The sequence below is a fragment of the Podarcis vaucheri genome, assembly GCF_965113315.1.
Source record: "Podarcis vaucheri genome assembly, chromosome: 4".
Classification (NCBI taxonomy): domain Eukaryota; kingdom Metazoa; phylum Chordata; class Lepidosauria; order Squamata; family Lacertidae; genus Podarcis; species Podarcis vaucheri.
This window is the reverse complement of record NC_138762.1, coordinates 25,524,372-25,736,202: the sequence shown is the minus strand read 5'-3', so window position 1 is coordinate 25,736,202 and position 211,831 is coordinate 25,524,372. Positions and strand designations below refer to the sequence as shown.

Sequence of the window (211,831 nt, the reverse complement as noted above, 5' to 3'; positions counted from 1 at the left end):
TATGAATCTGACTGACACAGTTTAATACATCTAGAGTAAACTAGAGAATTGAGCACGGGGAAGTTAACTTTGAACTCATCATGGGAGTCAATAGAAGTGTTAGCATATTTATAGCCAAAAGAACCAAACAGGAATTCTAATTTGTTCTTTCATCTGATTCTTGAAGAGTTTTTTGTACATAAAACAAATATATTCAAAGTGTGGATTGATATTTAATGGTCTCAACTTACAACAGAGCTAAAAATCTGAAAACAGTTCTAATCTAAGTTCATAAGTTTTAAAGGCATACCTCCTAGCAAAATGTATTATCACAAATTATTGTTGAAATGAAATATAGGGGTGGGGGGTGGGGCGGTAAGTGAGTTTACATTTCAGTGAAAAAGAATTCTAAATTCTAATAGCAGTTCTGTCCTCCATGACCTTTAGCGAAGTGAAAGTTATTCTTCCCGTATTCACAAATACTGGGTATAATGCTTGTCAAGCAATTAAACAATTGTATATTATTGTGAAGTGCTTAGAATCTAGCTCCATATGCTGACTATAACATCTACTATTTGACAGTTAATTGACTACAATGTAAACTAAAAGAAAGCCCTGTCATCACAAAAACATACAAACAAAGCAATGTTTCACACTAATAGTCCACATTTGTATAATAATTCTAAAATTGGGTGTAGTAGGTATGGTAGGTTTTTCCAGTCTTTCAGTAGGGCAGAATCAAGGATGATATTTAATTTGGGAATAGGTTGGGTTATGTGAACTACTTCTATGCCAGAAATTGGTTATGTGTGCAAAAGCGCCTCACAGGCAAACAAAAACCATCTGAAATCATTGGTAACTCAGAGAAACTTTCTTTTCCTGACTGAGCTGACTGGAAGGGTATGCTTTTTGTTGAGTTGGCCAGCTGATGTTTTTGGAGTCATCTCTGTAACTTGAGATTCTTCACTACTTTGAGAAGTCCTCTAAGTAGAACATCTTCTTTTTGGACTTCAATGCTATGCAAAATTTGGCAAATATGCAAAATCTTTTTTTTTTCATGACGCAGAACACAATTTAATGCCATAATGCTAAAGGTCCTGTAAGATGTAGGTCATGAAGGTTGCAATCCTACACACCCTAGGAGCGAGCTCCATTGAATTCAATGGGACTTATTTCTGAGTAGATATGTGGAGTGTTGCGCTGTAAATTTTGTACATTTAAACATAATTCACCATAAGACTGAAGTAGAACATGAAACCTTTTCAGTTCCCAGCCTGGTCTCAATTAAACAAAAAATAGAATGACAGTGCTGAAATTGCATAAGAGTTCTTGAATCCCACTGCATATCAGAGTAAATGGAATATCCCATGATAAAGAGGAAGCTGACATTAAAAAGCCATAGGTTATAGTCACCTAAGAAGCCAGAATACAGGTGGCAAAGGGTTCCTTATGAAACTTTATTTTTTGTGGTGTTCATATTCTTGCTTTTTCCACCACAATCTCCCTTTGCTCTGAATTCTGAAATACTGTTTTCCAATTGTATCTACTCAAGATAAGTTTATAGTAGCACATTTTCAACCCAGTTTGGGAGTTATTCAGCTTTCTACCTCTGTGTGCCACCAAAATCTGAGTAGAATATGGGCCATTTGCTCTTGGTATTGCAGTGAAATGAGCATTCAGTATTGGGAAGAGGCAACCAGGGTGCAATTTACATTGCAAAATCACGATTGCCTTCCCAACACCTCAGATGCTGTTTTGTTTTCTCGTCTCTTACGACGCCAATTTTAGGAGCTGGAAAAACATGTTAATCTTGGGCAACTAACAGTTTGTCTTCAAATTATTGAGGCTTGCTGTTGACTGAGTAATGCTAGCCTGTTTCAGAAATAATTGTTTCTTTTCACAGATGAGCATCATCAACTTGGAAACCCTTAAATTTACCCACACTGCCCTTTCTCCTGCTCACACTCTATTTTTCAGCTTCATGCTATGATTGTATATCTCATTAATGAAGAACTATTGCTGTAGGATTTTTACCAACCTGCCTTGTTCAGCAAATGAATTCTCTCTAGAACAGCATTTGAGTGGAAGGGAAAGGAGAAACGTTCTTTTAATCCTGGCTGGATACTGAAACATCAGACCTTTCATTTAATTGACAGTGGGTTATGTTTTTTTTTAAGAAAAACACCCATAAATGTAGCACCACAATCTTGGTGCTTCAATGTGCATCGTTCAGTACAGTCTTTGGGTTTGGTATTCTTTGCTGGGTGACTAGTAAAATGTTTTATTGCAGAAGTCTTGGAAGTATAGATTGCAACTTTTTCTTTATTACACCTAATAATGCTTGCTTCTACATGAATGTTTGACTATCTGAGCTTCTGTCTTCAACTCTAAAAATCATTGTATTGCCTTTTACCAAAAAGTGGGATTATATAACAGGCTTACGTTTCTTCTATCTGTTCTGAAGCAGGAGGCGGTTGCTGCAAGCAAGACTACAGTACAAATAGTTTTGTCTGGTTTATTCTTTCGGTAAACTTAGTAAGTCAATGTCAACACTGCAAAATAGCTGGGGCGGGGGAACCAATATCCAATGTTTGTCACACCTGCTCTTAACTTTTGTGTCTATGGTTCATTTTTCTTGATCTGCTCCATCGCTTTTAAAACAGCATTTTGCTACTTTTGAACTATTGCTGTATTTACCAGAGAATCTTAGGAAGATCTCTTCTCACCAGATCAACCGCGGTGAATGCTTATACGTACTCTTCTACCACCCTAATGAAAGACTGTTCTGCTGAAGTTCTCTCGGACTGCCTTCAGGCTTTTATGCACTTTTGTGACTTTACGGCCGTTGAAATGAATTGTCTTGCAAATATTTTGATAAATGCATATGTATTAAAAACAAACAAAACCAAATTGCCTCAGGAAAGCAAGTTACAATAGGTACCTGTCTCTTATTTTAACTGAAATATATATATATATATATATATATATATATATATATATATATATATATATATCTGGTTTTGGTGTCTTCGGGTGTCTTCCCGTGTAAGAGTCGGGGTGTCTGGGCGACGTTTCGACGAGGTCTCACTCGTCATCTTCAGGCTGGTGCTTTCGGCTTCTTGGCTGGTTTCTTTCGGCTTCAGGCTGGTGCTTTCGGCTTCTCTGTTCCAGTAACAAGAAGCCGAAAGCACCAGCCTGAAGATGACGAGTGAGACCTCGTCGAAACGTCGCCCAGACACCCCGACTCTTACACGGGAAGACACCCGAAGACACCAAAACCTGCATTCCTGTACCCGTGAAAATCTACGAAAGCATATATATATCTCCATCTACAGTCTTTAAAATAGGCGCATCATGTTTAGAGACGAGAACTGTAACTTGGGGAAAAAACCATCAACACTGATTATTAGTTTAACCTGGTAAAGCAAAACCTTGTTCACATTTAAACATTCCCGTCCCCCCGTAATGTTGATTTCTATATTTGGTTCCTTTCATACTTTTAGAACAGAGCATAAGAATGAGGAATGAACAAACCACACTGTAGGTGTGTATAGGTTATCCATTTCCCTTGGGAAAATCTGTCACTGTACATACTGGTTTGCTATTGAATTCATTTTTGTTCTACTTTTAATTATACTGGTTTTGCTAAAATACATCTTTTTTTTCTTCCTGCTTTTTCTGGTAGCAGCCTGACTGCTGCAAAGGTATGGGAAGGGAAGGTGTTCTGCCAGCTTTACAGATATGTCAGAGTGGTATTTGTCATAGTGGAAGTGGGGTTAATTTAGTGGAAGACAAGCCGCTTGAACTTTTCTTGGAACAGTTATAATGTTCAATATATGGGAATGTTTTTATTGCCTAGTATTTCATATTCAGCAGTCTCTTTAGCCAATCCCAGACACTAGTTTTCTCAGGGAACTCTGCTGCTCATATGGATGACCAGTGCATTCAACAAGCTAGGTGCTTACAGACCAGAAAGCTGTAAAAATTGGCATGAGAGAGCAGCAGCTGTTCAAATCTAGTGAAGTTATCTCCCAAACCCTGGATTTTAAATGCTGCTTCAACAAATAAATACTCTTTAATTTCTGGATTAGGTGGTATTGTTGCTGGAGAAATGCCTGAAATTATTCATTGGTTACCCACCCACCCACTTTGAAATGTATGGTCTTATATTGATTACCTATTAGAATAGCTATTGAGGCAAAGCCACATTTGCTCTGGGGTGGAGAATTATGCTGATGCTGTTGGATCCTAAATTGAGTGCCCTTGTAATAATAAGGATGGACATGGGTACTGTAGACTAGAGAGAAGTTGCATAGAATTAAAACCTACTCATCAGCAGAATGTACTGTAGTTGAGTATAGATTCATAGAACTGTAGAGTTGAAGGGACCTTGAGGGTCATTCATTCCAGCCTCCTGCCATGCAGGAATCTCAACTAGCTCATACTTGACAGAAGGCCTTCCAACCTCTGCTTTAAAAACTGCCAAGGAAGGCGAGTCCACAACCTCCCAAGGGAGTCTGTTCTATTGTTGAACAGCTCATACTGTCAGAAAGTTCTTCCTGATGTTACGTTGGAATCTCTTTTCTTATAACTTGAAACCATCGGTCTGCGTCCTAGCTTCTAGAGCAGGAGAAAACCCTGCATATATGCTCCACCCTGCATATGATAGCCCTTGAGATATTTGAAGATGACTATAATATCTCCTCAGTCTCCTCTTTACCAGGCTAAACATACCCAATTCTATCAACTGTTCCTCATAAGGCTTGGTTTCCAGACCCTCGATGATTGATGGTTGCCCTCCTCTGCACACATTCCAGCTTGCCAAAAGCCTTACTGAAATCAAGATACACTATTTCCACAACATTCCCTTGATCCACCAAGCTTGTAACTATCAAAAAAAGAAAGAAAGAAACGAGATTTGTCTGTTATGACTTGTTTATTGAGAAACTCCTGTTGGGTCTTTGTAATCACAGCATCCTTTTCTAAGTGCTCATAGGCAGATTGATGTCAAGCTGGTGGTCTTTCCCTCCCTTTTTGAAGATTAAGACAACATTTGCATGTCTCCAATCTGTAGGGACCTCACCTATTCTTCAAGAATTCTCAAAAATTATAGACAGAGATTGAGATTACATCCACAAGATCCTTTAGTATTCTCAGATGCTGCTCATCAGGCCCTGAATATTTAAATTCATTTAAAGTAGCTAGGGGTTCCCTTACTGCCTTTTCCCCCTATATTGGGCTGCAGCTCCCTCCCTGTATTGTTTATTCTGTTATCACTAGGTTGGACACTGCTTTCCTTTGGAGTGAAGACAAAGTAGGCTTTGAGCAGTTCATTAATTCTAATTTATTGCAGTGGTGTACTTTGGAGCAGATATTTAAATATTAGTATTTCCTTGTCTCTTGCTCATTGTGTAAGTTTTTGTTGCCACACTCTTGCGGTTTGAAAATGTGAGGGGCATGTTTGGTGTAGAAGTAGTTACTAAAATTTCTATGCAGTCTCTAGACCAAACAAAAATTGTACTTCATCAAAGTATCACCTGAGGAGTTAGGGTTGGGCTGAAATATTGGCTTGAACACAGGCTGGAATCTGAACAAGATAGAGCCATTGGACTTATGTATCTCCTTTGCTCATAGCAAAGCAGACTAAGAGGATTTGTAATACAGCCAGCCGGTTTGCTGTTTGTAGGTGGAGTGGAGGCTCCTGTACAGTGTGACCAGCTTGCTTTAAAATTCTGGGACTCAAAAGTAAAACTTGAAAACATGTTCATGCATATTATATATGCAATGCGTCATCTATTCGGCATTTTTGTATGATGTTTTCACCCACGTTTGTGGATGTATTCCAGTCTTGGCCCCAAATACAGTGGGTAAGCTATAGCAGCCGCTGGTGGAATGAAAAAGAAAAATAATCCGGAGAGGGTACAGAAAGGGAATGGTGCATTTGGGACGGAGGTGAACTTTGTTCCACAGGTTAGATTTCTGAAAGAGGAATAAGAGTGTGTTTCATAGTAACAAACTCGCCCCTAGACATAATTTCTCTGATGCATGTCCTGTTGATTTTGATTAACTTTCAAGGAAGGGGCTCTCTTCCTCCAGAGAAGCTTGCTTAGGATTGCATCCATGATCATGATGATGTGCCTTGTTTAGGTGCTATACAAAGACATAAACACACATGATCAGATCGGTTGCTCTTCCCATTTGTTCTACTAGTAGACAAGGGGGATGCAATTCATAGAGTCTGTCTCTTTGCAAGGAAGAGAGCCCCTCTCCATATTCCTGGTCATAACAGTACCAAGATGGAAAAAGCCATGTATTAACACACCTGAGTGATGTCCAGCTTTCAACAGCCATATGCTCTTCACCACAACAAACTAGTTCCAATTAGCATTAGAAGAAGAAAAAGGGCCATGGCAGCGGGAACAGTAGGAGAACAGCTCTCACCCAAACCAAATAAACATACTACTACAATCAGGATTACTGTGTCCCACCTTCCACCCTGCAGTGAGAAAGAAAGGGAGACACAGGGAAGATTCTTTCAATCTCCTGACTTAAATAAGAACCAATATTTGATTTTTCTGCAGAAAGAATCCTAAGATGGGATATTCAACAGCTCTCCCCATATGGGTCAGGAACTTGCCTGAGCAACCATCTATAGTCAGATGTAAGGTAAACAGCATTTCCATGCACTCTGGCTTCTGTCACAGTGCTCTTGCACCAGAAGTGGTTTAGTCATACTGGATGCATGACTCTGGAAAGCTGTCTGGGGACAAATGCTGGCTCCCTTGGTCTGAAAGCGAGATGAGTGCTGCACTCCATAGTCGCCTTTGGCTGGACTTAACTGTCCAGGGGTCCTCCCCTACACTGAGACTTTCTTCTGGAGCATCCTCCTGCTGAACAAAGCTTTGACCAAGGAAAATGTATCTGATCCATAGTACCTGATAAAGGAAGAAACTGAGGACCAGGTGGCTATTCTACAGATATCAGCCAGGAGCTTTAATACTGGGTGCAGCCAAGGTAGCAGCACGCCTGGTGGAGTGAGCAATAATGCCCCCAGACACAGCAATAGCAAACACCTCATAGCATTGCAATGCAGTGCATGCTTTGATCCAGCATGCCAAAGTTGCTGTCAGTACTACCGTTGAGGTGAAAGGAGGCACAAGATAAAACATTACAGTGGTACCTAGGGTTACAGATGCTACAGGTTACAGACTCCGCTAACCCAGAAATAGTACCTTGGGTTAAGAACTTTGCTTCAGGATGAGAACAGAAATCGCGCAGCAGCGGTGCGGCGGCAGCAGGAGGCCCCATTAGCTAAAGTGGTGCTTCAGGTTAAGAACAGCTTCAGGTTAAGAACGGACCTCCAGAACGAATTAAGTTCTTAACCCGAGGTAAGATTTTGATGGCCCATTGGAAATCTAGTTTAATTCTTGTTCCATGGGAGCTGTCAGAAAACAACAAAATGATGGCCATATGACCTCTTGAGCCCTGTGCAACATGGAGTTGATATTAGTGGGAGGAATTGTTATGGCAAAGGAGGTAATGTTTCTAGATAGAGTACCTTGCATGACACTGCCCTAGAACAGTTAGCCACGGAATCAACCAGAGGGGCAGCAGCCCTCGATTTAATATTACAGTGGTGCCTCGCAAGACGAAATTAATTCGTTCCACAAGTCTCTTCGTCTTGCGAGTTTTTCATCTTTCGATGCACGGTTTCCCATAGGAATGCATTGAAAATCAATTAATGCGTTCCTAGGGAAACCGCCTTCAGACCAGGTCCGGGGACAGTCTGTCCCCGGACCTCTTCTGAAGGCTGGGGGGGGGGGGACAAGGGCTTTTCTTCCCACCCCCAGCATTTTAAAAAACCCCGGGACAGCGGAGGACTTCTCCGCTGTCCGGGGCGATTTAAAAGCCCCTGGGAAGGCAGGCAGGGGGGACAAAGACTTTTGCCCCCCACCAGCCTTCAGAAGAGGTCCTGGACCTCTTCTGAAGGCGGGCGGGGGCGAAAGTCTTTGCTCCCCCCCGCCTGCCTTCAAAAGCCCTCCGGGACAGGCAGGCAGGGGGGAGCAAAGACTTTCGCCCCCCCCCGCCTGCCTTCAGAAGGTGTTCCCTCCCCACCGCCCGGCTTCGGAGGAGGTCCGAGGACAGTGGGGAAGACGCACTGCACTTCCCCGCTGTCCCTGAGATTTCCCTATGGGCTGTCGTCTTGCGAAGCAAGCCCATAGGGAAATTCGTCTTGCGAAGCGCCTCCAAAACGGAAAACCCTTTCGTCTAGCGGGTTTTCCGTCTTGCGAGGCGTTCGTCTTGCGAGGTACCACTGTAAGTGGTGCCCAGGACTTGGGGCAGTATGGGAGTGTTGTCGAACCAGGCAATAGCCGTGACCATCAGGCTAACCAGTTTTATATATCCAGTCAGTGGCGTAGCGTGGGTTGTCAGCACCCGGGGCAAGGCAAGTAATTTGCGCCCCCTAACCCACGGATTTGCGCCCCCTAACCCGTGGATTTGCGCCCCCTAACCCTAACCCCCAGATATTGCGCCCGGTGCCTCCGGCCCTCCCTGCACCCCCCACGCTACGCCACTGTATCCAGTAACCATTTGGAACAGCACTACTTAACAGTAACTGATTTGTTACACCAATGTACAAACTGGAGAGAGAAAAAGCTTGCTCAGAACGAAGACTCAATTCCTAAACTTGGGAGCAAGCCCCATTCAGCTCAATGGGTCTTACTTCCCGGGAGACTGCAATCCTAAATAAATCTGGTAGTCCGAGTGACTGAAACCCCCTCGGGTCTTTTGCAATGGCAGGGTCACGTAGCTGAACTTAATTGTAATACAGAACTAATGAATGTTGTTCTCTCCAATAGCATTTTTTAAAACCCTTCCCTTCGTTTCCCATTTCTCTCCCCTTCTGTTTATTCCCTTCAAATAGCTCCCCCCCCCTTTTATTTAAACGCCTCTCTCCCCTCTTTATTTTAATTCTCATGCTTCCAAGTCGGTTTTCCTTACTTGGTTTATAGGTAAGCTTTGCATGTTTATTAACTGGCCCGTCCCACCCACCCACACTCCGTTAATATAAAATTAAATAATAAAGATGAGGTGTGTCATAAACGCAGGTGGCAAGATTAAAGAAAACAGTAAAATAAATCAGGCTCGCTCTGAGGGACAAACAGGGCGAGCAAAGGAGCCGCTTTCCCTCCGCTAGAGGGCGCCAGAGAGAAGCTTCCCGGCTGCTCGCGAGGGGAGGCGGGCGGAGCCTGGCGAAGGGAGGCCGCGGGCGGAGAGGCCGCCGCGCTGCGGTGAGTGGCGGGGAAGGGGAAATGGCTGCCGGCGCAGGAGGGAAGGAGCGGAGGCCCGGAAGAGATGGGGAGGCCCGGCAGCTCTCAGTGTTGTGCCTATGGGGGGAATAGGTTGGACGAAGAGGACGTGCCATGGGACGGGGCGGGTGGGGAGAGAAGGTTTGCATTGGGCAGGGCTCGCAGCATCATGGAGAAGGTTAGCGACAGGGGCAAAAGTGGCGTGTGAGGCAGCATGTTCCCGCAAATAGCGCTCTGGGTTTATTTATTGTGTGTTTTTTTCCTTGTGAAGGTCAGGTGTGTCTGCGTGTGTTTGCAGAGTCCCTCCACGCCGCAGTTCCCAACGCACTTCCTTAAAAAACTTTTTTTTTTTGGGCAGTCAGTGTGGCAAACTTGTTCTATTTAGCATCGCCTTCCAGGGATGCATGCATAGCAGTTTGGGGCGCTCTCGAAGTCGCTAGCCCAGATTCCCCCCTTTTCTTTTTCTTTTTGAAAGGACAGGAAGAGGGAGCATATAAAAGGTTGCACAAGTGGGTGGTATTGAGAAGAGACAGCGAGCCCAAATTGCTTCAGGAAGTGTAAAACTCTCCCTGGTCCCTTGGCTGGACCCGAAGTTCCCTGCTGAGTTTGCAGCTGAGCAGAAGTCAAGGAAGGTCTTGGTATGCTTTACTTCACTCCAGCACCTGCAAATATGAATTGGGCGAATAGGGTCTTAAGTGTGGTGGCTTCCTTGAACTAATCGGGTTGGGGATGGAGAACCTGTGGCAATCTCAGCACAGTCCATAGTCTGGGATGGTAGGAGTTGTAATCCAATAACGTCTGGCAGGACACAGGCTCCTCATCTCTGCTTAGATAAAAATCAAAACCAATAGTACAATGTAGGTCAAGCAGCAAAGTGACTTCCGACGCATTGTGAGCTTTATGACGGAGTGGGGCTTGAGTCTGACTATTTCCAAACCTCACCCCACACGCCAACCGCTATACAAAGTTATATAAAGAAATTGTGTCCCGATCAGTTATATGTTTCTGATATAAATTGGTCACGTAAAGCCCCAGAGTGGTGGTGAACTAGGCAATAATTTTTTAAGAAGCATTTCTGTAATGCACTAGAGAGATGTTTTTAACATCTATATAGAGCCGCTGGGAGAGATCATTGGGGGGTTTGGGCTAGGTGTTTATCAGTATATGGATGATATCCAGCTCTGCCTCTCTTTTATATCGGAACCAGTAAAGGCAGTGAATGACCTGTGTGAGTGTCTGGAGGCAGTTGGAAGATGGATGGGGGCTAACAAAATTGAGGTTGAATCCTAACAAGACAGAAATACTGTTTTGGGGGGACAGGGGGCGGGCAGGTGTGGGGGACTCCCTAGTCCTGACTGGGGTAAGTGTGCGCCTGAAGGACCAGGTGCGCAGCCTGGGAGTCATTTTGGACTCACAGCTGTCCATGGAGGTGCAGGTCAATTCTGTGTCCAGGGCAGCTGTCTACCAGCTCCATCTGGTATGCAGGCTGAGACCCTACCTGCCTGCGGACTGTCTTGCCAGAGTGGTACATGCTCTAGTCATCTCCTACTTGGACTACTGCAATGCACTCTACATGGGGCTACATTTGAAGGTGACATGGAAACGACAATTAATCCAGAATGCAGCAGCTATACTGGTGACTGGGAGCGGCCACTGAGACCATATAATACCGGTCCTGAAATACCTACATTGGCTCCCAGTATGTTTCCAAGCACAATTCAGAGTGTTGGTGCTGACCTTTAAAGCCCTAAACAGCCTTGGCCCAGTATACCTGAAGGAGCGTCTCCACCCCCATGGTTCAGCCCAGACACTGAGGTCCAGCTCCAAGGGCCTTCTGGCAGTTCCCTCACTGCGAGAAGTGAGGTTACAGGGAACCAGGCAGAGGGCCTTCTTGGTAGTGGCGCCTGCCCTGTGGAACACCCTCCCATCAGATGTCAAGGAAATAAACAACTGTCAGACTTTTAGAAGATATCTGAAGGTAGCCCTGTATTGGGAAAAAATTAATGTCTTAAGTTTTACAAATTTTTTTATATGTACTGTAAGCTGCCCAGAGTGGCTGGGGAAACCCAGCCAAATGGGTGGGGTATAAAGTTACTATTACTATTACTACTGCTACTACTACTACTACTACTAAATTGCTTTAGGCATACATTTGTCAAATATGACCTTAATCCATACAAGACTTTTCATTATGAACCATGTTTAACATACCGTAAATATACACAGCTGGAAGTTTGTAGACATGAAAACATGTTTCTTTTGAAGTTGACAGCTGTGCTGATATTGGCTCAGAAGAGAATAATAAAATATACAGTTTAAACATCATAATTTTGCTTGACACCTTAAAAGTGAAACTAAAGAGCGTTTCTAGTTCTCTTGCTCCCCACCAATTAAAATGTAACTTCAACATGAAAATAACATAGGAAGGGAATTAATCTGGAATAATATCAGCTGCAAACACCCACAGTATTTGAGAACTCCTTTCCTATAAGGATTCCTAGAGATGCTCTCCGTGGTGTATGGGCAGTCAAAATGTATGAAATTTAAAATATTTCTGAAATATTGCCAATTTTTGTTGTTGCCAGAAATGAGAAAACACTCTCATCTCTGCCTCTTATGGCAAAGAGATATAATTTTACAGCTAGTCCTTGTATCTTTTGAAGATTTTTGTTAATTAACAAAAGGGTTGTTTTATTTTGCTTTGCTTTGCGTCTAGAAAATGAGTGACAGTGACGATGATGTCCCTCAGCTTTCATCTGAAGCCTTATCTGCTCTGCAAGAGTTCTATATTGAGCAACAGCAGAGAGAAGACGTTAAGGCAACAGAAAGATTTGATAACAATTCTCTTGGCTCAATAGAAGAGAACTGGGTAAGCAGGTGCATTTTGACTAAAATACAGTTTGTGGTAGCACTTCTATAGAATGGCACAGGATCACAGATATGCAGGACAAAATAATGAGAAGAGAGGCACCCAACAAGACTGTCAATAGTTGGAATGCTAAATGACATCGAGATCCACCATTATTGTTACAGCTCAGGTGAAATTTTTTACTTGGTTTTGGCTTTAAAGTCAGCTTGCTGTATTGAGAAACAGTTCAGAGAATGTAAACTCTGGGCAAGCAAATTGTCTATAGTGGTGTGTGTTCCTCTGTTTGTTAGACATTGACCGCATTAGTATAATTGCACTATTTCCACTCATTAGCTTGCTTCTCATGGGAAACTTGCAGTTTGGGAAAGTGGAAGAGAGATTATCTTTTCCTTCAGTGAAAAATTAAGCGGAACCGAAGATCCAATTTAATACTAAGAAACAAAGTTATCATTGGCTCAGTTTTTTCTACCTAACCTGTACTTTCCAGTTTTTCTCATGACAAAGAAATGGGTATGAACTGGATATTTGGAAAATATTACTTGTATTCTTGATCCCAGTTTGGGACACGAAACTCTCATCATATGTCTTCCAAGCATCAAGCATGTGGTCCTCCCCCACCCTGCGTGTTTCCCATTCCAGTTTCCTTGCCCACTTCTCTTGGCAGCTAGTTCCTGGTGTGTCTCATAAGCTTGGGCCGCAAACATGTACATATTTTAAATACTGTAACAAATTATGAATTGTTAACATGAATGTGATTCAGGAGTGTATGTCCACTGTCTTCACCCAGCAGCCAGTCCTCAACCCCTGTTGTTGCTGCTGATGCTTCTCTGGCTCCCTCCCCACACTCAGCATTGTCTACTCAGTCCATTGTATCTTATCATCTTGATCCTTCCACAGTCTGACCTTTCAGTTCTCTACCATGATCATTGACATGTTGTGTCTCCCTTTTTCTTCTGCGTGCCCTTTTTACTTCGGGGACAATGAAATGGAAAGAGAGAAGGACACAACTATTGGATATCTGTAGGGGAGGCCGTATACAACCCTGAGCCCCATTTTGCTTAGTCAGATGTCTGTGTTTTCCCCCTCATTCTGTTGACATTTATTGTATAAGAAAAGTGTATTACTGATATTTGTGCTTTATTACCCCCAGCAATTGAGCCAGTTTTGGTATGATGCTGAAACTGCGCTCCATTTAGCTAACGAGGCTGCAAGAGCAGTTGGAAGCGGTGGCAGGTGAGTTCTATAAATCTAGCAACGTGTTTTTGTCTTTTTGAAAATATTGTAATACTGTTTTCTGGGTTTTTTTGTAGTATGTTAACGTGTCAACCTTTCTGTAGTACATCACTGTGATACAGCTTTGATAGTGAGACAACTTTGATCATTAAAGCACAAGACTGTGAAATGTTGTTTATGATTTTTACATAGCATATAACATGCAAAGCTTCCCTTATCACCTACCTGTGACGAAGCAACCAACATTTCCGTTTTACAGATGAATTGAGACTGAGACTTGAGGCCATCTATTAATTTGTGCATGGATTTCAAGCCTCACTTCTGAGGTCCAAGGGAACTTTGCAGAATGATGCTAAGAACTCCTGTCCATCTCTAAGACCTTTTTTATATTTATTGTGAATTTGAGTAAGATGGCATTCCAGAACTGTTTGGAGGACCAATGTTTTCTGGTTCCTGTGACATGCCATAGTCCTAATTGTGCACATTACCTCTGTATGATCAACTGTTTTTGCAGTACAGAAGCTCAGCCCTTGGCTCCTGCATGTGGTGGGGACTGCATTTCTTGGGGCATGAAAACTGTAATGGTTGAATATACACAATGCAGTCAGTAGAGATATCGTTGGAAATGTGTGGATAATAAAAATGCATTGTTTAACCTTGTCATACCTGCAGATAGTTGTGGGAATTCTCCTTTCTTAATAAGGAAGATACAGTCCACTTGGTGTGTGAGGGTTTTGTTTGCAGTTGCTTGTGAAGTTTCTTAAATTCAGTGATTCTAAGTTAGCATTTCCACACAAAAAAAGAAATCCTTCTTTTTCAGGTAATTGCTATGCCAATTCGAAGTTCAAGTTGCCACGCACACTGTTTAGCACAAGTTCTGGGTTAAATATCTGAACCTTTTTCTTTATTTCTTTATCTTTTCAGAATAGCATGTGTTAGTGCACCCAGTGTTTATCAAAAATTGAAAGAACAGGACAACAAAGATTTTTCAACATGTTTATTGGAATATGACCAAAGATTTTCTGTGTATGGAGCTGAATATGTTTTCTATGATTACAACAATCCCTTGAACCTTCCGGCCAACCTCACAGCACACAGTTTTGACATTGTCGTAGCAGATCCACCCTACCTGTCTGAAGAGTGTCTCAGAAAAACTGCAGAAACCATAAAATACTTGACTAAAGGAAAGGTTCTGCTTTGTACAGGTATAAGCATTGCAACATCTAACATCTTATTATCTATAATTATAGTGTCTGCATTCATTTAAAAGGATAATGCTCACGACTTTGTACAGCATCTTGATTTGGGAAACAGTCAGCTCTCACAGAAAGCTGTTGTAAGGGGATATAGGATAGTGGGGGGAAACAGGAGTAGTTAAAAAAGATAATTTAAATATGCCATTGCTTTGCTATGATAGCAAACTGAAATCTCAATGTTGAGTCTGGACATTGGCTGCTCGGGGCAACCAGAGAGAAAGTCTATTTGCCTTCATGCCCTGCTTCTGAGAAGTCTGAGGTTGGCAACTGTTTGAAATGGGATAGGCCAACAAGAAAGTTCTTACTCGTTTTGTTCCATTAAGACATGATCTTTTGTTCATTTTCTGCTGCAGGTGCTGTTATGGAGGAATATGCTGCTAAGTATCTTGGTGTGAAGATGAGCAAGTTTATTCCAAAACATACTCGAAACCTAGCCAATGAATTTAGATGTTACGTGAACTTTGATTCTGGACTAGATTCTGTTTCTTGACACTGCTCATAAAGAAATAACCAAATATTTCAGTCTGGGGCTTTTTCCCTTCTCTGGAGGTGTGAACATTTGTAATTTGTTTTTAACATTCAGCAATATTTGTGCTAATAGGAGGGAAGAGGTGATGAGAGGCGAGGGTTGAGCAAGCAGACATGGAACAGGTGCAATAACATTGGATAACCTTTCTCCCACCAAAACACTTCTTATACTCTGCCAACCCAAATGACAGGTCTTGCTCTCTTTCCTATTGCTCTTTATAATTCTGTGGGCAACTGAAGCTGAGAACAAGTGATGTAACTAAGTTCCTCTTCATGAACTGAACTCCAGCACTGGTAACAAGCTCCATATTTTTCATTATGAATTGCCACCTTGTGTATTTGATTTGTGATAAATTATTGCCCTCTTAGAGAGGAAGGGAAAACGTTTATTAAAATGTTGCACAGAAATGGAAGACTCTAGTATTCTAAAATGCTATGTCAGAAGTTTTTTTTTAAAGGGGCATTTTATGTTATTAGGCTGCCATATTATCTTTCCAGGTGTATTATGAACCTGACTTTATCACATGGTTGAGTTGCAAAATACTTATTTCCCAATTCGGAAGAGTGTGACCCTCATCAAACACTCAAAGTGTATCTCATAGCATTTTCGCATACGAAACCTGAACTAATTTCATTTTTCTCTGAATAAGCCATTAAGCACTTTTGCAGCATAACATCCATTGATCCAAAGAGGCAATTTCTGACCTTTATCAAACTGAAGTTGTATGCACAGTACTGAATTCATTTTCTTACGCTTGTGTGCCATAAAATGTCCTTAGATTCTCTTGTATGATGTATTATGGTACAGGGACTTGCCAACCTTTCAAACTGCCTAAATCCTGTTCTGCTTTGGAGATGGGGAATGGCTAGGTTTTTATTCTGCCCCAGCCATTGGCTGAGCTGCAGTCATTGTACAAAACCCTAACTGTTAAAGAGTATTGGTTTGATTTTATGGATAATGAGACCTCCCTGTACTGAAGATACGATGAAGGGGAAGTTGTGGTGCTCCTTCCTCTCTAGTCCAGCAAATGATTAGCACAATTACTGGGAGGAAAGCTGCAACCATTCATTTTAGTTACACCCTGCTCAGGATACTCCCGTATTTTTCCGTGTATAGCATGCCCCGGTGTATAAGACGACCCCTTTTTTGGGGGGACTCCAAATTAAGGAAAAGGGGGGAATTGGCAGCAGGCCTGGCCGCAGCCACCAATCACCTGCCAAATCACCGCTGACAATCTCCTGCTCACAGATGCCACCAATCACCCGTCCCCCCTCTGCACTATCCGTTTATAGGATGACCCCCAATTTTTAACTTTTTTAATAATAAAAAACATCATCTTATATGTGGAAAAATATGGTACTTACTTCCCTTTTAAGTCAGTCTTCCCATTTTTACAATTCTCCCATTTCTCCAGTTTGCTTTGAAGAGCTTGCTGACATCCATGTCAAGTGTGATGTTAACATTTCCCATGGGGTTTCCAGCTTTCCATGCACTGGTGTTTACACACCTGCTCCTTCTTTCCCCCTTACATTTTGGGCAGAGGAAAGCTTCCCATAGACATCCGCTTGGCCACAGTGGGAACAGTCTGCCTGGACTAGATGGCCCATTGACCTGATCCAGCACGGCCTCTTTTATGTTCTTATGAAGTTGAGTGCCCTGGCATCTTCATACAGCCCTGCATTTCAGCAGTTCCCACGACCATAGCCCCTCTCACTTGCCCAGCATCCCTGCAGGCTGCATTCTACAGGTGACAGCCACCTGTGCTTTAACTTATCCACCAAAGGTTTTACATTTTTGTTTGAATATGAACTAAATTCTGAAATAAGAGCAAAAGAGAACATTGGATACATATGCCTTGGCACAAAATCTTCAATAGTTCAAGTCTGGTTTGTATTCATTATCTCAGAACTCCAGACTAAGCCTGTATATTGCCTGTACTTTGAAATCTTGCCCTTACTTAAGCCGCCAAGTACTCTGCTCTTTGATTGGAACAGTTTCCTCTACAATAATAGTTGCATTCCCCACGCAAATTCTTATTCCTTCCCATTATGAATAATCGCCTCCAACCAAAATGTGCAGAGGTCATTAACTAGTTTGCCAATGTGGAAAAGATTCCCCGGGGGCATTTGAAAGCCACAACTTTAGCGTTAGACACTTGCAGATACACATAATTCACCCAGTTTAGCATATGAACTGTGGTCAAATGGGTGCATTAAAATTAGCTGTTCTCTGATAGTGCATGCCAGTGAGTTGCATAGTATAGCAGTCACAGGTGCCTCAACAGTTTGATGCTGGAAATTATGGTGGGATGCTGCTGGTTGTATTGTAAAATACAAGGCAGATGCAAGGAAAATCCTCTGTCTCGGTTGATTTCGATACTAAAGTGAATGACTACCACAATTTGCACCTCTGAATTTCCAATAAAAGTTGCAGGGAAGGGCTCCTGCCATAAAAGTTATATCAACTTATGTATAGCTGCCAGTGTTTCCTTTGAATTGTGCTCACAAATTATGTCTGGACTGCATTCAACAAGCATTTCTTTCCTTTTAAATCTGCCTTCCTTCCCCCACCACCCCAGTATAGAATGCAGAGATTCTGTTAGGGGTCCATGGACTCAGGGCTGTGAAGTAATCTCAAAGGAATGCTTGGTTGGAAGAGACACAGCATAGTGCAGTGTAGCGCAGCGATGGAGAGAGAAATTAAATTAATCACTGGGAAGTTTTCTAGAAGAAGGACATGTTATGGATGCAAAGGTTAGCCAGGCTCCATTAGGCATATTTCAGAAGTTTCTACCTGGATTTTGGGAAATCTGAATTAGTTGATCTCTTGTTTCCAATTGGATTAGAAATTCACAGTTCTGTATTTGAGTTATTTTCTTCTTTTTCATTTTTATGGAGGAACATAGGAAGCTACCTTATAGCAGATAAGTTTTTGCTCAGCGCTGCCTGTTCTGATTAGCAGTGGCTTTTCAGGGTGTCTGTCATTCCTCCCCACGTGTTGATAAAACAGTGGGGGGGGGGGAGGAAACAAACTTGATCAAGATTGCACTGCAATCCCTTTTCTACCATCTTACCAGTGTGTTCGTTAACATGTGTGTGGTAATACTGTAAAAATGCAATATGTGATTCTATACAATTGTGTGATGATTCTTTTTGGGAGGTATTTACCAGCGTGTCAAAACAAGTGTGCACATTAGTAAAACCGTCTAAAAATAGGTTCACATTGTTATGGATCTTCCTGCACTGTTTTATCAGTACAAAGGGTGTGTGGGTGTGGTTGGAAGGTGGTTTGTTTGGTTGTTGCTGTTGTTTTGCTTTTGTTGTTTTTAAGGGATGGCATCCAATTTCGTTGCACTTGTGCAATGTTGCACTAGTGTAATGACAATAAAGAATCTATCTATCTATCTATCTATCTATCTATCTATCTATCTATCTATTAAGAAAGCAGTGGGGAGGGAGATGCCTCAGCTTTCAGCTCATTTGCAAACTGTACATGTTGTAATTTCAGAAACTTAGAAATGAGAGCTAGATGGTGAAAAAAACCAGTTGTAATTTTTTAAAAAATAAAAATAGTTAAACTAGAGATCAGGAGTTAAACTCTGGGCAGAGCACACCAGGGGAAATAACAGAATGGAATAAATCCTCTCATCCCCAGAGTCCATTATGAAAAAGAAAGGATTTTGGCAGATACGCCTTTTCATGCAGAGATGGGCCTCTGGGTTGGAAGGAATCGTGGAAGTCAACTTGTCTAACACTCTGCTCAATGCAGGATCTACATTGCAAGGTGTGACTACAAAATCCCTGACATTCATTCAGCCTCTGCTTAAATATCTCCAATGAGGAAAAGAGAGCTCAATACCTCCTGAGGCAGGCAGTTCTGCTGTTGAGTGGCTTGTACTCTTAGGAAGTTTCTCGTAAGGTTTAGCCAAAATTGGCTTTCCCACCATTTCCACCTATTTGTTCTAGATTTACCCTCGGGAGCAACAGAACACAAAATTCTTCCATTTGCTACATGAAAGCACTTCAGATATTTGAAGACGGCTGGAATGCCTATCCTTAATCTTTTCCAGGCTAGATGTACCCAGGTATTCTTTAATTGTTCCGTATAGGATTTGGTTTACAGATTCTTCCTCCTAGTCACCCTTCTCAGGTCATCATACTAGTTGCTATTCTCAGTTTGTGTCTTCCTTAAATTGAGGGGAAATCTTCATCCCAAAAAATTGCCACCCCTTCTACATAACTACTGAAGGTCCAATGGTGTCATTCTGGTCACCCTAAACAAAGGCCAAATGGCAAGTGCTGTGTCATGTGCAATTTGGAGATAGATTAGCAACCATCTACCCGATAGCTAGAAAGATACATGGAAAGCAACGCGGGTGGCGCTGTGGGTTAAACCACAGAGCCTAGGACTTGCTGATCAGAAGGTTGATGGTTCGAATCCCCACGATTCCCTTCTGGCAGGAAGGTAAACAGCATTTTCGTGTGCTGCTCTGGTTCGCCAGAAGCGGCTTAGTCATGACCCGGAAGCTGTACGCCGGCTCCCTCGGCCAATAAAGCGAGATGAGTGCCGCAACCCCAGAGTTTTCCGCGACTGGACCTAATGTTCAGGGGTCCCTTTACCTTTATAATTTGGTAACCTATTGATGTTTGCTAACATTGCGCATTAGAAAACCATGGCTCACTCTCACCAAGTGGAATGGGTGACTTGGGAAATAGCCACAGAATATCCATAAAGGATGGTGCTTTCAGTGTAGGAAGTTACGGAGAAAGGAGTTATAGACAGAATTAACCCTGTAAATTGAGCCAACAGCTTTGTCTATCATTGGGAGTTTAAAGAGGCAGCTGCCTCCAGCTTACAGAGTTTTCTGAACCTTTGCTGTTTAGAGCTCTTGGCTCATACATTCATTTAATTTGGCAGATGCTTTCCTCTCTCACCGATGGAAGCCAAGGCACATTCCCGCCGCCCCTTGGCCAAGCAGTTTGGTTTCATTTATCTGATCTCTCATCATCCTTGTTATTCCCAAAGGCTCCTGCAGCCTGAAAAATCTAAAACTGATAACTGGCTTGTAAGCTGAAATCTAAGAACATCTTAAAAAGGCAACTGGCATGTTTCCACACTTTTGAAAGGGGTCATAAACCAGACTGCTTTTCAAGCCGAGACTTCTCTTTCCATGATGTTATGTGAGCGAGAGTATATTGTATAGGGTTGGTGTGCATTTGCGGCATATACAATACTGCCCTGGTCAACATCTGAGCTGTAAACTGGAAAAACACCAGTACTTAACTCCTCGTTAACGCCAGCAGTAAAGTTCTTCTCTTCTCTACATTTCACACCTGCCCCTTGAGTAAACTATTTGTGGACTGATACTCCTTTGCACTGTGAGGATGCGACCTTTTCAGCGAGTCTGCTGACGCTGCTTTTGAAATGATATTTTGTGAAAGGTTTTCTTCCTTTGAACACAGAAGTAACAATTAAAGCCGAAACAAAAATAATCAGGAGTCCAGGACCTTGCACTGTTAGAATCCTAACATCAGAATCCCAACATCAGGGTCATATCTTAAAGACACAGCTCTTTCAGCGACCTTTACATTAAGGATTTAAAAGATGCGACAAAAGGGAGTCCCCTATCATTTGATGTTCGGAGCAGATAAAAAATGAGCTGCTTGCACTACCTTTAAGGTTCAGTGTGACATAACAGACCCCAGGGCATATGTGAGTCTCAGAAGGGGGTCAGTGATGATGACACATAATGGCTCTGTTTCAGAGCAAAGCCAACATTTGTGGACCTCTGCCTTTATCTATAGCAGCTATTAGGTGGTACAAGCCTCATATTTCCTGGACCACTACTGTATCCCCAGAACTACTTTCCAGGCGTGATTTCTTAATTTGTGCAACTCATTCCCATTATGATTCTTCAAATCTCATCATGGCTCTGTGTCACTGGACTGTGTCCCACCACAGCTCCAGCTTTTGTCTTCGCAACGTTTGTAATGATATTTTCAAAGCACGCTGCTTCTATGGGTGGGCCCTATATATGCACAAGCACCACCTGGCCTCTCAAAAACAAGGGCCTCGCAGCCGGGTACATTATCTGACTGCACTGAAGGGGACTGTATTTGAGCTGGCACAAACGTCCTGTGCATATGGACTGTTCTCCAATGGCTCATTATGGATGCAGGCTGCAGCCCACATCATCATGCAGGTGTGTGTGTGTGTGTGTGTTTATGAATGCACTCTAGAACTCCCAGAACCAGGGAATGGCGAAGCTAAAAGGACATGCAAAGCAACCTTTGCCATCAGGTTTCTTCTGGGACCTTCATTCTGATGGTGGCTTGCTGTTACGATTCAACGAGCAACTTTACCCCTTGCTTGTCTATGCTGGAATTTACAGCATCTACTTCTTTTTCATGTACCTGTGGTACACAGGTGCAGCCCACTGGGATAGTGACATAATCCTCTGTGTAGACATAGCGTCCTCCGGTGCACGTCGTGGTTCGGCGCAAGATGACTGCTGGCATTAGCACCGGGACACTCCGGAAGTGGAAGTTCTCCTCCCCGTAAACACCAGTCAGGCAGCCCTTGCATAGGCAATAGGCTTCGGGGATGTACTTTGGATACCTTGCCGGGTCATAGGAGATTCTGTGCCAAAGGAAAAGAAAAGGGACTCAGTTCGTGCGTCCTATACCGTCTCCCAACTCCTTGTTTTATCCCAGCTGGAAAAGATTACGGCAAAATGTTGACAGTTGCTTTGCACTGCATTAAATAATGTTTTCGTTATTATGCCAAGGAGAGGGGAGGAGGGGAACAGCTGCAGCTCTTAAACCCGGCCTGCTTATTTGAAAACTTGGAGAGAGAAACCCTTTGGACAGCTCCCTAAACGGATCAGCATCTGAAACAAAGGCATGCTCAATTTCCTTGTTCATGCAATGGTAAGGTGGATTCATTCGGCTCAACTCTCTCATAGCCGATGCACATCAATAGTTTGCCCGTATTCCTTCCGGGGATTCTTAGCTGTAGAGGGTATGTCGTCTCTGTTCTCCCATACATCCTTAGAACTAATGCAGTGCCTTTGTTGTGGACAGAGTTGGACCCCTTTTTTCTGGCCCTGCTCCTGCTCGTTTTTAACAGCAGGCCCAAAATTCTTCCCTTATCACTCTTTGCCAAAATAAGAAGCAGCTTGGGGAGGTGGTGCTCCAACAAAACAGTCCTGCCAACACAATGAGTATTAGATGTGCAATGTTTTAGCTGTGAGCCCCTAACCTCTGCACCCTTTGTGTGCCCCCCTAAAACTCTTCCAGGGTTCCCCCCCCAAAAAAAAACCCCCTCTGGAGCAGATTTACACAGGGAGCACATGGCAGGAGCGGAGGAGAGGGGAGAAGTGTCATGTAACAGCCAAAACTCCTGGATCTCCCTTCCTTGACTTAGTAGGACCCAGTTACACTTTTGAAGGACTCACAGAGCTGCAATGAATGTGTAGTTCTGGCTTTCGTCATAATAGGGGATATTTGTCTACTCACAGGCAGGCGATAAGTACCTATTTGTAAAAGCAAGGAAGGCAAAAGCACGTTTAAATAAGAGGTGGGGGAAATCGGATAACCTTTCCTTTTCAGAAGCTGTTGCTGCTTGGAAGCTCACTAACAAATGCGGAATGGAAGAAATTAGGCATAATTCAAAGCCATGCTTGGGGACATGTTTGGCACAGAGCTCCAGCATCACATAGATGGATGCTCTGGAAAGAGGAAGAACATGACCTCTGGCTTCAAATGGAACACAAAACTAGATCCAAGTTTCTGCAACTCATGTCCATATGTGAAGCAGAAGCGATTTTTCCTGAGAAAGCTCACTTTTTGCACAACCAAGCTTCATTGCCTTGGTGCAGAAATGCCCCCTTTTAAAAAGAAAGGCTTTGGTGCCTTGAGCTATCTGTTCACGTAGGGAATCCCTGCCTGTCTACAATAATACATGTGATACAAGTATAGTTATATTTACCGTATATAGCATTCTAGGAAATCGTAAGCCCCGAGAAAGAGGCTCACATGCTAACACACCAATAAGGAAAAAAGAAAAAAGGTGAAGCAGGGTTTTCTCGTCCAGTTTTTTCTTCTGGTAAATGCCATGGTGCCTAAAGACTGCCTGACAGTCAGTAAATCAACTGGTGCAGCTTTTTACACACAAATGGCTACATGCAAAAAAAACCCATGAAGGATAAACAGGGTCTTCACGGTATGACTGTGCTTTATTGTAAAACAGGCTTTCCCATTTGTGACACGGTGACTTTCATTTAAAGAATGAATAGAAAAAGATTGAGGTGTTTTTTTTTAATGAGTGGGAACCCTCCCCCCCCACTCAAAACCCTATTAGTGCTTCAAACTCCACGTACCAGACTTACTTAAACACATCCACCCCATATAAATATGACCAAATTAGCCTGCTATAGGAGAATGGTCAAAACAAATTTATTGCACGATGCTCACTATTTACCATGGTTTACATTTTCTAAAATATTCTTAAGCTGTGCAAACTAGCACTTTGGGAAGGCCAAGTCACTCACTGACCCATTCTTATCCAACTCTGACGCTGATCTAACCAGAACATATATTTGTGCACCTGGAATTTGTATTTGGAGTGCCTGAATGTACAAAAAAAGTCTAAAGAAATGACTACCTTTTAGATTTTTGAAATGCATGTACAAATCGGTTAAAGGCAAACAGGACTGAGTCCCAAGAGCTTATCCAATTGCATTTGCTATTGCTGTTAACAAAATTATATTTGCTTCAAACCTTAAATGTTTTGTTGCTCAGTGTCAGGAGTGAATTAATAGTGATTCAATATGACTGTAGTCTGCCTAAGCTTCCTACAAGTTGGACTCTGTTCAGGATGTCTGGAATTAGTCATTAAAAATACAGAAGAAGAACGTGAAAGCAGTAGTGCCAGTTTGGGCCCTATAGAATGGAGGCTGCAAAAATAAGTGTTACCAAGAGTCAGGGAGTTTAACGTTGCAAAATACTTGTGTGCCTCCCTTGAGAGACACTCAAGAAAAATATATGTCTTAAGCTCGGTCTCCTAAATCCTTTAACACTTCTAAAACTCTTTGAGTGGCAACTGAAGCCTATTTGGAATTAGGTCTTTGAAATGTATATAGGACTAGCAGGCTTACAGTGAGACACACCATTGGCCTATTTAACTTGGTGGCTGCAGCTTTCCAGGGTTTCAGACAAGGGACATTCCCAGCTATGCCTTCTACATGCAAAACATGAGCACTACTACTAAGATATGGCCTTTCTGCTTAAAGTTTAATTGATTTGGGATAAAGAAGATCTTTTCCTGCAGATTAGAATCCTGATAATTATGTTTTCTTTTGTACTTTGCTGACTTACTCAAGCCATTCAGACTAGTTTAAGTAGACTGTTTCCTTACACGCAGGCACCTCTAACATATTGTCCATTTTCTGTAGTCAAAATCCAATGAAATAAAGAAAAGGAAAAAAGAAGGCAGTGGCTACAGTCTTAAGCATGCTTGCCAGACGCATCTTCCACTGGAGCTATTGGTACATTCTGCTGAACAGCAAGGTTTAGGCTCAACATATTAAGTTAGATCCCTGAGTGCGTTTTAAAGAGCCCAAATGCTGTTGCCCATCCAATTTGAGAGGTGGAATTTTCAGCACAGAGCATGAGAGTTACAATGGCAGTGCCATTTTTTACATGCAATTTGTTCCAATGTATACCTACAGGTCTTTCCAAATGCTTCCACATCTCTGCATTGCTCCATATGATCGTTTCTGCAAGCGAATGGCACTAAGTGACCTGGTTCGTCTACAGTACACTGGAGAACTTCTACTTGTGTTGTGTTAGCTTTCCCCTTGCAAGGGCGCAATTTCAACTGAACAAGCCCTTAGGTGTGTTCTTTGGTGAAACACTTTTGTGGTACTCTGCACCTGTGTGGTGGCTCTGCATCTTCTAAGCATGCTGATGCTGAACTGATGCCAAATCAACCTGCTGACGTAGTCCTAAGGACTATGAGCTGAGATGAATTGAATTGAATTACACATATGGAAAGGCAGCGCATGCCACTACAGCAGGGTTGAGAAAAGGTCTGCTTTGGCCTGCCAGACCATTTCATCCAAGTCAAGCCCACAAGTCATAGACCCAGCGTCAGATATGGGACCTGGCGCAGCCGATAGTGGTGCGCAGGCACTGCTGAACAGACGACTGGCATTGCCTGCAAAGTCCTGTGCTAAAAAGGGCCACCTGATGACACTGTGATGTTAGGTCAGGGGTCTGCAACCTTTAAGACAAAAAGAGCCACTTGGACCCGTTTCCAAAGAAGAAAAAACTGGGAGCCGCAAAACTCGTCATTATAAAAATAACTTTTTTGTCACTTTTTATTATTTGTTTGACCCCTCAGAATTACTCCTCCTCATAGAAATAAACGTTAAATTAACAAGTTACCTTTGTGTGTGTGTGTGTGTTCTTCACTCCCCTTTCAATGCAGTGACCAGCGTACATGCCCCTTACAATGTAGCGGGCGGGCGGGAAGGTGACGTCGGGACTAACGCACGCACCACCCCCATGCGACGTCACAACCAGTACAGCGGCCGCCACAGTGGGGAGTGTCAGGGTGCACAATGCACCTCCTCCCCTCGCTAGTATCCGCCCTGGAGCCGCGGCAAAGGTGTAAAATAGCCACATGCGGCTCCGGAGCCGCAGGTTGCAGACCCCTGTGTTAGGTGATTGACAGATTAGTAGCCCCACCCATCTGTTGGCTTGCATGAGTAGGTGGAAGAATGATCTGGCCCTCTTTTGTGAAATAACCCAGTTGCCTGAGCTAGGAATGCAGCCACACGGACCGGAAGGAGCAGTGATAAATGGCAGCGTATCAAACTGGGGTTAGGTGTCCAGGGAAGAGCTGCAGGAAAAGACTTTAGGCCTGGATTTATTTACCATCACCATCATTAATAATAATCTGGACTCTAAACTGGTCAGGCCAATGACATCTGGAGATGACATCACAAGGGGGAGCTGGTGAACAAGTCAGCGAGGAGATGAAAAGTAATCAGGAGGGGCCCATGCGGAAGGGAAACAAAGGCAGGCGAATTCGAGAGCGGGACATCTCAGCATCTGTGCAACTGGGTGGGGGAGAGAGCATGTGCAGGGGAGCACAGCACAGCTCTCTCAAGGACCGACAAGATCAGTACAAATTTTTCAGGGGGTACTCAAGTGTATGCACTATCGGCACTTCTTTTTTTTAGTTGTTGAAAAGTGCAGCACTTACTGTAACAACTTTATGGTGAGTACCAGCACCTGTTTTCTAGGGGGGAAACCACTGGACAGAATAATAATAATAATAATAATAATAATAATAATAATAATAATTTATTATTTATACCCCGCCCATCTGGCTGGGTTTCCCCAGCCACTCTGGGTGGCTTCCAACAAAATACTAAAATACAATAACCTATTAAACATTAAAAGCTTCCCTAAACAGGGCTGCCTTTAGATGTCTTCTAAAAGTTTGTTAGTTATTTTTCTCTTTGACATCTGGTGCGAGGGCGTTCCACAGGACGGGTGCCACTACCAAGAAGGCCCTCTGCCTAGTTCCCTGCAACTTGGCTTCTTGCAGTGAGGGAACCGCCAGAAGGCCCTCGGCGATGGACCTCAGTGTCCGGGCAGAACGATGGAGGTGGAGACGCTCCTTCAGGTATACTGGGCCGAGGCTGTTTAGGCATTTGAACTGGCCTCTCAGGTTCCAACTAGTTTATGGGAGGCATTACCCATGAAATAAAACGTAAATACTTTTGAACTCGCCTCTCTGGTACTTGGGTACTTGCATCTACTTAGCCAGAGAAAAAGAAGAGCCACTAAACAGAAACCAGGGACAAAACAGCTTAATCCTATTTCTGGTTTTGTTGACTGCCCCGATTAATCAGAACTGGAGGCTGAAAGCTGTTGCTTAGACTAGGCATAGTTGGGACCAGGACTGTGGACTCGACTTTTGCTTTCTAATAGAGCCCTGTAAATTCAGGAACACAACACAACTGAACATGCACTCAGTATCAGAGCTGAGCTCACAGTACTTTTGCACAAAAATCAACTCTTTGTCTTCTTCCAAGCTTTCTTCACTTAAGCAGCCTGATATTTGGGGGGTGAGGGTGGGGTGAGAAAGCTTTTCCCTTCCTGCTATTGTTACACAATCGGAAAAATAGAAACCCTTGTAGATCTAGTGCAAATCCCCCAGCTGATCTACCAGTGGATCCTTCCAGAGTTATTTCCTGCCCAAGACCTATATATTGTAGGTCAACCTTATGAGACCTTCAGTGTTAATAGTATATTCACATTTTTAAACTACTCAGGCAAAATGTAAGTGCTATTTTTGATATTTCAGTACAGGATATACAGAGCTTCTGTTTAGAGCGCTGGCATTCAGTTTGTATTCTTTGTAAACATTGTTTCTAAATACATAAAGTTAGTTTTAAAATACCATATTGAGAAAACAGCTGTTTTTAAAGCTAAACCAGGCAGAAGACAAACCACATAAGCCAATGTTTATTAGCGGCCATTAAAAATACAATATTTGCGTTTCCCACAAAGGTACGTAACCAAATGCAAATGTTATTTATTCAGAGTATTATAATAATAACAACACACGTTTTTAAAATTAGAAACTGCCCCACTTTGGATGCATTTGCTTTGAATTCTGTTCTTCCTGTTGTGACACCTGTATGCACATTTAAAATAGCAGCTTCCCAGATGCTGCGGTTGAGCTAAAAATGTGACAGCCTAATTACTAGAGATCAGAACAAGACACCCAGACCCTGTTCTGCTCACCTGTCCTGCTGCTATTAAGTTGGGGGGGGGGGAGTGAATCAGCTGCAAGCACAGCTCTCACAGCTCTGCCCTGATTTTTAAAAGTGCAGCATTAAGCAAGGTCTGTCTCATGACTAATTCTAAGAGACCAGAAGAGAGATGAAGAAACGGCCTCAATAGGTTGGTCCTATTCGACACAGGTCACATGTGTGGCGTCTCCCAAATGTTATAGGGACTATGACCTCCATTACCCCTAACCATTGGCCATGCTGGCTGGGGCTGATGGGAACTGAAGTTCAGCGACACATAGCCACAGCGCCATAGGTGGAGAGATAAGACAATCACACAACCCTACTTCACATTTTAAGCTAGGGAGCGGCAGATGAATTGCATTCACATTACCTGTAGGACCAAGGAGAGACGCTGTTGAGGTTGATAGGGAGCCGGTATACCTTGTCCGCAGCTGATCTGCCCCCTGCTGGACAACTGGTATTGTGATCTTTTTCCAGAGGCTCCAGCTGCAAGGTGTGATGGAAAGCGCTGAGCATCCCTGCTGTGAGTCGCCCGTACAGCTGCTCCAGAAGCTCTTCAGGCCGGTCAGCGCAGGTTCGAGCACGCAGTGGGCGCTTGCTTACCTTGAAAGTCTCTAATCCAGGGTAAGGGAGTCCACACAAGAGAAGGCAGGCAAGCACCCATACCTATAATGCACAGGAAATGAAAACATATAAAGGATGCTTTTCTAGGTGTTTGCTTCCCCGACACTTCCACATCTGAAGGAGGATAACAGGTACACCAGTTTTAGTTCGCAAGAGAGATTTGCAATGGAATCCTACACATCTATTCAAAAGTAAGCCCTATCAAGTTAAATTGGACATAATCCAAGAATAGGCATAGCCAGGATTTAAGTTAGGGAGGAAGGACCCCCACCTGCCATCATCCTCTGTCTGGCTCTGTCTAGCAGATTTGGAATGAAATGTCTCAACAACTGTTGTTTTAAATTGCTTTATTTTGACCCCAAGTGCTCAGAAAAATCTGTCAAAATCTTTCTACAATTTCTACTTATTTAAGTATTTTTATTTATTTACTTGACCCCCCCCCTCAAGCAGGTACACATATAAAGATTAACTTTAACGAGCTAGCCTATCATTGGTAAATCACTGGTAAATCACTTTTGATAGGAACTTAGATCTGTGCATATAAACTCATCAAACAGATAAGTCAGCATCCAGAATTCAGTTTTGAGATTGATGATACCCATCCTTCAAACAGGTGGTGAGAGGAAAGCGCAGGGGGGCATGGATCCCTAGATGCACAGTCTCAGGGTGATCAATGTGGGGTTTAGAACTTCTGAGCAAATAGGATCTAATCCAGCAAAAGGATTTAATCTTTGGTAGGTTCTCGAGTAAAACTGTTTATTTCACATTAGGAATCCTTTTCCCAAGCAAGAAAGACATCATTCTGTCAGCTAAGTAGGTGCCATTGGCAGAGGATGCCCAAGTATAGAAATCCACGGCGCCCCAGTAAACCTGCACAATATCACACCTCGCCCCGCTCTCCTAATCCTTGCGTCTGTTAAATAATTACAGGTCGGGAGCCTCACTCCTCGCAGTTGCAACGCTTGGTCATAGAACTTCGAGAGCTGGAAAGGATCCCACAAGGGCCATCTAGCCCAGCCCCACCTCCTTGCAATCCAGGTTGTTACAGCGCCAGCCCAACAGCGTCCTCAGCTCTGGTTTGCGGGGCGGCAGGGCGAACGATTCTCCCGCTGCGCAACCGCGCTTCCCAGCCGCGCTCCCTTTCGCGAGCATCTCAGCTGGCAAGAGGTAATTCTCTGCCCAGGTCACGCTTCCCATTCGGACCGAATTTAAAAGCTGCTTCGAATTTATTATTTATTATTATTATTATTATTATTATTATTATTATTATTATTATTATTATTATTATTATTATTATTATTATTTCTTCTCCCTGTCCCGGGGAATCCTCAACCCAGTGACGCCCACCGGCTCTGAGGAAAAGCACCCCGCGCGCCCCTTGGGAAGAGCTCCGCGCCTCAGCGCGCGCCTTTCAACCAAATCCGCGCCAAGCCTTCCAGCCCCGCCGGCAGGAGCAGCTTGCAGCAGCCGCCGCCGCCGCCTTAGCAAAGGAATTGGAGCGACAGCAAGCAGGCGGGAAGTTTGCGCCGAGGTTCCGCGGCGTCGCGCGCGTCTCCCCGCTCCCTGCGCACTCCTTACCTTGGCCGTCTGCATGGTGGGGACGCGCGCGCGCTCCGGGACCCGGAGCCCGGCCGGGCGCGCGAGGAGCCTCTGGGAAGCGTCGGCGCGTGAAGCGCTTGCTGATGGCCGTGGCTCTCGCGGTTGGGGGGGGGGGAGCGGGCGGCGAGAGGAAAAGTTGGAAGAGTGCCCCGCTTCGCACTGCGTCGCCCCGGCCTGCCGGTGCCAAAATCATTTTCAGCCGCAGCCGAGGGGGGCTGCTTCGCGAAGGTTGTGGTTTTTTTTCCTTCGCTGGGGTGTGACTTGAGCTAGCGGGAGGCAGGGGGAGGTTCTCCTGGCCGGCGAAGAGTTTTGCCGCGCTTGCTGAGGAGGAGGAAAGCAGGGGCAACCAGGCGCGCGCAGCAGGCCCCCTCGGGGTCCGCTCACCTGGACCACAGGCCGAACAATCCTGCAAAGGTCAATGATCTAACCTCCCCACTGTAGCTCTTCTTTGATCCCCCTCAACAAGGCACTTGCAAATCAGCTGTCGCGCGAAACCATTCTATGTCACAATCAGCAGAGAATGCAAGGGGGAAATCGTAAGATGCAGCACGCTGTGCAAAATGAATGTCAACCCCACGATTCCCAAGCAAGGGATCCTCGTAGGCTTTCATGGCATTGTTGTTGTTGTTGTTTAGTCATGTCAGACTCTTCGTGACCCAATGGACCAGAGCATGCCAGGCACTCCTGTCTTCCACTGCCTCCCACAGTTTGGTCAAACTCATGCTGGGAGCTTCGAGAACACTGTCCAACCATCTCGTCCTCTGTCGTCCCCTTCTCCTTGTGCCCAGTGGTGTAGCGTGGGTTGTCAGCACCCGGGGCAAGGCAAGTAATTTGCGCCCCCTAACCCGTGGATTTGCGCCCCCTAACCCTAACCCCAGATGTTGCGCCCGGTGCGGCCGGCCCCCCCTGCACCCCCCACGCTACGCCACTGCTTGTGCCCTCCATCTTTCCCAACATCAGGGTCTTTTCCAGGGAGTCTTCTCTTCTCATGCCATGGCCAAAGCATTGGAGCCTCAGCTTCACGATCTGTCCTTCCAGTGAGCACTCAGGGCTGATTTCCTTAAGAATGGAGAGGTTTGACCTTCTTTCAGTCCATGGGACTCTCAAGAGTCTCCTCCAGCACCAGAATTCAAAAGCATCAATTCTTCGGCCACCAGCCTTCTTTATGGTCCAGCTCTCACTGCCATACATCACTACTGGGAAAACCATAGCTTTAACTATATGAACCTTTGTCGGCAAGGTGATGTCTCTGCTTTTTAAGATGCTGTCTAGGTTTGTCATTGCTTTTCTCCCAAGAAGCAGGTGTCTTTTAATTTCGTGACTACTGTCACCATTTGCAGTGATCATGGAGCCCAAGAAAGTAAAATCTCTCACTGCCTCCATTTCTTCCCCTTCTATTTGCCAGGAGGTGATGGACCCAGTGGCCATGATCTTCGTTTTTTTGATGTTGAGCTTCAGACCATATTTTGCGCTTTCCTCTTTCACCCTCATTAAAAGGTTCTTTAATTCCTCCTCACTTTCTGGCATCAATAAAGTGTATGCCTTCTCAAAGCCTCCATCGAAACACAGGCTACTAACATCTTTTTCTGTGGACGTTTCACAAAAAGTAAGGTCCTGAATGTGAATTCTAGGTGTTTTGATTCTGCTAGATCCAGTTTGTTAGAGCCATCTGTTTTAATTTTACAAAATTCCACTGATTACTTACTGTTGAGCCTAAGCAACACTTGAATTATGAGGGTGTCAGGGCATAATGAAACCCACTCCAACACCTCCCAATTTTAGCCAAATTGCAGGCCTGATGAAAATGGGGCCCAGATGTGTCTTCCCTCCTGTAATTCAAATATTATGTATGGGCAGAGCCCTACAAATATCCTCGAGATTCATGCCAAAGATGATCTCTCGAGATGCATCAATAAGCCTTTCTTACTAGAGCATGATTGCAATAACTTCTCAGAATTGAACACAAAGCTGATTTCTACCAAGTTGGTCTATCTTGTCTGGTAATGTCAATTATATTAAGGCATGGTCTTTCAAGATCTCAGGAGGTACCTGGCATTTTGAACTAGAGCCCTTGAAACATGAATATTCTATCATTTAACTATTGTTCTTCTGATTCACTTAATTAAGAGAAATAAAGCCAGTTTTGATAAATAAGCATTAGTAAGCATTCCACCTTTCTGTGGAAGCATTCCGCAGGCCAGAATGAGAAGGCGATTGGGCCGCATCCGGCCCCCGGGCCTTAGGTTGCCTACCCCCGAGTTAGATGCCTCTATTTTATATGCAAATTTCCGGTAGTGGCACCCTCCATATAGAACATGCCAAGGAGATAAAGAGCTATACAACTTTTAGAAGACATCTGAAGGCAGCCCTGTTTTGGGAAGTTTTTAATGTTTGATTATGTTTTTATATATGCTGTAAGCCGCCCAGAGTGGCTGGGGAAACCCAGCCAGATGGGCGGGGTATAAATAATAAAATCATTTTCAAAATGACAACAGTGCTGTCATTGAAAAAAACACATAGAGAGACTGTGTTTATGTTACCTATTATTAGATTTATTTACCTTAACTTCCCGGGATAGGTTACAACTATAAGTGTTGCTTTGGGGTGTGCTTCATTCCCTGTGTACAAAATATAATAACTTCCGTTTCAGTGTATCTGAAGAAGTGTGCATGCACACGAAAGCTCATACCTAGAACTAACTCAGTTGGTCTTTAAGGTGCTACTGGAAGAATTTTTTTATACAAAATATAATTAATTTATGAATTGAGTGAGATAGACAGTTTGGAGAACAGCAGTTTAATTTATCCTAATTTTGCTCCTTTCTTGTTCAAAACAATATATGTGAGTTATCCCTCGGAAAAAAACCCTCAGATTATTTAAACAAAAGCATTTGGGGGATTTCCACTATAGTGTATCTTTCTAACTTTCTGCCTTTTACAAATAAATATGACAGAAATGCAGAAAGGAAAACAAGGGGCCTCTGCAAGCTGAAAGGGTTTTTGTTAGCTTACAGGAGAAGCAAATGCATAATTTATGATTCCCCTGAGATTTCTTGAGCTGGATCTGACTCTAGCACATTTTTCTGCTATGGCTAAAGGACTGCTCTACTATGCACAGGAAAAAATGTGTAGGAGTTTTTACATCATGGTATGTCAAAAGTCATGATTCAGTTAACTGGAAAAAAGCAAAGAGCTGAAACACTACCTTTGGAGTCAGTAACAACATGCTTTTCAAAACTATTCTTATGGAAATTTGTGCAATAATAATTACTTCAATTTCTTTAATTCCCATTATCTCAGTGCTGGTGAGTGGCATAACAACCTTATTACTGGGGACCTGCAGTATTCTGTAGTACTCTCACAGGTATGGAGAGAACTATGAAACAAAGACTACTTGATGGATTTGGAAAAGGATATGGAAAATTCAGTCCAGCAACTATCAGGTGAAGCCCGCTAGGTCTAAGGGAAATATTTGGTTGTAGCTAGTATGGCACAAATAAATTCACCCAATAACACAGATAAGAACTTACTGTGTGTTAGGATTCACCAATCAACCGACCCATCAAATACTGTCAAATAAAGTATTGTTAGGGGAACAAAAATGTTACGTATAAAAGCTGTCTCAAAAACAAATGAGATAGCTGTTATTGTGAAATGATTGTGTTTTGAAAAATGGACTGAATTGCTTATGATGTTTCCCCCCACCCTTTCTCCTAATGAAGTAAAAGTAGTAGACATTGCCCCCCCCTCCATTTTACCTTTCCAATAAACCTGTGAGGTACTTTGGCTGAGAGTCTTTGACAGGCCCAGCATTGCCTAGCTAGTTTCAGAGCCGAGTAAGGATTTGAACCTTGGAATATTCGATAATACTGGACTTTAGTCAATTGACTAATGTCCCAACAGCAGGTGATGCCAGCATGGAAACATCTGGCACATTCATTTTCCTTCTGTTTCAAGAACTGATTGGAATTGCAACAGAGAATTCCACTCTAAGATCCTAATACACTGTGCCATGAAATCCAGACATGAACAATGCAATTAAGTACTTTTAAGGTAAATTGGATCTTCGGAGGCGATGATAAATCGTTGAAAACTTCTCACAATGAAGTGGAAGAGGAGAAGTCAACACGCTGCCCTCCAGAAGTTACTGGACTACGACCTCCGCCATCACTGACAGTCGGCCATGTTGACCGAGGCTGATGGGAGTTGTAGTCCAACACTTTCTGGAGGGCACCACGTTGTCTACCCTTGTAGTGGAACCTCAGAGCTGCAAGCCTGGCAAGTGGTGGCACCTTCCATCGCACAGACAACAGTGGAAATTAACTTGGTTTCCTGCAGTCACTACAAAATTCCCCTACGCAAGGACGATATTAAAGGCAAAAAGTTTTCCTTCAAAATAAAAATGACTTGGGTGTATACAATTGCACATCATGTAGACAAAGTGGATAAAATTTTTGCTCCCTCTCTATAATACTAGAGCCCGGGCTAGCCAATAAAGCTGAGTGTGTTGGATACTTTAGAGCAGATAAAGAAAGTACTTCTTCACAGAGCGTATAGTTAAACTATGGAATTTGCTCCCATAAAATGCACCATCAAATTAGGGGTTTAGGAGATTTCATGTGGATACTAGTTAGATCAGGGGTCAGCAACCTTCTTCAGCCGTGGGCCGGTCTGCTGTCCCTTAGAACATGTGGTGGGCCGGACTATTTTTTTTTGGGGGGGGGAATGAAAGAATTCCTATGCCCCACAAATAACCCAAAGATGCATTTTAAATAAAAGGACACATTCTACTCATGTAAAAACACACTGATTCCTGGACCATCCGCAGGTCGAAATGAGAAGGCGATTGGGCCGCATCTGGCCCCCGGGCCTTAGGTTGCCTACCCCTGAGTTAGATGCCTCTATTTTCAGGGTCATAGAGAGCATGCTGGGGAACAGGAGTAGGAGAAGATTACTACATTCAGGCCTTGCATGTAGGCTTCCCAAAGGGAGCTGGCTGGCTTGCCTAGATAGTCCTTTGTTCTAATCTAGAAGCGTCCTTCTGTTCTTATTTCCATAATGCTCACTATATGTTGCCCTGCCAGATCTTTACCTAATCTTCCCAAATACTCAGGAAAGACTACCTCCCTCATGGGATAATCTGCATGAGTAACAAAGGAACATTCAGATCGTGCTCTATAAAAACAGTTTACTCAAAATTCACAGTTCATATATACATTGCTTAAATAAACATAAGAACTTCACAACCTTATCAAAACCTGTAAGAAACATTTCTCTTTTTTTTCCTTTCAAAGCTTTTAAGGTTACTATACTGGGCTACAGGTTATTCTGGAAGCAAATCATCTCCCAGTTCTTCATCAGCAAATTCATCTTCATCTATTTTTTTCCTCAGTGCAGTTTTTGGTCTCTCAGCCTGTGGTCCAAGTGGGTCAATATAGGAAGCATCTAAATTTAAAAAAGAAGTAGAAACACATTTTTTACAAAGAAAAGCAACACAGTCTCTAACTTTTAATAATTGCATGAGAAAAAGGGTGCCTTCTGACAGTCAGTATTTTGTTTCAAAGGAAGCTATTAGAAACATCAGTTACCTATTTCTTTATTACCACTGCTTTCATAGGGCTCATATGTTCCTGGCAAAGCTTTCAGTTTAGCACTCAGACGCTCCCCTTTATGCGTGATGCTACCAGGATCTGACAGAAGGGAGAGAATATTAGACAAAATATTACACCATAAAGGCACATATGAGAGACCAAAGATTATGTGTTTCTGTTTGATATAAAACAAAATAAAAACAGTATTTAAAGCATTCCACATATGGTTCAGATGTAACAATCTTGGGCTGCTAAATCAGTTTCCGATTTATTGGTTTAATCCTTGCTTACGATATGAAAACAAGCAAATACCAATTCTTAAGTGTGAACTCAGAAATCCTTACAACCACCACTGTGAGTAGGTCTCGGTACTGATCACATCTTGAGTTGGACCACAGTTTTCCTGACTCAGTACCAGTACACTGGCTCTATCTTAACAAATTAAAGTACATCAGGATTCTTAGTAGTGTTATTCAGGTATCACCTCCTTTCACATGTTCTACCCCATTCCCTGCAATTCTCCAATGCTCCTTTGATCCACATCTCCCTCTCCACAGAGAGAATGCAGACAGCAGGACTAATAAATGGAATCACATTTTCTTTGCTTTCAGAAACCTTAAATATGGCAGCATATGAGCAGCACTTACCACCACTACCGCTGCCTTCTCTGCGTGCCCGGGCACTGCCATCTCTGCCAGACTTGACACGCTAGGGAGGAGAGGAAGAAAGAGACAGAAGTGCTCTTTAATATTATCACCAATCATTTCTGTTACTTTTAACATACAAGGTATACCTCACACTTCTGCTGGATAGCGAGGCCATTTGGTGAGCATCATGACTGAGTGGGGATTTGTTGCAGGTTCAACACACTATATTTGTGTCTAAAAATGTAGTAGAAACACTGACAACTGGGGAACACTGGCCTTTGAACGCTCCAATTGGAGAACAGCCTTTATCAAAGGTGTCATGGGCTTTGAAGACACTCAAACTCAGGACAAAAGGGAGAAACATACTAAGAGGAAGGCACGTTTGGCAAATCCACACTGCGATCAACTCCCGCCTGGAAACCAATGTCCCCACTGTGGAAGGACGTGTGGATCCAGAATTGGCTTCCACAGTCACTTACAGACTCACTGTTCAAACCATGTTTATGGAAGACAATCTTACTTGGCTACAAGTGATCACCGAAGTAGATTCGTGTGTAACGCTAATGCCAGTTTTTACTCTGTGTACTGGAACGAATTCTAAACTTCTCAGACCATCTTGGACCAAGACAGCTAAATATGCAAATAAACAAACCAAACACTCAGTCAACTGTACTTCCCTGGCTTCCTACTCAGGGTCTGATGGGTTCCACATGCTGGAAAGCTTTCCAGTCCAACACTCTGGTGAAATGAATGAGAATCATACAAGAGCACCATCATCGTCTTGCGGTATCCCCATTATTTCTGTGAAGCAAGTGAAAAAGAACTTCCCAGTGGAAAGCTTACCCTAAAGCTGAAACCCTAAGCATATCTCAAGAAGGGCTACTGTGCTCATTTGGCCTGCAAGGCTATTCCATCCCAAGGTGGCATTGGGGAGGGCCACAGCTCAGTGGTAGGGCATCTTCTTTACATGCAGAAGGTTCCAAGTCCCCAACATCTCTGGGTAGGACTGGGAGAGACTCCTGCCTGAAACCCTTGAGTGTCACTTGTTACGATATTGAAGCAATGCAGCCGCGAGCTGCTGGTAGCTTGAAAACAAAACATAATGGGAATATTGGGACTGTTCCGTGGGAAACAGAGGGACAGTCAATTCACAGTGCAGAGGGCACCGGAATTAGCTCAGAGTGTAATATGAGCTGAACAGGAAGTGTTTGATCTCTCTCGACTGCTGGAGTATGAAGAGAGCAGTCATGTTATCTGTAACACTGCAAAGACAGAAATAAAGGCATGTAAATACGTTTCTGTCTATCTCTTTCCCCTGCCCGGGGGGGGGGGCAGGAAAGAGGGGGGGTGTTCTTCTCACGCTGAGAAGGATCGCCTATTGCGACCCCTGCCTGGATCTTGCCGGGAAAGCAGACAGGGAGGTCAACAGGAGACCAAGCCGGGTGCCTGGGAGAGTTGCCAGTTTCTCCTGATAAAGGCTTGATTTCCGACATCACTGCCAGTCAGTGTAGACAATACTGAGCTGGATGGTCTGACTCAGTATTAGGCAGCTTCCTATATTCAAATTAATGTTGTCTCTTTGTCATCCATCTTTTGTCTCCTTGTGCCTCCGTCACTAGATTTCTCCATTCTTGACTGCTGTATATTTAATGACTGGCAGCTATTAGATTTCTGCTTACAGTGGTACCTTGGGTTAAGTACTTAATTCGTTCCGGAGGTCCATTTTTAACCTGAAACTGTTCTTAACCTGAAGCACCACTTTATCTAATGGGGCCTCCCACTGATGCCGCACAATTTCTGTTCTCATCCTGAAGCAAAGTTCTTAACCCGAGGTAATATTTCTGGGTTAGCAGAGTCTGTAACCTGAAGCGTATGTAAACCTGAAGCGTATGTAACCCGAGGTACCACTGTACCTATTACTTGTTTATGTCACTTATATCAAACCCCACCTCATAAATTATGTTTCAAGGATGGCTGCCAGAGTAGTAAGAAATAATAAAATCTTTTTTTAAAAAAGAAAAGAATAAAGCATGAAAATTAAGATGACAAACTAAAACAGCATCGGTGAGATTGTTGGAATGGTTCAGGGGGAAATGAAGCAAGCATTGACCTCAGGCAAGGCAAGCATATCCTGGACAAGGGCCACTTTGACAGGACTGAGGGCCACTTGGGCAGGCAGGTAGGGCAGCCCACCTGTGGAGGACGTGACTTCATATGGTCATTGAAAGTTCAAAATGGGACTGCAAAGGAACAATCAGAAGTGTACTTAAGAGTGTGCTCCAATTACATCAGTAATTACTTGAACTTTTCCATGCCTGATGTCCTCTACAGCAGTGTTTCCCAACCTTTCCCCAACCATGTCCCTCTGCCAACCTCGTTTCCTTCCTGTGCCCCCCCCTTGGACGTAGCCTGGGTGGCAGCTGCCCCCCAAATAAGTAAAAACCAACACAAATCTGAGGTTCTAACAAAAGTCCTGGCTACGCCTATGCCTCCCCCCATCCTACCAGTAGAAAGATAGCTATTTAAATGTTCTGTTTGCAAATAGAACATGTTCTATATATAATTTTTATAATTTATACAAAATACAATTACATAAAATGATAGGACCATAATGAAATATTGTTGAAGGAGAAAAGCAGAATCATAGAAGCTGGAAGAGACCCCAAGGGTCCCAAGGGCAATGTAGGAAACTCAGCTAAATTATCAATGACAGAGTTGATGTTTCAGGTCCTAACACTCTACTATTTATGCAGGATCTATTTACTGAACACAGTCATCACTGAACACAGCAGCCACCAAGTGATGAACATACATATGTGAATCAACTTTATTCCTAAGCAAATCCAAGAAATCAGTAAGATTGCACTTCTAGTTGCCAAGTACATTTACTTCTAGATATAATAAAAACTGCAGTGAAATGGACTTGGCATGTTGTCACTGAATGGCATAATTAAAACACGGTGTTAAAAGTTGCACGTAATAAAAATTTTGAACCTAACAATGCTTGCATAGACTTGGAAGGTTCAGCAAAGGGATTTCAATAAAATCTATGCTATTTTAGATCAGGTTCATATAAAACAGATGATGAAAAATGCCTTATATTACAGTTGGAAGGTTCAGCTGAAAAAATAGTGAAGATATTCTTCAACAGCACTTCAAGAAAACGTCTGCATATTAAAATCTTGTAAATCCAAAATTATTTTATTATTGCAAACTTGTAGGGAACACGTTAAAAAAAAATGCCACCCTCCAGGTTTTATGTTTCTAATATACTTGGCACTGAATTTAAAAACATTAATTTATTTGTTGGAAAGTGTAAATTCTAAAATGAAAACCGTTAAATATTTATTGGGAAAGTGCACTTTCTTGGAATGAGGAAGGTGGTAAGATTTTTTCCAGCTGCATAAATTTTATAATTGCTAATTTTGCTCAAGAAGCACTTTTGAATGTCACGACTGAATGGGATTTTAATTATAAATCCCACTTTTCACAATATGGATTTTGTCAATTGTGCAAAAATCAACATTTGAATTTGCAATCAACAGGTGCACATGGATCCAAGGTTAACCTTTAATTACTAGCTTGAAAAACAAATCTCACGCCAGCGCCAGTGCATATTTTGCAAACCTCTTTTTTTTTAAAAAAAGATGTGTGGGTATGCATTCATCTAAAATCACAGAATATGTGGTGTTTAAAATGCTGTTCCTCAGCAACTTCTTGTAAAGAAACTGCTAGGTCAGCTTGATGTAGGAAGCATAAAAACAGGCAGGAAAATTTTCTTTGGCTGTAAGGTCTCTTAGGTCATGAACTTGTAGACAGATGGAAATACCTTTGACTAAATACATGAACAAGTCTACAAAATTTGTGCAGGTGCACAGACTATTAAGTTAATGTTTTCAACTGAAACTATCATACTAGAGCAACAGTTCTGAATGTATGATCCACGCTATCGTAGAATGGCATTAGCAGTATTCAAGAGATGTAATAGAAGCTCTTCCTTAATCCTTCCAAGTACTGTAGTTGCTAGGTACTGAGCAGCAGGGCAGTGTGAGGTACTGCCAGAAGACTGCAGCCAAAGCCTACACCTAGTGAGTGAGATCCTTTGGTTGTTTATCAATAACCTGTGTGTGGCTTATTATTTTCAGGGCTCCACCTCCCTCCCCTTTAACAAGTAGCACTTAAGACTGAAAATACAGATACAGAACAAAACGTGAAATCTGCAGAAACACAACAGCTTGTAAAATAAAACACACAGAAAAAAAATAGCTACAAGATATTCTGGAAGGCCTAGGCAAATAAAAAGGAAAGGCATCAAACTTTTTGTCAGGTGAGGTACTCTGGGGAGGGCATTCCATTATGAAAACCTGCAGCGATGCATTTTCCCTGAAGATTTATCAGCCACTCAGAAAAAACAAAACAAACAAACAAAAAGTCAGTTTAACTTGTTTTGCATGTGAATTGATCTGAGTTTCCAATGGTTGAGAGACAGGGACTGGCCCAAGTGAGTTTAATGACAAGTGGGGATTTGAACCCTGGTTTCCCAAGTCCTGGTCTGACACTCTAACCACTGCACCACCCTGGCTCTCACATTAAGTATTGCCATTTCTGGCACACTGTATATTGGCTGGTCCTTTTTGTATGCAACTGTTATGGGAGTGGACAATGGGTTACTTATGACAGATGCAGATCAGTTTGCGTCACAGCATAGATGCTGGTGGGCTTATTTTTAATTCCAAAGTACCGTATGTTTCTACTGAGCAAAGATAGATCACTGATCACAGCCTCAGGTAGTCCAGCAAGCTCAGTAAGATGTAGACAATAACTCTGTTCTAAATATTATATTAAGAATTGTCTTTGAAGTGAAATTTTGGTTTGACAGTCCTAGACAGACTAATTGCAATCACAAATCTCTAAAAGTTGGTATTTTACCACCCGCTTCTTACTTTCCATTGAGGACAGAAAACAGCTGCTTGTTCAGAAGCATAAAAAGTAGCTTTAGAAAGCAAGACACCAAGATTTCTGCAGGTCTTGTGAGCAACATTTGCAATAAAGGAAGAATCAGCCGCACCTCTGCTCCTTATACACATTGCAATTTAAGAGCACTTTCTTTACAAATCTTTGAGAAACAGTGAAATTTAGTTGGTTTAACTGACCCAACATACCTGTTCCCTGATTTCTTTCAGTTTTTCCACTCTCTTAAGCTTTGTTGCATACTCTTGGATTTCTTTCAAGCCCATGTCTGTACAGAGTCGGACCAAAAAGCGTAAACCTAGTGGTATAAAAGTCATACCATTAGTTGCCATTATTGGACTTAAAAGCAGCTGAAAAAATAAGCAGAGCACACAGCCTAGCAACAATAACCGCAATCCAACTGCAATTAAGCCCAGTGATTTCAATGGATTAAGTAGTTTTACTGTGTTGAATTGTGACCACTGTATTTATTGAGTGGCAATATGATTTAGCCAACATGACAGCAGTGTAGTAAAAAGGAGCTATTTTTCTGCTCCAGTGTCTAGTAATGAAGCTGTGAAATAAAATACATTTAAATAAAAGCAAGCTGGGATTTTGTAAAAATACTTTCCTATATGCAGAATGGTAATACGATAATAAGTTACAGGCTCATAGTTAGATATGGAGGTGGGCAGAAGCCCACGGTGGCAGTTGTAACCCAAAGAAAACAACAAGACAGTCTAATATGTTGAAAAGTAATTTATTAGATCAGTTTTTTAAAAAATTAATGGGCTAACCCTGTTGGTTTGTGGTAGCAAAAGCGACAACAAGCCTTGTGACATCTTAGAATTGAACTTATTTATTCTAGCATAAGCTTTTGTGGCCAGAGTCCATTTCATCAGATGCATGAAAAAGCTGCACAGAATTTTCCAGTGCATTTGAACTCACTGATTAGATGAGTTGATGGGAAGACTGGAGCAAGCAATGGCTAGAATGCTACCTACAATGCTGAACACTGAGGAAGGAGAATTGAATATATCCAAGGGAGCCAGTGCTCTTTGTATGCAGAATGCAGAACATCTTTAATGAGCATACCGAAAGTTAGTTGTTCATAAATTGAATTTACTTAATGTTCATACATGTCAGGAATATCAGCACCTGTTGATCTGCCCAAGCCATTTGTTGAAGTCCCATGTGCCACCTGCACTACGCCAATGCATGCAATGCACTACAGAGAAGCCCTATATCCAATGATTTTTATGCAAATAGGACTTCCAGATTTCAACATGAGAGATCCAGAAAAGATCCTTTCTCCACATCTTTCCTATTTACTCCAAAGCAGGAAATTCTCAGATGGAGAGGCTCCCTCTGTTTGAAGATCCCTGGGAAGCCTGTTCGTGCAAGAGCTATGCGCAAACTACAGAGCCATATGAGGGCATGGCTGGTGGCTGTAGGTTTATTTTGAGAAGCAACATAAATGGCATTGACCTGCCACAAATGGATCATGATTAGGGCAAGTATTGATACTTTACACATGGGTAGCCAACGTGGTGCCCTCCAGTTGTTGTATGTAGACAAAGACTGCATACACATCATGCGTTTCAAACATATCCCTCCCCCCATCCAAAGATTCCTGGGCACTGTAGTTTGTTAAGGTTGCTGGGAATTGCAGCTATATTAGGAGTAAACTACCATTCCCAAGATCCTTCTTTTGGGGAGGGGGGCAGTGCTTTAAATGTATGCTGTGTACACAGTCTTCAGCTCCCTAGTCAGTAGGTCAGGGATGACGGGAGTTGAAATCCACAGCATCTGGAGGCCATGCTATTGGCTCCCCTTGCATTAAGACTATCCAATATAAAAAGTGTGCTTAGGATAAAAGGTGCATCATATCAAACCACTTACATTCCGCATTTTCAGGAAACTTTCTGTGAATCGCCTTGTAGGTATCAAGAGCTTTTTGGTAGTTACCTGTTAGTGATATAAAACACACAGAGACACTACCATGAGACAGGGCCAAAACTAGGTTTTCTGTCACCCAGGTCAAAGACATTTTGTAGTCATTTTAGGTTCTGTGTAAGGTGAAGAAATGCTTTTTGCAAGTCTAAAGTAGAAAGTGCCCTTCCATTACATTCCTAATGCAGCTGGGCTGACCAGAGCTTGCCAGGGAACTGCCTCTGGCAGGAAAAATGCTCACACAGCCCTTACTTTCCTGTGTGTAGATCATGTATAGTCTGTAAAATGACTCAGCCTTAGCTATTTAAACACATTTAAAGTTCTGAAGGGATCATAGAATCGTACAGCTGGAAGGGACCCTAAGGATCATCTAGTCCAACCGATTCTCTTCCTCAGATTCCTGCCCCACCCTCCATCCCTCCGAAATTTATTTCTCACGCAGTAGCAAACCCACGGGTGATCCTATCTTCTTCATTGGGGAGAGCCACGCAGCTTCTCCAGATTTTCCAGCTCTCCTTCTCCCTGCATCACATTGTAAATAAGCCTTCTTCAGCTTCATGGGGGAAGGGGAAGGACGGAGCTTGTGGCTGCTGTTCACTTTTTCATCTTTCTCTCCGTCTGAAGCCCAGACATGCTAGGAGGTTGGGAGCCTCAATGGCGTCCCTCTGGAGGCTTCACCCGGGGCAGAAACCCTGGCCAGACCCCCAGCTACACCTCTGCATGAGAAACAGAGGTTCTCCAGCGTCCCTTAGCTTGGGCAAGGGGTGGATCGGCTTGCAGGGCTGAGGAAGAGAGAGTCTAATTCTTTCCCATCACAGTGTTCCCCCAACTTAAAAAAAGCAGATTTAGGGGAGCACAACCAGTTTGCCCACGCTGGGCTCTGAGCCAAGAGGGCTCTGCAGGGGTGCCACAACATTGACGAACAATGGAAGATGAGAGATGGGGATTTTGGCACTGCTAAAATTTTAAAGGCCAAAGTCTGTCACTGCTTAAAACTGTCTGATCTGCCAAAGCTGTTATTAGCTGCAGAACGGGAAAATGTGGGTACCCGTCTTCCTCATGCTCTGCAGTTTAGAGTAGCTCTGGAAGGACAATTTATTTCAGGAAATGGTATGGGGAGGAAAGGGTTAAACACCACAGCATTGCAACTTTAATCCATATCCTACCCCTATCATGGCTGATTTTAACTTAAGAAAAAAATATGCCAAGAGATCAAAGATTTCCTACATCTCAACTGCATTTTGGTCATTTCAAAATTCAAATGCAAATGATAGTCAAACATATCATTTTTATTGTTACCCATTTGTAAAAAAAAATAATACAAGAATGCTGGTCCCTCCCCATTACAGGGTTAGTATTATTCAGGCAACAGGGTCCCTGACAGTAGCACAGCTATTGAGGAAAGACCGAACCCACGGTCCTGAAAAACATGTGGAAAATGAGATCACAGGTTGTATACAACCAATCCGTCCCATTAGCACAAGGACTTGCAGCTGTGCAACAGGACATCCTCTCCCGCTTCCTCTTCCTGTTTGCGCCCCCTATCTGCTCTGGAAGGTTGTAGAGCCCCCTCACAAAAATGTATTGGCGCTGCACGGGGAGAGGAAATCCCATTGCACAGGCTGAAGTCCTTGTGTGAACGGGTCAACTTTGCTGAATACAACCCCTGACGTTTAATAATCTACTTTACAAATAGTCCAAACATTATAGCACACTCTAAGCATTCAAATGCAAAATAAAAACACGTAATGAAACCAGTTGGGACGCGGGTGGCGCTGCGGGCTAAAGCCTCAGCGCCTAGGGCTTGCCGATCGAAAGGTCGGCGGTTCGAATCCCCGCGGCGGGGTGTGCTCCCGCTGCTCGGTCCCAGCGCCTGCCCACCTAGCAGTTCGAAAGCACCCCCGGGTGCAAGTAGATAAATAGGTACCGCTTACCAGCGGGAAGGTAAACGGCGTTCCGTGTGCGGCTCTGGCTCGCCAGAGCAGCTTTGTCACGCTGGCCACGTGACCCGGAAGTGTCTGCGGACAGCGCTGGCCCCCGGCCAATAGATGTGAGATGGGCACACAAACCCCAGAGTCTGTCAAGACTGGCCCGTTCGGGCAGGGGTACCTTTACCTTTACCTTTAATGAAACCAGTTAGATGTTAAGGCTGAAATCGTATACATATTTATCAGGGAGCAAGTCCCACTGAACTTATCTCTGAGTAAATGTGTGTAAGATCAGGATGAAAAAAGACCCTCCCGATTGCCTGCAATGGTTAAGCACTGTGAGACAGTGAGATATGATTATCAAAGTCAACATGAGATACGAAAGGAGACTTACCACTTCTTCTGAAGCAGCTTGCAACCATCAATTGCCACTTCACCTGAGTTGGTCTGCAGGTAAATATGCCAAAGTGTTACTCATAAAATGTTTCAATGTTTTTAAGGTATAATTATTTTTCTACATGGGGTTTTTTTGGTACTGTTTTGCTATTTAGTTTGCTGCCTTGAGCTCCCTTGGGAAGAGTGGCAAGATATTAATTAAATAAATGCATCTTTGCTCTAAACCTCAAGGGTATAAAGGAAATTCTTCACCAAGTGAATTTTACCCAAATGAATCCTTGCTTGGATTCTAGCATGAGGGTGAAATATGGTATTCATTGGGATTAAGTTACCGTGCCAGTTTTTAAACTGGCAAGGACGTTGTTGAAGATTGTCCAGTATGCTTAGTAGATGGAGCCCAACATTTTTCCTTTTTACTTATAACGTCCAGCCAACATTAAGCACACTGAAGTTCCAACTATTTCAGCTGGTGAGAATTAAACGCATTTACGGGAATTTTAAAAAATAAAATAAGGAGGCTGCTGCAGGATAAGTTAGAACGTTGATCAATGTTGCTCAATATTGGTTTATGTATGAGCTGCAGCAAATCCCAGGCCCAATAGCTTTTTTATACCTAGTATATTGTCCTCACTAAACATTTCTTGATTTAAAATTATCAAAGCAATTAATTAGTCTTTGGGAGGGTGGGTGTGAGAGATGCTGGGGAGGAGACACAATGGTTGAAGCATCTCTGTAGCTCTCTGCGATTCCTGTTGCTGTTCTTATGTGGCTTGCAGCAAACACTGGAAATAAATCAAAATTTTCTCATATAGCAAACATCTTTGGGTAGGCTAGGATTGTTAAAGGATGTTGCCTCCTGTTTCTTATGAATGCAGTCCTAGGAAAACACTCATCCAGATTAATCAAACCTTCTAATCACATGAAGACCACCTAAGTAGATGCATTTGCTCAGTGCTGCGTTTCTGCTTAAGCTGAATTCCTTCCTTTAAAACTCCAAACAAATTACTCCATAATTTACATGTAGCATAATACATAAATATATATCAATGTGCTTCCCCTGTGTCCAATATAAGTGTACTGCAGAAAGTCCCCTTACAAATGATACTGGTCTAAACACTCAACGACAACAAAAATAACAACATCATGAATGGTTGCTTACTGAATAAGTGCTGCTCTTTCAAAGTAGTGAATGGCTTTTTCACAAAATTGTGTGTCAATGTAATAGGCTCCAAGCCATTCAATGACCTCAATGTTTGAAGGGAAATACCGATAGGACTGACAAAATAAAGAAGGTGGAAGAAATACAACATTAGTGATAAACAACGTATTTATTCTGCTTTTGGAATATCTTACTCATTTATGTGTTTAATCCTCCAGATGCTGAAAACATGTAATTTATGAATGAGAGCAGTGTGCTAATACACTAACTAATCCCTAAAGAAAATGTGGCAGGTTTTGTAAATAGCAAAAAGACATTTTAGAAAACTTTGCTGAGGTAAGTTTCTGCATGTCCTATTTTCAAACATTTTTATTTTGTGAAACTAAAGATACACTCCACAAAGTACCTTCATTTCCTTATATATATATTTTCATTTACATTACAATTTTGAAAAAAAATCTGTATTCAGGATAGGTTTCCTACCAATCTGTTGGAGGAGTGTATTTTATATTTTGAAAGGTAAAATTGGCAATTGAAAAATATTTTTAGTTGTCTTGACTTATAAAACAACAACAATAAGCTACATCTACAGTGCAATCCTATGCACTTCCACATGGTAAAAACATCCCAGTATGCTCTATGGAGTTACTCCCCTAGTGTGTTTAGGACTGCTGCCCTAAAAGCTAAAATATCAGATCAAATCCGTTCTTGTTATGAATTATTATTATTTTAAAAAAATACAGAATGTGCTGCTCCCTGTGCAAGCAAAAAACAAGCAAGCAAAAAACAACAACGCAGCTATAGGCCGCTGCCAGGAGCAAGAACAGAATGAGAATGGTGATTCAAAGGGACACTGTGTGGTTAAAAGAAAGAAGGAAGTTTTTAGGGAAATATGGAAGTTTTATTTGATGATGCAGTAGGAAAGTTTTAGTTGATGCTGCAACTAAAAGCAAGGAATGAAAAAGAGAGCCATTATATGAATATTGCAGCTCATAGGAAACTATATCTAATTCTCTTTCATTCATATATATGTATCTCATATACGTATCCAAAAAAATACAGTCAAACCTTGGTTCTTCAACAGCTCATTTCGGCTCCCAGACGCCAAAAACCTGGAAGTAAATGTTCCAGTTTTTTGGAACCTGAACGTCCAACGCAGCTTCCGCTTGAGTGCAAGAAGCTCTTGCAACCAATCGGAAGCCGCACCTCGGTTGTTAAACGTTTCGGAAGTCAAACAGTCTTCCGGAACGAATTACATTCGACAACCGAGGTTTGAGTGTATTGTGAAAACAGAAAGATACTTCTCCTCCTGAATTACATCCCCGACAAAATTCTCTGATTTTCCCATACCACTGAAACCCCCTGTACCCCACCCTACACATTTACAGAGGGGACTGTAGCATGTCGGGAGAGAGAAGTTGTAAGAGCTCTGCTATTTATTGTTCTCTGACTCCAACCCAGAGGCAATGGGTTGGATTAGTCGTATTGGGACCTATGCCGTATGTATACTTGAATGTGACCATCAAACTAGGTTCAACACTTACATAGCTACTAAAGGTAAAGGTAAAGGTACCCCTGCCCGAACGGGCCAGTCTTGACAGACTGTGGGGTTTGTGCGCCCATCTCACATTTATTGGCCGGGGGCCAGCGCTGTCCGGGGACACTTCCGGGTCACGTGGCCAGCGTGACATCGCTGCTCTGGCGAGCCAGAGCCGCACACGGAACGCCGTTTACCTTCCCGCTGGTAAGCGGTACCTATTTATCTACTTGCACCCGGGGGTGCTTTCGAACTGCTAGGTGGGCAGGCGCTGGGACCGAACAGCGGGAGCGCACCCCGCCGCGGGGATTCGAACCGCCGACCTTTCGATCGGCAAGCCCTAGGCGTTGAGGCTTTAGCCCACAGCGCCACCCTACTACTTTATATAAAAATGTCTACTATATACAGCTTCCTTTTCAAAGCATCAGCTTAAGCTAGCATGCGTTCCTTTGCATTGTATGCCTATTGTAGAAGGTAAAAGCACATACCTCGTAGTAATATTGAAAAGCCTGAGACTTATCTCCTTCACTGTCATAGAGTTCTCCAAGCTTTGCTAATGCATGTGAGTCCGTTGGAACAACACTGATGAGTTGCATAAGCCACTCAATGGCCTGATTAGGATCCTCCATTAATTCATATCTGAAGTACCACCAGTTAAGGAACTTCTCACTGTGAGTCTGACGCATGGGAATTTAACTGAAATCCCCACATAATCATACACTTTACTATTATTTATTTATTAATTCTGTATCCTGCCCTTCCTTCAAAAATATCTTTATTACATTATAAAGACACACAGAGGATTTAGTGTTTCATATGCTTGATTCTATAATTGTTGAAAAGATACATGCTTGCTATTTGGAAGAGAACCTGGGCACTGTTTCGAAGGATAGCGTGAAGCTTCAGAAAAGAATCCAATGACTCATCTAACCTGTTCAGCTTTTTATACGTTAAACCTAAAAACAAAGGTCATCTAAATGGGAAGATTCAAATCTCATTGACTGATAAGATGAAGAAGCAGAAATTTAAGAACATGTTTATTATGGAAAATGAAATAAGGGAGCAATCCTATGTACAAGAAGCTGGCGTTAGTTAAACAACAATACATAAACATTAAAAAAGAAGGCGGACTTCTGGTGTCCCCTCACCCCAATTAAAAGCACAACAATATGTCAGTGTTGAAAGAGATAAGAAAACTTGCTCAAACAGAAACTCTGTCTCAGCATCAGTGTGGACAGCAGATTCAAAAGAGAGACAATTACAATTATATCACACTCTACTATTTCGTTAATTAATACAGCTTTAATCAGAAGGATATAATAAAGCTCAAAAGTTGTCTCTCAATCCCTTCTAAAAAGGATACATATAATAACCAGAATGTCAAGCACAAAATTTATCATAAAGTATATTAGACTTACCAATGTTATAAAGCGCTTCAGTGCACGAAGAATCATTTCTTAGAGATTCCTTATAGAACTCTGCTGCCTTCTCATAGTCTCCATTTGCAAAGATCGTATTTCCTTTATTTGTGAGAGCAGATGGGTTGTATCTATCAGAATTTACTGCTAAATCTGCATAGTGGCTTGCCTGTGTAAATTCATTTTCCTGAATTAAACACAATACAAATTAAGCAGTTGCCATTTTGCATCCTCAATACTTTGCTGGCACAAGCAGTACATTAATCAAATTAGAGATGGGAGAGATTCTGTTTCTGAAATTTCATTAAAAATGTATCATTCCATTCCATTTCATATTAAACCTGTAAAACAAGCTTAACATCAGCTTTCCAAATATCCTTCTATCCTATAGCAAATTTGGGGAAAGGGACTTTAGTAGTTTTTCTCTTCCTTTATGTCTCAAGGCTCTTGATGTCAATAACCAAATCTAGGAAGTCCAGACAAAGAGCTATTGTTCAGGGTATATGCTCCAATCCAGCATCCATGACTCCATGGGCAATGTCCTAAACTACACAAGCCACCTAAGATGTGACGTGTTATCTGCATTATCATTTCTTAGGGTGGGTTGTGGGAAGTGGAGGAGCTAGGGGCTTTGGTACCCGGAGCGGGGGGGCGTGGCATGTCGCCCGTGCGCGAGTGTCACAATGGGGGCAGCAGTCGCCCGCGAGAGAGCATCCCAATGGCGGCGCCCGCAGTGATGTCACCCCCCTCAGGGATGGAACCCGGGGTGAACCACCCCCTGCCCTCTTCCTATACCACTGGATGTGAGAGAGGGGAAAAGCAGGCACTGGCTCGTGTCTTCCCTTGTCCTCTACTGCTCTTATCATACACAATTAGTCTGATGAGTTTCAACAATGCACTGATCACATCTTAGGCAGGCAGGCAATATTAAAGTAATATTCTCTGCCTTTTCCATTTTAAATCTACTTCTGGCATCTGAAGAGGTCTGTCATGTCATGACAACTGCCATAACACCACAGTGCACTTTAAAGATCACAATGAACTCATTATTCTTTTTTGTTTTTACAGAGAGGTCTATGGCACTGCGACTGGTTTGTCATGGACATTTGTGGGCTGCATTAAGTGAAATCAAGATTCTACTGAAGTTCTTGATGAGTTTTTATTCAGTTAATGCAGACTGAGCTTCTCAAAATGTGCAGTGTTGGTATTAGAATAATATATCCAAGTGTTAGACCATTAAGGGTTGTATCCAGTGAATGTATTCCATCAACACAAGGGCTTCTACCTTCACAATGGAACTTCCTTCCTCTCCTCTCTTGCAGTAAATCTGTTCTGGGGTTTTCCCCAAATTTCCAGAGCAGAAGGGGTTTTTTTGAGTGAGGGAATGGAGAAAAGAAAGTCCCATAATAAACAATTAAAATGAAGCTGAGTTGGCAGTTTTAATATTCTAATTCAAATAAATGTGTTCAACAATTATCTTTGAAACTACTACTAATTGAATTTAAGACAAAATATATTAAATCCAAAGGGGCCACATGCTCTCAGTCTTGGATTAAGTAAATTAACTGAAATACACCCACCACACATTCACTCACCAAGAAATAAAGAAACGAAAGGTTCGTTGCAGCTGCACTTTTAACTCTGCTATCCTTTTTTTCAAACATCTTTAAAGTCTCCACAGCCTAGAAGCAAGTAATAATAAAGTGACTCACGTTGTTAAACCATTCAAACAAACTGGGGTTGATGCACTTTTTCTGTAGTGAGAAGCAATGCAAAATAAACACTTGGGCTAGGATATAGTGTCTATCTATCAGTGTAACATAATAAAGCATGATAGTATGTGTCATGTTTAAGATCACAGAATAAAATACATTTGATAGCATTCAGAAACTCATTAATACTCAAGATGCACCAATAAAATCAAAAGCGACTTTCCCTCAAGTAAATGCATTTAGAGGCCTATATACTACATTCAAGCCTTCTTCCCTGAAGTTCAGTGGGAGAAGGAGAAAGGAATAGATTTCTGAGTAAACTTGCATAACTATGCACTGGAAATTTTACGTCCCAGAATGATCTGAGGAAAGCCATGTAAGTTCAGCAGCTATAAAACAGATGTACAGTATGTCTCAAGATAAGGAGCACTGATATCTTTAACAATGAATAGCTTTAGGCATTATTGTATTTTTATTTTATGTTGTTTTAACCAAATGAAATCAAATCTTTATTATTATGGTCAATGACCAGTCTTAAGAAACCAGGATAAGTACATTTTTATTCTGGATTCATACGGTATTTTTCCATCCTGAATTATATTTTTAATAAATAAATTTGTAGACATCACTGAATCATTAATTTAAAACAAATTAATTTGTTGTATGCATTTCGTATTACAAATGCAAGGTTGTTGAAGGGGTTTGTTTTCAAAATAATTACTGGATTTTGATGACGCCAGCTCATGGCTGCATTTTTGGCACCCTGATCCTAAGTAGGGGAATTTGTGGGCAGCAGCAACAGAGAATGTCACTACAGTGTGGATGTAACTAGGGATGTCAGAGAATTCTGATGGAAATGGGAGTGAAAATTGTTGATGTTTGCTTATTCATGTCTGAAAAAGAAATCAATCCTGCATATATGATCAGTATTTGCTACTGTTGTTTTTTGTCCGCAAATAATATGTAATTGATCACTTATTTTCCAATTGCATTGTGCTTCCTTTGTGCTGAAATGAATAGCATGGAATAACATAATGATTAGGTAACTAATTATGTAAAATTCTGCCACAGCAGACAGACATATAATGCTGTTCTTGCAGGTGCTTAATTTTGCTAAATTTAACAAGAACCGAGAGCTGTGCATACCAGCTTTGCAGTGCTTTAGAGAACATCTCTACTTAAAAAAAACAACAACACAAAAACAAGAAGCCCAACAATAACACTTTTCCTTCCTCCTCAGCAAAGTTTCTTCTACTTTCTACTATGTGGAGAAAGAATATAGTACTATTGGATTTGGATTTACACCAGGTAAAAGTATTCTTAACAAAGTGTTTTGTTTTTAAACATTTAGAAATTAAATTATGTTGGTGCATGGAGCAGGAATTAAAATAAATGCAATTCATTGCTTTTTAAAAGAAGGTTCCAAAATTTCCTGAAAAAATGTGGATCATAATCATATCAGCCGCCACCGCACTTTTGCTTTGGAAAGTTATACTTCTTTCAGTTTCAGTTTGTCTCATTTTTTTCCTACAATATAAAAATACTTGTTACAATTCACCAGGCTCCATTTTCTCCTACACAGAAGTTTATGGAGCACAGAAATTCAGTTACTTACTATAAAGTGAATGTACCTTAAAGCAGCAAGCCAAGAATTTAAGTATATTTTAGGTTTACAGTTTCCAGCACAAAGTGCATTACTGTCTTAATTTATGAGGTGCAAAAGAGGGCATATGCAAAACACATGGGGCTAGCTCAAGTTTATTGCTCCCCAGCAAACCACTTAGGAAGTCCATACTTCTACTATAGCAGAACATTTTTCTCATTACAATGAATTATCTAAAGAAACCATTAATTTCAGAGGTGCGGGGGAAAAGCATTTCAGATGTGCATGACTTATGCTTAGGTTTTATGGAAGCTCTCAACCATGGGTTCTTGTTTATCGCTATGAATATCTGGCTATAATCCTAAACACACCTATCCAAATCAATTCTGTTATAGTCACAAGATTTGTGTCCAAATAATGGGAATAAGGACTTGAGTATAAAACCGTTGTTAAAAATTTTTAGGTAATCATAACAAGTCAGTATAGTAAGTACAGTATAGTGCAAGAGTTAGCATACTAAGTAAAGTCCAATCATCAGTAAGTCACTCTCTCTATCTAAATTTCTCAATAAGATGCAAGAACATGGGAAACTGAGCAAACAGCAATATACTGAGACAGACCATTGGGTCCATTTAGCTCAGTATTATTTACCCAAGTCAGCAACAGCTCTCCAGGGGTTGAGACAGAGACTTTACCCAGTCCTACCTGGAAATGCCAGTGATTTCAACCTGCTCCACCACTTAGCTACAACCTTCCCTTCTAAATAACAGATTATCCAGCAAAGTAAATGCTGCCTGCTAGAAATACTATCCATTTATTATATTTTATTTCAAACTGGTTGATACCAGGGCTTACCCCAGATCAGTAATCATCATTATCCTTCCATTGCCCTCATCTGGACGTAATTCTAAGCTAGAGTGTAGCACTAACCCACTATTATGTCGGAATACAGCCAGTAATGTCATGAAAGTATTTTCCTACAGATATTCCTGATTTATAGGAAAAACTGTGTTTACACATAGCAAAATAAAAAATGTGTTATAATTTGCTGTACTTGTCATTTTTCTATACAGAGGTGTTAAAATTATTAGTAAGTATTGTGTTAAACAACCCTGAAGCCAAGTGGAGGTTGCTTTTTCTTCTACATGTTCCCTCACTTTTACTGACAATAATTAAACAGCCATGTCAGAAATAATTTGAAAGGCAACCCTGGGCCGTGAAGCCAAAAGCCATCAAAGGACAGTTTTTGCATGGTTTCTTCACCTCTGATGCTCAAGTGGCTTTCTGAAAACCTCCTCGAAGATATAATTTCTTTCAAGATAAGAAAATGGGAAAACATCAATAATGAGCAAATGCACTACAGCGTGAGTTGTAGAAGATACACACCTAGATTGCTACCAATAAAGCAACAGAACTAAAACAATGCAGCTACAGTAAAACTATGGCAGTGCATATGGAACCTTGCCTAACCAAAGACCTGAATGTAATAAGAATTAATAGCAGAAGGAGGATGCGTACAGAGTCTGCAGCAGAAGCACGCTCACAGTGCTTTGTTTTAGATTTATGTTTCGGAAGTGCAGCACAGCCTTTCTCACAGATGGAGCCCAGAGGAAACCACTTCTGTGTGTGTACAGCGCAAGATGGCCGTGCAGAGTGCTGATTGGTTGGAAGCCAGTGACATCAGTAGTCCACCTTCCTTCCCCTCCCTGAAGCAGTTTTTCAAATTTAAAAACAGATTCAGCTCTTTCTAGTGGTATGGCTATGGCTGTACATTTAATTACTATAAAGTAAATAAATAATAAATGTATATGCAACTTTTTTTTAAAAAAAAAATTGAACTATTTTAAAGGACATTTGCCAGAATCTATACTTTCATCATGAGTTGCCATACGTCCAGATTTTCTCGGACATTTAACCACTTTCCATCCAAACGCTGTTTCCAACGGCCGAATCCCGGCTATGTCCTGGAAATTCTGGATGTATGGCAACCCTAATAAACATGACTGCTGAATCAACATTCACTTCCCTGGACAGTTAATGCCAGATTTAGGTGGGGAAAGCTGGGCTTGAGCTGCAGGAGAAGAGAATGCAAGGGACAATTCATCTTTACCCAGTCATTAAGTGCTGCCGATTATTTGAAAGACTGACAAACTACACTAAACCTACGCAAATTTCATCTAGTAATAGGTATTGGTATAGTACCTACCTCTTCATACTTACAGTACCAAACAACATGGGAGAGATAGTACAAAAGAAGGAAAGGAATAATTAAAAGGAAAGGAAAAGTAACATTTTGATAAACATAGAGATAAACTGAGCTGAACACCAATAAATTAAATGTATGAGTGGAAGAGAAACATTTAGGACAGACACATTACACAAACCAATCCTATCAAGATTTGGCACTTTGGTCAAAGAACCAGTCAAATATAGCCAGTTGATTTGCCCACTATCTCATTGTCAACCACAGTATTCCTATAATATCAGTGTGTAGATGGCACACTTTTTATTTCATTATGGTATCACTTGTTAACAAGGGCAAGAGTGAGTGCAGCTTGCCCTGGACCTTGCAGTAGTTAAGAGGCAAGCTTAGGAGCACAGCAAAAATTTTCCCACTGGCTACCTGGAATAACAGAACCTTCTGACAGTAAGAGATGTTTGACCATGGAACAGACTCCCATGAGAGGTGGTGGATTCTTCTTCCTTGGAGGTTTTTAAGCAGAGGTTGGATGGCCATCTACCATGTGAAAACAAGTAGTGATTGGTGGCAAAATGCCACTGCTTAGATAGAACACAGATTGTCAAGGTGGCTGGGGTAGTCAGACATTTTCAGCCTAATCTGCATTACAGGGTGGTTGTAAGGATAAAATGAGGGGGAAGCTATGTGCACCATCATACCTGATTAAAGTCCTTTTGCCTCAAATATGTAATTGCTTTATTGATTTCCAGGTCATTAGCTAACTCCACATACTGAGAAGCTTTTACCATTTCTACACACCTGGAGAAGAATAAGAAAACACAGAGAAATTATTGGATGCAGTGAGCCTCTCTAAGTCAAGAAAGCAACTGTACAGATTTTGCCAAGCATCAGTTACAGGTAAATCCAATATATTGGTTTTAGGATCCAAACAAACTACGTGCTTGTTTACAGTTGCAAACAGGCAACAGGGGCTTATTATACACTTGGTGGTCTATTAACAGGCAAATGCACTGAGTCTATCTTGGCAAGTGAAAAATTCCACAGGCCTGATTTATAGCGGCCCTGTATGATGGCTCAGTATTATTACTATTGCAATACTACTATACTTCAGACTGAGACTGAGAAATAGCTGCTTGCCAAAGACCAATGAGGACGTTTATGGCTGTGGTGTGGTGTGATTTGAACCAGGGATTTCCTAGCTCACAGGTCTCATTCTGAGCTACTACTGTACCTATAGTACCCCTTCTCAGACTAGGATTTGCACTCTGGAGGTCTGACAGGCAAGTATACTATGAATGAACTGTGACTTGTTTCATTGTAACCCTAGAGAGAAAATAATGTAGTTGCTGAATTAAGAGCTTAACATGAAAACCTTTAGGAATTGCTACATTTTAAAATGATTAACTGTAATACAATTAAACAATGAACAGGGTGGTGATACAATGATTACTGCAATTGACACAAGATAATATCACAAAAGCAACTATCTGTAAACAAACAATAAACACCCATATAATTGGCAAAAGTAGTTTCAATAGCAATACACAGTAACAATAGCAAACACAGTAAACAAAGAGTTCACTTGTAATACAACATATTACAAGTAAACTCTTTATTTACTGCATTTGCTGTTTAAGAAAAAACTGATTTGGGAAATAAAATACTTTTGCCTTTTTATGGAAATTTATTGTTTGTTTACAGATGAAATGTAATACTTGGTGAAATGTAATACAAGCAGGAAATGGTATTTGGGCCAAACCACTACAGGCTGTAGTTGGTGAACCACTGACTTATATGTGAGTTTTCTGAGATAAGTGATCTGAGAAAGCCAACTCAGCTGAAAAAAATGCCACTTACCAATCATAGCCTACAGCAAATGATGTTTCAATCGCTGGAGCAATTAGTTTAGCAGCCGTCATGATATACTTTTCTGCTGTAGCTTTCCTTTAAAGCACAAGAAATTATTTCAGGGGGGGAAACCCGAAATAAATATCACAAACATATAGAAGCAGAACACAACACCAAGAGTCTTGCGGCACCTTAAAAACTAATGGATATATTATGGCATAAGCTTTTGTGAACTATATATAGCACTTCATCAGATGAATTAACAGTAGTAGTGTCTACATCCTATATAGTAATAGTGAACTCATTCTTAGAGTCTGGATCCTTATGTAGCCAAAGGAGTACCATCCACACACAAGAGAGACTTGGGGGAAACCCTATGTTTGCAGAAGTGTAAAAAATAGAGATAGAAAAGCAAAGCTAAACAAAAAGCTCAAATAGGACTGAACTTGAAGTTACATAGAAAAACAGGGATGGCAAAGAAAAGAAAGGTGGGAGTTCAATATTTGCTTAATCAGTAATCTAGACCAGACCTCTGTTCAGCTGTTCCACACATTCATAGAACACACTATGATGGTGCAACTTTGAAAGGATTTCAGACTTTACCTTTCACGCTCCATTTGCCGCAAGCTGTCATTTTTAATAGCTTCAATCAGTAGGTTTGTATGTGGATCATCCTAAATAAGGCAAATAAATGTCTACATCAACAGCAGATGAGGATGTATACAAACCCACATACACATATTAGAACAGACTGTAAACATGTCATATTTTCTATCAGAAAAATAATTACTTCCCCCCCCAAAGGGGACAACAAGAGGAAAGAGTTGTTGCTTGCATGCCATGCTTATGGTTTTCTCAGTGGCATCTGGCTGGTCACTGTTGGTAACAGAATGCCGAAAGAACTACAATAGACTGCATTGCAACTATGCAAAAGTTGGAGTTTCTAAACACGTTATCCCTTCCACAGACAAGCAAGAGGCATCATCACAGTTCAGAACTGCAATCCATTCACCCAAAAACATTCAAACAAGGGCAGTGAGGGTTGTGGCCTGGGGAGGGGAAATTCCCAAAGGGAAGAGATGTGCCCCCCTCCTCCAGCTCAAGGGCCTCCACCCCTGCCCTAGACCAACAACCCTAAGCTAAGCAACTCAACCGCCCCTCAGCATGGCACATGTGGGATTTGAACCAACACTACCACTGGAATATACCAACAAAGAACCCCTGTAATCAACATCTCAAGCTTATTTGCTCTATGAATTGGAGATATAACTTTGCTCCTACTTACTCCTTGTGAAATGTATTTGTCATCATCATCAATTCCCAGTGGTACCACAATTAATTTCTGGAAAGCCTTTTTCATTTGTTCTCTGTCTCCAGTAGCAAAATAGCAAAGGATCAAGTTGAAGCCTGCTTTTAGGTTTGGTGATGTGCTCATAATGTGCTCAAATGAGCTAATGGCATCTGTATATTGGCCAGTTTTAATAAATGCGACTCCAATGTTCTGCATTATTTTAATCCTAAATAAGTAAATAATCATTAGAACCTTATCGTACAAGAGATTTAAAAATACTACTAGTAGTTCGGCTTACACTTCAGTTCAAATGCAACGGATGCAATTTAAACAATGTAATCAATATTATAAACAATAAAACAGCAACCAGTCAAGGGCCAAACTAGGCCAAAAACAGCCACGTGTCAGCCCCATTTAACCATAAATAGGGGTGTAGGGTAGGGAGATGGTGATTATAATGACAATGATTTATATTAAAAGGGGCAGACTGTGAGTGGAAATGAAACCTTCCCCACTTTCCCTCCCTTGAGGAACTTTTATTTCTCAGCCTGGCTCACTGCTAGCAGAGTGGAAGAAAAATGCCCAGAGTAATGGAACACAGGGAAGTAAGGTGGAGATGCAACAGGAATGCAACCTGGCTCTCATCCATGTGCACATGTTGATGTTAATGCTATTTATTTATTTTATTTGTGTAATAGGTAAAGGGACCCCTGACCATTAGGTCCAGTTGTGGCCGACTCTGGGGTTGCGGCGCTCATCTAGCTTTATTGGCCGAGGGAGCCGGTGTACAGCCTCTGGGTCATGTGGCCAGCATGACTAAGCCGCTTCTGGCGAACCAGAGCAGCGCACGGAAACGCTGTTTACCTTCCCACCGGAGCGGTACCTACTTGCGCTTTGACGTGCTTTTGAACTGCTAGGTTGGCAATAAATACTAAATTTGTATACTGTTAATGTTAGACACGCCTCCTCTCAACTTCATACATGAACAGGGCAGATAGGTGAATGCAAAAGCATCACTGCCTCCACCATGTAAACTTTGGTCCCAAGATAAAACAAAGACAGAAGTTAAATCAATTGAAAACCCGTCTACATAGAAACGTCTGAACTAGCCTCCAAAAAATAGCAAGAAACCAAGCCTGGTGGACCTCCTTTTAGGCAATATTTGTTTTTATAACTTATTATAAAGTTTTTTTCTAACTGTTTTTATCACATTATTATAAGCAAATAATGTCAAAGTTATTCTCGTTGGAACTCACCTCATTTCTTTATGGACACTTGCAATCTGATCCAGAGCCATTCGGTAAAATTTGATAGCTTTTGAATAGTTTCTCTGCTTCAAATAAATATTTGCCATGTTCACCTTCAGCATGCCTATTAAACAATACACAGAATGAGACACAGATGTATCCCATGACTCGCACAGGATTTTACTCGGGTTACATGCAGAAAATCTATACCTTGGATACAGATGAATCTGCAGCCTTTAAATTACTGGGCAAGGATGAGCAATCTGCTGGCGAAATGATTACGTGATTGCTTGAAATGGGAAACTACTATTGGTGGCAACAAGCAAAGGCATAAAAAAGCCTGGTTCATTTTCTGCCAGGTCAAGGAGTGTAGTAGCAGGCCTTAGGATAGCATAAACTCTCCTGTTGCCCATTCTACTTGAGTAAAAAGCAACTTCTTGCCCAGCACAAAACTAGCTTGAATCTACTCTCTTAACCTGGCTTCTACCAAGGGAAAGTGGGGAGCAGTGGCAGTGCAGAGGGGAGCATGCAGGCTGGAGTAGGTTTGGACTTGTTCCCAGTACCTTTTTCTGCATGCTTTAACCTAGTAGGAAAATCTGAATTGACTCCAAAAGTGCATTTGTGTTTGGAATAAACGTGACTTTGAAAAGGGGGGAGGTTGTGAATTTATCAATTTATTTTCGCAGGAAACAAGCTATAGCAGCATAAAGTCATCTTAGCTGAAAGCAACCAGTATTTGACATCTGTACAGTATTTGTAAGTTTACAAATATATATGACTTCAGATTTCAAACTAATCACAATAAGACAATCAGAATTCAGAGTTGGATCAGGAGATGCTGCCGATTCTCACTTCTCACTCGTTTGACTGCAAATTAAAGACAATGACCAAGAATCCCCATCTCCTAGGATGTACCCAATAACTGATTTGAATGTTTGGGTTTTGTGGATGTAACCTACCTCCATTGACAAACATCTTGTTTTTCACTATGACCTGATAGGTATTTAATGCTTCTGCATACATTTCATTAGCAGAGTACTGGCTGGCCAAATTAAAGAGAACCTGAAAGAAAATAAGTGAGAACATTTATATCCTATGATAAAAACAACCAATTTTGAATTTCATAATCACAAAAGATGCATCAGTCAGCACAGCAGCAAGAGAGTAGTTGCCCCCTGGAGGAGCCAGAAGCAGCAGCAGCATAATGGAACGACAACACCAGCAACTGGCTTCACTATGGAGAAGACACTATTTCAGGGATGTATTGTCTCCCTTCCTTCACTAAATCCCCCTAGATCCCAGGTGGCTGGATTAACGTCGTAGAGGCAGGACAATGTATAGTTCTAATTTTAGGCATTTACAAAATTCATCCGAGTGTCAGCATTCACATGTGAATTTCACCATTCTTCACGTTTTAGACATGCACTCTATTTGATAAACTGGAATACTGTTCTTCTTGTATATATTCCCCCCCCCCCCCGAACTGTCATTACCTTCCTCAAGTCCTTGAGAAAGGGTAGGACAGAATCTGATCTGCTAAATAGACAAGTACTTACAGTGTAAGTAAGATCTAAGTTGATGTTGGCAGGAGACATAGTTTGTTCACGTTGTCTTACTAAAGCTCTTTCCTTTCTTCCAGCATCTTTCGCCTTTTCAAGAGCCTTAATTAAAGAAACAAATCACATTTCAGTAGCACCTTCTGCCCTTCTTTAGAAAATACTGTATGAAACAATTTATTTTCACTTATACAAACACATTTTTATAGCATAAAGGCGATAAGCGGAAGAACAGTAAAAGAACAAGAAACAGCATATTCACATAGAAAGAATGATCAAATTGGAGATATAGTAGAAATTGCAGCTCTCATTGTACTTTCTGGCTAAATTCAATAGTGTTTCTTTAGGGACAAGTACACACACACCAGGGAGCTAGTAAACAATCTACATCTGTCTCTATATAGTTTAACACCACTAAATAGCCAGGAGAGTTTCCATGGCCTGGGTTCTAAGAAGTGCATTTTGAGAACATTTCTTCCAGGAGGAAATGTACTGTGTCTGAAATAGACAGGCCAGTGGCCAGTGATGAAGTGCTAGTCAATTTAAGTGTTTCATGTACAATCCATCACATATAAACATACTTGCAAGATGGCTCTGCACAAGTGCACCACCACTGTGTTACCTCTAACAAATGAATGGGCCGATTTGTGTGGCAAATGACTTCCAATGTTATGGGATATTCACGGAATGCTTCTTTGTGGCAGCCATCTCATATGCTTCAGCTATCAGTATGCCAACTAAGCTGAAAGCAGCAACTCAAATGAAAGGCTATGACTTACCAACTTTAAGTCTCCACAACTGTGAGCAATGCAGCTTTCTTCAACTAACTCGTTCACTTTTTTTTCCAACTGCTTAATCTTTCCCTCCGGACTAAAGTTAGGGAACACAATGGAATCAAATTATCATGAAGATCCACAAACACCATGACAAAAATTAAACACCATTGGTAATGTGTGCTTTAAAAAAAACCCCCAACAACTGACTAAGCTGGTGATGGGAGTCTTCTCTGGTGGTACATTTACAGAATACCCTCTTCAAATGTGGGAGTTTGCCTGCTACCATCAAGGGGTTGGATTCAAATGTGTTTTGCATGAGCAGAAAGGCACTTCCACCCATGAAATGTGCCCCTCCTCTAATTCCAGTGATTCTTCCTTCACACTGCAGTACCCTACTCTCCATCCCAAGCCACTCTGGAGGGTCCCCCATCCTCAAAAGCATATTTCAGTGAGAACACCCTGTTGCATGAGCAGAAATCAGCTTGCACTTCCCTGGTTCCAACCCACAGACTGGGGGATGGGGGAGGGAATCACCTGGCACCTGAAAGATTTCTGGAATTGGAATAATTGTTTTATTCTCATATCTGTTCTGACTTGTATTTTAATCTTCCAACTTTTGATGATGCAATTTCTTTTTTAAGTTGCTATTATTATTGCAATTGCATGCATCAATTTATTGTAGTTTTTTATAATCTTATAAGCCTCAGGTATACACAAATAAATAAGATATAAAGACTGATGTGATCCTTAGCGGTGAGCTTTTCCAGTTGCTTCAAACAGCTTTATTCCTTACATGAAAAAAGATTTTTTACTTTTACCATGTCACTCTGATTTTTTATCCAAACAGAACCCTTGAGGATAATCATTCAGTTCCCTTCTACAATTAGCTTGGTGCTTAGCCTTTTAACTAAGCCTTGGCCAACAGACTACTTTGCATCTGTTTGCCATGGGAAATATTTTATTAACGTTGATTTACATCCTTATTTTTGTACTGCAGTCATTGTTTAATTCTGCATCATCAGCCTCACAAGGAACATTGCAATGGAACGCAATCAAAATTTAATAAATATTGATGATGCTAAATCACAACACATTTGATCGTTAAAAGGCATGCCTTACTTGGTGGTCTAGGAAGAAGAAATTAAAAGAAGCTGCTGAAGCCCTGTTATTTTTGGCTGCTTTAAGATTCTGCTGTTATTGTGCACAGCTGGCCAACCTCGTTCTGATTTATGTCTGCAGATCCACCAACATGTAAATAATATATTTTTGAATTCATTCACGCTAGTAGATATATAGCTAAAGGCAGCTCTGTTGTTAACTTATTAGCTTATATATTTAAAAATCAAAACGTGATAGCAAAGCACTTTCCCACAGAAATCAAGCTAAACTTTGTACAACTGACCATATAATGAGAAAACCCCGGACCACTGCTACATTATCAAAGCCATAGTGTAGCAACCTAAGAAAAATAAAGGCACAGCAAAAAGCCTCTTCTAATCAAATTATTTTCTTTCTCTTCAGAATCCAGATGCACAAATGGTGGAATCTTAATGAAAAATTACTGAACAACAACAACAAAACAGATCTGAAGCATTTAACTGCAAAAGTCAAACACTGTCCACATACCTATCTTCATTCTTTGTTTCTAGGGGAGGAGCTGGTCCCCTTGCTTGACCAAGAGGATCAAATACAGAACCTGCAGATTAGTAAACAGTGGGAACTGTAAGAAAGTGCCTTCCCAAGGCTTTTAAAAAACCTATTATTGCCAAGGATTCTTCTAAAACTGTACCTCTGGAAACTGCTTTGGTGTAACCTGCTGCCTGAACTGCTGTCATCGGTCGAGCAACACCATCCTTTAAAAACAAAAGCTTATTTGTATGGATAACTGAGGAAGCAGGACTTTAGAAATTATATCACTCTGAATTATATGACCTTTTAGGTACTTTATAATGAATACACTAGTTGAACTCCTGTCAAGACTGCAATACTCTACAACAGAGATGGAGAATGGCATCTGGCCAGGACTACATCCAAGAATTATTATTTATTGTTATTATTCATTAATTTTATATACAACCCTTCATTAAAAGATCTCACAGCAGTTCGCAGAATAAACAAATTGGCCCACCCTTCACAGGCCATTTTGACAAATGGGCAGAGCCACTCACCCACCAAGCACCTGATGGCATCAGGCAATTCAAACTTGAAGTCATAGAGCAGGAAGATACCCTTTCTTTGATAGAAAAAGGCAGCAGCAGAGGCTTATCTCAGAATTTAGTATTGTAGCGCCACCATGCTAAGATCACAGATGATAAATGCTTCTTGTTCTGTTATATTACTCTGCTGCTGCTCTACACGCTTACTTTGGAGCAAACCCCACTGACCCCAGTGAGCCTTAGTTCTCGGTAACCGTACTTTACTAAAATGCATCAGTCTTAGAGGTATTCAGAATAATCTTACACTATTCTCTTTAAACAATCTAATTTTACCATTTCTAAAATACTGGTCATGTTTAGACATAGCAAAAGGCTGCACAATATATGTTGAAGTTTCCCCCCACCCCTGTAGAACAAATGGGGGAAAGGAGACAATGGTTTTACTAATGGATTGCTCCTATTAGATGATATGTCACATTGTCTCAGGATGCTGGTAAATTATTATTGGTAGCCCTCCTTCAGGAGCTTCCAATGTAAGAAAGACTAACAAAGGTACAATACCAAAGGCTGAGAAATGGTGGACATTGTATTCTTCCCTGGTACTCTAAGGAGCTGTGGTTGACGAAGCAGGCTATATGAAGACTGGATTGCAAGTGATGCAAATCTTGCTCTGAAGCCAACTGAACACACACTATGGCACATAATCATGCCTACAACATGGGTGAAGGCAGCAAAGAAGTCATTCTTCACTGCATCTATTGCATCCTTGAGGAGTCAGCTGGCAGGGGTGTTGCATGAGGACCAGAGACTCATTACCCCAGATTCAAGGGACAGACTCCTGGAGTACATGTAACTAGCTGTAAGAGCTTTGCAAGACACTTTGAGGGCAAAGTCATCTGATTTCAAAATGACTTAGATGCTACCAAACCAAATCCAGTTGAAGTCTCCAATGCTACATCTGGCCCACTGTTACGGGATCATTTCCAGTTGATGCAGCCTGATGATGCTGACAGGATAGTCGCAGAGATGCAACTGATCACATGCCCTCTGGACCCCTGCTTTTACTGGCTGATTAATCACTTGGATTAATCTAAGTCATGATAGCACAGCTTCTGCATTTGACTGTATTACAAGATAAGAAGCACATTTAGGACTTGATGCCAGAGAGGTGCTTTCATCAAATGTTGCAGAGTACAGAACATCTTCAGGAATTTGACCAAGATTACCCCTCCTGCAACCTGGTGGCAACACAACACAACCTGAAACTTTTCTAGCTTTTTACCTACTACAGATTCCTCCATTTTCTGCAGCATGTGAAAGAAACTGGTTTATGTTTGGAAATACACCAAATCAAGCAATAAACTGATATGTGAAAAGGTGTAAGCTTGTTTTAATCTAGACACACCTTCAGCTTTTAGAAGCCCATGATAAATACAAGGACAAATATGAAGAAACAAACCGATAATGATAGCTTAGAAAAAGAGACAGATTAAATTTAATGTTGTGCTCATTGAGTTTTGTTCTCCCTCCCCTCTTTTTCTCAGCTCTTTTTCTGTCTGCTTGAAGTTCAACTCTTCACCATAATGACCTGTCTCTTGACTTGCTTTATACATTACACTGATGCTTGTCTATAAACTAGAAATAATTGTAGCAATATTACCTGTACAGCTGCTGTCATTGGTCTGCCCATTGATGAAGATAGTGTTGTCTTTGACTAGCACAATGTAAGAAAATATTTAAAGTCAATAATCACTGCATGCTCTGCTTCTAAGGGAAGAAAAGGACTGGATCTCAGAGGACACTGTTCTAATACTGTAAAGGGAACACTGCTCTATTATTACAGAATTTACAGAACTAAGGATGGGAACTCTCACTGCAGATACCAGATTTCTAAAACTGCAGCAGAGAAAGATACAACTCCAATTGTCTTCTCCACCCTGCACAAGCAACACTAGCTTCACACTGATGTTCTCTGAAGTGGGAAAGTAATCTCATTCAAAGAATGGCAGGTGAAACAAACCATGAAAAAGACAAATGCCAACAAGTACCAGGACCAATTCCTGGGTTTGTACTATGTGACCTGAAGACCACCCTGAGATTCTTCAGCTACAGAACTTCACTTGTCACTGTCTGGCATCAATCCCTGTTACATCTCTGCATGATGTGAGACCCATCGGTATGCAACCGTATAGGCTTATTGGAATCAGAAATTAAACAGCAATGTGTATTGGTTCATTGGAGAAAGTGCTGAGCCAAAGAAAGAAAAGCTGAGTAAATTTCAGTACAAAATAAAAACTTACCCCATATCCAGTAGCTAAGGGTCGTGAACCTGATGTACCTGGAACTTTGGCTGTAAGCTTATTAGAAAAGATTAAAGGTTAAGCAAGAATGATGTATTCATTCAAATAAAGTAGCATATTAAAAATATAATTACTACAGAAAATTACAGTAAAGCTATATACCAATTTCTAAAAATGTTTTTTCCCTTTATTCGTGAGAAAATACAAAATTGTTTTAATGTCATTATGTTGTGTTTTTGGAGCAACCTCTTGACAAGAGACTAAAAAGTCGTGACTCTCTCTCAGAATTCAGACAAGACTGTCTCCTACTGTCCAAAAACAGGGGCATTCATAACATATCAGATCTATTGAAGCAACAGACCAACCTACTGTATTACTAAATGGTTGATCAGAAAGTCAACACTGATAGAAAATCATCTGTTCCTCAGCAAGAAAGTATGTGCCTTGTGGGTATGAGGCCACAGATATGGCCCCCAGAATCTTTCTTTAAGGAATCTCATGTAGCTAGTCTCAGAAAAAACCCCTCTGCTCTGGACTTTGAAGAGCTGGGTTTGAGAAGTACTGCTAGTCAGTATGAACAGTGCTTGACTAGAATGATGAAACATACATAGATGAATACTTAAGTGGTAACTTATGCGCAGTTATCAAGGAAAACTTTCATTGCCCTTTTGCACATTTCTCTTCAATTCCAATAACTTGCTAATTACTGCATATGTTCAGTGCTTGATCATAATATGCTGTCCTTACTGCATCTCGGGAATCTTAGCATAATTTTCTGAGCAAAACATTCCAAGGGGCACAACTGAGAGTCACATATTTGGAGTCTGATTACAGAAGAAAACTACTTGCGAAGTCCCAAGGGCACAAATGTAAGAAAAGTGCAAACTGCACAATGAAAGGTACAGGATAATAGTTGAGGAAAGTTATGGCACTACACATGCTACTTCTGCTGGGCATGAAAATAGCAAAGGCTGCTGCTATCTTAAGCATACTCAGCAGAAAGAAAGCCTTGATGAACTTAGTGGGACTAATAAGCATATAGGCTGAACTTGTTACAGCAGAAATGCAGCTTCTGGAAGCGCTCACACATGCTTACTTTGATATATTTTAATTCTTAATATTTACTTACAGGAGGTCTTCTACCATGACTAGTTTTCACAGCTTGTTGAAAAGCTGGATCATTCTCTAAATCCTAAAACAACATAAAAACAGATAAACATTGGAATAATTAACTTCGCAATTCATTTTGTTTGCTGGTGTAGTTAGATAATACAGACATGCATTTCATTTGATTTTCACTAACTTGTTCTTATAGGGTGATAGAGAATGAAACCACTTAAATTGATGGACTTAAGTTACAGCAGGTTGACTTCGAGTGTGGCTTACATTGGATATCACCCATGGCCTTTGCTACATTTGTATGCAGACTCAGAGTAGTACATTATTTCACTAGCTCAAGCTTTTTAATATCAATTATGCTGATCCAAACTGTTCTGCACATTTCATTTCCACTTCTATGCAAAGTAGCAGGCGGTCATGGAAACAGAGAATGTGCTTCCTTATCACACCAAAACTGTAAAATATCCAAATATAAACTTGGTATCACCATATTTTTACCTCTGTATCAAAGGTAGGATTATAGTCATTGTAACCAGAATAAATATCATCTTCATCTGCTTCGGTTGCCAGGTGGACATTTTTCATCATTTTAACCTATAAAACATTGACTACGTTAAAATATTTACCTTTATCTTCAGCGTTCAGTAAGCATTCAGTTAGTCCAGTTACATAAATTGTTACAACATATAAATTATGCATTAAACTAGATTACTTTTGCGGTATCTTCCAATTATGAGTGTCTGCTCAAGTCTTATTGCGTTCATTGGTTGTTACAAATATGTGTGCAACTTAAGTCTTTTTCTTCTGGGATCAGTTTATGCTCACTGAATATTTTATGGATAAATTATTTAACAGCCCAACAAAGTATAGTCTTTGTGTTTGTGGATCAGGCCAGATCAAAAACATTGTGTGCTATATCCTATGTTGTCCTTTATGCAATCTACCTATGGAAAGGTCCCTCTATTCATTTCAAAATTTACTAAGAAGCTTTTCAAAATTAGATGACTGCTGTGCTGGCCAATGTAAACAAGCTGGTTACCTAAAGTAGCTTTATAGGTGCTAGCTGTGAGGAAGTTACATTTTTATTATAGGACCCACAACAGTGACAACTGCCAGGGAGATTGTTAAATAAAATGATTTTGAAAACTTTATAACATTAAGTTTTGATAACCTGCAGTCCTAAAAGTTGGTACATTTTTAACTTGCTCTTGGAATGCCTTGATTTTTTTGTGGTTCACAATGTAATGACCATCAGTTGCAAGCAATAAAACCAGACTGATAAGGATCAAGTATATACTTCTAATGGAATAAATCAGGTAAGTTATAATCATGGGCATAGCCAAGGGGGGGGGGGCGAAGGGCAGCTGCCCCCCCCTGAAATCCATAAAAATCAATACAAATCTGAGATTATGCCCCCAACAAAAGCCTGCCACCCCTAACAAAAATCCTGTGTACTATGCCCACGGTTATAATTCCTAACAGCGTTTGAACAGATAGTAATCGCTCAGCTCCATCGGCACACACTTTTGTGTAACAGTTAACTTGCATCACCGATGCTCTTGCACCAGCAAAATCAGTTTCTTACTGATATTTGTATTTGCATTACAAATCATAACAAGAAAAAACCCAATACAAACCATCACAGCAAAAAAAACCAAAGTGTTTTTTAAAGAAAAACGTATTAAAATGTAATGCTTACCTCAATGGACGTTAAACTTCTGGAATCGGGAGCTGCGATGAGCTACTCCAGTTGTGTCGGTTTTCCTATATAGTAAAAGCAAACACCAAGAACGAGAGTTACACTGCTGAAAGTATTTTTCAAAACAGTAAAATAATTACAGAATAATAAAATTTTTAAAAACCTGTAAACGTAATAAGATTGACAACCAATATTCAGGAAATTTGTCAGACGCCCAGCAAGTCCGCGCTGCCTTCCCTCCCTCTACTCGGGCGACCGACGCAGCCCCGGGTCGTTGTCAACGTTAGGGCCTATATCTCTCCCTCGCAAGCCCACAATGCACCCCTTCAGGTTGCTTAGCGACGAGAACGCTCTGCTCGGAAAGAATTAGAGCATGCGCAATAGCACAAGGTGAAGCTACTGCATCCTTAGCGCGCCCACAGTTTTGGTCACGTCCTACTTCCTAGCGCGAGCATAAGGACGGGGTTTGGATCATAATGCGAAGGGAGCACTACAGGGAAATAAAAGGGAAAGCAGAAAAACAGTGCAATTTGTTGTATAAAAGGGGAACAATTTAAGGGCATAAATAGGATGAGTTTAAGCTATGTAAGATTTCACAGTCATATGCAATTATCCTGATTAGAATCCTTTTTCTTATTATTTAAATAAGGATCAGGCTATGCTCCTCGTCAGTTAGAAACTTCTAACATTTTCCCGCTGTTCCAGTTTGTAAGGTTGCCCTAAAGTGGTTTAAACAATGGGAACATGTGGCTTGATGGCACAATATTTTGTTGGAACTTTCATCTCTTTATTAGTATGCACACTTCCTGTTCTGGATGGATTGGTGCAGTTCCACTTTGATATTTAGGTTGTGTTTAATGACAAGAAACAATTTGTAGCAGGTTTGGTTAATTTGGAAACCCGGGTAAAACAACAGTGATTGATGTGGGAGTTAAAAGAACAGGAAGGAGTAATGAAGGAATCACAAATCCATGTTAACTGATTTAAGTAGTTTCTAGTAATTTTATTTTCTACTCTGTCTCAGACCCCACACTTTGTTAGCTAAGCTGACAAGCTGCCTGATATCCAAAGATTTGTGCTGTGCATATTATGCACAAAGCCCAGTGCCTATTTTCAGAAAATTGGAGACTTGATCCTACTGCTGCTGCAGTGCATATAACAATTTTGTAAATACATGTCATTGTGCATGCATGACAGCTACCTCAAAAGTACCTCAGATTGTAAAGTGAATGTGGCTTACATTTTCAAATTAGACGGAAGCTGGTTTTAAGGGGGAAAATACATTAAACAGCAGTCTTTCCCAATAAAACTACATTGTAGATATGCATTGTGGTTAACTTCATGTATACTGTACACAGCTTCAGACACCACCAGTGGGAGTGTACCAGAGTAAACAGTAATGTGCATGTCGCTTTATTTTATGGGGCCAGCTTCTGTTGGTGCAGGAACATAGAAGCTTGTTAGTTATACATAATTCTACTTGAGTAACTGAAAAGCTTCTATATGTCTACATATAGGAAATGTCCCCCAAAAACCTTTACTTTTTTCCTTTCTAACACTAATTGGAAGGAGGCAGATCCAGAGCAATGAATCACACAGAGATGCAAGAGGTAGTCTTATCTGTGATAGAGTAGGTAATCTTTTTGCATCTCTGCATAGAGAACGACTGAGTGCTATAATCATACCAGCCTGACATAGATGGCAGAATTGCCTACCCTCAACAGTGACCAGAAGGAAATAAAGTTAGAGTGAATCACTTTTGCAGGGATGTTGTAGACATCCTCCTTTGTGGTGGGGTACTTCTGGGCTCACACAAGCCTTTAATTAATACAATGCGTTTCTCATGGCCCACTAATAGATCTCATGTGGAACAGTTTGGGGATTACTGGTGTAGGATAATAGTACATGTTAAACAGAAAAGGACATGACAGAGCAAGGAAATATTTTCACAGCATTTAACAGAACTGCTTATATAGACTAGGAAATACACACACACACACACACACACACACACTATATATATGATAATAATATTCTATAGACTAGGAAAGTAAAAGTAAAAGTGGGTTTATGTTTTTCTTTTAATTTATACCAAGCCCTTCAAAAAGTACTTGGGCCAATTTACAGTACAGTGGTACCTTGGGTTAAGAACTTCTGGAGTTCCCTTCTTAACCTGAAACTGTTCTTAACCTGAGGTACCACTTTAGCTAATGGGGCCTCCCACTGCTGCCGTGCCGCCAGAGCACGATTTCTGTTCTCATCCTGAAGCAAAGTTCTTAACCCGAGGTAATATTTCTGGGTTAGCAGAGTCTGCAACCTGAAGCATCTGTAACCCGAGGTACCACTGTAACTAATTAAATACAAAAGTACCCCAAAATGTGCAATACAATTTTTTAAATGGCCTTCTAAGCCCTATGAATTTTTCCAAATTATGTGGACAATGGGGAAATGAAATGGAAAGGAACACCGCTTCCATTTCATAGTATATGGCAAAAGTCCATAGAAGCCCTGTTGACAGGTGCCTATCTCTGGTCTCTCAGAGTAAATATTGACTATTTAGTAGCATATCACTTTCTCCTTCCTCTGTCTCAGCAGAGGAATTAGGGGATTTGTTTGTGTATCCTCTTTCCCTGAGTAATCAGTGGAATTAAAGTTTTTCTGCAACCTTAGGCATGTCTACTCAAAGTCCCATTGAATTAAATGGATCTTACTCTCAAGAAAAACGTGTATGGACCGCAGCCAAAATATTGGAATTGTGACCAATATGACTTTCCCCTTGGCAGCACACCTTGGCTTCCACCACCTGAGGTGACATCTGCCTCAGTTTGCCTTATAATAATAATAATAATTTATTATTTATACCCCACCCATCCGGCCGGCTTTCCCTTGAATTTGTCGAATCCTCTTTTAAAGCCTTTCAACTTGGTGGCCATCACTGCCTCCTGGGGAGAGAGAAAAGGTGGTGGTGGTGAGTTCTCTCCCCCCCCCAAGCTTTCAAATACCGCAGCCAAGGAGGTCACCACCCCACATCCCTTGGGATGGAGTCCCTGCAAAGTGGCTCTTCTGAACCCCTGCTGTGCAATCCTTCCCAAAGAGAAAGAGGTGAGTAAAGTAGCACCGCAGCAGTCACGAAATTAAGAGATGCCTGCTTCTTGGGAGAAGAGCAATGACAAACCTAGACAGCATCTTAAAAAGCAGAGACATCACCTTGCCAACAAAGGTCCGTATAGTTAAAGCTATGGTTTTCCCAGTAGTGATGTATGGAAGTGAGAGCTGGACCATAAAGAAGGCTGATCGCCGAAGAATTGATGCTTTTGAATTATGGTGCTGGAGGAGACTCTTGAGAGTCCCATGGACTGCAAGAAGATCAAACCGATCCATTCTGAAGGAAATCAGCCCTGAGTGCTCACTGGAAGGACAGATCCTGAAGCTGAGGCTCCAATACTTTGGCCACCTCATGAGAAGAGAAGACTCCCTGGAAAAGACCCTGATGTTGGGAAAGATGGAGGGCACATGGAGAAGGGGACGAAAGAGGACGAGATGGTTGGATAGTGTTCTCGAAGCTAGCAGCATGAGTTTGACCAAGCTGCGGGAGGCAGTGGAAGACAGGAGTGCCTGGCATGCTCTGGTCCATGAGGTCACGAAGAGTCAGACATGACTAAACGACTAAACAACAACAAAGCAGCACCTCCTGCTGCCTTTTCTGGCTTGCGCATGCGCTCTCTCTTTGTGGGACCCTCACAGGGCCCGATCCTCCGAGCCGCGCAGCACTCCCCCAGAAAGACGCGGAAGAGGAAGCCATATATATATATCTGGATGCATAGCCATAAGGGGAAAGCAAAGTCGCTGTGGAATCTCTCTCTGCCCGCCGACTTCCTTCCACAACGAAGAAGGAAGAAGCAAATGAACCCCCTTCCTCGCCCCCCCTCCGCTGCAGAGCCCCACGCGCCCACCCGCCTCTCTTTTCCCCTGACCCGGGTAACCCTCATCTGGAGACGTTCCCTCTAGCCGCCGCTTGGGGCACCCGGGGAGCCAATAGGAAGTGTTCTTATCTGGGAGCCAATGGTAGTGGCCGTGACATCCCTTGGAATTGGGGGGTGGCGGGGTGGGGAGGAAGCGCCGCCTTGAAAAGGGATCCGCTGCCCCACGTTTCCCCCCCAGTGGCTTTCCCCGGGTTCTCCTCCTCCTGCTGTGTGAGTGCTGCAACCTGAACTTGGCACGATGGATCCCGTGCAAGAGGGACGTGTTGTGATTGTTGGCAGGTAAATCCCTTGACGAGGGGCTCTCCTGTTGGCAAGGAGAGAGGAGGGAGAAGGGTGTTTAAGTCCGGGAAAGGGGATCCTGTGCCCCCCCTTCCCCCCAGGAAAGCGCGAAGGACGTGGAACCTGCCTTTTAGGCGTGGGATCTTCAAAGCCACCAAACCACAACTTACACTGGCATTTGCTGTTGCTGCAGCAAGGTGTTAAAAAAGACAAAACAAATGAGTAACTTTCCTGCGTGTGAATAGAACACTTATCTAAGCCATTTAATCTGTTTGCGTTTAGTCTGTACAGATTACCTTGAAACACATGGAGAGCTAAAGGACATTCTAGGTGAATAGCAGCACGGGAAAAAGTCCATTGCCAACATGGAAATTCAAAGTGTGGTGTGTTTTGGAAAGCTTTTATAAACAGCAATATGTAGATTTTTGCCAAGATAATTTTATAGTGTAGTAACTTGATTGAAATCTGGATAGCCTTCAGGTTGTATGTGTTGTTCTTTTTTTCCTCCCTCTAAATTAACTGCATCTAATTAAAGTAACAGGAAATTTGTACCTAAAATTAGTGCTACTGTGTGTGCTTGCTTATAATTAAGAAAAAAAGAGCCCTGCTGGATCAAATGGAAGGCCAGCATTCTGTTCACTTCGTGGCTGATCAAATGTCTATTGGAAGCTCACAAATGGCTTTAAAATATATATGCCTCTGTTTTCCCCGTTTGATAAGGCCTAAAACTCTGGCTTGCTTATTTTTATAATTGAATGTTTTCGCCCCAACCTTAACTCTTCAAACGCAGTCTTGCTGCCTGACCGCAGAACATAAGAGGTGTGAATTGTGTTTGGAGCATGTGCCTTTTACGTTGTCGCATGCTGTTAGACTAAGGCAGCAGCTAGGGGTTGCACTCAGTTATGCATCGGTCACCAGTGGTATGTAGAGGGTAAGGTCAAACTTTGCCCAATGGCAGCACCAACTGGGAAACTGCTTAAATGTCGGAAATTGGAACACTTCAGCTAGCACAGAACAAAGGTCAACCAGCAATTCTTTCTGTGCTAGAGGTTTGTTGGTAGTCTGTTGAGGCTACTGCACTGTGGACTATGAATTGCTGTCAGATATGTGATTAGGAGACTCTCTTGTAAACTAAGTGAATGAAAGTACTGGTACATGTTTGTTCTGAATATTGAGTGTATGTCTGAATAAAACTGTGAAGTAGATGACCTCTGTAACCTTTATGTAGAATTGCACCAGTATTGTTCCTGTATCCTGTTAACTGATTAAGAGAACCAGTGATAAACAAATCATGTTTATTGCCAATATTTAACACGACTATTAACTGTATGAAAACAAAGTACCATTGAAATCAGTAAAACTACAAGGAAAGTGTGTGGTCATCAATGCCTTTATATGTGGAAAGCTTTAATTTCCTATGGCGAATATGGCAAAAAGTGTATTGTATATACATTTGCTATTATAAGGAAAATACTGACAATAAACTGATCAGAGGTTCAAGTAAGCCTTTTCTGAAGTCTAAAAGCATTTTATGGAAATACTAATACATTGAATTATAAGACATATTCAAGTAGAGATGACACCGTAGCAGTTATTTGCCCAAACTCCACCTGTATGGGTTATGTTTGCTCTGTAAATTCTATTTCAGTTATTCTAATCTAAAGCATCTTGTCTTCCTAGTTTAGTATACAGTATTGTAGTGTAGATAGCTTACTCAGCCACATTTGCAATATACTTCCACATTTACTTGCAGATGTTGAGATCTGACTTGACCATGCCTCATTGTCCCCAGTTATAAAAAGAGATAAATACTTCCTTATTTTGCTTAGTTATTGGGCAATTCAGTTCCATTCACAATGATATCAGTGCCCAAGACATTTTATTGTCTGAAGTGGAGCATGTGCTTAATTTCTAGTGAAAATGTATGGCAATTAATAGTGCAATCCTATGCATGCCAATTCAGATTAAGTCCTACTGAAGTCAATGGGACTTTACTGTGGGCATAATCCAGGCCAATTTAAGCACATTTAGCTTGCAATTCTATACATGCTTACCTAGGAGGATAATACGTATTATGCAAGGATTATATATCTTTCTTATATAAAGCACATGTTATTTTCATGGCAAGAGCTGATGGATGGTATAGAAATTTAATTTTAAAAAAGAACTTGCAAAAATCATTTTTAAAAGACAGGCTGCTTTATTTACAGCATTCTCTAAATAAGAAACACTTAATTATATATGATAAGACTTCTCAAAGATTTTTCCACTATCACCTAAGAATAATAAAAACATGTTAATTAAGAGAGTGTTTTGCATCTCATGACACATTCTTGCATTTAAAATCAATAGAGGTGTTTGCACAGACTGCCTGGCTGCAGAATAGAATAATATTGTCGGAATATTCTGTTCTGATGTCTGCTCTTCAGTGACTTTGATATGACCTGACTATAGCTACAACCTTTAATAACTTGTGACTTCATGTGGCCTTATCTTGCCTCTTTGAGAGTTTCCCCACTGCACTTGGAAACCCAGCCAGATGGGCAGGGTATAAATAATAAAATATTATTCTTATTCTTATAGCTGTGTATTGACAACTCCATTTGGTTGATCTAACTGAGGAATACATGACTGCCACACTCTCTCTCAATACAGTGGTACCTCGGGATGCGAACGGGATCCGTTCTGGAGCCCCGTTCGCATCCCGAACAGAACGCAGGACGGGACGGTGCGTCTGCGGGTCGTGTTTCACTGCTACCACGCATCTGCGTGACATCATTTTGAGCGCATGCGTGAGCGGCGAAACCCGGAAGTAATGTGCTCCGTTACTTCCAGGTTGCCGCGGAGCGCAACTCGAACGCGCTCAACCCAAAGCGCATTCAACTTGAGGTATTACTGTACATTGTGGAATCAACATATATCCTAAGTCCCCTGAATCTGTTTATTGCCACAGAGAAATTGTTAGTGCGAGTTAATATAACAGTGTTGTTGTCATGGATGGATGAGATTTAGATTGCCTTTGGTAATCTTTCCTCCACCCCCCAAATGCAGAGGTGAAGGACCTATTGGGATGGTCTGCTGTCGGACTTGTTGAATTTGAGAGTTCTGAGACCTGCGGTGAGCAATTTGCAAGGCACTTTGAGCACAAGGTCACTTACATTTTGATCCAAACTAGATGTCAGTGTTGATAAAGTTCTAGAGGAGGTTTCTAGAGCATTGGCCAGTCAAAGTGTATGGAATCATGTTCTGTTGTTGTGGTTTGATGATGTGGACAGGACAACTGAAGGGACCTCGCCTACAACATGTACTCTCAGTTTAGATTATTCCTTCAACTACAGCAATACAGAGACATGGAAAAGAATTTAGGAGTAGTCTCGTATTTTTAAACATGGATTTTACTGGATCTTTACATGGAAGAAATAACAAAACAATAAATAAGAGCACATGAGTAGGGAGGTGATCAATGCCTTTTTATGAGAGGGAGTGGTCCTTGCCTGTTTGAAGGAGGCAGTGGTAAAACCACTCCTTAAGAAACCTTCCCTGAATTCGGAAAACCTAACTAACTACCAGCCAGTTGCTAATCTCCCTTTCCTGAGCAAGACCAGATCCCAGCGCTTTTGGAAGAAACTGATTTTCTGGATCCATTTCAGTTGGGGTTTTGGTTCAGAAACTGCTTTGGTCACCCTGTATGATGACCTCCGTTGAGAGAGAGACAAGGCAAACATGTCCCTGTTAATTCTTCCTCAACCTCTCAGTGGCTTTAGATGCCTTCCGGAGTGATTGTCTGAACTAGGGATGAGTGGCACCGCTTTGCGGTGGTTCCAGTCCTACTTGGATGGTTGTTCCTAGAGGGTGTTGTTTGGGGAATGCTTTTCAGCCCTGTGGAACCTTCAGTGTGGGGTTCTGCAGGGCTCAATCCTATTCCCCACGTTGTTTAACATCTACATGAAACTGCTGGGTGGGGTTATCTGGAGGTTTGGAGTACGTTGTCAGCAGTATGCTGATGACACTCAGTTCTCTTTCTCCTTTACATCTGCAGGTGAGGCAGTGGAAGTGCTGGACCATTGTCTTGCTTCGGTAATGGACTGGATGAGAGCCAAAAACTGAAACTCAATCCAAATAAGACTGAGACACTGTTAGTGAGTGGTTCCCTAGGCCAGATGGGTGGGAGATTGCCTGCTCTTGATGGAGTTACACTTCCTCTGAAGGAACAGGTTTGTAGCTTAGGGGTACTCCTGGATCCTTTGCTGTCGCTCGAGGCTAAGGTGGCCTCTGTGGCCCGGAGTGCCTTCCATCAGCTTTGGCTGGTGGCCCAGCTACGCCCCTATCTGGACAGGGATAGCCTAACTACTGTTGTCTGTTCTCTGGTAATCTCAAGGTTCAGAAACTTCAGCTAGTGCAGAATTCAGCGGCCAGGTTGCTCACTGGAGCAAGACAGTTTAAGCATATTACACCAATCCTGGTCAGACTGCATTGGCTACCAGTTAGTTTCTGGGCCCAATTCAAAGTGCTGGTTTTGATCTATAAAGCCTTAAACGGCACAGGACTGCAATACCTCAAGGACTGCCTCTTTCTATATGAACCTACCTGGACCCTGAGGTCATCTTCTGAGGCCCTTCTTTGTGCGCCTCCTCCTTGAGAGGTCCAGAGGGTGGCAGCATGAGACCGGGCCTTCTCTGTAGTGGCTCCCTGTCTGTGGAATGCTCTCCCCAGGGAAGTTCGCCTGGTGCCTTCATCATGTACCTTTAGGCTCCAGGCAAAAACGTTCTTTTCTAAACAGTACTTTGGTTGATTTGATTGGCATCCTATGCCCTTTTAAAATGTGTGGTATGTTTTTTTTTGGGGGGTATTGGGTTGTTGTTTTTATTTTGATTCTATATTTTGTGGTTTTATATTTTGATTTTGTTCTGTGAACCGCCCTGAGACCTGACCTCCAGGTATAGGTTGGTATATATAAATTCAATTAATAATAATAAGTAATACAAGTATATTATCTGCAAATGAAAAGGGTGATTAAAAAATTAAGAGAAATTGACTACATATACATAATTGAGCAAATGAATTAATGAATAGGGCTAGGGAGTGCCTTCCATATTAATATTTTATTGTAGGACCAGAAAATTTGCATCTAGATATCCAAATTAGATCCCAATATTTAGCAAGAATTATGCCCGTTGGCAGGCAGATACTAAACAGGACTGTTTGTCGGCACTGTGCAATTTAGCTGATCTTTGAAATGAGTATTATCATTACTAAGCAGTATCTAAGATAGAATTGCATAGAGTATCATTTTCTGTAAAAAGAAAGAAAGAAAGGATTGACTAAATATACAATACGTTAAAAAAAAAAAGAATTGCCAAGTGGGGCTGAACCCTGGTGTTAGAGCACATGCATAATCTCCCAGATTAGTCTCAAATTTTTCAGGTAACAGGACAGGGAAGAATCCTGACAGCCAAGGGAGCCATGATCAGAGTATATAATAGTGGGCAAGATGAATAGCCTAACTTGGGGTAAGGCAACTTCATATAACTATATATGTTCACCTGAATGTTTCTGCATTCCATATGTACTTAGAGGGATGCTCTGTGTGCAGAATTTTAGGTCTGTAGCATGCAGAATAACCTACAGAATAGTGAAACATGATTATTTTAAATCCAAGTCCATTTTGTTCAACATTCGCTCTATGCTTAATAAACTTAGATGTTCCAAAACTAGGGTGTGAGCCAATTTGCTTTGTAATATGCTGCTTGGTCTGTTGCGTCCTTCATTGCCCTTTCAAAACATACCTTAAACCCAATAATAAATGCTGGAAATGTAAAGAAATGGAAGGTACATTCTTTCACCTTTGGTGGACGTGCCCAAGGATTAAGGCTTTCTGGGAAATGATATATAATGAATTGAAAAAGGTATTTAAATATACCTTCTTGAAGAAACCAGAGGCCTTTCTTCTGGGCATTGTCAGCCAATTGGTGCCAAAGAAGGACAGAACTCTCTGTATGTACGCCACAACAGCAGCAAGAATACTTACTGCAAAGTATTGGAAGACACAAGAGCTACCCACTTTGGAAGAATGGCAGATGAAGGTGATGGACTATATGGAATTGGCAGAAATGACTGGCAGAATCCGAGACCAGGGAGAAGAATCAGTGGAAGAAGACTGGAAGAAATTTAAAGACTATCTACAGAAATATTGTAAAATTAATGAATGATAGAATGATGTTGGATAGCAACTAAGGGGTTTCCAGCTGTAATGATTCAAGAGAATATGAAAAAAGGGTTATAAATGGGTTAAAATCTAATGGTAAGGATTTGCTGAACCAATAAATTGAAGTGGAATACAAAAAAGGGAGGTATGAGGAGGTCCGGGAAATAAGCTAAAAGAAAATAAGTAAAAGAAAAAATGTATGTTTTTAACTGTTTTTATTTTGTATTTTTCTTTTTCATTTTTATTGTTATATTTCAAAAAAATTTAATAAATATTTTATAAAAAAACACACAAAACATACCTTAAACCTCTGTTGCTGAATCCGTGGGTTGGTTAACTATATCCACATCCAGGTTGCTGCCTTCAACAGGTGCTGAAACAGGAAAACCTTGTTTTGCTTCTGTGTTGTGACAGGAATAGGTCTGTGAGGTGGTTGAGCGTAAGAGGCAGGGCCTTTTTTGTGGTGGCTCCACCACACCTTTGGAGTCCTTTCCCAGAAATGCTGCAATGGCAGCTACACCTCAGACTTTTCAGAAGACCTTAAAAACTCAATTGTTTCAGTTGGCCTTCTCCTGAATAATTTATGTCCTGCTTACCGGAAAGAGACTGGAATATCGTTATGTTACTAGAATTCCAAACTCTCTTTGTGGAATTTCTGTGGAATAGATCAATAATAATTATTGATTTTTAGTAAAAAGCATTTTTATATACTTGTAGTTTTTATTGCTGTAAGCTGCTTTGGGCAGGCTTTGCCTGGAAAAGTGGCATGTAAGTATTTTAAAATAAATAACAATAAAAGATTTGTGCTAACCGTTTTCTCTTTTCTTCTTAGTGGACTCATTGGATGTAGCTGGGCCATGTTATTTGCTTCTGGTGGATTTCAAGTAAAGCTTTATGATATTGTACAAGAACAGGTAACAAAAGCCCTGGAAAAAATTGGGTAAGTCATTTGAGTTCCTTTAGCACAGATTAGTCAGGATTATAATTGTTTGAATACTGTGGTTAGCTTTTAGTTCTAAACAAGGGACCAATGGGATTTCAGGATGCATTCAGATTATCTGTTCAAGGTAGTGCTCAAATTATGGGATAAAAGGTAGTAGATCTTCAGTGAGACCCACAAGCCCCACTACCTGATCAATTGTCCAATGTGTCCTCTATTGCCTTCTAAAAGCAATAGCAGGCAGACAGACACACACAGAAGCATAAATTCTTTTACTGTCACACAACAGGCAGAGGCTTATCTCTGATTTTAGCACATAGAATGGAGATAGGATGCCCCTTATCTCTGATCGTAGTGCTTAGAGAGTCTGACATCTCCATCTGGCTGGTCCCCCCAGGTATACAGAAGAGCTTATTTATTGCATTTGTATCCCACCATTTTCTCCAAGGAGTACATGATGCACCCCTCTCCTCAGGCAATCCTTACACAACGGTTAAGAGGTTGGGACTAGCCCAAGGTCACCTAGTAGGCCTGGGCAATATATCCATATATCACCCAGGACTGGTATTAGGGGCAGACAGTGATGACGGCTTCACTCAGCGGCATATTGCTGGTGAAACCGCTACCTCCTGAGTCCCACTGCTACCAGCGTGCTGAGGGAAAAACAATCTGCATCCGGACTCTGGCGGCAGAGGGACTCGGGAGGGGTGGCAGTTTCACCAGTGATATACCGCTGAGGGAAACCGCCATCACGGTCTGCCCTCATACCACTGAAGGGAGAAACAGTCAGCATTGCTGAGGCACAATACGGCTTGCTCCTCCCTCTGCTTCAACAAGCCCCATGTCCCTCCGGCTTGTGCATACTGGAGGGATATGGGGCTTGTTCAGCTGGGGGGAGGGCGGCGAGAAGACTCAAAGAAGCCCTCCCGCCCCCCAGCTAAGCCTCGCCAGTCCCCCTTGCCTGTTTCAAGGCAGCAGTGGAAGCTGCCTCAGCTGCCTCCACCTTTCAGCAGCTTGCTTGGCTTGTCACATACCTTCACCTTTCAGATGCTCCATGTGTTTGTTATTTTTTTCGTGTTATACAAATACAGTATCAGTAACACTTTAAAAAGCTTGTTTAAGATGCCCAGTCCCTTCCAATACTAGTAAGTGGAGACTTAAGTTTCCAGAATGCTTATTGAGAGTTAGGAGTTTCCGTATTCAAATCACTCAATCGGGAGTTGCGTAGGTGTCTTTAGATAAGATACTGTTCTCTTGGCGTCAGCCCCACCCCTTGTAATATGGGATGGTGGCAATAGTGACCTATTTACAATGCTGTTGTAAGAATTATTGAGATAATGCACGTGAAGCACTTTGGACACTTCAGCTGTGCTAAATTGTAAGAATTGAGTTGGTGCTGGCTTAAATTCCCATGTCCAACTTCCTGAGAACTTGCATGATGTACCACTGAAATGTCACAGAGAAGTTATGTTTCTAACATTGCCCCATCTTATATCCATGTCGTTGCAAACTTCAGATGATGATCACAAAAGTTACCCATACAGACCAGAGTTTTCTTTGTTGAGGGTAGAAATGTGATATTCTTTGCACTACCAAAATGGCATTGCCTAGGTAACAGCAGAATGAACAAGCAAACAAAACACTTGGGGAGAGAGGGTTCAGCAAAGCAGTTTCATGTTTCTGAGTGTTTGGTGGTAAGGGATACTTAAAAGTGTGAAGAGGAATGCATTTTTTTGTTTCTCCTTCAGAATTGATTTGACTGGACTAAGGGCTAAGCAAAGCCCCTTATCAGATTAGTGTTTCACTCCCAATTCCTTTGTTAAGTTGTTTCCCTGATTTCTCTGTCTGTAATATGAGGAAGCATCTAATTACCTATGGGTGATGGGACTGCTATTGTACAATATGAAAACATTACTGCTCTAACAATAATCAACATAAGGCTTTGCCAGAAACATGGACTTGTGAGAAGGAGCGCCAGGTTGTTTTCAAGGTTTTGTTTCAAGGTTTTGTTTTGTTTCAAGGTTTCCCTCACATCCGGTATTTATTTATTGCGTACGACCCGCTTTTAAGTTGTGACCACTCTGCACATAACTTTAAACACCTCCTGGTGGATGAGAGCATTGCAGGTCCCACTTGCAATATACTCTGCATGAGAATGGTGGAGACACGAGCAGGTTGAGGAAACTGGCAGATTGATGACTGGGTAATCTGTATGTTAATATTGTCTGGGACATCACATTATGCTGTGCCTCCATTGAATAAGAGTCTGCCTATTCCTGTATAATCTTTGTTCAGTCATCAACAGACATGCAAAAGGTTTTCATGTGCTGGAGAGGCTGGAAAAGTTCACATGTTTTGTGGTACGGTGCTATATAAATATTTCTATGAATACATGAGTAAGATATAAAAAGGGCAACCAAAACGATCAAGGGGATGGAGCAATGGGGAAAGGTTGCGGCATTTGGGGATTTGTAGTTTAGTGAAAAGGGACGCGGGTGGCGCTGTGGGTTAAACCACAGAGCCTAGGACTTGCTGATCAGAAGGTCGGTGGTTCGAATCCCCGCAACGGAGTGAGCTCCTGTTGTTCAGTCCCACCTCCTGCCAACCTATCAGTTTGAAAGCACGTTAAAGTGCAAGTAGATAAATAGGTACCGCCCCAGCGGGAAGGTAAACGGCGTTTCCATGCGCTGCTCTGGTTCACCAGAAGCGGCTTAGTCATGCTGGCCACATGACCCGGAAGCTGTACGCCAGCTCCCTCGGCCAATAAAGCAAGATGAGCACCGCAACCCCAGAGTCAGCCACGACTGGACCTAATGGTCAGGGGTACCTTTACCTTAGTTTAGTGAAAATGCGAGTAAAGGCAACATGATAGAATTATACATGGCACATAGAAAGTGGATAGAGAGAAGTTTCTTCTCTCATAATGGTAGAACTCATGGACATCAGTGATGGCTGCCCGGAAGCAGTGGTGACCTGCAACTTGGATAGCTTTAAAAGAGGCTTAGACAAATTAATGGAGGCAAAGGCTATCATAGTCTGAGGAACTAGGCTTCTGAATACCTGCTGCTGGAAACTGCAGGAGGGGAGAGTGTACTTGGGTCCTGCCTGTGGGTTTCTCATAAGCTCTGGTTGTGAAAACGATGCTGGACTAGATGGGCAATTGGCCTGATTCTGATCTGCTACAAGGAAAAGTTCAAGGTCTTGGTACTAACATATAAGACCCTATGCAGCTCAGGACCAGGTTACTTGAGAGACCACCCTATCCCTTGTATGCCCAGGAGGTCGCTCCTTCTGCAAATTCCAAAGATATCAGAAGTCAGCATCACAGTAACTTGGAGCAGAACTTTCAGTATGTCTGTCCCTTTTCTTTGGAATAGCATTTTGGGATATAACAAGAGTCCACCATTTGCACTTTCCGGGAACAAATGAAGACATTTTTGTTCTGACATGCTTTCCCAGCTGGATTTCTGCCAAGGGTGTCTGTATTGTATTGCTTTTGCCTTTCTGGTTTTTTTAAAAAGAAAGTATTTGCTATTTTGTGCTGTGTTTAGCCATTTTTAGCTATTTTTATAGCACACCACCTTGAGATGTTGGCATGGGAGGCAATTAATAAATGAATAACAATGTTTGCATTGTGCTCTGAAGCATGAATCTAGAGAATGCCATAAAAAGGTAAAGGACCGCTGACAGTTAAATCCAGTCGCAGATGACTCTGGGGTTGCAGCACTCATCTTGCTTTACAAGCCGAGGGAGCTGGTGTTTGTCCACAGACAGTTTTTCCGGGCCAGGTGGCCAGCATGACTAAGCTGCTTCTGGCGCAATGGAACATCAAAACCAGAGCAGCACACGGAAATGTTGTTTAACTTCCCACCGGAGTGGTACCTATTTATCTACTTGCACTTTTTGGCGTGCTTTCAAACTGCTAGGTTGGCAGGAGCTGGGACTGAGCAACGGGAGCTCACCCCGTCGCGGGGATTCGAACTTCCGACCTGATCGGCAAGCCCAAAGAGGCTCAGTGGTTTAGACCACAGCGCCACCGGCGTCCTTGAGAGTGCCATACACTGCACCATATTTCATGAGGGTTCCTTTTAATAAGTGTGCATGGAAAAAGTTAAGAGTGCAGTAGGGGAAAACAGATTGCCGGAATCTTTCTTGTGGTATATTTTTATTAGTACGTGTGATAAATAAAACTCATAATTCTTCTGCTGGTCTTCTGTTTTCAAACAGCAAAGAATTGAAAGAACTAGGAAAGACAGGAATGCTGAAAGGTACTCTGACAGCTGACAAGCAGCTGTCTCTCATTAGCGGCTGCACAGATTTAAAAGTGGCAGTAGAGGGTGCCATATACCTTCAGGTGAGTACAGTACATGCTTGTTTGCTTGAAATGGCCAAAGGGAGGAAATTTTGTGGGGAATTCACTGGCTTCCTTATGCTCTAATCATTTGTTCATTCACCAGCTTTATCTTGTAGTTGGATGAAACTAAAAGCACCGGCCTCTAAATACAGTCTTGACTATGCAGCAGCTGGTCATTACCATTCCAGCAAAATTTTTATATCTAATAGAGCTTAATTGACCAAAAATTGTAAGTGGTATTCCTACCTCTTTTCATTGGCAGTTTGTGGGCCAAGTAAATGTTAAGTTTAAATCTGGTTTAAATCAGCCAAACTTAATGTGTAAAGTTTTCAGAAGTCTAGTTAAAGGAGGTACTTTTGTATAGAATCCTTTGTGGTTAGGTTGTGCATAAAGAATATACCAGATTTTAATAAATAGGTGATCTAGCTAAGTGCAGAAATGGAAATTCTGTTGCTTCAGTCAATTCAATTCTACTCTATTGCTTCATTTTACTGGAGTAAAGGTAAAGGTAAAGGTACCCCTGCCCGAACGGGCCAGTCTTGACAGACTGTGGGGTTTGTGCGCCCATCTCACATTTATTGGCCGGGGGCCAGCGCTGTCCGGGGACACTTCCGGGTCACGTGGCCAGCGTGACATCGCTGCTCTGGCGAGCCAGAGCCGCACACGGAACGCCGTTTACCTTCCCGCTGGTAAGCGGTACCTATTTATCTACTTGCACCCGGGGGTGCTTTCGAACTGCTAGGTGGGCAGGCGCTGGGACCGAACAGCGGGAGCGCACCCCGCCGCGGGGATTCGAACTGCCGACCTTTCGATCGGCAAGCCCTAGGCGTTGAGGCTTTAGCCCACAGCGCCACCCGCGTTTACTGGAGTACCCCCAGATAAATAAACTTAAAAGTGAAAGTAGTGAAAAGGGTCTTAGCATACATTTTGCTACTCTAGTTGTACACGTATTTCTTAGGGGTTGTTTGTACATATCCTGATCTCGATTGATGCCCTGCACTGGCAACTTGCGGGAGGAGGGGCATACTCTCAAAGGCAGAACTATGCAGTTAAGGTTCCATGTAGTTTTGTGATGTAATACTATAAATAGACAGAATTGCAATACGGGTAGATCTCATCTTAGACTGATTTTACAAATGTGACCACAGAAAATAAAATGGGCGAGAGAACAGGAAACACCTCCCACCCCAGAAGAGATCTCACAGGAACCCACATGCAACCTTCCCAGAGCCTGGAAAGCAAGCGGGGCAGGGGGGGGGGCTTAAAAAGCTCTTTTCACAGTGGGAAAACACAGTGTGGAAAGAGCTTTTAAGCCCCCCCCCCTTACTTTTCAGGTTTCTGAGACGATCTCATCACAACTTTGCAGAGCCTTCCAAAGGCCTTGCATGACCTGCTCAGTAAGCAAGCTTGAGTGGCTTAAAAAGCTTGCCATCTTGGGGGAGGGGGCCAGGCCCGCTCAGCACTGGCCTCAGAGAGATAGGAATGGATGTGCAGGACTGTTTGGGGTGGGGGGTTGGCTTTGCATAATTTTGCTTATACAATCCCCCACTTAAGACAACTTCTACCTGTATATTCCCGCTTCTTCTTCCAGAAGAGGGAGCTGGTGCACTGAAGCTACTGCTAAAGCAAGCATATGATGACTTAAACGTATCTGACCCTAACCCCTGACCAGCTTTCCAATGAGCTATGTATCTCACAAGCTTTGTGTGTGGCCAGTGGATTCAGAACTTTGACTAAGCTTTCTGTTCCTCCATTTACATTCTGTTGCCATCCTACAGTGGCCAGACTAGTACCGTGTCAAGAGAGGCTGTGAAATACCAAACGTAGATGACTGCCTTGTACTCACTCAGACCATTAGTCTGCACAGTTCAGCAGTGGTTGTCCAAGGTTTCAGACGCAACATTCACAGCTCTGCCTAGAGATGCTCAGGGTTGACCCTGGAAACACACACACACACACACACACACACACACACACTTCATTTAATACATATGTTAAGGAAGATATAAGTTGATCACTTATCTGGAGCCCACCCTATCCCATTCTTCCTACTGCTTGGCTGATCTCAACTAAAGCATCCATGACAAAAAAAGCCATCCGACCTCTGCTTAAAAATATCCAATGAACGAGAGTCCACCACCTTCCAAGAAAGTCCATTCCACTATCGAACAGCTCTCACTGTCAGAAAGGTCTTCCTGATGTTTAGTCGGAATTTCATGTCTTGTAACTTTAATTCATTGGTTCATGTCCTGTCCTTCGGAGCAGGAGAAAACAAGCTTGCTCCATCCTCCATATGACAGCCTTTTCGATATTTGAAGATGGGTATCATACCCCCTCTCAGTCTTCTCTTTAGCAAGCTAGGCATACCCAACTCTCTCAACCGTTCCAAACCCTTGATCATCCGGGTCGCCCTCCTCTACACATGTTACAGCTTGTCAATATCCTTCTTAAACTGTGTTGCCCAGAACTGGACACAGTATTCCTGGTGTGGTCTGACCAAGATGGAATAGAGTGGGACCATTACTTCCATTGATCGGAACACTATACTTCAGTTGATGCAGCCTAGAATAGCATTAGCTTTTTTGGTGCTGCCTGTTGAGTCGTCCTAAGCTTGTGGTCTACTAAGACCCCTGGATCCCTGCTCTTTAGATGATAATGTATATTATCTTGATCTCATAAAAAATGAGGGTCCCTGCTGAGTTTGTGGACCCTCCTGCTCATTTTTTCTGAATGAAGGCCTTTGACGTCTGCTCCAATTTCCTGTCCTGGTGGCTCCAGAAGCAGTGGTTCTCAACCTGTGGGTTCCCAGATGTTGTTGGACTACAACTCACATCATTCCTAGCCAGCATGACCAGTGGTCAGGGATGATGGGAGTTGTAGTCCAACAACATCTGGGGACCCACAGGTTGAGAACCACTGCTCCAGAGGTTACTTCTGCTGTGGATGTGCTACCCTAGCCCTATCTGTGATCCTGTTTGTAATATCCTTGGTTGTGAGTAAAATAAGATGCAATCATATATACGGTAATTTCACTGCATTCCTTGGAACTCCTGTCATGAACAATGTCCTTAAGAGTAGAAATTCTTTTTTAAGAGAATGTTAAGAGAATGTTAATGCATAAAACTTCCTAAACTACATTAAACAGATAAAATCTAGCGAGTTCTTTTTTGTTCTCCTTTGTTTCTTATTTAAAACTTTCTCTTCACTAGATACAGCGGGTAAATTTACTTCATAGCCATAAAACATTAGTTGTCTAGCATAATGCAAATACTCTTCATGTTACTTGATTTAGGTACAGTTCTTCCATCCCTGATTTTCAATTCACTTGGCCTATTGTCACTTATTAACTAAGCAAAATTATTGGGAAAAGTGTAATCATGGTCTTAAATGTTTCCCACAGAAATCAGCGGGGCTTTAAACTAAAGTTGCTTCCAGGGACCTTTGCTATTTTAGGGTGGGATTCAATCACATACCAGCAAATCCAGGTTACACAATGATAGTTGACTGGAATGTCTTATGCTGCAGACCAGGTTCTCTGAAGGATTGGACTTTTTGTGCCAAAGTTGGACAATTCAGTGGGAAGTGCAGGATAATACTCACTTTGACATAATGTCGTTTAGCCTTCCAGCAATCAGATTGGAGTCAGTGCTCAAAACAAGTTCCCTGGAAGTGCCCTCATTCTCTTTTTAAAGACCATTGGTCTCGGTTGTTAAAGAATGGGCTACTTGATGTCATAATTCTGTTAACTTTATACAATGGTCATAACAATGTTGCCTTGGGGAAATGAGAAATGGGATATTCTTCTTGAGAGCCATCTTTGCAAAAACCTATAAATACCCTCTTCAAATATCATTGGCTTCTATCCCATAAGTCCTACAATCGAACAGGAGAAGAGCACATAGGTGTAATATTTGGTTATCTAAAGCCTCTCAATTTTACAAAGTGATATGAATGTCCACTCACTCACTCTCATTCCTCCAATGTGAGGTTGTGATTCTCGAAAGTCCTATTCTGTATTTTTGTTGTATTTTTGGACTTTGTCTTTTGTTAGAAGATAATTCACCACAATTAGTAAAGGCTCCGAGTTATTCAGTAAGTAAAGTATAGCTACATAGTTACTGGAGTGAATATTATCTGTATTCATGGTTGACTTTATTAACACCAATAGAAATCTGATACAAATCAGGCAACGGGAGTATATAGCCTCAATCAGGCATGACCAATCTCATTATTGTAAGAAATGTTGTTACACATAAAATTTGAAACTTTTTCAAGGGTTTTGTGGTTAATATGGATCAAATGTGGAAGTAAATCTGCGTAACTCGGTTGTATCCCATGCGACAAAGCTTGGCTACAGCCTGCAGTTAGGCTGGAATCTGAACGACATGCCAAGTCACGACTTAGTTCAGCAGAGTGGTGAAGGAGCAAAGAACCGTGACCTCTCTTGGAAGTGGCATGATCACATGTTTGTCCCAAGCCATGTTCAGTCCAGGCCAGTTAAAGTAGTAGCAGGCCTGGGTGAGGAAGAATATCTTGCCACCCTCTCCATAAGACACTTTTGATATATTATAAGGAGGGGCTCTCTTTCTTTCCTCCCCCTGCTTTTAATAATCTGGGCAGCCCAAATGAAGTGTTAGTAGTGCAAGAAGGGAGTGAACATTTCCCCTCTACTTCCTTCAAAATCCTTCATCCAATTATTCAAGGCAGCAGTTGAATTAACATGATATTCTTGTAAAGAAGCTGGTAAAATGCGGTCTTGACTATGCTACCACTCAGTGGATTTGTAACTGGCTGACTGACCGAACCCAAAGGGTGCTCATCAATGGTTCCTCTTCATCATGGAGAAGAGTGACTAGTGGGGTGCCACAGGGTTCTGTCTTGGGCCCGGTCTTATTCAACATCTTTATCAACGACTTGGATGATGGACTCAAGGGCATCCTGATCAAATTTGCAGATGACACCAAACTGGGAGGGGTGGCTAACACCCCAGAGGACAGGATCACACTTCAAAACGACCTTGACAGATTAGAGAACTGGGCAAAAACAAACAAGATGAATTTTAACAGGGAGAAATGTAAAGTATTGCACTTGGGCAAAAAAAATGAGAGGCACAAATACAAGATGGGTGACACCTGGCTTGAGAGCAGTACATGTGAAAAGGATCTAGGAGTCTTGGTTGACCACAAACTTGACATGAGCCAACAGTGTGATGCGGCAGCTAAAAAGGCCAATGCAATTCTGGGCTGCATCAATAGGAGTATAGCATCTAGATCAAGGGAAGTAATAGTGCCACTGTATTCTGCTCTGGTCAGACCACACCTGGAGTACTGTGTCCAGTTCTGGGCACCACAATTCAAGAAGGACACTGACAAACTGGAACGTGTCCAGAGGAGGGCAACCAAAATGGTCAAAGGCCTGGAAACAATGCCTTATGAGGAACGGCTAAGGGAGCTGGGCATGTTTAGCCTGGAGAAGAGGAGGTTAAGGGGTGATATGATAGCCATGTTCAAATATATAAAAGGATGTCACATAGAGGAGGGAGAAAGGTTGTTTTCTGCTGCTCCAGAGAAGCGGACACCGAGCAATGGATCCAAACTACAAGAAAGAAGATTCCACCTAAACAATAGGAAGAACTTCCTGACAGTAAGAGCTGTTCGACAGTGGAATTTGCTGCCAAGGAGTGTGGTGGAGTCTCCTACTTTGGAGGTCTTTAAGCAGAGGCTTGACAACCATATGTCAGGAGTGCTCTGATGGTGTTTCCTGCTTGGCAGGGGGTTGGACTCGATGGCCCTTGTGGTCTCTTCCAACTCTATGATTCTATGATTCTATGATTCTAATTGTGGTTCTTGTTTCTCGTCTGTCCTGTTCACACTGATAGGGGCATGGTATACACACTGTCTTAACTTACAATTGCAAGTGTTCCCATGGGATGAGGTGGGCTTTTTCAGTCATAAGGCCACCTTCTCATGTGAGAATGAGAATATATGATATGTTATCTTTCCATCCAGGAAAGCTGATATTATTTTAGTTCATGGACACATTCCAACCATGCAAAATACACAGAGAGTGTGGAGTAGGGCTGGGGAGGGAAATAACCCAGGGAGAGTCCCAAGGGCCAGGTAGGAAGGCCTGTAGGGCCAAATTCAGACCCTGCACCTCACCCCTACTCTAGGGCCTTCGCTTGTTACTTCTCGTAAGATGAATTGTTTGAAGGAGAACTCCTGCACTTCATGTTCTCCTTAATACCAGTTAAATCAGAGAATTAGTACATCTGCTGTACTTGCCAGCACTTGCCTGCCGTACTGCAGAAATGGTGCGCACTCTGATGCTGAGCAAACTGAAATTCACTTATGCAAGCTTTGTTTCGTCATTTCTTAACCAACAGTTAGTCCCTCCAGGCAGCTCCAATTCTTTTCCCTTTCATATTTGCACTGTGAAGAACACTCTTTCAGCGGGGATTTGGAAGGAATATTTGCTTTTGACTTTCAGGCATCTCTTGAAGACACTTTTTAGGCCGGCAGGCCTATGCAGCTGTTTAAAACGTTTTGATTAAACATTCAGTTTAATGATTTTTTTTTTACTTTTAAAATTGTTTTTTATGTTGTACAGGCTGCCCTGATATCTTACGAGATGGCAATATGAAAATACTTCATAAATAAATAAGCTTCAGGGGTTCTAAAGAACCCTTATGCAATCCATCTGCTATCTGCTCTGAGTGCAACTACCTACTTCTAACATTTTCCTTATATTACTTTTCATTGCTGCTCATGTAAAATTATGTGCAGTACAAACAAAAATTCCCCAAAATGGATCTGAGTACAGGTCAGCACTTGCCTGCTATGCCAAAGATATAATCGTCATTCGCTATGCGAGTGTGGTATGTTTCTGAATGACATTTTTACAAACAAAATACCTACCGTAGCATAACACACAAATCTTGATGTTGGGATGTAAAGAAGTTCAGTGTCAACATAACAAATAGATGTCCTGTTGGCTGCAGGCATTCCCACTTAATTCTTACTGCTTGCTAGCCCCATCTGCATGATACTCTCAGCACCCTTAACAAAGTAGACTTCCCAGGATTCTTTTGGGAGAAGCCATAACTGTTTAAAGTGATATGATACCTGCTTTTACATGTATAGTGCAGATGGTGTGTAATTCATTGCAAATTGGGTCTTTGAAGTACCAAAAGGTGGCTCTGTAATTGGGGGCAGAACTTTCTGAAAATCCAGGGCATGACTTCAACTTAAGAGTCTCAATATTACAAACATAGGCTTTGCAGTATTAGATATTTCTAGCCTTTACCCTCCTGGGGCTGAACATTCAGTGAGGGGGAATGCCTCTTACTGTGAATGGATGTTGGGATTGTAGAAGCTGGCCACATTTGCAAGTCTGACTGTCTTGAGAATGGGGCCAATTCACACCATAAAGGTAAAGGGACCCCTGACCATTAGGTCCAGTCTCATGACTCTGGGGTTGTGTTGCTCATCTCGCTTTATTGGCCGAGGGAGCCGGCGTACAGCTTCCGGGTCATGTGGCCAGCATGACTAAGCCTCTTCTGGTGAACCAGAACAGCGCACGGAAACACCGTTTACCTTCCCACTAGAGTGGTACCTGTTTATCAACTTGCACTTTGATGTGCTTTCAAACTGCTAGAGAGCCAGTGTGGTGTAGTGGTTAAGAGCGGTAGTCACGTAATCTGGGAAACCGGGTTCGTGTCTCCGCTCCTCCACATGCAGCTGCTGGGTGACCTTGGGCCAGTCACACTTCTGTGAAGTCTCTCAGCCCCACTCACCTCACAGAGTGTTTGTTGTGGGGGAGGAAGGGAAAGGAGAATGTTAGCCGCTTTGAGACTCCTTAAAGGGAGTGAAAGGCGGGATATCAAATCCAAACTCTTCTTCTTCTTCTTCTTCTTAGGTGGGCAGGAGCTGGGACCGAGCAACGGGAGCTCACCCCGTCGCGGGGATTCAAACCGCCAACCTTCTGATTGGCAAGCCCTAGGCTCTGTGGTTTAACCCACAGTGCCACCCGCATCCCTAATTCACACCATAGACATACCTTATACAGTGTCCTAGCTGGGGGGGGTAGTTGTGTTTTTTGCCTCCAGAGGGATGCCATTGAGGCTCCCAGCCCCCCCCCTCTGTGTATGTTTATGTGTACACAAATGCACATGGGGGTGTCAAATTGGATCTTTGACAGAGGTTAAATAAAGTTTGGTTTCACCTTTATATAAATGTGAGTAGCCACCTCTGCTTTTGAACTGGTGAGTTCCTTCTCCTGGATCTCAGACTTTTCTCCCTTTTAAGAAGACACTTTAAATAAATAAGTAAAAAGATTCAGCTCATGTGTAGTGAGTACCTCAAAATTACATATTGTAAAATTGCTCCATTTAGGTACAGTACAAAACATACTTGAGGACTGGAACAAGTTGACTTTTTCTTGGTGTTGGGCACATAATATCAGAGTAATTCACAACAGTTCAAGTGTTCATTGAGTTAACTGGGAACTCTCGCATGATGCTTTTCTGGTACTTTCAGGGACAGTGTGTGCCTATGGCTTTTAACCATAATTGTCTGCATTTACATTGCAAACCTGGGGCATGCATTTTTAAAAAACACCTAAGGGGGAAGTCTCAACAGTGAATTGTTGTTAAAGCCAACAATTTGGCATGTCCTAATCGGGCTTTGACAAGGGTCAATTAAGTTGAAATTCAGGTTACTGCAATAGCCTTTTTTCAAGTGTTAAAGTTTTCAACTAAGGCTCTACTGTTTTGGTGCATCTGAGCTGCGTGATCCTCAGCAAAACAGAAATGGGCACAGGAATATACAATGTCCTTTTAAAAGTCACTCAGGTGGACTTGTACTGAGGTGAGCTGGCTTTTCAGTACTAGGCCTATCCATTTCATGTTTGATCTCTTTCTCAGGGTGAACTGAATAGTTTGAGAAGCTCTGTAGTTGGTCGCAAGTGATGAAGCCCTGGATTAATAGCTGGTTTAGAGCTAAATTTTCCTTCTATTCTTCAGGGAGTCAGTCTCCCTAGCTAAGAAAACAAATCCATGCTTGACAAGGACAGAAACTTTTATTGCACCAGTCCAACAAATTGAATACAATTGTGCCACTATCAAAGAAGCCCTCAGCAAATGGTCTATTCAGAAGCCTTGCATAATCATTGTAGGTTTGAGTTTCCAAGAGTGTTGAGCTTCACCTCTGTGACTATCATCTGATCTGAAAGAAAGCTTTGGGTTTCAGGTGGAGAATCTCACAATAAAACTATTCACTGCTGCTCTTTTATTAGTTTGAACAAGTATCTACAGAGTTCTAGCCTTGTGACTTTGCTAAAGGAAAATATTTAAAGGTAACCCACCTTGCAGACTGAACCGATCCAGGAATTACGAGCAAAGCCTTGTTTTGCACCAATAAAGGGATGCATTATAGTTGGTTCTGATGTTCGAAAATGGCCCTGTTCTATCACTCAGAACAGCAGCGGTTGTTGACTTTAAAAGGTCAGTAAAATTCCATCCTCTGCAAGCTTCTTCCCCAAGCCCCAAAATCTGGAGCATATAACATCTGCCACAAGCACAGTGATTTCTCAGTTAACTGGTATACTTTATAAAATTGGCATTGTAAAATTTTGAGGTATTCTTGGCCTCATGGGAAATGTGTTTTACTCCAGACAGAAGTTTGCACATCGTTTTTTACATTATGTAATCAGGAACACTGAACAAGATAAAATAAAATGTTACAAATTATAAGAGATAAGCTTTTCACAAATAAGTTGAAAATAGTTAATCTCGAAAAATGCTTTATAAATGTATTAAATAAATATTCCATCATCATTGGGGCATTTAAATGCACAGGCATGGGTATTATTTTCAACCTAGATAGTACTTGCATGAGATGGAAAACCTGTTTTGATGATAGGCAAGTTATCAAAGACTTGTTTTTACAAAGCTAATAAAAGGATACCACTTTGTAAAAAAATATTGTGATTTTACTAGCTCTTGTATCTGGTGCAATCACTTTTCCTTAAGCACAGCATCTGGAAATGTTGATCCTAAAGATCCATAAAGTGTTAGCTTGACAGTGGAAAAAGTTGTAAGTTGTTTCGATTTATAAAGCAGTAAGCAGATGTTTGGCACTTTTCAAAACAACTTCTTAATTTATTTCTAAAGAATTTGTGAAATGAATGTAATAGGTGTTTTTATTAAGCGATTTCAACATTTTTTTGTGTTCTAGGAGTGTACGCCTGAGAATCTAGAACTGAAAAAGAAGATTTTTGGCCAGTTAGACCTTATTGTCAGTAATGATGTAATACTAGGCAGCTCAACCTCTTGTCTTCTGCCTTCAAAGTTGTTCACCGGGCTAAAGCACGTTAAGCAGTGTATAGTGGCACATCCTGTAAGTACACCAAGATACTTCAGTAATTTATTGTGTTGAAGCCTAAATTTGTGGTGTTCGGCTTGTATGTCGTAAGTACAGTTCTTACTCATTTATATGCAAGTTTTTCAAAGGGATGCCACTTTGATATGTTGCATTAAATCTATGATGGCACAGTTTTGCAAGCTACCCTGGGAAGAGTGCTATAAATGCAGTAATCAGTAGAGCTGGGCAATACCTGGTTTTCAACATCATGATATATCACCAGGTAAACATGGTGATATACCAGTATATCACAATTAACATTTACATTAGAAAAGCCAGTCTGGATCAGAACAAAGTCCTATCTAACTCAGCATTATGCTGCTTGAAGTGGCCAGGTAGATGCCAGAAGGAAACCCACAAGCCAGGTAGATGCCAGAGGGAAACCCACAAGCATGACAAGAGCTCAGTGGTCCTCATCTGCTTGTGATGGCCATCAGCTGCTTCTAGTATTGTAATACAGCCATCAGAAGCTTTGAGAACATAAGAAGAGCCTTCTGGATCATCTAGTCCAGTGTCCAGTAATGTATGGTCTAGTTGAGATTCCTGCAACACAGGACTAGGTGATCTTTGGTGTCCCTTCCTTGATTCAACCAGATGTCTGTGGGAAACCCACGAGCAGCACCAGAGCACAAGAGCACTCTCCTCCCTCTTCTGTGGTTTCCAGCAACTGATATTCAGAAGCATCGCTGCCTCTGGTCATGGAGGCAGATCATATTCTTCATGGGAAGGGTTGGCTTAGTGGCAGAGCAATCTGCTTTACATCCAGAAGCTCCCAGGTTCACTCAGTGCCTTCCCAAGTTTTAAAAGACCTTGGTTTGTTTTTGTCAGGGTCCGTTGTCAAGACATGAACCCAAACTGGGCTTGGCAAAGACAGGAAACAACTTGGTCTTCCCTCTGTGAATTCAACACTCAGATCCTACATTTCCCTGAAACTTGTGGCACAAACTTTTTAGTTCCCATGTCCCACTTTAAGTTGGACCATAACCAACCTAGGCATGTGCAACTGAACCAACCACATCCTGCTCTCCTGTTAAACCCTTCCCTCTCACCCTCAACTATTTTGCATGTGTTAAATTTTAGGTTGTAAGCTTGTCAGGGAAGGTGCCTATCCCCTTGTACTCTGTCAAGTGCCATCCACACTGATGATGTGTTACAGGTGACGCCCCACATACGCAAGGATTATGTTCCAGGCCCCCGCACAAATAAGCGAAATCACGTTAAAGTGGGGAGCATCCTCTAAACACCCTTTAAACTGCCCCTCTGCCGCTCTCTCATCAATCCATACCCAAAAAATACCGTATCCAAAAATATCCACAACTAGAATTGAAGCTCTGGGGCTGTCAGGAGACTGGTGCGTGTGCAGGAAAGTGGCTGTTGCGCTACCCCGCACATCAGCTGCTAGGCGGGGAGGCTAAGCAGCATAAACAAAGCTCCACTGCACCTCCAGTCTCTTCAGGGCTTCCTCCGCCCTTACTGGTGCCTTGGGCTCTGGGAAGGGTCTCCCTTGCAAGCCACAAGGACTCTCCAGCTCTCCCTCGCCATTTCCAGGTTTGAATTGAATGATTTAATTATTTTCCAGTGCCATGCAAATACGTGTCTGTCCGTGAGTAGAATGCTGGGTGGGTGTGCCCATTTTATCATCTAATACAGGGGTCAGCAACCTAAGGCCCATGGGCCAGAAACAGCCCACGGAGGTTGTTTGAGTGGCCCACGAGCCGCCCCCGAACTGAGCCACTGGTGCAGTGTGGCGTGGGGACGTGCTTCCATGGTGCCGGAAATCCTGTCTGCGCAGGGAGAGGGATCTCCGTGGAACCGATCTAGCCCAGACAAGATAAACCTTGCTGACCCCTGATCTAATACTACTATCGGAGGGCTTGCCTAATGTCAATACTGGTTTTCATAGAATTGGAAGGGAACCTCAAGGGTTATCTTGTCCACCCCCTGAAATGCAAGGATCACAAATTATGTTAACTGACCGTAATGGTATGTTCATAAATATGTTCCTTTTCTTTCTAAATATGTTTTGTGTAAAGGTAAACCCACCATATTATGTTCCTCTGGTTGAATTGGTTCCCCACCCAGAAACTGAACCTTCTACAGTCGAGAAAACCTATGCTCTGATGAAGAAGATTGGGCAATCTCCGGTTCGGTTGACAAAAGAGATAGATGGTTTTGCTCTGAACCGACTCCAGTATGCAATCATTAGTGAAGCATGGAGACTTGTTGGTGTATGTATGATTTTTATTCTTTAACTGACTTGAATGTGCTTCCAGTAGACTGCATTGTACTACTTAGTCTGGAGATCAGTCTTGTTGAGCTCAGTGGAGCTTACTTTTGATAAATAGGATCAGAAACTTATTATTTTAAATTATTTAATATTCCAAAATATTTTAATTATTTTCTTAACAACCCCTGTGCAATAACATTAACTGATAATTAGTCAATGCTAAAAAAAAAAAGAGACGCAAGCTAAGTTGCACAGTAATATGATGAACACTCCAAAACAATGCCATTTTCATTCAAGCCCAGAAGAACAAGGTGAAAAGGTCAGCGAGAGAAATATTGATTTTCATGTTGTTTCCCTTCGTTTCCTGTTGCATTCAGAAGGCTCTGGGTATACTTTATAACATTTGTGCTCAGTGAAACAACTATGAAAGTAATCCTTTAAGCAGCAGTAAGCTCAGCTTTCAAGAATCACATCTCTCAACTTTTGATAATCATTTGATACAAGGGAATAAAAGACAAATTTCTCCTGCTGCTGCTTTTTTGGAGTGTAGTTCATTATGGCTTGTAGTGACATTGCTTGTAGCATTTCCCACAGTTACATATTCTCTGATACTCGTTATGACCTCCTTGCGCAAAAAGGCAATTTCTCAGTCTCCTCTCTTTGTCTTGAGTTTCAATGGTGAAGGCCATTATTGTTTTTCCGTTGTGTGTAACTGTAAACAATGTGTGATTGCAAGGAAGCATTGTTATACATGGTTGCCTGTATCTTTCTCTTGATATCATAGATCAGGTGTAGCCCTGACTATGGTGTTGGACTCCAACTCTTATCGTCGCCAGTGGTCAGGGAAGATGGGAGTTGGAGGAGCCCAACAATATATAGACAGCCAAAAGTTACCCACCCCACCCTCATTCTTATATGCGAGTTGCTTCACATGGAGTCTTGGGGTTAAACTGCATATGATATGTGTTTTCAATCAGTGATGTGAGTTGGAAAAGTTTCTTGCGCTTTATTTTTCTGCAGGAATTTTTCCATTTCATAAGTTCATTAGTAACAATGTGTGGATGCCAACTTGTTGGCATCTGCCTGTCTCAAGGGACAATGGAGTGTGCCTCTGGGAATGAAATCAAACTGCTGCATTTGCAGCACTGAAGTGACCTCCCCAGGGCGCAAGGGTATGGAAGTCCTGGACAGCACCAGAAGACAAGACTCCCACCCCCAGCCTCACTGTTGTGGTCCAAAGGAAAGCAGAGCAATACATTTGGCACCAGCTTGGCTGCAGGAGTTGCCAGAAGGAGGCGTACAAGGCACCATCCAACCATCTTAGGGGCTCCACTCCAAATTTGTGTAGGGTTTACTCCTTAACCTTTTCTTCTCCTGAAGATGCCCCCCAGGATTTTTCCTCGGAGTTTACTCCTGAAGCCTTTCTCGTGGATGAGTATAGCCACAAGGCAACAGAGGTGTAGGGTCAGAGTTTTCCTTCTCCTAGATGGGCAACCTTCCCAGGTTGATGAGCCCTTTCTGCCCCTCACTTCCAGAAACTGCCTTCTTCACTGTTGGACCCACTAATGGTCTCACCCGCTTATTCTGCCGGAACCTGTCCTAATAACTTTGCTAACATTTTAGATGGCTTGTTACCAAATTCAAAATGTTTTTGTCTAAGAAACATTAAAGATCTCCCCCACTTCTGAATTTGCATTTATTCAAGCTGTTGTCTTGTACTCTTCAATTGTTCACCTCCTTGCACACTTCTGTTTCGTTTGTGAAGTTATTGTTAAGTGCTAATCTTAGTTTTTAGTTGAGCTTCTTGTGGAATATTCATTTTCTTTATTTCTGACACCTTTTAAAAATACAATTATACTTCTTATATATGCCTTACCTGCATCTCATATAGTAGGCTAAGAGACATCTGGTTCCTTTGAGAAATAAAGTTTAACTCTTTACTAATACTATTTACCAACTCAGGATTGTTAAAATGCATCCAATCTCCGTTGCCTAAACATTATTTCATTCCCACTTAAAATAATATGAATACAACACGCTGACAGCATAATCCATTCATGGAGTTTTACCATATTAGTTCTGGGAAAGGAAACCAAAGAAGCCCATAAAGCAATTGCTTTTACAGGTTCATCTTCTGTTTGAGTTTTTAAACTCATTTTGAAAACAGATTGTGCTATAGGGTGGGAGATGCTCTCGACACTTCAAAGAAAAATCAAGCCAAGTCTGCTTCTGCTGTAATGTGGGGCGTGCAACTAGTCACCACAGCATGACCTGTGACCCCAGTGATCTTGCAGGGGAGGAGATCCATAACTCCCACCTGCCACATTGCAGCAGCAATGGCGAAAGGAGAAGCAGAAGTTGCTCATGGTGCTTTTGTAATGTGTGGAACTGAGTAGCTTATTTTTCTTCCTTTATTTTGTTGCCCCCAGAGAGACCTTTGGAAGACACCATTAGGACAGCAGCTGCTTTTTTCACTGCTGCTTACCCGGCTTAAAAGTGAGCAGGATTGCTTCCTAAGGGAATTAGTCAAAGGATTTGTAATTGTATGTTGTAAGACTGTAAAGAACTCCTAAAAGCACAAAGAACAACGGGTAGTCTTTAAAAGACACTATTTTGGCAGCAGGGACAAAATTATTTGTGTGTCAATTGAACATCTGATCTGACTTACTAAGGGAATGTGAAATTTGAACTTGTTGATGGCCTTCTAGCTATAGACATGCCAGCTATTTACAGATTTCTAAGCACTTTTTAAATAAAGGCCTTATTCTGTTGCGGGGGGAGACATTTTGAAGGATAATAATACTGTACAGCAAAATTTAATATCTTGACATCATGTTTTGTCATTATTTATTTTACTTTACCCAGAAATAAAGGAGTGACTTGTACATACTTTGTGGATTCCCTAGGTACACAGAAGTACACAAGTATGTTAATTTGAAAAACAACATCCAGACAAGAGCTTACAAAAATATTATGGCATCTGAACCGTGGGTGTGGGTGGGTGTTAGGGATGGAGGAGTAGAGTCTAAAGAAACATTAAGTCAAGTGTGGGTCTATCAGTTGAATCTATAGTTGAGACATCCAGTGTTTTTGTGTGTCAGTCAAAGGAGAAAATAAAAGGAAATGGAGGACAGAGAAAGAAATTAAATTGGCCTGCTCAAGTCCCTGATAACTTATATAGTAAGTATCCCGGAGAAGGGAAATAGATTTTGTGCTGTAGAGTTCCTGATATCTGCAAGCTACAAAGAAACTGAGAAAATTGCCAGTGAATGGAATTCACCAAACTCCTGTTAAGGACTTCTTTCAACACTGCTTTTGGTTTTTAAGATGCATTTTAATGGAATGATCTGGAGAGTATATATGTATGGCGGTATGTCAGATTGGCCACTGGCATCGTTTTTTCTGGATGGTATTTCTGCAGGGACCTATATTGCTGTGTATTTTATATAACTTCTAGACAAATGTCTACCATAGCTCTTTCTTCAGAATCGCAGAATGGCTCCAAACAGCACAATTCACTGAACGTGCAATTACGTGCCAGTTCAACTGGTGATGCAGGATTGTGGTTTCTGCTATGAGTGTTACAGGTCTGCATTACCAACTAGACAGGGACAGGGCTGTGTATCTGTAGCGCTCTGGAAATGAGGTCTGCCTTTCTGTAATTTTCTTACTTAGGCTACAGAAACTGTTCAGTATGCCACGATGGAATGTGACTTTCTTAGCTAAGAATATGTATTCTAATCTAAGCTTTATTTTAAAAATGGGAGAAACCCCAGCTTTGTAAATATGTTAGGGATAGCCTTATAGAACTTTTCAGTAACCTGTGGAACAGCCAAGAGGATGCACTTGTCCTAACCTGTTTTTAGGGTGTGCTGCTATTTCTTGGAAATGTACCCTGTAGATGTAACTGAGCTTTGAACAGCACTTTGTGACGGATGCCACATAGGAGATTTGGGAGTTTCCTGAAAGCGTTGGCATGTTGAAGCCATGCAAATTGCCTACATGATGCAAGCAGCTTCTCATAGCAGTTGTGTGGCACCTGCATTGTCTGTATTCAGTCATCTTGTTCCAACCATGAAGACGCACACCATTTTAAAATACACTTTTAAAGCAAAAGCAAAAGTTGCACTGTAGGTGGAAACCATAATTGTTCATAAGAAGTGAAAGTGGGATAAGAATGCTTAACATTTCTTCTGAAATTCTGCTCTCTTCTTCTCATAATCTCTGCCCTGCCCCACCCTGCAGGATTGCACTAATGTGCCTTGCATAAACTGGAAAGTCATTACTTATATACAATGTACAGAGCAGCTTCAAAATGGTTTATGCTGCTAAGTCTTTTGAAAAGAATTGTTCTTTTTGGTTGTAGCTGCCAGCATCAAATTTAAATGCTCATTTATTCTAAAAAGTCAAATATTATAATAATCAAAAGTATACAGTTTGATATCCAAAGCTGTTCACTCTGGTCTCTTCCCCCTCTCTGCTGTCTATGTCATCGTCATCATCACCATCAAATATTTGTACCCTGCCCAACTAACTGGTTTGCCTCAGCCATCTGGGTAACTTCCAACATATATAAAAACATAATAAACATTTTAAAAACTTCCTGCCTTTCCTCTTTCCCCCCCAGATCTCAGTTGATAAGTTAACTACCCTAGTTTCTTCTTGCCCCTCCATATGTCCCCTGTGATCCCATCCTCACTTGCTTCCTTGTGGGATCTCTCCTGTTGTTATCCTTCCCCTCTTCCACATAATCAGACCCTCTCTCCCGCTTCTTCAAACATGCCAATATCCCACTGTTCTAAAAATAAATAAATAGAAGATAAGTGAATGTATTTTTTAAATCATCTCCAGCTTTTCCTCATTTCCCCTCTCTGTGTTGGTACATGCTAACCCCAAGTTTCCTCATTAAATCCCATGGCTTTTGGTACCACCTTTGCGCAGATGATAGCCAGCTCTATCTCTCCCTCTCACTCTAATCTCCTGCTGCTTTTCTCATATATTTCTGTGCAGATGCTTTGTTACCATGTCAATCTTAAATTAAACTGTTTACTGTATCTAAGCCTGAACTTCTTCCATCCCAAGCCTTCCTCTCTCTGTGTACACTTTGCTTATCCTTTTATAGTGTTAACATTAAGCCTGTTGAACAGGCATATAGCCGTGATTTCATTTTTTACTCATTTCCTTTGTTCCCCATGTTCAGCCCATGCCCAAGTCATGTTGCTTCACAACATTGTAAAAATATGGCTCTTCCTTTTCATCCCCTTAGCAAAAAACTGCTCCATGGCCTGGTTATCTCTCACCTAAACTACAGGAGTTTTGCCCTGTGGCTTTCCATTGTCTCACCTTGGTCTCTGGTACTCTTCCGCCCAAATCATCAAACTTTCTCATTAGACTGATCATGAGTTAAGGTAAAGGTAAAGGACCCCTGACAGTTAAGTCCAGTCGCGAACGACTCTGGGGTTGCAGTGCTCATCTCGCTTTACTGGCCAAGGGAGCCAACATTTGTCTGCAGACAGTTTTTCTGGGTCATGTGGTGAAACCAGAGCAGCGCACAGAAATGCCATTTACCTTCCCGCCGGACCAGTACCTATTTATCTACTTGCACTTTGACATGCTTTTGAACTGCTAGGTTAGCAGGAGCTGGGACCGAGCAACGGGAGCTCACCCTGTCACGGGAATTCGAACCGCCGACCTTCCGGTCAGCAAGCACTAAGCTCAGTGGTTTAGACCACAGCACCACCCACGTCCCGATCATGAGTTGCCTACCCTTAAATCCAAACACTGACTTCCTCGCTATTCCTTGTCATTACTTTCAAAGCCTTCCATGACCTTGTTCTTCTATCCCAATACATGATCTTTACTTCTCCAGCTCAGCCCACCACTATCCAAGATTCTCTTGCTTCTTCCAAAGACTCTTTGCTCTCTACCAAATATACTTGGATTTACATCTCAGAAAACCTGTGTGATGCTTCCGTTATTAGTTTTTAGATGTTTTAATTGTTGGCTAGGGCTGATAAAGTTGTACTGGAGGGCCAGTGCTTCCACACTACTGCCGTAAAAGAGACAAAGCACACTGATACTATATTATAAATAATAATACAGTAATAATATTATTATTATAGGAAGGTAATTCTGTAGCTAAATGTAGAGAATATAGTATGTGATGTAATACATGTATATAATATATATGGTTCATTTAAGAATAGTAACAGATTTGTTTACTTTAAAAAAAAACTTCTGTTTTCAATATATTCTCCATCCCTGGGATTAGAGATTAAGCAAAGAAGTAGAATTTGTGAAGTTCTTCAACATTCATAATGTTCTCGCCATGCAGGATGGAGTAATATCTTCTGATGATCTGGACCTTGTAATGTCTGATGGCTTGGGAATGCGGTACGCTTTTATTGGACCCCTGGAAACCATGCATCTGAATGCAGAAGGTATGTCATTTGTTCCACTAAGATTTAAACATGGGAGTTTCCAAGGCACATGTTTCATGATATGTTGTGAATATCGGTTTAACTGGTCAGATCTAAGACCTAAATCCTGTTCTTCTTTACACCGTAATCTTCAGTATCAGGATGTTCCAAGCCATTTGTAAAAGCTGTTCCAAACATCACCATGATGAATGATAAGAATTGGCAACATGAGGTACTTCATTAAAGAGTAGCATCGGGTTTAGATAAAGGATTACTGCTTTGGCATGTAGCTTTATCCCCAATTCAGGCCTGGTAAAAATGGTTTTTTACATGCAGCTTGTGGGTGACTAGTGTTCCAATTCAGAGTGTCATCACATAGAAGCACCCTAATACTAGGTCTACACAATATATAATCCACCAAAACAATAATAAACTTCCAGTTCTGTATTGTGACGTGCAAGGAGCTCTACTCGGATGCGCGCACATACACACACACACACACACACTTTTGCATTTCTAGGTAGAAAACAAAAACAAAGTTAATTCAGCCTGTGGTGAGCTGTGTCTGGTCTGGTCTGATCTATCAAAAATTGTGCCAGACTGTTCTAGTCCATTTGGTACATTTCATGTGCTAAACATCTCCAGCTGCAGATCCAGGAACAAAAAGACAAGAGTTACTTCACTGGCTTGACTGAGAAAAGAAAATAATACCAGTCCCTTAGACCTGTGAAAGCTTGCTGGGTCCAACTTATTCTCAACCTTTGGGGATACTACACAAATGGAACTTTTTGGGTTGTTCCATTTGTTCTGGAAGGGAGAACCTGATACATTTTTGAAGGGTCCGAATTTAAAAAACAACAACCCATAAACCTATAGGCTATCCAATGGACTTCACTATTTAGGAAATGAATGCCTTTAGCTGCTCCTCCCAAGGATGTTGCTTATGGCTGCTGTCCTGTCTGCACTACTGGGGCTTGCTTCTGAGTAGGGTTGTAAGAGTCTTTGCTCTGCAATGACAATCCTTCATAGATGGGAAGGGAACTGACTGTAGGGCACTGTGCCAGTAGCCTTGTGATTAGAGAACAAGTGCCAACAGCAAGTCAGTGAGAACACAGAGAGAGGGAGAAACATGAGAACTGAATGCTGACAGACAGAAAGGAAGCCCTTAACATTTTTTAACAAGAGAAGTACTATAAGGATATCTAATTGACTTAATATGATAATGGTGAATGCTGATTTTGGGTCCAGTGAGTTCTTATACCAGAGCTGGGCATTTTAAAATTTTGGCAAAGCAGCACTTAAAAAGAGAAAGAAACGCTATCAGATCCTTTTAGTGAAAAAACCTGCCAGCAATACAGTGCTTCTAGAGACATTTTCTCATTTACCTATCACTGTATTATCTTAACACAAAGTACCTCCTGTGTGGGTGCCTAATCTTTTGAGGTTCCACATTATGTGGTAACATTATACGCTTGTTTTCAAGCTTTCTGAATTACTTTAAGCTTATTAAAAAAAATCACCTGCAAAACAAGGAGGGGAAACTGTATTGGATACTATGCTTCAGGCAGCTCCCCCATCATAATCTCTGTATATTTCTGTAGTATTCATGACAGCAGGATTACTTCATAGCTAACACTTCCAAGTTTGAATCACTCAAGAGATGGAGTAAATATCAATGGGTGATATCCATTAATATGATCAGAGCAGATCAATTGGTTTCAGTGGATCTATGTGAAGTAACAACCACCAGCTACTTCAGACATCTTGTAAATATTTTCTTTTTGTCTACATGGTTTGTACTTCTCAAGTTTGAAATTCTTCTCAGGTCTGAAATTCTGTTGGTTTTATGGTTCTTTGTATATGTAGAATTCTCTGTTTAGGAAAGACCAACAAGAGATCTCCAATTGTATTTCAGGAATGCTGAACTATTGTGACAGATACCGTGAAGGTATGATACGTGTCTTGAAAACCTTTGGGCCAATACCGGATTTTGCAGGGAAAACAGAACAGAAAATCAATCAGGTACATGGGCAAATTGGAGTAACATGACATCCATCAAACTTACAGCCTGCATTTAATATCTTAGTTGTTTTTACGAAACAGCTCTTACCCATTTTTGGTACAGTTTACACATCAGTTGGCTTTTGTTTGGAAGTTTAATGAACAATTAATTCCGACACTGTATAAATTAATAGATGTTGAGATCAGCAGAGTCAACCTGGGCCCAGTTTGCATGAACTGCAGGCATATGACTCAGTGAGCAATTGCTCATGGCCTGCTACCACTTTGGGTGGCACTTCTGCAGTGTAGCATACAGAATGAATTGCGCATGCACACCACCTTTACCTGTTGTACGCCCTACATCATTACATTAACCACATGCAAAATAAGAAGGCAATATGGCTGTCACCAAAGGCAATGACAGTTTGATCTAAAAAAGGGGGTGGAGGAACCACTATACATACCCAAACGACCTAACACTGTATTTTTGTCAGAGGTAAGTTGAAATGCTCACTTTGGAATATTTGGGTGTCATTATCTGGAGCACTCTTACACATTGGGCAAAAATGCTTTCATGATACAAAGCTGAACCTCTTCTTGCTAGTCATTTCATTCTTTCCACTCTAGGATGATTTAACATTCTCCATTCAGTTCCTTTAATGTATAATCTTCCCAGAACAGCCTGTCTCATTCTTATCTTACTGGCACCAGTGTCTCTCTTAACTTTCAAGGCCCATTCTTGTCTTTATGCCTCACAAAGGCAGAGGCTTAAGTATTTCACCTTACGTAAATTACCTCTCTAAGGATACACTCAAAATGACATCTAAACAGACAAATTGCTTTACAATGTCTATGAGGAGACAAAAAGGAGGTCAAATGCCCAGCATGTACTTACGCCTAAAGGGCCAAGGACCAGGAATCTTCTATGTTGCTTAAAAACGCAGTGGCATGACAAATTGTAAACAGATAAGGATATTGGCAGGATTATTGTAATAATCTGTAGTTTCATAAGAGTATACAATTAAAGCAGATTAGTAAAAGAATAAGTTAAGTTAAAACATGCAGGAAATGATAAAAATAAATTTAAGGAACCGCAGAAAGAGGAGGAAGGAAGTCAAGTTTTGAAATGTTTAAATGACTGCAAAACTATTGAAATGTATATAACTGAAAAATAATAAATAAAAAATTAAAATAAAAAAAACGCAATGGCATTGTTCAGGACCAGATGAGAATAAACAGGATAAACCATGGTTGCATCCCACTTTGATTACACTGTCTGATGTTTATTTTAAAAAAACAACACTTTAAAATTAGTCTACACATTATGATTCCTGTACAAACTTCTTTCTCTAGGACTAAGGTTAACATGATATCTCCAAAACTGTAGCCCTAACTAGATGGATGGGAGATACCTGGATTTACCATTTGTTGTGCTATATACTGGTTGAATGGAAAGGACCTTTGCTTCCACAACAAATTGAAATTGCTTTGCACTTCTTTTAGGTAGAAGGACACAATGCAAGATTTTGTTACAGGTCCTACTTGTACAGCGGATGCTCGGGTTGCGAACGTGATCCGTGCGGGAGGCATGTCTGCAACCCGCAGCGTTCACAACCTGCAGTGCTGCGTCTGCACATGTGCGGGTCACGATTCAGCGCTTCTGCGCATGCATGATTTAGCGCTTCTGCACATGTGCCGAAACCTGGAAGTAACCCGTTCCGGTACTTCTGGGTTTGGCGTAGTGCACAACCTGAAAACGCGCAATCTGAAGTGTCTGTAACCCGAGGTATGACTGTAGTTCTCCTATTTGTGACTTGTATTTTTTTTAACCTTTTCTTACCAGGCAATGTGTGAAAAGACCCCAGCTGACCCTGAACACCTAAATGCCAGAAGACACTGGCGAGATGAATGTCTTGCACGCCTGGCTAAACTGAAAAAGGAAATTAAATCTGACGATATGCATAATCTTTAAACCAAAGGGGCAGTCATCATTGGATTGGTATTTGAATGGGCACATGCATCTCTTCCACAAGCAGATGTTTAGACTCAGTTGCAAATGCCAGAGTTGGTCAATCCACATAACTGTAGTCAAGTTAATTAAGGCTGGAATTTTTTTTATCTAAAGCTACAATCTTAAACCCTTGGGGCAGATGCATGGATTTCAGTGGGACTGCATATTTGATTGTAAATTGCACCTTCAATGCAAGACTTTCTTCATTTTAAGTAACATCCTGTATTACAGAAATTACTAATTATTATGTAATTTTAGTAATTTTACTCTGGGATGGCTTCTTATCAGCACTCCCTTAAATATTAATAGTACAGAACACTGGTGTTATTCATTTTAAATGATGCTTGTTGTAATCATACTTTGTGGTTAATTTAGCCCAAGATGTGTTTGAGCTTGCATTTTGGGGAATATAAGATTAAGCTGGGACAAAAATAATGACTGGTTGTTCTTTGGGCTGCATTCTGCTCCGTGGAGTACTAGGCATCACACCCCGATTTATGACCATTTGAGATTATAAGCAAATTCATTTGGAGACAAGACTGTTTCATTAATGTTAAAGAGCCTTTAACATTATGAACTTTGCATCATAGACTTTGGTATGGTGTCTATGATGGCAATAAATCTACACAGGAACATATAATATTGACTGGAAGATGTTGTCGTTTTTAACCTGGTTCTGTTGACTGTTCTTCCAATTGCAACGTGACTTTAGGGATTAAAAAAGCTTTTCCTAAAATCAAGTAAACAAATGCAGTTTACAATGCCATAGGTTATGTTACTTGTTCCAGATGTGTTGTCTGAAGCCTTGAGTACTAAATTCAGGACCCATATGATGTTGACAGCTTGGTAGCTAAACAGTTTTCTCAACAGGGTTCTATACAGCTCATTGATAAGAGAAGCTCATTCAAAAATAACCCTTTGGTCTGCTGTGTTGACTATCTTACCTGAATCAGTTCCTTCTGTTTAGCTCAGTTCTCTACAGTGATTCCAGTTTCAAATACCATTGCAGACACATTTCTTGTACTAGTCTGTGTAGAAGCTATGCAACTATGTGTTGCTTGTTGAACCAATCAAGAAAGCTTTGTCATATCAAATTAGATCATTGGTCCATCTAGTATTGTCTACACTGAGTGGCACTGGCTTTCTAGGAATTCAAACAGGAGTTTTGTCTACCTGGAGATGCCAAGGGTTGGATCTGGAGTCATTTGGTTGCAAAGCATGTCTCTCCACTATGAAGGCGGAACCAACCAATGCCTCAGATTACTGTACCATATTCAATATACAAAAATATATATGAGAAAAGCATTTTTAAAATCAGTTTTCCCTTTTTTTAGTCTTATGAAGTAGAAGAATTCTTATTAGCAACAATTTATATCAGATTTAAAATATTTCTGTAGATAAACTGATGACCTTGTTTTCATCATTGCTAACCAACTAACTGCCTTTTTGTGAGACTGAAAGCCTTAGGCCATGAGACAAATATCAATATCTTATATACCACACGGAATGAACCAGTAACCTTGGCAGATGCCTTCACAGGTGGGGAGTGTAGTTGATACCTCATAGGGTCCTCCTGTAGCATAACTTATACACAACATGGGGCAAACTGCTCAGTTTTCCTCCATGTCTTAACTAGGGCTGGGTGATATATCAGTATATCATCCAAAGCCAGTTTGAAGTCCATACTGTGGTACCTTGGGTTAAGTACTTAATTTGTTCTGGGGGTCCATTCTTAACCTGAAACTGTTCGTAATCTGAAGCACCACTTTAGCTGGGCCTCCTGCTGCTGCTGCGCCGCCGGAGCACGATTTCTGTTCTCATCCTGAAGCAAAGTTCTTAACCCAAGGTACTGTTTCTGGGTTAGCGGAGTCTGTAACCTGAAGCATATGCAACCTGAAGCGTATGTAACCTGAGGTACCACTGTATTGTGATACTGGCTTTATAATTTTTGACCGAGCAATATATAGTGAATCATGATATGTGTGCGCATGCACACACATACTGTGCAAAAATAACGGTGCAGGAAAAACCGTGAAGCCAACAAATACCTCTGCATAGCTCCATCATTTCAGACATTGTGATATATCAATACATCATAATGTTTAGCTGGTGATATATTACAGTGTTGAAAATCAGATATCGCCTAGCCCTAGTCTTAATGTGAAGTTTTAAGAGGATTATAGATACAGAAGAAACTTCAGCAGGGGAGACTCTGCTCAGAGGAGTTCCTTGTCCTCCGTTTGGATGGCAGGTGCTGGGCACAGGGTTTTGCCAGCTGGATTTCCCTCCTTTGGGAGCCTACCCTAGCTTCTTCTAGACTGTAGACCTGTAAAGACCATCTTGTTTAGTTGAGTTTCAGCTTGGATTAATTATCACAGCCCTGTATAATTGTTTTATTTTTGGTTACTGGTGATGTTGCTTTTGTGCTGCCATTTTATGATGATGACTTTTCAATTGTCTGTTAATGACTGCATGGTGTTCAGGGCTATTTTGTTGATGGGGATGAGCTATACTGACTGATTGGTTCTATTATGCTAATAGCTACATGATGTTCAAAACCTCATTAGCAAATTTAAAAGAAAGAGAACTTCTTTTCTTTATTTAAACCACATCATGGTGGAATTATAATACAACTTCTAAATAATTGCTATAACATTAATTTCATTTTATTAAATATGAGTGTGGCTTTTTAAAAGTCATTTTGTTCTAACTTGCTTCTGTTCTGAAATATTGTAGCTCTCTTAACACTGGTAAATATCTTCACTTTGCTTGTCAATAAACATATGTAATGAAATCTCTGTTATGTTTGTGGGCTGTTTTTATGCCAGTATTAAATTTGAGCTTGAGATAAGCTAGGGTAGATTCGGATAATGCATCATCCCACTGTGAAGTTTACTTTTGAAGTTACCACATGCTGTTATCTGTACAGGTCTGAACAGGGATTCATTGAATGATAGTTACTGATGCCAATGTAGCTAGCTTGGATGGGAAAGTTTTTGCAGCTAGTGGTAAATGTATTTCAGTCTATAACACTGTGGAACCTTACAGAGAATTCAATTGTTTATGTACTTCATCTTGTGCTTATCATAAAAAGGCAAAAGTGACTGTCTAATTCCTACACCACAACAGCACACTATAGTTTTTATGCAGTATGAGAATCTTGTGGTTAATATTCATTTTAATTTTGTGCAAATAATTCTGAAATTATGATGATGATGATGATGATGATTTATACCCCGCCCATTTCCCCAGCTGCTCTGGGCGGCTTCCAACAAAATATTAAAAATACAATAAAGCATCAAACATTAAAAACTTCCCTAAACAGGGCTGCCTTCAGGTGCTTCCTCAGTGTTATATAATTACTCATCTCCTTGACCTCTGATGGGAGAGCGTTCCACAGGGCAGGCGTCACTACTGAGAAGGCCCTCTGCCTGGTTCCCTGTAACCTCACTTTTCACAGTAAGGGAAACGCCAGAAGGCCCTTGGAGCTGGACCTCAGTGTCTGGGTTGAACGATGGGGGTGGAGACACACCTTCAGGTATACTGGGCCAAGGCCATTTAGAATTTTAAAGGTCAGCACCAACACTTTGAATTGTGTTTGTAAATGTACTGGGAGCCAATGTAGATCTTTCAAAACCGGTGTTATGTGGTCTCGGCGACCGCATTCTGGATTAGTTGTAGTTTCCGGGTCACTTTCAAAGGTAGCCCCACGTAGAGTGCTTGAGAAAAAGTGGTATGCAAGAATGGACAATTTGTTTTAACCAGTAAATGAATTATTATTTACATATTTAAATTTATATTCTACCTGTCCCTAAGATTAAGCTTGGACAAGATTCTCTTTAACTCAGTGGTAGAACCCCTATGTTAAGAAGTTACCATAATTATAAATCGTAGAAGTTAAATGGTGGTTGCCAGGGCCATTAAAAGTAAGTTCATGGCTCTCCTGGAATTCTGATGAATATTTTAATTTTAGCCGTAGTGGCTTTGATTTATGCTGCTAAAAATTGCTAATCTCAGGAGTAAATGTATATTCATTGAGATTGCTGAGAATGTAGCCGCAGTCTTCTGCTAATGTGGCAGACCCACTTAAAAGTGTTCTGCTAAATCATGTTGCAAATTACCATGAGTGGAACTAAATCGTATCAGAGGAGGAGTAAAGCAGTTGAAGAGCAATTCAGTTATTATTTGGACATTAATTACACGAAGCATCCCTATAAGTAGGTGAATGTTAGTGCTTTGTATTGGAGCTAGGCAGATTAGCTGAAAACCTGTTATATGACATCCAGCAAAGGAGCCTGGCTTCTGGTGGGCTTTCATGTAATCCCTTGTGGGTGCAGCATCTGATAGTGGGTGATAAGTGCTGCATTCATAGGTGATTTCCATAACTGCTTCATCCTCCCCTCATTAAGCAGAGTCCTGGGAGGAGAAGCCTGGTTTACTGCTGCACCATCTCTTTGAGAAGACCGTGAAGTTGTGCCTTGAGACCTCCTCGCTGGGGCTGAGGTGCATGAGAAAATATCATCTATGAGGTAGGACTGCTGTGAAGATGAATCGGTATATATAGCTTTTCTTCAAGGGAGACTTCTAAACCTTTATACTATTGATTTAGATTTGTAGCGTTGGAATGAACCACAAGGGTCTTAAATTGCTGAGTCGAACTGGGCTGATGTGCTTCATGCAAGAGAGCCAATTTTTAAAGTCATAATGTGGAATGTGATGCATGGTATAAGGAAGCCACAACAAATGTTTCACTTTTGAAACCTAGCAGTATCCATATGGATTTCTATGTATGTGAAGAATTTACATATTTAGTCCCACAGGATTTTGGTTTGAACCTCACAATGTTTCCAGCTGAAGTTCTTGACGGTACATCTGTTGAGGCACTGGGGTTGAGAAAATCTGCTATGGAACCATCACTGGTGATGTGTTTTGACTACACCAGTTCTACTAGTCCAAGTAGCTTGCAGGCGCACGCTGACTTTCATCAGGGATTTGTATTTACGATGTAATTGTAAATGAATGAGGTTTATATAAGCAGTCATCTAAGACTACAGCAACACATACTATCCTGGTTGTCATAATTCATTATTTTCTATGTATCTGAAATGAAAGGGTATATAATTATAATCTCCTTTGATAATTAAGGTTTTTTGCATCACAAATTTGCCACACATTCCAGAGGGATAGCCTTGTTAATATCCTTGCATAAAGAAACCACCACCACCACCACAGCTTTGGGACAGCTTAAAGACAAGTTTGCAAAGAGATTTTCTTGAAAGAATATATTTTTCAAGTGACTTTAGTAATTGTTTAAAAAGCCTAGGGTATTCTACGAGCTGTTCTTGAAACTTTATCAATAACTATTTAATAATGCTTTTGTATATAAACTGCTTTATATATTACTTTACCAATTTCATAATATGTTGCCAATTTATTTCATTTTCAAAGTTGCTACATCACCTTTCGCTGACTGATTTCAAAGTGGTTTACAACCACACAACTCGAACACAGCAACAATAATTTTAAATCATGAGAACTGATTGCAAGAAAATGACAAACTAGCACGAACACAACATAATTAACAACAGAAGGCCCAATGTAACAAAACAGTCTTGGTCTGCTCACGGAATGCCACAATGGCAAGTGCGAATATTTGGATGTAAAATAACTTGATTCAGTCTAGATGGGAGCAGGAGTGGGGAGTGCCGGAACCTGGTCAGTATCTCCAAAGCAGGCTTACTGGCTGCTATTGAATGTGGTGATAAACTTTATTGTTCCAGGAATGAGGCTAGATGAGCCTTGGGCTCATGTGATTTCACTCCCTTCTGCTCCTCTAGTGTGGCTGTGCAGAAATTGGAAGTTTTTCTTTCCATTTTGATTAACCACAGTTTAGGGCTACATATGAACGCTGAACTGTTTAATCCTAACTATGGTTAATTGAAACAAGCAACTCTATAAACCAAGGTTCGAGGTTACCTTGTTTCAGTAAACCATAGATGGTTTGAGTTTGGGCAAATAGACAAACTATTTGCTCCCTGATGCCCTTTGGATATAGCATCTTGTCTTATGAATATTGCCAACAATGGTTAAGTGGACTGCTTTGACAATTTGACAATGCAGGGATGTGCAACCTGCATGTAGGGATTTATTTGTTAGTTGTCTTCTCTAAAGGTGCTAGGTGTTTTTATAGCTAAAGGTGCTAGGTGTTTTTATAGCTAGGTTTTTAATCCTTGGTTCTTTAATAATTTGTTAAGTATTTTTAAAGGATACTATTATTTTATGCATATTATCTATTTACCTGTATGACTTGTGCAAAAGGTGGTACTGCATATAAATTATCTAAATAAATGACTTTCGCCAGGGAAAGTCATTTGTTTTCAAACTTTCCCATTGAAATCAGTAGGACTGTGGCCAACAGTGCAATCCTAATCATGTCTACTCAGCATTTTCCCATGTAAATGCAAATGTTTCACATTGATTTCAGTGAAACCCAAGTTCAAATAACATGGTATGGATCTAACCCAGTGGTTCTACCTTATCATACCCTCACCAGTTAATGATGTACAGATTTTAGAGGCCTGACTTCTGCTTCTAAATAAATTGGCCTATTGTTCAGAGAGGCTGATATTCTACAAAACGATGCACCTTTGCACATATTACACCAGCTAGTGTTTTTTTCCCCCTTTACAATTCCCATGTATGGGTTTTCAAACATATGGAACTGTGGAAAAGTACCATTATGCAACTATACACTCTGGAAAAGATTCAGGTATAATGCTTGGAATGCAGTTCATGGGACTGTGTCAACACAATTGTATAATTAGTTAAACTACCACCACAGTCTTTTTCCTTTGGATTTTTTCCTTTTAAAATGATAATGGATATGCCTAGCTTTTCCACTTATCCCTAATACAAAATTTAAAATAATATATCCATCAAAGAAATCCCAAAATATCAATCAGCCTAAATGCAAGAAAAACAATGAAGCACCTTAAAGGCTAACAATGGTTTTAATAATAGAGTCTGCTTAATCAAATGCATGAAGTCTATAATAGTGGAATGGAGAGGTCAAAGAGTAGAGAAAGGCAAAAAGAACAGGCAGTGATAATTACGGTACATAATTACATAGCAGCAAAATGTCTAGACTTCCTAAGGCAGTGTTGGTGATAACCAGGAGTGGCTGTTGAGATCGGTGCTGCTGTGGAGCTGCACTTCTGACAGTGCTGTCACTGCCACTCACCTGGATATGAAAGGGGCGCAGGTGGCGCTGTGGTCTAAACCACTGAGCCTCTTGGGTTTGCTGATCGGAAGGTTTGTGGTTCGAATCCCCACGACGGTGTGAGCTCCTGTTGCTCTGTCCTAGTTGCTGCCAACCTAGCAGTTTCAAAAGCATGCCATCTACAAAAGTAGATAAATAGGTACCGCTGTGGCAGTAAGGTACACAGCGTTTCGGTGCACTCTGGTTTCCGTCACAGTATTCCGTTGCGCCAGAAGCGGTTTAGTCATGCTGGCTACATGGCCCGGAAAGCTGTCTGTGAACAAACGCTGGCTCCCTTGGCCTGAAAGCGAGATGAGTGCCACAACCCCATAGTCACCTTTGACTGGACTTAACCATCCAGGGGTCCTTTACCTTCTACCTTTTTACTCACCTGGATGGTGCAGAGATTAGGTAGGGTAGCAGCAGTTGGCTCAACTTTTGCACCCACGGAGCCCTGCCCTTGCCAACACCCAGCCGCATTTCCGCATCACCCAGGTAAGCAGCAGCAATGCCATTGTCAGAATGGCAGCCAAGAGACACCCACTCCACTATGCCAGCCATGCCTCATAGTAGACAAATATCCTGGTATTGGTACATGGGATTAGAAATCTGTAATCCCTCCCCACCCCGTGATAAACAGGGCTTCTCTGGTCTCTCAGGAAGACAGAAGAGGAAGTGAAGCCTGCTCCTGAACAAAGATTCCTCTGTAGTAATTCAGTGGTTGCACACTGGAGTCTCTCTTGGAAATTCCTTTGACAGTTATATCCCTGCATGTTGACATGTTCTCATAATGGTTTCTGGCTACTGCTGTTTCTGGTGTCAAGATTTGTAGCCATTTGTTCTTCTGTGTAGAGAGGCATCTCTAGTAGATGATATCAAATATCATATTGGAATGAGCAGGTGAATAAGCCATGATGCCAGGCACAATATCATTAGGTCCTGTAACAGTATTGCTTGAGTAGGTATTTGGATATGTTGCAGGGTTTGGTCCCTGTGCAGGTTTCTTTGGTTTCACTATAGTTACTGATGAGTATAATTTTTAGGTTGGTGGGCTACCTACTCTCCTACTAGCTTGTTGTCAAGAAAGGTGAATAATAATCTGGAAGCAGCAGCTGTAGAAAAGGCGGTAATAAAACCAAGAGTTTAGTCCTCTACCTGTCTAGTCAGATGTTAAGTCCCAATGAGTTCAGTAGGTCTTACTCCTGTGTCAGTGTATGATTGCAACCCGGGACTTTTTTGTGTCTCTCAAATCTTGCTCAGCATGCCCTCTTTGTAAGGACCAAGTTACAAGACTAGTTTCTAAGGAAGTTCAGTGGGGTGAACGAGGGCACACTGGGGTTGCAATGCTGCCTCTTTTGAGGATAGGCAGAGAGAGGTATATACATTCCTCCAAATGACAGCCACCCAGTATGCTGAGCCAGCAACATGAAACACGGAGAACAGATAGTGGACTCAGCTATACAGCTGCAAATAAAATGTTTTAAATATGTTGTAAATTGCAATATACAAGTGTGAAACTAGATGGAGAGCTATGCAAAATGCAATGTATTTTTCAAAACGATTTTTTAAAAAAGCATTTTCACAGCGTTTTTTCATATGTGTGTGGATTCCACCATTGACTCACTATTACACTTGCCTCCTGAAGCAGTGCACACATTATTTGCCTTCTGCTGTCCTTACAGGGTAGCCCTATAATGCACATAACCTTTGCTCAACAAACTCTCCTTATCTTTATGCTAGGATTATGGTAATTATTGTCAGGAAAATCTCAAAGAGAACTATAATATTCCCACACTCTCCTCATGGGTCCTATATACAGTAGTACCTCAGATTACAAACACATCGGGTTACAAACACTTCAGGTTACAGACTCCGGCTAACCCAGAAGTAGTACCTCGGGTTAAGAACTTTACCTCAGGATGAGAACAGAAATGGGAGCCAGCAGTGGGAGGCCCCATTAGCTAAAGTGGTACCTCAGCTTAAGAACGGTTTCAGGTTAAGAACGGACCTCCAGAACGAATTAAGTTTGTAACCAGAGGTACCACTGTATTTGGCATCATGAAAACAGTGCACAGCATTGGCATTTTACAACATCGTCTATAGATCAAGAGTCTTGATCGGAAATCAAGTAACAGAATTAAGTAATGAAAACAAACAGCAGAATAGTATCAAGGGAAACATTCCATTAGCCATGTTAGTCTGTTGCAGCAAAACTATCATGAGGATCTTGTGGCAATTTAAAGCGCGAAGTATTACAGCTAGTCTTGGATGGATTCCACTACAATAACTGCTTGGGTGTTGTCAGGGAACTGACATTGGAGCTAGAGGCGGAGGGAAGGCTCTCAAATGATGCTGGAGAAGGGCCCAGCAGGGAGAGAGGCAGCTCCGCAGATGGGGAAGCAAATCAGCGCAACACCAGGGATAAAGGGGGGCTGATGGAATCGGCGAGAGGGCTCCAGGACTCTTCACTGGACACCAGCGGGGGAAGCACGGGGCCTCCGCTACCCACGCCCTCCCTGCGCAGAAGACTTCCGCGCAGAGAGAGTAGGAGGAGACTGGGTGTCAAACAACTTTTATGTTGGAAGAGATTTAAGAAACGCCCACTGGCGGATTCTGCTAGTGACTGAGGCAACCACAAAGGCAGACTGAAAGGTTTAGCAAGGCAACAAAGCCAGGAGAGGCGACAACTTACGCACGAGCAACCCATACTCATTACAGGTGTGCTCCTGGACACACTGCTAATTGGGAGGCTCAGCTGTGGCCAGGATTGCCTTGCGTCAGCATAGGCTGATGCACCAGCTTTGCAACCCTACCTTGAGACAGTGGATTTCACCAGTTATCCATGCATTAGTGACACACAAGCTATGGGATGGGTTTTAATGGGTAGGAGAGGATACATTAATTGTAATTTATGCCTCCAGGTGCCCACATGTGTGGGTTGAATAGTTTCAAAATAGGCGCATTTTGCTGCAGAATTTCATTAGTGCGAGAAGTTTCTGAGCTCTGGTAGCAGTACTGCGCCTAAGACTTCAGATTAAAACTGCAGAATGCGAGGAAAGGGGGACCTTTTTCTGCTTCCCCACTTCCAGCTACTCTCTGAAGACTGGAGAAGAGACCCTCTTAAGAATATTAGGAGGGTGGGCAGGGGAAGGACTAGACCATGTGAAAAATGAACATAGTATTTTAGCTGCAGTTCATTTATTTTCAGCGTTGTATTCTTCTTATAAAAAAGTGCACCTAGACATTCTGTTATTGCACCCATAACCTAGGTTTAAGGTGCCATTTACCGGTAGCTCCTGGCTTTGATATCTCAGTTTCTAACACTGATTTCCAGTATAACCAGTTTTAGGCAACAAGCAATTTTAAAATATCATTTCTTTTCTTAGATAATACAAGTAGAGCTATATACTGTTCATAAAGCAGAAAGCTTCAGATTTGAAATGGCAAGTTATTATTTGTTACAGTATTGTTTATGCTGACAATCCTAAACCTGGGAGTAAGCCCCATTGAATTAAATAGGACTTGTTTCTGAGTAAACATGGTAAGGCTTGCACCTGGTCTTTATGGTCTGGTGTACCAACACAAATAACCAATTAAAGTGAACTACATGGATTTAAATGGTTATGTCTCACTGACTTTATTATAACAAAATTCTAATAACAGAGATCTTTTGCTGTGTGGAAACAGTTTTATTATCTTTCTCTTGATTACTCCTGAGAAAGAGGCCACTATTATTCCCATTTTACAGATGCAGATCTGAAATTGAGAAATAACAATTTATCCAAGACTTACTGCTGAGTCCATAACTAAGAAGAGGTTTTTTTGGTGTGACCTTGAATAGCTTCAGATGCATGACATGCAGAGGTGGTAACAGGAAATACAAGTGACTCATGTTTCATATTCCTCATTCTTTGAAATACCTGATGTGAAAATCAAAACATCTGAGATGGAGAATTTCTCTCTCCCTCTCTCTCTAGATTGAGATCTTGATAATCTGACTACAGATTTAGACATTGGAAAAGAAAAACATGGATCAGAAAGTAAGAGAATGAAGCTTGTGCTTTCTGTCTCTTAGAACAGAATCACAGAATTGTAGATTCCTACAAATGCAGAAATATTTTGCCCAATGTGGGCTCAAACCCACAACCCTGATATTAAGAGTCTCATGCTCTTACCAACTGAGCTACTCCAGCTCCCATATGTTCTCAATGTTTACAGCCAATCTACAGCTTCCAGAGCAAATAATAGAAATCTGTTCACTAAACACCTTTAATTTAAGATAACTGACAAGCAAGTTCTGTGTGTCTTAGTGGATATATGACACAAAATCAAAATTGTGCTAATATAGTACTGTAACTCCTATCCAGTGCTATTTTTCTAGAAAAAGAGGTGCCAGAACTTACCATGAACACCTCCCTTGTTCTCTTATAATGGCATTGAGAGGTGCTGGAACTGAGTTCTGGCAAGTTCCTGCTTTAAAAAACCCCTGAGTCATGACTTCTTATGGACCAAATCTACACTTCTTCCTTTTTATACAGTGGTACCTCAAGTTACAAACGCCTCAGGTTACAAACGCTTCAGGTTACAAACTCCACTAACCTGGAAGAGTTACCTCGAGTTGAGGACTTTGCCCCAGGATGAGAACAGAAGTTGTGTGCCGGCGGCGCAGCAGCAGCAAAAGGCCCCATTAGCAAAAGCACGCCTCTAGTTAAGAATAGTTTCAGGTTAAGAACGGACCTCTGGAATGAATTAAGTTTGTAACTAGAGGTACTACTGTACTGGTACTTTAAATCTAAAAGGGAAATTCTGCCATCAGTCCCTACTTATTATAAAATAGTAGCTACTAAATACATCACCAGGAGTCTTCTGAGATTTGGCAAGAAACAAAACACCTCTCTTCCTCCTTTGACATAGTGATGTCCAACTTCTCCCAGCCTACTCCCTGAAAGTTCTGCTCTAATATTTTAAGCCCAATGACTACACAAGAAGTCAGAAAAGAACTTCAATAATTTAACCAAAATACACATTTATTACAGGAACATAATTGCAAGGACATTAAAAACCAGATAAAGAAGCATATACAGCGGTACCTTGGTTTACAACCATAATCCGTTCCAGAGGTCCGGTTGTAAACCAAAACAGGTTGTAAGGTGCGCTTTCGCCAATGGGGCTTCCTCCCCAAAATGGGTTGTAATCTAAAAAAAGGAACACGCACTTCTGGGTTTGGTGGTTATAATCCAAAGCAGTTGCAAACCAAGGTACCACTGTAATTTATATCTGGCTAAGTATTATTACCGTATATACAGTATGTTAATATAAAGACAGGATTATAAATCCTATTAATTTTTACCAGTTCTGAGTATTTTCCAAATGGAATGTTTAAGTTCAAAAGCCAGTAAGTTAAAACTCATATTCTAGAATTGGCAAGCATGACTGAATGGGATATAATTTTTATTTATTTCTATTTTGTGAATCACTTCCTATGAACAATATTAAAGCAACTTAACAATAAAATAGCAACAGTAAAATGCATGTAAATAGATTTCATTTTTATAAAAGCAATTAAAACTACTTTAAATCCAGTGCAGACGCAGACTAGGAAAAAACCCCCGTGAAATAACTTATTTGATTTCATTAATAAAACTGGATTTCAGATTCCACTACTTTATTTGTGCAATAATTATTCAGAAGAACTATAATATTTTTAAGGTTTGCCTTAGCTTGATAAGAATAAATATGGTACAATGAAATGATGGTCAGGATTTCCAGGTAAACAGCATTTCTGTGCGCTGCTCTGGTGTCGGTGTTCCATTGCACCAGAAGCGGATTAGTCATGCTGGCCACATGACCCGGTAAAACTGTCTGCGGAGCGGACAAATGCCGGCTTCCTCGGCCTGTAAATCAAGATGAGCACTGCAACCCCAGAGTCGTTCGCGACTGGACTTAACTGTCCCTTTATTTCCAGTCAATGATTTGATGTCTGAGTTTGTGGGGCTATACATAAATAACTGGTCCTTTCTTGGTCTGTTATGTTTATTTATTACCTTACTTGATTTGTGTAAGCTAAAGAGCACAACTAACTGTTTTTACTGCTGATAATTTTAATATTTTTAGTAAACCATTTAGAGGTTTTATTACAATCAATCAGTGTGTGTTTGTGTGTATAAACAATGGCAGGAAAAGTGCAAAACAATGCACCACCTGGAGGTGAACAATAGCTCTCACTTCTGAATTTCCTTGCTCAAGAACTACATTCTGTCCACATGTTGGTTCTGTTCTCAATTTAAAGCCTCCTCTGGCACCATAGTTTTTGGAAGATAAAAAGCTGCCTCATACAAAGTAAGACTATTAGTCCATATAGCTTAGTATTGTTTTCACCGACTCGCAGAGTTCCCCAGAGTTTCAGTCACAAAATCATAGAATTCTAATGAGTTGGAATAGAGTTGGAATACTAACTGGACAGGGTGTGCTGTGAACAAAAGTTCCCACTTGCAAGATCCACCCATTTCCCTGGCAACTTCTTCCTGGGCGGATGAAGTGTGGGAAAGGGAGGAGCAGGAAAGAAAAACCTGCAAACCCAAGATGCACTCTCAATCCTCCCTTAATTTGGATAGAATCTGGGGGAGGGATGTTTTATTTGAACAGGTCCATCAGTGTGGGGGAGGAATCATTACATGACTAGGACAAAGCAGTTACAAGAAAGGAGATTCCAGCTAAACATCAGGAAGAGTTGTTTGACAGTGGAACTCCCTCAGGAGGTGGTGAGCTCTCCTTCCTTGGAGGGTCTTAGCCATCTGTTCCTTGGAGGTTGGATGGCCATCTGTTATGGATGCTTTAGTTGAGATTTCTTCATTTCAAAGGGTTGGACTAGATGACCCTTGGGACCCCTTCCAACTCTACAATGCTATGATTCGAAGAAATTAAAGACAATGAGACTTAACTCCATTAGGAATGGGGGAGAAATTTGGTTCAGTTCACATTTTAATGTGAACATATACCTAAATAGCACTTCCTATAACAATACAGTGTGTGAAGTGAAATGGAACCATTTTCAAAACCTTCACTAAAAATTTTGCAGTGCATTTCAACAAAAAAGTATACAGTGCATACAAATACATATATTAGTGAAAAATAAAAATCATTTTTTCTTATGCATGTTATCCAAATAGAAAAATTGAGATATTTCTCAACTACATTTTATTGTCAATATGCATAATAAAATCAACCTATTTCAGGGAATGTGACTATCTCAACTGAATTTTGAACATTCAGTGGCCATTATGTATAAGCCCCAAAGCTGAAGCTGATTACTGGCTTATTCCAAACCAGCTTTAAAAAAAAAGACAGATAAAAAGATGTAGTTAATCCTTGTTTGAATTATATAAATATAATTCATAGTTTAAAGTAGAAAGAGCGAGGTAAGATTGCGGGTCAGTTTGGCAGGTGAACAGTACTCAGAATATCTTTACATGCTTATAATTAATGACAGCAGTAGTAGAAGCAGTAGGAAACTAAACTATTATCTTTTCAGTCAGCAGATGGCACACTACATAAAACAGTGGTGCAAAATTAACAGATATAGAGATTGAACTCTTCTTTTAAAACTAAGCAGCATATTCACAACTTCCTCCCTTGCTGTGGTAAGAAGCACTGATTGAGAGAAAATACCTGCACATTGGGGCTCTGTTAGGGATCTGTAGCTCTTTAAAAAGACAGAAAAAGCAACCCTCAGTATACTGTGTAGTTTATAGCTTTGTAGAGCTTTTGCAGCCTTTTCCCCTCAAGGGCTTGATAGCATACTAAAGCCAACTAACCTGACAGTTGTTTCTTAAAAGTTTTGTGTCATATATATATATATATTATTTACTAAGGAGGATACATAATCTTCAGCAGCATTTAGGAGATTAGTCATGAAAAGCCTAAACAGCACTTCTACTGGCTCCTTAACAACTGCTCCAAAAGAGTTTACATTAACATTACAATTCTTAAGCCACAAGCTTTACTGAAAGCAGATTCTGAGCTTCACACTAAATTTCTAAGGAAGCATGTGAAACGTTCAGAATCTATCCCAACTCCATTACACAGAATTAAAGCCATGAGGATTATGCAAGGTGTTGACATCTCAGAAATATCCCCACCCAGGTTGCCAGACTTCTGCTCTGCTCAGTAATGCACCCATCTCCCCTTCCCTTATGACTATTAGATGGATGATAGAACTTATTTTCATAGGCCAGTCATTCATGTAAGAAAGAACTGAAGAGAGTGCCATTGTTAGCTTTCTGGGCATTTAGCATGTCTTGTGCTTGGATGTCTCTGACGGAAAGAATGCTATATCTTTCTTCACTTCTGAGTCCAGACTCTAGGAACTCTTTCAGATGTGATGAGTATAAATGCTTACTTGCTGAGTCTGCAAACAGAGGAAGCTACAGCCGGCTGCTGCTTTCTACTACCTGTATATGCAACAAAATAGTTTCAGCTTGTATGTTTCCAATACTGAAGTGACATCCATGTAGGTTACTGAATCATAAGGATTCTATAGACATTATAATCTTTGTTGTATAGAGAGATATTATAATCTTTGTTGTATAGAGAGATACCTGAAGAAGTGTGCATGCACACGAAATGAAGAAGTATGCATGCACACGAAAGCTCATACCAAGAACTAACTTAGTTGGTCTTTAAGGTGCTACTGGAAGGAATTTTTTATTATAACAAACATGATCCAAGCAAAGCCAGTAAACATTTGTGTACCATTAAATAATTTTAAAAACTTTATTATAGAGTATTTTCATTCAGTATAATTTTCATGCTTCCCAAGATGAATGAACTGTTAATACTAAATATACTTTTATCCAAGATATTTGCTGCTGTGGCTTATGTTTGTCTACAGTAAGTGATACGTCATATGAAGTATACAGAACAAAGCGGCTACTTATAGCAACAGCTGCAAGAATATTCACAGTCATATTGACTGGAAGATATTTTATTTATACTTAAAATTATGTGTGTGGGTGTAGGTTTAAGACCTTCATGTGTAGAAACATAATTTCTAGCAGTGATATAACCTTCAATTTTATATGACTAGGTGGAAAACTATAATGGTATCTGAAACTTTTTCTTAATCATCCTTTTGGTTTGAAATTTTCCTTATTTATTCTTCTGTTACTGTGTATCTTTTATATCTTTATTTCACTGATTGACAATAATATCTTTTTGTAAAGAAAATCCTTGCAATTCTCAAAGCATTTCTATAAGGAAGGAAGAGGTAAACTGAATGTAATCCCATCTGAAAGCTACACAAACTGGATTTGACAAGACATAACACAAGGATGAAGCAGGCAGGGTGCAAGGCAGAGAGAAGGGCAAAGGTTACACACATTACAAGAGACAGATCTCTTTTTCCTCCACCCTGGTATTTAAAATCTAATTTTATACCTAATGAAAATAAAAGGCACATAGAAGGCCAGGAGGGGGAATAGGGCACACTGCCCCAACTGGAAGCCCTTGTGTTTGAAAATACTGTTCGAAGTACATCTTAAGACAGATATCCATCTTGAAACAGCAACATGTATTTGTTCTTTATGATATGGATCCAGCAAGTGTTAAAATGTAAGCAAGGATTTCAATTCTTGGTGGGATGATAGCCTAGGTAATGGTCCCTTAAGGGAACAAAGGGAGTGGCTCAGCACTAGAGGACAATGGGTGGGCCCCCTCCCTCAATTGGCTGGTAGTTAGAAAGAGAAACACAAGAGTGGAGAGTTGAGTGATGTGAGATAGAAGCTGGAAGCAGCAGGCTGGGAAGCCAGAGAGTCAGAGTGATGTTTGATTTCTGTTTGAATCCAAGGCTGTAGCTTTGAGGGAAGCAAGACCCTGTAAACCTCATAGCCTCAGGTTGTGTATATGTGTAAATAAACCATATATCATAAAGACACCACAGTCTCCGCTGTGCCTCATTCCAAAGGCAACAAAACCTTGGGTAAGAGCCTGGAACCCCTGAGATCTCGCACCACTCAGAGATCGGGGTTGCATGCAACAATATCAATATGAGGATGTTATATTCTCATGTGTTTTCACTATTCCAAGCCTAATCTTATTGTGGCTTATAATAACACTTTGCAGACATAAAGTACAATTCCCAAAGGCCCCTTACAATACCTGAGATTAGTCTGGATTTCTAAGATAAAGTTCCAGAAATGTAATAAATTATCCATGTGAGTACATTATAACTGAAATACAAGTCAAATTGTCTCATTCTGAAAGCTAAGAGTTGAACATACTACAAAGTTTAGTATTTGGAAAGATCAGTGGAGTTTAGAGTTTGGTTAAATTCTGCCTGAACATTATCATACTCTAAACCATTCATTTTGAACTGGTGAATTGCAACAGCAGTACTACCATTGTACAAATAAATGGTAAAAAATTAAGGAATGTTTGGGTTAAAGATGGTTCCTGGATCTGAAAAGACTGAAGACTGCAGCTATCAAGTCCTCTGATTGTTTGCCTAGTCTCTTTCTTGTATTTAGAATAGAAAAGTTGGTTAACATCAGTCTGTCCAACTAAGGTTACACTTTATTGTGTGCTGGGGTTTTTTTTTGTTTTTTTTGTAGTCCCAAGGTTCTGTGATCCCTAAAGTACACGGATCTTGAGTACAAAAGTATACTATGAAGCAAATCTGAAAATGGAAACATTTACTTATCTAGTAATATTTAACCAGGGAGACATAAATTGCCAAGAAAAGGAAACCCTTCAGTTGCAATAAAATACGACTGCTCTCCAAGCAAAGACCTCAAAAGGCCTTCATTCAATTAAAAAAACATTATTTAAATGCATTTGGAGAATTTCATATTGAAAGCATGTTAAACATGAAATTGTAATTGCATAACGTATCATAGCACGATAGCCATGCTGGAGCAAAACTTCTTGATGCAATGGCCAGCCAAATGCTCCAGGTTATTGGGATATGAAGGTAAACAGCCCTCCCTGTTTGTCCCACACCAGTTCAGAAGAAGCATGCCTCTAAATTCCCATGTTGTTGTTGATTTGTACCACATCCATCTGACTAGGTTGCCCCTAGGTTGCCCCAGGTGTTTCCTAAATGTTATGTAATTACTCGTCTCCTTGACATTTGAAGGGAGGGTGCCACTACCAAGAAGGCCCTCTGCCCAGTTCCCTGTAGCTTCACTTCTCACAGTGTGGAAACCACCAGAATGCTCTTGGTGCTGGATCTCAGTGTCCAGGCTGAACAATTTTAATAGTAAAATCAGTTGGTGAGTGCAAACAAGATTGCAGCCCCATGTTAAGATGGAGTTGGCAGTGCTTTATAGGCTGTTGATGAAGCAATATATCCTTGGTCTAACCCTGGATAGAGAGCAGGGTATAATTGCGTTATAAAGGAATAGGCAGCTCCTCAACAAAGGGGTGGGGAAGGGTAGTAGGAAGTATCTAGCCAACCAATCTTCACAAGACCTCAGTATACTGTTGAGGCAACAGCTCTCTAGCCAACAGTGCCCAAAGGGTCTTGACCAGCAAGCAGTCTTTTGCCTAGCTGACTGGACTGGACTTTATCACTAGACTTCACTAGTATTATTGGGCTTGCCTGCCCTGCCACTCCTCTTTGAAATGCAACAATATGCCTGTGAACTTGAATAAAATATAGGAGCGGCAGGTAAGCCCCGCCTCCCATAATAAATCACATGATGCGGTGCACGCATACCATTTGAATGGCACTGCCCCCTCAAATAATGTATTGGGGCAGTGAAGCCCCTCTGGCCCCTAGCAGTTGGCTCCTATGGCTGTGACAATTTTAAACAGGGCTCTTTGTGTGCAAAAAATTATCAAAGGTTTCTTCTATGAAATAGAACATATAAGATAAACAGATAGCAGTGAATGAACATATAAATAAGATACACTTTGTATCTTGCTTTCGTATTTCAAGTTAATTGCCTAAATCAGGAAATATTCAACATTTAGGAGCTGCCCGCACTAGCAGATCTATTGCAGTGATGTTAGAAAGAATTGTTCAAAGGGATCTTATCTTGAAAGAGGTATGAATTGTGATTTAGCAACTTGACAATCAAACACCTAGTCATGTCTAGTCTTGCAAAGATTATAAAGATTTCAGGAGCTAGACATATGCTTTGGATTCAAATGAATCTTGAACTGGGGCAGGTTGCCTCAGAGGGATTTGGGCGTTCTTCATGTGGGATCTGCATGAGATGCCTTGGGTTAAAGTAGGGATCCCATCCTAAGGACCTTATGGACTCTGTCCTTAAAAAATATATATGCTGCTTTGTGTCTGCCAAAAGTGCAATTATTTCTTTCATATAATGGGAACACCAGTGTGAGGAGAAGGAGGGAGTTCCTTTGTGACTGAATTTGAGTGTAAGTATTGCTGATTGCTTGCTTATTCTTATTACTAGGCAAGTCAATGGATCCTCTCTTTTCCTTAGCAAAATAGTTTGCTTTTTGTTCACTATATGTGTGTAGTCCTGGTGGTTTTTAATTATTTTACACAAGTAATTATAAAGTGGTTATTATTATTCAACTAGTTATTTCTTAGTGCCTCTTTCTGTATGTGTTGTGGTTGTTATCCAACACACCCCTTAATCAAACCTAAGTAATTTTGTATTGGAAGCCAAGCATAGTCTGCCTTATTTAGAACTCTTATTATTACTAGTATTATTAAATTCTTTCTTTCTTAGTGCCTGCCTGAGTGCTATTGTGTGCCCCCAAACATTCACTGTTATAGGCAGCAAAGCATCACACCATATATATTTAACAATCATTTTCATCATGTTACTGTCGTCATCACCACAGTCCTCTCCCTATTATTACCAGTTTTATGTTTGGTCATCATGAGGTATGTACATCATACTGGCAGCTGCCCCCAGGGACGAGGTACATGCAAGAGGTGCTGCAACTGCAAGCAGCAGCACTGACAATTTCATTTCTCCTCCACCCAACTTAAGTGCACCTTCACTGTTGCAGGCAGAAGCAGTGGATACACAACTGAACGTTTCCCCTTCTCCCTGGTTCTGAGGCTGCTGGCATGGCTAGTAGTGTAAACAAGTGCAATCCTACTAATACTATCTCACCTATTGTAGAGCATGAGGCAGCATGCAGCACTTTGCTGCTGGTAGCTCCTCTGACTGAAGCTATAGAGGAGATCAACTTATGAGATGTCAGATCGGAAGAGGCTTTGTCATTTGTGGAACACTTCAGTTGAGGGCTGCAAATTCTGGTTGTGTGTGTCTGCATGCATGTCTGAGTGTATGAGTCATATTAAAGGAATTCCGTGCACTAAGAGAAGCCAGTGCAAGGATTCCCTCTAATGCAATGGGACATCCTCCCTAATCTGCTCTAGAACAGTGTTTCCCAACCGGTGTTCCAGTGTTTCCCAACTAGTGTGCCACGAGATGTTGCCTGGTGTGCCGCGAGATGTTGCCTGGAGGGAGGCGGGCGAGTCCAAAAAAGGTTGGGAAACACTGACTTAAGTTTCTCTTTCAAAAAGGAAACGTGGGTTAAAGCGGCGACGCCGCCTCCCACTCACTTTCCTGCTCTGGCTTCCCTAACAGTTTTCCGAGTTGCGTCACTGGATCCAGCCCCCTTTTCCACAGGTGACACGGGGCTGGAGGGAGGGAAAGAGGGCTTTACATCGCGCACAAAGGCAGCCTCCTAGAAGCGCTCTGGGCCGGCGCCGTTTTGCCGAAGGCGCCGGAGGACCCCCACCCTCAGCTCCTTCAGAAAGGAAGCCCCGCCCCTCGGCTCCCTACGCCGCCAGGCAGCTCAGCTGACTGACGAGGACGTTCTGTGGCGGCGGCCACCGCACAACCACCGCAGTTGCTGGCAGCGTCCGCAGCGCAATAAGTAACAGCGCCTGGTGCTGCCAACTCTTTCTCTCTCTTACACTTTCGTGCGTCCCTCCCGGTGTGACGCTGCGTGCTGACGTCACGGGGCTGTAATGGTGGTGTGCCTCGAGATTTTTTTCATCAAACAAGTGTGCCTTTGCCCAAAAAAGGTTGGGAAACACTGCTCTAGAAGGTTGGAAGAATCCCCAGAACAGTGTGGTGGGGTCATTCCATTGGGCAAGCAGTCATGCTTCCACTGATGGAACGTTCTTCTTAGTCACACACATAGGTTGTATTCAACCTAGTACTATGTGTGGTGTGTTTATGAAAGGGGGGGGGGGAATAGAGAGAAAGTGCTGTGTGAATGCATATGTGGTGAATGTATGTGTGCATGGTCTGTATGCACACATATGTGCATACACTGGCCATGACAACCACTGGCATGTGACCCTTGATGGGGTGGCTGTTTGGCAATGCAGCCCTCAGCCAAAGAAGGTTAGCCACCTCTCACATAGAAGTTAAATTAAAGCAAGACATGCTACTGGTCTATATTGATAGGAAATGATTTCTAATGTTTTGAAGAAAGTTAGCGAATGTGATTTATTTATTTTTTTAAAAAGTAACATTGAAATAACAATTTGGAAATAACATAATCTCCATTATGAAGCAACAACATAGACATGAATAAACAGTAATGAATAATCACATAGTCTAGGTATGAATAACCACAGGTTACAGAACTGGGAAGTTCTTGCTAATCCATACTATATACAGGAAAGAGACTGGGTGTTAAAAGTGGGTAATGACCAGTTACATCAACTGGCATCAATGCAATGATATTAGTATTTAGCTTTGCTCAGCAATGGAAACGTCTCCAATGGCCACTAGGTAACAAGAAACAAACTTGGTAAAGCATAAGAAAGTGTAAGAAATGTTTCAGGATAGCAGCTTACAGTAGCACTAACTCGAAAAAGGAACAAAAACAACAACAACAACAAAAACCCCACTACAGAGAGATGCCAATTGGCAAGTACAGTGGTACCTCGGGTTAAGTACTTAATTCATTCCGGAGGTCCGTTCTTAACCTGAAACTGTTCTTAACCTGAAGCATCACTTTAGCTAATGGGGCCTCCTACTGCTGCTGCGCCGCCGGAGCACGATTTCTGTTCTCATCCTGAAGCAAAGTTCTTAACCCAAGGTACTATTTCTGGGTTAGCGGAGTCTGTAACCTGAAGCGTATGTAACCCAAGGTACCACTGTAGTTAATTTGCGCTGCAGCATGTGAACAAATATTACTTGTCCATCTGACTCAATGTATTCATTAATAAATAGTATTCATAAAGCGTAGTGTTGGATGGGCTATTTGAGAATTTATTTTCCTTCCTTAGATAACAACAGAAAAAAACATAGTACAGCTGATGGCAAAAGGGAAGATAACAGCATATGAATGGAAAAAAGAGAGCAAATAATGAAATCGGGTGAATGCATGGTAGTCTATAGTTAGGAGATGATTGCACTGATGAAGCATTTTGGAAGTTACTGGAAGCATGAATGAAATTTAAAGAAAGCGTTAATAAATATTGTTTATTATGATATTGTTCTTAGATACCACTAACAATACAAACAGCCATTAAAAAGTATATAAATGTCAAGTGTGTAATTTAAGATTTTCCTTGCAGTTGGGATTCAGGCCTGGTTTTTGTACAGAAATACAACAATGACTCATAACAAAAGATCTGACAAGGAGCAGTGTATTAAAATGACAGTTAGTGGGTATTAGAGGCAACTAGAAGCAAACTGGTTTAATTTAACCGACGGAAATTAAACCAATAAGCACAATCCTATGGATCCTGAGAGAGTGATTCAGGATCACAGGATTTTGCAGAACTCCCTCTCCTAGATGCCACATAAAGGACATCTTGCTCTGAAAACAAGGGGGCCATGGAGGGGCATGACAGAAAATTGTCCTCCTATTTCCCTGATGTGCCCCCAGAATGGGGGCGGGGTGTAGTGGGAAGAAGTACATTGGTCCTGGAGCTAGCATTAGTATCTCCCCACCCTACCCTAATGGAACCAATAGGAGGGGCTTTTTTAAAAGTCATGGAAACCCACCCAGCGTGTGACCTCTATATAGCTCTGGATTTGGTGCTTTCTGTGTCTCAAATTTTCCCTCCCCCAGCCACATTGGGTTGCTATGTAAACTGGAGAACAAAGGGATGGATTGAAAGATACATAAGATAAATCAGCTGGGATATTCCAAGTTCTGGACTAATGCTACAACTGACAGCTTCGTTTATAATGCTGAGCTGCAGCCTTATCTCTCCCATAAAACTTTCCATTCATTCATGGGTGATAGCTGCAGTCAGGACACTTGAGAGACTTAAGAGAAGCTATGAGCTTATTAAAGTGGAAGGAGGAGAAAGGATGCTAAGCCATTTTGTGTACCTTAGTAACCAGCATGCAGATGCAAATATATCTGAAAATAAACCAAAACATTTCCTTTCTCATCCCTAGCTCGGGATTGGGAAGACAAATGTTATCCAGAGTCACAAGTTAGAATAAATGATCATATGGGATGGGAGGCTCAGACAGGATGGTATAGAATGGTATAATTATGAAGGAAGCCCAGTGCAGCTGGCTGAGGATTGTTTCTGGATTCAACAGGAATCAGTACTGTATAGAACACTCAGCAGTTATCACTGGTTACAGTCATTGGTTTTGTTGGTTACAGTTCTATGTGAATTTTCCATAGACGTATACATGACTTTCACAAAGATGAGCAAGCAGGCATGCAAAGGGAATAAAATGTTTTCAGCTTCAAACAGGTCATTCCGCTATGGAACCACACTCATCCCTTTTGGCCTGATGCACAACCCTTCTCAGAGAATCAAGTTAATAAGCAACTGGTTTTTCTTGTTTCCAAGCAGAAGCCTGCAGAAAAATTGTTCAGGCTCCTGTAGGCTGCTGTGCCATTATGCCTGCTTTGACATCTCAGATGACCCTGCAAGCAGCTTCTTTATATACATAAACTTTTATCAGACAGCTTTTCACCCACCCTGAGCATTTTAGGGTGCTCTGGCCAAACTGATACAAAATAACCTCTGAAGCTCTGTCACATAAGATGGTACACACAAAACTCTCAGTTATCCTCAGTTTTAACTGTTTTTAAATTATTGTAACCCATCCTGGGATCTGCTGGTGAAGAGTGGGTGGTGGTGGTGGTGATGATGATAGCTGCTGCTGTTGTTCACAGCACTGTAAGAACTGAATACACCACAAGGAATCTAGAAGATTTGCCGGTTCTGGGTGGCGTCACATTTCCTCTGAAGGAAAAGGTTTGCAGCCTGGGGCATGCTCTTATATTCATTTTTGTCACTGGAAGTGACCACAGTGGCTAAGAGTGTCATCTGCCAGCTTCAGCTGGTACATCAGCTACAACTGATCCCAGACAGGGATAATTTAGCTATAGTGATTCATGCATTTCATACCTCCAGACTGGATTATTGCAATGCACAATGTAAACTTCTTGGATATTTTGATGTTTAGTGGTCTAAACATTTCACTAAATAAAAAAAGAAAAATATGAATTGACCATAACAGATGAAATCTTAAGTCACTGAGTTACTGCCACATTGGCAACATTCTATTTCACCTTACATCTGGACTCTTCCACCTCAGGTTTTCACTTCAATGAAGCAACCCCAAATACACCTCTGCTCTGTTTGGACACCCTTGTTCCTTCTAATATAGAGCTTAAAACTTAAGGATCCTACTGCCTGAGCTAGAATAGCTAACAAATAACCTACAGGAGACCTCTGTGACACTTCATATTGTCATGTGGTAATTATGCAGAAAAGGAAATGACTCTGTGGGTGTAATTTTAGGGCTCAAGTGAGTTTTTCTTTTCCTGCTTTAGCAAGTGTGTGTCTTGCCATGTACATCAAAGGCTAACTGTGTTGAAATATTGTGCTCTCATAACAGAGCTTAAGTTGGAGCGCTGGCAGCAAGGCCATTGGAAAACAAGAGGAAAGTATCAGCATGCTTAGGGGAACCCTGGGTTTTCAGAAATACAAAGACTCTTAGAAAACAACAACACTGCAGTAGTAAAATTCCCTTAGGGGTTCAGTAGTCATGGAATGCAGCATGACAGTTGGAAAAGGAAAATGGAATAGGGAGAAGTAGAATATCCTGCTTGGAAGGGATGGGCAGCTTGAACTCTGAACAGGAACTCTCATTTTAGCCTGGGTAATGCACTGCAACCATTTGTTGTAGGTCCCACTTGTACCCTTGCAATATGCTATAATACTGTTATAAAAATAAGAATTAAAACCAGATGCTCTGCATTCCACATTCATCAACTGGAATTTATCTCTTATCAAGCTAATACAAGATTTTAGTAAGTGTTCTTATTTACAAGAAGATTTATCTAAATAACTTATTTCAAGAATGACCTTTGGAGGCAAACATCAAGGGGGCATGTTTGACATTACAGCTACTGGTGTGATTTAGTCCAGAATGCTGACCTCTTTCAGAAAGAAGTAAATAGGAGGAGCTCTGGGTTGTATTTTAAAGCTGCATCATTAAAAAAAGCACAAAAACTATTTGTAGCTAACAAATGGCATCTAATTCTCAAGCAAGCTGGTTTATTGATCTCATGAGATTAAGATTGATCCCATAGCCATCCACACACAGCAAATGAATATTAAACTAGACACATATTCCCATTACATAGCTGCCATTGGCCATTAAGAATGAAATAATATCACATTTACTGAAGCAGATACTTGCTCCTTATTGATATATAAAGGCAATTTAAAAGTCTACTGGTGATGCATTTAAAGCAGGATTGGGAAAGCTTTGTCCTCCAAATATTTGTGGACTCCCAACTCCCATAAACCCTGCTAAGCATGACCAGCAGTCAGGGCTGATGGGAACTGTAGTCTAACAACATATGGAGGGCCAAGGGTTCCCCATTCATATATAAAGTAAAGCAGTGCATCTGAATATATAACCATTCCTAGATTGGTAAAACAGTTCCTTCACCCCCCTCTCTGGCATCTACATATCAGTCAATCAATGTAAAGTTTGCTAAACTATGCTTAAAATTACCTGACCACTAAATTCAGACCAAATTTTTAAAATATGGCATATGTATATATCCTGGCACTGGAGGTTTGGGAAATCACTACAGAAAGAGAAAACTTTACAGAAAGCATTGCATGCTTTCACTGGGTGCACAGATATAGGCAGATAGCATTTTCAGCTAACTAAAAGATTCTAATAATTCTTGGGAGTTTCTGAGATATACAAAAGACTAAATTGTTTAGTCCAGGTATAGGCAAACTCGGCCCTCCAGATGTTTTGGGACTACAACTCCCATCATCCCTAGCTAACAGGACCAGTGGTCAGGGAGTTGTAGTCCCAAAACATCTGGAGGGCCGAGTTTGCCTATACCTGGTTTAGCCCATTAGTTCTGTAGGAGTTTTCAAAACAGTTGTTCCTCCAGAAACAACAGGAGTAAGTGAAAAAAAAGTGCATGTGTTGGTGATGAAACATACCTCAATCAAGAGGTATCAGTTTGCAATTTGTGGTTTTGCGTAGTTGCTGTGCTGAACCTGATATTACGTATAGATCAGCAGTGAAATAAGCAGCATGAGAGTCTGAACAGTTCTTCGCATTGAGAGGTCTATGTATGCTGATTCAGTGTTTTATCACTTGCAAAAGTCTTGTCTGAAAGTAGCTAGGAAAAAGCAACCATCTAGTTTGGTTCATTTGGCTATCTGTTTTTGCCAGTAATTTTAACAAGTAAAAACACATGTACCTTTTCCAGAGTCAGAGGAACAATACAGGTGTTGTTCATTTGTTGTTGTTGTTGGTTGACAAGCTGAAATAGTAAACCAAGCTGTGTACTGGTGAGCAGCATAAGATAAATGGAGATGCCTAAAGGGAGAGAATCATAGAATCAAAGGATTGTAGAGTTGGAAGGGACCGTAAGGATCATCTAATCCAACCCCCTGCATTCTCATGTTCTTAATCTATCCTAACCTGGGATAACAGAGCTATCCCAGGTTGAGAAATATATATCAGTTATTCATTGAACGATATAGCATACAGGAAAGCCAGAATTTTAAACAGATAGCAATTTATTCTAACAAACAAAATATTTCCTAAGCAATTCAGTTGTAAGATCTGAAAACTGGATAAACTAACCTTGAAACAAAAATATACTTGGGGAGGAGGGGGAATGCTTGATGACTTCAGGTGATAAAGTTGAGTTTGAAGAGTTATCTGTGAAACATGCTGACTGCAGCATTAAATGTGGTCCCAGCCAACATGTTTATTGAGCACTCATCCTGATTTGTTTAGAGGGAAACTGGATGCTGTTTGCTATTTAATGAGAATTCATTCTGATTTGTTTGTGGGGAGGTTAGATGACATTGCGTTAAAAGCATGCGTTTCCCCATACTTTCCAGTGCATTTTCCTATCTCTTTCCTTATTGTAACAAATCTAATCTTGTTGCCAACCTGATTGATTGACTCCCACTCAAAAATAGTGAGTCTGCAAGTGCTCTAAGATCCAAAGGATCAAGCAGTTGTATCTTCTATTTATCAAAACAGTGTTTCAGCAACAAATCAAACTTCGATGTCATATACCAGATCAATTGTTTTTAGTCACTCAAAAGGCAATCTAGGTGATTTAGAAAATGAATGGTGTTTCTTATGTATTTCTTTTTCTTATGTATTTTGTGTTCTTGTCTTATATTTTGATGTTGCAAATAGCCCTGTGATCTTTGGATGAAGGGCAGTATAGAAATTTAATAAATATTTAAATCAATAAAATTACTTCTCCTTTGCATCTGTGTAATATCAATGATAGCAAAGAATGGAGAGGTGTTCAACTCTCTTTTTAACCAATAGGCTGAATGCTTACTACCTGAAGTTAGCTGCATTTGTTTCAAGCAAGCTGCATTCATTTCAAAAATCTCACGGAAGATATGGATATCAATTATATTTAAAATCACATTAGTTATTCCTGTGAGGTAGATTCACAGAAAACTTAGCTTATCTTCAAATGGTTTTTTGGCACGTGCTAGCAATAACAACAGCATATCTTATTGCCTGATGCAGATGTGTTTCAACTTAAACCACCATTCAGCAGATTATCTGCTTTCAAGGTAGCCCTGTGCAATTTCCTCTCCGTATGCTTGCACTTAATAACTTTGGCACAGAATAGCCCTGTTTGGAATTAGGGAGCATGTCAGATTTCATCCAGGGGACTTTTATTATGAGGCATAATAATTGCTCCACAATTTGTGAAAGGAGACAACACTTTCCCCCACGTGAATGAAGAAATATGAACTTGGAGACCAGCTTTCACAAGTGCTTCCAGAATGCCCTGCCTCTCCTTCCTAATCCTTGAAGAAAAGGAGTGTTATGTATGACACAAGCACTCTTTCCACTATCCCAACAGTTGATCTTGCACACCCTTTCTTCAAAGTTCGTGCCTGTCTAGTGGTGACATGATTTGCAAAGTTTTCAAGAGGTATTTTCAATAGCCAATCAAATGTCTGAAATTAATTAAGCAAATTAATTAATAATTAATCCTGTTCCCACCAAATTAAACATGTCTTGCTGTGGGATGGAGTTGTGCATAGACTTGGGTCAGATCTGGATAGATCTGTCGGTTAGAACATGGTGCTGATGAATGCCAAGGTTGCAAGTTTGATCCCTGTATGGGACAGCTACATATTCTGGCACTGTATGGGACTGGAATAGATAATCCTCAGGGCTCCTTCTATTATATTTATTATATTATATTATTATAATTTGTGTTCCGCCCTTCATCTGTAGATCTCATGGTGGTTCACAGCAAAGAAATACAATATAAAAGCACCACATGCATAATTAAAAACTAATTATTATGATCTCTCCTGCTGAAATCTGTGGGATTCAAATGTGCTCAACTCTGGCTGGGAAGGGGCAGAAGTTCCCCAGAGCATTGTATCCTGGAAAGTGATATACAAATATAGCTAATTCATGCATGGTCAGACCAGCTCTGCGTGTAGTTTTCCACCACACCTGCATTTATTACCTGAACTAGGTTGAAGCCCTCTTGGGACGCTCAGGTGGCTCTAATAAAACGTCCTAACTCTACCCGCTGCTGCAGTTTGGATGCTTTTGGTATGTAATTGGAGGTTCTACCATTAAATAGCCGGTTTTGCCCCAGCAAAAAAAAAAGGGGGGGTGTGTGTCGAGAGCGCTGACTTCCCCAACCGGGTGCCCGCCATGCACCATCTCGGTCGGGGGTGACGGGAATCGCCGCCCAGGAGCACCTGCAAGGGCGCCGGGGGGCGAGGGAGGCCTCGCCGGGCTCCCTCCACTCGGCGTCGCCTCTCGACCCTGAGAGAGGCTCCTCTCTCTCCTGCCCTGCTGCTGCTTCTCCTTCTTCTCCTTCTTCTTCCCTCGCGCCCTTTTCCCGCCTCCCTGGAGACGAGGCCTCGCCTCCTCCTCTTGTCCCGGCACGTCAAGGGGAAGGAGGGCGGGAGGCAGGTAGGGGGCGCGGTTAAAAGCCGCCGGCGAAGCAACAGGGAAGAACTTTTTGACGCTCTCAGGGGGAAGAGAAAGAGACCGCGAGCTGCCGCCGTTGTTGCCGTTGCCGCCTGGCCCCAGAGTGAAGGAGACGAGGGCGACCGCCGCCCACCGAAGCGCCGAGGGGGCAGCCCGTCGCCGGCCAAGCCCGCTTTTCCCGCCCTTTTCCAGCCCATGGTGCGCTCGGCGAGGCGCTCAGGGGCTTTGATTTCCCTCAGACGCTGACAGGTGAGAGAAACTTTGCGCGCTTGCCGCCAACCCCGGGGAGCCGGGCGACCCTCTCGAGCCGGCGCCATGCTCTTCATTAAAAATAAAATTATTTAGTGGAATTCGTATGCCGCCCTTCTCCCGAAGATCGCAGAATGGTTCACAACCTCCAGTGGGATGGCTAAGCCTAAAAGTCTGCAAGCGCTACCGACCCCTAATCCCAAACGGACTAGGGAAAGCGCCCTCTGCACATGCTCAAAAGGGGAATATTTGCTGTCGTTTTGTTGCGTGCTGGGTTTTTCGGAGGGGAAGCCGGAAGCCTGAGCCCTGTTTGGGACTTGGTAAAGCCGGGTTTAACTTGTATAGGCGGGGTGGGAAGGGAGGTGAAAAGAGAGCAAAGCAAATTCATGGCATCCATGGAGCTCCATGGTCGGAGGCTGTTGGCTTCACGTAGACAAGATGGGAGCTTGGTGCTATTCAGCACAAGTTCTTTTATAAAGCATTTCCTCCTTTGTTAAAAAAAATAATAATCCTGAAGGAGTCTGTCATAGCAAGCAAATAGGAAAGAGAGTAATTAATGAGAGGATTTGCCCTTGAAAGTTCCGGCCACAATAATTTTTAAGATGCCACAAGACTCCCCCATGCACACACTTTTGGGGGGATGTGATTTATTTTTATTTTTTAACCGTCTGAGGGTTTTGGTGAAAGAAATAATCCCCTTTTATGCATCTCCTTTCCAGATTTCCACGCCATTTAGTCTTAGTGGGACTTCCTCACTGGGTAGTTCCTTTAGTTGTGAAGTTTCGGGATAAAGAGAGCGATGAGTCCCATATGCCTCTTCACAAAATAAATGGGCTAGTTTGTAATCAACTTGCGCAACACGTTTGGTAAACATGGTGTTCAGGAAGATGCCTTTCTGTAGAATCTATTTCTTCAATTCCTCTTTTGCGTTTTACATTGTTTACTTCTGGTCTCTCACCAGGCTGATCAATATGGCAATTGTAGGGAAAGACAATATGACGAGTTTGAGCAAAAATAGGTCAACAGATAATCAGATTTCTCTTTTCTTTTTTTTGAAGAGGCACAAGAATGGAAATCAGTCTATTGTTTTCTTCTATCATATACAGTGATGAGATCTTGGACAAATCATCTAATCAAAGTCGTAAAACTGAGTTCTTAATGCCTCCTTCAGATATCCATTGTAAGACTAAAGTCGTTACTGTTTGGAAATTGGACTGCCTAGTCCTCAAATGGTACTTCTGTTGACCTTGCCAAGAATGCACTTACACACCTAATAGCACCTTAAGATTACTAGACTCAAAAACATCTAATTTACTTTTTCATCACTTCAGAAACAGATCTGGCAAGTTTTGTTGTGAATAGTTATTTCACATTTCTTTTCCACTCTTCTACCCTGCCCACTAATTTCATCTGATTCTGTTTTCATAGAGTGGCCACTACTTCACTTCTGTTTGGTCCTCATAATGTAATTACCTTTAACAATGGTGTATTGCTCCCTTCGCTTCATGTAGGTATGGTTATTCCATATTCCTATCAGTGGCATAGCGTGGGTTGTCAGCACCCGGGGCAAGTCAAGTAATTTGCGCCCCCTAACCCGTGGATTTGCGCCCCCTAACCCTAACCCCCAGATGTTGCGCCCGGTGCGGCCGGCCCCCCCTGCACCCCCACGCTACGCCACTGATTCCTATGATGATGTGATTTTGATACGTTTGATAGCATGCTACATATATAGCATATGTAAACTTTTGGACTTGGAAAGATATGAATTCAAATCTCTCTATAGCCCCTGCCTCATTGGTCAGTTTTTGGCAGATCATTAGCTCTGATCCAGAAAAGCAGCAAAAAGCTCAAGCCTCTCTAGGTTCTTGTTTAAAATATTGCTTTGAGATTATTAGAGAAATTATTAGATACAAATATAAATAAATCAAACATACTGGCAGCTCTATCTGTTTTGGTGGTGTAATTGCGATTCCTATCCAAGTGTGAATAATATTTGGCACTCCAGATGTTACTGAACTAAAACTCCCATCAGCCCCACCAAGCATGCTCAAAGGCTAAGGATAATAGGAACTGTAGTCCAGCAACTTATGGAGAGCCAAATGTTCAGAAATTTTCTATTGGTGGCTCCAGCAGAAAGATGCTGTTGAGCATCCTAACCCAGTTTTGGTGTATGTGTGGAGTACAGTTCTTGTAGATATTTAATTAACTATCCCCACTGAAGTAAAGAGCAATGGGGTTTTCTGCAAAACTTTTCTATAAATCTGGCTCCCTCTCTGCTTTTCTTCCTTCCACCATCTGTTCAGATGGCTTGGTAATGTACTCATTTATGTTTAAGAGTTCTGCATAGGGTTATCTATAGAGTATAAAAGCTTTTGCCGTATTCTCCTGCCTAGTATCGCAAGGAGTGCACATCACATTGGGCAGTCATGGGGATTTCCTTATTCTGTTGTTAACTTGCAGCCAATTACCGTAAATGTGTAGTTCTTCTAGCTGTATATGACATACCCAAACCACCCAGCAAAATAAATAAAGGCAGAAGTAATTAAAGTTAATTTGTGACACACCTAGTCTGGTTTTGTTTTTTTACAAAAGCCTCACATGAAGATGAAACAGACTTTAGTTTGTAAAATCATTAGATTCCTTTCTGGGAGTTTCTGTCACAGGTCCAACACAACCTATGCTCCAACACATTATTGATCAGTAAATTAAAAGTGTATGTGTTTCTTGGTGGCTGTGATTAATGGAAGTGATACAGATAACAAGAATAAAATGGTATCATGTTTTCTTTGTAGAAAGGCAGTTGATAGATCTTGAATACTTAAAATTTTAAGCTACAAAATGCAACTGCATCAGTAGTGTGATGTAGCAAATGGAAACAGTTATGGGTTATTTATTGTTTTTTATTAAAGATTTCTTGGTTTATAAAAATACATGCATTGTCTGGAAATGGAAACAGTTATAGCTCTAGTCCTACTGCTTCCAGTGACCTCTGGTCAAATAACACATTTGCCAAGATAACATATAGTTTTGCCCTGAGAGACCAGTAGCTGAGGCATTACAGTGGTGCCCCGCAAGACGAATGCCTCGCAAGACGGAAAACTCGCTAGACGAAAGAGTTTTCCGTTTTGGAGGTGCTTCGCAAAACGAATCTCCTATGGGCTTGCTTCGCAAGATGACAATGTCTTGCGAGTTCCTGCTGGGTTTCCCCCCCCTTTCCCCCCCTTTTTCTAAGCCGCTTATCAGCTGATCCGATCAGCAGATAAGCCGCTAATAGCGCTAATCCGCTAATCCGTCAATGGGCTTGCTTTGCAAGACGAAAAAACCGCTAGACGAAGAGAATCACAGAACGGATTCTTTTCGTCTTGCAAGGCACCTCTGTATTGTACAATTTTCCATTTGGACATAACATAGAACAGTAAAGGAACTGCTAAGTTGGGTACAGTATGTCCGACTTCAGAATTAGAAAAAGAGTCTGAGTAATTGCACGCTTTTGCACAAACACTAACATAACTTGCTCAAATTAATCTGTTACCTGCCCATTTTATAGATTTCCCCTCTGCCTATTTCTACAAAATTTGCTGTAATAGGCAACTAGTCATTAGTTCCCATCCAGGGACACTACTTGTTAGTAGTGCCCTGGATGGGAACCATTGCCTATTCTTACAAAAAAAAAAAAAATCTAACCAATTTAATCTAGGGTGAGCATTCTGATGTGGATGGGACAATCATCCACCATACACACAGAATAGTATTAGTCACAGGTGCTATTGAAATCACTGGAATAATAACTTTTAATATTTATTTCAGTGGGCCCTGAGTTAATGGTTTGAAAATTATCCTTTGAAAATCTTTAGAATATGAAGCAGGGAAGGGCCCTAGCTTATGGCACAGCTTTACATACCTAAAGTCCCAGTTTCAATCTCTGGCAGCTCCAGGTATGGCTAGAAAAGACTTCTTTCTGAAACCCTACCCATCAACCCAGACAATATTGAACTAAATTGACTTAAACACAGCTTCCTCTGTTCCTAGCCCAATATTTTTGCCTCTCTCCTACTTCTTTCTTCACTTTTCCTATTCATCATGCAAAGGATAAAAATTAAAGGATGGAGAAGGCACATTTACCAATGTTTGTTGGTCCAGAGGCAAATTAAAGTAGTCAAATGTTCAAGGTATGAACCAGATCTCTTAAAAAAATTCAGGTCTGTTTATTTCCATTTGCCAGAATGTCTACTATATCCATGACCTGTATCTCCATGACAGGCTGAATTTTGGCCTTCCATGACTGGAATATCAACCACTTGGCAACTACCATGGCTTCCTTTATCCAGGCAATGAAAGTAAGGTTGCAGTGTCAGCCCTTAACCTTACAATTCAATAGGGTATGAATAAGTCCAGTTTCCATGGTTAAATCATATGGAGTATCTACAACTTTAGCAAAGGGAAAGACTCTGAGCTATCTCAGAAGCCAGGTCCAATATTCCTTAAATAAATTATTTTGTTGTGCAAGGCTAGGAATAATTTTAAGAAATATTTTACCATTCTTTGATGTGAATTGTGACATAGCATTTAAGAACAATAAGTTACATTACATTAAATAGTGAATTATAAAATAAAATGCTCTGGGATTTAAGATGAATGGCAGGCTCTAAAAGTTTATTAGTTTCTGAGGCGCTTCGTTTCTGAGATGCTGCATCAGAATCAAGCTTTGACAGTCTTCTTGACCATATGCTGTTGTTGTTTTTTAATTGTGCAGTGATTTATATTTGGCAAACTGTTAAAGGTTCAAAGAGGTTGCAAATAGAGATGCATGTTAGCAGCTCAGATATCCCTAAAACATACAAACCACCCACCACCATGGCACCTGAAACATAGTGGATATTTTGTTAGTATTTATAGATACAAGAATTACTGCCTTGTGATCTTTGGATGAAGGATGGTATACAAATTTTAATAATAATAAATAAAGCACATTTCCCCAAAGAATCCTGGGATCTGCAGTTTCCCCCCTCCGAGCAACGATTCCCAGCAACATTAAAAGACTACAGTTCCCAGGTTTCTTTGGAGAAGTTATGTGCTTTGAATGTGTGGTGCTGCTCTTCCTATAGCAAGGGGCACCAAGGACAGCAAAAAAGTGCATTTCTAGAAGTAACAATATCTCACTTGGATTTGTGGTAGTAGGCGGACATATACATCTTCTGCAGTAGCTGAGAAACCACAATTTTCTGGGGGATTGATGTCATCTAGAATTTCTCATCTATCTGTTGTATGAATGTCATCTGTAATCTCACAAGCGTACTTGAGAGATTCTCCAGGTACTGAAATCCACATTGAATGACTTCTTCAATGGTAAACATTTAACAAGGAGATTTCTTAAGTGCATGTACCTTGCACGTTTTAACTTAACCTAGAAAGTAAACTGCTGTTTTTTCTCTGCATTCTTAGTTAATGAGTAGTCCAAGGGTCTGGTGTTTCCAAATGGCTCCATTTGTGTGTGTGTCCCTCATCCAGTGGGCTTCTTACAGTCTAGCCAAAATCTGTCGCAAACAGGCTATGTATTCCGCCTACCCCCCACCCTGTTACTGAAAACAGATAACAATCTGAATGCCATCTAACATTGTTCATCATGCATCAGGTTTCACCACCCACTATCTCCACATTACTGTTCAAAGGTATTTTAAGTTGCACCTACTTTCAAGGTATGTGAAAATATAATAAAAAAGTAGAATACACATAGAGAGAAAACTAGCATAGCAAGCACAATTTGAAAAATCCCATGCTGCTGATCACTTAAAAGTCTATGCTCTCCCCAAAGAAACCACCTCTCCCCAAATGAGCTGACCTGGATCTTGCAATCATTTGAGGCCCTTCTTTGTGTGCCTCCTCCACAAGAGGTCTGGAGGGTGGAAGCACGAGAATGGGCCTTTTCTGCAGTGGCTCCCCATTTGTGGAATGTTCTCCCCAGGGAGGCTTGGCTTGCGCCTTCATTACACATCTTTATGAGCCAGATGACAATTTTTCTCTGTAACCAGGCCTTTCTTGGATTAACATTCTACAGTCTTTTAAATATTTGTGGGTGGAAGGTTATTGGTTTGTTTTTGTTTTATTATGTATAACGGAGCTAGCATATTTGCAAAGCTAACCAAGGTTATTGAATTTGGACAAGGCTGTTTGGTTTGGTCAACACCAAACCATTCCTAAAAGAAGCCATGGTCTGGAAGTGAACAACAAACCATGGTTTCACATTGTGATTTGTTGCAAGTGAACAAACCATGCTTAGTGTCCTGTATTGCCTTTGAACATTGGAATAAACCACACTATGGCTTAGCATTATGTGTGAATCGAGGTAGCATATTGTAATTGTGATGATTTCTGGTAGCCACCTGATACACTGAGATGAAGTCAAATTGAGAGGTAAAGGCAGTCATTTGACAGACTGACAAGAGTTAATATTTTATTTGCTAGTAGCATCCAAGATTAGTATAATATATAAGATACTGACTAGTGGACAATTCTAGGCCAGGAGGGTTTCCTTTCTTTTTAATAATGGTTTATTTTAATGGGAGCCGGTGTACAGCTTCCGGGTCATGTGGCCAGCATGACTAAGCCGCTTCTGGCGAACCAGAGCAGCGCACGGAAACACCGTTTACCTTCCTGCCAGAGCGGTACTTATTTATCTACTTGTGCTTTGACGTGCTTTCGAACTGCTAGGTTGGCAGGAGCAGGGACCGAGCAATGGGAGCTCACCCTGTTGCAGGGATTCAAACCGCCGACCTTCTGATCGGCAAGCCCTAGGCTCTGTGGTTTAAAAGCCCTAGGCTCTGTGGCCTTTAAAGTGAAATGAGTGCCGCAACCCCAGAGTTAGCCACGACTGGACCTAATGGTCAGGGGTCCCTTTACCTTATTTGGTCCTTACGTTATTGACTACCATATGAGATGGTGCTTGGAGGTTTTCTAAGCAAAACTCAATCACGGTCTTCTGTAACTGCAATATGATGAACCATGTATTTATCCACAGGTGCTGTTGCTGGTTGCTGCTTTATGTAGTTCTTCTAGCCACTTTTACTGCTGAAGAGGGTACTTTTAAGATGATTATACTACAATTTAAACAGAAGCGGATTGACTTTTAACATGTGATACTAACTCTTTGAAGAAGCCATTCAATCTTTAATTAACAATTTTTCTATTATATGCCACCATACCATATTCTGCACTAGCTAGACAAAGGGGCATTTCCAGACAGAAGTTTACTGTGAACTGTGTGCTTGCTGCTCATGCATGCAAGAAATGGTATTCCTCACCAAAAATACTGTCCCTTATTATTTTCTCAGTCTGGATTTACCATTTCTACAGGTATTTTGATGGTGGTGGTGTTGCTTGGACACTGAAGAAAAACTTGCATGCCCAAGTCCACAATAGACTGTAGTGCAGAAGTGCCTCTAGAAGGCAACAGACTTCTTTCTGAGGCTGACAGATAGCTGTCTATTCAGAAGTCCCATAATTTTCAATAGGGCTTACACCCAGATAAGTGTGTATAGGATTACAACTTCAGGCTGCTGTTCTAAAGACTGGGGGAGGGTGGTTCTACTGCCTTATCTAAAGCTCTGTTGGGTTCTTGCCAACAGGGCTTTCAACTGTGTATGCGCACACACATACAAGCACATTCTCTTTCCCATTGTTTCTGGTGGGAAGGAATGGGAAAGCAGAAGTAAGTCTCATTTCCCCCTTTGTTTGGTGACTTGACAAGTGTCTAGGAGCGTTTTGGATCCTTTGGATTCCTTTGGCGTCTTCCAACGTTACAAATCCAATGTCAGCTGAGTTGGTTGTTGGAGCTGTCAATGTAGGAGCTGATCCAGTCCTTCCTGAGAACCCTATGATGCTCTCCTGGGAAACGTTGGACCACATCCTTAGTGTTATATTGATCATATTATTTGGATTAGTTGAGTGGTCCTTATTGATGACATATCCAAGCATTTTACAAACCGTGCTCCAAAACTTTATACTGGCTCAGACAGACATAAAGTTATTTGTTCCTAATGCACGTCGTCAGCTGGCATGCAAACCCAGCCAGCTGTATTTGGCTCATAGGATGCAGTGTAGATACCAGTGGTAGGGAACCATTTGGGGTCTGCTTTGGGCAGCAGCTTTTATTGGGCCAGCACTGAATGCACCATTTCCTTTACAGCTCTTCCTATAGTGTGGAAGCAGACCTTTGGATCTTTCTTGTCTCCCAAGTATGTATTAAGTATTGCTTAATGAAGCAATAAGACTAATAAAGAAATGAGGCACAAATCTGGGCTCAACAGAAATTCATGAAATCGGTGGCCAGGTTCTAACATGATGTCTTGTAAAAATGGCACTAACTTTTGTGTTATTAAGGTGTATTTTTGAAGGAGCTTCATATACTGATGTTTGGCCAATGACTGCTGTGGTAATCATGTAGAATGTGAAGGGAAGAAGCATGTCCCACAACTTGAGGCGATACAGTGAACATACCAGTGTATATATATTTGGGTGGTCATATTTGGGAGTAGCTTCCTGGCACCTGCCCACTGTGTAGTTGGGAACAATTGCCTTTTCACACTTCATGTGTTTACTGACCAAACATTGGTAAAGCCCTGATGTACCCATAGTACCATGTGATATATAAATGGATCTAAGCATAGCTCAGAACTGATACTCAGATATAAGTATTTTATCCCTGTTGTAAGCAAGAAATATAACATGTTTCTAAACTTGGTGCTTCGTTAATCTTCTAGATTAGCTAGAGATACTGTAAACAGTAACTTTTCAATAGTGAGTCCAGAAACAGGTCTCTATTCTCTCCAAAAGTTTCAGTTTCTTTGATCCCTTAAGTAATCCTGGTTATCTAAGATTTTGACTCTGTCTAGCAGCTTCTAACTCTAAACAGCAGTGCTGTATTATGTTCAACCAGCAGAGCAGAAAATATTTTTGGTGCTTTCTTGAGTAAAAGGGTGTGACACACAAATTTGCTTGCAAGTGGCTGAGCTTGTTTCTTGCCCAGTGCTCATAGCTTGAGTCAGGGTTATGAAAGGTTGTATCCATGACACATACATGGATCAGAATTAACTACCTCCTGCATATAATGTTACACTATCCCATCTGTAAACAAAATGTGATTTGAAACAAAAATAATCATGCAGAAATGAATTATGCATAAATGAATGGAATAGAACATAAACCTAAGGTCTGGATTCAACTTTTTTGGACCACAAATAGAATCATAAGTTAAGCATTGGCACCTTTCAAAAGCACTGTAAGACCTACCGCTTTGTGGTGGCCTCTTTTATCCCATGGTTAAGTCAGGTAGAGAGATCGATGGAATGTTATTCTGTTGCTCACTTTCACTTGTGTTGCTTCCTCTGAACCTTTGAAATGGAACAGCCTTACAGAATGACTTAAAATTATAAGATGGAAATCATTCATCATATCTTTTCTTTATGAAGGTTATTTCCACTAATTTGATGAATGCAGGATGAATGCCAGTTTCCTCCAGAAAAGGTTTTATCTCAATCCAAAATCAAATATACCATTCCCAGTTCAAAACATGAGTTTCTGATTGCCTTTTCTCTTTCTTCATACATAATTTTGTGCTTTTAAAAAAATGAAAGACTACTACTCATCCATTGAAACAAATTCTCCCTATTTTGGAAGTTGCCTTCCTAACCAGCAGAAACCTATTATGTAAAGAGTTGATCTTTATTAAGTCATAAGAAACTAGGAGTGCTTCTTACTGTGGAAGACTGAACTTACTGTGGAATGACCATGTTCTGTTCACTCTTTACAGGGCATCTTCACAACGTAAGCAGTACATCCTTCTTGAAGTTATGTTTTCCCTGCTCAGCTTCAGGTTTTCCCACTAGAGCTCAGAATTTCTAAACTTAAAAAACAAACACTTTAATGGAATAGTTGCAGAAGGCCTCTTGTACTACTGCTTGGTTCGTTATGGCATGGATAGATTGCTCTAGACGTTTCCTTCTCTACTTTCTGTCTCTTCTCTTTAGAGCCAACTCTATTCTGTTGGCGCTTCCATTTCCAAATAGCATTGCCTTAATATCACTTTCTCTCTCTCCCTTCCCAGTTGCAATGGGAGGATTGTGCAGTGAAGGGGGAGGGGCATTTAACCCTTTCCACACACACAGTGGAGCTGGGGAAAGGGAGATTGCCCAGTTGACTATAGTGTGTTTGAAGTCTGGCAGTGTAATTGATAGTCCTCTTCCAGATTTAAGTAGAAGATCTATGATTGAAGGTTGCTAAATTTTCCATGACTGGAAGCACCCAGGACAACAATACATTTTGTGTGAAATCACTCATTGTGGATAATGTATTGCTTGCTTGGTATCTTGAATTGAATGTTAAATTTTATGTTAGTATAGTTTAGTATACAGTTTAGGTCAGTAGTCTTCAAACTTTTCAAACCCAAGATCCATCTTCAACCCAAACATGCATTTAGGGACCCATTTTTTTAACTTTATACCATGTATTTATATTATGAAGTTCTACGGTTGCAGCCCACATTAGAATAGGCTGTGATCCATTCATGGGTCCCTACTCACCAATCGAAGACCAGTAGTTTAGCTTTGAATCACTGCAATGCACTGTTGCCAGAATGAGGCATTTCCCTTGGAGCAGGAATATGTAAAAAAAGATGAATTTTTCTGGTGAATCTAAATTGCACAGAAAATTTAGTTGTCAACCCCCACCCCCCCACCCCGATTCTTTGTGCACTGCGCTGGCTTAAAGAAAGCAGTAAGACTCCTGGAGTGATATCTGCTCAAAGTAGACCCTTTGAAATAGACATGCATTTATTTCAATGCACCATTAGTATGACTACATAGAATATCACTCTTGACTTCTTGTCATACCTCACTATTGTTTTGTTCCACTGAGGGTGGAATTGGTTCTCAACAGAATATTAAGCAGATAATTCATAGCAATTTGATGTGAAGCAAGTGGGATAATGTGTGGAAATCAAGCTCTCCAGCGAGTTTAAGTATTTCCTCTCCATTCCTATTACAAATTCAATAATGCTTCTATGCCATGCTTGGAGTACAGTGAATCATGCTTGTTAGAGCTTTGGGGTCAAACTAGGCATGACATTAAATGCATCTTTGCATTTAATGTTCAGGTTTTAAACAGCATTGTGGGGGCGTGGGCATGTAATCATCAGGATTGCAGCAAGCCTGAAGGAGGGCTTTAACCTTTCCTCTCCTACTGTGGTTGTTGGCACATGTTTGCAGTGGGAATAAATTTCCCTATTGGTGCCAGTTGCTGTACAAGCTCTGGCTATGCCTAGTTGAAACATGTATCCTAGTAATGAAATGCAAAAACTGTCCGTTTTAAGAAACAAATGCAGAATATCATGAAAACCCACCATATATGCACATTAATGGGATGCTACTAACAGCACAATCCATTGTTTGTTCACTAAAAAATGTTCTGCTGAGTTCCATGGGAGTTACTCTCAAGTCAGTTTTTATAGGATAGCAGCCTCATTCATATTTTATAGCAGAACTAGTATTTATCTAAGAAGCTGAATTAGAATTATTTTCTGGGCACACTTTTTGGGGGACTTTGAATTTAGTAGAAGAGTTGTTTGCTTATTTTAATCATTCTTCAGTTAATAAATATTTTTTTCCCATGATAGTGTCGGAGCAGCTTATGTTTAATGTGTTGTATTTTATAACTCAATCCTTCTTCTTTTTTTTTACATCCTCTCCTTGTCATAATAGGTCCAAAGACTCAAACGATAACATGGACTGGGGAACGCTGCAGGGCATTTTAGGAGGTGTAAACCAACATTCTACCAGTATTGGAAAGATTTGGTTGACTGTCCTGTTCATCTTCCGTATTATGATCCTTGTCGTTGCAGCGGAGGAAGTCTGGGGTGATGAGCAAGATGATTTTGTGTGCAATACGCTGCAACCAGGATGCAAAAACGTCTGCTATGATCATTTTTTCCCCATTTCCCACATCAGACTCTGGGCCCTCCAGCTCATCTTTGTCTCCACCCCTGCCCTCTTGGTGGCAATGCATGTCGCATACAGGCGGCACGAAAGGAAAAAGAAGTTCCGAAAGGGAGATAAAAGCTGTGAATATAAGGACATAGAAGAAATAAAGAAACAGAAATTTCACATCGAAGGTCCCTTGTGGTGGACATACACTGCCAGCATCTTGTTCAGGCTGATTTTCGAAGCTTCTTTCATGTATGTGTTTTACTATATGTATCAGGGATACCACATGCCTCGGCTACTGAAATGCAGCGCCTGGCCGTGTCCCAATGTGGTGGACTGCTTTGTTTCTCGTCCCACTGAAAAGACCGTCTTTACCATTTTCATGATTTCAGTGTCCGGCATTTGCATTCTGCTGAATGTGGCCGAGCTCTCCTATTTGCTGCTGAAGGTTTGTGTCAAAAGGTCCAGAAGAGCAGCGAAACCAAAAAATCACACTAACCATGAGAACAAAGAAGAAAGCAAACAAAATGAAATGAATGAGCTTATATCTGACAGCTGCCAGAACACAGTCACAGGATTTCCAAGCAGCTAAGGTGGCCACAAGCCTAACATGCGATTCATACAAAATAGCCACATTCATAGTTGCCTGTGATATTGGTTAGATTTAACTAAGCAATAAATTAAGTGGGAAAACATGAGTATTACAACATGCTGGAATTAGGCACGTGGTGTCATTTTTTTAAAAGGTCAATAACAACATAGGAATGTAAAGAGTATTGGAAATTAAAGAGATTACATCGTATTATGCATATCTGTACCAAGTCAGCTTTGATTTCATTAGAAAGTAATACTTGTTAGTAACTTCTTGCTGAGACTCATCCTAAAGCCAAAGGGAAAGGAATAGCTGCCTTCCAGACTAGATACTATTATGAGACACTTTACTACTGTGGTAGCAGTTTTAATTGTGAGCTTGCATCTAAATTAAAGTATTTTTATATGGTCTGATATGCCATGTTCCTTGGTATTAACATGTATGAATGAGTAGCGTCTCTTTTTAATATTTTGTTGAAAGCTAGCATGACGGCCGATGTCTTCACGCTGCTGGAAGTGAATCATTTCTAAGCATATGACTACATGCTGTAAATAATTCTATGAATACTCTATTTTACATACTACCAGTTTTAAATTTATTTGTACTATAATCCATGAATGATATAGTCATATCTGAATAACAAAGACAGTTTGGTTTCGTACGCTGCAGAAGATTTCAAAGTATTGTTTTTTTAAAATAAATAAATGAAAACCTGTAGACTGGAAATGACAGTAGTAGGGAAAGGGAGGTTAACTGGCTGAAAATAATGTGAAGAAATTTCTCTCAACAGGTATGAGCAAATTTTTAGAGCAAAGTGTTTCAAATAAAGGAAAAATATATTTAACTTGGTATGTGTTTAATATTTTGCATGCAGTTTTTTAAAAAATGTTAATGGCTAAGTAAAAAACAACAACCCCACATTCGGCTGTATTCTGGGAGATACCAAATGATAGAAAAGATTTGAAGATAAAAGTGTGGAATTCACAAGGTTTAAGGTGGGGCAGGCTTGGTACTTGCAATGGATGTGGAATTGCTTTGAATCTCCTTTAATAGGCTGTAGCTTTAGTATTGTGCATTCCACAGCATTCATCTCATCTGGAAGACCTGATTGGCCTTTGAGCTAATCAGCAAGGTCCTCTAGTTTATCAACAGCATTAATCAGGGGCAGCTTATCCCACGGGTAGGCTGGATCCGGCCCAATCGCCTTCTAAATCCGGCCTGCGGACAGGCCGGGAATCAGCGTGTTTTTACATGAGTAGAATGTGTGCTTTAAAATGCATCTCTGGGTTATTTGTGGGGCATAGGAATTCGTTCATTCCCCCCCCCCAAAAAAAATATAGTCCGGCCCCCTTCTGAAAAAGTGTGCTGACCCCTGACTTATCCCATTTCACCACCTGAGAAGAAACGGGAATATTCCAACCCCGCTGCCAAAGTCTCACTTATTGGGGTTGTGCAGAACTCTTGTGACATCTCGCCAGAAGCTGCTGTTGCCACATGACTGCAGGGGTAGGGGGGCACCCACGGGGGGGGGGCGGGGGACGACCACACACCATCCCATGAGATTCCACCACCTCAGGCGACTACTACACTCTGCTTCATAGGTGAGCCAGCCATGGCATCACTGCAACAAGAGCTGAGGGGAACCAGCCACTGTTACATACCGTATTTAGAGACACTTTTTATACGAGCCCTGGCTGTGTGTGTGAGTTCAAGCAGCCACAGCAATGAAGTGTCACAGCCCCGATGGCAAAGATTCAAGACAAAGGTAAACAGTAAAAAGGTAAACACACACACTTAGGCACCTGTGCAAATTCAGCTAGCATGGTAAAGGTAAGATGACCCTAACCCCTTTCCTGTACCTCACTACAGTAACCTTAAAGCAGATGTTGAAGCAAAGCAACATATTGAAAAATAACACAACACAACATACAAAAAAAAAACTCCCATGAAGCTAGAAATCAGCATGATAGGGGGGCTACCCAGTGTTTACCACTGCTGGTAAGACAGAAGTCATCTAATACCTGTGTGCTTCATACAGTTAGCTTCTGGCTTCAATATTCTAATTCTAGAATTGTAGAGTTGGAAGGGACCCTGAGGGTTATCTAGTCCAGCCTCCTGCAGTCCATGAATTCTGCCTACAGCTATCTCTGGGTGGGCTCAAACCACCAGTGCACTGGCCCATTGCACCACAGGAGAGAAGCAGGGGGCTGTTTGCCTGGCAGAGGAGAATGATCCCTAAAACCCATTTCTGATAACACACCTTGGGAGTTGGGGAGAAAACAGGATTTGCTGGAAGATTTGATAATGAGGATCATGAAGGGCTTGGGTTGGGGTCGGCATGTTGCCCACATGAAGCCTTTTTTTTTAAACAATTTTTATTAACCGACCAATCAAATCAAATCACATCACATAAATTCCGAATTACAAAACCAAATTTTAATTTTTTTTGTTGGGGGGACCCATATTTCAAGTTCCGAAGGGGATTCCAATCATCTTCTTGCTGCTGCGTTAATATCCACAAATCTGTCCAAATAATGTTCATAATTCTATCCAGTCCTATCTTGCTGTTCCCACATCTCCTCTTGTTCGTATATTTTTCTTTTTTTCTTTATGATCTCTTCTGATAATCTCCTTAAGCAGATAAACTCCAGTTATAATCCTGTGTGAATTTTTCCGTTCGTCCAATCATCATGTCGAGATGGTTTCCATATATCATCACTTTCATAATAAAAAGCACTCTTTCCATCATTAGTCTCGCAAATCTGTCGCCTTCTTTAGTCCCTCTGAGGAGGCTCACCCACGATATGAAAACAGATCTATTCCTCCTCCCAGACATAAGTCTTTCGACAGAACTTGCCAAAATGGCGACGCTATTTTTTGCTGCGTCATTCCAAAGCTCTTATACTTTCCACGATCTCCTTAAAACATGCTTTGGTTAGAAAATTATCTCCACACAGTCTTAAATCCTCCTCTTAAGTCCTTTAAACGACATTTCTGACTTGTGACTTGGGGGGGGGGGGATTCTTGGTTAATCACATAGAGAAAATAAAGGAAAGTTCCCCCCCCATCCAGTCCTGTTGCCGAACATACCGAGCCTTGGTGTGTCTTCTCATGTTTTATTCCTGCTCCTCCGACCCATCTTGTTTCTTGGAGATCTCTTCAGTTAGCAGTCTTTACTCCCCATTCTTCCTTGAAATATGTGCATTAGCTTCCTCCTAATTGTTTCTTTTGAAGTCGCTGCAGCTAGAGGCGCGAATCAGAGACAGCATCCAGGAGCGCCGAAATCTGCACAAGGGCTTTCTGCCTAGTGCCCCCACCCCCTCAAATTCGGGGGTGGTATAGGGCACAGCAGGCAAGGGCAGTCCTCCCTACACGCTTGGGGGGGGCGGGAGGCGGTTTACTCCCATCACAGCCTCTTAATTACCTCGTGTGGGTCGGAGAGATGTTATTGTCAGCCATCTTCTGATGCGCCCCTAGTGGGCCCCCCGCCCACATGAAGCCTTTTGTGCCTGGTGCAAAGGTTGTGGACATTATGCAACTTGTAGTTTGGCAGATAGAAAGAGAGCTGGAGACGAGTCACTGACAACAATGCTATTTGGAAAATGTAGGCTCGGTTCAGATGTCGCAATCAAACTGGGACCACGCTGCAGCACTATGGGCTCCCCATCCCTGCATTAACCATAGTTTGCAGAGGAGTGTTATTGCTACAGACTGTGGCTACCATGAGCCGGAAAGCAGAGGAGGCCATTGGTATCTATGCAGTGGGAGGAAATGAGAAGCCTCTGAGTCTGCAGCTTGGCCATGGTGGACTAGTGTTATTTGGTGCTTGAAATTGCTAGACAAGATGCTGAACCCCAGAGCTTCTTCAGAAAGGCTACCTCTTTTGTGGGTAGAGCTGCAAGCTACCAATGCATAGATGGAATATTATGTCAGGAGGAAAAAACTGGGTGGTGTTTTGTTTTGTTTTTAAGGCTCTGAGAAACATTTGAGGACAATTGGAGCCTCTGAAACAAGGGTTGGCTCCACTTGAACCACAGTGGAACAACGATGCTGTCGCTGAACATTAAAATGTCACTGAGATGGAAGAAGCCAAGCTATTGAACTTCTGCACCACCTCCCCTCCAGCTGCTGAAAATGTTCTTGGGTTTAATCTCTGACCCCTGAAATTTCAGCAGCCATTGATTGCGCACTTTCAAGCCACAGCCATAAGAGCAAGAAACATGCTTTTGAACATGGAAACTGAGAGTTTTGGGCAGCTTGCATTCTGTATTGACTACCATATTCTACACTTTTTCTGCTTCCACAGAAGGGCTGCAATTCTCTTTATTAGCTCTGTTCATGTGGACTGTGCCAATATCTTCTGTAAAACACACACATACAAATATTACTTGTAGCCAGCAAACAAGAATGAGCATGTGGTGCATACAACGTATAGCACAATTCTCACTGTTAAGGTTTTTACTTTAGTCACACATTGTTACAACAAGTTAAGCCACATGATACGCTTATGAGGAAGAAATATATCTTCCCCAAGGCTTATTTTGAGCCACAGCTCAAGTTCTGAATTTGTTTTCTTTCCCTGGGCCAAACCATAGAACATGACGTGAAGTAATAAGAATTTTTTTTTTTTTAGAAAAGATACTTCCTTTGAGCACCATGATGTGTTGGAACCTGTGCATGAAATCAAAACCAAGTTCAGTTAATCTTGGTTAATTACATTCCCCTCGCTGTGTGAGAGCTCACACGCCACTCAAGGTCATATATAAGACTAAATCAAAAGAGGAATAGCAAGAATGTCGGCTAGAATCACAGAATCGTAAAGTTGGAAGGGACCCCCAGTCTGCGATGCAGTGCAGACTGTGTTTTTGCTGATAGTTAGCTCTGACTTGAATGATGTGATTTACTGCCGGTTGAGACAAGCGGAAAACCACTTGGGCCCATGCATTCTAGGCTCAAGCCCTGAGAGGGAGTGATTGCTCCAAGATCATACCATGAGCTTCACAGGCAAATGGTCTCCCCAGTCCTAGTCCAACCGTCCAACCACTACACAGCACTATCTTGAACACCACACTGGCTTTTAGCCAGTTGCAGGGGGTGGGAATTATCATCTGTTGTGCCCCAGGCTACACACTACCTTCTTTTTAGCCAGCACCCCCACAGATCTCAGCTGTAAGCCTGCAGGTGCATTGCTCATTCAGGCAAACATCTCCAGCATTCGTTACCTCTCACTGAAGGAACATCGACCACTAATTCCTAAAGCAAACAATCAGCTTTACAAATAGGGATCACACCCACAGCCCCACTGAAACATGTAGCCACACAGCTGATTTTTCTGCAGGTGCCAGGGAGGGGGATGTTATTGCATTTCCCCCCACGCGCACAGCCAACAGTTTCCAGCTGTGTTCCACCTCGCCATCCAACTGGAAGCTGCCATTTGACTATGACCTAGATTGCCTCTGGAGCTGCCCAGCCAACTTCTCTCATGACGTTAAGGAAACTCCCTGCGACAAAATTTGGAAAGCCTAGACTTTTCTTTCTGATTCCCTTCCGTCAAGACAGGACAGTCAAGGCAAATTATTCCCACACCCATCAAAATTACACGCAAGCAACTCTCAGCCGGTCTTGCAAGTCAATAATCCCAGGAGTGCTGCAACCTCTGTTTCCTCTCCTGACAAAGTCCACCTACGAGAGAAGTAAGGGAAAGGTTCATCTCCACCAAGGATAAAAGATTTGTGGATTTCTCCTTGGTGTTTCTGCATACTGGCCCATCTTAATAATGAAGAGCTTGGTCTGTTAGGAGCCATGTTTCTCTTTGTTCTTGAGAAACAGACATGTTTCCAAGAGTTGCCTGCACATGTGATGGGCATCTGATGCCAGGAGTCCTAACTGTACCAGTCCAAAGCAGTTGCATGTCCACACAATTGAATGTATGAGAAACAAAGCTAGCAGAGGGACTAGTCAGGAAGCTGGCAGGCATGAGGTTGCCACTGTGCTTTTATTTATTTATTATTAAATTTATATGCCACCTTTCTTCCCAAGGGAGCCCAGGGCAGCAACTACATTGGCAGCAAATACATTGGAAGGTCAGGATGGGGTGGAGGCAGAATTTGATTCAGCTCACATGTAAAGGAAAATTCACCTAATTCATACTTTTTGAAACCATGCGCAAACTGAAATGCAACCGTTCTTCAAATGTCACGCATGTCTGAATTCTGCAAAGCAGTTCTCCAGCCAAGAAATGTGTACAACAATGCATATAACTAAAGTTTCCATAAAGATGCAGATATTAGTGAAAAATAACAGACAAAATGCATTTTAATGGGGGAAATACAAATATTAAGGGAAATATGTGTTTGCTGGCAAAATCGCATATTAAAAATGTGTTTATTGGGAGAAATTTGCACTAAAACAATGAATTTTCATGAGGATCTCTCTTTTTTTTTAATCACCAACAGATGTAGAGATGTTGTTGTTTAGTCGTTTAGTCGTGTCCGACTCTTCGTGACCCCCTGGACCAGAGCACGCCAGGCACTCCTGTCTTCCACTGCACTTTCCATCTCGTCCTTTTCCACTTCCACTTTCCATCTCGTCCTCTGTCGTCGCCTTCTTCTTGTGCCCTCAATCTTTCCCAGCATCAGGGTCTTTTCCAGGGAGTCTTCTCTTCTCATGAGGTGGCCAAAGTGAGCACTCAGGGCTGATTTCCTTAAGAATGGATACGTTTTATCTTCTTGAAGTCCATGGGACTCTCAAGAGTCTCCTCCAGCACCATAATTCAAAAGCATCAATTCAAATGTAGAGATGTAGAGATTTGGAGAACTGAATTAAGACTGGGAAAATGAGAACCCGAGAAAAAACGAAACTGAGAGATTTGCCCATCCCTGTTGGCAGTAACTACTTTAACAGTGAGTCCTCCCCTGCTTCCTGCTGTCAGCCACACACAGATGCGCAAAAAGCATAGTGGCTGGGATTAATCCGATACATAAGGCGAGGAATGCACATCATGACCTCCTAAGCTGAACGCAGCCCATCCATTCTGTGATGCCATCGGGGCAAGACTTTGGGAAGGAAGCCCATCATCCCACGCCACCTACTAAGCAAGAAAGCGCTGTGCCTCTGCAGGGACAACTGACCACACGTGGAAGTGAGTGAAGTAACACACTTTGCCATATAAAGAGCAAGTCTCCCAAATAAGACCATTAAGTCCAAATTCTAAAATGCACTGATGTGCCTACCACAAGTTGTGAGTCAGCCAAGTACTTGACAATCCCCATTTTTTAAATTTATTTTTTTTTGCACCCCTGGGCAGATGGGCATCAGAAGCAAGACTTAATTTTATTGGCTGACTGAGAGGCCACAATAGTGTTGCGTTGCATGCAGCTTGGTGAGCCACGAGCTGCGAAAGGCTACCTAAGATGAAGAAGTCTTGTGTCCAACTGAAGTATTAATGAGAAAAAACAACAACAAAAAACTTTAAACAACCTGGTTCCAATCCTGCCAAGACTCTCTAGAGTAAACGCAAGGCCTGGCGCTGTTTTCATATCACATGTGACCAGCTTGCTCTATCCGCACTGCCAGTGAATATAATGACTGAGTCAGCATCTGAGCTGCATTATGATTTGTGATAATGGCGCTGTGTCATCCTGTGATGTACCCGTCTACATTTAAGAGGCCAAACCTGTACAGCAGCCCTCTTTTGCATTTGATCTGGGGCAGAAACAAATCCAGATATGCCCTTAGCCGTCTAGCTCACCTTGAGCCCTTGGTACAATATGAGCACTGATTTATTTGCTTTTTAAAAAACAAAAACTAATTAATTTAATTAGCCTCTCTCTCTTTCAGGACTCAGGCACCTTAAATGGTTTTCACCAGAACCTCCACTGCCTGTGACTCAGCCTACCATCCCGTATTGCCTCACCCACTTTTCATCCTAATAACAGCAGACTACAGCCAAGCCATGTCATCAGGACAGTGAACTCCCTTTGTGCAGCTGGAAACCGGAATGCCATCATCTGTAGTTGCTGTTTCGCCAGCTGCTTTGGCAGCCAGGGACATCAACAGAAGCCTCTCTGCTGCCATCTAGTGCTGTGCTATGCAACTGCAAGTCATCCTGGTAGCTTGAACAGTATTTCTTATACAGTAAGGTCGCTAACAATAAGTGAGAGCAAAACAGTAGCTGAAATTTATTTGTTTTTGAATCGACCATCCACTGCCCTGAGTACCTTTATAAGAAATTCAATCAGTTTTATAAATCGATTAAAGAAAAAGATGCTCAGGCAGCAGATTCTTTCTTGGAAGAGGCATTTGCTCATCTCTCTTCTGAGATCTCAGCATCATCGCTCATCATCACCTGTGGGTGGCAAACGTCAACTTAGCAGAGGCATTTGGCTAATTCTTCCTATGAAATCCTAGCGCAGAATGAGAAATTTTTCATTGGTGCTAATGGAAGCACTCCTCATGGAGCAACCATGGTGTAATGGGGATGTTTTGGATCAGGACAATGGAGGAATCAAAGGCTCAAAGTCTTCACACACACACCATAATCTCCATACAGCCCTCGCCCCTATGGTTGCTCCTGACAGTATATTGTCTGAAATTTGACCCTTGTTTCTAATGGTTTGTTAATGTTTTAAAACAAAGAATCTCTCTCCTTCAGAACTATTATTTTCATAGTTTGCCAATTTATTGGTGTCCAGAACAATGAATTTGGGCTGGGGACAGGCAGAGGGTGCTGAGCTGAGAGGCGGGGGGCTCCTCAACAATGACTTAGAACGGAAGGAGAGAGCTAGGAGGGCGTTGAATGTTGGCCATCGCACAGGGCACCATCAAAATTTGAAAGCCCCAAATCCAGCCACCTGAAAGGAAGACCTCGAAAAGGGGCATTCTGAAGGTGGCACCGATTCTGTGAGCACCTGAGCTATTCTTACTACTATTGTGTAATGGTGGCAGGCCTGATAACTAGGGCAGCTCCACATTGCACTCTTGATCTAATAACTGCCCAGTCTTGCATGCAGTATTAAGTATTAGTATTAAGTCCTGGGAAAAGTTTCTAGGGAAGAGTGTATAGGACTGCAACCTCAGATTCATATGCTTATTTGAGTAAGGTGTTTTTTAATTGGATGATATCCCACACTATATATTTGTTTGCATAGTGGACTGATCATACAAGTTTTAAAAACAAGCCACTTGATCCCCCCGCAAAAGAAGAAGAGACAACAGGAAGGAGAAACGGACTAATCTAGTTTGTTCACAAAGTTGATTCAAATGCAGCTTTGACCAATAGCTTTTTCCACAGAGAAGCACTAGCTCCCAAGAATGTGGGTGAAGTCCTGCATTCTGTACAGAGGGGAAAAAGTAGAAATTAACAAAATTGTTAATTTAAATACTGTAAAAAGCCAGTGTCCTTAATACATGTTCTCTGCAAAGAAATGGGTTCTGAACACAAAACTCTATTTTTCCCCATAGAAGTGAGGTGACCATCATGAGGACAATTGCTCACAAGGCTGTGACTTTATTTTACAATAGCTCAGTCCCTGTGCAGGGCAAACCCACCCATACCTCCCTAAATATTGCAAAAAGGAAGGAAGGAAGGAAGGAAGGAAGGAAGGAAGGAAGGAAGGAAGGAAGGAAAAGTGAGAGAAGAGTCAGAAGATGAGGGCAAGTTGAATCTTTTTGGATGCCACATGGATGCTGTTTGGTAGAAACAAAATGCAAATATAATAGTGGTGCTGCTGTCTTGCACACTTGCTCAGAATAAAATACAGGCTTTTCTGAAGAGGAAAAACCTCTTTGATGGGAAGCAAAGAGAAGGCACAGCTACTAGAAGGGACAATACAATGAAATATGGGTTCACTATTTTGGGAGGGGGGGAATAGCATGCCAGTGCCTCAGTGTGTGAAATGTGGCAAGACATTAGCAATTCCTTATCCAAAGCCCACTCAGGTGAACTTTTAAGGGAAACTGATAATTTAACCACTCGGGGGACTATTCAATAAATAGTTTTGATCATTACATAAAAACTAAGCTAAATGTTCATTTGGCTCATGCTGATGCCAGATGCATCAGGGTGTTAAAAAGCTCCTTTAGCTTTTTAATGATTGCATAAAAAGAGGGGATTTCAGCAGGAATGGATTGATATATCACAACGCAGTATTTACCCCCCATAGAACAATTGCCCAAATCCCTCACTTGCATCTCCTCAGCCTAGCTTTGCATCACCAGTGCACTGTACACTCATTAACTCTCAGTTACTAATGACACCCATGACAATTAGCTAAGCAGTAGTGTCCAGTCATGCATACAGCCGCCCTGTACAAGATGGCAATGCTACCCAGGATTGTCACCATTGCTCCAGACAAGATGTGTGATCAACTGTCCTTCCACACCTTCCCTTTTCTTTAAAGAAAGGGACACAGGGTTCTCCCAGACAGGGTTTTATTCTACAGGGAGGGGGGGACCCCCAAACCAAACAAATAATGATACCCTCCTCAAAAAAAACAACCCTCCATTTCTCTCAATGTGAGACCTGATTACTGACTGGATTGGACTGGGAATGTTAGCTATTGCACGCTTGTGCACATCCTGATATTTATTATTATTATTAAATAAAAAAAGATGTGCATACATAGAGACACAGAAAACCTATATGCCTGGGAACGGCAAAGCTAGTGGAGAACAGGGGAGTGACAAGGAAAACACTCCACAGTGCAGATCCCTCCTGTCAAGATCTGCCCAGAGGTATGGAGGTCAGGTGGAGGTGTTGCAATGGATACCCAGGGCTAATAAACAAAAACAAAAGAACAACCAGGATGATGTGGAAGAACGATCATTGCAAACCAATACACACAACAATTAGATCTGATTAACTGGTTTGTGGCGGAAGAGCTCCTTCTGCAAGCAACCTCAGGTAGCCAGGCTGGGGAAGACTTTAAGTGTCTTGAAGAAATGTGGCTTATTGTACACATGTTGACACCTGGGTCTGCTTTGGAGAGAGTTCAGGGCACTGCATCTCAAGAGGGGCTTGTTCCCCACAGCAGCGCAACACTTGAGCCCAAGGCATCCTCAATGCTATCTCCATGCCTCTGTCCCAGCCTGCCAAGATAGTTCTGCCTTCACCTGCATGGAGTTCTGCCCACATCCTTTCTCCTTCCCAAGAACCCTTGCTCCAAGGAGCTCCTCCCCATCCGTCTGCTCACACACACCCCTTATCCAGACCTCTTGTTTTTCAAAAGGACATTTCTCCTGTGTGATATCACGCCTCCTGTAACCTCTCAAACTTTGCCATTTCTTCTGCTAACTAACACACAGCTGGAGGAAGGACAGCACCTGCCTGGTCAATTGTCCTTTAATGGTCTGGCATTCCTGCACCCTCAAGGTCCCTTCCAACTCACAATTCTATGATTCCATGGCATTTCGTTCTCCTTAATGGCATCACTATCTGTGATCTCCTGAACAGCAGAACTGGTTCAGCCTGTATGTCAAATCTGACATCTGGCGTCTTCCCTTTAATACTCCAAATATTATTCAGATTCTACCGTTTATTAATTTCTAACATTCACTAGTTCTAGGAGTGGTGGGTGCCCTTGCACATCCAAACTTGGTCACCCCAGATCTGTAACGATAAGAAGCTGCCTCACACATTACTGAGTCAGGTCATTGGTTGATCTAGCTCAGCTATGCTGACACACTTGGAGTGAATGAACCCAATGAACTTAAAGGAACAAGAAGCTGAGAACCTGAGGTGATTCACACTCCCCTTTCCTAGGTAGTTGTCTTTGCAAAGGTTTTATGAAAAATAAAAATAAAATGTTTTGTTGATGCTGATTAATAGCAGTTCTCCAGGATAGGGGTCTCTCTCAGCCCTACCTAGAGATGTCAAGGACCTTCTTCGTGCAAAGAAGATGCTCTCCCACTGAACTAGTGTCCTTCAAGGAGACTGATGGAGAAGGTGGTAGAAAGGACGAAGAGAAGTCCTTTGGCAATGAAGCAATATCCCAGGTTACCAGGCCCATATCTCAGTTGGTTCCTGGTCATGACCCTATAAGCAGTTCAAGGAAAGGATCTACCCAACAAGATTGTGGAAAATTGAAGTGGATGCTTTGGGCAGATATACTTTTAGGGATGCCAGTGAATCAGACTACTGCAATCCAAGCATTTCACTATGGCATCCTCAGCAGCACAAAAACTCCATCCAAGTTAACTCCACAGCTTTTGGTGAATGCTGAAGACGCACCTCTTTACCCTGGCTTTTGACACCTAAGATGCACATTACCGGGACCCACCCTATTTTTGTGATTGTAAGTTTGCTTTAAACTGTTTTTAATGTTGCATTTTAAATTGATGTAACCCGCCCTGGGACCTTAGGCTGAAGGGTGGGTAGTAAATTAAACTAATCCTCGTCATCATCCTGGGCACAGATCTGGACTGGCACAAGCTCTTTGGCAACAGTGCTTCTCTTTCAGATGCTATGTATTACAGAGAGCTTTAGCAATTCTATGAAAGAATGAACTCCTCTTGCCCTCTCTTGCAACAGCCTATAAATCTGGGGTTTTTTGCCCCACAGAAGACACAGTCATGCATCAGAGGCTTCCTGTAACTATCAGACATCAACACATCAGGTGGGGCTTTTTCCAGTTCCCAGGAAGCAGAATTGCACTCCAGTGTCAGTAATGCAAGACCATGTAGCTAGATAATCGGCAGGAGTTGGTTTTCCAGCGAAGTCAAAGAGACATGTTGCAAACTCTGAAGAACTTGTTACACCATGGAAGGTATTTAATTATCTGACCTCCGGAATGCGTGTTTACTTAACAGCCCAATCCGTTGTGAAGACTAGACTTCACATTAATGACAGGTGATTTCCTGCTGTCTTTAATGTGGGCTTCAGTTTCAACAAGTGTTTGCCAAAGACTGAGTGTACAAGTTGCTGAGATATAGATCTCTTCCAAGGAATAACTTTGGTTAGCCAGCTGGCGCCCCAGAGCTCCATTCACTCCCCAGATTCTTGTTATTTGCCCTTTACGTAACAGTTTATCCCAGCAATTCCATCTATTATGCATTTTCTCTGCAAAACTAGGACAACCGCAATAGGCTCTTTAATTCTTCCCCCATGTGAATGGCAATGGAAGCTCTACTTGAGCAGCCGAGATGCACAAAGAAGGCTTTGGTTGCTATTCAAAAAAGGAGGGGGGGTGTTGAAAATCCCTTGACCTGTGTCTTGGTTTATGCAGGCGTGAACTGCGATTGCTGGCCTTTGCCCCTTCCTCAGTCCAAAGTATGGTTTCAAGTTTAAATGAATTACCAACCAGAAATAACACATGCATATACCTGCATGGTCCACTACTATATATAATGGTCCACTACTACAGAGTTCCCAAGCTTCTTTGCTACCCAAGGCTATAGTGATCCAGGACAACTTTCACCACTGACTCTAATGACATACCTTTAACTGCGATTTATCCTTGTAACTATTGTGAATGTGGCATGCAATACAGGAAGCCGCCATCTTAACTAAATGAGGACTCCCTGAAATGTGTTACTGAATTTAACTGGTATGATGGTTAGATTTGGAGGAAGTTAGACAACTGATAGGATCCCTTACGGCCTTTTAAAAAACACTGTTAGATAAAGCATTCAGTGAAAGATGGTATCCATGTGACCTGCCATTCCGTTTGTTGTTGTTGTTTGCACAATTTATATACTGCTTTAACTACAATAGTCTCTAAGTGGTTTACAAGGGTTTGGTACAAAAGGTAAAAATCAGTTTAAAGTATAAAATCATACTTCATTTAAAATGCCTGCTGGAATTTATAATTTTTTAAAATGTTTTCAGTAGGTGCCATTAGGTTCATTAGGGGAGGGAGCTTTACTGACCTTTGCTGGAAGCAGTGGCATAGCGTGGGTTGTCAGCACCCGGGGCAAGGCAAGTAATTTGCGCCCCCTAACCCCTAACCTGCCGCCGCTGCCAGCTTCTTCTTGCTGCTGCCTGGTCTGGTCTGGTGTGGTTCTCTCCCGCGCTCAGTGCTGCGCTGGGCGGCCGCTGCACTGTCCCTCCCCCAGATAGTCCCTCGCTCTCTCTCCGCAGCGCACGCCTGGCACCCCCCCCTCCACAGTGGGTGGCGACCCGGCGGCTCGTATCGGATTCGCACAGCCAGCACTGCAGTGAGAGAGAGTGAGTGAGCCAGGTAGGGGCAGAGAGCTGAGAGTGCGAGCGCGTCCCCCCCAGATGTTGCGCCCGGTGCGGCTGGCCCCCCTGCACCCCCCACGCTACGCCACTTGCTGGAAGTTCCATTAAATTGAGCCTGCAGTGCCAAACACATGGCTCCTGGTGGATATGAACCATACTGTACATCTATGGGGGACAACTAAGTCACTCCCCCCCAAAAAAAAAAAACCTCTGCTGTTGGGCAGGGATATGAGGGATTAGGAAGTCCTTCAAGTATCCTGGACCCCAACTGATTGTTATGTGCTGTTTAAATTAATGAAGGAACCTTGCACCTCATGTGTTGCATATTCAGTGTTGTTGCTTAGTAAGCTTAAAGGCTGAAATTTTCCACCTTTCATATGCACAATGTGACCCGAGTCTTGACCTTTCAAATAAATAAAACATAATGAATAAATGCTGCTATTACATTTAAGGGCCCAGCACTGGCAACTTTGGATCAAAAGTTGGCACATCTCTGGGCTCTGCCCAGGCTTCACTGGGCTTGACCAGTTTTGCAATACAAATATCATCCACTGTGCCTGTGACTCACCAGTCCCTTATTCAGCGCCAGTCAGTAATTAAGGTCTTTCAGAGACTTTAAAAACACACAAACAGGTAAAATGTTTATGTAGCATCCCTCGCCCTCCATAAAATGCTGCAGGACATTGCAAAATTATGTGCTAGAAAATGAACAGCAATTATGAACCATCAAATGCAACTTTTAATTCTGGTTCTTTCGTCAACATAAAGCGAAGAGGCAGAAAAGAGGTCTACATCTCTACAGAAAGTTCACAGCAGGTCCGTACATTGTTACAGAAAAATAAAAAGCACATAACTTCTTTTTAGTTATTTCCTTCGCAAGATGAGAATTGCTTGGATTTTAGTTGAATAAACTAACTTATTTTTACTTCTCTGGTTTGCATATGGTGGTTAAACTAGTGGCTTTTCTTAAATTGTAGAGGTCTCAGTTACTTTTTTTTAGCATATGTCACGCCATCAAATTAAGGATACTCTTTTCACCAATAAAAACAAAATACATAGAGCAATAGCCAGTGTTAGTCATACGCATTCTTGTTTTTCTATCTGTTGTCTAATCCTCACCTGTCCTTCAGCCACATTGTTTCTAGGCTAACAGCATTCCTTGGGTTGCAAACATTATGATAACAAAGAGACTTGGGGCATCTTAAAGACCGGAGGTGGCATACAAGGAAGTTCGCCCATTTGTGCAATGGGTGCCTGGTTCCTCTTCTGTCACCTCCAACCACCCCATGCACCCACAAAATCTCCACTGGAGGGTCCCCCCAACCCTCCAGAGAATATGTGGGGAAACATGCAGGGTTCTGCATGGAGGAGGAGAGGAACACAAAGCCTTATTGCACAAGCAAACACCTGCTTGTACTATATCAGAAGATCACCGTAACAAAGTTATTATGGCATTCATTAACTTCGCTCCATCAGATGCATGAAGTGTTATCCTAAGTTGGGTGAGTAGGGAATTGCGAGGTCAGAAAGAAAGGAAATGCAGAAAAGGACAGGTGACTATCATTACATTATTAGCAGGGAACATTCATAAAAATCACCTGTTATGCTGATAACACAGAGGGTTTTTTCCACTTTTAAAAGTTTTTATTTATACTTTTCAAGTTTATACATTTCATTAGTTTTACAATCAATTTACCATTTCAAAATTTGGCTTCCTTCCCCCTCTTTCTGCGGTTCCTTAATTTTTAAAAAGTATCTTCTGCATATCCAAATTCATTTCACTTGCTCATTTGATTATCTACTGTAAATATATACTCTTGTGAAACTGCAGGTTATTATAATAATCCTGATAATGTTTTTATCTGTTTACCATTTATCTGTAAATATTCAATAAACCATTTCCATTCTTTTATATATATAAAAAAGTTTGTTATCTTGATTTCTTATACTTCCTGTAAATTTTGCCATTTCTGCAAATTCCATGAGTTTTTGTATCCATTCTTCCTTTACTGGGACTTCTGCTTCTTTCCACATTTGGACAGGTAGCATTCTTGCTGTTGTAGTAGCATACATAAATACATTTCTATACAATTTAGGTAGTTCTGTCCCTCTAATTCCCAAAAGAAACTTTTGGAAGATATCTTTTGAGAGATAACACAGAGATCTTGGCACCACAGGGGACATCACTGAACCTCTATTTCAACAGTTTAACTTTGCAGCTTTGTCTGGGTAACAGAAATGCTTGTGAACATTTCGTGGCGTTATTCCAGCGCAGCCAGTTGGTTTCAGGGTAAGTACACCCATATTGCTTAATACTAATATGCACTTAGAAGCACATATAAAAGGTAAAGGTAAAGGTACCCCTGCCCGAACGGGCCAGTCTTGTCAGACTCTGGGGTTTGTGCGCCCATCTCACATTTATTGGCCGGGGGCCAGCGCTGTCCGAAGACACTTCCGGGTCACGTGGCCAGCGTGACAACGCTGCTCTGGCGAGCCAGAGCCGCACACGGAACGCCGTTTACCTTCCCGCTGGTAAGCGGTACCTATTTATCTACTTGCCCCCGGGGGTGCTTTCGAACTGCTAGGTTGGCAGGCGCTGGGACCGAGCAGCGGGAGCGCACCCCGCCGCGGGGATTCGAACCGCCGACCTTTCGATCGGCAAGCCCTAGGCGCTGAGGCTTTAACCCACAGCGCCACCCGCGTCCCCAGAAGCACATATAGTAGCCAACATAATGTGTAGTTTGGTTCAGAGGGGGTGGGGTGGAAATCTACTCAAAAACACCATCTAGAGCACAATGTTGTCACTGCTCAATAATCCTAGAGGTGATGCAAGTCAAGGAAGGATGCTAACTGAGCACAGAGAAAATACTGTACCGTGACGCAGCTAAGAAAGTAGCTATGATTCTATGATTCTATGATCCACCTCAATAGGGGCACTCATCAAGGTGACCCCCTGTCGCCGCTGCGTTTCGCAGAGAAGTCGCTCTTACACATTGGATTAGCCATACTTGACAAACCTTAATAGAGACTCTGACAATGCAAAGAGAAAGGGAGAGCTCAGCCTTGCCAGTGAATGGGTGACTACGTGAGAGACATGGTGCAAACCCTTTGTGTTTGTTTCACCATACTAATTAATGTGACTGTTTCCCGAACATGGGTTGGTCAGGCAAAATGGGTTACTGCGTCACGGTACAGTATTTTCTCTGTGCTCACTTAGCATCCTTCCTTGACTTGCGTCACCTCTAGGATTACAGTGGTACCTCGGGTTAAGTACTTAATTCGTTCTGGAGGTCCGTTCTTAACCTGAAACTGTTCTTAACCTGAAGCACCACTTTAGCTAATGGGGCCTCCTCCTGCTGCCACGCCGCCGGAGCATGATTTCTGTTCTCATCCTGAAGCAAAGTTCTTAACCCAAGGTACTATTTCTGGGTTAGCGGAGTGTAGCCTGAGGTACCGCTGTAATCCTAGAGGTGACGCAAGTCCAATGTGTAAGAGCGACTTCTCTGCGAAACGCAGTGGCGACAGGGGGTCACCTTGATGAGTGCCCCTATTGAGGTGGATCATAGAATCATAGAACTGTAGAGTTAGAAGGGACCCTGAGGATTATAGAGTTCAACCCTCTGTGATTTGTTCTTTTAGATCGAAATGTGCAAACTTGATTTGGCGCCTCAAATTCCTTGAATCATTACCATTCCTGGTATGTGAAATTTCTGCAGTTCCAAAGCCTATGGTTGTGCCTCAAAGCGACACCTCCCCCATCATGCTCAGTGACATAAAATTATGCCACCATTTAGCTTTGCAGCTAGCCCCCCCCACCCCCAGCAAGCCTCCCTTCTAATTTCCTAAAACACATGTTCAGAAGCTGACACACATGGTGGCACTTAAACAGGAGAAACTTGTGATTCTGTGAATATTGAACATCACTTTTTATACTTAATCTGTGATGCAAAAGTTACATGTCCCCATTTTTAATCTGCAATCAAATATTAGGTTTGGAGGGGAGAGGAGAAGCAGAGTACCAGGAAGGTTGGGGACATAATTGCTCCACTTACCACCTTTCACTGCTGGAAGCCTGCCAATCCTGGCAAGTAAAGAACATGAAAAGCAACTTGGGGCTGTCTTTCTCACACATTGGTCTGATTGGATAAGGACATTTGGAGCATGAAGAGTCCACATGAACCCAGGTTTACCACTTGATCCCTTATAATCAGCCTGAAGACCCTTTTCTCAGTACAGTGGTACCTTGGTTTAAGAACAGCTTAGTTTATGAACAACTTGCAATAATAATAATAATAATAATAAGAAGAAGAATGCTTGCAAACCTGGAAGTAGGTGTTTTGGTTTGTGAACTTTGCCTTGGAAGCAGGACAAGTTTCGCTTCCTGTTGAGTGTGTTCCATTTGTAAATTGAGTCCCCAGCTGCCAGTTATAGGCTTCCTGTTGAGTCTGTCGGCTGTTGAGTCCCAAGCACCCATGCAACACAGAGGTGGCCTTTGGAGCTTTTGTTTTTGATAATTTTTGTGTTTTTGTTTGTGTGGCTTTTTCATTTTTTTGACTATGACTTGTGATGTGGCTTGTGACTTGTTTTTGTGACTGTGTGGAACTCAGTTCAGCTACTGGTTGATTGTGTGACTGCAGAAATAGATAAAATCCCCCCCATCCAAACAATGACTATCATCAGTGCACATGAGGAAAAAATTAATTTTTATTTTTATCATATACAATACTGACTTACTTATTTTATAGTACAGTACTTTGATTATTGCCTTCATTTTATGGATCAGTGGTCTCGTTAGATAGAAAAAAATCATGTTAAATTGCTGTTTTAGGGATTGATTTTCATCGTCTGGAACAGATTAATCCATTTTCCATTACTTTCTATAAAAGGCACGCCTTGGTTTAAGAACACTTTGGTTTAAGAATGGACTTTCCCAACGGATTAAGTTCGTAAAGCGAGGTACCACTGTATAAAGAACATTTCTTGGCATCACTAGCCAGTGGCCCCTCAATCACATACTACACCAGATGATCATAGAGCATGCAGCCAGGACTGATGCATGAAGGGATGCTATTGAACCAGTTGCTTCCTCTGCATGGAGCCCATAAACACAGTCCCTGTGATCTGTGTGATTACAACAGTTCAAGAAAACCCTACCAGTTCAATTCAGAAGAACCAATTCATTCAACTTGACCTCTGCATGCGTGCCTCCCAACTTGGAGCTCAACAGCATCCCTGTATGCTCCCACACCATAGAATTGTAGAGTTGGAAGGGACCACCGGGGTCATCCGGTCCAACCCCCCGCAATGCATGAATCTCTTTGCCCAACGTGGGGCTCAAACCCGTGACCCTTAGATTAAGAGTCTCATGCTCTACTGACTGAACTCTGGAAAACTATTCTATTACTGGCTTTATTAGACAGTATATTTGCATAATATAGCAATGTAGGTGCGCTAAATGCAGAGAATATTGGCTCACAGACACACTTCAAAAACATGTCAGCGCACATATTATTATTTGAGGGAAATCACAGTATGTATCCATCTGCACTTAAGTGCCTTGATGAATCAGAACCACAATCCCACAGAAGGAATGCGCAATAATGCCACAATTAGGCAAGAGAAGAAAATATGTCATCAGGTACAAGGAAGAATGATGACTTGTAAATGAAAGTAAAGTATGCTATTGAAAAACTTGACGCACTGCAAATAGAATTTCTTAATCACAAAACATTTTAAGTAGAGAAAGGCTTGTCTCATGTTCTGTTGAGTTGAAAATGGAGATGTTTTCCCTCAAACCTTGTTTTCCCCAATTACGTATTATAATAGCCTTACAATTACAAAATCAATTTTATATTATCTTATTTGCAAATACTCAAGTTTTATGTTAATCACTTAAGAAGGCTACATGACAGACCCTCCTTAGGTTAGCCACATGGGACTTGTGGAATTACAAACACACTTACAAATTGAACTTCAATATTCTATTTCTCTGTTGCCCAATAATTTAAAAAGCAAAAACAATGCTGCTCATAAAAGGTAAAGGGACCCCTGACCATTAAGTCCAGTCGTGACCAATTCTGGGGTTGCGGCGCTCATCTCGCTTTATTGGCCAAGGGAGCCAGCATACAGCTTCCGGGTCATGTGGCCAGCATGACTAAGCCGCTTCTGGCGAACCGGAAACACTGTTTACCTTCCTGCCGGAGGGGTACCTATTTATCTACTTGCACTTTGACGTGCTTTCAAACTGCTAGGTTGGCAGCAACAGGGACCAAGCAACGGGAGCTCACCCCGTCACAGGGATTCGAACCGCTGACCTTCTGATTGGCAAGTCCTAGGCTCTGTGGTTTACCCCACAGCGCCACCTGCGTCCCAACTGCTGCTCAAATCTGCAGGCAAATGTGATGAATAAATAGTTGGAATAACTAAGTTATGGGAATTGCCCTGAAGGCCCTTTTTGGATTCATAATGTCAATATTCGGAATCTGCAGTCTCTTCCTGCTGGCATGCATCGCTCGATTACTTACTCCTCAAAAGGTTGCCTACATTGCAGGCACAAAGCACAACTTGCAAGTCTCACTGCACCCTTTGGTTACTAGTGGGGTTTTATTGTGAGACTTAAAAACATGCACGCCCATTATTAATAAAAATGGTTTCAATAAAAGTGAGGACCTCTTTTTGCTGTTGCTCAAGCAAGTAAGAGAAGGAGCCACCCCAGCCTTGGCCCTCTGGGTCTTCCATGCCTCATGTCAGCTCTGCAGGAAAAATATTTCATTTTGGCTTCTTTACCCTCTTGTTGTGGTTGTTTTGTTAGCTTTCTGCCCCTTTACTTCTTCCTTGTCCTTATTTGTTTGTCTCATCATTCCCCCGCCTTCCTTCACTGAAATAAATAATAATCATTATCATCATCTACGGGTGCACACCTTAATGAAATGTGCTGTGCACACCCATGCCCATGAATTTTATAGTTTCATACATGAATATGACTTCCATTTATGGATTTGGTAACTTGGGAAGTAGTGCTCAGAGGGGATGCATTTAAAAATGCAAATGCCTAATAGTTAAGCCTCATTATCATGTTTGCATTAGTTGCCTTTGTTTGTTTACTCTGAAAGCATACCACAACAGGAAGGTGGCACCCAGTCAATGGGGGGATCAAAAATTAGTAGAATGAAAAGGCACAAAATTGGATTTAATCTAGCTATACCCTACACGAGGAGCAAATGAGCCAGAAAAGTTGAGTAATTCTTACAAATGCACTTTGACCCTTTCATCCACCAATAAATAATGAAATTCCATTTTTTTTATCCACTTGCTCTAAAGCTGCATAGCACTGAAATGCATACTGTATTTACTTTTACTATTTTAAAATTAAGTTGCAGTGTTCTTGCTGTGAACACTGGTGGTAGATGGGGAATGAACTCGAGTCTTACCAGTGTAGTTTATTGTGCTAAAGCACATCAGTGGTGGTGGTAATGTTCATTTTTTCCTGACAAGGGCACATCCTAGAGGGCTTCTTTGCCAGTGAATAATAACAGAAAGGACCCTTAAGGCAATTTCTTCCACAGGACTTGCTAGGAATCTTTCATTTTTGAGATAAGATTGGAGGTCTCACTTCAGGCAAGCGAGACGGGTGATGGTGTAGCATCCTTATTGTTTTGGAGAGAGACAGCGGCAGGGAGGATACAAATGAGCATTGTTTGTTTTTGTGCATTAGCTGGAGGTTTTTTGTTCACTTATTTCCTGCAGGATATCAGGACAGTGTCAGTAGAGTGCCTCATTGCTTGGCACAGAATAATATCGAACAGAACACCATGTGAGGAGCGACATTTTAAGTATAGAGGCAACTATAGCCTTTTAACCAGAAAGCTTCATTTAACATTGAAAGAGAGGCTGGGCGCTTCAGAGGTGTAATGTGTGTCAGGACTCACCATTACTTACATGGGAACTTTTTCCCTATGCTTCAGCCAGGGTGCCAAGGAGACACAAAAGCCCCCGATTTTGTGCAATTGAGGGGGTTAAGGAATCCAGAAACGAAAACACAGCTTCAGCCTCTTTCGTTTGAAGCTCTCTATTACTGTATTCTCTCAGTTTCTGTTCAACTTGGCAAAAATACCATAAGCCGCATTACACATTGCAATGCAGTTAAGATGAGACGTGCACATTTGAAGCAGCTGTTGTACATGTGCAGATTGCAGAGCATGCACAAATGACAATTTCATGAATTTCATGAATAGGAATTGGTGGGGTGGCTGCAGCAGGCAAGCGGAAACCAAACAGGTAACACACATTGATTGAAAATATATCTAGCCCTTCTCTGTTGTGTACAGCAATATGCAAATGTGACTTGAAAGACATGGGGGGGGGGGGAGACCTGTTTTAGTCCACTAATGTGTACTTTGCCCCAGTGCCCACATTCCATGTGGAAAAGCTAACCAGACTTGTAGCTGAATATGGCTTCAAAACTGGTGAACACACACATTCAATGACACTGCTTTGAAGTGTATTGACAAGAAAACCCTTTAATATTGATGTGATCAACTTGTATCTAATTGATACAAGATGTATGTGTTGCATTTAGGTGGCATCATCCATTTGCAACATATATCATAAGGACCAACAACTTAGGAGAGGGGTGGACAGAAAGTGGACTGAGTTCTATTGGTAAATTGCTGGATATTTTGCAGTAGTTAATAGCAAAGGTTCCTGACTCCCATTTTTTAACAATGGTAGTAACAAAAATGCTAACTTCCTCCAGCCCCAGATTAGATTTGCTGTAACTCAGGCGTTGATTTATGTTTTTATATTAAGGTCATGTTGGTATGAGTGCAGAAGGCTTTGCCCCTGAATCACTATTTAACATCTGGTTCTGCTCCACCAGCCCCTATCTGGCATGTGGCTCTGGTTAGTGGGCCTTAAGATCTTAGGGGGGAAAAGCAAAACAAAATGGAACCTGAAAGCCTAAAATCTGTCTAAACCTGAGTTTGGGTATTTTCTCATGCTAGGTTTAAATGTGCCTTGGAGTCACACACACAATGTATGTGCCCATATGTGACTAGAAAAATCGATTGTATATGACAGCCAATGGAAGTCTTTCTTTCATGTTGCACACCAATTGAAGCCAATACTTGTCTATGAAAAGTTAAACATCCTTATTGTCTCATTGGCTAGCCATTCAGGTCTCTTTCCACGTGCTACCATTTCCCTAAATGTATACACAGCAGACAGCAGCCATCTCGACTCATGAACCACCACCCTGTCCTTGATTAAATTCCTCCCAACGTCTGAGGGTGTGTACACACTCCAGTTTGCTTTGCGTCCAGTGCACTCTCATTGCGGTTTTGGAAAGTGGCACCTATGCCAACAACAACAGCAGCATTTATTCTGCACCTATTCTGATGTTTCCTCTGTAACCAGCTAATGGCAGTTGTAGTTCAACAACATCTTCAGGGCCAAAGGTGCCAAAGGTCTACCACTCCTGATCCACCCCAACAACGGCGGATCTTGGGGTCTCAAAATTCAGCAGCACCTTGTGCAACACCAAGATTCAGCACCCCCTACCTCTCATGCTCCATTCTAAAGCATAGCTGTGGCGTCCTGACCCTGGCGGCACCCGCCAAGGCTCTGTGCCCAGCCTGACTCCTAGGAGCTGAGGTCCCTTCTCTCCCCCCCCAATAAAATATTGGAGGCCAGTTGATGCGCATTGCCATTCTAATGATGTGTGTGCACTGCGTCATGTGATTGATTGTGTGTGGTGGGGCTGACCTGCCCCCTCATATTTTATTCAAGTTGGCATCCTTGGCACCCAAACCAGTTGTGCTCCCCTCAATCCACCTCTTACCACCGTGGTTGTAATAGCACTGTGACAGGCAGGCAGTAGAATTTCATCAGTAGATGCTTTCCCCATTATTACACCCCACAGGGTGAATTAAAATACTGAGGGGAGGGGTGTCAGGTAAGCCCACCCCACATTATCAATCACATAACATGGTGTGCACAAACACTATTTGAATGACAAACCTAGACAGCATCTTAAAAAGCAGAGACATCACCTTGCCGACAAAGGTCCATATAGTTAAAGCTATGATTTTCCCAGTATTGATGTTTGGAAGTGAGAACTGGACCATAAAGAAGGCTGATCGCCAAAGAATTGATGCTTTTGAATTATGGTGCTGGAGGAGACTCTTGAGAGTCCCATGGACTGCAAGATCAAACCTCTCCATTCTTAAGGAAATCAGCCCTGAGTGCTCACTGGAAGGACAGATTGTGAAGCTGAGGCTCCAGTACTTTGGCCACCTCATGAGAAGAGAAGACTCCCTGGAAAAAACCCTGATGTTGGGAAAGATGGAGGGCACAAGGAGAAGGGGATGGCAGAGGATGAGATGGTTGGACAGTGTTCTCGAAGCTACCAGCATGAGTTTGACCAAACTGCGGGAGGCAGTGGAAGACAGGAGTGGCTGGTGTGCTCTGGTCCATGGGGTCACGAAGAGTCGGACACGACTAGACGACTAAACAACAACAACAAGCCCATGACATGTTGAATTTCTACCTGCCGTGCTGCTGTTGCCAACGCAGGAGCCCTGGCAAGAAGCGAAGGGGAAGAAGTGAAAGCGCTGCGGAGGCGTCGTCGGAGGGCGGGAAGGGGCCGCGTCGCAGCCATTTCTTCGACGGTGGCGCCTCCCCCGCCTTGTCCACCCGGGCTCTTCCCGCCTCTTTCCTTGCAGCCGCGCCTGCCGAAGGCGTCGCTAAGGAGCATCTGCCCGAGAACAGGAAGGAGCCTCCCTCAAAGCTGCCGAGGCGGCGGCGGCGGCGACGAAACTAGGCAGCCTACGAGCAAGTGGCGCTCTCTGGACCTCGCCAGGAAGCGGAACGGAGCCCCGCGGGGGGACGCAGCTGGACCGGTTTCTTCTCCCGCGCGCGGAGCTGAGCGAGGTGATGGGGCTGCTGCTGTTGCAGGGGCGATGCTTTCTCCCCCCTTGCCGGGAAGGGAGGGGTGAATGGAATGGAAATGTCCGCGCCCGGCACTTCCATGGGGTGGAGAGGGAATGGGGTTAAAACGCCGTGCGCCCTTTTTAAAAGATCAAGAGAAATCAGAAGGTTGCGTTTCGCAGGGCAGCAGAGTCCGGACTTGGGTGTATTCGGCTTGCTAGGCTTATAGGACGTATGAAAGGGGGCCGGTATCGCTGTGGGCAGGATTGCTACATTGCGGGGGGTTGGACTAGATGACCCTGGAGGTCCCTTTTCAGCTCTACGGGATTTCTGTGAGGGGTGCAAGTGAAAGGAGCGGCTGAATACCATGCGGTGCCAAAGAGAAAGTCTGACCGCTCCGCGCGTTTGTTTGTGTGTGAGAGATAAAGCAGAAATACAGACAAAATTGGGGAAACAAGTCCCTCCACACGTTTTTTCCCCATTCGGGTTTGTGAGATGCACAAGATGTTACGATCTTTCTTTTGCCAGGATGTTGGCTGTAGTCCAGATTCTTCGCTGGGTTCCCAGTGCTTCGGTTCTGCCAGGAAAAAGAGGTCTTTCTCTTGAAAGACCCATCATCATGTTAAGGCCAAGGTCTACAACTTACCGCTGGGAGTTAATAGCCACATGCTGTCTTTTACTAACCAGCTGTGAAGTCCAGCCCCACCATTATGGTGAAACATTATCATACAAAGTTAGTAACATGGTCAAGCCATGTAACTCAGGGATTTTTGTAATGTTGATTTTAAAATAATAGTTTCGGTCTTCTGATACAATCGTAACATGTGAGGAAAGGGTAGGATTTGTCCTGTAAGATGCTTATTTTCATCTTCTAAGAGACCTTTGTACAAAAAAGGAGGATTAGTTTTTCAAGACATCCTGTGGCAGCTTAAATATGAAGTGTGATAACCAAACGTTTGTCATATTCAGAGGTGGCCCACTGAAATCATTTCACATTGAAGTAACTAAGAACTGCACTATTCAGTGAATGTTTGGGATACATTACTTCTCAATAGCTCTCTTCAATACAATCTGTGATTTCTTTCTTGGGTGACTAAAGCGTTAACATGCTTCAACAACTTCCCTTAATGTTAAGTCATGAAAATGCCTGTAAAATTCTCACGGAACTAGGAACGCCCATTTTTTCTTCCTCCTGGGGCAAGAAAGTGATCCCTGAAATCAAAACACATAAAACATATATCCAGTTTAAAAAAGCCTCATAGCTGAAATTTTAATTAATATTTCATATGCCATTCTATCCTCATGTTTACATGTATTTTTCTTCTATTATCTTCTCCCGCCATATTATTCCAGTGGAAATACTGCTGAAGACAGAAAGGGTGAGAGATGCAGGCAGAGAAACATTCCATGATTTCCATATGCTAACCATTTGTATTTTATACAGGGATGTAATTTCAAAATGATATCTAACAGTTTATGCAGAAAGAATGACATATTTAATATCTGCAATATAACCTCTCCATACAGTGGAGGAAGAAATGGATTTGATGTGGAGTCCTGGATAACCATTTGCCCCTTCACTCACACTGATCCATGTAAGATGCAGAATTCTGCATGAGGGATGCTGCAGTTGCCCGATTAATTTTTCACCTTTAAGATGCAATATTCATTAGTAGTATTAATATTAATGTACCTAACCTTTTACCTTAAGGTTTCTAGAATAGTAGATGAATTGAGAAAATGATTTACTCAAAGGTATCTTCTGAGTAGACATACATAGGACAGTGTCTGTCAAATGAGTATTTTCCAGTATGTGCAGGACTGCTGCTTTACAATGCAATCCTATGCATTTCACTAAAAAGCAATCGAGCTCAATGATGTTTAATCTCATGTGAATTTATACAGGAATGCAACCTTAATCTTCATAGGTAAGAGTTCTATCCAATGTTAGCCCTACTCAAAGCAGAGCCATTCAAATTAATGGGCATGATTAGCATAGGTTCATTATTTTCAATGGGTCTACCCTACTTAGTCTTGTCTCAGTTGAATGCAACCTTAAGAGTCTACATCAGTTATACATTAGGCTTATACTACAGATGGAATTTGTTGTGTCAGTTCACATTTTGCAATACTGGCAAAAAATATCAGTGGTTTCCAATTCGCTAAGTCCTGTGGACTCCCTGTTTTTCCAAAGGCAAGACAGGAACCCCCTTTCTTTGAAAATGTTGATACCTCTAGGGTAGTTTTTGCTATGTGAATGGGGTGCAGATTCCCCCGGGTCCACGGGCCACTAATTAGGAACCACTGATCTATATAATAGAAGAGCAAAACACTTGATATTTATCCTTTTTTCTTTTGGTTGAATGCTTTGTTTGAATTGAATTAATAGGGGTGAAAGTCTTCATCTTGTTTAATGGTTAGCAGAAGTGTATTTGATTTGTGGTCACAGAGTCTGGTGTAGTTTCTTATTGAACTTGGTTATAGGAAAACCCGATACCTTGGTTATTGGAAAACATATAAATGATTTATTTTAAAGAAATAAGTCCGTGCAGCTTTCAAATCAAATCCTACAGGGAGGAGGGTGATTAGTAGGAAAAGAAATACCGGTAATTTTATCCATCTTTTCATCTTGATTCTGCAACTCCTCATTACATCAGCAAAATCTATCGACTTTTTTCTTAGGGTTAGTGGGTGTAATGAAAGCTACCATGTCAAGGGTCATGTTATAACATGTTGGAGTTTTGTCTTCTTGTAAGTCAGCTTGGCCTTGCTTGTTAAGGCTTTACTAAACCACATTATTTGTTTGTATAGTACTATGCCAACACACTCTTAGAATAGGAAAGCTGAATAATTAGACACACTCATTTGGATTGATTTCTATTTGTGAACTGCCAAAACCAGCATGCAGGCATCTCCAATGAAAATGAAGATTAACAATGAGTTTGAACCTTAATTAACAATATCAACAAAAATTAGAATTGAGGGTCACCAGAAATGAACTCAAAGGTGTTGTTTGACAGGCATATCTAACTATAAAATTATATCAGGTTTTTTTTTTAATATAAAAAAACCCAGATTAATAAATATTTTAGCTGATTGGTTGCCTGTCACCCAAAGCTCTCCAAGCAACTAATATTAAAGAAAAAGACGTGCAAATACATCATCCAATAAAAAAGGGGAAAATCATATAACATGTTATTTCATTCAACATATGGGAAAACAAAAACAACAAACCAGCCCCCTACATAGCAATAAAAAAACCATTTGCAATATTGAAACAAAAAAACAAGGCAATACTCCCAACCCCTAACCAGCAGATAGACAAAAACTCAACCCTCTTCCCTAGCCCAAATGACAATTCACATGGAGTCAACTCCCCCACTAGTTACCAGTTCATTTCTGGGCCCAGTTCAAGGTGCTCACTCCACCCAGAAGGCAGGTTGCTTCCTGCAAATTAAAGGCAAGTGGGTGCAGGGTCTTCCGGGATGGACTGGCACCTCTCACCTTCCTTCAGGGGGAAGCAAAGCCAAGCAAAGCAGGGAGCTGGTGGCAGACGTTATACCTGTTTTGCCACTGTTCTGGCTACTCCTCTTCTGCTGCTTGGGGTTCTTCCATCAATGAATCTTGGCAATCAAGGTTTGCTGACGGTACTGTTACATATCTTGACACCCCCTACTCCCCATCACAGCTTAAGTTTCTTGGGTTTTCTGAGGGCGGGGGATGATTACTAAATCTGTTTACATCTGTGGTGTAGATCTGCGCTAATAGCAGAGAGTGGTAATGGTTGATAAGTGATGATACAGCGATTGCAGTTACAGCAAGATTCTTTCATGCCATTAAAATGTAGTATCTTGGAACACGTATTTCTCCATTACCTTTGTGTAAGTTTCCCACAATGGAGCATCTCCACAAATTGGATTTTTTTAATGATAACAATAGCTTCCATTGCCAAATAGCTGCACCTCTCCCTCTGACCCAGTTCAGATATAATGTCAAACCATAGTTTAGTTTAATAAGAATGAGTTGCAGTGACCACAGGTGTTCCCACTCTCTTCCCCTGCATGCGCACAAGTTAAATGCACACAAGTAGCGGGCTTTCTGTACATACATCTGAAGTCATCTTGTAAACTAAAGTTGCCATAGGATGGCATTTGGAAAAATGAAAAAATGCCAGTGTTTTTAGTTTAATTATAACCTAACCAGCCTTTAACAGCACCTCCTTTAAAGGCTATTTCTATAAGGGCAGAACAGAAGAATATGCTGGAGCTAATATATGGGCTTCATTTATATGTGAATCCTAGTTGTATAAACTCACTGCGTATCATCAACATAGTGCCATGCCAAAAGAAGTCTCTGCATAAGGAACTCTGGTTTAACCACCCCTTTAATTATGTCAGTGTTTTAATGTCACTGTGCTCCTTTGGATAGATGTATATCAAGTTTTAACATTCCTTTTCCAGAATGGGTGGGAGAGAAAGAAGCCTAAACATCTCAGAATTGTTCTGCCCATCTGCTTACAACTTGTCTGTACTAGCAGCAGAGAACTTCCTCATTTGTGAAGGAATAGAATAATTAATCATTTGGCTTTTTCTTTTTTCTTTTCCTTTGTCTTAATAGGCTAAAGAACACACAAGCCACCATGTGGGGAACCCTCCAATCCATTTTAGGAGGTGTAAACAAACACTCAACCAGCATTGGGAAGATATGGCTCACTGTCCTCTTCATCTTCCGTGTCATGATCCTTGTGGTGGCTGCAGAAAATGTCTGGGGAGACGAACAGTCGGATTTCACTTGTAACACTCTACAACCTGGGTGCAAAAATACCTGCTATGATGATTATTTCCCAGTTTCTCATATTAGACTTTGGGCTCTCCAGCTTATCTTTGTGTCTACCCCTGCCCTTCTGGTGGCAATGCATGTTGCCTACAGAAGGCACGAGAAGAAGCGGAAATACCGACATGGGGAGAAAATTGACCTTGAAAGTCTGAAAACCCAGAAGTTCCACATCGAAGGACCCTTATGGTGGACATACACCAGCAGCCTCTTTTTCCGAATTATCTTCGAAGCGACTTTCATGTACATATTTTATCATATGTATGATGGGTACCGTATGCCTCGTGTAGTGAAATGCACTGATTTTCCTTGCCCAAATACAGTAGATTGCTTTATTTCTCGTCCCACTGAGAAAACTGTATTTACTATTTTCATGCTGGCTGTGTCAGGCATTTGCATGCTCCTAAATGTACTTGAGTTGTCTTATTTGATACTAAAGTCTTGCATGAAGAAGTCTCAGCCCAAGAAGCCACTGCCCAATCATTAGATGTTTGTATGTCATGTATCTGTTTTGCATTGCTTAAAAGCTCATCTGTTTTTAATTAAACTATAGTAAATTACACACCTTCTAAATAGTGGGAGTCCATCTTATTTAACCCACAGTTCAGGAATTCTTTTGTCAGTACAGGCTGATAATACCCAAATACATCCAGTTACAATTGTGCAAAAGGCTAGTATTTTGATGATTAAACAGCTCTTTTTTTGCTCCTTTGAGCGAGAAGAGCGCACAGCCTCAAACATCATGATTCTTTGTCAGATGTTTTATTCTCAGGATGAGTAACAATTATTTCCCTAATTACTTTACCCCCTCAACTTACTGCAGTTAGTTTTAGCTACGATTTACAAACCTGGTTTATTCAGATAAATCATGGTTTGAAGTTGGCATGTTTAGACAAACCATAGTTAAAACCAACCACAGTTTGTCCAAGTCTAAATTTAACAACAGACCATGGTTAGTTGAAAACAATACTGAATGCTTCCAATTTCCTTCCAGAGGAGGAGAGCAAACCCAAGGCTCACTCACTTCCAGAATCAGAGGCAGCCTGCCTCCTCTGAATACCATTTGTGGGGGAACAGTGGGACATGCAGGACTACATAAGCCTTTAGTCTGATACAGGAGAGTTTTTCTCATTTGCTCTTACACAGCACACTAAACCACAGTTTAGCCATGTTAAGTCTGCAAACCGCCACTCTTGAACATGCTGTGCAAACCCTGACTGCCTTACATAATCCTTACCAGGGTTTAATGGCACGAAGCTCTAAAAATCATATATTTAATATGCATTTCCCTTTGTTAAGATGTAAATGCCATCAAATTGCTCGGTAACAGTTTTGATCACCACGCTCGGTATAAGTTTTGGTGGACTAGAGTGTGCTTCAGATGCACACAGTTCCATGCCTCTGATGAAATGGACTCATCTGTGAAAACCTGTGGTATGCTAAAGTCTGTTGGTCTTTAATGTGCTATAATATTCTTGGTTTTTAATAATTTGGTGGCAATAGAACTGGGCATACCACATAAGAGCTGCCTATGTGAATAAATTGTGAAGAAACTATAGTTGAATTCTGCCACTACTTTGTTACTATTTAAAATGTGCCTTTCACTTGATGTAGGAAGAAAGCCAATTCTGTCCTTTAAAAAGTTCTGTATATATATATATATATATGCTTTCGTAGATTTTCACGGGTACAGGAATGCAGGTTTTGGTGTCTTCGGGTGTCTTCCCGTGTAAGAGTCGGGGTGTCTGTGCGACGTTTCGACGAGGTCTCACTCGTCATCTTCAGGCTGGTGCTTTCGGCTTCTTGTTACTGGAACAAGTAACAAGAAGTTCCAGTAACAAGAAGCCGAAAGCACCAGCCTGAAGATGACGAGTGAGACCTCGTCGAAACGTCGCACAGACACCCCGACTCTTACACGGGAAGACACCCGAAGACACCAAAACCTGCATATATATATATATATATATATATATATATATATATAGTGACACCGTTTTGGAAGAAATTATTGTACTGCTTTTATGAGCAGTTTCAGGAAAGCACAAAGATATATCAGGATTAGCTAGAACAAGTAATTCTGTCTCCCTGAGAACATCCTTAATCCAGCTATGACAAACAGGAACTTTGGTGTGTTTCGTGCTTCTGCTTGTTGAATGCGTAATTGAATGATTGACTGCCAAAAGAACATTCTGCTATTCAGTGGTCAGTATTACAAAATATATTATTTGTATGAATGACACTTTTTTCCTAATTATCCTGTACTCAAAATAAATCACATTTGTCATGCCTTAAGTTTTGTTACTTGAAGGGTTTATGGGTACGCTATGTTTATACCAAAAGTGAGTGGAAAATATAGTGCCACTTGTAACAGTGCAAAACGCCTGCAAATATGGACATTTCAAATTTATAAATAGGTCACTAGTTTTGTAAATAGTTCAAACGAATTGCTTAAACACTCTCATTATTACAAGAGACAAATGTGGTCACCCCATGCTATCTCATGCATATTCTCACACACAGGCCCTCTGCTCAGCTGGTGCATGGCCAATGCTGCCTTTTGCTCATCAAATGATGACTGAGGAGTGGGCAGTTGACATTACCTTCAGAGTTTTGGGCTTTGTACACCCCAGCAAGGTCTTGAGGGGCTCGAAAAAATTGCTGGGGTGGGTGGATCAGTGGGCTTTGCCTTCATTTTTTAAGTATTTAAAGCACAGAAAAGGTATCATAGGGCATGTTTACTCTCTAACCCTGCCTCACTGTGCCTCAGTATCACATAAACTGTTAAGTTATGTGACCTTCACAGGGACTTTCTTGATCAGCATGTATAGCACACCAGGTGTTAAGTACTGGGGAAATATAGATCAACGGAACTGGCAAGGGCATGCAACCAAATATTTGAGCTGCCCCAGTTGCTATAAGCTAAATTCTGCTGAAATGCCGCCTTAAACAACACCCTCAAAAACACCCACTCAAAATACCCACATAATCTGACCAGAACACACCTTGGAACTTGGCTTGTGACCTTTATACGGAGTTAGACCAATGCTCCATTTAGTCTTGTATCATCTACTCTGTCGGGGAGAAGTTCTCCAGGTGCTTAGGCTTTCCCTTCCCTGCCCCCTAAGTAATTTTAAACTGGAGATGCCAAGAACTAAGCGCAAGACTCCCATAAAGTCCTGGACCCAGTAAGTTTTAGAAATTAATCAAGCCTCCTGAACCCCTGGATCGAGGCTGGCTTCCTCTTGAAGTAATCGCCTGGGAGATGAGCCATTAAGAAAGAACAAAGGGAAAGATGATGGGCCATTAAGAAAAAGGGGTGGCGGCCAGCTATGAGTTAGAAGACAACGTGAGAGTTTGAAGCAGAGTCTTTAGGGTTGGCTGTGATGTGACCTATAGGAAAAAAGGTTGCAAGTTGCTAAAGAGAGAGGGTCCAAGTACGGTGGCTGATTTCTGTTTTAACCCAAGGCTGTGGCTACAGGAGAAACAAGACTCTTTTGGGGTGCTGATGCTGAGAACCTCTCAATCATAGGCTCAGGTTGTATATATGTGTAAATAAACCATATATCATAAAGACACCACGGTCTCCACTGTTTCATTTCCTAAAGGAAACACAATCCCTGGGTGAACGCCTGGAACCCCTGGAATCTCGCACCACTGGGGTGGCATGCAACAACAGCTACAACATTTATTCATGATAAGAATATATTGACACTTAGAATCTGTGACATTTGAAACAGGACTTTTTGTTTGAACCTTTCAAACATGCAATCATTACACTTTGCTGCCACAATCACAAGGAACAGAAAGTTGCTTTTAAAAAAGGGAAACTGAATCTCAAGATTCTCACAGCCCTTAGTGAGTTGCACTGAGCTGACTTGCCACCTCTTGTTTCAAATATCAGATTTCATTCTGTACAAACATCTTATGTAAACTTGCAGAAACCACCCAAACTTGCTATGCCTATACTCTGCTTACTTATCCACAAAGACTACATAGTGTGCCTTGAACAATTCTTTTTTTAAATGATCCTTTCGCATGGTCTTCATGCATGTGAAATGCCTTCAACATGCTACACAAATATCAATTAGCACCATTGTTAACTATTTCTAGCCAAAAGACAGCATTGACAATTGTAATAGCTGTCCATGTTAGGGTGAAACTGATGAAGTATCACTCCAAACTATGTGAGGCATGGGTAATGTGATATCCCTCCCTTGATCCTATTATTTTAAAAGAGGGGAGAGAGAATCAATTGAGTTAAAACTGTACAATTATTGCACTAAAATTAATAATATGGAAAAGTTATTATTATTATTCTCTAAGTCTTTCTGAACAGTTGAACTTTGTCTGCATTTGTAAAAGAAATTGTTTGCAATTTGTAGGTGGGGTAGTCTGACAACCCAAATCAATCATAACCACAACTTACTAACTTATTTATTTGGCCACAGATTAACACATGTAGTTTTACCAAGTCTTTTCCCACTTCAAAATTATAACATCATACTTCTTTAAACATCTGGCTGTGTTTCTCTTCCAGCTATTGGCTTGATTCTGACAGTTTTGCAACTTTTAGAACACGGCCTGTTTTGAATTGTCATACTGCCACCTGCTGTTTATGAGCACCATTCGCAATCTATATTCATTCCAAAAGCCATAGGCTTCAGTGTCAAACACACTAGGGATGAAGACTCACTGAACAGAGGGGGCTTACTAGAACACACCCAAGGCTGGACATCAGATGCCATCCATGGTTAGGCTCCCAATACACTCTGGAAAAAGTTGGGATTGAGGTGGGACTCGTACTCCCCTCTTCAGTACTACTTCTGGCAAGATTCTGATTCACTTCTCCTCACCTTCCCAACCCTGTCCAGACACCCTCATGTTGACTAACGGTTTTCCCCACCTACATAAAGAAACCACCACTGTGGTTAAACCCTCCTTTGGGTCTTCATTCCACAAGACAGAAGTGAGATATTTAATCAAAGTGCATGCTGTGGAAGGTGATGTATTGAGGACTGTCCAGCAACATACAAAAGGCCCTTGTGACCAAAGTAACCCCACCAGAGACAAGGCAGGGGTTGAGCATCTGGCTCCTGCCTTCTTACCTTATCTTGAGGGACACTCCCCAGAAACAGGAGCAGACAGGGGAGCACATGTCTCTGTAGAATGTAACCAGGGTCATTTGTGCCTCCCAATCTAGCAGCATCTAGATCATAGGTCTTCAACCAGTGGGTCAGGACCCACAAGTGGGTCACAGCAAAGCTGTTGCCACTACATTGAACTCTAGATAAGGCCGACCAAACCAAATGAGCACTCAGATAAGCAATTAAGATACTTCCCTTCTAGCGTTCTCAATCCCACTGCATACACAGTGACTGCACTGGATGAATATTAGTTTAGGGGCCCAATTCAAGGTGCTGTTTTTGACCTATAATGCCAAGCAGCTCAGCGTCACAATACCTCAAGGACTGCCTCTCCCCATATGAACCTACCTGGACTATGAGATCATCCACTGAGGTCCTTCTTTGTGTGGTGTGCATCTTCCACAAGAGGTCCGGAGGGTAGCAACATGGGAATGGGGCTGTGGAGGAATAGTTTTGAAACTGTGCTCTAAATTTAAACATTGCATTGCAGGGGGTTGGACTAGATGACCCTCAGGGTCCCATACAACTAACAATTCTATGGAAGCAAAAGAAGTCAGGGCGTGTAGAACGCCTGTCACTGTTTATATGACTTGACATTCACAAGATGAATGGGAGAGGTTGGATAAAAGTTGTTGCTAAGAGATATAGCAAGAAGCAAAGTGTAATGAAAGGAAAAGTAACAAAAAAGCCAGATAACTAAACTAGACAAGTGTGTAGAGTTTATAATTAGACATGGGTATAATACGCAGACTCATGTTGCAGCATATTGTAATTAGTTAGCTTAGCTTAAAGCTCTTTGTTTGAGACATATATAAAATCTTTATGCTGTGTTGGGGGCAGGGAGATCTCCAGTTCCTGAAGTGCCCACAGAGAAATAAAGACGTGCCTTGATTCTCATATCATTGGCCTCACTTGTTATTTAATCCCTGCCTGGGAATGAACTGCTTAGGGTGGACTCCCTTACCAGGTCTTTTCTGTGGTGGCTCCCCGCTTGCAGCATGCTCTCCCCAAGGAGACTTGCCTGGTGCCTTTGCTGCATAGCTTTCAGTGCCAGTGAAAAACATCCCTCTTCTCCCAGGCCTCTGGCTAATTAAACAGTCTATGGCAGGCATCCCCAAACTCAGCTCTCCAGATGTTTTGGGACTACAATTCCCATCATCTCTGACCACTGGTCCTGTTAGCTAGGGATGGTGGGAGTTGTAGTCCCAAAACATCTAGAGGACTGAGTTTGGGGGTGCCTGGTCTATGACCTTTTAAACTGGGGGGTTAGTAGTATTATTATTGTTTGTTACTATGTTATATATTTTTGTGCTTTTAGATCGTAAACCGCCCTGTGATCCTTGGATACTGGGCAGTATAGAAATGTATTGTCGACATCCATCTGTCTCGAGAGACAATGGAGTGTGCCTCCAAGGGTGAAGTCTCATTCTCACCAATGTGGTCCGAAGGAAAGCAGAACAATAGGTTTGGCACCAGCTTGGTGGCTGGAATTGCCAGATGGAGTCATACAAGGTGCCATCCAACCGCCTTAGGGACTCCACTCTGGATTTGCGTAGGGTTTGCTGCTTCGATTTTTCTTCTCCCAAAGAAGCAGCGGAGGTTTAGGGTCAGAGTTTTCCTTCTCCTTGGATTCCCAGGTGGACGAGCCCCATCTGCTCCTCACTTCCCTCTACAGCATGTGCAGAAACAACCTTCTTGACCCACCATTGGTCTCATCTGCTCAATCCACCAGAGCCACATGCAGGGAAGTCCCTAACTCCCTGAGGGTTTTGAGACCTGGTTTAGCCACCCAGCCAAAGCCACTTTCCAGAGTGTGGCCAATGTCACATGCTGACAGCTTCTAGGAGCCACAGGTGACAGCCGAGGGGCAGAGGGGGGACCAAAAGGTGGGCAAACTACCTCTGCAGGTGCCCCACACCAGAGGTCCCACACCCTTCCATAAACACCCCACAGAAATGCAATAACTAGCTCAATAAATAAATGCTATAAAATGAAATAAACCTACAAAAAAACTTAAAACCGCGGAATCCCTTCCCCTCACAGACACGAAACCTAGCCCTCCCTTGCCTCCTGCTCCAGACGCAGCCCTGAAACCGCGGGCCTGCTCCTCTTTGGCGGGAGCCACCGAGGCCTAGTCCTGCCGAGCGACGCCTCGCCCGCCCCGCGCCCACAAGGGCCGCGCTTGGGCCGGCGGAGAGGCGTGGCTTGGCCGGGGCCCAGCCTCTCCCCCGGCGCTAACTTGGCGGGTTCAGCCAGGCCTTGCTCATCCGACGTGACAGCGGCGATGGCTGAGGGGGAGACCCTGGTCTCTCTCCCTCTCTCTGGGAGCCCCACGTTACCAAGCGCCATTAAACTTCCACACCGGACAGATTTCCCACCCTTTTTTTAAGCGTTCTTTTTATTTTATCCTTATTATTATTATAATATTCTTATTATTGTCGTCGTTATTTTTTAGGGGGAGGGGGGAAGAGAGAGAGAGAATAACAGGACTTCTGCCTTTCCCCCTTCTTCCCTCCCCTTCTGGCTCTTCTTCCTCTCTTCCCTCGAGCCCGGCTGCCCTTTGACTCCCATGTGCCGAGAAGGACTTTGGTGAGCTGGGCCCGCCGGCTGCGCTCAAGAGTTCGGGGTAAGCGCCGCGGGGCAGAGGGGGAGAAGGAGGGCGCGCGCGGATGCGGGAGAGAGGGGTGGCGAAGGGAAAGGAAGGGACCTGCTCCGCGCCACAGCCTCCCCTGCAGCGAAGCCGGCTCCGAAGTGCAGCCTGGCCTGGCCTGGCCACCTCCTTGAGGACTAGCAACGTGGACTTCTTCCCTCTGCTGCTGCAAATGGAAGCGCGGCGGCGGGGGGGGGGGAGGCGTGCTATCCCGCTTTTGGAGGCGCAAATCTGTACTCAGCCGCTTATAATAAGGGGCTCCGTTGCGAGCATGGTGTGTGTGTGTGTGGCAGCTGTGGGAGCGCACGCTCTGCTGCTGGAAACTCCTCTTGAGCTGCACCTGCTTTGGGGTTAGGAGATGCGCTCGGGTCGCCTCCAAGGCAGGCGCGGTTCAGCCTTCTCCCGTAGCTCATGGAGGTGGGTGGGGAAGGGGAGAGGATTGGATTTCTATCCTTTTCCTGTTTGATTGCTTAAAGCTGCTCTTCGTTTCTGCTTTGTTTTGTTTGCAAGCGCTTAAGTGCTTTAGATGTGTGTGTGTGTGTGTTTTGCACTGACAGTCGCTTCTTTAACCACTAGATAAGACAGGTGCTTGCTTTGCTGTGTCTTATTTGATTAAGAAATCGTACATGACTAAATGAATACCCCACCGATAATATTAACATTTTTGTAACACTGCGGTCTCAGAAACAATTCCTATAGTTACAAGGCAGTGTGTGTGTGTTTATCTGTCACACACATATATTGGCAGGCGGCGGGTTGCATAAGCAGTAGTGATGCTTTGGTCCAAAGTTGTGTAATTTGCTTCCCCTTGGTGTGATAATGACAACCTCGGGAATATCGAGGGGTTTTTTCTGCTTTGCCTTGCTTAAAAGTATATAGCGAACGAAACGCAACATGTAGGAAGAGTTTTCCAGGGTCATCAGTGATTCACCCCGTTGCCCTTCTTGGCCTCCCCCCTTTATTGTTTTCCTCACTGTAGAAATTTGTAAGATTTCGAAGTGTAAGTTCCTCGAGGTGGGGAGCTGCGTCTTGTCCTTCTATTGTTCTGTGCCTGGACACTAGTAGCAGTAGTAGTAAATTGATTTATTGTTATTATGAATTTAAGGGGGGGGGGAGACAATGTGCACCATAATTTTTAAATTCAAGTCTGGCATGGAATTCTGATTTTTAACTGCGACTTGCCGTTTCCTTTAAAATGTGCACTTTTTATTTAGTGGACGTGCTGAATGCTCTTCAGGATGGCGTGTTGTTTATCAGTGCAAGGGCAGACGGTAAAACGTTTCCGTTACTTTAAGGTGTTGCCCGTAGTACTCGCGCCGAGGGCTCAGTCCTGCTCAACATGAATTCGGAAATAAGTCAATAGAATTGTCCACCCGGAAATAAGTCGCATGAATATGTACGAAACAGGAGTCTACCCTCTGCAGGATGAACCCAGACTAAGCCCTGCTAATTAATTTGCTTCGCTTATTTGCGACTAGTTGGCAGAGGATAAGATGCCACGGAAAGAGGCTTCCTAAGGTCAGAGATACCCGAGCAGACTCGAAGCCCAAACAGGGTAGTGGATTCTTCGGATCGTGTGAAAGGTAGACCGGAGGATGAGGAGCGAGGCTTGTCCTGTTGCTCCGAGTTTGCAAGAAAAGGGCACCGTAGAGGTAAATCGTGGCACCGTGGTTCAGAGTTTTTGCTGGTTCACGGGCTTCGCTGCAATCCTGGACCCATTTGCTTCGGGATAAGTACCACGGAACGCAGCAGGTCTTGCTTCTGAGCACACAAATATAGGATTGCGTAGATAGTTCAGCAGATCCGGCAGGGGAAATCGAGTTGCTTTGCACTTTTATACACGGGGGTGAAATAGCAGGGAATATTTCGAGATCACACAGGACTGAGAGTTAATTTTCCTCCAGAATCCTATCGCCCGCCTGATCGCACCCCCCACCCCAAACCAGTTTTATGTGTCATCCCAAAATTATTGCTAAAATGCAGTGGGAAAGTCTATAATATCGACCTTTTAACCAACGGGAGGCGTTTGAAGTATCGCTAGGAAACGAATTTGCAATTAGAATCGGCACATATATATTTTCAAATTAACAATTAGAATTTAGAAGCCTTGTTCACGTGAGTCGAAGTTGCAAACCAAATGTGCGCTCAGTGTAATGTAGGGAACCGTGAGAACGTCTTGGAACCGCGTGTCAATGTTTGTGGGAACCATGTTCTCAGGGGCACCCGAGAAATGCCAGGAGTTCAGCTAGTCGTGAGGTCTCGGTTACTCGGGAGGTAAGTCCTTAATTCCTGGCGTGCCTTGAGGGACAATCCTCTGCACACTTTACTAAGTGAAAAAAACCCCAGTAAAAAATCCGTCGGGCTTATTTCAGAGTATCCAAAAGTCGAGGTTATTAGGTTGGTGTCATGAGCTCCGTTGGATGCAGCGCATCTTCCCTCTAACGAAACAATCAGAGCACCGCGAGATGCTGATGCCAAGGTTCAAAATCATTGCGTGCGATCCTAAACGCATCTACTTGGCAGCAAGTTCCACGGAAGCGGTGGCCGTTCTTGCAAAGGAGCGTGTTTGGGATTGTCTCCTCGAGCCCCTTGACTCCGCGGGGCTTACTCTGAAGTACTGTAAACATGCGTGGATCCGCCTGCGCATGACTTGCGAGTTTCCTTTCCCAGCATAAGTTAAATTGCCGTTTCCCCGCCCCCTTTCCCCGGTGTCTTGAATACTCCTTGGTGCGGAATATTTGTGAAATCCGATTTTCTAATTCCGGATTAAGATAGGACGAGTTTGTATACTTTTAAGGCGTTGGTTGGAGGGAGCCAGGGAATCGATGTTTTCAATCGTCTCTCCAGCACTTGACGCTAAATACAACAAGATGAAATAATAACGTTTTGACTATTAATAATTTGGCTCTTAAGTAACCCGAATCCACCGCCCATTTTAAAATACTATAAGATGATTTGGTTTGGCGGAGTCAGTGAAATCGAATCAGTTTAGATTGGTTTAAATTTCACTTTGGCAGGACTTCAGAGGATGCTGCCCCTGTGAGTTTGAACCACAATCTAAATACATTTAAATATTTCGGACCTTGGAACCAGCACGCGTCTTTCTCCTCCCGAAGCTAAGCCCCTGAAGGTGTTGGTGGCCGTTCTCACCAGGGGCTCAAGAGAACAAACAGGCTGAATTCTAGAAAGGAGTGGGTCATCCACCATCTCTAACTTCATAGAGACTCTTGATACTGTTACAAGAAGATGCACACGGAGGAGGTCTAATTAGCCGCTGGTGTCCGGTGGTCTTTCCCCTATAAGCTCTGAGATTTCCATTGCACCAGAACTGGAGAACCTGTGGTCCTCCAGATATAGATGGACTACAAATCCCATTACCCCTGGCTTGGGCGAGGAAGTCCAAAAGCATCTGCAGAGTCACATATTTTCCCCATCTCTATATAGAATTCGTTTTGAATTGAAGCCAGTCTCTACCAAAAGAACCACTTTGTTGCTTCCTTCCGAGGAGGAATCAGTTAGATTTGCTGGAGGGGATCTGAGAGAGGATACTGAATGACATTTGGTCAGATTGCGCCTGTTTTTGTTCCGATCCTGCTTCCTGGACGTTATAGAGAGGGAATAATGACTGAACAAGTGTCATGGAACCGATACAGATTGTGCTACTGGCATTAATGCTGCAATCCTAACCCCGTTTACCTGGAAGTAAGCCCCACAGAATTCAATACGACTTACTTCTAAGTAGACATGGTTAGGATTGTGCTGTTAAACATTAGTATGAGGTATACGTTCAAGCTCATTTCAGAGCTCAAAACAAAAATTTAATATATTTGGAGACAAACCCTGATTTGACTAAATGCTATTAAACATTTAAATGAGTAATATATACATTGTTGTAGATTTCTTCCAAAGATAGTACTGTAATTTGATACATGTAAAATTAATAAAGTTTTGATTGTCTAATTGATTCCTAAAGTGAAGCTTTAATTGCAGAGGTTTTTTTTAAGTTCCCCAATTAAATATTAGGGATTATAAAATGCAAAAATGAAGTACTCCTGGAGCACAGTTTGTTCTGACCCAGCTTCCTCTTCTCTATGACAAATGCTATGATAAAGAAACTCAAGAATGCCTTTTCTTTCCCGTTTATGTATTTTGAATGAGATTGATATGATTTCTCTTTTAACAATAATAAATGGTGTTCTGCTGAAATTAATACAAATACACCTTTCAAACCAGGATTGCCTGCAGAACTGATGGGCATGGAACTTTGTTTATGTTTGGGGTTTTTTATTTTGCCTCTGATGCACTCTTTAGTGAGGAATATTTTAAAATCCCCTATTTCCAGAGTTATGAAAAAAGAAAATATTTAAAACATCCCTCTTAAAAACATTCTCGTTTAGGCAAGCTTATCCAGATGCTTAGAAATCCTGATATGCATTTTAATGTGTTTTAGTATTTTAACTCTTTGTATGTTTTAAAGTCTCGTATTTTTTAAAAAAATATTATTTTATCTTTTTGTAAAATGCTTTGAGGATTATTATTTTTACAATCAGACGGTGTATAAATGTTATGAAATAGATAAATTAACAACAAGTGGTAGTTTTTGCTTATCAGGTTATGAGGTTTCTTGTAGCTATTCCTCTCAGGATCTTCAACCCTCAATGGCATTCTGCAATACATAAATGTATTTCTATTTAATCAGTTGACAATTCAAGCTGCTCTGACTACTGTCAAGAGTCAGCTACGATATAACCCCTCCAGGTGTGATATCCACATAAGCTTTCCCCTGTTTAAACCTGACCGTTTTGTGATCATGGTTCAGCTGAAACAGAAGCAGAGGAGTGCCAGCAATTCATCAAGGTGCTGGCCTCCCAACGTTTTGGATCACACCGGGGGGGCACCAGGTTCAACCTTCCCACAAGGAAAGCATTTCGGCTAGCTGCAGTCAGAGCAGGAGATCCGAGCGGTTAGCAGGCGATCCCCGTGTACTGATTCCACATGTGTGTGTTTTTACAGTGTACACACACACACACACACACACACACACACAGTATTGGACTAGGAAGACAAGGCTCAAATCCTTGCTCACTCAGAGAACTCATTTGCACACCTCAACTATCTCTCAATTCAGCTTACTTCACAAGACTGTGGCAAAGATAAAATTGGCTAACATTGTGGACCCTGCTCTGTGCTCAGTGAAGGAAGGATAAGGTGCAAATGTATAGATAAATAAATATACATTTTAAAAAAGCTGAAGCTAGTCAGCGGTTTCCTAGCATATAGAGTAACAAAGAAATGTGAACGGGCTCATCATATCTATGTGTATGTTTTGTGCTATTATTTATATGCTGCTGTGTGAGCAGCTTAAGCAAAGGAGGGCCCTCCATTGTCCCTTTGCTGCTGCAGGTTCTTGCCAACCTACAATGGCAGCTCCCATCAGCTCTAACCAACACTGGGTCCCCCAGCACTCAGGATTGACTTTGGGGGGCAACAGGGAAGCAGGAATGTCTACTGCTGGAAATTGGAACTGAAAGCAAACGAAGTGTTTTCCACGTCAAGAGAAGAGTAGCCTTTATGTCTGAGACATCTGTGATATAACTCATGCACAGATGGAATGAAGTGGGCATCATCTAACGATTTACAGACATATTGTGCTGATCACCATTTTTGCTGCAATAGTAATTCTGTATACTGATAGCGAGCTCATTTAGCTCATGCAGCCAAAACTACACAAGGGGATTGGAGGAACACGGAAGTTTGCAGAACTACAAAAAAAACAACAACAACCCAACTTAAAAGAAATCTGCAGTGGGAAGAGACACCCCCCCCCAACAGCTAAATAAGGATGCAACACTTTCAGCGCCAATGGAAAGCTGACGGACTGTTGGGGTGGGAAACAGAAATATAGGGTTGGTGGAATGGAGTATTCTGGAAAGGGGCATACAGCTGGTTGGCTGGAACCTTGAAAACTCTATACCAGAGGTTTTCAACCTTTTTGAGTCCGCAGCTCCCTTGACCAACTACATTCTTTCTGCGGCACCCCTGTGGGGCTCAGGCGCCCAGTGATGTCACCCCTTGCCTGCAGAACTGGCAGCCCCTCACCCCTTTTAGAACACTCTCCCTTATGAAGTGTTCCCTCAGCCTCCTCTCGAGAGTCCTCTGGGCAGCTGCTGCTGCCACCCCTGCCCCAAACAGAGGTGCCTCCTCACACTGCCCCTGGCACTTGTCTGCCCATTCCCAACAACAAGGGCCGGTGGACTGGCTGGCTAGGTTGCCTTGTCTGCTTGCTTGCTTACTCTGAGGCCACCTCAGCTCCTGGCACCCAGCACCCCCTGGCCAGCCCCAGAGGAAACATTCGCCTGGGGAGCTTGTAGCCAGGGCTGCTGCAACAAACAGCTGTGCAAGCCTTTGGGAGGCAGAGATGCAAGAGGGCATCAGAGGAACTAGCGAAGGAAAGAGGGACAGAGGTCAGTGTTGCCTGGCACCCCTGACCGTCATTCAAGGCACCTCAGGGTGCCACGGCACACTGGTTGAAAACCACTGCTCTACACAGCAACCTGTTATTGCAGGCCCTTCTTGAGACAAATTATTGAATTGAGCACAGAATCTACTGTTAGCGAAACACCATTCTGAGTATAGCCCACAATTAGCTCATGTGTTCCAGGGAGTCTAATCAGGAGGCCTGAAGGGCTCATGTGAAAGTTCAAAGATGTAATTCTGTGAAGAGCTCCAGCCTTAGTTCCCCAAAGACTTCCATCTAGACATACAGCTGACCACATGGTAAAAATGTTTCTGGAATGTACTACTGACTACTAGTGGGGGGGGGGGCAGGGAGATGCACTCAAGTTAAAATTCTTTGATACTGAGAATTGTCCTGTTAAGATCACTCTGATAAAATGTGTCTGTCTGTGCACTCCAGGCCCATATTAGTTACTGTGTACATAGGACTCAGCTGTACACCTGCAAATATAACGGTTTAGGTGCAGTATACAAATGTGACACTAGATGGCGATGGTGAGCTAATTGCAAATTCAATGTATATTTTTAAACGTGGTTTTTTTTTGTAAAGCATTTTTACAGAGTTATTTTTATATGTGAAGGTTCAGCCGTAGTGATTTCCAACTACCACCCACCTCCTGAGCTACTATGAGTGATAATTTGCCCTTCGTTATATGTTTACCTATTTTCTGTGATACGGTCCCTTTGTAATTGAAAGCTACAAATCATTAATTTATTGTTTTTCAGCCTAATATCCTAGATTATATGTTCCCACTCTTACTGATGATAATAATGCATTATTGTGAAAACACTGCCTTGCACAGAAATGCCTGAGTGTGGTTTGAGGGGGGATTGCTTACCAGTTTCTCAGGGATTTTTTATTTTATTTTTGGTAATAATGCTGCCATAATGTTCTTATTGTAGGTTAGAGAGCTGAAACAATGGGTGACTGGAACTTTCTGGGGAGACTATTAGAGAATGCGCAAGAGCACTCCACAGTTATTGGCAAAGTTTGGCTGACGGTACTGTTTATCTTCAGGATATTGGTGCTGGGGGCGGCTGCTGAGGAGGTCTGGGGAGATGAACAATCAGATTTTACATGCAACACCCAGCAACCTGGTTGTGAGAACGTCTGCTATGACGAAGCCTTCCCCATCTCCCACATCCGCTTCTGGGTGCTGCAGATCATCTTTGTCTCCACTCCGACCCTCATCTACCTGGGTCACGTGCTCCACATTGTGCGCATGGAGGAAAAGAAAAAAGAGAAGGAAGAAGAGATTAGGAAAACCGGAAACGGCAGGGAAGCAAGCCGCCTCCTGCAAGGATCAAAAGCGGAAGTTGGCAGCGGTGAGAACAGCAGCGGCAGCAACGACAAGCAGCCGCCAAAGCAGAAAGAGGAGAAACTACCTGTCCGCGATGAGCATGGCAGGATTCGAATGGCAGGTGCCCTGTTGCGCACCTACGTTTTCAACATTATCTTCAAAACTCTCTTTGAAATAGCCTTTATCTTGGGCCAGTACTTCCTTTACGGTTTTGAGTTGAAGCCACTCTACCGTTGTGGCCGCTGGCCCTGCCCGAACATTGTAGATTGTTTCATTTCGCGGCCCACGGAGAAGACCATCTTCATCATTTTCATGCTGGCGGTGGCCTGCCTCTCTCTGCTCCTCAACATGTTTGAGATGTACCACTTGGGATGGAAAAAATTCAAGCAGGGCATGACCAGTAGGCGCAGCCATGCAGCACCCACCTTCACCCCCGTCACGCCAGCCTCAGAAGTGGAGGACTCCAAACCTGCCTCCCACGCAGCCTTGCCCGTACCTGCAGCACCACCAACTGCGACCTCCATCACCATGCCTGAAACTCGTACCATCACCCCACTGGTTTATCAGCAAGCTGGGTTGCCACACTACGCGGACATTACCTCCAGGCCACAGCCGGCCTCTGTTGCAACCTCTCTGACTGGCTACCCAGGGGGTCCTTTGGCTGGCGAGGACAGGCACAAAGCCCTCAGGCACACGGCAGTCTCCACCCCAGTCGCAACCACATCGTCTATCCCTTCACCTTCGCCCGTCAACAACTCCTACTTCAGTAGCCAAGCGCTGGCTGATGAGCACAACTGGGCCAATTTGGCCGTCGAGCAGCAGAGGAAACTCGCAGGCTCCAGCTCAGCTGCCTCCTCCACCCCCAGTAGCCTCCGACAACCTCACCCGGAGCAAGGGGAGCCCAGAGAGCACCCGCCGCCTCCACCTTCTCTGTCGCCTGTGGCTGCCGCCAACAGCAGCAGCCTGAGTACCAGCCTGAGCGGGGGAAGTGGCAGCAAGTGGGATGGAGAAGGGGAAGAGGAAGGGTCCTCTATGTCGGCTGCCTGCACCTTGGTGGAGATGCACGACCCACCGCTGCTCATAGACACACGTCGCTTGAGCAGGGCTAGTAAATCGAGCAGCAGCAGAGCCAGGTCTGATGACTTGACCGTGTAACTGGATCCCCTACGCCGGGAGGAATAAGAAGATGAAGGTAGCAAAGTGTAAAGGGGAACTATTCTGGGGGGTAGGGAGGCTTAACCCCAGGACAAGGGGATAAGGGAGGCCAAGATCCCAAACTTTGAAGCTTGCAGTTCTTGCACTCTGTGGGTTGTAGTGGTGGTGAGGGCGGGGGCGGGACAAACATCAACGTTTTCTAATAGGTTGGGGGTGGCGAAAGCGCAGCCCACCGGCCAAGGGACCAATAGCAGCCAGATCACGTGAGAGGAAAAGAGGCCTTCGTAGATTATAGGTGCTAGCAGCAAATGAGAACGTGCTGTTGTAATCACATATCCCAACAAGCAATGCTTAGTCCTTGTTGTCATCTGTCATCTCATTCTGCCCCTCATCCCAGTTCCGGTTCCTTTCACAGGCTCACATTTAGTTCTAGTAAGAGGGTTTCTTCCTCCTGTTCACCTCACTTCCATAAACCTGAAGCTCACCAAAGCCAGTCCAAGCCATTTTGCTGCCTAAGGCAAAGGACAAGATGGTGCCCATCTCCCACTCTACATACAGAAGTTGACTAGACTAGCAGTTGAATCTTACTAAAATGGTGCCAATGGGATAGCATCCTCCCCAACATCTTAGGGCAGCAAACTAATTTAAGGGATGCAGGAAAGACTGTGTGGCACACACATCTCTGACCTCCAATAGAAGGCCCTGCTGCTCCTCAGCATCAGCCACCTGAGGCTGTTGCCTCACTCTGCCTAATGATAGGGTCAGCCCTGAAGGTAACTGCAGATCATCTTTCCCCTTCGTGGTCAAAGAGCCACAATTAAAACAAAAGCAGGTTTAGGTGTCTTCAGTTAATTTAAGGCAGCTTTCTGCTCTTCACAAATTGTCAGTTTCTAATGGGTCTGTACTGACCCCCTGCTGTAGACTGAAGTGTTCATTTTTTTCATTTATTTCCATTCTTTTCTTTTTGGCTCTTAATCTGTGAGGAAGTGTCAAGCTTGAAATTCTACACAAGTGTTTCCAAACCATGAAGACACATTTTAAATCTATGTATTTTTAAACCTTTGGTTACCTTTCTTGAAATTACTTCTGAAACTATAAATGCAAGAACATAAAGCACACACATCTTAAGATATGGCACACTTTGGCTTTTAACCCAGAAAAGCAAAGAAACCGTTCCAGTATTTTATGCTTATTGTGAACAAAATTGTAGGATGAACTAGGACTGTGCATTTTAGGTGGCTAAATATTTTTGAGCTAGTTAGGGGAAATAGTGAGGGCACAACTGAGCTAAAAAGAGGCATAAACACTTGATTTCAGTGGAGTGAGTAAAATAAGCAGCAGATTACAATCTCAACCTAAAAAGAGATTTTTTTTGGGGGGGGGGTCTGCTGTTGTAAAATGTATTTGGCAAAAGTAATAAACAGTAAGACTAAAACTACAGTGCACACCTGAAGATTTTAAAAATAACCTATGCATTTCAAATTAATGTGGCAGTGCACTTAGCTCTTTAGTTTTATCTTTTTATTGTATAAAGATATACAATTTGTATTGACTCTGGTCATTTTCACAAATGGGAATTAGCTTCTGTATGATTTCCAGCATAAAAAAAATGTCCAAAATGAAAAATTAGGCCCTGTACCACAGAAAGTTGATTGTGCTTAAGTACCTTTGAAATCCATTGGTCTTGTTATTTGCAGCTAGCCTCATCGATCTCAACAGGACCTAAGCGCAACCGACTTTGTCTGGATCAAAGCCTAATGTGCAGCGTAAAACTGCTTTATCTGGTATTTCTTAAGTACATGTTTGCTTTTCTCATATATTTAAATCACATTCAACCACTTTATTGTCTAGAAATGTTGGTATCTATTTGACTAAGCGGCAACTTGTCTTCCACTATCTGAATCCATTTCTTCCAGACTAAAGATGTCCTTTTTTGAAGACATAAAGTGAAGTGCGCTGTGCTATCAATTAACAGTGCAACGTGGCACACGCCTGCTCCGAAGTAAGCCTCACTGAGTTCAATGAGGCTTATTTCCAAGTAAGCCAATATATGATTGCAACCTAAATCAGAGGAAGATTTAAAGACAGTGGGTTGTATCCAACAGTGGTGGGCTGGGTGGGGGGAGTTCTGATCACATGGGATTTCCCCTTCCACTCCTTTCTCTGCCTGTCCCCAAAACTGCTCTGGAGGGTTCTTCTGGAGGGGCTGCAGGGGAGAGGAGGGGGGGGTATCTTTTGCAGACCTGGAAATCTGCTGTGCTAGTGGAACGGCAGCATTAGATACGGCTCAGAATGTCTGGATCAGACCAAAAGTTTATCTAGTCTAGCATGCTGCTTCCCAAAGCAACCAATCGGATGCTCACTCCCGGTTGGTCCACCATCAAATTGCATTCCCTGATGCCTCTGAATCTGGCTGTACCCCTATAGCCATCATGACTAATAGCCATTGATAGGTCCATTCTGCGTGGATTTGTCTAATCCCCTTTTAAAGGCATCTAAGCAGTGCCTTAATATATCATGATAGATGGCATTCTGCTCTCGGGGTTGCATATGCAGTGTTGCTGACGCCAGCATTAAGTCAACAGGCTTGTCTAAGCAGAAATGAGAACAGAATTGTACTCAGTTTGCCTCTTCTTTTCTTTTTATACTGTATTGTCTGAAATGTAACACAAAACGAATTGCCAAGGTAGCACTATATATATCTTATTTCAATAAATAAATGAAAAGGGGGGAAGATAGTTGCTTCAATGTTCTTTGTACACACTGTACTCATGTATCTCAAGGAATAGAGTGATTTTTCCAAAGTTAGCCTGGTTTTCTATTTACTGAGTGCTGTTCCTGTTCTAGGAAGGCACCCAGGAAAGGAGTAAATTAACAGCTTGGAATGGAATTTGACTCACGATTTCCTAGGCTCCCTGATAATTCCCTGTGCTGCCCACATTCCAAGTAATGTTAAAGGTATCTGCAAAATAATAATAATAATAATAATAATAATAATAATAATAATGAAAACTTCTTATAGCATCATTTATTTATTGCTTTGGCCACATGGGCCAAGCCTTACTTAAAAGATTGCTTTGTATGCCAAGCTTTTTAATATACTATCTCCTATGCATTCCAACTCAAAAGTAAGACCCACTGAGTTCAATATGACTTTCTCCCAGGGGAGTGTTGTAGGACTGCAAACTAGGCCTTGTTCTAAATTCACTAAAATAAATTCCATCTCTCTTGGAAGGATATAGAGAAATGCTTTGGCATCAGATACCAGTATTTCTTACTTTTTACTGAGATAACATCCACATAGGCCATAGAGTATTAGCACAAGTAAGAACCAAAAGCAGAATAGGAGCAAGGGTTCAATTCTTGAATACCAAGAAAACACCTCAATTAATATATTTCAACCAACTTAGAAAGCAATTAGTTCAAGAAACATCTGCTGGGGAAAACAACATATCCTGTTGTAAATATGTTCATTTACCTTGGTTTTTTTGTCGTTAAAACAAAACAGAGAGTATGGTGACAATTAACTCTTGTAGCTTTTTTGGGGGGGGGCTCAATATTGGAAGAGGTTTCTCAAAGTAGTATGTATATAAGGGTGTTTTCACATGTGACTTTTAAGAAGCTGAGTGTTCCAATTAATCAAATGAAAAAGTGACATTCATATGCTCATATGTTGTTTTGAAACTGTCTCTCTCTAGCTTTTTAAATCCCACTGACAAGTACATCATTCATAAGTAGCATACCAGAAGCACAGGCCACGATTTGCTTTCCTTAAACTGTATCTACTTCAATGGAACTTAAATTATATATAATTGCTGGAACAGGGCTTGGGAAACCTCTGCCGCTCCAGATGTTTTTGGACTCCCCCAGCCAATAGGGCCAGTAACCAGGAATGGTGGTTGTTGGAGTCAAACAACATCTGCAGGGCCACAGGTTCCCCATCCCTGGTCTAAAAATTGTGTTATTCCACTACCGAGCTTTGTAGACCTTCCTGCAGGTAATTTCCACTGGATGCAAACCAACATACTCAGGCATAGAGTGAAGCTGTAAGACAAAATTATCCTTTGACTGGAAGTATACGCAACGTCGGCCGACTCATGTCTTTGCCACTGCCAAATTTCTCACACCCTGCTCCCCTTCCTGTCAAAGAAACATAGGAAATCCCCTGCTCCCTGCTTGCCCTTGCAAGTTATGCTAATAAACTCTATGTATTGGTGGGATTTCCCCACTGGGACATTTCTCCCAGCATGGGGAAAGCAATGTAATAATATGTAGAAGGGTTTGGGTTTGTTTGTTTTAGTTCACCAACAGCAGCAGGATGCTTAAGAATTACTATGGACAACAGTGGGAATATCTCCCTCCAAGGGAGCCTTTAATCAGCACACAGCCCTCTCCCTACCCAATTTTGTAGTGGAGAGACAAAAAAAGTTGTGCCCGCTTTGATCAGAAGCCAAGGGAGTCCTTACATTGGCACCAGGCTACCCACAAAGTTAATGAAGCTACACATGGAAGGGAAAAAAAGATGCAGCCCATTTTAACATCTTGTAAGACACAAGTTAATTCAGGTCACTGAAATATCTTGTAACATGTTTTGGCAAAACTATAAAGAGGAAAGGGAGATTTGGAGCATATTAGCCAAAAGAAATGGTCATTAACAGATAGTTGATAGATAGATAGATATAGAAACAGTATTTTAGGACCTTTTTCAGTTTGATCTCTTTTTGCTTATTAGTGTGCTGATTATGTTATTGACTTTTAAATCCTGGTGGGTATTTAAATATACATAATTTTAGGTCCTCTGGATTCTCTTCCTTGTGAAATGTGTGCTCTGTTCATCATTTGGTTTCCTGAAGTTTACATTAAATTATTGCCCCTTCACACAGTGGGTTTCCCCGCCCTAAACAGAAGAGTCATGTACAAAAACTGTATCTCACATGTGTTTGTTTCACAGCAGGAAGCTGCTCCTCCAGTCATGTGTATTCATAAAGAGTGTTTTCCCCCCAAACATGTACATAATTACATATGTTTTCCCACATACAGAGGTGTTGGGGATAGTAACTGTCTGAGAGAAACTTCATTGCCCTAAGCAGCGAGAGATTTGTGCAAGGAAATTCTTTTCAGTGTGTTGTTCATGGGAATGTGTAGCTGGATAGACAACTCTGTCCATATTATGGTGCTCATCTGAGCCCTATTGAACCATCTGTATGTGTCTTGCTGTAAATGGGGATGCCCAGCCCTACCAGAGCCACCACCAATTGTCATTGTAAGCTGCCTACAATTTGAGCAATAATGGGAATCCCACCTGAAGCAGTTCTTAGGTCAAACTATTCATGACAGAAGCAGAGCTGTGTTTCAGAAGATTGGTTGCACCCAACGTAGGTAAAGTAGCAAGATGGGGGCAGATTCAAACTAGGAAAGATGGCAGCATAGGAAGCTTCCTTATGCCGAGTCCATCTAGATCAGCATTGTCTACACTGATTGGCAGCGGCGTCCAGGTTTTCAGAAAGGGGACATTCCCTGCCGTACCTGGAGATACCAGGGGTTGAGCCTGGAATCTTCTGCATGCCAAGCAGATGAACCCAAGTAAGTCCACCAGTCCAGCCACCCCCACCCCCACCCCACGTAGGCTCCAAGACAATAGAGAATAAGTTGGGAATAAGTGAACAGAGGAGATGAGGGGGGCCCAACATGTAGAGGAATGTTCATCACTCACCCACCCCATCCCTCCTGCTCCTTCTCCCCTTGAAGTTGCCTCTGCCCCTTCATGTCATACTACAGTTCTTCGGGGCTATCTGTTATTTAGAACTCAGATCCACCTCTGTGACATGTAGATCGCTATCCATTTGTTATTTTATTAAGTGTGTGGGTTGCTTTATCTTGCATGAGGCAACCCAACATGACTTACAAACAAACAAACAAACAAATACCCCCCACCATAGATACAGCCCACCACTTCTAAAAGGCCACAGATAGTTAAAGGGCAAAGGCCTGGTTATAGAGAAAAGGCATCCTATGTTGTGTCTGAATGCTGCCTTTGAATGGACATGTGTAGCTGGTGTGTGCTCAGGATCACAGCCTAACAGGACGAAATCCAGACACTGAATTTTCCTGAAGGAATTTGTGTTAATTCCACAAGCAGACCATAATGGGAATATCCCATGTAGAGCATAACATAATTCCTACCTTTGTCTCTCCCTTCTCGTCTGCTTCCCACCCCCCACCTCCGCTTCCCCATTATTTTAGATTGTAAGCTCCTTGGAAGCAGGGGCTGTCTTTCTCTTGCCTAAAGCACCAATAATGCTATGTTAATAGTTAGGATGCATGCATCTCAAGTTGTGATTTACATGTGCCTTCTCACAAGTCCCCTGTGTGGGAATTTCGTGAGAAGCGTTGAAGCCCATATGTGAAAGTTTATTTGCAATTAATGGAACGTATATGTATGTTCAGGGTCCAGCTGTTATGGGACAAGTTGCCACCGTCATTTGAAGCAACAGCCCCGTCCCGGATTCTTGTTTTCGTTTTAGAATCTCTGCATTGTTCCCATGTGGAAGATTTTGTTTCCTTGCTACGAACAACATGCCAGTTTTATTTGTTCACAGAGATTTTTCTTGTAAAACCTTTTGCATAAGTATAAATTATTCCCATGAGACAGACACGGCTATGCAGGTTTGGATTTCTTAAAAAAATGTTTAGTTATGATACTCTTTGATTTCTGGCATTTCACAACTGTTGGTATACAGTAAGCCCACAACTTACGCATGGTTAACACATTCAGCTTTACGCACTGGGGTAAAAAAGTAAAAAATAAAAGGGGGCGGGTGTCCAGGGCGGGGAAAGACTTTTAGTAATCCCACTCATCGTTGACTCCAATGAGTTGTGACTATATGTGATTCTGGCTTTAGGTGCAACCTCCAGAATGTAACCCCTGTGTAAATTGCGGGCTTACTGCATTTGAAATAAGTGTGTGCAATTTTGAAGCAGAAGATATATTCCCTCTTAACACAGTGTATTTCCACTGGAGAATCGGATTGCATCAGAAGGTTTACTCATTTATGTCGCTCGAAGTACACGTGTCCTTCGACATCACCGAACCTCCCAACAAGGAAGGAGAGAATTTTCTGGGCAGTCAGGGACTTGTAATCACGCCAAAAGCATCAAACTGTTCCAAGGGCTGTCTTTGAAGAAGTGCCTTGTGGATTAATTACGTGAGAACCAGTTGGTGTCCATGTTCATTTACCTCAAATGTTTACAAAACTGTTACTAAATAAACTTTTGTACCATAACGCTGTCTCTTATAAATGACATTTCCACACACCCATCCCATTGGTCGCTGCAGCTGCTGTTTCTTCTTCTTCTTCTTCTTCTTCTTCAAGTAGCACAAACAATTTCCTTAGAGCTTTACATCATGGTCACCTCTACAGCATACATTTAAAGCACATTGAATAGCTTCCCTCAGAAAATCTCGGGAGCCATAGTTTATCCTTCACAGGGCCACAACTCCCAGCGCCCTTAAACTACAGCTCCCAGGATTCCACAGGAAGTCATGTGCTGTATGGCTGTGACCAACTACTCCTCTCAGGTCGCATTTGTCTGACATAGAGAGAACACTTACCTCCAACTCTAGGAAGTAACTTACTGTTGTTGCTTCCAGTGCAGAAAGACAATAAAAGGGCCTACTCTGAGGTTACTGTGTGAGAGCTGTTGTAGTATCATTTATTCCCACACCATAAAGCAGAAGTCAGAAGGTGTGAGAGGAACCCACAAAGAATTTCCTTCCCTCGCTTTCCATGATTCAGGCATGGAAAAGAACTAAGCCACAATTGCCTTCCCAATGAACCCCCAGAGTGCAGGAAGAAAAGACATGCTGCACAGGGTCCCCCAGAGTGCAAGACTTATGTCAGAATGTAGGGCGACCACTTACACATAATAAAGAAGGGCAAACAAGCACAGTTTTCCATAGCAGCTGTGTCTCCTAACCTCTACGTATAATTGTACAAGCTGAGCTTGCTGGCATGTGATTGAATCCCACCTGAAAATAGCAATACAGTGGTACCTCGGGTTACATACACTTCAGGTTACATACGCTTCAGGTTACAGACTCTGCTAACCCAGAAATAGTACCTCGGGTTAAGAACTTTGCTTCAGGATGAGAACAGAAATCATGCTCCAGGGGCGCGGCGGCAGCAGGAGGCCCCATTAGTTAAAGTGGTGCTTCAGGTTAAGAACAGTTTCAGGTTAAGAACGGACCTCCAGAACGAATTAAGTTCTTAACCTGAGGTACCACTGTAGTCTGGGAGAGCCTTCACATGCCTGCAAGGTCTCCTTATATTCTCAATAGCTACTGAGCAACTTGGAGTCCTCTGCTCCCTCTCTTCTTCCGATTATTATCTTCAAACCAGACTTCAAATAGAGGACTGCGCTCTGTAAAAAGCAGATGCACAACCACCCTACGAAAGGGCCAGTGAGTTTAGCTAGGCACAAGTCTTTGGAAGCAGACCCTTTTGGAAACCAATGGCTTAAGATGCAGAAGTCGACGAAGACATGATAAGAGGAGGAGACTTTGAAGAGGAGTCACCATATAACTTGAAACAGATCCTGGAAAAGAAGGAATTTATGAGCAGCTCCCAGTCCCTGGTCAGATTTGCAAAAGACCTGGTAGTGGGGAGCTGGGATGCAGCGCTGCTGCTACCTGCTGTCAGGGACTGGACTGAGGCTGGAATGGTGGAGACCGCCCTCCTCCTCCTGCACTTCCAAGAGAAGACAGTATAGATTTACAACAGTGGTTTTCAGAAGGCCACAGAGGGGAGAAGCTGGGAAACATTGGGAGAGGAGCAGGAAGAAGAAGCAGCACCAGGGAAGGGACAGCTGACAGACTCAGTGTCTTTATAAAGCATTCCAGGACCTGGCGGGCATTGAAAGTAGGAGAACAGAAAGCTCAGAGGCAGGAAGCACAGATCAGCCAATGTAGGGATGACGTATAATAGGAGAGATGGAGGGGGTGGAGCTTTACTCGGAGCAACACCATTATCCAAGAGAGATGGCATTTCTATGTCTCTCTCTGTGAATATTGAATAAAAGACCTTGGTAAGAGCTTCTTGTCTTTCGTTTACTGGCAGCCGGCCATGAGGGAGGGGGAGTGGATTCCCTGGAGCCTGATAGGCGGTACACAAAATAAATAAATATCAGGAGTGGGGATTGTGCGGCCCTCCAAATACTATTGGACTCCAACTCCTGTATTCCTGACTGCGTGGTGTTGATGGAAGTTAAGTCCACCAACATTGGCAGGCCACACGTTTCCCCTTTCTTGATGTACATGGGGTCCTCTGAGCCTACACGTTCATAACATGGTTCTTAGTGACACGGCAAAATCCCCATTCCTCTCAGCTGCCATGTGGTGGTCTAGGATAGCTGCATTCTTGCACACACCAGGAAAGGACTGCATACAATGCCACTGCCTGGAAGGAACCCCAATGGCACTTCCAGTGGCATGTGAATGGTAGGGAGCCACTCAGGTCTTGCACCCTGTACAAAAACTACTGCCAAACAATACATAGGGTTCTATCTAACCAAGTTGTCCTGTTAGCAAAAGGATTTCAATCTGCACAATGGGACTTTTTGTCCCTTGCCTCCCTGACCTCAATCTATTATGGGTTTCCTCCTCAACCCTCCAGAGCAGGCATAGGTAAACTTGGCCCTCCAGATGTTTTTGGCCTACAATGCCCATGATCCCCAGCTAGCAGGACCAGTGGTCAGGGATGATGGGAATTGTAGTCCCAAAACATCTGGAGGGCTGAGTTTGCCTATGCCGGCTCCAGAGTATTTGTGGGGGCATGCAGTCCCCTTGTGCAGGCCAAAGACTCTGTGCTAAGACCATGGGCTGCCCCCCCCCCAAATCAAATAAATAAAAATCTTTGACCCACCACAAAAAAGACTCTGCTGGATCTTTCTTGCTCAGCCATGCACCAGTAGAGCAGTCATTCAGTACCTTGCAGAGAGTGAAGACCTGCCTAAGGTTGACAGTGACAGGGGAGCATCTAAATAGGCCATGCTAACTGAGTTGTGCACAGAAAAAGTGCATTGGGGGAAAAGGATGAAATTGAAAAGGAAGTGCTGAAAAGGTTTTCAGCAAATCCAAGAAAACTTGTCTTAGTTTAGATTTTTTAAATAAAATGAAAAAAGCTGTGTTTGTTGTAATTTTACGAAATACACTCATTAACTGCATGAAAGGTACTCCCTGGTGTTAATTTAGCTCCCTAGTTTTCAAATGATTGAAGATTTTGACAGATTTTTCTGAGCACTTGGGGTCAAAAGAAAGTAATTGAAGGCAACTGTTGGGGAGACATTTCATTCCGAATCTGCTAGACAGAGGAGCCAGACAGAGGGTGATGGCAGGTGGGTGTCCTGCCCACGTCAACATAAATCCTAGCTACGCCCATGGCTAAGACACTTGCTTCCTTTCATACAACCAGTATTCAGAAACAATTCATATTTAATTAAGGAAGCTTTTGGTTCATGTCCCTGCAACCAGAGATGAACAGACTTTGTCCTCAACTTTGTCCAGTCCAAAGCTCTGAGCAAGACAGGTTTGCAAAGACAAATCTTTTAAAGGAACAGCAGTGTTGGAAATGTTTTACACTGCAGAACAAAACAAGAACAGGCAGGGAAGAACTACGTTTCAGCTTCAGTACAGCCTGGATTTTCCACTTCACCCACAGCTAAATCCCAGGAAAATGAGTCTTAACTTGCATCCATTAACTTGTGTCGTTTCAATAAACAAAAACCATTCCTTGTGTTGGACAGCATCACATATTAAGAGTCACAAATTACGTGGGACGTGGTTGTTGTTGTTGTTTTAAAAGCTGCACAATTTTATAGATTCAGTTCTTCTTTTTAGAAGTAATGAAATAAACCCATTTTCAAGATGCCCAAGAGAAGTCACCCCAAGCAAAATAAGAAAAAACAGCACACACAGGAACTATGAGTCCATGCTTTGTAGTGTGAAATGTTCAAATAGAATTAAAAGCAGAAATAACGTTTTGCTGCTTTGAGCAAAGACTAAAGGCGAATGTGTTTGAATTGCCAGAGACCTGGAGGGTGTATGTGTTGTGAAAGCAGACTGTATTTTGCACAAACCGCAGACGTCAGCAACCGGAGCTCAACTGGGGAAAGTCATAGCTGCGAAAAGTTGTGGGAAATGACAGGCCAACTCAACTGAAAATATTTGTGTTAGCTAGATATTTTCACAGGCTGGGAGATGTCAGAACCACGGCAGCTTAAAAGAATTATGCTACATTCTTCTCAGTTCATGCAACATTAAATGAACACATTACCCTGAAAAAGGAATTAATATTACGCCGGCCTCCTCCTGGCAGAAGGGAATTATCTTCATTTCTAGGCTCCTGAGAACTTTCTGCCTTCACTTCCTTAGTCTGTGTTTCAAAACTAATGCGTTTGAATTTTATATGCAATTACGAATATAGAAATAACCAAATTAGATGGCTTCAAAAGAGGACTGGAAAAATTTACAGAGGATAAGGCTAGCAATTGCTACCAGCCATGACGTCACAGTCAGAGGCAGTCGGGCTTCAGAATGTCAGTTGTCTGCAAGTTTCCCACAGGCAACTGGTTGGCCACTGAGAGAACAAGATACTGGATTAGATGGACCACTGGCCTGATCCAGAACTGCTCTGCTTGTGTTCTTATGTGTTTGGTCTACACAAACACTAATAATTATCAATTATTGTTTTTATTATGAATGCAGAATGGATTATTCCTCGTTAGAAGTACAGGAAACACATTTTTTTCATTTCCTTCTTCTTCTTTATACAAGCCACTTCACTTTTCCACCTGCACTGACACACAAACACACACTACAGTGGTACCTCAGGTTACATACGCTTCAGGTTGCAGACTCCGCTAACCCAGAAATAGTACCTCGGGTTAAGAACTTTGCTTCAGGATGAGAACAGAAATCGTGCTCTGGCAGTGCAGCAGCAGCAGGAGGCCCCATGAGCTAAAGTGGTGCTTCAGGTTAAGAACAGTTTCAGGTTAAGAATGGACCTCCGGAACGAATTAAGTACTTAACCCGAGGTACCACTGTACTAAGAGAGGTTAAAATTTCCTTGCATCATCTTTTCTTCATAATGTAGCCCTACCACATGTCTTACAGCTGGCACTCATTTTGCCACGGTACAGGCCCCGTTTGGGCCGAAGTACGATGCTTCTTACAGAGTGCAACATTTTGTCCTGTGCAAAAAATAATGAATGCAAAGTCTATGCATACTTTCTCCAGTATGCATAGGGCCAAAATGACACAGGTTAAGTCATTTAACACTAACTGAAACAACTTCAGTGCCAAACAATATTTGGGTGTTTACGGGCACATACATATTCTCTCTCTCTCTCTCTCTCTCTAAATCTGGCCTTCAATGAGAAAACAATAAAAACATTGTTTGATGTGCAGAGTGTACATCGTATCTCAGACAGTTCGTAAAAAGTCAAACATAATTGAAAGCAGTCCAAGAAATGCTACAAATCAAAGGGCTGTATTGGTTCTTTGTGCGCAATGCCGAAGAAGAGGACAGAAGAGGAGACACATTTGCATAAAAAGCGCATATGCTAATTTGTGTGTGCAAATTTAGGGGGGTGGGAAATACTATCACTTAGTACCGCTCACCCTAATGGAGAAGGTGTGCTGTGTGCACATGCAGTCTGCTGTTCAGGCACCAATTGTTGATGGGCAACTTCGAGGCACCTACAGGTCTCCCTTATTTAACAGAACTTGCTCTTTAAACTAGACTTGGACCAGACAGCCCTTCAAAGAGAGGACTCCTTCAAACAGTGGATTGTCCTGTGTAAAGTAGGCCAGCAGAGGTGGGGGACTAAAGTTAAATCAACAAGGTTGCACAGGTGAGGAGCCCTGGACCAGCCCCTACCTTATCTCCCATTGCACCTGTTATGTACTGAAGTTCTCACCCTGGGCCAGCAGGGGGATACTGTAGATAGTTTTCACTCAGGTCCACATATGCAAATAAGGGATTGAAAGTGATGTTCAGTGATTGGATAGTTACAGAAAGTTGTTACAGTTGCGTTGTACTGGAGCTCTATATAAGCAGGCTGGCTGAACCCTTCAGTTCGCTTTTGTCCTGGCCTGTGAATAAACAAGAGCTGTCTGAAGAATCGCTGTGTCGTCTGATATGTTCACTCACAACCTAACAGCACCTTTGCTTCAGATACTAGCCTTAGGTCTGCTACCCCAACTAAGCCAGGCTCAGAGGAAAAGAAACCAATGAAACTGATGGGGGTAAGGACAGAGGTGCAGGTGAGGTTTAGCTCAAGGATGGGGAACCTTAGCTCCAGGGGCTACAAATGGCCCCCCAGCCCTCAGGACTCTCCTCTGGTCACACCTAGCATTGATTATACATCACATCCTCCCTCAGTACCCTTGCCCTGCTAGGAATGTTTATTCGGACTGTGCAAAAGCCTCCTGCTTGCCTGAATGAAAAATAGAGGACGTGTGTGACTTTTGTGCGGTTGAGATTTAGCCTAATGTGCCAAGGTAAGAGTCCCATCCACTGCTCCACCCACTGTCCCCTCTGGCCTTCCCACAAGCACAGGCAACCATTTGGCTGAAATATGTTTCCCACCTTAGTTTAGCTGCTCTCCATCCTCACAGCCTTTTTTCCAATTAAAAACCATATACCCTGCTTCATATGTGAATGGAGGCAGATGGGTCTTTGGTTGCACATCCAACTGGGCCCTAACTCTGCATAGAAGATGAAATATTTTTACAATAAGTTTTCCACGTCTGCTTTCCTATATATAGCATGGTTGTCGTTAACAGGGATGTAATAATTTTTTAAAAAACAATATGTAAGTGGGATTTTGAATAAGGTTGCCAGCTTTTTAGCAACACAGAAATCTGCCTTACACACCATTGTTTCATCTAGCTCATCTAGCTCACTTCCGTCTATACTGCCCAAGACATTTTGGCACCTGAGGGGAACCACAAAATGCTCGTGCCCCTCCCCCAACAAAGAAGCTGTGGGTGAAGATCTACATCAGAAACAAGGGTGGGTGGGAATAATAATAATAATAATAATAATAATAATAATAATAATAATAATAATAATTTATTATTTATACCCCACCCATCTGGCTGAGTTTCCCCAGCTACTCTGGGCAGCTCCCAATCAAGTGTTAAAAACAGTACAGCGTTAAATATTAAAAACTTCCCTGAACAGGGCTGCCTTCAGATATCTTTTAAAGATAGGATAGCTGCTTATTTCCTTCACATCTGAAGGGAGGGTGTTCCACAGGGTGGGCACCACTACCGAGAAGGCCCTCTGCCTGGTTTCCTGTAACTTGGCTTCTCCCAGTGAGGGAACTGCCAGAAGGTCCTTGGGGCTGGACCTCAGTGTCCGGGCAGAATGATGGGGGTGGAGACGCTCCTTCAGGTATACAGGACCGAGGCCGTTTAGG

The 211,831-nt window shown here is 42.1% G+C and overlaps 6 protein-coding genes, 4 long non-coding RNA genes and 1 pseudogene across 21 annotated transcripts; 8 read left to right on the top strand and 3 right to left on the bottom strand.

The window, feature by feature from the left end:
* Nucleotides 1–9,174: 9,174 nt before the first annotated feature.
* EEF1AKMT1 (EEF1A lysine methyltransferase 1) lies at nt 9,175–17,645 on the top strand. Of its 3 annotated transcripts, none has more exons than XM_082220349.1 (5): nt 9,175–9,272; nt 12,007–12,159; nt 13,310–13,392; nt 14,317–14,597; nt 15,002–17,645. In XM_082220349.1, the coding sequence occupies exons 2-5, from the start codon at nt 12,010–12,012 to the stop codon at nt 15,136–15,138; spliced, it is 651 nt and encodes a 216-aa protein (XP_082076475.1). In that variant the 5' UTR covers nt 9,175–9,272; nt 12,007–12,009; the 3' UTR covers nt 15,139–17,645. The 3 variants fall into 3 exon arrangements, with proteins under 3 accessions (XP_082076475.1, XP_082076474.1, XP_082076476.1); XM_082220348.1 differs by lacking the exon at nt 9,175–9,272 and adding an exon at nt 9,322–9,468; XM_082220350.1 differs by lacking the exon at nt 9,175–9,272 and adding an exon at nt 9,475–9,928.
* Nucleotides 17,646–20,061: 2,416 nt separating this feature from the next.
* Nucleotides 20,062–30,936, bottom strand: IL17D (interleukin 17D). The gene is given in 4 exon segments (XM_082220352.1): nt 20,062–21,523; nt 21,525–21,816; nt 28,383–28,678; nt 30,215–30,936. Coding segments are annotated over 4 exon segments (633 nt in total). The 5' UTR covers nt 30,230–30,936; the 3' UTR covers nt 20,062–21,493.
* A 4,469-nt stretch (nt 30,937–35,405) lies between these two features.
* Nucleotides 35,406–69,642, bottom strand: IFT88 (intraflagellar transport 88). Of its 2 annotated transcripts, none has more exons than XM_082220272.1 (27): nt 69,509–69,642; nt 69,321–69,385; nt 68,120–68,215; nt 67,632–67,694; nt 66,503–66,559; nt 65,863–65,916; nt 63,836–63,899; nt 63,673–63,742; nt 62,050–62,140; nt 61,271–61,375; nt 60,674–60,776; nt 59,724–59,838; nt 58,462–58,693; nt 57,780–57,850; nt 57,186–57,272; nt 56,027–56,126; nt 51,409–51,495; nt 49,814–50,000; nt 49,243–49,351; nt 48,884–49,034; nt 46,859–46,974; nt 45,698–45,750; nt 43,325–43,390; nt 41,635–41,741; nt 36,473–36,533; nt 35,823–35,924; nt 35,406–35,679 (listed from the first exon to the last, which is right to left on the bottom strand). In XM_082220272.1, exons 3-27 carry the CDS (start codon nt 68,207–68,209, stop codon nt 35,558–35,560), a joined length of 2,463 nt encoding a protein of 820 aa, XP_082076398.1. In that variant the 5' UTR covers nt 68,210–68,215; nt 69,321–69,385; nt 69,509–69,642; the 3' UTR covers nt 35,406–35,557. The 2 variants fall into 2 exon arrangements, with proteins under 2 accessions (XP_082076398.1, XP_082076399.1); XM_082220273.1 differs by having other exon boundaries at nt 69,484–69,639.
* A 3,755-nt stretch (nt 69,643–73,397) lies between these two features.
* Nucleotides 73,398–110,958, top strand: CRYL1 (crystallin lambda 1). The gene is made up of 8 exons (XM_082220336.1): nt 73,398–73,582; nt 80,620–80,727; nt 84,955–85,081; nt 95,317–95,478; nt 97,536–97,730; nt 104,064–104,169; nt 106,064–106,170; nt 107,993–110,958. Exons 1-8 carry the CDS (start codon nt 73,542–73,544, stop codon nt 108,119–108,121), a joined length of 975 nt encoding a protein of 324 aa, XP_082076462.1. The 5' UTR covers nt 73,398–73,541; the 3' UTR covers nt 108,122–110,958.
* Nucleotides 76,414–137,619, bottom strand: LOC309531048. 6 transcript variants are annotated; one of them, XR_014219023.1, is made up of 7 exons: nt 137,358–137,619; nt 135,087–135,205; nt 86,928–87,018; nt 80,599–80,713; nt 80,089–80,442; nt 79,126–79,368; nt 76,414–78,875 (listed from the first exon to the last, which is right to left on the bottom strand). It is a non-coding gene; the product is annotated as an uncharacterized lncRNA (long non-coding RNA). The 6 variants fall into 6 exon arrangements; XR_014219025.1 differs by having other exon boundaries at nt 76,414–79,368; nt 80,089–80,160; nt 80,384–80,442; XR_014219022.1 differs by having other exon boundaries at nt 76,414–79,368.
* Nucleotides 95,715–97,521, top strand: LOC309531055. Its single transcript, XR_014219035.1, has 3 exons — nt 95,715–95,837; nt 95,868–97,154; nt 97,188–97,521. It is a non-coding gene; the product is annotated as an uncharacterized lncRNA (long non-coding RNA).
* On the top strand, nt 114,340–119,036 carry LOC309531058. The gene is made up of 2 exons (XR_014219038.1): nt 114,340–117,713; nt 118,137–119,036. It is a non-coding gene; the product is annotated as an uncharacterized lncRNA (long non-coding RNA).
* Nucleotides 127,593–151,490, top strand: LOC309531026 (gap junction beta-6 protein). Of its 2 annotated transcripts, none has more exons than XM_082220347.1 (2): nt 127,593–127,799; nt 149,833–151,490. In XM_082220347.1, the coding sequence occupies exon 2, from the start codon at nt 149,855–149,857 to the stop codon at nt 150,644–150,646; it is 792 nt and encodes a 263-aa protein (XP_082076473.1). In that variant the 5' UTR covers nt 127,593–127,799; nt 149,833–149,854; the 3' UTR covers nt 150,647–151,490. The 2 variants fall into 2 exon arrangements, with proteins under 2 accessions (XP_082076473.1, XP_082076472.1); XM_082220346.1 differs by lacking the exon at nt 127,593–127,799 and adding an exon at nt 137,925–138,082.
* Nucleotides 151,491–158,179: 6,689 nt separating this feature from the next.
* On the top strand, nt 158,180–160,618 carry LOC309531507. Its single transcript, XR_014219343.1, has 3 exons — nt 158,180–158,408; nt 158,486–158,756; nt 160,169–160,618. It is a non-coding gene; the product is annotated as an uncharacterized lncRNA (long non-coding RNA).
* Nucleotides 160,619–175,594: 14,976 nt separating this feature from the next.
* LOC309531028 (gap junction beta-2 protein pseudogene) lies at nt 175,595–182,876 on the top strand (annotated as a pseudogene). The gene is made up of 3 exons (XR_014224696.1): nt 175,595–175,754; nt 180,369–182,257; nt 182,570–182,876. The product of XR_014224696.1 is annotated as a gap junction beta-2 protein pseudogene (transcript).
* A 5,303-nt stretch (nt 182,877–188,179) lies between these two features.
* On the top strand, nt 188,180–200,365 carry GJA3 (gap junction protein alpha 3). 2 transcript variants are annotated; one of them, XM_082221526.1, is made up of 2 exons: nt 188,180–188,354; nt 195,798–200,365. In XM_082221526.1, exon 2 carries the CDS (start codon nt 195,815–195,817, stop codon nt 197,348–197,350), a length of 1,536 nt encoding a protein of 511 aa, XP_082077652.1. In that variant the 5' UTR covers nt 188,180–188,354; nt 195,798–195,814; the 3' UTR covers nt 197,351–200,365. The 2 variants fall into 2 exon arrangements, with proteins under 2 accessions (XP_082077652.1, XP_082077653.1); XM_082221527.1 differs by lacking the exon at nt 188,180–188,354 and adding an exon at nt 195,021–195,155.
* Nucleotides 200,366–211,831: the final 11,466 nt, after the last annotated feature.

What these genes read in the sequence shown, in the direction of transcription:
- EEF1AKMT1 (XM_082220348.1), top strand. Translation starts at nt 9,337, where the DNA reads ATGGGGAGGCCCGGCAGCTCTCAGTGTTGTGCCTATGGGGGGAATAGG. An exon ending in CTCGCAGCATCATGGAGAAG is followed by an intron (nt 9,469 to 12,006) that starts GTTAGCGACAGG and finishes CTTTGCGTCTAG; the next exon opens with AAAATGAGTGACAGTGACGA. An exon ending in GCTCAATAGAAGAGAACTGG is followed by an intron (nt 12,160 to 13,309) that starts GTAAGCAGGTGC and finishes TATTACCCCCAG; the next exon opens with CAATTGAGCCAGTTTTGGTA.
- IFT88 (XM_082220272.1), bottom strand. Translation starts at nt 68,209, where the DNA reads ATGATGAAAAATGTCCACCTGGCAACCGAAGCAGATGAAGATGATATT. An exon ending in TTTGCTGTAGGCTATGATTG is followed by an intron (nt 56,127 to 57,185) that starts GTAAGTGGCATT and finishes ATTCTTCTCCAG; the next exon opens with GTGTGTAGAAATGGTAAAAG. An exon ending in AAGCTGCTTCAGAAGAAGTG is followed by an intron (nt 43,391 to 45,697) that starts GTAAGTCTCCTT and finishes TATCACTAACAG; the next exon opens with GTAACTACCAAAAAGCTCTT.
- CRYL1 (XM_082220336.1), top strand. Translation starts at nt 73,542, where the DNA reads ATGGATCCCGTGCAAGAGGGACGTGTTGTGATTGTTGGCAG. An exon ending in AAAGCCCTGGAAAAAATTGG is followed by an intron (nt 80,728 to 84,954) that starts GTAAGTCATTTG and finishes GTTTTCAAACAG; the next exon opens with CAAAGAATTGAAAGAACTAG. An exon ending in AGGGTGCCATATACCTTCAG is followed by an intron (nt 85,082 to 95,316) that starts GTGAGTACAGTA and finishes TTTGTGTTCTAG; the next exon opens with GAGTGTACGCCTGAGAATCT.
- LOC309531026 (XM_082220347.1), top strand. Translation starts at nt 149,855, where the DNA reads ATGGACTGGGGAACGCTGCAGGGCATTTTAGGAGGTGTAAACCAACAT.
- GJA3 (XM_082221526.1), top strand. Translation starts at nt 195,815, where the DNA reads ATGGGTGACTGGAACTTTCTGGGGAGACTATTAGAGAATGCGCAAGAG.